We start from the raw sequence: 288,358 nt of genomic DNA on the forward strand, positions 1-288,358 counted from the left end.
CCTCCCGAGGCCAGCCCCATCCCTTAGCTCCTATTCCCATCCTCCTCTTCTCCACCAGGCGATCCTCCTCGCGTATACTTTCAGGTCCTCTTTCTCCCCTTGCAATTCCTCTTTGCAGCATTCTCTCCTATGCTCTTAAAAAACAAAAAACAAAAAAAAAAACCCTACATTCTGACTTGAGTTCACTTTCCCTAGCTAGCACCCAAATACCTCAACTTTGTCACATCTCATTCACTCTTCCACTCAACATCTACTCTGTAGATTTTATGCATCTAATGAGACTCAACACCGGGTAAGGCCTGGGTGGCTCGGTTGGTTAGGCCTACAACTTCGGCTCAGGTCACAATCTCACGGTCTGTGAGTTCAAGCCCCACATCAGGCTCTGCACTGTTCGTGCAGAGCCTACTTGGGATTTTCTCTCTCCCCCTCTCTCTCTGCCCCTGTCCTGCTTGGTCTCTCATTCTCTCTCAAAATAAATAAGTAAACTTAAAAAACAAAAAAGAATCAACGTTCATTGACCTTTCCTGGGCTTCCTCGGGGTCCCACACTCAGCTTAGTGTTCTTCCCTCCCTTGACATGCTCTGGGTGGCCTCTTCCATGCCCGTGGTTTTGGTTATCACCTCCCTGCTCCCGAGATCTAAAGCCTCATCTCCATTCCGTCCCATTTTAGAGATAGAGATGGCCTTTTGTGTGTTTGCCTCCACGCCCTAACACAGCAGGATCCACAGTTATAGGGGCTCAGTATGTTTGCATGTGAATGAATGAATTAGTGAATCTGCTACCAACTCCTGCTAACCATGGTACTCAGACTTCTCCCCAGGTTTGTAATGTTCTGCTTACTCAGGAAGCTCCTGGATTCCCACATTCTCCTCCAGGAACCCTTCCTCAGCATGACACAACTACGACAGCCTTCTCTTCACTCAGCAACCACGTCTTCCAAGTTGCTTGTGTGTAACGTAAGTCATTTGCCAATTTTCTCATTTTATCTGTGTACTTGTTCAGTGTAGTTTCTATTTCTGTTTACATTATTATTGTCCGCGTTATACTTTTGAGTCTACCACACCACAAGTTCAATATTCAGAAGAGAAAAGTGGGTTTTCTATTATGTTTTTGCCTTTGGAAACCAAACTGCTGAAATGAAAATCAGATTGCCAATTTTCATTGCCAAAGAATGATTGGCTTTCCCTTCGGCTGCTGGAGGCTGACCAATGCAAAGAATGCATAACAACTTTACGATGTAGGATGCTAACAACTTAATGGGGCTCAGGAATGTTAAGGATTACATAGTATACGGACAAGTACCGGAATCTTTTTGTTATCAATAACAACCATGACTTATCTATTGCCTTATTTTTCAATCCATAATATTTCTTGTACCTTTTAAATTTGACTGTCCAAAAATGAAAGCTATTCACCTCTGTTTCGTGCAACTTACAAGACATCGGGGTGATGTCACTTATTTAGTGAAAGCTGCTCACTTCTTTACAAGACTACACAATTAGCAATGCATGTAAACACATTTTGTGCCCACACATGTGTTAAAGTATCTCCTGCCTTTGCCAACACTTTGGAAGCCTCCCTGCTACTAGATGGACTGACCAAAGTGCTAATTAGGTCAAAATTAATGAGGTTAGTCATATACACAGAGAACAAAACAAACAAACCTCTTACTCATTGTCAGGACTATATACCCTTTCAAAAAAGCTTTGTGCATGACAGCAAACCCAACTCCACTGAAAGTTTAAGTCAGATGGCTGTAGGTGGGTGAGTGGTCAGTCACATTGTTACTGGCAAAAAAGAAAAAAAAAACATACACAGCACATTCATCAAGTTGATACTTAAACAATGTTCACCAATAGCTATGACTTTAATATAGTGCCCTACATAATTTTTGCTGTTAGAAACCTCAGTGTTGTCTGTTAGTCCTTGAAGTTAAATCAGGATTCTCCTGCAACCCAAACACAAAAGAACCTTCCACTGGCCCTTTTGTTGAAAAATTAATCTGTATGTGGTAGAGTCTTGGTCCAAGCTTGGTTTGCTCTCCACTTGGTTGCACGATTTACTCCAGGGGCCTGCATCCTGAGATATGTAATTTGGGGGAGGGCAGATCATTCTACCAGGTAGATGAGAGGCCAGGAGGTATGGAATGGTCACTGCCCAGCAGAGTCCTATGGGGGGCTGAGCCTAGGTCTTGGGGCCAGGTTTGCCTTCTTGTGAGTGAGCTCATGGGTTGTCTTTTTCTGGGGGAATCTGTGGTCAAAAGAATAGAGTTTAGGTGAGAACTTAAGTCACATTTGTGTAAGAGAAGAATGAGGAGTTAGGGGTGGAGAGAGAATAGTAAAATAGCAACGAAAAAGGAGGAAGAGGAGATGAGGGGGAGGAGGAGAGAAAAAGAAGAAAAGGGAAGAAAAAGCAAAGGTAAGGCAGTTGAAAATCCACTACTATGTCTATTCAAGGGTATTAGAAATTTTATAAACTTCATCTTCCTTAGTGTGAAATGTATAGGAAATTTACCTTCCTTATGGATGATTAGTCCTAAATCAAACCGAGGAATCTCTATATCTTATTCAAGATGCACAGCAGCACAACAAAAACAAACAAAAAAAAAGCATGACATTTATAAAGCATTTCAGTGTTCACAAAGTGTTTCTCCTGCATTTTCCAACTTTATTCTCAAACTTTTTTCATCTTATTATCCACTTTTTACAGATAAGCCACCTGAATTCATGGAGGATAAATTCAAAAGCAAAGATATGTGAAATCAAAGAGAAATATTATTAACTCAAAGATGTATTTTAGAACTACCCCTTCATTTAATTTTTTGGACTTGAGCTCATTCTACTCTAGAAAAAATGTACTATAAATCTAAAGTCTTAGCGTGTTACTAGGAGCCAAGAACAAATTGAATTTCTGTGTCTTCCTCCCCTCTGTGAAAAAATTATTATGTCTGTGCTTTTACCAACGATAAAATGTGGTGTTCATCAGACTTCAACTAAAATTATATACTCTGCTACTTAAAAACAAGATACCAAAAATGGAATTAAAAAGATAATACAGTAACTTGATTATAAAATATTATAACAGACCCTAGTAGCTAAGGGAATGCATTGCTTTATTGCCCTTAAATTTTCCATTAATATAATACATAGAAAAAAGTCAGAAGTGCATCTTCTCTTATATACCCATGTTTGAGAATGAAATTACCAAAATGAAAATCAAATGTCATGCTCTCCTGAGACAAATGTCACAAAGGATGATTGATTTTCTCTTTAGCTATAAGATGTTGGCCATCTTATACATTTTAAACTCTTATAAATTAATAAATCTTGTAAATAAATAGGGTCTTTAATTAGGAAGTCATTTAAATTGCTTCAGGAATCTATAATGGTAACTCTAAACTAAACATTACACAGTTGCACACAACACTAACCTTTCATCATAATCAATAATCATATTTACTTGGATCTTTAATACTCTCGTCAAAGTATTGATCCCCACTTCCCCTCCCTGTCGTAGACTCGTTCTTTCTTGTCCAGCAAGAAGTAAAATGCGAGAAATGGCTAATGTCCAGGAGAAGACAAGAGCCCCGGTGAAGGGTTCTTGCTCTGTTTTTATTAGGATCAGAGGGCTTACAAAAATGGTGATGGACGTGTACAAAGAGGCAATGAAACTGTGAACATTAACCCATGGGCATGAGGGAAAGGGGGTTTTGAAAATATGCGATGCTAGAGGTTTGGGTTAATACAAAACAAAATCCTGGCTCCGGTTGGAAGGTTGTTTACAGCAGACTGAGGCACTACCTCTGTCTACCTAAACTGGTCTAGGGGGCAAAAAAGACAGAGCATGCAACCTCAGGGTCAACAAGGCACCTTTCTTTTGTTAATTAGCTCTGCTCTGGACAACTTCATCCTGCAGAGGTCTTACAGCTCTATTTACCTGTCTACCTAATTCGGTCCTTCCTTACTGTTAAAGCCACTTGTTGTACTAAATTGGGGGCGTTCCTGCCCTGAATACCTAATCTTGTTTACCTCATATACCTTTGTCCTATACTGGGGTCTTTGCCCCGCCCTATCTATACTGGGACCTTTGCCCCACCCTCTTTATACCTATTTGCCTAATCTTGTTTACCCAAACTTGGGTGAGAACATACTATGGCTTTCTAATTCTTTATGCCTTGTTAACACATCAGGGAATTCCTAAGCCTATTCCCCACACTTCCCTACACACACATACAACCCATTTCTCCATGGGTATTTCATCTCAGAAAGTCCTCATTTTCTATTTGTTCAATAAAATTCCAATTGACAACCTTGATCTTCCTTTTTTCCCCATGCCCCACATCAGCACTTTCCATCAATTCTACTATATATATACACAGATATATGTATGTAATATGTGTGTGTATATATATATATATATATATATATATATATATATATTCCACCCTTTCTTTTTTTTTAATTTTTTTTAATGTTTATTTATTTTTGAGAGAGAGAGAGAGAGAGAGAGACAGAATGCTAGCAGGGGAGGGGCAGAGAGAGAGGGAGACACAGAATCCAAAGCAGGCTCCAGGCTCTGAGCCATCAGCACAGAGCCAGAAGTGGGGCTCGAACCCATGAACCATGAGATCATGATCTGAGCCACAGTTGGATGCTCAACTGACTGAGCCACCCAGGTGCCCCTATATTCCACTGCTTCTCGCCATAACCACTGCCACTACCCTAATCTCGGCCTCCGACTTTTCTCACATCAACAATTGTGATCGCCTCCTAACTCATCTCCCTGCTTCTACACCTGTCCACCCTGAATTTATTATTCCCACTGCAGCCCATTTTCAAAATTTAAAGCAGATTATATCACTCCCCTGCTGAAAATTTCCAGGAACTTTCCAATGTACTTGGAACAAATTCCCAACTTCTTGCCTTGCCTGCCTCTCCCATCCCATCAATAACCACTCTCTTGGGATCCCTAAATGCAGTGGGGACTCCCAGGTACTATCTATCATATCTTCCTGTTCATTTCCTTCAACACACTTATCACAAAATGCCGTTTCTTTACTTGTGTTGCTTTTTGTGTTCCTATAAAAGATGAGCACCTTGAGGGTAGGTTCTTGACACTAGAGTCTAACTTACAGAAGAGATTCCATAAATATTTGTTGAAAACAATGAGACATATGTCCTGACATTTTAACTCAAGTCCACAAGAACTTTATCCCTTTTAAACTTTAAAGACTTTAAGGAAATAACCAATCCACATCTAAAAGAAGAATATTATCCCTAATAGACTTAATATCTACAATCTTTTTTTCTTAAGTTTATTTATTTTGAGAGAGAGAGAGAGAGAGAGAGAGAGAGAGAGAGAGAGCGCATGAGCAGGGGAGGGGTAGAGAGAGAGAGAGAGAGAGAGAGTTCCAAGATGGTTCCTCACTGACAGTGTGGAACCTGATGTGGGGTTCGAACTCACAAACCTCAAGATCACGACCTGGTCTGAAACCAAAAGCCGGAAGCTTAACCGACTGAGCCACCAAGGCGCCCCACTATCTACAATCTTTGAATGAGACACTGTCCTAATTATTGGCTTTAACTTTCTACCCCTATACCATATTTTACAAATAAGGAGACTGAAGTTGAGAGATGTTAAATAATTAGTACAAGTTTATATAAACAGGAAGTGATGAAGTCAGGCTGATGGAGAAACTGCATCATTTTCTTGGTATGGGCTTTCCATTCATTCAGTCAGTCAGTCAGTCAACAAACTTATTTAGAACCCACCATATGCCAGGTACTTGGTAGTTACTTGGTGGGATGTGGTCAGTGAGGAATGTAAATGGATTAACATATAGTCCCTGACAGAGAAGAGCTCAGAGCTCACTCTCCAGTGTAGAGACATAAGACTGCCTTGTCCAGTGATAAACATGTTCTCTGGCTAGAACCAATCACCATGCATAGGAGAGTTTATTTCAATTAGGATGTAGCAGAATTGAAATCTTGGAAAAACACATCCTGTTATGATGTGACTTGTTGAATATTTTAAACACTTTGAAAACAATATACAATATAAAGTCCAATAACTAATTACTTCAGATTCAGAACACACTACACCCCAGCGGCTTGGGAACCGACTTGTGGCAGGGAGTGTTACCAAACACATTGAGTCATTAAGTCTTCTTAGTTGGGTAAAACAATTAGGTTCAGCTGCCACATCGCTCAAAATTGCTTCATGAAGGATTCTTTCAAGATTTAGTGTGTTATTTATTGTCTTGTTCCTTGCCTCGGCGAATTAATATGCTGATTCATTGATTCTGCTTAAATTTTATTTCATACTTGCAGAATACCCCAACAGAGCAACTAAAGCCCCGTCTTTAATCTAGTTTTATCTCTTCCTAGGAAGTAGTTGCTTATCTCCTTATTGTCTTCAGGCTGCCTCCCAACATCTCTGTCTTTCAGCATCCACTTAATTGACCCGCCCCTGGATGTCTATGACCAACCCACACTTGGCTAGACAGCCAACTGGGGCCGAAATAACAGCACCACATAGAGAAGGGGCTCAAATGGTACCTTGAGCTGATGGGATTATGTAGGAGAGGAAACAGAGGGCAAGAGAGAATGAGTCACAGGTACTCCGCTGGAAAATAAACCAAAAGGCCCCTTGGCCATTCTTCTACCTTGGCTTGTCTCATGTATACACCTCAGAGCAGGGCAAGCTCCCTTGTTTGAAATGCTTCTGGAACAAACTCCAAGTCACATCACGAGCTAGTGTTATTCTGCAACTTCTTTTCCCACTGCTCCCATTGCTTCCATCCATCTCTTAGTATGTGGCATATTCCTAGTCTGACCAGGTCTTAATGCATGTTGTTCACTGTACTGTGATTATTCTTCCCCTTCTGTCCCCACTCCATTTCTGGGTAACTTCTGTTGTCATTCAGGTCTCAGAGATCTTATGGGGGAACCTTCCCTAACAGCCTCCATCAGGTGTGAAAGATCCCATGGCTATGTGATCCCAAAGTTCCTTGTGTCTCTCTCCCTTCTCAGAGCTTTTTACTAATTACTTATTTAATTGACCAAAATCTCCTTTATACTATAAATTTTGTGAAGGCAAGAATCATGTCTCTCATGCCTTCTAGTGTCTTCTACTGCCTAGCATAGTTTGATACAAAACTAAAACTAAGCAAATATTTATTGGCTGCATGAATATATAAATTCTTACAGAGATCAAGCAATGCTCCTCAGTTGACACTGGATACTGCACCATTCAAAAATAACTTGCTCAAAATCTACATCCATTAAACTGCAACTGCTTCCATAGCTACGGGAAACAGCCCATGGTTATGGATGTATGCAGATCTGAGAGAAGTATTGTCCTGAGCTTGAGGAAGAACCATCACCACTGCCTATTTCTGCCAGTTCACATGGAACCTGGAATATAACTCTATTGACTCTGAAGTCCTGAGCAGCTGAACTAGTCAGGACTTGCTTTGTTACAACTTAAAATAAACTGAATTCAAAATGGCATAAGCAGGGGCACCTGGGTGACTCAGTTAGTTAAGCATCTGACTTTGGCTCAAGCCATGATCTCACAGATCATGGGTTTGAGCCCCGCATAGGGCTCTCTGCTGTCAGCGCAGAGCCTGGCCTGCTTCAGATCCTCTCTCTGCCCTTCCCCCAGTCTCTCTCTCTCTCTCTCTCTTTCTCTCTCTCTCTCAAAAAAAAAAAAAAAAAAAACATTTTTTTTAATAGCATACGTAAATAGGAAGTAATATAGGAAGGAAGGGTGGAGGGAGGTGGGGAGGGAAGGAAGAAGGAAGGAAACTAATTCACAAAATGGAGCTGGCCTCTTTCCCAACTTCTTCCAAGGACTCCACCAACCCCAGGAATCTCCATCTAGCTATCCATCCACCTATACGTCCCTTTCTTGCCTCAACCTTCTGTGCTAGCTTCATTCTCTCCAGGGAGAAGGACTTCTACAGGGAGTTCTGCAGGCACTTTCAGCACTCTCTGTCAATGCCCATACATAAATTCCCTAAGAAAGATTATGGATCCGTCGGCAGACTTGGGTCAGGTGCCTGTTCTCAGGCCAATCCCTGGAGATAAGAAAATGGGGCATTATGGTAGGTTACACCTACAATTTTTTTTTATCTAAAATCCTGGAACAAGCAAAATCTCTATAAAGACTAGAAATACAGGTAAAGATTCATTATCATCAAAAACATATCCAATCTGTAATAAAAATTAAATAATATTATCTGTGTTTTCAGGTTTTATATAAGACTTCATAGACTAGAAACTAGAGTTTTGCCTTTAAATAATGTTCATTATCTAAATAGAGGTCAAGATTTTGTGTGTGTGGCTTTTTTCTAGCTTGATCCTTGTTTCTGGAAGACAAGCACTTTCCCCAACCATCCCTCAGCCAGCATTGGATGGAAGTCATCACCAAGTTCCCAGTCTAGGACTTTTCAGGCTATAAACAATTAAAGCTGTGGAGCCGACATGTGGCCATATTAGAAAGGAATCTTTTTTAATGGTTAAGTCTCAGAACAGTGAAGTCTCAGAGTATTTTGTTGTCTTGTGATCTGTCCTCACTCCACTGAATTAGTACTTTAGAAAACCATTCTTACTCAATCCTCACAGTCTGGTGTAAGAAATTCTTTCTAATATGTAAGCTTAGTGTAGTAGGTAAGCGATGGTTATAGACTGCTCTTGGATTAAATGGTAAAAATAAACCGGGGTAGCATGAACAAGACTTAAGAAGATCATCTGCTTTGGTAAACTAAATGGTCTGGGGGCATAGCCACCTGGACAATCTAGTTCCAGAGTTGTTTTTTTATGCTTTCAATCCAGCATCAACACTCCTCACAGCAGGAAAATCACTTCATTTATGAGGTGCAAAAACAAAACAAAACAAAACAAAACAAAACAAAACAAAACATGATTCATTTGGACTAAAATAAGAAAAACTGATAAAATGGATGATAAATATGATTTTCATGTAAAACTTCCATCAAGTTGAAAACTTGATTTTTTAAAGTTTTTGTGCATGAGGGTTCCCTTTTCTCCACATCCTTGCTAATACTTGTTATCTCTTGTCTTTGTAATAACAGCCATTCTGACAGAAGTGAAGTGATAGCTCATTGTGGTTTTGATTTACATTTCCCTGATGGTGAGTGATGCTGAGCATCTTTCCATGTGCCTGTTGGCCATCTATATGTCTTCTTTGGAAAGATGTCTGTTCAGGTCCTCTGCCCATTTTTTAATGGGATTATTTGGTTTTTTGGTGTTGAGTTGTATGAATTCTCTATATATTTTGAGTGTTAACCCCCTATTAGATATATCATTTGTGACTATCTTCTCCCATTCACTAGGTTGCCTTTTCATTTTGTTGATGGTTTCCTTTGTTATGCAAAAGCTTTTTCGTTTGCTTTAGTCCCATTTGCTTATTTTTGCTTTTTTTCCTTTGCTGGGGGAGACACATCCAGAAAAAAAGTTGCTTCACAGTTGAATTCTACCAAACATTTAAAGGAGAGTTAATACCTATAATTCTCAAACTCTTCCAAAAAAATTAAAGAGAAGGGAAAGCTTACATTTTACGTGGCAAGAATTACACTGATACCAAAACCAGCAAAAATGAAACAAAAAAAGAAAATTACAGGTCAATATACCTGATTAATATAGATGAGACAATCCTCAACAAAATATTAGCAAACTGAATCCAACCATATATTAAAAGGATTACATACCACAATCAAGTGGGATTTATCTCAGGGATGCAAGGATGGTTCAACATCGGCAAATCAATCAACATAATACATCACATTAACAAAATAAAAGATAAAATAATATAACCATCTCAATAGACACAGATAAAGCACTTGAAAAAATTCAACATTCATTCATGATGAAAATTCCCAACAAAGTGAGTATAGAGGGGATATACCTCAACATAATAAAGGTCATATATTAACATCATACTCAACTTTGAAACTTACAAGACACTGATGAAAAAAAATGAAAAAGACACAAATAAATGGAAAGATATTCTGCGCTCATGGATTGGAAGAATTAACATTGTTAAAATGCCCATATTACCTAAGTCAATCTACAGATTCCTTATAATATCTATTGAAATTTCAACAGCATACTTCACAGAACTAGAACAAATCTGAAATTTTCACAGAACTACAAAAGATCCTGAGTAGCCAAACCAATCTTGAGAAAGAAGAAGAAAGCTAAAGGCATCACTCTTCCTAATTTCAAACTATACTACAAAGCTATAGTAATCAATACAGTCTGGTATTGATATAAAAACAGACACACAGATCAATGGAACAGAATTTGAGAGCCCAGAAACAAATTTATAGATACAAAGAACAGACTAGTGGCTTCCAAAAGGGGAAGGGGGTCAACAGTATGGTGCTGGATGGTCATGAAGTTTGCGGGGGTGATCACTTTGTAGTGCATACAGATGTCAAATCATAAATCTGTACATCTGAAATTTCTATATTAAAAACAACAAAATGGACTTTATATTTCTGAGATAAATCCCATCTGATAATGTATAATCCTTTTTGTATCATCCTAGATTTTGTTTGCTAGTATTTTCTTATGAATTTGTGCCTATATACTCAAAAGGGATATTGCTCTGTAGTTTCTCCTTATTGTGATATTGTTAATCTGGTTTTGGTATCTAGGTAATACTGGTCTCACAGAATGCATGTGAACTGAGTTTTAAACACTGCTGTTCTCTCTCTCTCTCTCTCTCTCTCTCTCTCTTTCAATTTATCTATCAGGTCACTGCCAAGTGTTTTCACTTTCTTGGAAAGTCTATACACCTATAGGTATAAAGACTTGGATCAACAATGATTGATTAAACATTCATCCACTTAATAAATATTTATAATGAAATCATTTTTTAAGAAGCATTTGTCAGCGTATTCTGGTTTCAGTCCAAAATAGCTGTATTTTAATTTTATTTAGCATTCTTAGAACACCAAACACTGTGTAGGAACTGGGATGGCTACTGTGGATAAGATCATCGCTATGACAATCCCTGAGTCTCCTGGGAGATACAGACCAGCACATATCCAGTGTGCTAAGTTCTACGATAGGAGAAGTCAACAGTCAACAGTGTTATGGGAGTACTTCAGAGGAGTACCCATGTCTGACCAGAAGAGAAGAGGTTAGGGGCGCCTGGGTGGCTCAGTTGGTTAAGCGTCCGACTTCGGCTCAGGTCATGATCTCATGGTCCGTGGGTTCGAGCCCCGCGTGGGGCTCTGTGCTGACAGCTTGGAGCCTGGAGCCTGTTTTGGATTCTGTGTCTCCCTCTCTCTCTGCCCCTCCCCCGTTCATGCTCTGTCTCTCTCTGTGTCAAAAATAAACATTAAAAAATAAAAAATTAAAAAATAAATAAATAAAAAAGAAGAGAAGAGGTTAGAAAATGATCACCAGAAGGGAGAAGAAATTGAACAGAAGAGGCTAGGGTATCTCTGGATACTGAGGAGGCCATGGATCAAGTGGGCATGAGGCTGAGAACAGACAGACTCTAAGGTTACCTGCTGAACCGTGGATCCTAAACCTTTTTCCAGAATTGATTCCCAGAATGAATCTGGGCATCAGGATGTATTTTTCCCTAGACAGAGATTGAAACTGAACCCAACCTATAGAAAAAGATGAAGGCTGAAAAGACTCTCTTGCTGCCTGATTATCTAAAATGGTTTCACAATCATATTTGCAAATTCTTTCCCCCCTCAGGAACTTGGAAATTTCAAAGTGCATTTAAAGCTATTAGGCACTTGATTAAATATCTCCTCCTCTCTCCTGGGATTCAGTTCTCAATCTTAGCAGGGCAGTCTTGCTTCTTTTCCCAACGACAGATCATTTTCCCTTGGTAAGGAAGTGAGGGCTAAGTAGCTCCAACTGCTACTCTGTATGCTAACAGTGCATCACCTACTCGTGAGCAGTAACCAATGCCCTATTCTTACTTCTTACTCTCTACTTCTTCTGTTACTAGCAGATGAATTATTTTATAGCAAAGAAAGCTCACTGAATCTCCATGGGCTACAAGAAGGTGCATTCAAGTCTTCCAAAAGGTTAAACAAAATTTAAAATTTTCTTTATAAGGTGGACACAATCTTTTGTCAAATTCGACAGACACGCGTGCCCTCTACACGTACCAGGCAGCATACTCCATAAGAATCTATGTTACTGAAGTCAAACTCTAAGCTGCCAGAACATTAAAGTGCAGCAGACTTCAACTGACCCAGGCAGCCCGATGCAGAGTTTCTTTCACCTTTGGCGTGTACTTCAATGGGCATCCCCCTTTGCCCTCTGCTCTCCCCAGCATTTGCTGTTATTTACTTAAGACTTTCTCAATTGATTGTTAAAATGGCAGCACAGTTGCCAAATCCTACATTAAGGTGCTGCTGTGTGCTCTCCTCTTTTTTTAATCGATCAACATTTCTTGAACTCCTATAACATAGGAGGCATCCATCACATCAGATGTGCAAAGGATATGGAGGAAAATACAGAGAATAGGAAAATCCCAGCCTGCCCTGCAGGCAGCTTAGCCGCTCATGACCTGCATGCCTTTGATCATATTAATAACCCTCGCTGCACCTCTGTTTCAGGCTGAGAGATTAGCATGAGCAAAGGTACAATAGTACATAGTGCAAAATAGGTAACTTTGGCTAAAAAGAGGTAGCAGCACATAGTAGCCTGTGCTAAGGAGTGATAGAGACAAGTGTTACAGAACCCACAGTGGGGAGAGTGGGGAGGGGTTGTGGTCACCTGAAGCGGGAATAAGACCTTATAGGAGTGAGAAGGAGGGGGCGGTGGAGGGAGGCTTGAGCCGGGTCCTTAAAAGTAGGGAAAGGTACGGAGTTTTTAACAGAACGAATAGCTAACGTTTATTGCCCACAGCAACACACACATACTTCACATGGGGGATCTTACTTAATCCTCACAAAACTCCTATGAATTACTATTATCCTCATTTCATACGTGAGGAAATGGGTTTAGAGGGAGAGGAGGGGAAAAGGCTTTCCAGGAAGTGAAATGACTTATCTGGAACAAAGGAATGAGACCTGCTATGAGGGCATCTGCGGCTTTGTCTCTCCTGTTCCTGTCCCTGCAGTGCTGGTTTCAGTCCATGAGCAAGCAGGTCCTGTGTTTACTTGTCCCATGATCCTCTTCTCTGCCACCAGCCCTTTCCTTTCCATACACAGCGAGCATCCATCTGTCCCCGGAGTTTTGCTTATTTTCCTAGTAGGCTTAAGGTAATTTCAGTTAGTGCATTTTAGCCTCCCACATCCCCTTGCTTTTGACATGTGGACTTCAGCAGTACTCTAAAGACATTTCAAATGGTCCTCTAGTGATTTTATGTAAGAATGTCAGCATTTGCCAGTACCCTGCCATTCATGTGACCAAGAGTGGCGTGCCACTCTTCCGAACATTGGCAGAGATGCTAGTCTTTTAGAATGGACTGGGAGTTAAATCCTCAGAGATGAACATACAACCCTCTGCCCCCTTGCTCACGAATGGTTTCGGGTCTTTCTCCAGCTGGGGGAATATGGGACTTGAACATGGATTTAACAGCCCTAGGCTTTACGTAAGAGCATAAGAAATGGGAGATGTGGGACAGGGGAGGTCTCGTGACACGCTGCAAACCCAGGCTTTTTTAAAGGTCTAAATGTCTTTAGCCAGGATATGTAGAAGAGTGAGATACTAGTTCACTGGGACAACACAGATGTAACTCTAACATTCATTTTGGCTACAATATTAACCTTAAGCTTTCAAATGACTTCATTACCACTACCTTCACTTTTGGTAAAATCCAAAATAGATAACCCAAGGAACAGAATATTTTGCTATTTTCTGGAGTAGGAGATCTATGTATTTTATTTGTACTCTAGTCTTGTTTCATTTTTGTCTGTCAAGTGTAATAGAGAAGATAGTTTAATCCAGGGAATTTTAAGAGGTCTGGCCAGTAAATCATATTAAAATGTATTTGTACTAAAGTGTTGTGTGAGCCTTGCTTTCTGGGTAGCTACTGGTTTAGAACTTTCTTCTCAAAAGCCTGTACATAATGACAAGGGGAAATTTTGGAGACCCATCCCCTGAGATTTTTATAGAAGATGCAAGTCTCCAGTGTAGTGAGCGTAGTAGCCACAAGCACAGCTTCTGAAGTCAAAAGGCTAGCCCTGTGATCTTGAGTCACTTAACCTCTCAGACAATGCCCTCATAGAGAGACAGAGAGAATGGCATTTGCCTCAGAGACTTAAATGAAATCATACATTAAAAGCTCATGGCAGGGGCGCCTGGGTGGCGCAGTCGGTTAAGCGTCCGACTTCAGCCAGGTCACGATCTCACGGTCCGTGAGTTCGAGCCCCACATCAGGCTCTGGGCTGATGGCTCGGAGCCTGGAGCCTGTTTCCAATTCTGTGTCTCCCTCTCTCTCTCTGCCCCTCCCCCGTTCATGCTCTGTCTCTCTCTGTCCCAAAAATAAATAAAAACGTGGAAGAAAAAAAAAAAATTAAAAAAAAAAAAAAAAGCTCATGGCAGAAGTCAGGGTATACATTAAGTGCTCAGTAAGTTAACTAGTATGAAAAGAAAGAATGAGGTGAACCAAGGTGTTTAGCACCATTTCCAACAGTAGATGTCACCCTCCTCCCAAGTACTGAGTCAAAACGTCTGTGCATTCCATGCACATTAGAGAACAGAGGGTAGAGAATAAAATTTCCTACAGATAGCTTATAATTAAACAGCACGATTTCAAGTACAGCCCCCAAATCGCTGTTTGAGAATTAAGAGCTAACATTTTAAACCACGCCCACACAGGAAGGGAAAGGGATAGAAAGAATGAAAAGGGTCATATGGTCTAGGTACAAATTAGAAAACATGGTCTAGCAGAATAGTCTCAGTTCAACTTTCTGAATCCTTATTTGAATCTCTTTATGTTTGCAAAAGAAGGAAAAGAAACTTACCCGAAAATGGCTCCATATTATAAATAACAATTTGATAGAATTATCAACTCTTTGAGTTGAAATCTAGGTATGAGATCAAATCAGCTCTAAAAAGTTTAGTTCTATTCTTCCATCTGCACAGAAAACATACACCTTCAAAACAGAGAAAAGAGCTGTCTCAATATCCTCCATCTTATTAGCTCAATGGAATTGCCTGCAATCATAGCCTTATAAATACATGTTGAAACTGCCAAAGAAGTTCAGCAAATGAAGCACTTAAAAAAGTAGAATTATTCCTTTTATTACAAAACTTACTAATTTAACGATTTCTGTACTTTTCTTTATAAGAATAAAAACTGACAGCTGATACTCAAAACCAGAAACCAGATAATGAGACAAAAAAAATCACATTTATTTCAACAGTTCAAAGTGCAAATACAGCAAGTCAGTCCACAATGTTTCAAGATACAGTTTTAAGTATAATGAAAACTTGATCTACAAAAATGAAAGGGTAATCAGCAGAAATAAAGCTCAATTTTTTTAAAAAATTCAAGTAACCCAAAAACCCTTAGACTAAAATATTCCACTTATGACGATTCAGAAATGCCTTCATTTATGGATACCAGTAGTATTTTGCAATCCAAAAGGACTTCTCAAACAAAGAGAATCACCCCAAACCGGTCAGCTTAGGACAAGAGTGGAGGTTCTTGGTGCGGGCTCTTCCTGATTTGGCGGCCTCGCTCACACTGTCAACTGATGTGGTCCAACCCATGATACTTTGATGTTTAGGCAAATTCTAAAAAATGTGTGAAGTTCAATATGAGGCCAACACCCTGCTAAGAGTTTTTGAAACGGCCCCCATAGATTTAAAAGATTTTATAGACCAATTTTCACTTCAGGACTATGGTGTTATTGGGGGAAAGACATAGATTAATACTTCTTCCATTACTTCGCACCTTTCCGTAAGGTTAGCAACGTGGCCTTTGAAACTTCCTTGTGACAATCGTCCTTCAGTACCTATTTACTTATTTCCACACATACAGAACTTTTATATAGAGTAGAAAAAGTTCCCACTAGGAAGATAATTAAAGGTTGTTAATGTTCCTTGTATCACCTGGCAGCCAAGACACGTTTATTTCTGCTCCGCAGAAGCAATGTTAGCTACTTGCTTCAATTCAGGAAAGTGTAGCTTCAGAAAGGTTTAGATGAGATATTTATTTACTCGGTCTTTTTTCCAACCTTCTTCATCTTTTCATTATAGGCAATAAATTGAGAGTCTGTTCCAAAAATTCTATCCCACCATGTAAATGTTGAAGCATAATTTCCGATGAAGTTCATATGGTGGAAATCATGATGCCGAGAACCAGCATAGAAAGGGATCAGATTTAAAGGGTTGAGAGGAATGTCATAACCACTGAAATAAAAATGATAAAGATTATGAAGGAAATAAATCCACCTCAAATAACTGACATTTTCATTGACAGTCATCTGCCTGTTAACTAATTCGAGTAACATTCCATGTCACCTAAGTCACATTTATTTCCGACATGTTTACAAAGACAAAACCTCACAGAAAAATGGTACATATTCTAGAAACCATTTCAAGAAATTAAAATAAAAACCTTAATAAATCTTTGGAACTTAATTTTATATATCATGGGATCAGAGAGAGGGCTTATAGTAATGAATCTTTAGACACAGCCTTTCAAGAATTATTTTTCTTTTCTGTTTTAGAGGAGCTTTCTCACCACAGTTTGTAATGCCCATAAAAGTATGTGTCCTTTAGGAAAAGTTAAATGAAAGGAGTTACTGGGGACTCCTGGGTGGCTCAGTCAGTTAAGTGTCCAACTTTTGATTTCAGCTCAGGTCACGATCTCACACTTCATGAGATGGAGCCCCGCGTTGGGCTCTGTGCTGACACCACGGAGCCTGCTTGGAATTCTCTGCCTCCCTCTCTCTCAAAAGAAAATAAATAAACAAAAATTCTAAAAAACAAAACATATGTAACAAACAAGGCTAACATGAACCAAGAGGTTACAAGACATATAACCTAACAAAAATGGGCAAAAGATATAAAAGGGTTACTCAAAGAAGACAAAACACATCGACTGATGAGCACACACAGACGCACAGCCTCTCAAGTCCCTGAAGAAATGCAGATCACAATACTGAAAACTCTTCAGTTCTCTTAAGGACAAAGAGTAAAAGACTGTATCTATCCGGCTTGGAAGGTGTTGCGGGAGGGCAAGCATTCTCATATATACTCCTCCTGGGAATGTAAATAGGGACCCTTTTGGAAGGCAGTTGGGCAGTATCAATCAAAATTTTACTTTACTTGACCAAGCAATACATGACTACATTCTAACTGTAAAAATGACAACTGCCAGAGACAGGAATGTAAAAAAAAAAAAAAAAAAGTGTTTATCCAATGATTATGTTCTCATGTTTCCTTTAAATAAAAATAACAAAACTATGGGGCGCCTGGGTGGCGCAGTCGGTTAAGCGTCCGACTTCAGCCAGGTCACGATCTCACGGTCCGTGAGTTTGAGCCCCGCGTCGGGCTCTGGGCTGATGGCTCAGAGCCTGGAGCCTGTTTCCGATTCTGTGTCTCCCTCTCTCTGCCCCTCCCCCGTTCATGCTCTGTCTCTCTCTGTCCCAGAAATAAATAAACGTTGAAAAAAAAAATTTAAAAAAAAAAAAAAAAAAAAAAATAACAAAACTAATGTGTCTTACTAGTCTGCTTAGAAAGATCGGGGCGACCGGGGGACTCAGTCGGTTAAGCATCCGACTTTGGCTCAGGTCATAATCTCGTGGTTTGTGACTTCGAGCCCCACGTCGGGCTCTGTGCTGACCGCTCGGAGCCTGAAGCCTGCTTCAGATTCTGTGTCTCCCCCTCTCTCTGCCCCTCCCATGCTCATGCTCTGTCTCCAAATAATAAATAAACGTTAAAAAAATTTTTTAAAAAGATAATCTTATGACTATGAAAACAAAGATATATTTTGATACCTCATACCTGAATAGAAACCATGGCTCACCTATGGACGTCAATAGTTTCCATCAAACGAATGGTCACCCATGCCCAAAGGAAAATGACATGATCACATAAAAGCATGATTCCAATAAAAAATCCAGTTCCAAGAATCAGAGTTTCCAAGGGATGTGCATATTCAGCTTCCATTCCAAATGGAGCCTAAAATAAATAGGTAAGAATTACTTAATGTGTTGTGACTGTTAATTTTATGTGTCAGCTTAGCTAGGCTACAGTGCCCAACAGTTTGGTCAAATACCAGTCTGGATACTGTTGTGAAAGTACTTTTTTGATGTGACCAACATTTAACTGAGGAGACTTTGAGTAAAGGAGATTACTCTCCATACTGCAAGTGCTCTTTATCCAATCAGTCGAAGACCTTAAAAGCAAAGACTGAGGCTTCTCAAGGAAGAAATGATTCTCAAGACTGAAATACAGATACCCTGCTCAAATTTCCAGCCTGTGGTCTGTCCTACGCATTTCAGACTTGCCAGGCCCCACAATCACATAAGCCAATTCCCTAAAATAAATCTGTGTGTATCTCCTATTGATTTTGTTTCTCTGGAGAACCATGACTAATACATAACATTACATATATTCTAATTTATTTATACATATGGTTTTATAATATTATATTGTTTCTTTATGTAATGACAGTATACCTAGCTGAAGATATATAAACAATAACCGTAATTCTCAATAAAAACATTTTTGTGGGGGCCTGGATGGCTTAGTTGGTTGAGTTCAACTCTTGATTTCAGCTCATGATTTCACGGTTCATGAGTTTGAGCCCCGTGTTGGGCTCTGTGCTGACAGTGCGTAACCTGCTTGGGATTCTCTCTCCCTTTCTCTCTGACCCTCCCCTGTTTGCTCATGAGTGCACACGCGCACTCTCTCTCTCTCTCTCAAAAATAAAGAAAACTTGAAGCAAACATCTTTTTGTTTCTACCAAACATCAAAAGGTCTAAAGATGTCCCTAATAAAATCTTAATAACTGCCTTTAATGGTGTTAGATAAAAACATTAAACAACTTAAACTCTAATTTTGGTTTATGCAGTTGAGTTTGTTCTGCCCAGAAAAGGACACTTGATTTAGCAGACCCTGTATCAGGATCAATGTGGAACACATTGACATAACCAGTTGGACAAAGGTACATGAAAGCAGTTCTGATCAAATCAGTTTTTGTGGAGGCCAGAATGAGGTGGAAATGTGTTAATCAAACAAGTCAGTAATTGTTTCAGAAGTTTAAAGATGAAAGGTTCATTGTTTTGGGATCCAATTTAAATGACTTTAACATCACTATGGCCTCTATTAATCTGCCACATACCAACTGTGATAGGATAGTGCTCTGGCCCCAAAGATGAGTGACTGAACTATTTCATATAACATTTTTCTTGAAAATTTATAGAACTGGTTGTATGTAGGTGCGTGTGTGTGTATTATGGTCTTAACATGTTCATGCCAAATAAAAAGCAATACAAACATCACTGACAGTTTCTTAAAAGCTTGAAGAAAAACATTTTGCCTCTAATAGAAAAAAAAAAAAATTCTAACATACCTGAAACTCATGATGAACTTTATGAATATATTTATATATTCTTTTATGATGTAAGAGCCTATGCAGAAAATAGTGCCAGGTATCTTCAATCACTGCGCAGCCGAAGCATTTTACCAACAGTAGACACCTTTAAGATGAAAATACTGTAATGAGTATACAATAACTTACTTATTAAACAATCTAGATTTTTCCGTGGGATCACTGCTTGAGGAATTACATGAAACCAAATACCCACTAACCACCTGACCTAACTGGATACACTGACCAGCAAACTCTCAGAACTGATAAGTACAACGTGACTATATTATAGCTGGTATTATAATACCTCTGAAGAAGGGGTAAAGAGATCGACACTGTAGCAATTCTAATTCATTTTTTAAAAATGCACATGTATAGGGGTGCCTGGCTGGTTCAGCAGGTAGAACACGTAACTCTTGATCTCAGGGTTGTGAGTTTGAGCTCCACATTGCTCCACTTAAAAAAAAAAAAAAAAAAAAAAAAAATTCACATGTATAAAATCAGAGTTAAACAAAATCCAAAACTTCTAGGAAAGGAATAATACTGATGAAGGACTTGAACTGAGATTATTAAGAGTTAAAATCATCCCTTCTTTTCCACCAAAGAGAGGATCATAAGAGCAAGGGGCAAAAACATTTTATATACAAATGAACACATACACAACGCTTTTATACATTAAACATATATTACAAAGAAGAGAAAAAGTGTACACCTAATAGTGGTATATGTGTATTTGGGTATGTCAGGAGCAAACAGTTGAACACAAATATTATTTGAACACAAATACTTGTGCTCAGATAATATATATGTGTCTATATGGACACAACTTTTATAAATCTCACAATTACTCTCTTCTCTTTTTATTCATTTTGGACTTAAAATGTAACAGAGTTTTTCTTGGTTGAAGCATATGGATCTGTATACAGTCACATAAAGGGTGCTACTAAAACTTCTGATGTAAGAAATCACTTTCCAATAAAATATTACATTAAAATACAGAGAGATAAAAAATGGGAACATTTTAAGTTTCTACTAATGGTTTACTTTTCTACATTGTATCTACTTCTAAAGTTTAGAATAAACATTAACCAAATGAAGAAAGAAGATCAACATTAAGGATATTTTAACTAGATAATAAACCATGACTGAGTATCAAAATCAAATCTTTACATACCATCTTGGCATTCTTTCCCAATCATAAGGAATATTAAAATACTCTGTAAAATAATAAGTTCCACATATCAAAGGAAGCTGGATACAAAAGTGATTAAAGAGAAGTACTTTAAAACATTTCCACTGGTTTTCCCATGTTTCTGGTTTATCCTAGGGAGAAAAATCGTAGTATTTAGTATTGTGTCGGTAATTTGACCTGAAAATCAGAGTGAATTCTAATTATTTCTGTAATGTTTCTATGTGACCTTAATTCTATGTTATTTAATTAATCTTATATTACAGTGACTATGTTGCAATAAGCAAGGGCCAGGAATCACAGCACCCTCCCCTTCTAAATTCTTGACAACTATGGTAATGAGTTAAAATAGGTGAAGAAACTGTTCCCAAACAAACCCAGGAATAAAGGTCACAAACAAACTGATAAAAAAAAAAACACAAAAAAACACCACACTGTGAATCACTCTTCCGTCTTTGCTGCCCACAGAGCCCTCACTTCTGTCAGCAGGAATTTCAGAGAAGACATGTGTTATGCTGAGGCCACAGGCAGGTTCTCCCAGCTGTCATACAGACCGCACTGGAAACCTGGATTACGGAGGTGAAGTGATGCCTCCAGCCATTTAGCGGTACTCAGAAATAAGTGTATTCCCAGAAATAAGTGGATTTTTGTCATATCCAATGACAGAATTATAACTCTCTGAGCTGGAAGAACGTCAGAAATGAGTCCAGTGGTTCCCAAAGAATGGAGAGCTACTGCCCACAGATGACGACATTCAGAGATGAAAGTCAAAATGAGAAAAGTGAGATCAATGTTGTAAAAATGTTCAGAAAACCTCATCAGGATATCGACTTGGTTAGCAAGCCATATAAAAAAATCTAAATTTATTCGATTTAAAGGGCTGCAGTTAGATAAGAAAAGGTGCTTCTGGTTTCATAAAAAGACGGTGATAATATATAATAGTTATTGCTTTGTTTTGCATGTCCTTACTTAAAAATCCAGACAGCTGCCAGTCAAACTTTTTTAACTAAACCATAATATCCCAAGCAAGGAAACTACTGCTCAGCAGTAGAAGCCCAGAGAGGTCTGCTACCTTGCCCAGGATCACACGGGCAGGGACCCGAACTAGGACTAACTAAAATCTAGGTCTCCAGTTCTGGTCTTAAAATTCTCTTTTTTGTTGCTCTTAAAATCCCTTGAGTTATCTTCTCTAACAAAAAAAAGAAAAAGCATTTAATAGATAACCAATCTAGAGAGCCAGCCTCCAATCTCAGGGCCACCATCACTAGCTAACTAGCTCCGAGATGCTCACAACTCTGTTTCCTCAACAATAAAATGAAGGGATTAGACAAGATAATTATTAATTAGCTATCTCTACTCTGAGATTATCTGACCTCCTTACTCCAAACCTCCAGTCTGTGATTGGGGACAAAATAAATTAAAGAGCCTAGCTTGGGCAAATTTTCCCTACAAATTCCATTTAACAGACTTTTAATATCTTAGCCTGAATGTGATACCCTAATTTAGCTGCAGAAATTAACACACAAATCAGTCAACTATAAAATCACATGGTTAAAGTGTACATAAATTAGTTTAAAAGATAATGAACAATGGGGGAGCCGGGGGGGGGGGGGTAATCTGCTTGGAATTCTCTCCCTCCTCTCTCTGGCCCTCCCCTTGCTAGCTCTCTCTCAAAATAAATAAATAAATAAATATTAGAAAAAAAGATAGCAAACAATCAAAAACTCCTACCTAGTGGAACATCAGAGTTTACTGTATTTTACACTTTATATATCACTGCATCCTAATATGAAGGAATATCATTATTAGGACAATCGAATATTTTTAGTATACGCGTCCCTGAGGAAAACTGCTAGAGAACTACGAAGACGTGATGTTCTGTAAATTTCCCTCTCACTAGTGAGCACGCGCACTGACTATCGTAGTCTATTCTGTTTGAAACTGCTCTCCTCACAGCCAGCAACCTTCTTCCTGTGCCCACAAACAAGGGTTTCAGGGCTTTTGCCTTCAAAATGCATAAACCTGTAATTAACTGTACCGATTCTGTTGCTTGTTTTTAAACCCTTTTATCTCATGAGAACTTGTACTGATTTACCAACACAGTTCATTTTGGTATCAAAAAAGCTGAAAGCAGGGATTTTGATGGTGTTGAACCTCAAAGGAAGACAAGACAGCATGAGGCCATATACCCGCCCTTTCCATTTCTGTTTCTAAGTCCACCTGTAACCAACTAGACAATTACTTGTACGGTCTTTTGCCACCTTTTAAAGTCATTCATAAAACACTGACTGAAAAAGGTCTTCTTCTCTCTGGAAAAGTGACCACCCTCTGACCAGTGAGTCAAGTGCGGAGGGCAGAAGGAGGACAGGGACACTTTGGCCTGGCCAGACACACCATGATTCAGCCCTATAAGCAAACAAATCAAGAGGTGACACACTCTAGTCAGAATCATCCCACACATGCATGAAGACAGACATCCAAATTGAACTCTGCCTTTCAAAGCAGGCCCTGTTATAAAAAGCATTTTGGAACTTCTGTCCTTAATTTAGGGTAAGAGAATACTCCCCTTTGGGCATGTCCCTTTTTCCTTCCTCTCCAATCTTTTTGTTCTTCCCTTGGCTTACAGTCTAGTCGCCTGATCGCCTGCAGTATCCCCGGACAGGATCAATGATGGCCTTTGCGTGAGCACTTAAACTCACTGGGAGAGGCAGCGGGGCAAACAGACCCATGGGGGAGAATGTGCACACCGCCTGCACGGGTACTTAGTAAGTGCAAATTAGTCTCCACAAAGAACACTCTCAAATGTTCTACCAAGACCACGTGTCCTTGAGTTTTAGTTTGGCATGACTTTTTAGAAAAGTAAACAGCAAGCATTAGAAACTAGCATGGGGGGGCGCCTGGGTGGCGCAGTCGGTTAAGCGTCCGACTTCAGCCAGGTCACGATCTCGCGGTCCGTGAGTTCGAGCCCCGCGTCAGGCTCTGGGCTGATGGCTCAGAGCCTGGAGCCTGTTTCCGATTCTGTGTCTCCCTCTCTCTCTGCCCCTCCCCCGTTCATGCTCTGTCTCTCTCTGTCCCCAAAAAAATAAAAAATAAATAAAAAAAAAAGAAACTAGCATGGGTTTGCCAAGTGCTGATAAAGCATCTCTAATAAGCTAGTCCAGACTCTTTGCTGGGAACCCTGTCACACTCTAGTTGACACTCTGGTAGAGCTCACCATTTTCCCTGTGATTAAAACTGAAAAGCAGCACTGTGTGTATCTCAACACTTGGTCATGCACGGTGGGATCTCAAGAAATTTAGTGCACTAAAACAAGTATCTAGAAACTAGGGGCCTCAGGACTTCCTCATTTGGGATGACATGAATGCTGCTCAACCACTACCATATTATTTAAGGAAAAAACAAAACGTTTAATAACCCCAATCAAGATCTTAGAATATTAACATACACTTAGCAGCTGAGACATCAGGGGTAGGAGCGAATTGCAAATTATCTACAAATCCCCATAACTTTCCTTTCCAGCTAGTTTAAGAGATTAAAATTTCTAAGCCCAAATTAGACATCTAATGAAAAGTATAATTTAACAAATTATTCTTGAAACATTAGCAATAACAATCTAGGGCTGTGCCGTCCAATATGGTAGAACTAGAAATGTGTGGTTATTGAACATTTTAAATATGGCTAGTCTAAACTGAGATGGGCTAAAATTAATGTAAAATACACAATTGATTTCAAAGTCTTATTGTGAGAATAAGAACATAAAATATCTCATTAAGTACTTTTATATTGATTACTTAAGATGATAATAGTTTAGATTTATTGTATTAAATGAAGCATAATACTAAAATTAATTCCCCTATTTCTTTATACTTTTTTATGTATTCTATCAGAAAATATAAAATTATGGGGGCGCCTGGGTGGTGCAGTCGGTTAAGCGTCCGACTTCAGCCAGGTCACGATCTCGCGGTCCGTGAGTTCGAGCCCCGCGTCGGGCTCTGGGCTGATGGCTCAGAGCCTGGAGCCTGTTTCCGATTCTGTGTCTCCCTCTCTCTCTGCCCCTCCCCCATTCATGCTCTGTCTCTCTCTGTCCCAAAAATAAATAAATAAACGTTGAAAAAAAATTTTTTTTAAAAATAAAAAAATAATAAAAAAAAAAGAAAATATAAAATTATGCATGTTCCTTCACTGAATTTCCATCGGACAGCCGTGATCTAGATTCTCTCAAAACAAAGTTATATTTACTTTTAAAACATTCCACATCAATGATAACATTCCATTGTAAGTCCATCACACTCACCTTCTGAATTTTGTACTTTTTCATGTAAGGTATAAATTGAAACAAAAATCCAGGTAAACAGAACAAGAAATAAAGCGCCTCATGAACTATCAAAGATCCCCATGTTGCAATCTGGAATTTCGTGTAATTATTCAACATATAGTTCCAAGCATTTTTAAATGGTTCTTGTAGAGGGTTCTCAGGTAACAGTGAATCTACATACTCCACAGCCAAGGATGCCGAACTAAAGATGCTGATACTTTCATTTGTTGCCATTTTTCGAATCTCTGCAGAAAGCCTTAGAATTCTGTAAAAATAGACAAATAAATAAATACATAAAACAGTGAAATTCCAGCAAAATGATTTTTAAAATTCATCTTCTGATAATTTTTAAACAAAAAATACTAAATAAGTACCAATTCTCAGATCCTAAACATGTGATTAAAAAAAAAAAAGTCAACTACTAGATGTCATCACCGTGTCTATTTGAGGACACTGATTTAAAAGCCACACGTTAAGTTTCAAGAGCAGGATCTAAAAGAACACTGGACAAAGAATTTCAGACTATATTTATTGATTTTTTTTCAATATATGAAATTTATTGCCAAATTGGTTTCCATACAACACCCAGTGCTTATCCCAAAAGGTGCCCTCCTCAATACCCATCACCCACACCCCCCTCCCTCCCACCCACCATCAACCCTCAGTTTGTTCTCAGTTTTTAAGAGTCTCTTATGCTTTGGCTGTCTCCCACTCTAACCTCTTTTTTTTTTTTCCTTCCCCTCCCCCATGGGTTTCTGTTAAGTTTCTCAGGATCCACATAAGAGTGAAACCATATGGTATCTGTCTTTCTCTGTACGGCTTATTTCACTTAGCATCACACTCTCCAGTTCCATCCACGTTGCTACAAAGGGCCATATTTCATTCTTTCTCATTGCCATGTAGTATTCCATTGTGTATATAAACCACAATTTCTTTATCCATTCATCAGTTGATGGACATTTAGGCTTTTTCCACAATTTGGCTATTGTTGAGAGTGCTGCTATAAACATTGGGGTACAAGTGCCCTATGCATCAGTACTCCTGTATCCCTTGGGTAAATTCTTAGCAGTGCTATTGCTGGGTCATAGGGTAGGTCTATTTTTAATTTTCTGAGGAACCTCCACACTGTTTTCCAGAGTGGCTGCACCAGTTTGCATTCCCACCAATAGCGTAAGAGGGTTCCCGTTTCTCCACATCCTCTCCAGCATCTATAGTCTCCTGTTTTGTTCATTTTGGCCACTCTGACTGGCGTGAGGTGATATCTGAGTGTGGTTTTGATTTGTATTTCCCTGATAAGGAGCGACGTTGAGCATCTTTTCATGTGCCTATTGGCCATCCGGATGTCAGACTATCTTTAAAGAGACTTTTCAGTGTGGTCTCCTTGGAAAAACTTGTAATTTCAATTAGCAATAATGGAGTTTGAGTGTCACTTAAAACCAAAAAAAAAAAAAAAAAAAACAAGAAAACATCTGCCAAATAAGACTACATAAAAATTAAATACTTCTGACTGGGGAATAAATAATTATAAGTAAAGTCAAAGATCAAATGACAAACTGGAAAAAATATTTCCAACACTCATGACAAAAGACTGCCAAGTGTGCTTTAAAGAAAGACTAAAAACCCAACAGAAAAATGACAAAAGACATTCCCAAGGAGTTCATGGAAAAATAAATATAATACAAATGTTCACTAAACAAATATGTAGCTCAGTTCCACTCAAAGAAATACATCCTAAACCAAAAATCTTTAAAAGTTTCATGGTGCTCAGGACCCAGTATTGGTAACACACTTTGGGGAAACAGGCATCATTATACATTGCTAAAGCAAGGATTAGTATGTCTGAGGAAAAATTCACAATATTTGTCACAATTAAAAATAAATACACCCTTTGATCCAGCAATTTTCTTACTCAGGTACAAAGACAGTGACACTAAGACTGAAGGAAGCATTGCTTATAGCAGCCAAAACAAAGAAAAAAGAAAAACAACATAAATAAGTCCATCAACAAGAAAGGAGTTAAATAAACCCTAAGTCCTTTCACAGGCAATTATACAGCCACTTAAAAGAACAAGGAAAATCTGTATGTTCTTCATAGAAGGATGTCTAAGATACAATGTTAAATGAAACAGCAAGTTGCAGAATAATACCCATAAACAAGAGCCCCCCACTTTGTTTCTGTGAAAACGTTATATATTTATCTGTGTGCATGCACACGTACACACACACACACACACACACACATACACACACACGATGTATGGAAGGATATCCAGGAAACAATTGAGAGTGGTGACCTTTAGAGGAAGAGATCAAGAGGAAAAGATGCACACTCTTGTCCATGTGCACACACGGGATGAGGGGCGGTGAGGCAGAAGGAGAAAAATTCTACTTTCCATTTTATACCTTTTTGCAATTATAATTTTCTCATGAATATACTTTACCTATATAATAAATAAGCATAACGGGTCACGAAATCAAAAAAGAAAAACTTACAAAGAACGTTACTTTCCTTAAAATGTTCCCTGTTGTTCCTAATGTGCAAATTATGAAGGACAACTTTAAAGACAAATTGTTTAAAGCCTCAGAAGCATTCTTTTTTTTTTTTTTTAATGTTTATTTATTTTTGAAGCAGAAAGAGAAAGACAGTGTGAGCAGAGAGAATCCGAAGCAGCTCCAGGCTCTGAGCTGCCAGCACAGAGCCCGACACGGAGCTAGAACATGAACGGTGAGATCATCACCTGAGCCGAAGTCGGACGCTTAACCCACTGAGTCACCCAGGCGCCCCAGAAGCACTCTTAATAGTGCTCAAAATGCCCCACTCCCAATGCTGACCTCTCACTGTGCCTCAAAGAGGATACTGGGGAGCTCAGTCAACTTTCTCAGGTCTCTGAATTCACTTTGTATCCTTAGTTCTTTTGTCCTACTCATTCTCAAATGGCTTATACTCTGGGACTACAGTTACATCCTGGCCATTCCAACCTCAAAATTTCTCTTTTCTCACTCACCCTCTCTGGGAGTGACTAGTGTTTTGTTCCCTTCTTACCTTAAGAACTAGTCTGTCACTTATCCTTTCTTACTTTTCATCTTGCCCTGTTCACTGAGTCCATTCCTTCAAGTTTAGAAAACATACTCATGTCTTCATACTCGTACTTTCACAAGAAAGCCTTCCTTTCTTGTGAAAAGTCTTCCTAACCTGTATCCCCCACTTCCCCAAGCCACTGTCCCACTTTTCTTCTTTGAACCAACCTCTTTTTTCTCTAGGGAGAAATCAACAAAAAGCCTCTCCCTGCTCTGTTCGCATCCAAACACGTCACTCAACCACTTGCCATCTAGCTCCCATTCACGCCAAGGTGTCTTCAGTCTCCTAACTCACAAGATAAAAGTCATTCCAATCCTAATTTTTCATGAGATCATCACCATTTGACAATGCTTAACCAACATCACTTAGTAGCTGTGTGACGTTAAGCAAGTTATAGAACCTCTCTGAACCTCAGTTTTATCATCTGCAAAATGTACAGAATAGTAACTAGAAGGTGGGATCTTTTCATAATGTATGTGTATGTTTATATATATATATGATATGTATATCATATATATATCTATCTCATTTATATATATATATCTCATGTGAGATATATATAGAGAGATACACATATCACTACAATGTACACCTTAAATATCTTACCTGTCAATTATACCTCAATAAAGCTGAAAAAAGAAAAATAGTTTTAATGAGTCCAAGACATAATACACGTGAAGTACTTAACTTAGGACCTGACACACAGTAGCTAAGCTAACAATAATTGAGCACTTCCTATATGCCAGGAACTGTGTTCTAAGAGCGCTACATGCTCTCTCTACATTAAAGACTTTAATCCTTCACAAAGCAGGTGATTTTATTATTTCCATCTTATAAATGAAAAACTGAGGCTTAGAAAGAGTAATCAACTTTTTTTTAATGTTTATTTATTTTTGAGACATAGAGAGCATGGGGTGGGGGGGGGGGGGGCAAAGAAAGAGGGAGACACAGAATCTGAAACAGGCTCCAGGCTCTGAAAGGTCAGCACAGAACCCAATGCGAGGCTCGAACCCACAAACCGTGAGATCCTGACCTGAACCGAAGTTGGACATTCAACCAACTGAGCCACCCAGGTGCCCTAGAGTGAGCAACTTTCTTAACCCAAGTTACAAAAATACTAAGTGGGGGAGACTATGCTCTCATCCACTATGGTCTATTGTAATCATCAATAATAAAGCACACAACAGGGGAGCCTGGGTGGCTCAGTCGGTTAAGTGTCCGACTTCAGCTCAGGTCATGATTTCAGTTGGTGGGTTGGAGCCCCGCGTCGGGTTCTGTGCTGACAGCTCGGAGCCTGGAGCCTGGAGCCTGTTTCGGATTCTGTGTCTCCCTCTCTCGCTGCCCCTCCCCTGTTCATGCTCTCTCTCTGTCTCAAAAATAAATAAACGTTAAAAAAAATTAAAAAAAATAAACAAAAATAAACATTAAAAAAAAATTTGCTAAAAAGAAATTATCTATAGTATCTATAGTCTTTCTGTCCCTAGCCCTTTCTCCTAAACTCCAGGTTCTGATTATCCAAAACTCTACCTGCCATCTTCAATTACACAGTTCAGAGTCCCATCAAACTCAACATGCCCCAAAATTCAGCCAGCTGCTCCCTGTAACCCTGCCCAAATATTCTATCTTCCTTAACCTCTAATTTGGTGAACTGCACCATCATCTACTTAGTCATCTCTGAAAGAATGTTCCCGGTCTCTCCTCTGCTGGCTAGGTCAAGCCTTCAAACTTACCCCCAATTTAGAGACTTGGTGTAATTCAGGGGTTTACTCTCCCAACACAAGAAAGGAGAGTGGATACATCTTTGCCAAATGAACAAAACCAAAAAACAAGGAATTAAATTTAAGGAGAGGGGAGGGGAAATAAAGAGTTTTCTTTTCCCTTTTTTTATCCTTGTGGAACCTGATTGGAAGCCTGCTCCATTCTCAGGAAGAAAAAAAAAAATGAGTTATCTGTGTATTCTCTGAGAAACTCTGAAGTTTGGCAGAGCACGGTCGGCTGAGCACGGTCCGTCCTTTGGCCCATATACCTTGGCTGAGCCCGGACTGCAGCAAACAGTTCCCTCATTGGCTGGCGTTGCCCAATCTCTTAGCTTGCCCTCCTTAAACACTACCTTTAAGGTACAACGGCAGGGTCTAGCTAAACAGCAGAGTTAACCCCCTTCTTTAAAAAAGATGTCAAGGGAATGCATCCCTGAAAGATAAAAACCAAGGCCCTGAGCGAGGCGAAACAGGCCCTGCCAGGCCTTCACTCTTCACCTCTCTTATCTCCCACCTTCCCGCTGTATTCTCACACTTCACGTGTAACGGGCACAACACTCCCTTGTCGGTAACTTCCGCCATCCAACTCCTATTCATCCTTCAGTGACCTCCTCTCAGACTCCCTTCCCAACCCCACTACCTCCACTACACATACGCAAGAGACCTTATCTCCCCAGTAGTGCTTCTGCTTTTGCAAAACTTTCATCACTCCTTCACCCTGTGAAGTATCTAATATATCCCGTCTTCGGATGACTGTAGACTTTTAAAGGGCAAGAACCATGCCCCAGCCTAAATTCATCATTTGAGATTTCACACGGCTTTCACCTGTTCCCCTTGCCTTCCGTCCTCACAGCGGGCGCTGGCGCCCTGCGAGCGCGCATCCACGGCCGACCCCGCTCCCCTCAATACCACGGAGCAGCTGGCCGGAGCCCGCCCGCTCCCCCTTCCTGGCCTACCAGTCTCACCTGGACGACCGCGCGGGAACTGCGGGCCACCGTCACCCAGACTCCACCAGGTGCTGCACCTTCGGAACCTGCCTTTCCGGCTCGAGGGTGGAGCTAAGAGCCCGAGGCGGCTTCTTTTGCTGTTATTGGCTTGCGAGGGCTCCCAACCCTCCTTCTCCGCGCTGTGATTGGTCCTTGCAGTAGGCGGACTCGTGTGACTCGCGTGAACAAATCCCTGGCGGTCCCAGCCATTGGCTCTGCGAATGGAGTGAGGATAGTGAGACCGAGGCTTCTAGCCAGTAGCCAGCGCCGCAGCGCGCCTGGAGGCGGGGAAGCGCGAGGACGCGTGACGGCGTGAGGGGGCGGACACTACCACCACGAGGGAGCCGCCGCAAGGAGTTGCCTTGGCAACCGCGGTTCTTGAGGAGTTGCTGCCGGCGCCCGCGCAGTCCCTGGAAGAGGGTACCAGGCCGCCCTCCGCGCGACTTTAAGGTGTGACTTGTGTAGCAGTCACTTGGCAAAAACCTGGGAAGAAAAAGTGTAAATGAGTTTTAAGATCTGTTTTGACGGTTTCTTTACAGACAGCCTTGCCTCCCTCTGCTCTACCTTGGATCTAGATCATTCTTCTTCCTTGTTTCCCCAGCCCCAGTGTCCCTTAATAACCCCCTATATATGGACGATGGAGAATTTCAAACGCAATATATCTCCTGTGATCATCTAAAGAGTTATGATTACCCCCATTTTCAGATGAGAAAACACGAAGCTCAGAAAAGTTTAGCAAATGGTTTGACTTGGCAGACGGCTGCTCCCTGGGGTGTTTAGGCGTCAATCTAGCCCATAGGCCGTGACCTGAGAACGCCCATGTGGTGTACGTGGTGTAATCCAGGTGTGGGACAGACTGGGGCAGAGAGCTTGATGCGCTTACAACTTTTCGGGAGCCCTAGCCTCGTCTCTGCCATGTGCCAACAGTAAAATACTTGTGTACGAGGCAATAATAGTCGTGTGTACAGATGGTGTAATAGTATACGAATTTAAACAGGGCCTTCTAAAAATTCGCACAAAGGCACCATTTGGGCTAGGTGAAGGCACTTGCTATTCAGTAGTTTCTGGAAACAGGATGCCTTTGTTTCTCTCAGGGCTATGCTCAAACTGGTTCTTCTGCCTTAAGTACTCAGCCATCTCTTCCCTTACCCATCACCCATCAACTCAGGCACTATCAGCTTGAGGAAGTCCCCTTTTGGTGGATGTCTCTCGATAAGTTCGGTGACTCTCTCGTCTAACTGTCCCATGTCTGACAACCACATTCTCTGTAAAGTATCAGGACAGCGAGGTCAAATCAAATGAAAAGCAAATGGATCTGCCCTTTTCGTGGTCAGAACCCTGTAGGACGCCTGTGCAGGCAGGTGAATGGTGTCCTGGAATGGATGCTGTGGTGCACCACCCAAATCCCCCTCTTCAGGACTGAAGCAGGCATTTAGCTTCTGAGTGTTGGCAAAGACAGCCACCTCTCCCCACTGGCACACCCCCTTTCCATGGGACCGGAGTCCAGTGACTGGATGATGCCGCAGTACAAAAGCGCAGCCCCTCATCCTAATTTAGGACTACTTTGCTTGTCCAGCCCAGCTCCAGAGATCCCCCCTCTTATTGGCTGAGGTTACCAGGCTTCCTCAATTAGCAGTGTGCTCTTGGGTAACTTCTCAAAGTCTTATCTAGTACATCTGTAAAATGAGTATTGTAATAATACCTACATCTCATTTGCACAAGTATCTGGAATACAGTAAGTGTTCAGTAACGTGCTTACTGACCATTTCAGATCATATCTACCATAGTAGATACATTTTCTAAATCAGAGCAGGTGTATGTATTGGAGGGGCCAAATTACTATTTTAAATCTTGGACATTTAGGGTTGAAAGAAAATACAGATATGGCAGCCAACTCAGTTATTTCCCTACAATGAAGAAATGGGACGTTCAGAGAAGAGCATCGAAGGCGGTAATTTATCGAGGGTCCTCTGTATTTCAAGCTTATTATAACACACATCATTTCTTTCAAATCCCACAATAACCTTGTGACACAGGCACTATTGTTGCCATTTTAGAGAAGACAAAATAACAGAGGTTAAGTAATGTGTTCAAAGTCACAGCAAGCAGCTGTTGGAGAGGGATATAAATTTAGAGCCACCTTCTGATTCTTATGCCCATGGGTTTTCCAGTACACATCTTTTTCTTCTTTAGAGTCATGAGGCCAGGGTTGGAACCCCAGTCTTGATTCAAAGTGTGATTCCACTCTCCCCTGTAACCTCCTCTTCCAACTGAGGCACTGGCAGCCATACAAGCCAATAGGAGGCCAATTTGCTCAAGATCAAACTGAAACAAGAGGCAGGCATAGCACATCAATGTGTATTATGCTACCCTTGTCTCTAATAAAATAAGTCTCATAACTCGGGGTGCCTGGGTGGCTCAGGCGGTTGAGCATTTGGCTCTTGGTTTCAGCTCAGGTCATGATCTTATGGTTCGTGGGATGGGGCTCTGTGCTGACAGTGCAGAGCCTGCTTGGAATTCTCACACCCTCCCACTCTCTCCCACTCTCTCTGCACCTCCCCCTTCTCTCTCGGTCTCTCTCAAAATAAACAAAAAAAGTCTTATAACTCATCAGCAGCTAAGATTATGAATACCCAGGACCTCATGCTCTAAGAGAGGATAATAAAAACCAGGAATCATATGCCAGAGTCTAAAGGAACTCCTAGCAGTATGCACCCCATCCACCATACCCTTGCCACCAGTGCATTTGGCCAAGAAAGCAGAGATCCACACAAAGCAGGAAGCAGATTTCCTTCCCAATGCAGATGCTCAAATCTAGTCTTGAACTCTGCTCAAACCTGGTGCTGTTTCTCTGGCAGGATTTCTAACATGCCTCCCTGTCTTAAGTTCTGCTCTTTTTTGTACAATAATAGAACATACCAGGAATGGTCTTCTATGCCTATGTCTTCTATGCATGGGGGAACAGGGTACATCCAAAGCCTCTGAAAACAGTTATGAATCCACCCACTGACAAAACGTGGCAAACAACTTTATAGTATAGCTATTAAAGCTTCAAAGGAAGTAAAGACAAAGTGGTGTTTGACATTTTAAGTATTTAAGTCTTTGTTACCTTAATAGATTGCATTAAGAAAAGCTTACACATTTTTTAGATAAGTCTAATAATGCACAGAGAGTTTCATAGAATATTAGTGTTTGGAAGCGATCAGGAAAGATAATGACACACATTTTCCTTAATGCCACTGTGGGAAACAGCTAATAGTGCTCTAAGTTCATTAGATCCTCAACATGTTCGTTGACAGTGGATGTGCTTGGAGCCACACTAATGCAGAAATTCACTTTTTCATATGGTAAGCAGAGGCTTTTTCTTTTTCTGATTAGGTTCTTTATATTTCCATTTATAATTGGAAGTTCAAGTGAGTATTAAATATGGTTCTGTTTAAATTTCAGTACTCTGTATTAAACTAAATGGAAATTTTATCACAGGTATAATTCTTTCCTCTTGGTTATCCATTGTTCTGTCTAACGTTCTGTCTATGCTAACCTTTTAAATTCCTCTTCTGAGGCACAGCCACCATATCCCATCACACTTTCTCCTTCCCATTCCCCTCCCCACTCGTCCTTCCCCTCTTCCCCTTCCCGTCTCCTTCCCTCCCCCTCTGCACCCTGTCAGGGGTCCACAACCTCAGCTGTCCTTCTTGTTCCCCCACTCCCAATCCTTCAATTCCTTTTATTTAGTATCAAAATCACAATTTCTTTCTCAGTTACTTTAGAGAAGATTTTTTTTTTCTTTTTGGTCCATTGCTCTTTGTTCTATTGTTATCTTGTGCTTAGATTAGGGGACAGAGGAATATAAAAACTTTAAATTTCACCAATACTTGGGAGACTTTTCTCTGATGGTTGAGGTAACTTTTTCTTGGATAACAATTTTCAGGGACCTCAGTTAATGATAACAGACTTGCCTTATAGGTTACTTTGGCATCAAATTTAAAATACTGATTTGTGAAGTTACAGAAAATGCGAACTTTAAAAAAGAACAGAAAAACGAAGTAGGCAACTTTCTTAATATGAAACTATTAAATAGATACAAATCAAGGACAATGTGAAACAAATAATATACAAACTTTTATTCAAAGATATTCAAGAAAGACATGTTTTGGTCATTTTAAAGTGAGATTAATTGAAGATCTCAGAAAAATTGTATTTGATCAACGCACATGGCTACTCACAGAAAGTTCTCTCTTCTGTTAATAGCAGCTAAATTTATACACACAGAAAAAATTCTTAAGACCATGCAAATTCAGTTGAATTCCATACATTCATTATATTCATCAAAAACCTGCAGTAATATTCATGCCAAAGAGTTACTTTAAGAAAAAAATTAAAAATACACACCAAAACATGACCAAGATTAAACTAAAGAAAATAATAAATAAGCATAATTTATATTTTATTTAAAAAAGTTTGGCATCACACATAGTCAAGTGTGTTACACCATGTTCATTCCTCAGAAGTGGCATTTTAAAGTGTTAAGCATTGTTAAATATCAAAAAATACAACTCTGTTTTACAATGTAGTACTGGCATAATTCAAAGTACTGTGCCAATTATAAATAGTATAATCAAGTTTCAAACATCTTTTCAAACATATTTAAAGGAAAGCATATAGACACACATTATATGCACACAATTTATTATACTCATGTAATCAAAGGTATTTTATAAAAGCAAACAGTTTTATCCCTCACCTAGTTTGTATACTTACATAGATTTTAATACCTGTTCAAAGATTTTCAGTTCCTGTGTATACAGATTTTCAGGAGAAGGAATAAAGATAAAATTTAATTTTACAAGAACACACATTATTTTATCTTCCTTCACAAAATAATCCATAGTCATTCAAGGCTGGTAAAGAACTAGTCTTTAAGAAAGCAACTGTTGTCTAAAGACTACAGAGTAAGTACTGCAGTCCAGGATTCTTATTAAAACTCAGTCAGCTGCTGCTCATCGCAGAAAAAGCCTATGCGGTGCTTCTACCAAAAATAATCTTCAGTGTCTGAGGCCTCTCAGGGCAGCCGATCGTAGCTTCTGCTGAGACGTAAAGTGCAGCCACAAGTGGAGAAGTGCTAGGCTCTGAGTCACTTCAGAAATACTTGGTGAAGCCTGTCTCTCCAGTATAAATATGCCAACAATGCCCTTCAGGCTCATAGTGGTTTATCAATAACTGTGACCCCTGAGCAAAGACACAAAGAAATAAAACAGAAGTCACAGGCAGCATTCTGTACCTCTCAGAAAGCAGTGGATTCTTTCCTACAAAAACATCAGGGACTGAACAAATCATGGTGTTTCAAGGTCTCTTTCTTAAACTTTATTTAATACTACTATCATTTTAATCTAAATGACAGCTAAATCTCTGTTCCAGTTATGGACCAGAACCACATCAGACTATTTTAATCCAGAACTAACCTTTTGCTCTTTATAGTTATAATTAAAGGAAAATAATTTTATTCAGGAAATGTCAAAATCCACCTAATACTCAAAGGGACACAAGAGACTTTTGGGGGTGATGGATATTTTCATTATCTTGATTGTGATGATGGGTTCATGGGTATATACACATGTCGAAACTAGTAAAATTCTACATTTTTAATATATGCTGTTTATTTTATGTCCATTATATCTCAATAAAGCTATTTAAAAAATCCGCCTAATTTTGAGCTATGTTATTCTGGGATCCTACTATATATAGTTCCTCTATTAGGTGTTTGGATGATACCTAAATAACAGTGATGGTTAGTTAGTATAAACTTCTTTTCTCTCCACTATTGGGTCAATATCAGAATGAATATTAGAAGTTAGAGTGATATACATACGTATCTGTCATCAGAATAATATGCAACATACAATTTTAAAGACCCGTCATTATATTTATTATTATTACCAATCTCTTACTAAGAGAATGGGCCAAAAATGGTATTTTATATGATTCAACCACTGTTTTGCTTAAGTAAGAAAAATTATGCCACTGTCTTACTGTAGTACTATCACACGGCACCCTGCCAGGGGAGATGTTCTAGTGGTTATATTTCTTGGATAGCTGAGTAATTAAAGACTTGCCACATAGTGAACTCCACTCTATGTAGATTTTAGCCATATTAAATTTTATTGTACTGTTCTACACTGGAAAGGTTTGGGATTCTGAATTCAAATGACTGTAGAATGACAAAAGAATACCAGTGCCTTATTTTAGAATATATACATCCAGTATTAATTATTTTGAGAATAAGAAATATACTTTGAGAAAATTCTTCTGACAACATTCTTACATAAAAATCAAGATGATGTAATCTTTCTCATATTCAAATAGAAGACAATTAGACAATTATTACCTGCGTAACTTCTCCCTGTGCTCATACAAGATGACACAACTGTCCATTTATCAGTCGTTGGGTTATAATATTCTACTGATGCCAAGTTACAGGAACCATCATCCCCTCCAACTACATATAACAGACCATTAACTGCACAAACTCCTTTAAAAAAATTATGGAGAGAAAAAACAATTAATTTTAAAACTTTGGGGAAATATAAATACCCCTATATGTGTTTGGTGAGGTGTTCCAGAGACACTGATTTCCTTGAAAAGAGGCAAGAAGAGAAGATGGTGAACATGAAAACAATTCCTCTTATATTTGAGAGATGAACACCACTTCCGAGCTCCTACTCATGCCATGTAGGCAGTAGCTGCTTATGCAGGCACTATTTCAGTTAGTCTTAACAACAACCTTACTTTATGGGTCAGAGACGATTTTAATTCTTATTTTGTTAAAGAAAAATTAAAGGTCAAAACGTTCAGTTAACTTTCCCAAAGTCAGCTTCTTAGGGAACCCCAAAGAAAAAATATATATTGGTAGAAGGTAAAAATGATTTTGAACTCTGAAATGATACTGAATGGTTAGCTATTTTATCTCCTGTAAAAGGAGAGAACAATATTATTTATTACTAGAATAACTCATTTTTTTGGAAAAATTCAAAATACCTAGAAAAGCATATATAAAAAAAGATCACCTCTAATTCTGTACTACTTAGAATAATGACCAGTGAAATTCTGATCTCTACTCTTGCAGACTCTTTTCTATGCATATATACTCAGATACTTCTTTTTTTAATCTTAAAGTTCCTCATACTACACATGCTACTTTATTACTCACCCACTCCTAAATGATATACCTTGGACACTTCCCTAAGTTAATAAATACAGATCTATGCAATTTATAATGGCTGCATAGTACTCCATCTATGATAATACCATAATTTGTCTTTTAGATATTGTTATTTTCAGGTATTTTTGCTCTTATCATGATGTTGCAATGAACAAGGATTCCTCTTGCATACTTTTTTTGCATACTTGTGCAACTATTTTCGAAATACATATTTTTACAAAGAAAATTGCTGAGTTAAAAAGATAAACACCTTTTTTTAAGATTTTATTTTTAAGTAATCTCTACACTCAGCATGGGGTTCAAGCTTACAACCCCGAAATCAAGAGTCGCATGCTCTACCAACTGAGCCAGCCAGGCATGCCAAGATGAACACCTTTTAAAAGCTCTTTATTTTAGTGTATATTTTAAAAGCATATTTTTAAGAATTTTAAACAAGGTTCAGAGCCATTAATAAACTGGCACTTGGAGGGCATTAAAACATCCAGAGGATGCTGCCCACACACTGGTCTCCGTAGTTTTGTAGATGGTTTTTCTAACATAATGAACAGATGCCTGCAGATTTTTAACATAACAAAATAATGAGTTCAAATCTCTATATAGCATTTAGAAGTGGACAAGCAATAGTATTTTCTGTGCAAATGGAATGGATCTTCTCTACTCAAATTCAATTGTGTTACTATTCTAGTCTCTTGACAGGGAGCAAACTCATACCATTTTAACGTAGCTCAAACACTTGAAAAGCAAGAGCAAGATGGTAGTTCTACATACACAAATGACTACCTTATTCTTCTCACTAGCAGAAATGAACTAATTTTGATTTGAAAACAATAAAACACAGGTAGAGAAGAAAGTCACAGACTATTCCAATCTTTAGGAAAATAATGAAAGCTAAATGCAAATAAATCTCCCAGTCCAGCAAGGCACATGAATGTATTACTGTGGCTTTTCTAACTTTGTATACACCAGGGTCAAGCACTTATTCTACTTAATAATTTGTGGGTCTTACCATAGTTCTGGACTGTCTAAAGCAGAGAGCTTTTTAGTACCTCACCAAATACAATTGACTAGATGAGGGGAAAGGTCAAGTGGAATTAATTATAAATTCTGTTCTGTTACGGACAGTCCTTGCAGTCCCACGTACTTTGTCTCCCCTCATGATCACGTTGAATTAAACAGAATTTTTTTTTTTCAACGTTTATTTATTTTTGGGACAGAGAGAGACAGAGCATGAACGGGGGAGGGGCAGAGAGAGAGGGAGACACAGAATCGGAAACAGGCTCCAGGCTCTGAGCCATCAGCCCAGAGCCTGACGCGGGGCTCGAACTCACGGACCGCGAGATCGTGACCTGGCTGAAGTCGGACGCTTAACCGACTGCGCCACCCAGGCGCCCCAGAAATTTTTTTTTAATGTTTATTTTTGAGAGAGAGTGTGTGTGTGTGCCTGTGTGCACGATGGGGAGGGGCAGAGAGAGGAAGAGGAATACAAAGGATCTGAAGTTGGCTCCATGCTGACAGCAGTAAGCCCTAAGCGGGGCTCGAACTAATGAACAATAAGATCATGACCTGAGCCAAAGTTGGACGCTTAACCAACTGAGCCACCCAGGCGTCCCGAATAGAAATTTTTGTAAAAATAAAGAGAAATTCAGAGGAGCATTTTGGGCAGGATCGAGGGTGCATCTTGCGACATCATCCAGTGGTGTACAGTGAGTTTGAGAATCATGAGGAACTTATTTTGGACTGGAAAATGGCATGAAGATAATGGCATTTTCAAATAGACGAGCATTTCCTAAAAAGACAATCTAGCTATCCTGAATCTAGTTTCCATTTCTATTTTCCTTTCATGGATCTTCTTTCTAAGAGGTTAGTTCCCTAATCTTGAAGACCTCAGTTTTCTTAAAATTACTTGTTGCTATTATTGTTTTAGCTTTTCCATTTTTAGAAATCAAGAACTAGTAAATTAGGGTTAGCTTCTTCAAGCTTCAGATTCAGGTAAACAACTAGCTTTTAACCTGGTACCAATATTTACTCAACCAGACTAAATCGAGAACTGTAGTCTCTAGTACATTATACATGGTATGCGATAAAAAACGTTTGTGGTTAAGAATGAATGAATTCAAGCATCAAATATAGAGGGCTCTTCCTCTCATTTAGTCACCAAAAAGTAGCCACTAAGCTAGGCATACACTATATAAAATTATTACATAAGCTTCTGTCTTTAAAGAACCAATCTATTAGAAAACCCAAATCACTGGGGCGCCTGGGTGGCTCAGTCGGTTAAGCGTCCGACTTCAGCTCAGGTCACGATCTCGCGGTCCGTGAGTTCGAGCCCCACGTCGGGCTCTGGGCTGATGGCTCGGAGCCTGGAGCCTGCTTCCGGTTCTGTGTCTCCCTCTCTCTCTGCCCCTCCCCCGTTCATGCTCTGTCTCCCTCTGTCTCAAAAATAAATAAACGTTAAAAAAAAAAAAAATTAAAAAAAAAAAAAAAAAAGAAAACCCAAATCACTAAAAGAATAAATATACAGCAATACTAGTAAGACTCTGAATACAAATCAATATACATTTCATAACTGTAAGCTAGACAGATACCTGCATTTCTTCTGCACATGTTCATATCTGCAACCTGCCTCCATGTATTGGTGGTGGGATCATACACTTCAACACTTTTTCGTACTAAAGGACCATCATGACCCCCTACAGCATACAGTAAATTGTTTAACACACCAACACCTATAAAACACAAAGAACCAAACTAGAGCAGAGTAAAAGGGACAAGAAATTTAGAACATATTGGGGTTTCTACAAATGACTTGTAAAAGTAAATCAATATTAAAGCATATAATCTAAGAAATAGAAATGAACAGAATTGACAAATGAGTATCCCAATAAGAACTATTATTCTAAAAGAGGGATGTCAAATAGAATAAAAATAATATGTACGTGAAACACAGAGAGGCAAGTCCTTTAACATGATCTCTTGAAATCAACTTTCATGGTGTAAGCAAACCAGTATTAAAGCACAAAATTTGTAAGAAAAGGATATGAAGAGACTTGATTATTGAGTTCAATAAGCACTCAAAACAAAAACTAAAAGGAATGCCAAACAATATAAATAATTAAATGAAACACAGAAGAAGCCTTTAATATAGCACTTACAAATTTTACAGTGATATTTAAGTACACCTACTACCACTACCTGCATAATTCAAAAGACATTTGACAGTGGCATTAAAATCAGTATGTATATTTTCTGATGGTATAAAGAGATGCTAATGAATCATTTCACTTGTTAACTCTTTTCCATCATTTTCATACTTCAATTGCTAAATGAGTTTCCTACGTACCGGCTCCACTCCGTCTGGTGCTCATTTCTGCTATATAGGTCCACTCATTTGTGGTAGCATTATAGCATTCGACTGTGCTAAGACACTGACGTGACGCTCCATCATACCCCCCTACAGCATAGAGCAAACCTAAACAAGGAATCACAAAGAAAGCCAAATTCATAAAAAGCCATTTTTTCAAGTCATAAAGTATTTTCCTCCACAGTAGCAGTTTCCCTTTTGTTACTCATTTTTATAAATTATGAAGATCTTGCCTAATGGTGACAGTAGAGTTACCAAACTGCATTATGAAGATCTATACGTGATGGTATTAATTTAACATTTCCATCAATAAATCTGACTATAAAACAGAAACATAAAACTCACTACATATTTGGATAACATTATTTGGTAAGTGAACAACATCCTGGAAAACAGAATATAGTAACCTTAGTAACTTGGGAAAAAACAGTTAAATCAAGAATTAGTACCAATATGCAATAGAATATTATTTGGCAATAAAAAGAAATGAAGTACTAGTAAATGTTATAGCATAGATGAACCTTGAAAACTTTATGCTAAATCAAAGAAGCCAGTCACAAAAGAACACATACTATATGACTTCATTAATATGACATTTCCAAAAATGGGAAACTTATCCAGAGACAGAAAGTAGAGTAGTGGCTGCCGAGGTCTAGGGAGAATGGGGATGACAGTTAAGGGGAGTGGACTGCTTCTTGGGTTAAAAATGTTCTAAAATGAATTGTGGTGATGGACGTACATTGAATTGAACACTTTAAATGGCTGAATTGTTTGGTATGTGAATTATATCGCAAGAAAGCTTTTCAAAAAAAAACTCAGTGCAAAGAATTATACCCATAGCAGGGAGGGAGTGAGAACCCACAAATCTGCCCAAGCAAATAAAATAAAAAGCACACCAAAAAATAATACTTATAGCCTACTTAAGCTCTGTTGGTAAACAAAGTAGAATATAAATAAATAACTGTGGCAATACATCCTCTTAAATGTGAAATAGCCTTTCTCTAGAATTAAAATTTTGCACTTATGTCATTTGATTTGTTCCCCAAATAATTGTATTAAGATCAGTTAACAGTTTTATGTAAGGTACAAACATACAGACACACAGAGAGAGAGGGGGAGGGAGAGAGAGAGAGAGAGAGAGAGAGAGAGAGAAAGGGGCAAAGAAGAGGACAGAGGGAGAGAAGGAGGTGAGGGGGAAACAAGGGCTTTACATAGGTTACTTTATATAGACAAACTAAAAAAATAAATAAAATTTTACGATGGCTACTCCTTTCCTTTTTTAAATGATCATTTGCTTGCTCATTTAGAAAACTGGTGTTTGGATTACTAGAAGAATCACTGCTAGCAATCCAGAAGCCATATGTGCCTGGAAATGTTCACCTAAAAGAACAGTCAGCACCCACCTCCAACAACACCGACACCCACGCTGCTCCTCCTTGTGTTCATGGGAGCCACGTGAAACCACTCATTAGACTTTATATTATATGCCTCCACAGATGATAAACCTATAATAAAGCACAATGCTCTTCATTTTCTCCTCTAAAAAAAAGTGAGGTGATTTTTCTTTTATATATATTATTAGGGAAAAATACTTTAGGTATGTTAAATTGGGCTAAAATTAAAAGAGGAAAATGGTGGAAGGTAAACATGTCAATTACATAATAAATAGGCATAGCCTCTCTTCCCCAGGGCTCCTAACCATGCTACTCACACTTACTAGCTTTTTAAATGTAGTAAGAGGACTGACAGTGATCCATAAGGAAGAAAATTTATATACTTAGTATTCTTACACTATTTAAAAGAGTTCTTTTAACATTTATTTATTTTGAGAGAGAGAGAGAGAGAACGAGTGCAAGCAGGGGAAGGGGCAGAAAGAGAATTCCAAGCAGACTCTGTGCACTATCAGCACAGATCTCATGAACTGTGAGATCATGACCTGGGCCAAAATTAAGAGTTGAATGCTTAACCACCTCAGCCACCCAGGTGCCCCTAAAAGAATTCTTGATGGGAGTTTTTAAACTTATCTTTATAAATACCCGTTAAAACACTCAATGTCTAATTTTGCCCCAATTCATTCCCTAAATGTGATTGTTGTGTTAATTCTAATGCAATGTAGAAAAGATGAAAAGGAAGTTACCTGTACTGCCATCAAAGCCTCCCACAGCATATAACAATCCATTTAATACAGCAGCCCCCAAAGTGCTTCTGCGGTCTCGCATGTTAGCAACACTGGTCCACTGATCTTTCACGGGGTCATAGGAATCTACAGTGCGGACTCTTAAGGAGCCATTAAAGCCACCAACAGCAAAAACGAGCCCAGCCATGTAGACCATCCCTGCAAGAGAAATCCAGCAGTTAACGATGAGTATGCAACCATACTCATACCATAGATAGACTACCATACTATCTAAAGGCTGCATTCCAGTAAGTCTATAGCTGTTGTCAGAATATAAGCTACTCTTAGGAGAATGCTGACTGCATAGAATTCTACTCATTAGCAAGAGTATCTAACCAATAAATTTTCCTCCTTTCTAAGATTATTAAAAAATCCAATGGTATGGGCTGACATATTATTCTGACTCTTGACTTTTTCAAATATTTACTTATAGACTTAAATACTGAGCCAAGAAGTTTGCTAACCACTTGTATACAGCTCCCATGGCTCTCAATTTTGGATCTTCTACTTTATATGTGTATCTTAATTTGCACAATATACTTCTGGTTTATCACAGTGAGATAAATCAGGGGACAGTAAATTACAGCCTGCAGGCTGATTATTTTTTGTAGAACCTATGAGCTGGGAAGGGGTTTTACATTGTTTTAAATTTACGTATTTATTTTGAAAGAAAGAGACACACACGAAAGGGGCAGAGACAGAGAATCCCAAGCAGGCTCTGCACTGTCAGCGTAGAACCTGATGAGGGACTTGAACTCACCAACCGTGAGATCATGACCTGAGATGAAACCAAGAGTCGGATACTTAACCGACTGAGCCACCTAGGTGCCCTTACATTTTTTTAATGGCTGAAAAACCACCAAAAGAAAATTTTGTGACACGTAAAAAATTACATGAAATTCAAATTTCTGCATTCATAAGTCTTACACAGCGCCACCCATTCATTAATGTAGTATCTATGACTACTTTCACATGATAGTGGCACATGAGTTGTGACAAAAACCATATAACCCCCAGAGCCTAAAATACTCACTCTCTGGTCCCAAAGAAGTTCGCTGACCCTGGGCTAAAGAGAGGTTAGGGAATCCCTGGATGGAGAAGCCAAATTGCTAGCCTCTGGATCTCAACCACCTTTTCACTTTTCTAAGCTTTCTCCTGTGCTTCTCCTGATCTGAGAAGCCCCTCTCACCATCCACTGTGCTTTCTTCAAGTTTAAAGTCCTACTGAAAGTTCCACATTCTCTAGGAGGCCTTCCTCGAACCACTTGAGCCTGAAGAAATTACCTCTAGCTCCTGAACCCCTAGAGCAAATAATACTCTATACAGCGCATTTGAGGTTAATAAATCTTACTGAACCTGCATTATCATCACTTTAAATTGTTCAAAGTTTTATTTTTAAATTCTGTAGTGTTTATGTCACTGCTCAGATGAAGGCAGGCATTGTGCCTCACAGTTCTCTGAATCCAGCCGGGAGAACAGGAATCACCAGCTCTGTGTTGACCAGCTCAGTGTTTCCTATGATGGTGTCAGGCAAGCATACATCACTACCCCCGACTGTTTTACCCTCTGATGCTTCATCCCCAGCTCCCAAAATATTTAGGGATGTGTAGTCCTTCATATGGCATGAAGACTCCTACTGTTCAAATGAAGCTGCCCATGTTGGCAGCTCCCTGTCAGAGAAAGGAATGACTTCCCAGTCCCTGCTTCAATCAGGAAATGAAAACTCAAGCTAGTTTCTGGTAAATCTTCAGAGTTTGAGGAGAGCTGTAGGCAGTGGACAATTTAAGTAGGCAGGGGACTAACAAAGGCTAGAGAGTAACCCCTGGATTCCTGAGTGCCCTCAGTAGCAGAAAATGTGGTAGATCTCCTGGGAGGGTGGGGGGAGAGGCAGTGAGCAGTGAACACTGCAGGCAATATATTTCACCGTGAAAATGCCCTATATCCCAATTCATAAGGAGCACTGGGGAATGTTCACTGTGGAAATTTGGTCCATTTCAATGTTTTCTTTTCTCTACAAACAAAACAAAAATCTATCATTTCTTGGAGACAGTATAATATGCTTACCAAGTGGCAGAGTATAAATGACTCAATATATGAGTTCAAACACTCTGGGGGAGAGGTGGGTGAACTAAAAGAATTGATACTTGGGGCACCTGGGTGGCTCAGCTGGTTAAGTGTCTGACTTTGGCTCAGGTTGTGATCTTGGAATTCATGAGTTAGAGCCCCACGCCGGGCTCTGCACTGACTGCAGAGCCTGCTTGGGATTTTCTCTCTCTCCCTCTCTCTCTCTCTCCCTCCCTTCCTCCATCCCTCCCTCCCTCCCTCCCTCTGTCTCCCACTTGTGCACTTGCTTGCGTGCTCTCTCTCAAAATAAATAAACTTAAAAAAATATATAAAAGAACTGATATTCTTCACAGTTATAGGGAAGCAAAGCACCCAGACGTTTGAGTAATTTGGCCATAATTCCACAGTTAAAGGGCATCAACACTAATCTAAAGTGGGTAGAGAAGCACACTGTACCTTCATGGGGACACAATGAAAGTAAAATTTACTCATGAACAGTAAACTTTGGAATGGACCCAGGCTAATGACTTATGGTGCAATAAAAAGGAAACTGAATAAGGAATCAGATATGAAGTAAGAAACCAGTTATAAGTATCACAGAAGACTCCAACAGTAACAATAAAGATAAAATACCTACGAATAAATTTGCCAAGAAACATGTAGAAGCATATGAAGAAAATGTTAAAAATCTACTAAAGAGGGGCACTTGGGTGGCTCAGTTAAGTGTCCGACTTCGGCTCAAGTCATGATCTCACGCTTTATGAGCTCGAGCACTGCGTCAGGCTCTGTGCTGACAGCTCAGGGCCTGGAGCCTGCTTCGATTTCTATGTCTCCCTCTGTCCCTCCCCCGCTCATGCTGTTTCTCTCTCTCAAAAATAAATAAAAACATTACAAAAATTTTAATAAATAAAAAAATTAAAATCTGAAGAAAGAAGACAGGAGTCCCATCACCAGTCCCATCACATATTAAATTATAAACCACAGTAATTATAACAACTGCTCTGTTTTGATGCATAAATTGGCAAGACAAATCAACGGAACACGATATTTAGAATAAAACCAAGTAAATGTAGAAATTTAGTATATGATAAGGGCAGCACTTCAAATGAGTAGAAACAGCTAGGTTAGCCATTAGAAGTCTTTGGACAACGGGATACCATTAAAAAAACAAACTCTACATCTTACTTCTTATATCAAAATAAAGTCTAGATGTTTTTGATATGAATATAAAAAACAAAACTCTGAAAGTACTAGAAAAATTCATATTTTAGAATATAATTTTGTTTTAGGGAAGAAACCTAACAGGTACCACCTTAACCAAGTGATTGAAGTTACTACCACCAGAAATACTCCATCTAATCATGAGAAAACATCACACCCAAAACTGAGAGACATTCTTCAGAATACCTGACCAAGTACTCTTCCAAAGAATCAAGGGCATGAAAAATATGGAAAGACTATGGAACTATTACAAAGGACTATCACAGAGGTCAGAGGAGACTAAGAAAATATGACAATTAAATACAATGTGGGATCCTGAAACAGAATAAGGACATTAATGAAAAAACTCATAAAATACGAAGTCTGTAGTTTAGTTAACAGTAATGTACCAACACTAATTTCTTAGTTTTGATAATTGTATCACAGTTGTGTAAGATAATAATATTAAGGAATAAATATATCAGAGCTCTTTGTAGCATCTTTGTAACTCTTCTGTAAGTGTAAAATTATTTCAACACAGAAGTAAATAATTTTTTTAACTTAAAAAAAATAAAAAACATGTGTATGTACATACACACACAGTTTTACAGTAAGGATTTTCTACACAAGAAATAAATCCTTAAGTCCAAAGGCAAAACTCTGATGTACAGGACTTCATAAAAAGGCAAAAATTTGGGGAGCTTGGGTGGCTCAATCAATTGAGCGTCTAACTCCTGATTTCTGCTCAGGTCATGATCTCACAATTTGTGGGATTGAGTCCCACTTGGGCTCTGCGCTGACAACATGAAGCCTGTTTGGGATTCTTGCTCTCCCTCTCTCTCTGCCATCCCCCTGCTTGTTCACACGCACACACACTCTTTCTCAAAATAAATAAACAAAAAAAATGGCAAAAATTTTACGTGGCAAAAATAACAAAGGTAAAATCAACAAAGATTAACACAAATATTCACACATGTGACAGACAAAAATGATACTTTCCTTACCATATATCTGTCAAATCAATAAAATAATATAATAAGAAATGGCAAAAATCATAAACTGACAATTCAGAAAGATGTTTAACTTTCCTCATAATAAAAGAAGTATAAAGTAAGGTAACATTTTTCACCTACCAGACTAGCAAAACTCTAAACATTTAATCACAAGATGTTGTTAGGAATGTAGGGAAATTGACACCTTCATATTTTACTATTAGTAGTAATAATTGGTAGTTCCTCTTAGGATACCCTTTGAATCAGTCATTACAGTTCTAGAGTTTTACACCCCACTAAAATATACTGGCACGTGTACATAATAATGTATATATAAGGAATTCATTCTGGCATTGTTATAATGTAAATTTAAAAACAATTTTTAATGTTCAATTAAAAATTCGCAAAAATTACACTACATCCAGACCGCCCCCCCCCCCAAAAATACTAAACAGCTCTTAAAGAATGAAGTAACTCTATGCTGACAGGTAACAATCACCAAGAAATACTGCTCAAGTACTGCCTTCCATTTTGCTATGGAAGCTATGAATTACGGATCCAAATTTGAGTCCCAGGAAGAATCCTGAGAGTTTACAACTGCCTATTCTGACTGCAGTTTTGGCTAAATAAGGTCTATTTCAACAAATGTTTATGAAGTGCATGCTTGGAAGTAGGCAACTTACTGTGGATTATGGCTAAGTCAGGAGTCTCTTAGAACTAACGGTCCCACTCTAAAAAATTATTTTTCAGCACTTCAGCAAAGGTAACTAGGAAAATATCGACCAAATTGCTAAGCTATGCTGCTTTATATTAGAGAATCAGAAAGGTATGTAAAGATGAAGACTGAGTGGCTGTTCCCAATAATGTCTTGGGACATTAAAGACACGTCTATTTTGGGGCACCTGATTGACTCAGTTGGCTAAGCCTCCAACTCTTGATTTCGGGTCAGGTCATGATCTCATAGTTCGTGGGTTTGAGCCCCACATCAGGCTCTGTGCTGACAGCCTGGAGCCTGCTTGGGATTCTCTCTTTATTCTAATTAATAAAACAGGACCTCAGAGAGAAGCTCCCAATGACACAGCAGTAGAGAAATGACCATAATGCATCATGCTTACCTGCCCTACATCGCCTGGAAGGCAATTCTGCTACTTGGTGCCATCGCTCTTCTTTAAAGTCATAGCATTCCACACTTCGGATAGCCTTTGGTGCTTGGCCCCCAACTACCACCATCAGCTGGAGGGCAGAAATGTAAGCATTTAAATAAACAACTATTGCATTTTGGGGGGATTTAAAATGTCTTACAAAGACATTGATGTGGAGAGTGTTAGGATGAAGATGGTGGGGTGAGCTGGGGAAAAACAACCACCTAATCAACACTTAATAAACATCAACAAAGGGGGCACATGTTAGAACTACAATTCTATTATCTAGCACATTTAGTCAAAAATAAGGATTTCAGAAACTAAAATAAGTTTCTGATCCTTCAAGCAAAAGCAGAATTAAAGCCAAAAAACAGCAGGCAGTCAGCACTGGCAAGGCTGCAGTACGTCATAGGGCTTGCTATAAACTAAACCCTGGCTTTGTAACGACCAGGGATTAGATCTCCACAATCCAGGAGTACAGATAGAAGTGAAATTTACGTTAGTGGGTAGGTGAGATGAAAAGGATGGTAAGGTATTAAAAGAAACATGGAAGAAGGTAGGGGAAAAAAAACCTATTGAAAAAGGGGGAATAATTGAATTGGGAGTTCACAAGAGAGCACACATTCCTGTATCTCAAATAGAGATGCCACACAAATAATGGAGATGCTAGAAATCATAATGAATGAATGTACAATAACCTAGTGCTGAGAATAAACAAGGTCTACAAATTTCTTCATTTCAACTGAATCCAACAACTATTTACTAAGTGCCTGTCATCTATCTATACTTGTCCAGAACTAAGCTAGGTGTTATACACATAAGAAATATAAGACATAGTCTCTACCTCCCAAGAGCTTATAGATCTCACTAAGGAGAAAAGACCCATGAAGTAATTCAAGAACAATATACATTTATTTATGACCAAAAAGGTATACGATTAGTATAGACATTAGTCACTACTGCTGATCAGAAAATGGAATGTTGCCATAATTTAATGAAAGCTTCCTGGAGGGAGTGGAACCTTGAGAGACAGATGGAATTTTGCAGTCACTGTGTTTGTCTTTTACTGAGTACAAAGGGGCACTTTTTGGCAACAATGGAAACACAGCTGTCAAATCAGAAGAACATAAAAGTTAATGATGTCACATATGGAAAACTTTAAAGAATGGCAAGGACCTTAGGGGAAAGTTGAAATGATGATAGGAGAAAATAGATGTTCAAAGGAAATAAAAAAATCAAAACAAACAGAAAGTGGAATGATTCATACATACAAAGAGGGGAGGTTTGCAACCTTGACTATGACCTACCTGTACTTAGAACTACAGAAAGACAGGTGCACAGAAAACAGGATTCCTTAGAGTAAATCCCAAGTTTCCAAAAAGAATCCTATTTTATTAACTGGAGAGTTTAAGGAATTTTAAAGGTTTTAAAAAGAAGACTGAGCATAGACCAATTACACGATTTTCTTCAGATGTGTCATTTTTCTAATGTTGATGTAAATAAATAAAAGGAAGAATTAACAAAGAAAATCCACGATATTCTCTCCACATATTACGGAAGAGGAAAGAACAGGGAAGAAGGCAAGGTTGTAAAATCATAGAGGTAGAATAGACAGAAAGATCAACACCATATCCAGGTGTTTGTATAAGATCAATCAGAATTTAAACTTCTAAACACTGTCTGGTAGTTAGGCAATAGCTAAGAGGCTTAGTTAACATCTCTGATAAAGATCAATCTAAAAAAATCTCCACACCTGAAAAACATAATCCAGTGAAGAAATGGGCAGAAGACGTGAATAGACACTTCTCTAAAGAAGACATTCAGATGGCCAACAGACACATGAAAAGATGCTCAACGTCGCTCCTCATCAGGGAAATACAAAGCAAAACCACACTCAGATACCACCTCACACAGGTCAGAGTGGCTAAAATGAACAAATCAGGAGACTATAGATGCTGGCGAGGATGTGGGGAAACGGGAACCCTCTTACACTGTTGGTGGGAATGCAAACTGGTGCAGCCGCTCTGGAAAACTGTGGAGGTTCCTCAGAAAATTAAAAATAGATCTACCCTATGACCCAGCAATAGCACTGCCAGGAATTGACCCAAGGGATACAGGAGTGCTGATGCATAGGGGCACTTGTACCCCAATGTTTATAGCAGCACTTTCAACAATAGCCAAATTATGGAAAGAGCCTAAATGTCCATCAACTGACAAATGGGTAAAGAAGATGTGGTTTATATATACAATGGAATACTACTTGGCAAGGAGAAAGAACGAAATCTGCCCATTTGTAGCAAAGGGGATGGAACTGGAGAGTATTATGCTAAGTGAAATAAGTCAAGCAGAGAAAGACAGATACCATATGTTTTCACTCATATGTGGATCCTGAGAAACTTAACAGAAGACCAGAGGGGAGGGAAAGGGAGTAAAAAAAAAAGTTACAGAGAGGAAAGGAGGCAAACCATAAGAGACTTTAAATATTGAGAACTGAGGGGTTGATGGGGGGTGGGGGAGAGGGGAAAGTGGGTGATGGGCATTGAGGAGGGCACCTGTTGGGATGAGCACTGGGTGTTGTATGGAAACCAATTTGACAATAAATTATACCTACTATCGATCTATCTATAGATAGATAGATATAGATATATATAGGAAATAAATCAAGCACATGTTGTTAATGTTCTAGAACAAGATTAAGTCTAAGTATAGTTATACATTTTGAAAACATTGTACTTCTCTATGCTTTGCTTACTTATTAAGGTGTTTGACATGTTCAAAAAAATTAACCAGGCTAATTTTTTAAGTCTATTCTAAATCATTTAGGGGGATTCCATTATTTTTATAATAAGAGTTGAAATATTTAAGGAAGATTAACTTATGAAGTTTATTGGCAATTATTTAATAAATCAAACATTTAAGAAAATGTAAAAAAAAGAATAAAAAGTTTATTATTATTATTATTTACAAACCTCTAGCTATTCTACCACTGTTCAATAGAAATGTGATATATATAATGTGCATATCATTGTAAATTTTCTAGCAGCCACATTAAAAAGCATTAAAAGAAAAAAAAAATTTCCAAAGGGAATATTTTTTTAAAAAACCTTGAGAAACAATATGGGTTTATTAGATTTCATGATTCTTAAACTTTGAATCTCATGTTTTCCATGCAGTAGTTCACTTTTGCGTATCAAAATAAGAATGGAAGAGAAAATGTACTACTGAGTACAGAGAATGCTAGTGTTATCTGTTCTGTACTCACCCAAGTAAAATGGGGTGAGGATTTAGGACTCCAGGAATCAGAGAGAACAGGGACAAAGAATGTATAATGGGAACACAAGAGAGCAAGGATATTTGTATGACATCAAGAGACTGCACTAATAACCACTATGCTACTAACCATCAAAAGAGGTGCTCATGACTCTAACACTCCAGTTATTTGTAAAAGACATTTGATATCATTTGAGAAACACCAAACTAATTATGCTACTGTAAAGAAATAGAAAACTGGGAACACTTTTGGTATGGAAAAATTAAATGTGACATATTTAAGGAAGACAAGGGGTAGGGAGTTAAAAAAATTCAAGTGACCATCCTAAAATGTAGATCGGTTAAACTTCATTTTTTTTCTTCACCTATTAAGTATTAGTTAGAAATTGCCTCCTGAAAACTCCAGTTTCATAATTTTCCAGTTGGAAATCTCAACACATATGCTGGGTAAAATACAGAAAAATAGATACACAGAACTAATGATAGCATTTGTTAAAAAAAACAGATTCCAAAGTGAAAAAGAAGCCACAAAGTATAGTAGCAAACAAACATAGTTTGTCACTATGATGTCCAAAGGCAAGAGTGCCTTACAAAATCCCAATACTGTTTACTGGAGATGCAAAACTAATGTCTGAGATATAAAAAGAATCATTCATGCAAATTTGTATGTATATATCAGAGCCTAATATAAAAAGTACTAAGTCACTGTCATGGTAGACATATTGCCAAAACATTACAAAAGTTTCCTTAGAACCACTACCGCATTTTGTCTGATTTTACTTATCATTACTATGAAATATGTAGGCATGAGAAATCAATCTTTGCTTCATTCTTACCTACTCAGAATTAATCTTGAATATAACCACTTGAAAACGCTGAAAGAGCATCCAACATAAGCACTTTTTCAAAAATATATGTAGATAAGTAAATTTTGAAAAGGGATCATGCAAATGCAAGGTCAAAGCAACAGTGGAGTTCACTACCATTTGCCATGTCTGCTGCCCCTCCTCCCTAGCCACCTGAGAAAGCAGAATGAAACAGAACCTTCATGGATGGTATACCAACCACACACACACAAAAAAAGCTAAAGAATTGAGAAATCCAAAAGTATAATAGATTGGAAGGGCCATTCCAAAGCCATAGCCAGAAAAGCCCAGAAACAATATAAACTGAACAGATAATCACAACTCTACAAAACAGAAAATAAAATACCCGATAAGATTTTACCAAGAACTCTTTAGAAAGTTTCCAAAAGTGACATGTTTATTCCAGAAATTAGAAGAGAGTTAGTTTTCACTCTAAAGGTCTTTGCAGGATAAAGATAGCAGTGCTAAAGATGCCAGAAGAGGGGATATACAAATATGAAATGTTTAAAAAAGTATTAAAGATAAAACAAACCAGAAGGAAGCTGACAAAACCAGCATAAAATAGTAATTTAAATGGGCTAAGACTATGAACGCTTATTATAATTTTTTTTAAGAACAAAAACTGACACCAAATAATATGGACAAATATGAAGTGATGAAGATTTATAAAGATGGCTATTTATAAAAGCAGGTAAAAGGGTATTTGGAAAATGTAAACATTTATAAAATCAGCAGACCCAGATGGCATGCATACTAAGATGTTAAGGGAACTAGCTAATGTACTTACTGAGCCACTTACAATTATTTTTGAAAAATCTTGGAGAACTGAGGAGAGATCAGAAAATTTAAAAACGGCAAATACCAATTCTCAAAACAGGGTAGGAAGTGAATGCCTTGTAAATACCTTCTAAGTGATAATAGTTCTGAGTAAAAATTTAGAATATTTTGAGAAAAGCATCCAAACCTCTAGGAGACGACAAAATGATAAGTAACACACAGAGGGATGTTAAAAAAAAAAAAAAAAAATCATGCCAAATTTGAGTCTATTTGATCCTGAATCTCACTGGACATTACAGGCCAAATTACTTATTTTTGGCTGAGATAAATTATCTCTGTTTAGATAATAAACATAATCATATGGACTGAAATTTTCTGCAAATGGGCTATGTCAGTGAGTGGGTATTTCTAGCAAGGTATCACCAGGGAGAGTGCTGAGGTTCATTCTAGATTAAAATGTTTACTAATGATCTAGAAAAAGGAGTAAATAGCATACTGGCAAAATACATAGTTGGTTCTAAATTGAGAACTGATGTTAACACTGGGCAGAACAGAAAAACAGTATCGATAAAGATGTGAAGCAATTAAAAATGTAGATTCCAAAAATAAAGCTTGAAAAAAACACTAAAAAACATTAAGTGAAAGAATTTAAAAGACATAATTTAATGGAAAGGATAGAGTGGTAACTAAAGATGATATATAAAAAAAACAATGGGTAACAGATTCTTATTTCTCAATCGATCATTGCCCCAAATGCATACAAGAGCTAAAAAATACATAAACAAAAGCATTACACTAAGCATTCTGATTAGACCCTACACAAAATGACACATAAAGTGCTGGTCTTCCAGTACTGTGAAGATGAAAAATGAGTACAAGAAATTGCAAACAGAGACAGAAATGAGGGGTTTTTCTGAAAGGAAAATTAAATCAGTGAAACATACATGGCTTCAACTAAAAAGATAAAGGTAGAATATGAACCTTGACACAAGGGAAATATGAACACTGGAGATCTGGGAGGACATATGGTGCACCTTGCACTGATGGCTACATAGGAAGTGTGAGTGCACCATCAAAGAGTATACAACAGGGAATAGGAAGGAAATGTACTGAACAGGCTATTCATCAGCTTTAACTCTAATATGTAATTCTGCAAAACTACTTGGTTTTCAATTATTATCTATATACACAGCTTCCAGAGAAATCTTTTTACCTACTCTGATTTTCCTTTCCACTCTAACTGAAGCTAATGAGACTCAGAAGGGAAAAAGATCAGTTGCCTTCTGTTCCAGAACAGTGACATCATGCAGTTTATAAAGATTAAACGAACCAAACAATCCCACCCTCTACAGACAAACCCAACAGGGAAGTTGAGTTATATACACTACAGTGAATTCCCAGGCACATAAAAATTCAGACGAGTAAAAGTATTAACAGCCTCACTATGGGCCTTTCAGATGAAATAATAAGTGTGAACAATAGATCCTACTTTGGGAAGGTTCATGGGTGTCCTCAGTCGGGTCCGGACACTCTTCATTAATATACGCTGCTCTGTCGGCAGCAAATGATACTTCATAGCTTCAATGAGGTAATCTTTGCAGGCACTGCTATTCTTGACCAATGCCTCCTCTTCAACCCTCTGTAAGAAGAGAGAAGACACACCCCATGAGGGGAACAACTATTTCATGATAAAACAGACAAAGCAACAGAGTAAAGAAGAGGGGAAAAAAGCAGTAACTATCCTCTCTGGTTCAGTCTTTCCCTTACAAAGGAACGTTTATAAATATCACCAAGAGAAAAATAAATGAAGCCCAAAAATGCTCAAGTATCTGGTGTGCAGAGAAAAACATACGTATGCAACAAAGAGAAGAACTACAATCAAAATTATATACCTCAACATCGGCTACAGAATAACCTTTAGATCATACTATATTTGCCTATTTCTTATCTTTAAACATCAAGCCAAAGAGTAAGAAAAGAATTTAGACAATGAGTTCTTCAGGTAGAGTAGGCAATACTAATAAGCTAAAGACAATTTTTCAAACACAAAAAGGCAAATAAAATATCCAGAAGAGGTACTCAAAATATTCTATAACAATGTGCCTACACCACAACTAAATCTTGTACCTGCTATTCCTGACCTCAAATGCAGGACAGGTTTTTCTGTTCATTTTCTTAATAGTGGAGTATCAATGATTATACAGATCACAATAAATAATGAGGCTTCAAGAAATCCTAAAATGCTCAGATTGAATCTCTTAATAAAGAAGGTTTCCTTGGATGGCTCCAATTATAAAAATGTTGAAATGTTCCAAGTAGGATACTAATAATAAAAAAATAAATTCAAAGTTGTTCATAGACTGCTAAAGATCCATTTATTTCTACTTATTTCAAATAGGCTGGTTTTCCTCACCTTAGAAACAAAGACAGAAACCCAGTGCATGCCACTATAATACTATGAAGTCGAATTCAATGGTATTTGGGTCGCATGTCAAAACTCCATTTCTGCAGGGCAATCAGAAGAAGCTATCAAAGGGAAAGCACAGAAGATGCAGAGCAGGAACACAGAGCCACAAGTGCATTTATTTATGTGTAAATGACCATAAATACTGCCTCAATAAGTTCTAGTATCTGCTTGCCCACATCAGAAGTGGGGAGAAGTAAATTTCCAAGAATGGGGAGTGGTCTAAGTAAAGGAGCAGCTGCCGAGGACTGCAGGTGCCTTTATCATTCTCTGTCCTGCGCCCTGTGGTCTGCATTCTGCAGGTGTTATCACCGTGTAACAGAGATCTCCATGCTGTCAGCCCAGTGACAAAGTGCTATGTGTATTCAGGTGTTGTGAATATGCTTTTACCTGAACTAAATATTCCCGAGGAAGCAAAGGTAACCGCACATGTTCCATCAGCCGTGCCATAAATTCCTGCCTTACATCCTTGTCATGGTTTACCCAAGCTATTACTGCTTCAAATACCTTGCAGAAAATGTGGGGAAAAGAAAATAAGTAATGAGTTATGTACCAAGGCATCTGAATAAAGTATGATGAAATTACATTTTATATACAATTCTTGCTAAGACATTCAAGTTTAATACATGGCTCAGGGGCACCTGGGTGGCTCAGTACTTAAAAAGTTATCCAATCTATTTCTTTTTTTTTTTTCATTTGACAGAAGTACTTTTTTTCCCCTGCTTTACTGAAATATAGTTGACAGATAACATTGTATAAGTTTAAAGTGTTCATTGATAGACTTCTACATTGTGAAATGATTGCCATCAAAGCTCTAGCTAACCCCTCCATCATGTCACATAATTACTTCTTTTTTTGTGGTGTGAACATTCAAGATCTATTCTCTTAGCAACTTTCAAGTATATAATGCAGTTTTATTAACTATAATCACCATACTATACATTCTCCAGAACTTATTCATCTTATAACGAGAAGTTTGTACCTCTTTGACCAACATCTCCCCATGTCTCTCATCCTCAACCCCATTTACCACCACTCTACTATGTTTCTGTGAGTTCAGTTTATTTAGATTCCACATATAAATGATACCATACAGTATTTGTCTTTCTCTGTCTTATTTCAATTAGCATAATGCCTTCAAGGTCCACACATGTTGTCACAAATGGCAGTATTTCCTCTTTTCTCATGTTGTCACAAATGGCAGTATTTTGGGGCGCCTGGGTGGCTCAGTCGGTTGAGTGTCCGGCTTCAGCTCAGGTCATGATCTCACAGTTTGTGAGTTCGAGCCCCGCATCGGGCTCTGTGCTGACGGCTCAGAGCCTGGAGCCTGCTTCCTATTCTGTGTCTCCCTCTCTCTCTGCTCCTCCCCCACTCATGCTCTGTCTCTTTTTCAAAAAAATAAACAAATGGCAGTATTTCCTCTTTTCTCATGGTTGAATAATATTCCTGTATATGTGTGTGTGTGTGATACTTCCTTATGCATTCATCCACTGAGGGACAATAGGCTGTTTCCAAATCTTGGCTATTATGAATAATGCTGCAATAAATCAATGCACATGCAAGTGCAGATGTCTCTTCAAGATTCTGTTTTCATTTTCTTTGGCTATATACCCAGAAGTGGCATTGTTGGATCACATGGTAGTTCTATTATTAATGTTGTAAGTACTTTTAGTACTTTTATGTATCTAGTATTTTTCATTTGGTATTAACTAAGCACTTAACCAAGTACATTATCTAATTTTCTTGAACTTAAGTGGTAGCTGTGATAATCAGATGATACGTGATCTAATTCACTGTTGATGACTTTTCTAAATTGAATTTGGTTCTATTTACTTGATTTAAATCTCAAGTCTCTTGCAATTCCTATCAAAATAACATCAGCATTCTTCACAGAGCTAGAACAAACAATCCTAACATTTCAATGGAACCAGAAAAGACCCCGAATAGCCAAAGCAATCTTGAAAAAGAAAACCAAAGCTGGAGGCATCACAATCCTTCAAGATGTATTACGAAGCTGTAATCATCAAGTCAGTAGGGTACTGGCATAAAAACACACTCAGATCAATGGAACAGAATAGAAAACCCAGAAATGGACCCACAAACGTATGGCCAACTAATCTTTGACAAAGCAGGAAAGAATATCCAATGAAATAAAGACTGTCTCTTCAGCAAATGGTACTGGGAAAACTGGACAGCGACATGCAGAAGAATGAACCTGGACCACTTTCTTCCACCATACACAAAAATAAACTCAAAATGGATGAAATACCCAAACATAAAATAGGAAGCCATCAAAACCCTCAAGGAGAGAGCAGGCAAAACCTCTTTGACCTTGGCCACAGGAACTTCTTACTCAACATGTCTCCGGAGGCAAGGGAAACAAAAGCAAAAATGAACTATTGGGACCTCGTCAAAATAAAAAGCTTCTGCACAGCAAAGGAAACAATCAGCAATAACTAAAAGGCAACCAACCGACAGGATGGGAGAAGATATTTGCAAATGACATATCAGATAAAGGGTTAGCATCCAAACTCTATAAAGAATTTATCAAACTCAATACCCACAAAACAAATAATCCAGTGAAGACATGTGTAAAAGACATGAATAGACACTTCTCCAAAGAAGACATCCAGATGCCCAACTGACACATGAAGAAATGCTCAACATCACTCTTCATCAGGAAAATACAAATCAAAACAATGAGATACCACCTCACACCTGTCAGAATGGCAAATATTTAACAACTGAGGCAATGACAGATGTTGGCAAGGATGCTGAGAAAGAGGATCTCTTTTGCACTGCTGGTGGGAATGCAAACTGGTATAGGCACTCTGGAAAACAGTATGGGGGTTCCTCAAAAAATTAAAAATAGAACTACCCTATGACCCAGCAATTGCACTACTAGGTATTTTTCCAAGGGATACAGGTATGCTGTTTTGAAGGGGCACATGCACCCCAATGTTTATAGCAGTGCTATTGACAGTAGTCAAAAGTTTGGAAAGAGCCCACATGTCCATCGATGGATGAATGGATAAAGAAGATGTGGTATATATATACTATGGAGTATTACTCGGCAATCAAAAAGAATGAAATTTTGCCATTTGTAACTACATGGATGGAACTAGAGGGTATTATGCTAAGCAAAATTAGTCACAGAAAGACAAATATCATAAGGCTTCATTCATATGAGGAATTTAAGATACAAAACAGATGAACATAAGGGAAGGGAAGCAAAAATAATATAAAAACAGGGAGGGGGACAAAATATAAGAGACTCTTAAATATAGAGAACAAACAAAGGGTTACTGTGGAGAGGTTGTTGGAGGGGGAGGATGGGCTAAATGGGTAAGGGGCATTAAGGAATCTACTCCTGAAATCATTGTTGCACTATATGCTAACTAATTTGGATGTAAATTAAAAACTAAATTAAAAAAATAAATTTCAAGTCTCTTTGGAATAAAGCACCCAAAATATTAAAGCAAAGTGATGTTGTGGGATGAAAATCGTATACCCTTATAAACAACTATTTTTGGCGTTTCTTTAGATTTACAAATAGATGTGGACCATACACTTCTAAACTGAGGGTCTGCAAAATAGATGAACTTTCTTTTCTCACAATGGAATATATTAAAATCTAATATTGGAATTTTTTCAAAAAATGAAATAAGGTCATTACAAACTAACAACATATACCTATGAGAAAGCTAATAAGTTAATATGAAGACAATAATTGACTACATAACTTCCTTCCAGACTGATGAACACATAATCAATAATTTTTAAAGTGTTGTATAGAAAATGCTTGATGATGATAGTTAAGTTGATTACCAGGAACAAAAAATATTTATTTTGATACAGGAAAAGAGCGAGAAATTAAAAATAATCTACATTATAATGAACATGCCTCCTTAATTCATTCGGTCAGCAAGCACCTACCAAGTACCTCTATGTGTTGGCTGCTAGAAATAGAGGATCCTGTAAATTCTATCTACTATTTCTCAGCTCTGCTTTCTCTTCACCTGTTTCTACCATCCTGAATCAGATCCAACTACTCACTGGTTTGACTTCAACATCCTATCTGTCCCTCACCCCATTTCTGGGGTTTTGTTCACTCGGCATATCACCACTGTGACAGGTGGTCTCCAAACTGGTCCCCTAATAAAGCACATCTCTCAGTATCCACATCTTATGCAGTAAACCTCCCACAGGGAATCTAAGCTGTCCCTGTGTAACCAAATATATATATATATATATATATATATATATATATATTGCAGATGCAGCACTGTGTGACTTCTCAAGCTGGGTCATAGGAAGCTTTTCTCTTTCATTATGGTCTCTTGAAATGCTCATTTCAGGGGAAGCCAGATGTCATGTAAGAAGTCTGATTACTTGAGGGGCACCTGGATGGCTCAGTCGGTTAAGTAGCCAACTCTTGATTTCAGCTCAGGTCATGATCTCATAGTCCTTTGAGTTCAAGCCCCATGTCAGACTCTGCACGGACAGCATGGAGTCTGCTCGGAATTCTCCCTCTCCCTCTCTCCCTGTCCCTCCCCTGTTGACTAATGCTCTCTCTCTTTCTCAAAATAAATAAACATTAAAAAAAAATAATAATAAGTCTGATTACTTAAAATCAATCACCATGCTATGAGGAACCCAAGCTAGCCACAGAGAAGGAGGGTAGGGAAGGGGAGGGAGAAAGAGGTCAGAGGAAAGGGAGATACCAACCAAACTTCAGCCCAGGAGCCAGATAAGTGAATGAAGAAGCCATCGTGGATATTCTGGATGGATGTCCAGATGGACTGAAACCCCAGCTATACAGCTAATTTGGTATCATGCTGGTATCTCCAGATACTCAAGCCAAGCCAGCTGAAGCCCCAGACACTACAGACTGTTCCTATATGCCCTGAATGAATTCTGCCCACAGAATTGTGAGCATAATAAAATGGTTATTGTTTTGTGTCACTACACTTTGCAGTGTCTTGTTATATAGCAGTGGAAAATCAAAACAACCTTCACGACATTTCTATAATATAGGTATTACCATGGCATTCTCCTACCATTTAAAACCCTTTAAAGGCTTTTTGTTGCAAGGATGACGTCAAGTTTCTTTAATACGGCTGAGAAGATATTTTATGTCATCTTCCCATCTTATCTCCCAGCATTCTGCCATACATATTCCAAACTCTAATCACAAAGAACCAACCTAATACAATTATTCTTTCATGCCTTTTTTACATTTATGTATTGTACCTCTTCCTGGAATGCCCTTCCCATTCCCACCCATCCCGACTTCCCTAGAAAACTCATAAACATTTTTAAAAACTTGGATCATAACTTTGAGAACAAGCTGATCTTGCTCCCATCCCTGGAATGATGTAATGTTCCTAAGTACCCTCTACAGCATTCTGTAGTCATCCATTTACCCCGCTGGTTGTCCCTCCAGTGGAGTAAAGAGTTCTATTTTGTTAGTATTGCCGTATCTGGGACTCCGTGATAGTGTCTGGTACAAAGTAGGCACTCAATATGCTTCTGTATGCGTCTGAATAGTGATGTTTTCCTCTCCCCTGTATTTCTAAAGTGCTAGGATTATACATCTAACAACCATTTACTGCATGTTTTTTCATATGGTATAGTAAATACGTCTTTTTGTGCCCAGGCAGGATGAATATCCTTGAGGAATAAAGCTAAATTTCATACAATTTTAAATGTAAAGCATCAAGGGGGGCGCCTGGGTGGCTGAGTTTGTTAAGCACCTGACTCTTGATTTCAGCTCAGGTCATAGTCTCACAGTTCGAGAGTTTGAATCCTGCATCAGACTCTGCACTGACAGTGCGGAGTCTGCTTGGAATTCTCTCTCTCCCTCTCTCTGCCCCTCCCCTGCTCGTGCGCGTGTGCTCTCTCTCTCAAAATAAATAACTAAAACATTAAAAAAAAAGTTAAATTTTTTTTTAATGTTTTATTTATTCTTGAGAGAGAGAGAGACAGAGCATGAGCGGTAGGGAGGCAGAGCAAGAGAGGGACACAGAATCAGAAGCAGGCTCCAGGCTCTGAGCTGTCAGCACAGAGCCCAGTGGAGGGCTTGAACTCACAATCCGTGAGATCATGACCTGAGCTGAAGTCAGATGCTCAACTGACTGAGCCCCTAGGCACCCCTTTAAAAAACGTTTTAAATGTGAAGCATCGAAAGAAAGAAAGTTTCACTTCCTTCAAACTCAGTATGTTCACAAGCTTTTGTGCCCTGATTCCCATAGGATACAACACCTATCCAAAGAATAAAACTCACTAAGAGAAGATTCTTCATCAATAGGAAAGGTACAGGTGGCTGACATAGGTAGCTCAAAATGTGGAGAGATGGGGGGCTACAACCAGACAAAGCAGTTGCACAGTGCTCTGGAAGGGAGGAGGGAAGCACTGGGACGGGCAGAGTATAAGTAGTAGGAGATCAGTCTAAAGAGCATGGTCACGAATGTTCAGTCTAGAACAAGCTAAACTGAACTTTATTAGCCCTGGTAACTTCCACCAACACACATGATGGTGAAATTACTTTGGTCTGAGAAATACTGCATTTAGATCACAATTTTTACAGACATCTAGCTGTGGGAAGAAACCTAGCACCCATAAGGGCTTATTTCAGTTTAATGTGTTCAAGCACTTGCTGTGGGGTCAAGTACAAAACTCTAATGTCTAGCAATTTAGGGAATTTCCTATGGAGTGAAGAAACACACCAATTTGCACAGATAATCAACAAGTTGACTGAGTTTTTAATACCTTACAGATCAAAGGTCACTGGCTATCACTACGCATATAGGATTACAAAGTTACAAAGCAAAGTGAAATAAAGAAAGGAAAAATATTACATCACTATATACTAGGAAAAAAATTTTTTCCTTACCTTCTCTTCTGAAGAAATGGTAAGTTTGTCGCTTGAGATTAAGCTGCACACTTGTTCAATGCCAAGATTGAGAAATTCTTCACTAAGGACAACATCTGCAAAATGCTGCTCTGTTTGGAGGTTAAAAATAAAATCCATTAACATCAACATTCTATTATCCAGCTTCAAGCTGCTTTAAAAAAGAAGAGGTTTTCCTAAATCTAACCTAGGAATGAGAAGAACAACTTACTTCCTCAAAGCAAGAACTAACAAAGCCCAAACAAACTCACCTGGGGAAGTGGTCTCTACTTGAATAACAAAGCAGAAGCATGAGCAGAAAGGCTGCCTTATCACATACTCAGCTGAATCACTTGTGTTTTATGTTGGTATTTTAAACATGTATTCCTTACACAGTAATAAGACTACCAGTATTTAAATCAGTAAAACCTTTTGATTACATAAATCAGAAAAATATATGGCATTATATACTAACACATTTGAATGTATTATGTAAAACATTAGAGGGTTCCAGAACATAATGGAGGAAGGATGGAAACCTGCTTTACTTGAAAACTTTAAACAAAGAAATTTTAAATGCCAGTTTGAATATATGACCATCATTTAAAAAACAGAATTGAGGGGCGCCTGGGTGGCGCAGTCGGTTAAGCGTCAGACTTCAGCCAGGTCACGATCTCGCGGTCCGTGAGTTCGAGCCCCGCGTCGGGCTCTGGGCTGATGGCTCAGAGCCTGGAGCCTGTTTCTGATTCTGTGTCTCCCTCTCTCTCTGCCCCTCCCCCGTTCATGCTCTGTCTCTCTCTGTCCCAAAAATAAATAAACGTTGAAAAAAATAAAAATAAAAAACAGAATTGATTTATAATATAGATAACTCTGGATTCTATGGCAGTTTATCTGGGGATGAAATCACACTATTTTTTACTTTCAACCCCTTTCCAAAAACTAGTAAAATTAGTAATTCTTAAAATACTAAAAAAACCTTTCTTTGATTTCAATGATAAAATATTCCCACTTCTCCAAAGGGGGCAAAAAAAACTATTAGTATAATCAATGACTTTACAACTTTAAGAATAAATCATCTACAAAGTAACCTTTCCTGAAACTCCAGCTCTCATTTATAAGACATGAGCTCACAAGGAAATGTGGCACTTTGGAGTCAGACACACCAAGGTTAAATCAGAGCTCTGTCACGTAGTAACTTGGAAAACCTTGGGCAAGTTATGTCATTTCTCTAAGCCTTGGTTTCCTCATCTATAAAAGGAGAATAATAATACCTTACGTAATAAGACTGCTGTGAGGATTAAATGAACTAAGCACCTAGCATTGTGGCACAGTAGAGAGTAAGGATTTAATAATATAGCTCTTAAGTGTATTATAATCCCTAAGTTCTAAGGTAAACCTAGGTATTTTCTAGGTCTTCACAATTAGCCATATTCTAATAGTAATTTTGTTAAAAGGCTTCCTTAGGTGAAATACTTATCTCAAATGTATTTCAACATACCACAGAAACGATTAGGTGGCTTCCCTTTCAGAAACACTTCAAAATCTGGATTTACATAAACCCTATAACTATTCACTTTACAAAAGATTCCTTACAAAATCACTTTAAAAATGATAAGCAGCTCTAGGATAATTATAAAATGATGTGGATTTACAAAAATCTGACACACAATTTTTTTCTGTTGGAAAAAGTTTATTTTACCTTTTTAATTTATTTTTTATTAGAGTTGACAATATTAATATTAGTTTCAGGTGTATAACAGTGATTCAACAATTCTATACATTATGCAGTACTCACCAAGGAAAGTATAGTTACCATCTGTCATCATGCAGTTATTACACTATTACTGAGTATATTTCCAATTTGAACTTTTCATCCCTTTGACTTATTTATTTTGTAACTGCAAGTTTGTACCTCTTAATCCCCTTCAACTATTTCACCCATCCATCTATCTTTTTACCTCTGGCAACCACCAGTTTGTTCTCTGTATTCAAGCGACTGTTTCCAGACTTATGTGTGTGGATTTTGTGTTTTTTAGATTCTGTATGTTAAGTGAAATCATATGGTTTTTGTTTTTCTCTGTCTGAGAAAGGTCCATCCATATTATTGCAAATGGCAAGATTTCACTCTTTTCCATGGCTGAGTCACATTCATTGTATCCATATACTACTTGTTCTTTATCCATTCATCTATCAATAGATACTTGGGCTACTTCCATATCTTGGCTATTGTAAATAGTGCTGCAATAATCATCGGGGGGGGGGGGGCATATAGTTTTGTTTTGCCACAATAAACCTAAGGTTGCATATATCTTTTCAAATTGGTGGTTCGTTTTCTTTAGGTAAATATCCAGCAGTGGAATTACTCGATCAAATAACATTTCTATCTTTAATTTTTGAGAAACCTCCCTACTGTTTTCCACAGTGGCTGCAACTATTTACATTCACACTAGCGTGCACTCAAAACACCTTTTCTCCACATCCTTGCCAACATTTGCGTTTCATTTCTTTTTTTTTTAATACTAGTCATTGTGACCGGTGTGAGACGATATCTCTTCATGGTTTTGATTTGTATTTCCCTGATGATTAGTGATGTTGAACAAGCACCTTTTTATGTGTCTGTTGGCTATCTGTATGCCTTCTTTGGAAAACTGCCTATTCAGGTCCTCTGTCCATTTTTAAAACAGATTATTTGGTTTTTTTGTTACAGAGTTGTAGGAGTTATTTTATTTATTTATTTATTTTGAGAGACAGAGAGAGAAAAAGAGAGAGACAGCAAGCAAGCAGGGGAGGGGCAGAGAGAGAGGAAGAGAGAGAATCCTAAGCAGGGTCTGCACCATCAACACAGAACCTGACACTGGGTTCGAACTCACAAACTGCGAGATCATAACCTGAGCTGCAGTCAGAAGTCAGACATTTAACTGACTGAGCCCCCAGGTGTTCCATGAGTTCTTTATATGTTTTTCATATTAACCCTTTATAGGATACAGTATTTGCCAACATCTTCTCCCATTCTGTAGGTTGCCATTCTTTTTTTTTTTTTTTTTTTTTTATGGTTTCTCTCACTGTGTAAATGTTTTTAGTTTGATGTAATTTTGGTATTTCATTTTTGCTTTTGTTTCTCCTTGTCTGAGAAGACATATCCAGAAAAACGTTGTGAAAGCTGATGTCAAGAGATTATTGTTTATGTTTTCTTTTAGGAGTTTTACGGTTTCAGGCCTTACATTTAGTTCTTTAATCCATTTTGAGTTTACTTTTGTGTATGGCTTAATGAAATTCCAGTTACACTCTTTTGCATGTAACTGTCCAGTTTTCCCAGCACCATTTATCAAAAAGACTATCTTTTCCCTAATGTATATTCTTGCCTCCTTTGTCATAGATTAATCGACCATGTTATTTTGGGGCTCTCAATTCTGTTCCATTGGCCTAAATGTCAATTTTTATGCCAGTACTGCCCTCTTTTGATTATTATACTTTTGTAATATAGTTTGAAATGAGAAAGTGTGATGCCTCCATTTTTGTTCTTTTTTTCCAGTCTGAAACCATAGTTTATTTTTAATGTAGCTAGAAATCCAATAACTGTATATTTTTAAGCAGAAAAAAACTCCTTTACTTTTCTTTCTTTCAGCATTGCTAGCATAAGAAAAAAAAACACTTCTGGTTTAGAAATGATACCGAGTTTCTATGAAAATGAAGGTACTTCGTATTTGTGGAAATTAAAGGCACAGGACACATTTTCAGAAGACCACAAATTTTACTTTTACCCCTTTACGGTAATATTTGAAATGTTAGAATGTACTTAGCTAATATATAATTAAGTAAATTAAATAAGGAACCCCAAAAGGAACTGGTCTTCTTGAGTTATTCACAGCACACATTAGAAATTTTTAGAGAGAACACACATTAACAACAACAACAAAAAACACTGACAAGCCCAAATGCAAGTTTATATGCTGAGTATTTTTAAAGGGTTTAAAAAGCATGTTAGCAGACAGCCTCTTCTCACTTATACAACAGATGCATTTCTATCTGCTTGTGCACAGCAAAGGGTGAGAACCTGAATCAACTTACTTATGACTTCAGAAATGTGCTATTTCAGAAATGTATTCCATGGAATTTTATTCACTGCTCCTATCACTGTCTCTTCAAATAAGCAAAGTACAGAGGCTTTTATCCCTTGAAACTGTTTTTAAACATCAGCACTTTAAATTGAAAGATAGGAGGAAACTTAGCAATTCCTGGTACCACGCCTGGACTTAGACTTAATAAATGTAAGAGGTGAAATGTGCAACAGAAAATCTATCATTTCTTTATTCTTGGAGGAGAAGGAGGGAGAAACAGGAGAGACGGAGGTATGGTGTAATATTTAAGAGCTGAATAGGAGCACAATGACTCATAATACCATCAACTCCACATTGAAGAACCATGGAACTCATCAATTTTATAATTCATGCTGGACCACAAGTTTGGTTCCCTTCTATGTATATCAATGAATTCAAACCTCACACTCTCCAAAGTATGAAGATGAATAATGTAAGATAAACTCCAACTATAACAGATATTTCCTAAGTAGAAGACTAAACACCAAAGGGAATCCCTCTTAGAGAGCCAAAGCATAAGAAACTCTTAAAAACTGAGAACTGAGGGTTGATGGGGGGTGGGAGAGAGGGGAGGGTGGGTGATGGGTATTGAGGAGGGCACCTTTTGGGATGAGCACTGGGTGTTGTATGGAAACCAATTTGACAATAAATTTCATATACTGAAAAACAAAAAAAAAAACAAAGGGAATCCCTCTTTCCAACATCTTTTGATATGGTAACATTTCACTGAGGGGGAAACCTAACACTTAACTATGAAATCTTTTGGTCAAGTAAGAAATTACAACTGCTTACATAATCGCTATATGTATTACATATTAAATTAAACCCAGCATTACCTATGCTTGCATAATTATGCTGTGAATGATGATAGCGGTGATGATGCCACCAAAAAAAAGGACTACTTTTAACCCCAAAAAAGAGTAAGGGTGGGCAGCGGGGGAGGGGAGGTGACAACAAGTAGAAAGCACACAAAGAGATGGGCATTTTCTGACCAGGAAAGGTCATTCTAAACACAGAAATCTAAAAAGAAAAGTATTCCCCTGTGTGGAAATAGTGTGAAACACTTATTTTCTGTATCAGACAAGAACACAACTAAGAAATCCAACCCTACTGCAGCATTATAAAAATCATGCCCTTGGGGCGCCTGGGTGGCGCAGTCGGTTAAGCGTCCGACTTCAGCCAGGTCACGATCTCGCGGTCCGTGAGTTCGAGCCCCGCGTCGGGCTCTGGGTTGATGGCTCAGAGCCTGGAGCCTGTTTCCGATTCTGTGTCTCCCTCTCTCTCTGACCCTCCCCTGTTCATGCTGTCTCTCTCTGTCCCAAAAATAAATAAACATTGGAAAAAAAAAAATAAAAAATAAAAAATAAAAAAATAAAAATCATGCCCTCACCAGTGTAAGCGTAAATGCATCTGCACAAGGGCAACGCCACATAAAAGGAGCAAGGTTGCTGCTGTTCTGCCAGTACTTCCGGCCCCTACCCAGGTCCTACTGCAATACTGGTGGTCCCAATGATTTTATTGAAATAAATCATGTTTAAAAAATAAAGCACTTAAAAAGACAAGTCAAAATGCCTCAGTAATCATATATCCAACTCAAACTGCATCTATTTAAATGTTATATTTGCCTCCTGCTAATAAACCTCTATTTCACTCAAGCTGAGCAGTAAATCTTCCATACTGAAAAGTATCTTCCTTGCCCAATTAACCCAAAGGGAAAAAACTGAAATCATTAGTAAAGAAAAATGTAGGGGTTAACACACCCTTTTAATATGTTTTAAAATATTTTTAAGGTTGAAAAAGTGTTTAAAGTTTGTCATTCCCAGTAGGAAATCATTATCTGAATGAACCCCCTAATGGCAAGCCACTGTAAAATGTTTCAGTTGCATGCGAGGCAGAAGGGTAGGGATTATCTTCACAGCACCCCAGCTTTCTCCATGAGAAGGTCAGAGGGACGCTGACTCCTTCTCCTCCAGGGTTTGTATTATTGCAACATCCAATAGGTGGTCTACATTGCTTTTCCTTCAGCAAGGGCTTTATTTGTCAGAAGGGCATTATGCCTGACCTCCAAATTTGGCTGATGATTTACCCATGAGATTCATAACATTTGGGTTGCTCTGATATCCAAACATATTTGCTGGGTTCTGGGCCACATCCTGGAAGGCCACCATAACTTCTGGATATTGCATGGCTTCTGGGTCATTGAGAATTTCATGGAGCCCAGGCATTCCTGCCATTCCAGGCATTCCTTGAGGAAAATTACCTGGCATTAAGAAGAAAGTTATCTGGGAAAGAGCCATAGTGAGCTCCTGATTGTCCTCTGGCTTCTTCCTCCCTCTGGGCTCTCTCATGTTCTTCCAGAGCCTTCTTAACCCTTTCTATTCTTTCTTTGATCTCTTGCTCTTTCAGTTTTTGCTCACACTTTGTTCGATATTCAGCAAGTTTCTGGGCCCTTGGTTGAACTTCTTTTAGCATTGCACTAGCATCTTCATCATAATCCAGTTTACAAGTAAGGGCAAGATTATGTAGTCCAGAAGTCTGTGGTGCTTTCCCTCACCACTTGTAAGGCTGAGCTGAATCAGGATTTATTTCAATAGCTCTATCACAGTCTCGGATGGCAGCATTTGGCTTCTGTAATTTGATGAAGACACTGGCTCTCTTGGCATACAGAACAGCCAAGCGAGGATTCAGCTTGATGCCATCTGTGAACAAGTCAGTGGCTTTCTGTAGTTCACCATCATTCAGAGCATCAATGGCAGCCACTGTTCTATCATTTGCCTGATCCATCATTTCCTCAGTTATCTCTATATTTTCATCCCCCATTTCTTGAGGGGCATCAGTATCCGGTTCAATCACACCACCATTGTCAATTTCTAGATCATTTTCCTCACTTGAAGGTTCATCTGTCTTTGTTTTTCTCTGCCTTCTCACTGTGTTTTCTTCCTTGCTATGGTCTTCTCATTTAGTTTTATGGGTAGCAGGTGCTCCACTCACTCATGGAAAACATATTTCCTCAGTGTGTAGAACCCTCGGGTCCTGCTTACACATTTTCACAAAGGCCCCAAAGCTTCCTCACTTTGCGGGGTCCATGGTCCAAAGGTGGCAGGCAGTGGGCACGACTAAGGTTGTGGCTGATTCCAGGTGTGGGTACTAGCTCTGCATGACCATGTGGAAGGAAGCTGTTCTTCTTTCTTAAGAAGGATTGCTTTGGCTATTTGGAGTCCTTTGTGATTCCATAATATTTTTAGGAATTTTTTTTTTCTATTTGTTGAACAATACCACTGGCATTCTGATACGGACTGTACTGAATCTATAGGTAGCTTTGGATGGTATGGACATTTTGATAATATTAATTCTTCTGATTCATGAACACAGGATGTCATTCCATTTATTTGTATCTTTTTCAATTTTTTTCATCTAAGTCTTGCAGTTTTCAATGTACAGATCTTTCACCTCTTTGGTTAAATTTATTCCTAAGTATTTTGTTGTTTTTGATGCTATTACAAACGAGATTGTTTATCTGTTTTTCAGATATTTCATTGTTAGCATACAGAAAGTCAAGTTTGCGTGTTGATTTTGTATCACATAACTTCACTGAATTTGTTGATTAGTTCTAAGGTTTTTTTTTTTTGATGGAATCTTAGGATTTTCTATATATATGAGATCATATCATCTGCAAAGACAATTTTACTTCTTCATTTCCAATTCAATGCCTGTTATTTCTCTCTCTTGCCTGATTGCTTGGCTAGGACTTCCAGTACTATGGTGAATAGAAGTGGTAAGAGTGGGCATCCTTGTCTTGTTCCTGATCTTGAAGGAAACCTTTTCCGCTCTTTCACTGCTGAGTATGATGTTAGCTATGTGTTTGTCATACATGACCTTTACTATATTAAGGTTTAATATATTAAGGTATGCTCCTTCTATACCTAATTTGTTGAGAGTTTGTCTCATGGAAGGATGCTGTATTTTGTCAAATACTTTTTCAGCATCTGAGATGATCACATAATTTTTATCCTTCATTCTATTCATGTGTTGTACCACATGTATTGATTTGCAGATGTTGAACTATGTTTGAATCCTCTGGATAAATCTCATTTGATCATGATGTATGATTCTTCTAATGAGCTGTTGAAATCAGTTTGCTAATATTTCAATGGGAACTTTTGCATCTATATTCATCAGTGATATCGGGCTACAGCTTTCTCATTCTCTGGAAGAACATGAGAGCGCCCAGAGGAAGGAAAAAGCCAGAGGACAATCAGGAGCTCACTATGGCTCTTTCCCAGGTGGCTTTCCTCAGAATGCCTGGAAGAACAGGAATGCCTGGGCTCAATGAAATTCTCAGACAGTATTCTCAGATAATGTCCTTATCTGGCTTTGGTAGTTTTAACCCTTGCAAAATGAGTTTGGGAATATTCCCTCCTCTTCTATGTTTTGGAAGAATTGGAGGATTAGTGTTAATTCTTTAAATGTTTGATAGCATTCATCAGTGAAGCCATATGGTCATGGACTTTTCTTTTGGGGAGTTTTTGATTACTGATTTGTCTTTGATTTTTGACTGCTTTATTATAATGTGTCTTGAAGAAAATTTCTTTGATTTTGTTTGGTGTCCTACAAAAGCTTCGTGAACTTAAATTAAATATCCAAATCTTCATCCAGATTCGGGTAGTTCTCAGCCATTATTTCTTTAAATAAACTTTCTGCCCCTTCTCCCTTTCTTCTCCTTCTCAACTACAGTGATTCACCAGTTGGTCCTTTTGATGGTCTCTCATAGATCATGTATTCTTGCATTCTTTTTCCCTTATTCTCCTCAGACTAGTTTCAAACTTCCTGTCTTCAATTTCATGGATTCTTTCTTCTGCTTGATCAAGTCTGTTGTTGTTGCTCTCCACTGCATTTTTCATTTCATTCACTGAATTCTTCAGCTCCAAAACTTTTTTTTATGATTTCTTTTTGTTAAACTTTTCATTTTATTCATGTATTGTTTTCCTGAAATCACTGAATTATCTGTGTTTTCTTGTAGCTCATTGAGTTTTCTTAAAACAGCTACTTTGATAGGGGCGCCTGGGTGGCGCAGTCGGTTAAGCATCCGACTTCAGCCAGGTCACGATCTCGCGGTCCGTGAGTTCGAGCCCCGCGTCGGGCTCTGGGCTGATGGCTCGGAGCCTGGAGCCTGTTTCCGATTCTGTGTCTCCCTCTCTCTCTGCCTGCACCTCCCCCATTCATGCTCTGTCTCTCTCTGTCCCAAAAATAAATAAACGTTGAAAAAAAAAATTAAAAAAAAAAAAAAAAACAGCTACTTTGAATTCTTTATCAGGAAAATCACAGATCTCAATGTTTTTGGGTTTGGTTATGGGAAGATTGCTATAATCTTTTGGCGGTGTCACGTTATCTTGATTTTTCATGCTTCTTGGCGTTGTGTGCTGCTGTCTTTACATCTGAAGTAGCAATCATCTCCTCCAATCTTTACTGGAGTAATACCTTCCTTCAGCCCTGCTGAAGTAGCAATCATCTCCTCCAATCTTTACTGGAGTAATACCTTCCTTCAGCCCTGCTAGAGATTCTGAGGATAATCTTAAAAGCAAAAAAGGGAGGGGGGGGGCCCTTGTAACACACAAGGGAGTTCCCATAAGGCTATCAAGGAGATTTCTCAGCAAAAACCGTATGGGCTAGGAGAGAGTGGGATGATCTATTCAAGGTGCTAAGAGAAAACAAACACAAAAAAACTGCCAACCAAGAATATTTGGCAAAGTTGTCCTTCATAAATGTAGGAGAAATACTTTCCCAGATAAAAAAGCTAAGGTAATTCACCATCACTACATCACTAGACCTGCCTTAGTAATGCTGATAGGGGTGCCTGGGTGGCTCAGTCAGTTAGTTGAGTGTCCGACTTTGACTCAGGTCATGATCTTGTAGTTCGTGAGTTAAAGCTTTGCATCAGGCTCTGTGCTGACAGCTCGGAGCCTAGAGTCTGCTTCAGATTCTGTGTCTCTCTCTCTCTCTTTGCCCACCCTACCCTCCGATTGTGCGTTCTCTCTCTCTCTCTCTCTCTCTCTCCCTCTCCCAAAAATAAATAAACTTTAAAAAAAAGAAATGTTGACAGGAGTTCAGCAAGCTGAAATGAAAAGATCCTAATTATTAGTAATATGAAAACAAATGGAAATATGCAACACTTTGTTCATGGATAGATACAGAATATTTGTTGTTGGGGGTGGTGGGGCAAAAACAAGGGATGTCCTATGCCACTGTGATAAAAAAAAAAAATGTTTCAGGGGCACCTGGGTGGCTCAGTGGGTTAAGCATCTGACTCTTAATTTTGGCTCACAGCATGATGCCGCAGTGTGTGGGTTTGAGCCCTGCATCAGTCTCTGCACTGACAGTGTGGAGCCTGATTGAGATTTTCTCTCTCTCTCTCTCTCCCTGCCCCTCACCTGCTTGTGCTCTTTCTTTCAAATTAAACTTAAAAAAAAAAAAAAAAGGTTTTTAATCATATGAAAACATTAATGATTAAAATTTTTAAAACAAAAACAAAAAAAAAAAAACCCAAAATATTCCCAAACTAGGCCTAGTTTTCTTCCCCAATAAGAAATAAAAGCATTGCTATAGACAATCGATGTATTTTACTGTCTTGACTTCAGTGGACAAATGCTGTCCTAAGAAAAAAACAATTGCTTACCCTCCTCATCCTGGGCCACTGCCCCACTTTGCTGGCCTTTATGCCAAACTTCTTTAGGGCAGATCTTAATAATGAAGCCTCTGTATTTTGATTCACACTCACGTCTTTATCTGTTGTAACACAGCCTTTGGCCCATCCTTCTTCCCCTGAATTTGTTCTTTGGAAGTCCTTTTCTTGAGATTAAAACTTCTCAACCCCTGCACAGTGTTTAACCCTAAGGTCACTCTTTCCCAGTTTGGATTCTATTAATACTTTTTTGAAAAAAATTTTTAAAAGATTTTATTTTTTTAAGTAATCTCTATACCCAACATGTGAGTTCAAGCCTGAACTCATAACCCCAAGAACAAGAGTCACGTGCTCTACAAACTGCGCCAGCCAGGTGCCCCTCTAATCTTTCTGATCACTCAGTCTGTCTCCTTCAGCTCCCTAAAACTGGGTATTACTTACAGTTCTGACTGCCCTGAGCCCTCTTTTCATTCTCTGCTTCTTCTCCCTTAAGTATCTCATCCACATTTTTGTGTCCCAGTTATCTCTAACTAGCACTCCAGTATGATTGCTCCCAGATCCAACCTCTCTCCCCAAACTCAATATTTGAATTTCCAGCTGTTAGTCTCCACATGATCTCCATCATGGCTCTTTTAAACAGACAGATCCACCCCTTACTGTGTACCCAGCAATACACATAAGCAGTCCTCTAAAACCCTCACTTTATTCACCACTTTAGGCCACTTACAATGGCCTGCTTTGAGCTGTACTGTCTTAATTTTTCATCATTGTGCATTTTTCTACTCCTTGGCTGGATTCTTGGCTAGGTCTGATAATCTCCTCAAAATAAATCAAGGTCTTCTACTAGCCTGCTGTCTTTGCTTATTGCTAATAAACTTGCCCAGTGGGAGAACTTCTAAAATTGATAGTGCATTTCACTGTTCATTCTCCCTTAAGCAATCAAGACTAAGACCCACCTACACCTCAAACAGGGTCAGTACCTTCCTCCAAACACCTGCTTGCTCTCCTGTACTCCTTTTGTGTCTTAATGGCTCTCCTACCCACATTGATTCCAAGACTAAATGAAATCTCAGTTTATTCCTCACTCCCTTTTCTCTCTTTTTTATTACAGTAAAACATGTAACATAAAATTTAGCATCTTAACCATGTTTAAGTATACAGTTCAGTAGTTTTAAGTACACTTAGATTGTTATGAAACAGATCTCCACAATTTTTTCATCTTGAAAATATGCAGCTCTATAGCCATTAAAGAACTCCCCTTTTCCCCCTTGTACATCCCTTCCTCCCTTTAAACCTGAAAATAAATTGTTTCACAAATCCTATTGATTCTTTCTCTGTAATGCCATAGAAAATCATAAGATTTAGTGGGGTAAGGGATCTGAAAGGTCCCCAGACACAACTTTTATTATGTCAGGGTAATCTCTAAAACTTTTATATTCAGTGGATATCTGGTATAGTTCACAGGTATCAGCAGACATCAAGGCATTCACACCATTCTTGAACACTGACTGTAAGTGGAAGTTCTGCTTTATGTTGCACTAAAATATTTTTCCCTCTGATTCTGTAGCACTGATTTAACTCTGCCCGCCACAGAACAAGATTACTCTCTCTTGCCCATGAAATTCCTTCAGACTTTTACAGAGCATTATATTCTCCCAAATTTCCCTCCCAAGGTCTGTAACTCTTAAGTCTTTCAAGCATTCCTTGTATAATATCATTTGGGGTCTTCGGTTTGTCAGTCTCTCTCAAAATATGTAACCTGAAAATGAACTCAATTTCACAGATACGGTCCGACCCGGGAAGAACAGAATGAGATAATCACCATACATCTTCCCAGACACAGTTACAGTACTGTTATTGAATACACTATCAACTAAAACCCTAACATCTTTGGATTGGTTTGGCTAATACAAACCTAATACTTGTCATTAAGCCAAGATAAGAAATTCTTTCTTTTCACTGAATGAATTCTGATTCAGCTTGCTGCACCTCAGCAAGGTAAGGTACTAATTAACAGCTACTGCAAACTGGAAATATGCACACACTAAAATGCACTCACAAAATATTTATTTAAAATGTAATGCTAAAGGGCAGATCACGTCAGAGTTTAGTGTGTTTCCTTTACTCACATCCAGGGTTAGTTTCCACATCCCCAATCTTGCTTCAGTCACCTCCTCTCTATCTTCATTATCATGGTTCTCTGTTGCCAACTTCAACTATTGTTTCCAATCCTTTCACTGACATGCTGACAGATTACTCTTGTTTAACAGCACAGAGCTTTCACTGTGACTTCAGTAACTTGCTCTTACTAGTTTACCACCGCTGCTGAGTAAAACCAAGCTAGTTAAACTGGCATTCAACAATCAGTTCCTTTTTTCTAAAAAAAAATCCCACGACTGCAGTAGGGCATAATTCCCAGCAGTACAGACTACACCATGAATATGCAATATACATTAAACACATATATTGTACATATAGGATATACAGATGTATTCTTCCTTATTGGTAAGGATTCTCTTCACTCTTTGGCAGGACAGCTGCACTTTGCTGTCTGCTTCCCTTCTGCAACTAAAATAAACTTATCAAGAAATGACTACCCTATGATACAGCAATTGCACTATTAGGTATTTGTCCAAAGAAGACAAAAATACAGATTCAAAGGGATACATGCACCCCGATGTTTATAGTAGCATTATCAACAATAACCAGATTATATAGAGAGCCCAAATATCCATCAACTGATGAATGGATAAAGATGTGTTGGGGCACCTGGGTGGCTTAGTCAGTTAAGTGTCTGACACTTGATTTCAGCTCAGGTCATGATCATATGGTTTCGTGAGTTCAAGCCCCGCTTCGGTCTCAGTGCTCACAGTACAAAGCCTTCTTGGGATTCTTCCCCTCTTTCTGCCCCTCCTCTGCTTGCATTCTCTCTCTTAAAAATAAATAAACTTAAAAAAAAAAAAAAAAGATGTGCATATATACAATGGAATATTACTCAGTCATCAAAAAAATGAAATCTTGCCACTTGCAACAATGTGGATGGAGCTAGAATGTATCATGCTAAGTGAAATAAGTTAATCAGAGAAAGACAAATATCATATGATTTCAGTCATATGGAAGTTAAGAAACAAAATAGAAGAACATGGGAAGGGGAAGAGAAGAGATGGAAACAAATCACAAGAGACTCTTAATGACAGAACAAACTGAAGGTTGATGGAGGGAGGTGGGTGGGAGATGGGCTAGATGGGTGATGGGCAATACAGAGGGCACTTATTGTGATGAGCACTGGGTGTTGTATGTAAGCGATGCATCACTGACTTCTACTCCTGAAACCAGTATTACACTGTATGTTAACCAAAATTTAAATTTAAAAAATTCTGAAAAAAAAAAATAAAGACAACCCATAGGATTTGTTACACCAGGTTTATTGGGTTCATTAGTTCTGGTCTCTCATCCAAAATTAAGTCCAATGAAATTGATAATAAATGTCCAAAGTTTTTCTTGTTCCATTTTGTACACAGTGATAAGCCACAAAGTACCCTTTAGGTTTGATTTCTCAATACCAAACACCTTGTTGATCAAAATTAAGCCATGAAGAATTCCTATAATTTCTCTATATTCCATCTGGTGCAGAATTCCATCTGAGAAGTGAGGTAAGTGCATGGATAACAACAGTATTTTAACACACAAACAGCTCATCCCTGAGAGAGAAAGTATTTTTGGGAAAATAAAAGTCTCTCTGGTCTTCATCTTCCTAATTAATAAAACAAAAGTTATCTTAGCAGATAACTGCTAAGGCTCCTATAAATGCTAATACTCTTGTGATTCTTTCATTCTGAATACTATTTAGTCTCTAGGGAAAAAAAAATTACATATATATATCCAGCAGCTCCATTAACACAGATAGCTTTGGTAATATCTAAAAACAGCTAACTCATCTCAATGAGAAAACTATCAACAAAGCAGAGCAGAAGAGACTGCATGTTTACTAGGACACAAATGAGGACCATAATGAATGTAAAAATATAAAAATGATTAATTCTTGTAAGAAGCATCAATTAACTTGGCATGAATTCAAGAAGTGCTGTACATCAAATTCTTTCACAGTTCTCCAAAGGAAGAATCTTCTGTAGCAGTAAATTAACATTGCAATAGACCCTCAAATAATCAGCACCTATTCTTTAATGCATATCATACAATCTAGGCTAGTAATACTATTAATTAAAACCACCCTCTTGGGTGCCTAGGTGGCTCAGTCGGTTAAGCATCAGACTTCGGCTCAGGTCATGATCTCACGGTTCGGTTGGTGAGTTTGAGTCCTACACTGGGTTCTATCCTGACGGCTCAGAGCCTGAAGCCTGCTTCGGATTCTGTGTCTCCCTCTCTCTCTCTGCCCCTTCCCTACTTGCACTGTGTCTCTCTCTTAAAATTAAACATTAAAAACAAAAAAACAAAAAATAAAAAACACTCTCAACACAAGTTTCTTTCAAAAAGGCAGGCTTCAAAATCATGGGCTTATTTTGACAGATGTTTACCCCAAGCAGTGATTCCTAGCCTAAATTACAGAAGAGTGAGCAAATGACTAAAGCAAATTGACTGGAAAGGAAAACAAAACAAAAAAAAGTTACAGGAACTACTTCTACAAGAGAATAAGGCAAAATGTGGACATAGTGAATCTGTGTGTAAGTGAATATTAGTGGCCTATAAACTCCTTGTAAGCAGGGGTTACATCACACTGAGCTTATCACCCCCAGCAGTCTGGGTGGAGTTAGGTGCATAAAGAGGGTAGCTTTGAAATGACTGACCATTGAGTCTAGGTTGAACAGCCAAAAGATTACTGGGGTACTGGCATCAGAGAGCACACAGATTTATGAAGAAATACAAACGTATGAAAAGGCAGGAATATAGTCAGCACAAAGGTTGAGACCTTGGCATTCCAAATAGCAGCAAGGTTCAACATGCCCCAGAATTGTGTTCTAAGGTGGCAGGTAGGTTTATATAGGAAAGATGGCAGTCACAAGCAACTATGAGGAAGGAGTCTCAAGGAAGTCAACAATATAGATCTTGAACTTGCTGATGGCAGTAGAAAAGAAGTAGAGAGGGAAGAAACAATCTAGGTGTCAAAGACAGAAGTAGACACAGGCCTGGAGAGAAAACAGGCTGCAGAGAGAATGCTGTAGGCTGACAGCCAGCCAGTGCAGAACCGAGGATGGTGCCTGGAACGGAACAACAGTCTGAAGTCGTATCCCTTTACCCACCTTCCCGGTGAGTCGGGGGAGTAGTCTCCTAAAAAAGTTTGCCCCCAACATGCAGGTTTGCAGGGAGGGAGCAAAGTTTTATTTAAGACAAAGGGAGAGGGAACATACATGAAAGCAGGTGGGCATATGAAAAGTTTGATCACTGTACAAGCACAGTGCAAAGGCTAAGTGGAGGGCAGCCCAGGTATCCAGGCCCAGGATGTAAAGAGATAACAGGGTTAAGAGCAAGAGTAGAATGAGAAATAAACTGAAAAGTATGGCAGTGACTGGAGAAGACTTCTTTGCAGGCTGTCCTAATACCGAAGAATGAGGAGTGTTCACCAAGCCCAGAATTTCAGTTGGAGCACTGGCTTGAAAACGATATGGCAAATTTCCCCAGAGATCACTTAGAACTAACAGTAGGCAGCTTCTCAAATTTTTCATATAGGGAGTGGTGAGATGAAGAAATGACTAAGAATCTAAAACTATTGTTCCCCTTAAGTGTGTCTGAAATTCTTTTATAATTCTACAACTGGCAACTTTTATTTATCAACATAGAAGGTTAAAATCTAACTTTCAAGTTAAAATCTAACTTCCGAAACAGTCTGGGACTATTAAAATGCATCAAAACCAGTAAGTTCGGTTTTTATCTCCTCTATATTTTTATCCTGAGGAAAATGCTAAAGGTATTTGTGATTTGGGACATGGTTAAATACGGATGCCACTCAAAACATGGGAAGTAAAAGCATCCACAATCCAGCATTATCGAAACAAGTCTATACAACTTGGAATTAAGTGTGAAAGTTTTCTTTTTCAGGCTTGAAGCAAACATAATTTCATACAGCTTTTTAGCTAAGAAAATAGTCATTCAAGACCATAACAAAGGCTGATTACAGTCCAGAACACCATGCCTCAACATGCAAATCATTTCCTTGGCTGGTCTGGTTGCCCTCAGTTGTCCAGGATTTGAAGAACGTATCACTACATGCCCTGGTGAAGCGGTGTGGGCCAGTGTGACAGGCTGTGACTAGCCAGCTTCATGCTGCGGAAGCCATGAGTGTACAGCAGGATGAAGAGAAGGATTTATACCCTCCCTGCCCAGACTTTCTATCCTGCCTACTTGGTTTCTCACAGTTTTACTTTCTTCAAAAATGTGATATTATGAAAAAATAACAAGTTCATAGAAGACATTTCCATGGAACACCTTAATTCTTTCATTATACCTGTATAATCTAATTTAACTATAATAAACACCAGAGAGCTCTTTTCCAATCTGCAAGAGAAAGGAATAAAGCAGATCTTATGTCCAGAATCTCTGGTGAGTTTTCAAAGGACAGGAGTGCTCCAGCCTCTGAAGTGCAGGCTACGTTGGATCAGAAAGTGCCCTGAGGTTAAGCAAGCCTTCTTTCCTTTCCTTTCCCATTCTTCCTCTCTGCCAGCTCCCCTCTCTCCTCCCTTCTTCTTTCCTTGTATGTATGTCTGTATGAACCCTTCTATTATTGCTCTGTATTCCTTCCTTCCTTCCCCTTCCCCTTTCCTTTCCTTCCTAGAAAGGCCTGTCACAGGCCTACCTAGCCCACTATCTAGGACAGAAAAATGAAAAGGTAACATATTAACTTTCTCAGTTGTCACTGTCTCCCTTCACCGCCCCCCCCCCCCCCCCCCCCCCGCCCAGATCATTTCACATGCTGGATTGTTTGAACGTGAAAGTAACTGAAGAATTTGGGCAGATTTTCTGGATGCAAAAAGTGCTTGAATTGTACAAAGAAAGAAGGGAAGGACTAAAAAACTATCATTTGTTCACAACAGAAAAAAAAAGTTACCTTCCTGCAAGGACTCCTGACCTCCCCACCTCCTATCTGCTTAAGATATAAACAACAATCAGATATTTTCACTAGGAAGAACAACTGTTTTTTAGTAGTCTACTGAATTACATAATTCAGAAAGCTTGTTATTAATATACCAAAGTATATGGAGATAGTTTCATTATATGAAGTTGGTCAATGCAATTTTATTTCTTTAAAATTATGAGTGAAATATATAGATAATATGACAGAATGGCTTCAAATAATACAAGAAGATGCAAAAATTCATCAAGATGTAGACCTACCATTTGTACTCTTCTACATATACATTAGATTTCATTAAAAATAACATAAAAAATAACAACAGAGGAGGGGGATAGTTAATAACAGAGGGATATATAGTTGAACAAGATTTTCCATGAATTTACAACATTTAAAGTTCAATGATGAATACTATTCTATTTTTATATGTGTCACAGTTTTTCATAATAAAAAATGCTGTAAAATGTTACTTATAAACTCAAGCAAATATAAGATTCAAATGCATGGTATAAAAACAGTGTATCTTTTAACACTAGACTTTGATTTAAAATATAGAACATTAAAAGCTAAGAACTGGGGCGCCTGGGTGGCTCAGTCAGTTGAGCATCTGACTCTTCATTTCAGCTCAGGTCATGAGCCTCACGTCGAGCTCCACACTGAACATGGAGCCTGCTTGGGATTCTCCTTCTCTCCTTCTCCCCCGCTTGTGCTCTCACTCTCTCTCTCTCTCTCTCAAATATTAATTAACTAATTAATTAATTAAGGGGAGCCTGGCTGTCTCAGTTGGTAGAGTATGCAACTCTTGATCTCAGAGTTATGAATTCAAGCCCCACATTGGGCATGGAGTCTACCTTCAAAAAAAAAAGAAAAAAAAGGAATTTTTCTTCATAATTTTGCTGAAAATGACAATAAACTCTCCATGAAAATGTCTTTGCATAATTATGAAGAAAGACTCTACAAACCAAGATACAGAAGTGTTCAAATTCTAGTAGAGAACTGTTCATATTTTATACTTTATAACAATACATTTCAGATTTTAAATAAGAGAAAGAAATAATTAAATCTCATAAAAATCTCCTAAACACACAGTACATGAGTTGGTTCTGACAGGAGCAGAACTAGGAGTTCCAGTATATCATGTGAATCATGTGTAGACATCTTTTGCTTGAATCCTGCTTTACTCATTCTGTCCCCAGCCCCTCTCCCTACCTCTTAAAAGTCAGTAATGTGTATCAAGTAATAAGAGACAACGAGCTGCCCAAGAAAGATATGTTAAACAGTGATTGTTTCCTGCAGAAAAAAAAAAAAATCCAAAAATATACAAGCCTCCTTCATTCTCCCAATATAAATCACTTATAACAGGCACATTATGTCTAGAGTTAATGGATCTTACAGATTTAGAAGGAAACTTTTCTATTTAGCTGAAGAACAGCTGAAGAACACTGGAACACATCACTGAATCCAAATTTATCTTTGGTTTTTCTTAAAATGCCTCATCCCACTCAAAAGGATTACATGAATATCATTACATATCATAGGCATTCCCCAACTTACAGAAGGGTTATGTGCTAAAAGTTCATCTCTAACTAAGCTTTCTGAAATTCAGATCACATTTTCTCACTGAAAGAATTTTATAAAGGGTAGTCAGGTCAGTCAGGTCACCCTAAGAAATCTATAAAGTTCAAACTTACTGGACCTTTTATGTTTCTCTGCAGCACTGTGGTTTTCTTTTCTTTCCAACTAGCCACCTAACCATGATTTCTTTGAAAAAATGCAACAGAGATTCTAGGAATACTCGTCTCCAATGCTTTGTGCGTGCGTGCGCACACGCGCGCGCGCACACACACACACACACACACACACACACACACATACTCACCTTGCCCAGGTCTACGTGCCACGATGTCCCTTACCCATCAGAGTAAGCACAGTGGAACAGTTTAGACAAGGGACTCTTGCGTTTGAAGGCTGAAGGAAGTTTTAGGGTTCTGTTTTATTGGGTCTCACAAATACAGGACAGAGATGGTGGGTTATAACTTCTATCAGGCTTATCTTCTCAAAGATGATTTAAAAAATTAGAAGCTTCCTAATAATCACTTTTAATACATATATTTTTAAATGCTTATAAGCTCAGAGGAAAAATCAGAGGTTACTTTTGTGTACTTTAGCTACATCCAAAGCTATAACAAGAAACTCTCCTCCTAGACTGGAGTGATGGGGGGATCAGAGGGTTCCTACACAGCAACTGAAGTGATGGCTTCCTTGACAAGGGCAAAGGGCTGCCCTCTGCCACAGGAGGGCGCCAGCAGGAGGTCCTGAGAACTGTTGTCTAAGGAGAAAGCTGCCTATATTTCAAATCTACTTTTCCACTCTACCCAAAGGCAACTAGATTTCATCACCTTGAAAATGGTTAAGCCACTAGATTGTTCTCCTGGGTGCAAGAAAAAGGTGTAAGAAGCCATAGAAATAAAATGACTTAGTTTCATATGCAAATATTTTCTCATATGCCTATTAATTTGACAGTTTGAAAGAATGAGATAGAGATTCAATACTTGCATAAAACTGCTATTCTATTCTTTAGACTCAATACCAATTTATAGAGTTTTTTGAGGTCAGAATTTTATAAGTATGCTTTAATTATGCAGTGATACATTATAAGATTTTAAATGGATTTTTATAAGGTTCAGATCCAGAAACATGACATAACTTTCCAGAAATTACTACAGAATTTTATCAGAACTCAAGAGTTCCAGATTCCTCCCGGTCTCAAACTCAGCTGAGGTCTACTCTACTTGCCTGCATAGGTGTTGGCTTTGTTCAGGAGGTCTGTGCACGCATGCATATCAGCAAAAGCCCGAATTCCTAAGCAGTTGACAGGGTGAAGCTGAGATTCCAAAAATTCACAGCAAGTCTTCTTCACATCCTGTAACTGTAACAGCCCAGCTGCTGGGAGAAGTACCTGCAACATCCAAGGAAGCAGTTAGGCAGGTGGATGAAAGAACAGTCACTACTTACCACTCCTACCCAGGGCACAACAGATGCAGGCAGAATTTATCTGCATCCAGACCCAAACACTCCATAGAAAAGGAATGCAACAAACATTTGCCAAAAGGGTGATGCCCACATTCCCCCATAATTTTTACAGTATCTTTCAAGGATCTCTTCCTGGCCATAAGAATATAAGAGATAGGAGATGATATTAGATTAATGGTTCTGTTTATAAGCATAAACCAAATGCACCTTTGAATTTTAAAAATATAAATTATTAGGATGCTAGGGGGTGCTATACGGTTCAGTGAAAATGTTTTTTCCCCTTAATTCAAGCAGTCATGAGTTTCAGCGATTTGTAGGGAAGGCATGAGCCCAAAGTAATACATATCACAACAAAGCCTCATTTTGTTCTCCCACTGTCTGAAGAGCACAACAAGCTGCTTTCCTTAAGAGGACAGAGCAGTTTTAAATTCAACAGTCTCTGTACAAGCAGTTTCTCTCAAATGTAATGTATGTGCTAAAAAAGAAAACACAAAAGGTAATTACCTAATATTAACTTTTTAATTTGTATTTTTATTTGAGTAACTCCACGAGATTTTGTATTAATTACAGGTTTTTCTATGGGACTTAACCAGTATCTTTACTATAAATACTATATTCAATACCACAACTACTTTTCGAATAGGTCAATAATGGAAATGCTTTTTCTTGTAAGTGAATCAGTGTGAAGCTATGTTAAGTATCACATCTGAAAGTCAAATTAAGTGGGAAAACTTATAAAAAATGAAGTTCTTGAACATCTGCTGCTCTTTTACAAAGGCAAAAGAAAAAATAAGCCTCGACTATTAGAACAATGGTCAATTTTAGAAAAGATCACATTAGCATAAAAAAATAAATAAAACCTAAGTTCCTTCAGGAATTGACTCTTATATCTGCCAAGCTGTAGCCCAAAGGGAAAAAGAGAAAAGAAACAGTAGTTCTAGAAATGTTTTATAATTTTCCTGTATCTATGTAATAAGTCCTAAATGTGGAAAAGAAAGAATATGTTTGTGTCTTTGCATAACAGAAACTACTCTGTTTTTTTTTTTTAAGGAACCATAGTATTACCTCTCAAATCTAAAGGCTGCATGTGTGTTAACCCACATGCATACAAATGGTCATGAATTAAAGACTGAGAAAATAACTTTATGTTTTAGTGCAACTGTACCAACTAATAGTTTTCTCTAAAAACATACAAACAGTATCTAGTGGGCTTTTCCTTCTGAGTTTAAGAAAAATAAAGTGCAAATAATGCTGTTTATGGCCAAATCTTTTGTATAATATGTATAGTGTGTTTCATTATGTTATGAGAAATGATCTCCATGGAAACCTTTAGTTGTTGATAATTTGCAAATGGGAGGTTTTCCCACATGCGTATAATTGTGCTCTGAAGCAACATAAAATACATTCCAAGATGCTTAAGAGTGCTGCCATTTAATTCAGCGAACACATACAGTTAAGAAAGTAGTCTTCAGTGTAAGATTCAATCTCTGTGAAATTTGCACAAGTAGTAATGATCACCCATCTGATCAACATTTTCCCAGGGACAATCCAGTGAGGTAGAGTAGTATTCAAACTGCTTGGTAATGTAGAAAAGGCAGGAGCTTTGGGGGAAAAACATGGCTGAGCAGAAATGAGCTCACTCATGCACTGGTGGTAGGCACTGGCTTCAACATTCTTGAAAAACAATTTGCCCATTTCAGTCAAAATTACAAATGCACGGGTGCGCCTGAGTGGCTCAGTCGGTTGAGTAGCTGACTCTTGATTTCTGCTCAGGTCATGATCCCAAAGTCATGACTCAGCACCGTGCTGGGCTTCACACAGTGTGGAGCCTCTTAAGATTCTCGCTCTTCTTCTCCTCCCCCCCCGCCCCCGTTCACAGCGTCTCTCCCTCTCTCTCAAATAATTAACAGAAAAAAATACAAATGCACAATCCTCTAACCCAGCAATTTAACCTATAGATACACTGATAAATGCACAAAATCTCACATGCACAAGACATTATTTGGAGCACTTGGAGCACTACTCTGGGTAATAGCAAAAGTGAGGGTAAAGCCTAAATGTCCATTGTGAGGAGACCAATTAAACAATATCATCCATTCAATGGAATACTCTGCAGTCATTCAAAAGAATGAGGAAACTATATGAATGGGACAGTTTCTAAAATACATTCTTCAGTGAAAAAAATTAGTGATTGATTCATACTATGCTAACTAATACATCTACTCCCTCACGTATATATATATCCATCTAAGAAAAGCAGCTACAGCAAGCTTTTAAAATTTTTGTTTCATTACTTGCAACTTCATCACTACCAAGCCCAGATCTACCTCATCAGGAGACTGAAATTCATAAAACTGTGTAATATATACACCAGGAATAGAAAAGTTATTCCGATTGTAAGCCACGTAGCTAGAAACTCACGTATAATTTTAATTTTTAAATGACAATGATGAGTCAAGTGGTTCCATGTTTGGCAAACAATATATATTAAATGCACCTTAAAGGTTAGTCAAATGTATAAAACAAGCTTACTCATAATTTCGTTGTCAGTAAATCCTTTAAAATTGCCTCAGTTTTATGACATAATTTTACCAAGACTAAATTTCAATAGCTCCTAAGTATTAATTATGTAAGCTTCAAAAACAATGAATAACTAGCCCAGGCTTACTAACATGACCCACAGTCACTCATGCTGAAAACAGGAAAGCAGCCAGGGCCACACCTACTTTATGTATTAGATAGCCAGCAAAAAACAAAACAAAATAAAAATGCTTCTAATTTCAGATGAACCACCTCTCACAATCAGAACCACTCAGTTGGCAGCCTGTGAGCTGGTTGCCTCTAGATCAAATCAAATCAAACCTTCTAATTTGTCTGATAAAGAAATCAAATCCCAGAGGAAGCCGGAAGACATGACCAAGTCATACAGCTGGTCAGTGGAAAGCTGAGCATATAATCAAATTTACCAACTCTTTGGTCTATTGTTCTTTCTACTACCTTGGGCCCTATCTGTAGGTGCAGAATGGAAGTGCTTGTCCAATTTTTAAATCTCCAATATTGCTCTTTTCAGCAAGAGTAATAAAGACCACAATCATTTCAACAACCCATTCTTGCAATTGCTTCCATTTACTGAGTAATTACTACCTCAGGCACTGTGCTAAGCACTTGACACGCAATAATATCTGATTGTCTCCATTTCACACAAGTGAATATAGAGGGTTGGAGAAGATGGGTAACTTGCCCAAAGTCACACACCTCATATGGAACAGGTAGAGTCCGCTCTAAGAGCAGTATTTAACCAAAGTGAGTTGTAACGCTTTTCGATGGCACACATAAACATTCTGATGTCAATAGTTAGGAATACGATTTTAAATACGATTTATTTAAACAAGAACTGAGCCAATGTAGAGAAAACATCAAGTATTTACCAGTGTCAGCAGTATAGAATATAGCAAAATCATGAAAGTACACACAAATTACTAAACTTTAGAAAACTCTGAATTGAGAGGTCACATTAATCCTTCAATATCTGATAGCATTCTGATTTTTACGGTTTTTACATACCACTAAAAGGAAGGATGTGCTTTAATCTGGGGCTATCACAGTCCCATGGCATATTTTCTACAGAGTGGATAAACTCTACTCTTAGTAACAAATGTCGGTAACACCCAGCAATGTAAAGAAGTGGTTTCTTAATTTGTTATTTAGGTCACAAAAATATCTTGGGCATTGTAATTAAGAGGTCTGAAGAATAAATTTGTGCCTTTAAAACTAATTTTTCTGAGCTCCCTAGAGCAAAGGTACAGCTGAATAGCGCTGCTTCTTATATGAAATGGAATCATATTGACACAATAAACCTCCAGCCACATAGCATTATGACCCAATGGAAATTTCCACTTGTTCCATTTTTCCATACACTAGTATTAACCCTGAAATTGATTAAAATAACCCTACGGTGCTCTATGATCTAAAGTATATTCTAAAACATCAAAGAAAAAGCAATTGTATTTGTTATATAATACAAATGTTAATGATGTATTCTAAGAATCAAAAAGTGATTAATTCCCATATATTCTATTCCCATATATACAAAGGGACGGCCACACTCCAAAAGCTGAAATATTTCTCTCGATTATGTTGAGCCCTAAGAAAAAATACAAAGTTGGCAGTGTGTCTTGGGGCCCAGCCTTTACCTCTCCCTCCAGCAGCCTCCTCCCTTGTTTCCCCTTTAGTTCTATTCTATCAACCTGGAGCTTCTCCACTCAGACCCTGGTGTTTTCACCATGATCTCTCAGTCCCTTTCAGGTCACTACTAACAGCATCACACCATTTCATCTGCTTTGTAACACTCACCAATGTCAGAAATGATTTTATGTATCTGCTCTCATGTCTACTGTCTCTCTCTCTGCAAAAGAATATATGCTCTGGGACCACATCTGTTTACCTCCATTGTAACCTCGGGCACTACAAGAATATCTAGATGTATAATAAATGAATCAACCTGAATGTAAATTAACTGTTACTCTCATAGGTATTTGTATTTTAAAAGAGATACAAATTTGGATGTCCTTTAACCCAGAAATGCAAACTGTATTTCTAGGCTGTGTCTATATGGGGCATCTGTGACCTACTGCAAATCCTTTCAGCCCCAACTCTTGCTCAAGCCAACACTGCAGCAACCAGGTCCAAGTAGACTTTGATCACCTTTGTGAAAATGTAACTTCACTGTGCCTCACCACACCTCCTACCATAGCTCTCTCTGCCTTCCTAGCCAGGGAATGCACTGGGGACTCACACCTGCGCTATCTGGAAGCACAGGGGAAATAATGCTTATGGGGCCACCCTGACCTATGGAGAATGGTCTAAGGAAAGATGACAGCTAAATGCTTCTCCTCTTTATTCCCAAGCAGATATTTCTGAGACACATTTCATAAGCCTCCTCAGAAGGCCCTGGTAAGAACAAACATCTTACATTTTAGCTGTAACCAGATCTATACCACACTTTGAATTGGTTGTCCCTCCTTTCCAATTCAAATTCCCTATTCATTCACTGTTGCTCTCTTGGATCACTTTCCAAATAAACTAACTGTACGAAATCTTGCTTTCAGGGAAACCCCAGGCCATTACACTGCACATGGAATAAACTGTAAATGTGAATATACTTAGTTATAAGAATATGAATTATAGTGCTGTTTATACTACTAAAAATTGAAAAGAACTCAAATGTCCAATAACAAGAGACAGATGAAGTAGATTCTGTACTATCAGTAAAATTGAATACTTTTTAAATATTAAAAGACATACAATAGACACGTATCTAATGACCTGGAAAAATATTCCTAATACATTCAGTATACAAAGATAATTTCTAAACAAAATACACAATACAATCCGCTTCTTTGTAAACACACAAACACAACAACATAAAGAGCACTAGAGGAATATAAATATACTGCAACTGTTAACAGGGATCATCTCTGGTTAGTGGTAGTGTTAAGACTTTCTATTTACTTCTTTTTATTTGCATTTCCTAAATTTTCAATAATGAATATGTACCATTTAAATAGTCACATATTATTTAAGAGAAAGTCGGGGAGAAACAAACAAAAGACTGTCTTTCTGGATCCCTAGAACTGCAGACAATATAGCAATGGTGAAGGGAGCTATTTATTTAATAATTATCACCCACCGCTTGCCAGACATTGCTTCAGTTTGACCTGTATTCTGAGTATCAGGAGTCTCAAAGGCCTATGATCATCAAACCAGTGTTCTGCAGAGTGTTATGGAGGCTCTACACATTACTCTTCCTGTTCACGTGAATAGCGCTATCTCCAAGTGCTGGGAAAAACACGAAGTAATAGAACATGACCAGCTGATTAAATAAACTTAAAATCTATCACTTCAGCAAATAGAAGAAATTTATTTTCACCTAGATATGCTGATTTCCAAAATAGGGAGACAATAAAAGCCTAAGCATTTTACACTGTGGAGACATTTTCTGCAATGAACAAAAGAAGCAGGGGAAAAGCTACCACTGATTAGAGAAGACAAATAGAACACTAGACATAGAAGACACCCGAGACAAACAATTAGCACCCGTGTGACACTCTTACACCAGCTGCACATTTTAAAGTAAGATGCTTTCATCCTACTTCACTTTGTTTGACAAGCCAAATTATACAGAAGATGTTTCGCTTAGACAAGTACACTCCTTCTGCTTGGCTATTAGGATCTGCAATTTATTTTCAGCTCGGGCATTTACTCCATAGGGGGAAATAATTTATGTAGTAAGTCTTTTAAATCCTGAGCCATTAGCAGTGTGTTTATTAGAAGAGACTACCAAGGGGTCTGACTGCTCCATAGACAAGATTTCCAGATGTCTATGAAAATATGCAAATATGAAACAGCTCAGTCACTGTTAACTTTACAGTAGGTTTACTGCTAAAAAGCAGGTTTTTTATTAATTTCCCAGCCATTTTATATTCACATGAGAAGCACCTGTTTGTTTACAGAGTAAGGAAGGGCCTTGTGTGTCAGGAATGACCTGGAAACAAAAAAGGAGACAGCTGTTCAAAGAGCACGCAGAGACAGAAGAAATTATCCCCAAACTTAAAGAAGCTCTATGTTGTTGGACCAAAAAAGTCTCACTACAAAAGAAAACTTATAACTTTCATTAGCATATATCTTCCAAAATCTGCATTTAGTCTCCAAATTATAAATAAGTCATGTTTCACAAGTTTACTTTTTCAATTGGCTGCTTACTACTCATTTAATCATAGAAACAGTATTGAAAAGTTATAAATCACAATATCAAAGAATATAATATTACTACTTGACTGCTGTGACCCTATGGGGCACTGGGTGCAGGAAAGAAGGAGAAAGAAAGTTTCCTTCCTCCTTCTGGGGTGCAGGCCTGGCTGGGGGCAGAATTTTGAAATAGGAAGTGTGCGCCCTTGGCATCCTGCCACCTCATTCACACTTTTACAACTCAAAGCCCTAAACCTTGGCCACCAGGAGTCAGCCTCTGCTCTGTGCACCCAGCTATGGTTCTCCACACAGATCTGACTTTCCTGACTGCTAAGTGTTTCATCCTGTAAATATACTGACCTCACCTCTCTCCTCCCAACACCCCGCACCCCAAGCTCCATCCCTCGGGATAGCTACAGCCAGCAGAGTCAAAATGAAAGCCGTCTTATTATTAATTCATACTAATTGCTAAGAATGCATCACCTTCCAGGAAAAATCCCTTCCAGGGATATTTAATGTTTTAAGAGATGCTAACTCTTAAGCAGAATACATCTGTAACTGAGGTCACTTCCAATGGTATAATAAATGAAGCGAAAAGGCAAAAGAAGTATGGAAAGAGGAAATATGTGGGCAATGCGGCTTTCCCACAGGCTGAAAACCACCTATCCTATACTACCCTTTTAACAACTGCTTTTTCCATTCTTTTTAACCTAAGTTTTCTCTAAAATTTCTAACTTATTCAACAGTGGCTCAAATGTATAACAAAGACAGCACCTACCTTGTAGAGTTGTTGAAAAAAATTAAATAAGATGGCCTACCATTCAACACAATGCCTGACACATGGTAGAGGAGAGCATTAGCTCCAATTCAAGGCATTGCTTCTCGGATTGAATCCAACATCCAATCCCATGACAAGAGAATGCCAGGATTTCCTTTCTCCCTCACAAGATGATGTTCTATGACAGATCATTTCCAAAGAGCATAAGGTTGCTTTCTTTTTTGAGCAAATATTCCCAAAGTAAAAGATACAATCCAGGACACTTTGGAAAAGAACAAACACAGCATGTGAAAAAGGGAAATACAGGGGCACCTACATGGGTGGCTCAGTTGGACGAACATCCGACTACAGCTCAGGTCATGATCTTGCAGTTCGTGAGTTTGAGCTCCACATTGGGCTCGCTGCTGTCAGCACAGAGTCCACTTTGGATCCTCTGTTCCCCAGTCTTTGCCCCTCCCCCGCTTGTGCTCTCCCCAAAATAAATATTTTTAAAAAAGAAAATGGGAAATATGTTTGATATCCCACTAGTTATTAAGTAAATATAAATTAAAATAATGAGACCGCATTTTATAACTACTGCTACTTTTAACAACATATATTCAGGTCAAGGTACGGTAAGCCTTGGCCCCATCACATTTTTGCCTTCACTATAAACTAGTCAACTCTCTTAGAAGGGAACTAGACAAGGGGCGCCAAGGTGGCTCAGTCAGTTGAGCGTCCGCCTTCAGCTCAGGTCATGAACTCACGGCCTGTGGGTTTAAGCCCCATGTCAGGCTCTGTGCTAACAGCTCAGAGCCTGGAACCTGCTTCCGATTTTGTCTCGGTCTCTTTCTGCCCCTCTCCCACTTGTGCTCTCTCTCTCTCTCTCTCTCCCTCTCTCTCTCTCTCTGTCTCTCTCTCTCAAATACAAATAAACATTTAAAAAAATTTTTTAAAGAAGGGAAATAGGCAGTATTCATCAAAGGTACCAAAAAATATAAAAGTTTAAAGCATTTGATGCTGGAAGTACGTTCCTAAAAATCTACCCTGAGGAAATAGTTCAAAAATTGGAACAGACTAAATCCATAAATTTTACTTTAGCATTATTTATAAGAGTTCCTGGGGGAAAAACCAGAAACAACTATGGATTTAACAATATGGCAACAATTAAGTGCATTATGTTAAACCACATTATGAAACGTTATAATCAATGACAATGAAGACTAATAATGGTTTTAAAAAACTAATATTTCTAAAATATTTGCAATAACATACAATATTATAAAATTGGATTAACACACTGATCTAACCTATACTCATATTAGAAAAACTTAGTAGACATCAAGTTCCTTTGATCTCAAGGAACTTGATTAGTAAAACAATGTTGACAGAGAAAAAACAAACAACAGAACATTTCCACACAATTTATTTTTTCTAACACATAATGGACGTAGAGACAGTGGCGCACTGGTCTTTTTAACAACAGATTGGCTCCCTGCCCTCGCATCTGTCAGTTCTATCGCTGGCAGCACTGGATCTGGATCCAATCCTGTCTCTAATCAGAGAGAACGTCTGGGCTCTAACTATCAAGCAGCACAACCTGGTCGACTTCATGTCAGTGCTAATGTGACACTGGGTACTTTGATGCTTTGTTTCCTGGACAAAGTTCCAGCCCACCTTCCTGTAACTAGGACCCTCTCCTAGTGGGCATCAGCAACGTGGCCCTACTTCACTGTGCATGGAGCAGATCTCCTGGAGGCTGAAATGCTGCCCCTGGGTGCCAGCCCAGAAAATAAAGTCTTGTTCCCAGGCTCCCTTCTCCTCTTGTTCTGCAAGGACCTCCTGCCAGGCTCAGCTTCTATTCATCAAATATGCCTATCCTATGGGCAGTTCCTGATTACTCACCTAAGAAATACTTATTGAGCACATAGTCTAGGGTCCAATCACTAGTGTAGGTTCTAGGGCAATGGCAGTGAACAGAATGTACAAATATACCAGCCATCCTGGAGCTTGGATTCTAACAGGTAGTGCTTCCATTTAGTAAGGGCATGTGCAATTTCCATCATCCCAGCACTCCAGCCCTTCAAAGTGGTCTTTGGATCTCAAAGTCTACAGTCTAGAGGCACGTGGGTGACTCGGTAGGTTAAGCATCTGACTCTTGTTTTTGGCTCAGGTTGTGCTCTCACAGTTCGTGAGTTTGAGTCCTGCATCGGGCTCTGTGCTGATAGCGCAGAGCCTGCCTGGGATTCTCTCACTCTCCCTCTCTCTCTGCCCCTCCCTTGTTCTTTTGCTTTCTCTCTCTCCCTCAAAATAAATAAACAAAAAAAAATTTTTTTTAAATAAAAATAAAGTCTAGAGGCACTGGAGGACTCAAGAGCTATAGATTTTAATCCCCATCTGTCACTAAATTCCTATAAAGCCTCAGGGGCAGAATAGAGTTAGCATGAAAAGAATGGAGAATGGAAACCATACCACAGGCTCAAGAGGCAGAGAACTCTGGTCTTGAGTGCTAGCTGTGTGAGCCAAGAAAACCACTTAACCCTTCTGAGCTGCAATTCTCTAAGCTATAAAAAACAATTCTGTGTCCAAGATGTTGTAAAAACTAAATGAGATCAGTACTTTAGCAAAGTGGCTGGAACAGGGAAGGTAGGCAGCCCCTTCTTCCTCAATGAATATTTTATTCTATTTCTGCTACCATTTATCAGAATTAATCCACTTTAATTTCCTCTCCTTAAGTCCTTCCTCTCCAACATCACTACAAATAAAAAAACATGAGTACTAGTCTCTTGACTAACTGATCATGTATTTTACTCCTATTATAGATCAAAATGTCCCCTGTATCTCCCCTGGATTCTCCAGGATTCTTCCTTTCCACAACCTCAGAATTTCATGAATAACCAAAGAACAGACCAACAGACTGTCAGTGATTCCACATCCACCTTCCAAAAACAGAATTTAAACTGGTGGTGAGACTGAGGCATCAATGCACTGTCTAAAGAAGAACACAGGGACCAAAAAGTCCTGTCAGCAGGCTTCAAAAATATTTTTTAAAGAAACAAATAAACAAGAAAGTTTAAGGGGCCAATGTTATCAATAAAGGTGATGAGTCTTAGTATGAGGGACTAGTGACACTTCCGGCTTTTCAAAGGTGCTGCATGGATGTATTTACAACTGTGCATGAGAAATGCCAAACTGTCCCAATAAGTTATCTTCACTGTCTTTCTGTGGCAGTCATTCCTTAGACCAGGGAAAGTAATCCAAATCACTCTCCAGGGTACTATGTTGCTTTATTATACACAACTCCCTCTTCCTCTCCTCCCTCTTGGTCTTTCCCCTCTTCCCCTCTCCCTCTCACCTTTCTGTCTTTGCCCGCTCCTTTTCCATCTTCTTTCTAAATTGATTTCTATTATTCAGAGCCTCTCCACCCCTGCACATTACCAAGTCTATTCCAGTGGAATTTTTTTAAGACCAAAGAGACTGATAATACTTTTTGAAGATTTTTGTTTGTTTGTTTTCACAAATATAACACTTAAACCACATAGACACCCACGCATGTATGCACACAAACACGCACATCCATAACACACTCTTCCTCCTTAGACAAATGACTTTTTCTGTTGCATGTAATTTTTCACCAAAAATTATTTTATATTCTCTCTTTCCAACCATGTCTGTAATCAATATTCATACACTATCATCTCCCAAACTGTCAAAGCCTAGGCTTGACATGAAAGAGAGATCACAGGATAAAATTATTGCTGGAGAATAAAAAGTGAGAAAATATATGATAAGAAAGCACATGTCAAGCAAAAAAAAAATCACATTTAACAGACAATTTAATAACTTTATCTATCTTACTGATTAGCCTCTCCCTGACCCTAACTACAGCTTAATTATAGACTATGTATTTCTCAACGTTCTTTATCAGAGTGCCTTAAATCCTATTCATAACAGCCCAAAACTTTAATTTTTTTAATGTTTATTTATTTTTGAGAGAGAAAGAGAGAGTGCACGCACGCGAGTGAGCAGGGGAGGGGCCCAGAGAGAGGGAGACACAGGATCCGAAGCAGGCTCCAGGCTCTGAGCTGTCAGCACGGAGCCCAATGTGGGGCTTGAACCCACAGACCACGAGATCATGACCTGAGCTGAAGTCAGACGCTCAACTGACTGAGCCACCCAGGCGCTCCAAGACAATCCAAAACGTTAAATACAGGTCCATTATCACCCCCCAAAACTGCAATAAACCCATACAATGGAACACTCAGTATTTATAAAAAGGAACTAACTACTGAAACTTGCAGCAACACAGATAAATCTCACAAATATTATGTCGTGCCAAAGAAGTCAGCCTCAAAAGAATACATTCTGTGTGATTCTATTTATATAAAGTTCAATAACAGGCAAAACTTAGAAATCTTATCAATGGTTGCCTGGAGTCAGGGGTAAGAAATTTATGAAAGAAGCTTGAAATTACAAAGGTTCAATATCCTGATTTGGGTGTATGCATTTGCTAAAACTTAGCAAACTGAACAGTTAAGATGCATGATGTACAAACAATAGCCCACTAGGAAAAAAAAATGAGTGTTTTTAAGCCCACACAAAGATTAACCAGAAGTCAGTGGAAGGCATTTATAAATTATGAAACAAAATTTTTAAATGGAAAATAATAATCCTCTCTGATAGAATCCCAAATAAGAAAATAAACAAAAACATATTAAAATGTATTTACATGACCAAATCTCTATACTAGTATTTGTAAAGTTAATTTAAAACAATAGCTTTTGAATACATGTTAGTGATACAGCTATTTTCTATTTTCACAAAAAAATAAAGTTTTCATAAATTATATATCCTGGGAAAAGGCACATGTACACATGTACACCAGATGATCAGAAGCATATTAATTCTAATGTGACATTGGAATTAAGACTTCGAGGTCCAAAAGGCAGTATTTTTTAAAGCTGGATGTCAATAATGCTAGGATTTACAAAACCTTTGGCTTATTTCAAACCAAATATGCCAGAACCACAGATAATTCAACCACTCTAGGCTCTCACCACCTAAAATGGTTTGAAGAAAGGGACCCTGAACACTGGCAACAACCTGGCACAGATGTACTATGCTTGACGCAGGCTCCAAACCTAAACAACGTGATATAAAGGTCAAAGATCAAGAAAAAAATCCACCTAATAAGGACTTTGATATATATGTAACTTTTCTAACTTTTTTCCCCTGCTCAAATTAGAACACTGCTATAAGATGCTAGGTCATAAACAGGATGGAGTCATTTTTTGCTCATCAAGATAAATTCTTCCTATACACCCCATGAAGCTAATTAAAATATGACTCACAAGATGATTCAACCATGGACATCTTCAAAGATTATATATTTCAATAACATAAAACCACAAGTACCTAATTATTAATATTTCTGGAGTACATAGCTTTTCTCTCAACAGATACTTAAAAAACATTTTAAGTTTGATGTCTATCTAGTTTTATAACATGTTCTTATGATAAAGCTTCTGGATTTTTCTCAAACTAGCTGAACTCCAATGGCTTCTTCTATACTAAATTTTAAATAATAAGCTTTCATTTATTCTATACTCTTAACTTGTACAAAGTAAAACATAATTTAACTGGCATGACTGAAGAACAGATATTCTAGCTGGTCAAGCATTTTCATTAAAATTATGAGGATTACCAAGTTCAGACTTAAAATATAATAAAATACAATTAACATCAAAATTCAATTGTAAATAAATTTAAATTGTCCCATAATTATTTTTTTAAGTTTATTTTATTTTGAGAGAAAGAGACAGAGAGAGAGAGAGCGCACATACATGAGCAAGTTGAAGGCAGAGAGAAGGAAAAAGAAGTCCAAGCAGGCTCCACACTGTCAACCCAGAGCCCGAAAAGGGGTTGATCTCACGAACTGTGAGATCATGACCTGAGCAGAAATCAGGAGTCAGATGCTTAACCTACTGTGCCACCCAGGTGCCCCTACAGTAATTATTAATATAAAAGAAATTCACCACTTGGGGCCTCTGGATAATAATAAAGTAAAATTAAAACTATTCTGGTAAAGTGATAAAATACTAGGTTGAGTTTTCTGGGTATTAGGATGTCAGACAAATTCATTTCAGTGATAGGATTTTCCATTGTTATCCCATAAACAACCACTAATCCTCAAAGTTTGATTCAATACATTTTTATGTTTGGGTTTTTTTTGGGGGGGGGTTTGTTTTGTTTTGTTTTTTACCTTTTAACATGTGTTTTCTAAGCACATCATCTGCCAAACTCTTTTACTCGCAAAGAACTTCCTTTCTATCTCATAAGAAAAAGAGAACATGGGTGGAAAAAACAATAAGGCTTCCATAAACTCTGCTAGGAAAAATATCACTTTTCTTTGAGCCACTGCATGTCAAACCAATAAAAAAGGGTGTTACAAATTATACTGCAATCACCCCAGAGTGCTGCCTCCACACTAACCAAATAAACAAGTCTTGTTGGGTGGAGAGAAATCTATAGCAAATTAAGATTTTTTTTTTTTTGGTCACAAATATATTTCCTGATTCAGAATATAAAAAATGAGGGTAAGGTTACACGAGCCATTTTCTTTAACCCAATGATCCCAAACAATCTCAGTGGGTTCTTCTTCCTCGTGGTCTCAAGACTTTTTATTGCTGCCTCATTTCTTATTTCTGCTCAACATTTATAGAGCACTTCAATATTTTTATAAGCTTTAACTGGTATATTTTATAGCATTTCTGTGAGATGTCAAAGTAGTATTAGCCTTATTTATAATAGCTGAAAAGCAGAAAGGTTAATGTTTTCCTCAAGGCCATTCCTGAAGTCAGTGGTTAAATTCAAGATTTGAACTCTGAATTCTCATACAATAATTAGCCAGAGTCCACTAGCACATGAAAGTTTTCTAGCAGGGAGCAAGTCTAAGGAGGTTGCATATTATTTTCTGAGTTATTCAGTAATAATTTGATTATGTAGTATTATATACTTAATTTTAATGATTTATTAAACTAAAAACATTTACAAAACTGCTCAATAGATGTTTTGTTCACCCTCAAGATAAGCATTCTACTGAACTGCTTTGGTACTTAGGCAACTTCTAATTGTGTGGCTAAGAATGGAAAGTGGTCATTCAATCAAGATAACTAAAAAGCAGACCTGGAATGTGACTATAATTAAGGTTAAAACATAACCAAGTATATAGTTACAGTCTCTGTCAGAAGAAATCATTTTTTTAACGTTTATTTTTGAGAGACCAATAGAGACGGAGCGCCAAGCAGGAGAGGGACAGAGAAAGAAGACACAGTATCCGAAGCAGGCTCCAGGCTTGAGCTGACAGCACAGAACCCGATGCTGGGCTCGAACCCATGAGCCATGAGATCATGACCTGAGCCAAACTCTGACACTTAACAGACTGAGCCACCTAGACTCCCCATGATATTACATAATTTAAATAAACACAAATAATCCAATGAACTGTAAGTGTAAAAGGAGAGCTGTTTCTACGAAAACTAAGTTGACTGCTTTAGAATGACTTGATCAACATGTTACTGCAAAAAAAAAAAAAAAAGGTTTCTCAAATTATACATGGGGGAAGGAAAGAGAAATTGTGTAACTGAAAGGTGACTTTGCACTGAGATTTCAAGTGTCTCAGCTCTTGCTGTACTTTTTTAAAAACTGTAAAATTAGAGTTGATCCATCATTATGATGTCATATGTGTAAAAACACATATGGCTCTCTAAGCAGCTGACCATACTAAGTTTTACAACAAAAGATTGCCATACGATTGTACAGTGGCATATTTTAGGTTAAAATAAAATATCTGGGGTATACATGTATCCTTGTTTGATGATTTCTCCACTTTAACAATATTTTGTTGATCAAGCAGTCAACCACATCAACAGGTCTCCTACGGTGAATGCCCCTCTCTGCGAGGTCTTCTTTTTAGGACCGGCTGGTAAAACGCTATAGAACAACATTCTGTCAGCACTTCTGGTCTGAAACAAACAAAAAAAACTTGCCCTACACCACCAGCAAAATGGACATACTATGTCGAATTTTCTACTGTACTGAGATTGTGTAAAATACTTTGATGTGTTTGTCGCCAAAAGCTAATTTTAAATGTCTCTTGAAAAACTCTCATTTAAATTCTGTTCCTTTTCTAAAAGGATTGGATTTTCTATTTCAAACAATTTCAATTCATGCAAAACATAGAAGTTTCCTGAACTGTTTAAAACCTATCCATTCACAATTATGAGATGCTTAAGTTCTTCTTAAATGACAAAAGTTCTAATGCAGACAGAACTTGTAGATGAACACTCATAATATTAATTCGGGAATAAGAATTTACTTACATTGGCACTGCCTATTAACATCCGTACCTTTGTTTTTCACACTTACATCAAGTGAAAAAGATTCTTAGCTATTTTTACAAGCCAAAACAAATACCCAAAAGCTGAGAAGTCAAAATGTATATAAAACCACAAATTTAGCAATGAAGTAAATGCTTTTAAAAATTCAAGTTGCTTTAGAAGTCTCCAAAAATGCTGATCAACACACAGAATGAAGAAGAGTTAAAAGGTACTTTTATTTATAAACTCTCTAAGCAACTATTAGGTCATGACAACTTAACAGTTGCTGTATGATAATGAACTAATTACTTAACCTTCTTTAGCTTCCTTAATTGCAAAATGGAGTAAAACCTACCTAAAAAGGTGATGAATATCAAATGAGATTTATGGAAAATACCTAGCACATAGTTGAAAATAAACTCACGCGAAAGCCTTTCATTCATATAAATGTATATATTTATATATTTATTATTTTATTTTTATATTTAATATATATTTATATATATTTATTTATATTTAATATATATTATTATTATATTAAATATTATAATTATTATATATATTAAATATATATATATTTTATATATATTAAATATAAAATAAAATTATATATTAAATATAATTATTATATATTATATTAATATATATTATTATATATTTAATATATATTTATTTATATATATATATATATTTATATATATATATATATATATTATTTTTTCCAAGTATTCCTAAGAGTGGGAGAGTGAGGGAGGGAGAAAGACAAAGTACATGAATTCTCTAAAAGTATATGCGTGTATGCAAAACTCTGCGTATAAATGGTTATATGTACTTTACTTGGGAAAAGGTCCATAGTTTTTCATCAGACTCTCAAAGGAATCCACGATAAGCCCCAAATTTAAAAAACTACTTTATAATACCCCTTGGCTTTATTTTCTCTGTTCCCAGATGTATAGTTTATAAAATTTGACTGGAAACTCTAGACACAAGTTAAATCTAAATTACTCAATAGCAGCAACAAAAAAAATGTTCAATTAAAAGCATGGTCATGGTAAGATATATATTCTCCTTTTATTTCTCCTTTAAAAAAATACACAAATTCATTTGGCTCAAATTATTCCCCAACCTTGCCATAAATTAAAACAAATATCTAAACTCAAAGCCAAAGTTAAAAAACCTAAACAAAAAAAAAACCCAACAGCAACAGCAAAAAATCAGGGAAATCATAAACAGCCAGGAATTAAAGTTCTATTACTTAGATAACACTAATTATTATACTGTTTTTGGAGTTAATGCTTCAAATTAATCCATTCCTCATTCTGACTCAGAGTTAACAACCTTTACTTCAAATAGCTGTTATATATTTTTTAAATTTGTGTAATAGGAGACTCACAGAAGGAACCCTAAACTAGGAATCAGGAGAACCAGGGTTATGGTCCTATTCTGTCACGAACTAAGACAGCTGGACCCCAACACTCTATGGCACTATGATTCTACATCAAAACATGCAATCCCAAAGTAAAAGGCTAAGATACCTGCTATCCTAAAATTGTATTTTATTATTACTAAAACAGAAACATGGTAAAAGAGAGGTGACCTGACAAGAGATTTGATTCTATTTTAAATTTTTTTTTTTTTTCAACGTTTATTTATTTTTGGGACCGAGAGAGACAGAGCATGAACGGGGGAGGGGCAGAGAGAGAGGGAGACACAGAATCGGAAACAGGCTCCAGGCTCCGAGCCATCAGCCCAGAGCCCAACGCGGGGCTCGAACTCACGGATCGCGAGATCGTGACCTGGCTGAAGTCGGGCGCTTAACCGACTGCGCCACCCAGGCGCCCCAAGAGATTTGATTCTAGGTGTAATGAGAAAATATACCTACAACAACAAATTTTTGAATTACAGGAAGTTCTATCCCCACAGTCAGTTCTCTCAAAAGAGATAGGGTCAGGGTGGGCGTCCAGCTGGCGCCACTTTAAACTTTAGCTTAACATTAATAAGAACACCAGATACCTCCACCCTAACACTCCTTTCCCTAAGGTGAACAGCACTTATAAGAAAGATCTAACAAAGTACAGACAGGCAAAAATACAAAAACAGTGGAGACAGCAGTTTGGTGTATCTTGATAGGTAAACTCTTACTTTGTATTTCACCGAAAAATTACGGAAAAGGCAACTTGTTTTAATCAATTTTATTTCCAAACTGCCTTTTCTAAAGTAAGTATTTTTCGACGGACAAAAATAAGGCTTTGCACACTAAGGTACCCCTATGTTCTCTTCCCTCGTCCCCCCAAAATAAAAACTCCATGAATATTAAGCATTTGACAAGTCTGCCAAATACACCTCTTTGAATGTATTCCTGTAGGAGCTGAACACATACACAAAAGGCAAATCAGCATGGCAAGAGGTTTTCTGAAAGGCTGCGATGACTAATATTTCAGGACTGGAACGTGATAGTTATTAAAAGAAACACGAGAGGCGAGGCGTTCTCCCAGTTCCGCATAGGCCCATGTCTCCACTGCAAGAACTACTACAAACAGCATTCAGTGCTGAATTCACACAGTCTATTGTCTCAGGCCTAAATCATCTTTTGCAAATTTCCCTCATGTCACATATTACGTGAATCAAAGAAACCAATCAGCAATTCATTTGTTGAAGGTCAGATAAAGGGCACAATAAGGCCCATGCACTCAAATGAATTTAAAAAGGGAGGAAAAAGAAAACCAAGATAACTTCTTGTTGAAAATGATGCCCTAGAATCCAGCAGACAGAACCATACAGAAAAAATTAGATTGAGATCATATGGTGGTAGTTACCTCCTGACATGTACCAAACACCGTCCTCCAGGTTAAAACAAAAGTTCACCTAGCAGGTGGTTCACACCTTTATACATGACTTGAATATCAACCAAGGTTTTTTCAAATGCCTTCCGTCATGAACTGGATTGCCAAGCAAAGGCAAATGAGGCCACCCATGAAAGACCACCAGAAGGCCTCACCACTGCCAATATTTCAGATTTAATAAGAGCATTCTTAGCAAGTTCATGTCCAAAGATTTCAGTCTCCAAATTCAAATATTTTGCGTCCTAGTTCAACTAATTACAAAAGCATTAAAAGACTGAGCTCAGACTTTCCTATTCGAGTAAGTAGAATTTACAGACCACTTCTTAAGAAATAGTCCTAATTTGGGACTCCTGGGTGGCTCAGTCGGTTAGGCCTCCAACTTTGGCTCAGGTCATGATTTCACGGTTCGTGAGTTCAAGCCCCACATCGGGCTCTGTGCTGACAGCTCAGAGCCTGGAGCCTGCTTCGGATTCTGTGTCTCCCTCTCTCTGTTCCTCCCCCGCTTGCACTGACTCTCTCTCTCTCTCTCTCTCAAAAATAAAGATTAAAAAAAAAGAAAAGAAATAGTCCTAACTCTTTTTTGTTGTCCTCAAGACACACTTTACCTGTTGGAAGGAGTGTAAATAAATATAAACTTTCAGATGGCAGTTTGGCATGCCTATCAAAAATTAAAACATGCATGTACCTTTTGATCCACCAATTACATTTGAGAAGTCTATTATATGACATTTTGGATGCAAATATAAAAATGTTCATTCAATGCAGTATTTTTATAAAGGTAGGAAAATCATATATGCTGATTAACATATGGGATGCCATTCAAAAGAACGGGTTAGACCCACATGTATTGATGTGTAAAGAACTTCAAGAAACTTTGTACAGTGAGAAAAGCAAGTTTCAGAAGAATTGTGCATGTGTGTGAATGCATGTATATATAAAACTGCACAAAAAATGGTCTGAAAGAATTCACACCAAGCAGGTAACAGAAGCTACCCTCTGGGAAGGAGAGTGGATCGATGTCTGTGGGCTGGGGTGGGCGAAAAAGGAAGGGCAGTTTAAAATTGGGACCTCCACTTTCTGTGCTTTATGCACCTGTATTATTCACTTACATCATAGATTACAAAACATTTATTCTTTACAGAAAGCGAGAAAATGCAATGTCAAATTTTAGCTAAGCTCTAGAATCACTTATATGCTGCAACAGGAAAAGAAGTAAAGACCGCTGATAGTCAAAAACATCCCTGTAGATTTGAACCTCAAGGGAACAGAGAAATGTAGGCAGCATCAGTCAGTAGTTACAAACGAATATGACAGCATTTTCACAAACAAGCATCACTCAGAGAACTAAAAGATTACAACTTTAAGATTATAAAGGACACTGAAATCAGAAACATTACTCAAAAGATATAATCATTCCAAATGTCTCCTGGAAATTCAGTTTTAACAATGAATTCTATTACTTTGGTACAAAAAGTATACTGTGGGTATGCTCTTTTGACTTAAAAATCTGGCATATACAAAGAGCTAAATGGTATGGGGTGTTTATTCTTACCTGTACATTTTCTTCTGTAACCTGAATTTCTGCAGTGTAAACATAATCAATTAGCATCCTCAGGGTCCAGCCATCTACCTCTTTTATTCGAACTCTCTTTGCTCGGCTCTCACTCATTTCACCTAAAACACAAAAGAGTGAGAGTAACGCTACAGCAAGACACTCTGTGAAAATACCAATGCCAAGACAGATTCATCTATTTTCTTGCCACTCATTGTATTTTGGAGGCAACACAATCCGCCGCTTCTTGCAGACCTGCAACATTTCATCACCTCCCCTGAAAGCTTACCTGAGCAAACCATAATATGTACTTTCATTACCCACTTACACCTGAAAATCACATCACCGCACTGAGTGTGCCACGTGTCCAACTATAATACCTGTGACATTGTAAGTTCAGTATCTGATGCTTTCCATGGTTTTTCTGGTCCGTGCTTTTTTTTTTTTTTTTTTTTTTTTTTTGTAAGAGAGAGAGAGAGGAGAGAGGAGAGAGGAGCAGAGGGGCAGAAGGAGAGAAAGAGAGAATCCCAAGCAGGCTCTGCTGACACAGGGCTCAATCCCATGACCCCAGGATCATGACCTGAACCAAAATCAAGATGCAGAAGTTCAACAGACTGAGGCACCCAGGTGCCTCTGATCCATGCTTCTGAGCATCTTGTTTTCTTTTTGGATTTCCACTCGTGACTAGAAGAGTCACAATGTTACCTTTTGGCTAACAGCAACCAGTACTTGCTAAAAAGGACTCACTGGCCTAGCAGCATTCATTCAACAAGCACAGCAGTGCTGGTCATGGGCATGAGTGGCCTGGACACAGGCTCTGCCCTGGGGGATGACACAACCTTCATGCAGGAAACAAGTAGAACACACATTACAGAAGATGCTGAGGGAAGACAAGACAGAAGAGGGATCATAAAAAGGTTCGTCAATGGCAAGGGCTTGTTATACGGATCTTCTAGCCCAAGTTCTCATCCGGTTTGTCATCTACAGTAACTTTGCCCACAAATGGTAAGTCATTTCCATACCAACATTTTATTACTAAAGCCAGACATTCTTCTACGTCACTGCCTGCTAGAAAGTGCTATACAACCTCTCTCTTTTACTCACTGAACTAATTAAGCATTCAAGGATCATAAATAAGATCCTCTCGGGGCGACTGGGTGGCGCAGTCGGTTAAGCGTCCGAGTTCAGCCAGGTCACGATCTCGCGGTCCGTGAGTTCGAGCCCCGCCTCAGGCTCTGGGCTGATGGCTCAGAGCCTGGAGCCTGTTTCCGATTCTGTGTCTCCCTCTCTCTCTGCCCCTCCCCCGTTCATGCTCTGTCTCTCTCTGTCCCAAAAATAAATAAACGTTGAAAAAAAAAATTTATAAATAAAATCCTCTCTTGTGGAAAGAAACAGGAAAGCAGAAAAGAGACGGGAATGTAGGGAGAGAAAGCAGCAGGTTTGAGCACACATGTGTGGACAAGTGAAAATGACCCAAGACATAGGGAAACACAAACTTTCGAATGGAGGAGAAAGAAAACTTCAATCAAAAATGACAAGGGCAGAAAAAAAAAAATGACAGAGGCAGTTTAAAAATTATGATGAGTGCTATAAGACACCTTAAAGAAAAGGTTTGGTTCTAGAATTCACGAGGCTTCAAAGATCAAAGAAGCATGAAAACGATGCTGCCACCCCTCACCTTCACCTTAATCCAGCATCTCCTGTTAGAAAAACAACATAATTAAGCCTCAGGATTTCTTGAAAGTTCATTTCTTTTTTAGACACAGTACACTGTCAGTGACCATAAGCTATCAGAAAAGCCTATGGGAATCAATAATTACACCAAATTCCTTCGTAAACACAAACGCTGGGAGGAAAGAAATAATAATGATGTACATTTAACTGCGTGCTTCCCTGGAGATTATTTCTGACAAGATCTCAGAAAGAAGCTGTTTTCCTAAGAGCTAAAATATCTCAAAACTATCCTGCCACTTCCCAGGGGAGGAAACATCCATCTGTATTACAAGGGAAGGGAGCTGGTTAATGAGAAAGAGGTATATATGCCTATACAGCAGAAGACAAGGATTGGGTTACGAGTCTGCTGCCCAAGCACGTTTTTCCCTCTAAAAAAAGGGAGGAAAAAAGAAGGGCTGAGAAATACAGAAATATAATTCTTCATCTGCATATAAGGCACGTTCCTCTATCCTACTCTCTCTGGATCTTGTAGACAGATGGGATTTGTATTATCTGGAAGCTCTTTGGTGCCAAAAGTAAAGACACTTGGGTAATTCTCACTTGGACTTTAGACAAAAGCCACACCTAATTCATCTATAAGGCTCAAGCGATGCATAAAACCCCACAGGGCCTGGGGCCACACGAATATAAAACCATGCACTTAGTTCTCAAGGTTTGAATTCACCTCTTAGGACTTAGGCATGACTTAGCTTAGACACAAACACGTCTGACTTTAATTTATAAGTATATGACTGCCAAGCAATTTTTAATATCATCATTTCTAAAGTATTACTAGAAGACATACTTTGCTAATTCATACATTCCAAGATCATTTTTAATATGAATTCTTTCCCCAGAAAATTGCATCTGCTTCCAACAAATTCAATCTCTATCATACGCTGCTTTAGAAATGTTTTAATCTTTGTTTCATGTTAACCTGTGAAAGAGTATCAAAACAAATAGCTTGTCACAGATTGCATTAATAGCTTAAGAATTCCAGTAAATACTGAGAATTAATACTAAAGACATACTAAAGACAGTTGTAAAAGCTTTAGATTTAGAGTAAAAGTAGATTTAGATCTAATTCTAGTTTTTATATACCACCTGAGTTACTGCTCTTTGCTGTTTATAGAGAAAACCTTTAAGTAGTATAGTTTGTGACATTTACTTTTGACAAGGCATTAAAAAAACATATCCAATGTAGTCAGGTGTCCCACTCTTGATTTTAGCTCAGGTCATGGTCTTGTGGTTTGTGAGATTGAACCCTGCGTAGGACTTCATGCTGACAGTGCAGAGTCTACTTGGGATTCTCTCTCCCTCTCTCACTGCCCCTCCCTCCCTCCCTCCCTCCCTCCCTCCCTCCCTCTCTCAAAATAAATGAATAAACATTTAAAAATTAAAGAAATAGGGGTGCCTGGGTGGCTCAGTTGGTTAAACATCCGACTTTGACTCAGGTCATGATCTCACAGCTCATGGGTTCAAGCCCTGTGTCAGGCTCTGGGCTGACAGCTCAGAGCCTGGATCCTGCTTTGGATTCTGTGTTTCCAGCTCTCTCTGTCCCTCCCCACTCATGCTCTGTCTCTCTCTCATAAATAAATAAACATTAAAAAAGTTTTTTAATAAAATAGAATAATTAAAAAATATCCAATGATACTGTACAGAGTTTACCTGGTATCGTTTTTAACTTCACAGAGTCTCTCTCCAAATTAGAGTGTTATGCTTCTGTATTTCGATCATGTAGACCTCTGAAGCTCTATGTGGATATCCACACAGACATCATCACTAAAATTCTGAGAGTCACTTTTGACTCTCCCCTCTTCCTTACCCACCCACGCCATCATTCACTAAAACCTACAGAATTAAGCTCAGGGAGATCTCAAATCAAATACACCCCCCCTCATCCCTTCCACCACTATGTCACCAGGGTCCCTGCTAACACCACCACAGCAACTTCCTAATTGCTTCCCAACCCCCAGGAGGACTCCACAGATCTAACCATGGCACTCAAAAGCCATGAGCTGCTCTTAGTCCAGGTGTGTGAACCCCTTCCACATCCCATCCCTGCTTAGCTATCCAGCTTCCTCTCTTCCTCTCCCACTTCTAGCCTTAAAATGTATCAGGAAGGAACTTCCCATAGTTCACATACAGCGAACAATATCCTGCTTTAATGCCTTTGTTGAGTTTTCTCTTTCTCTGCCCATGCTTCCATTTACCAGGCTAATCTCCATTCTTCAAGATTCAGCTGGACCCTCTGCAAATAGGCTTACCTGTTAATGAGCCAAGGCTGGTTAGGCTCCCAACCTGGGTACACTTGGGTACCTACTGCAAATGCACTCTGTTATACTATACCTAGCTCTCCCCACCTAGATCTTGAACTCCCTGAGAGTGAGATGTCTTTCTCATCTTGTCTCTGTATCCCACAATGACTGACCTATTGTAGATACTCAATAAATTCTGGTTGGATAAATGAATGACTAAAAAAATAAAAAGTAAAGTGTAACAATTTAAAATGTAGGATCTTTACTCAACATAATTAACATGTGAATTAATCTCAAGCATGGGTATTCTAGCTATGAAGGATTTCAGTCAATATTCATTGAATATCCACTATACATCCCAGGCCAAGCTACGCCCTTCTCTACTTTTTTTCTTTTAATTTTTTTATTGTTTATTTATTTTTGAAAGACAGAGAGATGGAGCTTGAGTGGGGGAGGGGCAGAGAGAGACAGAGAGAGAGAGACACAGAATCTGAAGCAGGCTCCAGGTTTTGAGCTGTCAGCACAGAGCCCAACGCAGGCTTGAACCCATGGACTGCTGAGATCATGACATGAGCTGTAGTGGGATGCTTAATCTACTGAGCCACCCACATGCCCCTCATCTCTACTTTCTTTGAGAAAAAAATGAAGTCCTCCAAATTGTAAAAGTTTATGGACATATCTCTGAATAGAAACATTTCCATCTCAAGGACCTTTAATTAAGACTCCAGAAATCCAGCGCAAACTGGTAACTTTATTTATCCATTCTAAAGTTCTAAAAAGTGAATAGGTTGAGACGGCAAACCCTAAGATCTGTTTCAATACAAAAATCCTATGATTCTAACTTCAGTTACTGTTCAGCATATAAAAATATTTCGAAAAAAAACCATAAAAACAAAGAATCTTTACTGTGCTGAAACCTTAAGAAGTGAATGACAAATTTATAGCTACATTTAATAAATAAATTTTATTCCATTACTTTCAAGTTCACATGTATTCTAATCATTATTCTAATCATGTATTTGCCATTAGTCCTGGGTTACAAAGAAGCTACTGACACACAGGTATTTTCATTCTGGCAACCTGTCCTGGATGCCCCTGCCAGTCATTCCCTATGATGGTCATGGTGCATAACTCCCCAATTCTACCAATAATAAGAGGCAAACATGGTAACTGCATTCCCCTGCCAGTTTTGGTCTAGTTTGAGTAACTTCTGGGAAAGTTCTACTAGACCCTAAAGGGGAGAAAAAAAGAAAAAGCAATCCCTCTCCTTCCTTGAGATGTTGGGTTCACTCTGATAGGCATCTTGCATTCATGAGGGGTAGCAACCTTGGTATAAAATTTTTACTGAGGCTAGCAGACAGAGAGACAGAAGAAAGCAGACCCTTCATGAAATCTTTCAGCTGCAGATCTGACCATGCCTGGTGTCCAGCCTACTTTCCAGTTATGAGAGAAGAGATTTCCTTACTATTTAAACCAGTTTAAGTACAGTTTCTGTTATATGCAGACTAAAGCATCCTAACTTAGGCTCTTAATACACAAGACCCTATTTAATTCTCTTCACAGCAGTCAATAATATCAGAAATTATCTTTTCTTTGCATTTACTCTGTCTAGCCTTTCTTCCTCTTCCAATGACAATTGTGAGAACAGGGACCTGTCTTATTCATTTCTAACGTCCCCAAACCTAGGATAATGCCTAGCACATAGAAGATGCTGAACAAATATTTCTTGACGAACGAAAGCATGAATCTTAGACAAATATAACCATACATACAACTTTTTAAAACTCTCACTTCTTGGGGAGAGAAAAGCCATGGAGGGTAGGGAGCTGTTTTTGCAGAGAGAGGACAGACAAAGGGGGAGAGGGAGGACAGAGAAAGGGGAAGAATGCAGGAAAAACGCTTCCCCTATAGTAGCTGGAGAGAAAGAGTGAAAAATGCTCATGGGGAAATGAACAAGAAATCTGTTCTCCAAAACTATTGATGGGAAGAAAGGCGAGGGTTTCAATACCACCAGGATTCTATAAACCGTGAAATGCAGAGTCTCAAGTTTCAGAGCTCAGTGCCTGGCAGTGCTCTGGTGAGGAAGCAGGACTAATCCTCAGGAGCAGGCAACAGGATGTGAAAGGTCCATGTGCCACATAGGAAGAAGTGGTTCCCCTGTTTGGAGAGCATTTGGTAGAGATCATACAGCCTCCCCACAGGCAAAGGTCCCAGCAGACCCTGGAGAGCAGCCGTGTTTGCTGACAAACATATTGGGACAAAGACACCAGAGTGTGGTGAAACCAAGTGCTGGCTGTGTGTTGTGATTTGCCAAAATCTCTGAACCTCTGCCGCTGCACGATCACACCAACCTTTTCAGAGGCAAGCCAGCACTTGGCCATTGCTCACTGAGACCCTCCCTCAGGGAGTCAGGACAGGACTAAGCCACAGGGGTCTCTGAAGTGTGAGGTTTTGAAACACAACCCAATCTGAGATAAAACCCTGGAGGGAGATGCCACCTGGCAGGCTGACAGTTTGGACATGGACAGAAGCTTGACACAAAGGAGGGGTGCTTGATCGCGGGTAGGCAAGAGCACAAAGTTCCTGTGACAGAGACTAGGGAGCTGGGTGAGGCCATTTCCACCTCTCCCGCGCACCCATAAACTCACCACACTGACCCACCCCAGTAAGCTAAGCAGTGCCACCTTGTGGGGAACGAGGCCATTACACCAAGCCCCACCCAACTGTGCCCTCCAAGCACACCCCTAGAAGACCAGGACAAGTCCCTCCACCTGCATAGTGTACAGACTATAGAGGACTTCATAGTTTCAGTTCTAGGGAAAACTGGATATAACTTCATTTGGGTTTCATTCTGTTTCCTGGTTCATTTATTTGTTCATTTTTTTTTTCTTTTTGCTTCTGTTTTTGTTTAACTTGGTTTTGTTGGTTTTCTGTTTCTTTTCTTTTCCTTCTCCTGGATACAAAAAGAGAAAAATTTATTCTTCTTTTCTTTTTGTTTTTTTTCCATTTTTATAAAATCTTTTTTACTTTATTGTTTTAAATTTTTTATTCTACCTAATTTTCTGTATTTCATTTTACTCTATTTTATTACGTAATTCTTTTAATTTTCTAATTTTTCTCACCTTTTTTTCCCTTTTCTTTCTTTTCTTTCCCTTTTTGTCTATTCTATCAAGCTTCTTTCAGCAAGCAGACCAAACTAGGATCTAGCTTCCTCTATTTGATTCTTTTGCTTCTAATTTTTTAATTTTAATTTTTTATTTTATTAATTTTTTTCTTCCGCCAAAATGACAAAATGAAAGAATTCATCCCAAAGAAAGAACAGAAAGAAATGACAGCTAGGGGCTTAATCAACACAGATATAAGCAAGATGTCTGAACTAGAGTTTAGAACCACCATAATAAGAATACTAGCTGGGGTTGAAAAAAGTATAGATTCCCTTTCTGTGGAGATGAAAGAAGTAAAATCTAGTCAGGACACAATTAAAAATGCTACAACCGATGTGCAATCTCGAATGCATATGGATGCCATGGTGGCAAGGATGGACGAAGCAGAGCAGCAAATCAGCAACAGAGAAGACAAGATTACGGAGAATGAAGCAGAAAAAAAGAGGGAAACAAAAGCAGAAGAGCACAAGACTTAGAGAACTTAGTGACTTTTATTTTATTTTTTTAATTTTTTTTTCAACGTTTATTTATTTTTGGGACAGAGAGAGACAGAGCATGAACAGGGGAGGGGCAGAGAGAGAGGGAGACACAGAATCAGAAACAGGCTCCAGGCTCTGAGCCATCAGCCCAGAGCCCGAAGCGGGGCTCGAACTCACGGACCGCGAGATCGTGACCTGGCTGAAGTCGGATGCTTAACCGACTGCGCCACCCAGGCGCCCCGACTTAGTGACTTTTAAAAAGGATTAATATTTGAAAGGTAGGAGTCCCAGAAGATGGAAGAGAGAGAAAAAAGGGACAGAAGGTTTATGTGAGCAATTTATAGCAGAAAACTTTACTAATCTAGGGAAGGACACAGACATCAAAAGCCAGGAAGCACAGAGAACTCCCATTAGATTTAACAAAAACCAACCATCACCAAGGCATATCATAGTCAAATATACAAAATACACAGACAAAAAAAGACTTATAAAATACCAGCAAGGGAAAAAAGTCCTGAACCTACAAGGGAAGACACATCAGGTTCACAGCAGACCTATCCACAGAAACTTGGCAGGCCAGAAAAGACTGGCAAGATATATTCAACGTGCTGAATTGAAAAAGTATGCAGCCAAGAATTTATCTGGCAAGGCTGTCATTCAAAATAGAAGGAGAGATAAAGTTTACCAGACAAACAAAAACTAAGGGAGTTCTGACCACTAAACCAGCCCTGCAAGAAATTTTAAGGTGGACTCTCTAAGGGGAGAAAAGACAAAACAAAGACTAGAAAGGTCCAGAGATCATCACCAGAAACACCAACTCTACAGGCAACACAATGGCACTAAATTCATATCTTTCACTACTCACTCTAAATGTCGATGGACTAAATGCTCCAATCAAAAGACACTGGGTATCAGAATGGATAAGAAAACAAGACTCATCTATATGCTGCTAAAAAAGAGACTCATTTTAGATCTAAATACACTTGCAGATTGAAAGTTAAGGGGATGGAGAATAATCTATCATGCTAATAGTCACCAAAAGAAAGGTGCAGTAGTCATCCTTGTATCAGATAATCTGGACTTTAAAATAAAAACTATAACAGATGAAGAAGGACACTATATCATAATTAAGGGGTCTATCCACCAAGAAGACCTAACAATTGTAAATATTTATTCCTCCAATGTGAAAGCACCCAAATATATAAATCAATCACAAAAATAAAGAAATTCATTGATAATAATACCATAATAGTAGGGGACTTCAACACCCCACTTACAGCAATGGACAAATCATCTAAGCAGAAAATCAACAGGGAAACAATGGCTTTAAATGACACACTGGACCAGATAGACTTAACAGATATACATTCAGAACATTTCATCCTAAAGCAGGAGAACGCACATTCTTCTTGAGTGTACATGGAACATTTTCTAGAACAGATAGCATATTGGGACACAAATCAGCCATCAACAAGTACAAAAAGATTGAGATCATACTGTGTATATTTTCAGACCACAATGCTATGAAACTCGAAATCAACCACAAGAAAAAATTTGGAAAGACCATGAATACTTGGAGATAAAATAACATCCTACTAAAGAATGGGAACTCTTTCAGAGGAGCCAGGATAGCGGAACAGCATGGAAGTTTTTTTGTGTGTCTCGCATCCATGAAATACAGCCAGACCAACACTAAATCCTCCTACACACCTAGAAAACTGATTGGAGGATTAACACAACAGTCTGCACAACCTGAACCACAGAATTCAGCAGGTACACAGCACGGAGAGGTGGACTTGGGGAGCGAGAAGGCACGGGAAGGGAGGTGCTTTTGCAAGTGGAGAGAGGATGGAGACTGGGGGTGTGGGGGTCAATACGGGAAAAGCACCCCTCCCCAAAAGCAGCTGGAGAGAAAGTGGAAAACTGGAAACAGCTGCAGGGACTAAACTAAAAAGGGAGTAAGGAGAAAGGAGAGGGTTTAAATTCCATTAAGACTGTAAACAAGGGGAACACAAAGTCTGCAACTCCTCAGCTCAACACCTGGTGGTACTCTGGTGAGAAGGGCAAATCCCCAGGAACAGAGTGGGGTCCGGGAGGTTCTTGGGCCACACGGGGAAAAGTGGTTCCACTGCTGGAAGGACATTTGGTAGAGACTATTGAAGCCACCTGGTCCCAGCAGACTCCAGAAAACAGCCACATTCGCTGGTACTGGAACAAGGTCGTTAAGGGTGAAGCCTGGTGCTAGATATATGTTGTGATTTTCCATAACCCCTGAAAAGCTGCTGCTACACTATCTCGCGAACTTTTTCTGGGGCGGGTTGGAACCTGGCCACAGTCTCTGGGCACCGGCAGCAGCACGGTCCAGCAAGCATTCCGGGGTGCAGCCAACATTCGGCCATTGCTTGGTGAGACCCTCCCACAGAGGGGCAAAACGGGTCAAAGCCACAGTCCTTCAGAAGTAACGGACCGGGGAAAACAGCCGCATCTGAGACAAAACTCGGGAGAGAGGTACTGCCTGGGGCCTGGTCACCGACAGTGAAGAAGCAGGGAGTGGACTAAAGGTGAAGACAGAGGACGGGTGCACGATTGCTGATCAGAGAGAACAGAGTTCCCATACTAGAGACCGGGTAGCTGGGTGACGCCATTTTCACCACTCCCGCACATACGCATAGACACTTACGAGCGCTAAAACCATCCACCCCTGTAGGCTAGCAGCGCCATGGAGTGGAGAACAGTCTTTACACTGAGCCCCGCCCAACTGGGCCAACCTCACTCGTCAAGAACACAAGTCTCACTGCCTACTTAGTTTATGGACTATAAAGTGCTACATAGACTGACTTCTAGGGGAAAACGAAGTAATTTCCTATTTCAATCTGTTAGCAGGTCCATCTATTCAATTTTCTTTTTTTTTCTCCTTTACACTATTCTTTTTCTTGAGTACAGAAAGAGAAAAAATTCATTTTTATTTTCAATTTTTTATTAAAAATATTTTTAATTTTTTTTTACTATATTTTTCTTTTGTGTCAATTTTTTCAAATTCTATCTTACTTCCATCATTCTATTTTTGTCTACTTCAGTGTATTCACCTTCTCAAATTTTCAAACGATTTCCTTTTCTTTTTTTTCTTTTTTCTCTTTTTCATTTCTATTCTTTTTCTTGAATTCAGAAAAACTTCATTTTTACTTTCAATTGCAACTAAAAATATTTTCCTTTAATTTTTTACTATATTTTTTGCTTTTATATAAATTTTTTCAAATTCTATTTTACTTCCATCATTTTATTTTAGACTCCCACTACTTTGAAAAGTGTATTCACTTTTTAAAACGATTTCCTTTTTTCTTCTTTTTCATTTCTTTTCTTTTTCTTAAACAGAAAGAGAAAAAATTCATTTTTATTTTCAATTATTAAAAATATTTTTAATTTTTTTCTACTATATTCTTTACTTTTGTGTAAATCTTTTTAAATTCTATTTTACTCCCATCATCTCATTTTAGTCTACTTGAGTGTATTCATTTTTTCAAATTCTCAAACAATTTCCTTTTTTTTCTTCCCCCTTTTTTTCTCTAATCTGTCAAACCACTTTCAACACCCAGACCAAATCACACCTATGATCTAGCATCATTTACTCGATTTTTTTGTGTATGTTTTTAATTTTTTAATTTTAATTTTTTAATTTTAATTTTTCTACCTTATTAATTCCTTTTCTCCCTTCAAAATCACAAAATGAAGGAATTCACCCCAAAGGAAAGAGCATGAAGAAACAACAGCCAGGGATTTAACCAACACAGATACAAGCAAGATGTCTGAACCAGAATTTAGAATCACGATAATAAGAACACTAGCTGCAGTCGAAAACAGATTAGAATCCCTTTCTGCAGAGATAAAAGAAGTAAAAAATAGAATGAAATTAAAAATGCTATAACTGAACTGCAATCATGGATGGATGCAGCCGCGGCAAGGATGGATGAGGCAGAACAGAGAATCAGTGATATAGAGGACAAACTTATAGAGAATAATGAGGCAGAAAAAAAGAGGGAGATGAAGGCAAAAGAGCATGATTTAAGAATTAGAGAAATCAGTGACTCATTAAAAAGGAACAACATCAGAATCATAGGGGTCCCAGAAGAGGAAGAGAGAGAAATAGGGGTAGAAGGGTTATGTGAGCAAATCATAGCAGAAAACTTTCCTAATCTGGGAAAAGACACAGACATCAAAATCTGGGAAGCACAGAGGACGACCCCCATTAGATTCAACAAAACCCAACCATCAAAAAGGCATATCATAGTCAAATTCACAAAATACTCAGGCAAGGAGAGAATCATGAAGGCAGCAAGGGAAAAAAAGTCCCTAACCTACAAGGGAAGACAGATCAGGTTTGCAGCAGACCTATCCACAGAAACTTGGCGTGGCAGGATATATTCAATGTGCTGAATCAGAAAAATATGCAGCCAAGAATTCTTTACCCAGCAAGGCTGTCATTCAAAATAGAAGGAAAGATTAAAAGTTTCCCAAACAAAAATTAAAGGAGTTTCTGACCACTAAACGAGCCCTGCAAGAAATTTTAAGGGGGACTCTCTGAGGGGAGAAAAGATGAATACATATACATATATATAGCAACAAAGATTATAAAGGACCAGAAACACCACCAGAAAATCCAACTCCACAAGCATCATAATGGCAATGAATTCATATCTTTCAGTACTCACTCTAAACGTCAATGGACTCAATGTTCCAATCAAAAGACATAGGGTAACAGAATGGATAAGAAAACAAGATCCATCTATATGCTGTTTACAAGAGACCCACTTTAGACCTAAAGACACCTTCAGATTGAATATAAGGGGATGGAGAACCATCTATCATGCTAATGGTCAACCAAAGAAAGTCAGAGTAGCCATACTTATATCACAAAATCTAGACTTTAAAATAAAGACTGTATCAAGAGATGCAGAAGGGCATTACATCATAATCAAGGGGGTCTATCCACCAAGAAGACCTAACAATTGTAAACATTTATGCACCAAATATGGAAGCACCCAAATATATACATCAATGAATCACAAACAAAGAAACTCATCAATACTAATACCATAATAGTAGGAGACTTCAATACCCTACTCACAACAATTGACAGATCATCTAATCAAAAAATCAACAAGGAAACAATGGCCTTGAATGACACACTGGACCAGACGAACTTAACAGATATATTGAGAACATTTCATCCTAAAGCAGCAGAATATACATTCTTCTCCAGTGCACATGGAACGTTCTCCAGAATAGACCATATACTGGACACAAATCAGCCCTAAGTAAGTACAAAAAGATCGAGAGGATACAGTGCATATTTTCAAACCACAACGCTATCAAACTCGAAATCAACCACAAGAAAAATTTGAAAGGTAACAAATACTTGGAGACTGAAGAACGTCCTACTAAAGAATGAATGGGCTAACCAAGCAGTTTAAGAGGAAATTTAAAAGTATATGGAAGTCAATGAAAATGATAACACCACAACCCAAAACCTTTGGGACGCAGCAAAGGCAGTCATAAGAGGAAAGTATATAGCAATCCAGGCCTTCCTAAAGAAGGAAGACAGATCTTAGATACATATCCTAACCTTACACCTTAAGAAGCTGGAAAAAGAATAGCAAATAAAACCCCAAACCAGCAGAAAACAGAAAATAATAAAGATTAGAGCAGAAATTAATGCTGGTTCTTTGAAAGAATTAACAAAATTGATAAACCACTAGCCAGTTTGATCAAAAAGAAAAAGGAAAGGACCCAAATAAATAAAGTCAAGAATGAAACAGGAGAGATCACAACCAACACAGCAGAAATAAAAACAATAATAAGAGAATATTATGAGCAATTATATGCCAATAAAATGGGCAATCTGGAAGAAATGGACAAATTCCTAAAAGATATACACCACCAAAACTGAAACAGGAAGAAATAAAAAATTTGAACAGACCTATAACCAGTAAGGAAATCAAAGTAGTAATCAAAAATCTGCCAAAAAAACAAGAGTCCGGGGCCAGATGGCTTTCCAGGGAAATTCTACCTAACATTTAAGGAAGAGTGAACACCTATTCTCTTGAAGCTGTTCCAAAAAATAGAAATGGAAGGAAAACTTCCAAACTCTTTCTATGAAGCCAGCATTACGTTCATTCCAAAACCAGACAGAGATCCCACTAAGAAGGAGAACTATATAGACCAATTTCCCTGATGAACATGGATGCAAAAATCCTCAACAAGATATTAGCCAACTGGATCCAACAATACATTAAAAAATGTATTCATCATGACCAAGTGGGATTTATACCTGGGATGCAGGGTTGGTTCAATATCCACAAAACAATTAACGTGATTCATCACACCAATAAAAGAAAGGACAAGAGCCATATGATCCTCTCAACAGATGCAGAGAAAGCATGTGACAAAATACAGCATCCTTTCTTGATAAAAACCCTCAAGAAAGTAGGGATAGAAGGAGCATACCTCGAGATCATAAAAGCCATATAAGAGCGTCCCAACGCTAATATCATCCTCAATGGGGAAAAACTGAGAGCTTTCCCCCTAACGTCAGGAACAAGCCAGGGATGTCCACTCTTGCCACTGTTATTCAACATAGGATTGGAAGTCTTAGCCTCTGAAATCAGACAACACAAAGAAATAAAAGCCATCCAAATTGGGCAGAAGGAGGTCAAACTTTCACTCTTTGCAGATGACATGATACTGTATATGGAATACCCAAAAGATTCCACAAAAAAAACTGTTAGAATAATTCATGAATTCAGCAAAGTTGCAGGATATAAAATCAATGCACAGAAATCAGGTGCATTCCTATACACCAACAATGAAGTGACAGAAAGAGAAATCAAGGAATCGATCCCATTTACAGTTGCACGAAAAACCATAAAACACCTAGGAATAAATCTAACCAAAGAGGTGAAAAATCTATATGCTGAAAATTATAGAAAGCTTATGAAAGAAAAGACACCAAAAAATGGAAAAAGATTCCCTGCTCCTGGATAGGAAGAACAAATACTGTTAACATGTCAATACTACCCAAAGCAATCTACATATTCAATGAAATCCCTATCAAAATAACACCAGCATTCTTCACAGAGCTAGAACAAATAATCCTAAAATTTGTATGGAACCAGAAAAGACCCCGAATAGCCAAAGAGATCTTGAAAAAGAAAACCAAAGCTGGAGGCATCACAATCCCAGACTTCAAGCTATACTACAAAGCTGTAATCATCAAGACAGTACGGTACTGTCACAAGAACAGACACTCAGATCAATGGAACAGAATAGAGAACCCAGAAATGGACCCACAAACGTATGGCCAACTAATCTTTGACAAAGCAGGAAAGACTATCCAATGGAATAAAGACAGTCTCTTCAGCAAGTGGTGTTGGGAAAACTGGACAGCAACATGCAGAAGAATGAACCTGGACCACTTTCTTACACCATACACAAAAATAAACTCAAAATGGATGAAAGACCTCATCTTTGATCTTGGCCACAGCAACTTCTTACTCAACACGTCTCCGGAGGCAAGGGAAACAAAAGCAAAAATGAACTACTGGGACCTCGTCAAAATAAAAAGCTTCTGCACAGCGAAGGAAACAAACAATCAACAAAACTAAAAGGTAACTGACAGAATGGGAGAAGATATTTGTAAATGACATATCAGATAAAGGGTTAGTATCCAACATCTATGAAGACCTTATCAAACTCAACACCCAAAAAACAAATAATTCAGTGAAGAAATGTGCAAAAGACATGAATAGACACTTCTCCAAGGAAGACACAGATGGCCAATGGACACATGAAAAAATGCTCAACATCACTCACCATCAGGGAAATACAAAGCAGAACCACAATGAGATACCACCTTACACCTGTCAGAATGGCTAACGTTAACAACTCAGGCAACAACAGATGTTGGCGAGGATGCGGACAAAGAGGATCTCTTTTGCATTGTTGGTGGGAATGCAAGCTGGTGCAGCCATTCTGGAAAACAGGTTCCTCAAAAAACTAAAAATGGAGCTACCCTACAACCCAGGATTGCACTACTAGGCATTTATCCACGGAATACAGGTGTGCTGCTTTGAAGGGACACATGCAGCCCCCATGTTTATAGCAGCACTATCAACAATATGCAAAGTATGGAAAGAGCCCAAATGTCCATCGATGGATGAATGGATAAAGAAAATGTGATATACATATTAAATGGAGTATTACTTGGCAATCGAAAAGAATGAAATCTTGCCATTTGCAACTACGTGGATGGAACTGGAAGGTATTATGCTAAGTGAAATTAGTCAGAGAAAGACAAAAATCATATGACTTAACTCATATGAGGACTTTAAAAGACAAAACAGATGAACATAAGGGAAGGGAAACAAAAATAGTATAGAAACAGGGAGGGGGACAAAACAGAAGAGACTCATAAATATGAAGAACAAACTGAGGGTTACACAAGTGATTGTGAGAGGGGGGATGGGCTAAATGGGTAAGGGGCATTAAGGAGTCTACTCCCGAAATCATTGTTGCACTATATGCTAACTAATTTGCATGTAAATTTTAAGAAATAAAAAATCAAATTAAAAAAAAGAAAAAGTACATGGAAGCCAATGAAAATGAAAACACGAAAACCCCAAACTCTGGGACACAGCAAAGGAGGTCATAAGAGGGAGGTATATAGCAATCAGGTCTTCTTAAAGAAGGAAGAAAGGTCTCAAATACACAACCTAACCTTACACCTAAAAGAGCAGGAAAAAGAGCAGCAAATAAAGCCCAAAGTCAGCAGAAAACGGGAAATAATGAAGATTAAAGCAGAAATCAGTAAGGTATATTTAAAAAAAAAAAAAAAAAAAAAACAGTTGAACAGATCAATGAAACCAGGAGCTGGTTCTCTGAAAGAATTAACAAAAGTCATAAACCCCTAGCCAGTTTCATCAAAAAGAAAAGGGAAAGGACCAAATAAATAAGATCAAGAATTAAAGAGGGGTGATCACAACCAACACCACAGAAATACAAACAATAATAATAAAACATGAGCAACTATATGCCAGCACATTTGGCAATCGGGAACAAACAGAAAAATTCCTAGAAACATATAAACTACCAAAACTGAGATAGGAGGTAGAAAATTTGAACAGACCCACATTCAGTAAAGAAATTGAATCAGTAATCAAAATCTCCCAACAAACAAGAGTCCAGGGCCAGATGGCTTTCCAGGGGAATTCTACCAAACATTTAAAGAAGAGTTAGCACCTATTCTTTTGAAGCTGTTCCAAAAAATAGAATGGAAGCAAAAACTTCCAAATTCAGTCTATGCAGCCAGCATTACCTTGATTCCAAAACCTGACAAAGACTCCACTAAAAAGGAGAACCACAGACCAATTTCCCTGATGAACATGGATGCAAAAATTCCCAACTAGAACTAGCCAACAATACATTAAAAGAATTATTCACCAGGATCAAGTGGGATTTATTCCTAGGATTCAGGTCTGGTTCGTATCTGCAAATCAGTGTGATATATCACGTTAATAACAGAAAGGATAAGAACCACATGATCCTCTCAATAGATGCAGAGAAAGCATTTGACAAAATACAGCATCCTTTCTTGATAGCCCTTAAGTAGGAATAAAAGGATTATGCCTCAAGATCATAGAGGCCACTACAAAAGACCCACAGGTAATACCATCCTCAATGAGGAAAAACTGAGAGCTTTCCCCCTAAGGTCAGGAACACAACAAGGATGTCCATTCTCACCACTGTTATTCAACATAGTGTTGCAAGTCATAGCCTCAGCAATGAGACAACACAAAGAAATAAAAAGCATCCTAATGGGCAAAGAGGAAATCAAACTTTCACTCTTGGAGGACGACTTGATACTCTATGTGTAAAACCCAAAAGAGTCCACCAAAAAACTGCTAGAATTGATCCATGAATTCAGCAAAGTCGCAGAATATAAAATCAATGCAAAGAAATCAGCTGCATTTCCATACACCAATAATGAAGCAGCAGAAAAAGAAATCATGGAATCAATCCCATTTATTGCACCAAAACCCATAAAATATCTAGGAATAAACCTAACCAAAGAGGTGAAAAATCTATACACTGAAAATTATAGAAAGCTTATGAAAGAAATTGAAGACACAAAAAATTAGAAAAACATTCCATGCTCATAGATTTGAAAAACAAATACTGTTAAAATGTCAATACCACCCAAAGCAAGCTACATATTCAATACAATCCCTATCAAAATAACACCAGCATTCTTCACAGAGCTACAACACATAATCCTAAAATTTGTATGGAACCAGAAAAGATCCCAAATAGCCAAAGCAATCCTGAAAAAGAAAACCAAAGCTGGAGGCATTATAATTCCATACTTCAAGCTGTACTACAAAGCTGTAATCATCAAGACAGTATGGTACTGGCACAAAAACAGACACTTAGATCAGTGGAGCAGAATACAGAACCCAGAAATGGACCCACAAATGTATGGCCAACTTTGGCAAAGCAGGAAAGAATATCCAATGGAATAAAGACAGTCTCTTCAGCAAATGGGTGTTGGAAACACTGAACAGCAACATGCAGAAGAATGAACCTGGACTATTTTCTTACTCCATACACAAAAATAAACTCAAAATGGATGAAAGACCTAAACATGAGGCAGGAAACCATCAAAATCCTAGAGAACAGGCAACAACCTCCTTCACAGTGGCCACATCAACTTGTTACTTGACATGTCTCCAGAGGCAAGGGAAACAAAAGCAAAAATGAACTATTTGGACCTCTCTGCACAATAAAGGAAACAATCAGCAAAACTTAAAGGCAGCCAACAGAATGAGAGAAGATATTTGCAAATGACATATCAGATAAAGGATTAGTATACAAAGTCTATAAAGAAATTGTCAAACTCAACACCCAAAAACCATGTAATCCAGTGAAGAAATGGGCAAAAGACATAGACACTTTTCCAAAAAATACATCCAGATGTCTAACAGACCCATGAAAAGATGCTCAACATCATTCATCATCAGAGAAATACAAATCAAAACCACAATGAGATACCACCTCACGCCTGTCAGAATGGCTCACATTAACAACTCAGGCAACAACAGATGTTGGCAAGGATGCGGAGAGAGAGGATCTCTTTTGTACTGCTGGTGGGAATGCAAACTGGTGTAGGCACTCTGGAAAACAGTATGGAGTTTCCTCAAAAAATTAAAAATAGAACTACCTATAACCCAGCAATTGTACTGCTAGGTATTTATCCAAAGGATACAGGAGTGCTGTTTTGAAGGGGCACGTGCACCCCAATGTTTGTAGCAGTGACATTGACAATAGCCAAAGTGTGGAAAGAGCCAAAATGTCCATCTACTGATGAATGGATAAAGATGTGGTATGTATTGTATGTACGTGTGTGTGTGTATCTATCTATCTATCTATATATATAGATATATACACACACGTACATACATCTATATATATATAGATAGATAGATAGATAGATACACACACACACGTACATACGTATGTAATGTATACACACACACACACACACACACACACACACACACACAATGGAATATTACTCAGTGATCAAAAAGAATGAAATCTTGCCATTTGTAACAACATGGAAGGAATTAGAGCGTATTATGCTAAGCAAAATAAGTCAGAGAAAGACAAATATCATATGATTTCACTCACATGTAGAATTTAAGATACAAAACAGATGAACATAAGGGAAGGGAAGCAAAAATAATATAAAAACAGAGACGGAGACAAACCATAAGAGACTCGTAAATACAGAGAACTGAGGGTTGCTGGAAGGGTGTTGGGTGGGGGAATGAACTACATGAGCAAGGGACATCAAGGAGGACACTTGCTGGGATGAGCACTGGGTGTTATATGTAAGTGACGAATCACTAAAATCTATTCCTGAAATCATTATTATACTATATGTTAACTAACTTGGATTTAAATTTAAAAAAAGAAAGTAAAATAAAATAGAAATCTCACTTCTTTATCATTCAAATGATAATCCACATTTTCCTATTCTACTCACCGAATCATGTTCAATATGACAAAAGAAATCATCAAAAAGCACAAAACAGTAAAAACAAAAATCCAATTATTTCCTACTAGATGTCAGATATTTTAGCCTGGGGTACTAAATAGGACTCAAATGTATTTGTAAGAGAAACAACATTTTAAATTCCACATTTATAAGAAACAAGTAATTGAAAAACACAAGAACTCAAATGATATATGCTTCCTTAAGTAAGAATTAAGCCACCTGGCCTTGCTCTAAATAGGCCCATACTTCACAGAGTAAAATCCTGTGACTGTATCACACAGTTACTTTTCACCTCCTTTCTCTACCCAAATACTTGGAACTACAAAGAGTAACACAATTCTTTTTTAGGTAATAGAATTTGAATAAAAATTCCTCCTACAATTTATAGGAGATTACAAACAAGGGCCAAAAAAGAACCTCTTCATGTTCCCCATTTCCTAATAGGTGAGGCCTAGGAAAACAAGAATAGGGTAATGACCTATGTCACTGCAAGCACTTCTGATTACCCACCGAGCAGGAGAAAATAAATATACATAATGTACGATGGAATGGCAGCATGCAAAGGTCTACTGGTTGGCCTCGCTCTATTTTTTATAATAAAGTTTAACAGGGTTTCAGACCAAACAACAAAAAACAAAACAAAAAGATACAAGGGATTCATATTCTAGCAAATCACGAAAAAAATATATGTATGCTAAACCACCTACACCAAATCTCCTTATCTTCCTCACCTAATCTCTGACAAGTGATGGGCTATTCAGTGGATTCAAAAGTAGAAATGTACAAAGACTGCCAGAAAAGTGAATAGCATCTATTACTAAAGAACCAAAAAGTCAGGGGCACCTGGGCAGCTCAGATGGTTAAGCGACCAACTTCAGCTCAGGTCATGATCTCAGCATTTCTCAGCCCACATGGGCTGACAGCTCGGAGCCTGGAGCCTGCTTCAGATTCTGTGTCTCCTTCTCTCTCTACCCCTCCCCTGCTCATGCCTGTCTCTGTCTCTCTCTCTCTGTCTTTCTCTCTCCCTCTCAAAAATAAACATTAAAAAAAAAATTTTTTTTAAGTCAAGCCTAGTAAGTATATGAAAAGATGTTCAACATCATCACTCATTTGGGAATTGCAAATTAAAACTACAAGATATGCCATTTTACACCCATTAGAATGACTACAATTTAAAAAAAAAAAATAAAAGTAACAAGTGTTGATGGGGATGTGGAGAAATGGGAACCATCCTACATTAACAGTAGGAATGTAATATGGTGCACCTTCAAAAACAGCATAGCATTCACTGTTAAGTTTAAAGAAATTTACCATAAGACCCAGCAATTCCACTCCTAGGTATCTAATTCCATGAGAAATGAAAATAAATGTCCATGTTAACAATGGCACATGGATATTCACACCAGCATTATTCCCAACAGCCCAAAACTGAAATTAACCCATATGTCCATCAACTGGAAAATGGACAGCCAAAATGTGATACATCCATACAATTTTATCTATTTAGCAATAAAAAAGAACAAACTGATAATAAATACTACAACACAGAAATAATTTACATACATAAACCCAAATCATTAATGTGGGAATAAAAATGTTCCAAAATTGACTTATGGTGATGACCACTAAATACATTTACTAAAATTCACTGCCACTACACTGGAAATGTGTAAATTTCATAGTATGTAAAATATGCATCAAAAAAGTTGTGAAAAAAAACACAACTGAGGTATTCAATTCATTTTATATGAATCAGAAATTAACACAGTATCCCTATTTTGCATTTATCTTAGTATACCGCAATCTAAAATTTGACTACATGTAAAAGGTATATTAGACTAAAACAACAACAACAACAAAAAAAAAAAAACAGGGAAAGTGAAACGTAGTTTAGGTCATAAGGTAAACAGAAAAGAAGACAAAGATATAACAAGATCTCCCATCTCTATTTAGCATGCATGTCTCTGGATACCTAAGGGTCAGGGAGATTGGAGACTCTAAGGGCTGCCTTTTGAAGGGAAAGGAAACTAACCTTGATCCTGCAGTTTTAAGTTACTTTGATCTTGCATTTTTAAGTTAATCACTATATATTTGTGTAGCTCTATAAAAAATAAAACATTTATCAAAAGAAATTCTAGTCTAAGCGTTCCTCAATCTTCTACTCTTACAAAATATAAGGACATTTAGAAATTTAGAGTAAAAGAAAAATAATGGATCATATGGTATTCTTATTTTTAATTTTTTGAGGAACCTCCATAGTGTTTTCCATAGTGGCTGCACCAATTTACATTTCCACCAGCAGTGTACAAAAGTTCCTTTTTTCCTACATCTTTGCTAACACTTGTTACTTCTTGTCCTTTTGATTCCAGCCATTCTGATAGGTGTGATTTGCATTTCCCTGATGATTAGTGATGTTGAGTACCATTTCATGTGTCTGTTGGCCATCAGTAGTCTTCTTTGGAAATGTCTATTCAAGTCCCTGCACATTTTTTACTGAATTATTTGGTTTTTGATATTGAGTTATAAAGGTTCTTTATATATTTTGTATTTACAAAAAAACAACAACAACAGGGGCGCCTGGGTGGCTCAGTCGGTTAAGCATCCGACTTTGGCTCGGGTCATGATCTCACGGTCCGTGAGTTCGAGCCCCGCGTCAGGCTCTGTGCTGACAGCTCAGAGCCTGGAGCCTGTTTCAGATTCTGTGTCTCCCTCTCTCTGACCCTCCCCCATTCATGCTTTGTCTCTCTCTGTCTCAAAAATAAATAAACGTTAAAAAAAAAAACAACAACAAAAAACAACAAAAAACACACCAAAAGCATTAATTCGAACAGATACATTTACCCCTATGTTTACTGCATTATTTACAACAGCCAAGATATAAAAGCAACCCAAATGGCCATCGATAGATGAACAGAAAAAGAACATCTGGTATACAATATTAGCTGTAAAAAAAGAATAAGATCTTGGCATTTGTACCACTATGGGTAGACCTAGAGGGTACCATGCTAAATGAAATAAGTCAGAGAAAGATATGTACCATATGGTATCACTTATATATGGTATCTAAAAAACAAAATAACAAACAAGCAGAAACAGACCCATTAATACAAAGAACATAAATAGACCCGTAAATACAAAAAACTTGCGGTCACCAGAGGGGAAAGGGGGGCAGGACAGGCAAAGGGGAGAAGGGGAGTTGGGGATACAGCTTCTAGTAAGGGAATAAGTTAAGAGGATAAAAGGTACAGCATAGACAATACAGTCAATGGTACTGTACTATCATAGTATGGTGACAGATGGTGGCTACAGTTGTGGTGAGCACAGCATAACACATAGAGATGCAGAATTACTATGCTGTACGCCTGGAACTAATGTAACATTGTGTGTCTGCTATTCTTCAATTCAAATAATAACAACATAATTACTGCCAAAATTAATTATATATTTTCTATGGGCCAAGTAGAGTGCTAAGAAATTCACATATATGATCTGATTTAATTTTTATAAAAATCCTAGAAAGTGGGTAAAATTACCATCCTCCTTCTCCAGATGGGGAAACTGAAGCATAAGTTGATGATGTGAGTTTCCCATGGTTTCCAACAAGGAAATAGCAATAGCAGTGTCATGTGAGAGAATGCCACCTACAGGGGACAGCCCTATACTAGGGAATTCCTAAGTTAGGCTGACACATTCCAGCCAGAACCTTCCTCTCATAAGCCTGGAGACTCTGTTTAGAACACTGTCCAGGGTAAATAAATAAGATGTAAGATGTAAACCATGAGACTGAAATGAACCCTAGGACATAAAAATCTGACTAGTCCCACATTATTAGTATTGACTTTTCAAATCAGCCTCAGCTAAAGGCACCCTCCCAACTTGGCTCACAGCCCCTCTGCTATCATTCCTACATTCTTGATTATTTAACTCCGTTCAGGAACAGCAAGGCCGCAACAGGCTGAATAGTGAGGGCCTTCCAGACTCTCCTCTACTCCCAAAACATTAAGCCCATCCTCTTCACGTGGCCTTCTGGACTCCTCTTCATTGGTGTGAACGCTTTAAACCTATCTGGCTTCAGGAAATGTCAGATCCCCCTCTCTCAGTGCTGTCCATCACAGCCCTCGCCATCTGCATCACTGCTTGGGCAACCAGATCTTCCATACTCTACTACGTACTTAAAGCGTGCGTATTGTTACTGGGGGTGGGAAGCACACTTACACTATTGTATATTCCTGGAAGTATATAAGCAAAATGTTAGGCACAAGAAATACTTCACGATTTCTAAAGTATGAATATCTTTTATTATTTGCACTTTTTCATGTAACTATATTCGTATTCATAAGTGTTTTGTTTTTTTTAGAGAGAGAGCACACGAGGCGGGGAGGGGAAAGAGGGAAAGAAAGAGATCTTAAGCAGGCTCCACACTTAGTTAGTTGGAGTGGAGCCTGACACAGGGATTGGTCCTCCGACCCTGGGATGATGACCTGAGCCAAAATCAAGAGTAAGACACTCAACCAACTGAGCCCCCCAGACACCCCTGTATTTATCAGTATTTTGTTTGTTCTACCAATACTCTTAAGATTATAAGCTCACTGTTCTAATATATAACTTCATTTCTTTGTACCGTAATATATGTTTAATTTTTTTAAGAGAATGAGTGGGCAAGCATAAATTACTTTTTTTCCAGAAGTACTGAAGTCATTTTATATATTTTTAGTTACCTAAGTGACCACCATTTTTTTTATATATTTAAATCAAAGGACATTAAATAAACATCTCTTTATTCACTGTAAACAATCAACGAAACATATGTGAAAATCATTTGGAAAAAAAAAATGGAAAACAGTAAAAGCACTTTTCTTTTGCCAAAATAATCAAGTGCCAAAAGTTGTTATAATTGGCAGGCAAGTAAACTCGGCCAGTATATGTAGATGTAAATACAACGGGGCAAAACTAGCATAAAACTATGAGTATGTGAATATAATGCACATATACACACATGATTACAAAACCGAAAAACAACAGGGAGGAGGAATTTGAAACAAAGCAAGAGCGTTTAATTCCATTACAGTACTTCATTTCATAACAATAAAATGTTAATAAGAAAAGAAAATGTGGAAAGAAAAGCCCAGATCTGTATACGTTTGAAAAATACCCAGAACTAAGACATTTCATACCTGTAAACATGGCATGAAAATAAGGACTACAGGCAGCCAGCACAACTCTGTGAGCAGAGATCTCCATGTCTTCAGCCACAATTGTGACATCACACAGCAAGTTTTGACTGTTCACAAAGCAGAGAAAGAGAAAATTTTAATGATACCGATAATAAATGTATTCAGCATCCTGTGCTAAAATATTACAGTAAAAATTGCAACATATTACACTCTTCTGAAGTTGAGACTTTTAAAACTGCCATCCTTTACTTTAAAACAGAATTCCTTAAACGTGAAGCACACAGAAAACAGTCACAACAAAGACCCGACATGCATTGGGCCCTCACTCAGAATCTTGCCTTTGTTCAACAGAGAAACCTTTCCCAACCTGATTAATGATTTCTCAACCTAAATAAATTACTGGCAGCAAACCATCAATGGATTGTAAAAGGAGAGGATGTTTGAATTAAGAACAGTTTGAATTAAGAAGTGGCAGATGGCAGTCTCACATTAAGATGAGACAAAATAAAATGTATGTAGAAAACCAAATTGGGTCAAAGTACCAAAAAAAAAAAAAAAAAGATATTTAAAATGATGCTGGGTCATCAAGCAAAGGTAAAACTATATTCAATTGCTCCCACTACTTAAAAGGCATAGAAGACATTTGAGGCTTAACTTAATCACAACATTTTACCAGTGCAAACTATCTCTTTTCTCAAAGCTGGAAAACATTACCACGTACAAAATTAAAAAGCATTTTGTTACCTTAAAACAAACCATTATTCAGCAAGCATAATTATACCTCCCATTCTGAAATATCCATTTTGAGCCATTCAAAACCATACGGTGAACACTTTCTACATTCTACACAAACTGCTAGATGAGCTTTTCCCGCTAAATAAGAATGTCACAGGATATCTTTTTGGCAAAAAGTGGTGCTGATGCTTATTCCAGAACAAGCAAGGAGGCTGCAGCTCTAAAACTGACCTTACTGGTAGTCATGTCATTAATGACTGAAACAGGTGTGGTGAACCCAAAAGTCCTTTCCACACCTCACACACCCAAGCATGAATTTGTGTGTATCCCACACACAGGTCACACTTGGTCCCCTCCTTCACTAGTCTATCTCCTACAAGGATGGCCTGAGGCCTGCTATAATTTTCTAGTAGCTCACAAGCAACATTTTCACATGAGCTTAACCAAATCCTTGAAGTTTTCCACTTTTCCACACTGCCTATTTCTGTAGAATTCACACCAAAAGTTTTTGGAGATCCTACTGGCATTGATTTTCCCTCCGGTCTAGGGGAAACTGTAAGAAAAAGGAGCACGGCAGCGCTGGTGATAACTGTGCTCCAGAGCCTCCCTGCTGATGAGCCTGCTGTGTCCTTTAGAGCAATGTATGGCTCATGGGTGTCAATTTAATGGCTCAGGATGCTGTATGAGACATCAGGTAGGTCCCACGTTAGAGTCATGGAAGTTAGAGTCATCAAAGGTGGCATAAGGTCACTCTTCGTGATTCCTCCACTGTGAACACTGACAAAGTCTATGTCTGCTCTGAGAATATAAAAACCATACTGCAATTCTATGAATTCCATGGTTTCACAAGTAACCAGGGTGGGAAAATTCAGTGGTGTTTTCAGGAGGTTACTATGCAAGTGCTTTACCTGCATGTTTTATCTCATTTAGGACCCACCACAATCTTACGAGGTAGGTATTATTATGATTTTTACCCCCAAAATGTACAGCTGGGGAAGTCAAGGTTAAAGATGAACAATCAGCCTTAAGTCCCCACTTGTGGAATGCCAGGATTCAAATCCATGGAGTCTGGCTCCAAAGCCTTTTAACCACTACACAAAACCACCTGTGTGTTTTCAAGACTTGTTAAAGCTTGAATAAAACAGGGAATAAAAAGTATAAATCAAATAACACCAATCTATTATTTGGCATACCGTATACTAGAAACAATTTTAAGTTCCGAATATAGTTTATAAAAGGCACAGTTTTAGTGGGGTTTTAGCACTACATCTACAAGAATATTTAGAAAGATCAAATTCAACAAAGCACTGCAAGATCATCTCTGACCTTAAGGAGTCTAGCAGAAAGGAATGACCGTACCAAGATTACAGGATAAAGTAGAAAAAAATCACTGTAAAGGTGCTATGGGGAAGCATCTAAAGCAGACTGGGGGTGAGAAAAGTCTTCCTGCAGCTCCTGACCTTAAGCTGAGTTTTATAAACAAGTAGGCATTAGCGGGATAGAGAAGGAGCAAGGCAGCTCCTAACAGAGAGAACAGTATGTGCTACTGCATGGAGACGTGAGGCAGCACAGCACAATGGGGAACCCTGGAAAAAGGAAAGCAGAGAGAAAGAAGGGTGATCGAAGAGGAGGTCAGCAGAGTTGCACACAGTCTCTCAAGGACGGGGCCATCCAGGTTTTCCTACTATGGCCAGTGCATCTGGACACAACTCAAACATGAGTCAAGTACATTTTTATGCCGATTTTCCTTCTGTCAGTAGTAATCCTTCTTAGTGCTCTAGTTTCAAGATGGAACATAAGTGGAATTACACTTGGACACCCCAAAATCACATAATTAATTACATTTAGCTTCAATTACAATTACTTATTGATCAAAACCATCTAGCATAACACCTGCTGGCTGTCACATAATTAGCTCAGCCTTACTGGCTTATTAGCTGACATTAGTTAACTAGGAAGGTAAAAACACTGCCAAATCAGTACGTAGCCACACCCTGGGTTAGGTCACACAGAATCTAAGGGTCACATTCTAAAACAATAACATATTTGGTTCTAGTGCTTCATTTTTTATCTTTTTGTGTCCAGCAATAACGTATTTTATTTTGTAATGTTTTTCAATTTTTTCAATTTTTTTTTTGAGAGAGAGAAACAGCATGAGCAGGGGAGGAACAGAGAGAGAGAGGGGAACACATAATCGAAAGCAGGCTCCAGGCTCTGAGCCGTCAGCACAGAGCCTGATGCGGGGCTTGAATCTATGAACCATGAGATCATTACCTGAGCTGAAGTTGGATGCTTAACCGACTGAGCCACCCAGGTGCCCGAACAATAACATATTTTAAAACGGCACTCAAAGACAAGAGAGACCAGGAGCATTTGGGTGGCCCAGTGGGTTAAGCGTCTGACTTTTGATTTCAGTTCAGGTCATGATCCAGGGTCATGGGATTAAGCCCTGAGTCAGGCTCCACACTCACATGGATTAAGATTCTCTCTCTCTCGTCCCTCTCCCCCCCTCCCGCTTGCTCTTAAAAAAAAAAAAAAAAAAAAAAAAGAGATCTGACCAGCTTTCTTATCTTGCAGCCAGTGTGTATCTAACTGAGTATGGCCCTTACCTCTTTCCAAATGTGCATGTTTGTAAGTAGTACAATAACTTTTGGATGAGGAGGAGGACAGGTACAAATGAAAAGTTTGGCAATAAAAATTAAAATGAGTTTCTGAGTTTATATTCCTATTACTTGAAATTCAATGAAAGAATGAATGACAGAAGGAAAAGTCTTCCAGAATAGTAAGACAAATAATTGCTATTTAGCAAAATTTGCATCTATTCATTCATCATCAAATATCCAGAGTGGCTACTGTGCGCCTAGCACTATGTTCATTTACCACAATAGCAAGGCAATGCCCATGACAGCAAGGAGTTCCCAGTGGAGTGGGGAGAAACAGACAAGCTAACAGCTAATTACAAAAATGAAACTGTAACTTTTAAGATGGGGCACATGTGGCATGTTTGGGAAGATATAAGAGAGGCAAAGCCCAACCTTAAGGTGGCTTTGCAAAGGAAGATGCCTCTAAGCTCAAATGTGGAGAACAAAAATTATATAGGCCTTTTGTAAAACCCAAATTGCCTAGAAAAATGAAAGGCCCTCCAAAACCTAAATGAAACAGCATCATGCAAATTGGTCCTTCTCAGGAAAAATGCTACTTTGAAAATTAATGAAACATGCCTGACATTCCAAGACATCCTTTAGTTTCCTGACACAAAGTCACAAATTCCTAAGAGGAGAAAAACCGATCACTGCTGTGTACATATCAGGCTTCCAGAGGTCAAAGATAATTAGTAGTCACATGAAACAAAAATTGACTTTCTACTGGAAGCCGGCAGGGTGAGGCAATCACATGGCATCTGTCCGTCTTTCTTCCTCGGCTGCCACGGAAAACCTAGAGGCACTGCCTGCCACATGGAGTGCACTCCGTGGCTCGTGAGACGAGGCTTCCACCACAGCCCATGGGCAAACCCCATACCACGGCCTGGAATGTGTCCAAAGTCATCTCTGGAACAGCAACACAATAGCAAGGATAAAGACACAATAGCAAGACATAAAAAGAAATGAGGCAAGGGGTCAGAGGTCAAGGAAAGCCGCCAAGAAGTTTAAAAACTGGTCAGGAAGCAGAGGGAGAGCCAGATGTGGAGGTGCTGTTCAGGACATGGCTGCATCACTGAGTACTGGTCACTCGGCATGAAGGGAGATGAGCTGGTTTAAAGGCGAAAGGCTGCACAACTGCTGACTTAAATTAGTCATATTTAACCAACCCTCCTCTGACAATTTCATTTAACAGACAAGGGAGATGGAATCTGGCTTATAATGTCAATAATCTCAAAGATCAACAGAACTCCATGGCATGTGTCACCACCATCTTCCTTTTCTTCTTAAAACTATGATGGTTTGATTTTGATATGAATTTGAATTTCTGTGGCAGTTAAGCACAGGGAAAAATGTAGAGGCTGGGTTTACCCAACACAGATTCACCACCATAGTGTAAGTCCTGATAGCACAGTCCCCTCAACAGATTTGCACCTGCTGAAATTTTCAAACAGAAAGCAGGAAGTGGTGACAATGTGGAAAGTTGTAGGACAACCTACTACAGTCAATAACTGAGAAACTGCCTTAAACTAGCAAGGGTCTCAGAATATAGAGATTATTCTTTTCAAACAGAATCAAGACAGCAGAATGACAGTGAAGGGTGTCTGTGTGGCTCAGTCGGTTAAGCATCCGACTTCAGGTCATGATCTTGCAGTTCATGAGTTCGAGCCCTGCATCAGGTAAGTTTAAGCCTCGCTTTAGGTTCCCATGCTGACAGTGCGGAGGCTGTGTGGGATTCTCTCTCTCTCTCTCCCTCTCCCTCTCTCTCTCTGCCTCCTCATGGGATTCTCCCTCTCTCCCTTTCTCTCTCTCAAAAAAGAAAAAAAATTAAAAAATAAAAAAGAGTGACAGTGAAAAATGACAAAACGGAGCCACTGGAAGGCACAGAGGAAAGTGTGTTACTAAATACCTGCAGAGAAGGGAAGGTAACATCTCCAGATTTGAGGACCTGCAAGAATACTTGGTCATAGTTGAGAGAAGATGAAAAGAATAATTAGAAATAAAATGAAGGAAGAGATTAGGGACAGAGAAAAGCTGGTGGGGAGAAGAACAGAGAAATGAAGAAGGTGAAGGATTTCGGAGGGTAGGGGCGGGGAGAGTAATGCAGAGATGAGTTTCTGAATATGCAGATGAAAAGCCTCTGTGGTAGAAAGTGTAGGATGCATACAAAGGAAACTTCCTCATTACAAAGTATTTTTTAATTGGTGAAATAAATCATGAGCTACTCTTAGCTATAATAATTTAAAGAAAAAAGCCAGAGTAAGATCTTCTGATTTTCTGATTTAACACGCATAGTAAAAGCGAGCTCTGAAGCAGGTAGGTATTCAACAACATAAAGAAAGGGAAAAGAAAGGAGTTGGGTCAGTAAACTCATTTATTACTATCCACTATTGGTATTCTTTGAAATGTTCAATGATCCTATCCATGCTCAATAAACACCACTTAAAAAGAGATTAATCACATGTGCTTAAGAAACACTGCAGAAGATTACCAGTTGAGACTAGAAGTTTCAACCTGTATCTTAAAATTTCTAAATAAACAAGTCTATTTGATTTGGGGCTCTACCCAACTGCTCTATCTTTCAAGGAATATTTTACATCCTACTCTAGTATAACATGAAAACAAAAGAACCTGGCAATGTTTTACTACAGAAAAAAATATATGTTCGAGCAATAAAAAAACTCACATCGTATGTAACTTCCTGAAATCTCTTTTAAAAACAGTCACATAAAGGGGTGCCTGGGTAGCTCAGTCAGTTAAACATTTGACTTTGGCTCAGGTCATGATCTCACAGTTCATGAGTTTGAGCTCCCCTACTTGCACTGTCTGCCTGTCTCTCACTCTCTCTCTCAAGAATAAACATTAAAAAAAAAATTAAAAACAGTGATATAAAGCTGTGAAGAGAAAGGGAGATTCACTTAAGTTTGTTCTTTAATTCACTTGCCATCTAAGCAACAGAGTATAAATAACTAAAGAGCCACAACTCCAATTTTTCATAGATGCACAATAGATAACTTAATCCTACTGGTGATCTGGATCCACAAGGTCTAAATGTCCTGGAGGAAAAATACAATAGGCACTCCTTTAAAAGACAGCTTCAGGCTTTTTTGATTAAATTATACTTGGGAAGGTAAAAACTGCTGTTATAACTGACCTACTAAATATTTATGACTTAGGTATGATATATAGAGGAGCACTTGAACTACTTCAAATGATTTATCCTTACTAAAAACTTTCAACTCCTTAATATAACTTAAGGATCAAAATTCTCTTCCTTCTAAACAAGCAACAGGTTGGCCCTAACTAACAGTCACTGAAATTTTTAAAGCTCAGATACTCTTATCCCATAACCTACAAAACAGAAGTTGTGTGTGCGTATGTGTGTGTGTGTGTGTGTGTGTGTGTGTGTGTGTGTGTGTGTGTGTTTAATGTAAAGGCAAAAAGCTATCTCTTGACATTTCCTTTTTGGGGCCACCTCAAAAAGCCCATAGCATAATGTTCTCAATAAAACGTATGTCTGAGATTTAGTCTGCTTGTCTTCTCCACAGATTCAATACAGTGTTTTACACATAATTAGATCTATTGCTTTGATTTTGAAAATGTCAGTATCCTGAAAAATTCCTACCCCCACCAATTCAAGCTTGGGAAGTTGAAAGAGCTGAATTTTCTGCCAGAGATGCGTTGCTAAAAAGACCCGTCCTTTCACTACACTGCCAGGTTATGCCTCCAACACCATTCATCTTACAACGCTGCTCCCTTTTTCAAAAACCTTCACTGATTCCCAGTGCCCACAGGATTAAGTCCAAATTCATCACGCTATTTAAGCCTGCACAATTCAGTCCTTCTCCCGCTTCCTAACCTTTTCTGCACAGACTCCCCAGCACGAACTCTTGATTCACTTTATCCAACAAGTTATGTTTATCCCCTCCGTAGCTCATGCAGTCACCCAGGCCAGGAACTGCCTTTCCTCTCCTGTGCTTTGTATGAATCCTACTGCCCGCGATCAGGTCCAGCAGAAACCTCTTCTTTGGGCTGCTGTGGATTCTCCCGTGAAAATCCTCTTCAGCATGCACTGTTCCCCCACCTCATCCTCTCCTCTAGACATCTCCTATAGCAATCTAGACATTCGCAGGGCATGGGCCAAGTCTGATGCTGCTTCTGGCTCCCGCACAGCCGCGCATGCTAGCAGATTTCAAAGGAGAACCAGCTGCTTACAAACACTTGTAGAATACACTGTTCACAAGTAACTGCAGGGTTTTTAAGCCAAGTAATTTTAAGCTATTCAAGCTCATATTGGGCTGGGACATGGAGCTATATCTGGGCCTCCTGTCTAAAAAAGAAAACAAAAACAAAAAACTAGTTTAAAGAAAATGTCACATTCTTTTTCTATAAACCATATTAATTCTCAAACTTAAACTTTACAAAGCTCTTGCCCGCTCACTCCCACTCCCCCAACCACACCTTACAACAACCATAACTAGAAAAAAAAAGTGACTTTTACTCCTAAAATATCACTTCCATCAGTCAAACATTCATAAAAACGCTCTCTAGTGTATGGCTGTTATTCTACCAGTTAAAGGCAAGGGCCCAAGAGCAGAGCAATAAGAACAAGGAAGTTCTCTCTTCCCAGAAGTCAGGAAACCACTCTCAGCTACCTCTTCCTGGCAGCAGGAAGTTGATGCAATGGCAGGAAATTAAAGATTTTCAGCTGTTTAAAGAATAGGCTTCCTCCAAGATTTTTTTTTTAATTACTCAAATGGGCCATAAGGGTTAAGAGAGAAGTGAATGATATTTTAAAAAATGTTTAATGTTTATTTTTATTTTTGAGAGACAGAGAGAGAGCATGAGCAGGAGAGCGGCAGAGAGGGAGAGAGACCCAGAATATGAAGCAGGCTCCAGGCTCAGAACCCAATGCGGGGCTGGAAATCACGAGCCGTGAAATCACGACCCGAGCCAAAGTCAGACGCTCAACCAACTGAACCACCCAGGTGCCCCAGAAGTGAATGATATTTAAAACAAACAAAACAAAAGGGTTCTGATGAATCCCAAAGAGAGTTTATTTAAAAAAAAAAAAAAACCATATCAGTTAGTGAGTTTATTAATCCTGGATATAGAGCTGGCAGCGAACACCCTCTGGCTATTTAAAAGTCGTTCTTTGTTCTGAAAATCAGCATCAACTACCAGCCTGGTGACATGTTGGTTCCTGATATGGTACAACACAAAGAGTAAGACGCTGTTTCACAGCCATATAGTTCACACCCAAAACGGGACAAATAGGTGCATGAAGGCTAGAGCAAAATAAACCCAGGATGAAGCAAGGACACCAGTGCTGTGCATGTAAGCAGGAAAAAATCTCACAGACTCAGAGAAGTCAGAGCAGCAATGAACCTCACATTCCATCCTGTCTCCTCCCTTCATTTTATAGCTAAGCCTCAAAGAAGTAAAACAGTTCGCCCAAGTCCAGAGTGTGTCCCTAAACCGGGGTCATCCACCTCAGGGGAAGGTGTCACCTTCCCTGAAGTTTAGTGAGTCATGCCTAGGTCAACAGAGGCCCTACTCACACCAGTGGAAGGCCATGGTTATGGCGCTCCCACAGAAGGGGGTGGGAGAGGAAATGTGAACAGGAAAAAGTCAGTCTTTCTAGACTTTTCAAAGAAAAAGAAGAGCCATTAAAAATCTCAGTCTTTTTTTTTTTTTTTTTTTTTTTAATTTTTTTTTTCAATGTTTATTTATTTTTGGGACAGAGAGAGACAGAGCATGAACGGGGGAGGGGCAGGGAGAGAGGGAGACACAGAATCGGAAACAGGCTCCAGGCTCTGAGCCATCAGCCCAGAGCCCGACGCGGGGCTCGAACTCACAGACCGCGAGATCCTGACCTGAGCTGAAGTCGGACGCTTAACCGACTGCGCCACCCAGGCGCCCCAAAAATCTCAGTCTTAAAATGACCAGACTAGAGTCACCTGGGTGGCTTAGTTGGTTAAGCGTCCGACTTCAGCTCAGGTTATGATCTCGTGGTTTGTGAGTCTGAGCCCTGTGCTGACAGCTCAGAGCCTGGAGCCTGCTTCAGATTCTGGGTCTCTGTCTCTCTCTGCACCTTCCCCGCTCACACTCTGTCTCTCTCTCTCAAAAATAAACATTAAAGGGGCGCCTGGGTGGCGCAGTCGGTTAAGCGTCCGACTTCAGCCAGGTCACGATCTCGCGGTCCGTGGGTTCGAGCCCCGCGTCGGGCTCTGGGCTGATGGCTCAGAGCCTGGAGCCTGTTTCCGATTCTGTGTCTCCCTCTCTCTCTGCCCCTCCCCCGTTCATGCTCTGTCTCTCTCTGTCCCAAAAATAAATCAACGTTGAAAAAATAAACATTAAAAAAAAAAAATTAATGACTAGACCATTTTTCTTACTTTTCAGTTCCATTTAGTAACCACTGCAGTTTACATTCAATAACTACTGTTAAAACGGGATTAAAAAACTAGAACAGCACATCCGGACCTGCTGGATTATCCCAACTACATATTTTCCCAAAGACTAAATGAAAACATTAGAAATACTATCAGAGCTGGACTAGGAAGCAAATCAAGTACGTTATAGTCGATTTAACTTCCTTGTCCCTCTCCACTCCACTCTCCACCTAGCAGCAAGTAGGTTCTTTTCAAAGTACAAATCTGATCATGTCACTACCCTGCTTAACACTCTCCAGTGGCTTCCTCCCATGACAACAAGACTGAAATGTATAAGGCCCAGAGTATGCTGGGCCCCACCTGCCCACTCAGGCTGCTCTCTTGCCATGACCCCCTTGACATTTGTGCTCCAGCTGCCCCTCATTTCCTCCAATGAGGCCAGCTCTGTCCCACCACCAGACTTGGGCACTACCATTCCCTGTGAGTGGAACAGTCTTCTAACCTCTCCCACCCCCATCCTGCCTTCATTTCCTTACCTCTGTTTTGCTTTAGTTCTCAGCACAAATATTTCTATCAAGTCAGGAAGCCTTTCCTGACCACTGTTATCAACCTTCACAGCACCAGGCAGCCCTCCTTCATAGCACTTACTGCCACTAAAATTTACAGTAAATTATGTGTGTAATCCTCTGATTAATGTCTGCTCCCTGCATTCAACCATAAGCTATGTGTCTCATGCTCACCATTGTATCTCCAGCACCCAACAGATAAATATTTATTGAATCTTTACGTAAAGAAAAAACAAAGAAATGATGGGCCTAAAGGGTGGACTTTTACGAAGACATAGCACATAGAGATTGAAGGACAGTTTAAGTCACTCCCTTCTTTTTAGCCCAAGCTTTTAAATATATGTACTTTCACAAAGAGAACAATGCGGAAAAAAATACTTTCACAAAGGGCTAAGAAAACTAAACCAAGGTTAATACACACATTAGTCTTTTAATTAAAAAAAAAAACAACTATTCATTTTCCAATCAACTTTTAAAGTCACTTCGTTCATATCAGTGACCTTTAACATACTTAAGAATAACGTTAACAATGGGCAGGTCACCAGTCCTCAAAATTACTACCACCACCACCACCAAAGTATCACATTTTTCCCTTACAGTTTTCTTTCCATATTCTTTGTGATAAGTGAGAAACCCTACACCAAGCCATCCAATAGAACTATGGGATATATATGTAATATAAAATATAATGCAATTCATAATTTTCTAGTAATCACGTTAAAAAAAGAAACAAGTGAAAATAATTTCAATAATATATTCTATTTATCCCAAAATATCCCATATATTATCATTTTTAAATGTAACCAATATTCTTAAAAGTTATTAATAAAACATTGTACATTCTTTTTTGTACTAAATCTTGGAAATCCACTTTGTATTTTCTACTTACAGAACATCTTAATTCAGATTAACCACATGTGGCTAGTTGCTACATATCGGAGACCACCAGCCTTATACTATTCATGCTTCTGATTAAAAAAAAAAAAAAAAAAAAAAAAACCCGTAGAAAAAGCTTTTAATGTTCTCTATATCAAATAAAGAACCAATGAGGCATGAAGAGCATATTCACTAGAAACAACTACAAAATAAAGGGAAGAGACCCATGTTACATGAATATTAATGTAATAATACCTTCTTAATTCATTCATGACTTTGAAAGCTTTCTTCATGTGCCAAGGATTCACTGTCACTGGGCAGTGTTTTTCAGTATTATCATCTTTTGAATCGAGAGGCTTCTGATGACCCTGCTTTGTGCATCTGTACATAAAAGAAAAAAAACAGAAAAGATCTTATTAAAAATAATTTAGTTCTGGCTTATTAGGCTATAAGAGATACAACAAATCTCTCAAATTCATTTAGAGGAAGTCTTGCAGTATATCCCAATGTAAGATCAAGACACAATTCAGAGCACTTTCTGATGGTCACTACGATTTCAACAAAAAAGTGGGTAATCACCTCCATGGTGTCAAAGCTCTATCACAAAGGAGCACAGAAAATTCAGTAAAAGTGGTTCAGCAGATACTTTGAAATAAAAATGCTGAGAAATGATCTCTGTTGGAAATTAACATGCTTTTAACAATCTGCTGTAGTCATACATTATTTACAAACCAAGACAGGAACAGGACCATATTTTACACAAACTTCAAAAACTTAGACTCTGATTTGAATTTTGCTCTCTACCTGCCACGTTATTTATTTACCCCATATATTTCAGACCTACTCTTGTAACAAGAGATTAATCCTGTTAGCTAAAGTTTATTGAGTATTTACTATTCAGCAGCCACTGTGCTAAGTTGTTTACTTGTATTATTTGCTTAATCTTCACAACAACTCTGTGAGCTCATTACTATTACCATCCCCATTTAACAGATGAAAAGATGAAGGCAAAAAACAATTTAGGTAACTAAATAGTAGAGCTGGGTAAGAGCAAAGTCGGTCTGACTCTTTGAGCCCATTCTTTTCACTAATGTTCAATATCATTTCCTACATTAAGCAACGATATTTAACTTCATATTTAAACATAATTTTTAAGAGCACAGGCTGTATTAGTATTGCTGTATAAACTACTCTTTTGAGACTTGGGAGCAAAAAAATTAACAAATAAAATCAGGGTACCATGGCAGGGAGTGGGGATTAACTACTAATGGACACAAGGGAACTTTCTGAGAAGATAGTTGCACAACTCTAGAAATGTACTAAAAAATCACTGAACTGTACAACTGTAATAGGTGAATTTTATGGCATGTAAATTATACCTCAATAAAGCTATTAAAGAAAAAAATCAGGATACCAAATTAAGCCTAAAGAAGTCATACTTGCATATATATCACACAAAGGACAACAGACAAACATCATTATTTATTGCCATATTTCTCTTCATACCTCTTCCTTTCCTGACCCATTCTGAAAGGATCATTTATTTTTAAAGTATTACCTCTAACGAATTCACTCAGCAAACATTTTTTGAGTGCCAACTATGTACCAAGCACCATTCTAGGCACTTGGAATACAGGTGAACAGTGAAAAAAAAAAAAGACTCCTACCCTCACAGAGCTTGGAGTCTAGCAGGGGTGATGGGGAGGAGACAATACGCAGAACAAATCAGTAAAACAGGCAGCACATCATAAAATAAGAGCTACGGATATAAGAACAAAGGCAGGGTAAAAAGAATTGAGAGGACAGAGTGATACAACTTGCACTAGTCAACAGGGTCATCAGGTCATCAATAGCCCAACTGAGAAGTGAGATCTGAACCAAGACTAGGAGGTGAGAGAAGGTCCAGAAGGAATGAAGAGCTAGAGCCAAGGCCTACATGTGCCTGGTGTGTTCCAGGAATGGTGAGGCCAGGGCTGGGGCTAGGGGGGGCAGAGGGGAGTGCAGATCATGTAGGACCTGTGGGACACTGTAAGGACTTTGGCTTTTACCCTGAGTGAATAGGGAGGCATCACAGAAAAATGACACCATCCAAGTTACGTTTTCAATAGGATCACTTTGGCTGCTGGGTGAGAATAGTCAATGTGGGCAAAGATAAAAGAGTGTAAACTATTTAGAAGAGTGATTCAGTAGGAGATGCCAGAGGCTCAGAGCACGGTAGTAGCAGTGGAGGTAGGAGCAGTGATGAGAAGTCGCTGGGTTCTGGGTATATTTTAAAGGTAGTGCCAACGAGATTTGTTGACGAAATGCACGTGGTGCATCAAAGAAAATCAGGATGACTCCCGATTTTTTGGTTTGAGCAACTGGAAGGACTGAGTTTCCATTGAGATGGGGAAGGCTGCAGGTGGAACCAGTTTGGGGGTAGGAAGATCAAGAGCTTAGCCTTCACACATGTTGGTTTTAAGATATCAGACATCCAAATGAAGATGTAAAATTGGCATATTAGAGTCTAGAGTTGGAGAGAAAACTTTAGCTGGGTAGAAACGTACACATAGAAGGTACACGAAGCAATGGAACTCAAGCACTCAAACATTAATGTAACCTCTACCATTAACCACAGATGCTATCTTTGCTCAGTCCTCCATTCAACACTAATTGAGGCATCTGATACTTCAAGGGTTTGCATACCAGAAGTGGAGATAAGTCATGTGTCCCTATCACTTGAGAGTTTTTAAAGGGGGGGCCTTACAAGCAAATGAGTACAAGACCCTGCCTCCTGGAGGTGAGCCCACAGCTGGAATGGGAGAATAGGATAGTACATCCTCGTGTGTGTGTGTGTGTGTGTGTGTGTGTGTGTGTGTGTAGAGGGATGAGTTACGCTTGGCCTGAGAAAAAGAGCTAGTAAGTCTAAGAGACAAAGATGATAGAACATTCAGATCTGGTGGAGGGCACTGGGAAACATTTTATAGTTTAAGACATATTCTCATGCTATTCCCCACCACCCTTTCATAAAGAAAACAGTAGGAAGAAAGGGAAATTATATAGATATATTCAACCTATGCAAACTTCCTGACCACATAACACTGAACGTCCACATGTATAGCAACTTAAGAAGTTTTACATTAGCTTCTGGTTTAATAACTTAAGAGTTTATAACAAAAGGGAAATATAATATTGAGGACTGACAAAACTATCACAGAAGGGCTTTTCAATGCTCAGAATGGAAGTGAAAGCAACTCAGTCCTAGAAAGAATACCATTATTTAAGAGCCAAGAGTGTTTATATTTGCTTAAGAAATTATGAATTAAAACTGCCTGCATTAGAGAATTAACTTTAAGACAGCTACCATACATGGGGCGCCTGGGTGGCTCAGTTGGTTGAGCCTCTGACTTTGGCTCAGGTCATGATCTTGCAGTTCATGGGTTCAAGCCCCTGCTCAGAGCCTGCTTCGGATTCTGTGTCTTACTCTCTCTCTGCCCCTCCCCTGCTCACATTCTGTGTCTCTCAAAAATAAACATTAAAAAAAAATTTCTTTTAAAACTACCATACAGCAATCAATATCTATATAGGTGCATTCTTAAAGCTATGTTCAGCTCCTGCTTTCTCTGATGTACTCCAGAAACTCTACAAAGAAAAGACTTTATTCAAAGGCTTAAAGGAATAAGTAAGAAATAACACTGACTTTTTTTTTAAGTGTTTTCTGTACTGAGAGCTACTTACAAATACAGCACCCTGCTGCACAGGGCTACATTTTCAACACTGAAGTCCTTTCCATAATTTTCCATTTCCTATATGGTTTTGTGTTAGATAGTCTCTCACTCAGAAGCAGAAGTGAGTAACAAAATGTTACATCATGCCTAAAACTACAGATGTGGAAATGAACATACACTAGGAAGCAGCTAAGTGGGAGGTGAAGGTTGACCCTTTCAGGTATACCAGTAAGTGCAGTTAAACCTTCTCCCTGCTTCCCTCTGAAGCAGGGAGGTAGCCTTTTCCAGAGAAGCTCCTCATTCTGAGAACTGTCTTCTTTTAATTATCTAGAAGAGATACTTTTTCAAAGTTCTTTCATTTTAAGTCTTTCCCCAATTCTAACTCGCAACCAGTCTTAAAACTGTCCAATAGCTTACTGCTATCAAAACATACTCAACATAGTTGAGGTTTCCAAGGGTCTGGATCCCAATACACAGCTATGTTTTATAAGAATCTTTGAGTCTTCCTTCAATGACTGACTCTTGTGTAAATTTCCAGCTGTGGGTAAGGTTGGCTTCTCAGACCAGGTAACTAGGTAACTCTAACTCTGCCCCAAAACACACTAGTGACAGAAATGAATTCTCAGAGAAGAAGAAAATAAAGTCTCTCACAGGGCTGTCTCCCTCAAAGAGTCAATATCCATAAGCAAAGGTTTAAACCTACTGCAAGAATTCTGCGGCCATCTTAGAAATGAGGCATAGTTTCTTTAGATATACATTACTTGTTCTGGCAGAGTGATTCCTAACGGCAGGGGTCAGAAGGATGAGAAGCAAGGAGTACCTGGGTGGCTCAGTCGGTTAAGTGTCCAACTCCTGATTTTGGCTCAGGTCATGATCTCATGGTTCGTGAGATGGGGCCCCATGTTGAGCTCAGTGCTGTCAGCTTGGGGATTCTCTCTCTCCCACTGTCTCTGCCTGTTCCTCACTCATGCTCTCTCTCTCTCTCTCTCTCTCTCTCTCAAAATAAATAAACTTCAGAAAAAATTTTAGGAGCATCTGGGTGGCTCAGTTGGTTAAGCATCCAACTTGGGCTCAGGTTATGATCTCACGGTTCGTGAGTTTGAGCCCCGTGTCAGGCTCTGTACTAACAGCTCAGAGCCTGGAGCCTGCTTCGGATTCTGTGTGTCCCTCTCTCTCTGCCCCTTCCCTGCGTGTGTGTGCTCTCTCTTACTCTCTCTGTCAAAAATAAATTTAAAAAAATTTTTTTAATTATTGATTTTTAAAAATCAATGAGCCAAACAATTTTTCAAACTGCACTCAACCATCCTTTTTCCCATGAAGACTTGGGCAAGCCCTTTTTATAGGACTAGGTATATCTGAATGATAGCATCTCCAGGAGCAGGGGTGAAAGGCAGCTATGTATAATTTCAAAACAAAACAAAACAAAAAAAGTGATGTAATATGTCCCACCACCCACTTCCCTCCCACCCCGGGACAATCATCTCAGATTGAGAACAAACACTTTAGAACATATGAGTTGTTCATGTTTTTAGGGTTTTCTGGTAGAAACAATGCTGTAACTCATGTGAATGATGCAGCTGCAAAATTTAACAGGGGACCAGACATTTTCACATGCGGGACACAAATACTTAGCCCCTGGGTGGCCACCATCTCAGCTCTCCCCTCTGCCTGTTCACCTCAAAGGCTGTAAGACTCCCTTGCTCACAATGAGTCACCCACCATTACTCACAAACTTCTGCCAAGTTCACATCAGCAGCTGTTGTTTTCAGTCACCATCCATGCTCTATGGCTCTGAAGTTTCTCCATTACTTTATAATATCTCTTCTATTTTCTGTGCTGTCTTCCCTAACTAAACTTCCACTCAGAAGCTGATTATACTAACAACACTCCAGTTTGCAAGTCCAAGATATCAGAAGGCCGATATTTTAACTAGTATGTTATGTCACTCTACAGTTTCCCAACAAAATAGTCTCACATCCTTCATCTCACCCAAATAACCACCGTAGTATTTAGAGGTTGTAAAAATAGAGGGCTTTCTCCACTGGAAACAGGATTTGGTTTGTGGAAGAGTTGTGGCTTCAGTTTTTGCAATTAGCTAAAGACAAACAGACATGCTCTGCAGATTCTCTTCAATTGTTTGGAATTCAAACTTTCATTAGGTATAGAGCCAGCAGACTAACTATCATCTACAGACATATGGTCCTATTACCAAATAAATATAGCTTTAAAAAAGTTAGTGTCTATATCTATTTACATGTAAGAATTTGGATTGTACCTTCAGTATGAAGACCTATAGAACTGAATATAAAGCATCTTGTGAGACAAAACAAAATCCCTGCTCTCTAGTCACAGAACACCTTACAAGACATCATAATGATGCCACTGAAATCTTGCCATTTGTGATGACATGGATGAACCTAAAGAGTATTGTGCTAATTGAAAAAAGTCAGACAAAGACAAATGCCACATGATTTCACTTATATGTGCAATCTAAACAAACAAACAACAAAAAAAGGGAAAAAGACTCATAAATATAGAGAGTACAATCTGGTGGTTGCTAGCGAGGAGAAGGTTTGGGGAGTGGGAGAAACAGGTGAAGGGGATTAAGAGGTACCAACTTCCAGTTATAAAATAAGGCACAAGGATGAAAAGTACAGCATAGGAAATATAGTCAATAATATTGTAATAACTTTGCATGGTGACAGAATAAAAGGTAATGCCACTGAATACATCAGTATAGCACATATATTGCCAAAAATTATGTTTCAGATTTCTCTGAGCTGGAAAAGCTGGAAATGCCCAATTTTCCTAAAATGGATTAGCAATTAAGGGAGAGCACTGAACCTACTGGAGGACAGAGGGAGATCTCACACACACCCCGGACCCACTACTCTCCCCCTGGGATTTAGTCATGTGGCTTTATGTTAAGTGTGCGGAGAAGCACTGGCAGGAGGACGTGGTTGGGATGTCTGAAGTGGAGAGGTTGATGGAAGTTGGAATATAATTGCTCTCTGATAGTAGAACAATAGAGCTGTAAAAAGCTCTGCTTCAGTTCAACTCAGCTTGCTCTCCCTCTTTCCCTCCCACCTACATGACAAACAGAGCACAATCAGGCACTTTTTGTCCCTGGCAGTGACTATTACCAGGAAAGGGACCAGGGTAAAAAGCATGTCTTATGCAAGATCAATCTTATTTTAAAGAATTTGTTATAAACAAACAGTTAACAAAGCGCTGTCAGAGTGGGATATTTGTGATGTGCTAAAATAGGGAGAAAGAGGTTGATGATCCATTTCAAACACTTCCGTGTCTTTTATCAACTCTTTTTTCTGGCCTTTCTTTTGCCACTTTCCCTAGTATTACCAGCACTTGGCTAGTAAGAGAGGGCAGCAATCTGATTTCACAATTCAGCTGACTAGGCTACATTTTCTAACACTCGGATGAAAACACACTAGAAGAGGACCAGAATCAGCCTGAAGACCTGAATGGTATTCCTAACGATGCCAAATACTAACCAAGTGACCCTGGGTGTAGTCACTTGGCCTCTCTGGCCTTTAGACTGTTTACTTATAAAATAAGGTGTTGTTATTCCACAAATATGTCTAATACGAAATGTAACAGGAAAGTCAAAGATAATAACACCTCACCTACTTGCCTCAGGGAGCTGTACAAGCATTAAATACTGTATGAATGTAAACACAGAGTTAAGAAGAAAAATGTTGAGGTTAGGAGCTGAACTGAATATAGAGATATATTTTAATGGATTTGACTGGCCTTCCTCCTTTTTAATTGTGACATTCAATTAAAAATTATTAGCAATACTCCACGCAACCACCAGTGTTAATACATCAAGTAGATAAGCACTGCCTAGATGCTGACTGCATACCCTAACATAAGCAGAATGGGGGAGATGAAGGAGGCTGAACGCAAGAAACTTCTCCAGTTACCATCTAACTGGGGAGGCACATCTGAAACCACCAGGGAATGGCACAAGTCAGCACACAGGTGCAAAATAATGGGCTACCGACACTATAGGAATGCAAAGAGCAGCTGGAATGAATTAGAGTAAATAGGGAAGACTTTGTGAAGGAAGAGAGGGTTCCAAGTGGGCTTTGGAAGAATTCCAAGTTGTTTTAACTGGGGACAGGCTGGGAAAAGGCTGGGGATTCCTCACTCGTGATAAGGCAGAGTTTACTCTAGGAGGTCAAAGCACATAATACTTTTGAACATACTATAAGATTAGGACAAAATGATCGAGGACTCTGACCATCTATCTGGTTGAGATAACTGGTTTGGTAAGTCACTTGATGTGACTCTAAGATGTTGGGGTCAAAATAGTAAGTGGATTGAAAGGTGAGGAAACAACACATAGAGTTCAACAGGAGAAAAGGTAAAAGAAAAATGCAGGTATCAAGGGATGAAATCTGTTCAGGATAGAAGGAGTCAGAATGGACACTTGAAACCATGAGTATACAGTTTCCGGAAGTTGATAAGTGTGGAGGATGATGAGAGACAGAGAGACAGAGAGAGAGAGAGAGAGAGAGAGAAATCAAAGACCATGCCAAGGCTTTGGGTATCTGGGACCAAAAGGATGATTATTCCATTGATTATGTGCAGATGTTATAAAGGGAAATCAGTTTGAGAACAAAGGTTACAAACTCAGTTTTAGACATGTTGAATCTGATGTGTAAGCTAAGAGCAGAGAAGTTCTATAAGAAGTTGAAAATTCAAGACTGAGGCACAGATCTAGAGCCTAGGCTTAAGACACAGATGGAGCCACAACTTAGTGATCAATAGTTATTAAAAAGAACTGGCCAAAACCTGCATCTGTGAGGAGCAGCCACTGCCAATGAACCGTAACAGAAGAAAAGCCATCTAAGACAGAAAACAGTGATCAGTGAGAGAGTCCCAACTTCTCCTCCTACTTGATAATCTTCGAAAAGGAATTTACCGTCTGAAAAAAGATAAGAACCTACACCAACATAATCTCATGTTCACAAGATTAAATGAGATAAAGTAATAAAGTAAATCACATTTAGCAACCTAAAACCTACAGGAGGGAACCAAGAAAAAGCAGTGTCATAGAAAGCAAGGGCTTATTTTCAAGGCAGGATCAGTGAAAAGAACTGGTCAAAAAAATACTTCAGCAAATGCCAACCGTCTGAAATGTAAAACAGTAAAGCACATAACACACAAAGTATACTGACCCTAACACTACGGTAATTGTATTAAATATTTGTTTGCTATCAGTTTCAACCACAATGAAAAAGACTTTGTTTTCTGAGATATTCCCAAAGTCTGGTCATAGTAAGCACCCAATAAATATGAATGAAAAACCTTATCTCCCTTATTATAAATAGCAAACAATATTTAGAATTTGGAAGAATTCTATAGGAGAGCATCTGAAAAGCAATTTTCATTCTCTGTATCACCTGAAAAGAACCTTCTTCCCGGTCTTAAGGAAGAAGTTCAACTGTTTTCATAAACACTTCTAGTGCAGTTCCATTACAGCCACAGATGAGTAAACTTGCAGTCACCTTCAAGAAAGCAGGCTTACTGATATTTATTGAATGCCTACTGTGTGTATTATAGAAACAAGAGGTTTGGGGCTATTTAGTGGGAGAGGGAGGAGTGATTTCCCAGCATCAGAAAAATTTAAGACTACTGCATCAATGTTACCTATTTTGAGAATCCACTTCTCAAGTTCCCAAATACACCTCAGAATTTTCCTTACATAACACTTCTTTCAACACACAGTGACCCATGTCTTCTTTCAACATTAACTTGTCAGCCATTATTACTCCTACATATTTTAAACATCTTTGTCTGGGGGCGCCTGGGTGGCGCAGTCGGTTAAGCGTTCGACTTCAGCCAGGTCACGATCTCGCGGTCCGTGAGTTCGAGCCCCGCGTCAGGCTATGGGCTGATGGCTCAGAGCCTGGAGCCTGTTTCCGATTCTGTGTCTCCCTCTCTCTCTGCCCCTCCCCCGTTCATGCTTCGTCTCTCTCTGTCCCAAAAATAAATAAACGTTGAAAAAAAAAAAAAATTTAAACATCTTTGTCTGTCACTGAGGAGATTCACCTATCATCTGACAGATGCCCAATTTACATTCATGTCTACTTAAACAAAACCAAGAATACATTCCAGTGTGCTATAAGACAAACCATTGAATACTGGGGTAACCTGCGTCAAGGTTCCAAATTCACAGTAACTCAATCTTAAAATTAGAAAGAACATTAAAGGTCATCTGGTCCAGTGGATCACAAAAGCAGGCTCCAGTAAACTTTTTATTGATCTGTGACAAAATAAGGAAAATACAGTAAGTTTTCATAAAACTAAATTAATTCCATTTAAAGACTATCCTTTTAAGTCTGAGATTATGTCCTTCTTTGTATTTGGAAAGGGACACTAAACTGTCCTTTCTTTTACAAAAAAATGGTGATAGCTGATAATTATTATTTCATCAATTTTTTTTTCTACTAAGCAAAAAAATAAGTTAGCAGTTCTGTGATGGACCTCAGTTTATTTATTTATTTATTTTTTTTAACTTTAAAGGTCAGTGAAATCCAAAATTCTGAAAACCTCTGCTCTGATTCAACCAATCTTCTGCTGCCTAAATCCCTATGAACACGGTCAAGAAGATGTCTGTCTGCCTACGCTTGAACAACTCTGATGCCAAGAGTCTCCAATGATGTGGAATCGCTGATCCAAGATATGGTTGTATGTGAGACATGTTTGCTGAGCTCTGTGAAGGAAAAGCAAAGATGTAAGGTTTGTAAAGAGAAAGCCAAAATGTAAAAGCAGAGCCATTAAGAAAACAAGGACCAAAACACTGTTCAGTGAGAGGTGGTCAAAGGGATGCATGCCACCCTATACCTCAACCTTCCCTCAATTTCATAATTATGAAAATCTTTCACAAAAATAACTATAAAAGCTAGAATATGCAAAACATTCCTGAGGTCAGGGCTGCACGTCTCAGTTTACCACCCAAAATTCCTATACTAACCTACATCTAATTTTTAGTTACACACCTTCAGATTCAATCAGAGGCAAATGTCCCATCATCTTAATATCACCCAGACTCCTAAACGCAAGAGAATCTAAACGTCACATATAAGATCCAAAAAACAACAGGCAGAGAGATATGAAGCCCAGTGACAATATGAGAATCAAAAAGGATGAGGAGAACTTGGAGGCAAAGAGTGAAAGAGTGGAAAGAGTAGAAGAGATCAAAACCTAATTTCAACGAGCCCATCCCATCCTAAAGGAACTAGAGAACCTGGGCAGTCATCCTACCCCTCCAAGACAATGTGCTAACAGGCTGAAGGGCAGCAAGGTGGGATCTGAAAACAGTGTAAAACTGGCTATCACAAGAGAAGGACGAGCATAAGCTCCTCCACAGTGGCAGGCAGAGACAGGCATTCAAATATTCGCAGAATTAATGAGTTAATAAACAGACACTCACCCAAAGAGGATCTGAGCTCCTGCTTCCAACCACATCACCCAAGGCATTTTAAGTCCACATCAAACATCTTTCCTTGCCTTAAAGCTCAGGTTAAAAATCTAACCTTACAAGAAGCTGAGCCCTCCCAATAACTTTGACTGCCTCCATCTACCCAACTCAAGCCCAGTGAGGCCCAATAAAGCTCCTTCCCAAAGACACTGTCTGCAATCCTCAAATACAGCACCTATGATTTAGTGTGGAAGGAAAAAGTAAGCTAATGGGAGTGAAGGCAAATAGGCCAAGGGGCAGGAAGGGAACCTATTTCTGATTCTAACAAATTCTGGAATGAGGGTTAATTTTAGATGGGCCAAATGAAAATAAACACCATTTGTATTTAGTATTAAATGAATATCAACAATCAAGAAGTCTCACCAACTTTAGCCACCCCTCATTAAAAGAAGTTTTAACAAATCTTTCATCCCTGCTGACATTCCTTGTTTTCCATTACATCTCAGCCTGTCATTGTTCCAGCATTATTGATGGAGTCTCAATACCAGAGAATTGTGCTGGATACCAAAATTATGATTAATTGATCTGTCCTAGATTCAGTTTATCACTATTTCCATGCACACGTCCATTTCATTTTCAATTATTTCTATTTAAATCATTTTCTACATCTCTAGTCCCTCCCTCCAGAGGCTGCTTTTTGTCCACACCCTTTTTCCACCTGCATTCTAAGAGCCCCTTGTTCTTTCCTGTAGTTCCCTCTGCTCCAAAAGTAAAAGGGGACTGCAGGAAACTGATATAAAGGGAACAGACTTAGTATAGATAACATGCCTACATGATATATTCCATATACTACGTGCTATCTGCATACAAGAACCATTTCCTGCCTTAATTGTCTCTAAGCCTGGACAGAACCCATGTGCTGGTGCTATATTCATGCTGCTGATGCTAACAAACCACCATCATATTTCCTAGGGTTTAGGAGCCTTCCCAAACCTGCTAAAGAACATGACCCAATCACAAAGCCCTCAAAGCGAAGTGATCACGAAGCCACTGAGCCCTTGCTTCTACTGGCCAGGAAGGGTCAATTCATCAGTTTTATCATCTACTCCTTAGATCCCCATGACCTGTTCCACTCAAGCTAAAAATTCTGTAAGGCACTTTTAGAAATTACAGTTCCAGGATCTTATAGTTCCAGCTCTCCTTAAAAGGGCTGGACATCAAAAAATTATTCAGTCCAGGCCAAATACCCATATTTTGGCTGGAATTCTGCCAAATAACCACAAGAGGCTGGTGCGGTACAACTGCCATGGAGTGAAGCTGGCCAAATCTAAGTGAAAAACGATAAGGCTCCATGAATAAGCTCTCGTGAAAAGGTACACTGATCTCAGAATGAGGTTTGCTTGAGGTTTGAAAAGTCAGATTCAAGGGGCTCTTGTTCCCTGATAAAGGTTAAACTAAGGAAGGCAAATCAAAATGGAAATTTTCAAAACTCCTGGGGATTTATAGTCCACTTTTACCAAATACTTTCAAAAAATATATACTGTACTGAATAATGCAATTCTTCAGTATCTTCCACGTAATTGTTCAACTGTTATTATTTCTGGAAAGTAGTTTCGCTGCAGGTATCTTGAATGTATTTGGGTACCAAGGAAGAAGACACCTGTGCCTGGCAGGTAGCTACACTACTAATTTGCCTAGGGTACCAAGGAAACAGAAGATGCTCTGGTTTCTGGATACAATTTTCTGCAGTGCCAGGTAAAAGAGGTCACATGCCCTGAACAGCCGTGGCTCATTTAGAGTGATGTAAAAGCTCTTCAGATATTAATTTTGCTAGAAATTCGAAGAAGCAAGCAATCTAAGGTCAATTCATTTAGACACCGGTGTCTGGTACTTTCCAGTTCCCTTTTTTTCAACGGACTCCCGTGCAGCATATCTCCATCCCTTAGAAAGGGGTTGGCAAGCTAGGCACCAGCAGCCCAAGCGTTCCAGGGAGGCGCACACAGGACGGGCAGAGTCCCCAAGCCCAGCCCAGCCGGAATCTTCTATTCGCCTGGGATGGGGAAGCCCCTTCCCTAGATACTATCCAGGGTTCTAAGTCACTGCCTGGCCAGGCTGAGTTTCCGCCCGCGTCCGCCTCAGGACTGCGGGAACCGCACCTCGTCACGCCCCGCAGCTCCCACCTCCCGCCGCCCCCAGCGTCCGCTCCCCGGCGGCTCCGGGCGTCTTCCGCCGGCGGGCACCGGGCGGCCGTGCCCGAGCAGCGCCCGTGGCCGGCGACACGCGCCGCAGCGGCGCGCTTATCCGCAGCCGCACAGCCCGCCCGCCTGCCCGCCCGCTCACTCACGCGGGAGGCAGCGGCGGCGTCTCCATTGTGGCTCCTCTCGGGCTTCAGAACGCAGGCACCGACCGCCGCCGCCAGCACCATTCCAGCCGCGGACGCCGGCACTGCCCGCCCGCCGAGCCGCGTTCCATCCGCCCCGGAGGGGGCGCCGCGCTCGCCTCACCGCGCGCCACCACCTGCGGCGGCGGCCCCCGCGGCCATGGCCCGCTCGGCCGGGCGCGCTCCGTCTGCCTGCGCGGCTCCCGCGCTCTCCGGAGTGCGGGGCGGTGGCGGCGGCGGCGGCGGGACGGGCGGGCGCGCGGGCTCGGCCACTTCCGGGTTTGGCCCCGGCCGCGCCGACGCCGTGACGGGACGGCGATGCGGCCTCCCGCGGCGGCCGAGGACCCCTCCCTCGGCGCCTCCCCTTCCTCTTGCTGCTGCTGCTGCTTCTGCTGCTGCTGAGGGTGCTGGCGCTGCGGAGGGTGCTGCTCCTGCTGTTGCTGTTTGAGGGTGCTGCTGCTGCTGCTGCCGCCGCCGCTACTGCTGTTGTTGGTGGAGGCGGGCGGGCGCCAGCCAGGAGCGGGCGGGCGTGCCCAGACGCGGGCTCGCGGGGCGGGACGGGGGCGGCGGCCGCCCGCAGCTGGGGTTTGGGTCACCCGGGCGGGAGAGCTAGAAAATGGGGCGGGGGGCGGGTTGTCTGTGCGGAAAAAGGGCACCCGAAAGCACGGCATATTAGCGCTCGCTATTGACTTACTGCTCTGCTTTGCAAGCGTGTTCACATCCTTCTCTTTTGATTTGAGCCTATGCCTGGGGAGAGGGAAAGGGTAGGCATAACCAACCACTTCCTTTACAAATGGTGAAACTGAGGCAGGAAGAAATGAATTTGCCCGTCCAGTGTTCCAAGCAGGGACCTGGGCCTCCCCTCTCAGTGTATGATCCCTTCGTTGGAGAAGTGAAATGAGCACCTACTAGACAAGGTGTTGGTACGGAATGAGATGAGAGGGCAAAGCCAGGTCTGTGGGCTCGTGGAGCTGTCAATCTAGACGGGCGGAGAAACAAACGAACGATGCCTGCTATGAAGAAAATCAGAGTGAGGAGCTGGGATGCTATTTTAGGAGTAGCCAGAGAAGGCCCCGCAAATGATGTCATTTAAACAGAGATGGAATAAAATGAATCTTGAGGAAAGAAAGAGCGCTCAGGGCAAGGGAAGAGTCATGCAAAGACTCCTATGCAAAATCTTGCCTGGCTTGCTGAGGAACAGGAAGGAGAACAATGTAGCAGGTGGTTGTCTAGGTGTGTCCAGTAGCATCTGGGAATTTGTTAGAAATACGAATTCTGGAGGCCCACTTCAGATCTACTGAACCAGAAACTCGGGTGGAGCCTAGCCGCCTGTGCTATCACAAGCCTTCCAGAAGATGCTGATGCGTGCTAAGGTTTGAGAACCTCTGGTGTAGCTGAAGCAGAGTGAGGACAGGAAACGGAGATGTTGTATGGGGTGGACTGGCATATCACAGAGGCCTTGTAGGCCATCATAAAAGATTTGACTCTTACCGAAAAGCAACTGGAAAGTTGTGAGCAGCTTGATCTCATAATTAAAAGGACACCTTTGCTGGTATTTGTTTTAAAATACTCCACCAAAAAAAAAAAAAAAAAAAAGGTAAAAAATAGGGGGAAAAAAAAGATAAGGAAGGGGACACCTGGGTGGCTCAGTCAGTTAAGCCTTTCACTTTTGATTTTGGCTCAGGTCATGATCTCACAGTTTGTGAGTTCGAGCCCCGCATTGGTCTCTGTGCTGACAGCATGGGACCTGTTTGGGATTCTTTCTCCCTGTCTCTCTCTCCCTCTCTCTCTCTCTCTGCCCCTCTCCTGCTCACTTGCTCTCTCTCTCAAAATAAATAAACACTTAAAAAAGCTTTAGAAAAATATGAGCAAAATGTTAATTTTTGATGCTAAGTGATGGGTACATGGGGGTAGTCATCATTTATGTGTATTTATGTGTATGCTTGTAAACGTCCATAATAAAAAGTTGTTTTGTTTTGTTTTTTCCGAATGATGACTGATTGCTTTGTGAGCAGTATATATAGGGAAACAAGAAAGCAAGCACGGAGATTAGCCTAACTGGAATAAAAAAATAAGGATGACCTGGACTAAAGTCAGTGTGATGGAGAGAAGTGGTCATATTCCAATCCTATTTAGAAGATAAAGCACACAGGAATTACTGATAGGTTAGATATGAGTATAAGAGAAAGAACAGAGTCAAAAATGATGCCCAGTGTTTTAGTCTGGGTTCTTGGGAGAATGGAGCTGACATTTACTGAGAATGGGGAAATAGAAAGAAACAGATTTGGTCAGGGGGAGGGGAGTATTTTTAAACTCTGATTTAGACACAGTTAAGTTTGAGGTGTCTATCAAACATCCATGTGAAGATAGGAGTAGACAATTAGATATATGTATCTGGAGGGGACATAAATGTGGAGTTTGTCAGCATAGATATTATTTAAAGTCATGGAACTGGTTGAAAAAAAGTAAAGTCATGGAACTGGTTGAGATCAACTAGATAACGTAGCTACAGAAAAGAAGAGGACCAAGAATTGAGCCCTGAGGCACTCCAACATTAAGATAATAAGATAAGCAGAATTCAGCAAAGGAGACAGAGAAGGAGCAGTGGGTAAGGTAGGAGGAGGACAAGTGTCTTGGTGGCCTAGTGAAATGTTCTAGGAAAAGGCAATACTTTGGTATGCCTTAACGTGAGCTAACCTTTCTATAATGTGGTGGCATTATTGATCCATCATGAGTAGGACATTCCTAAGGATGTCATCATTGATGACATTCTCTCATTGATGGTTTTTTTCGGGTCACCAAAAAACCTCCTACTTTATAAGGTCGTTGTAAGAATTAAGTGAAATCATCTATGTAAGCATATAACACGAAATGTACAATGGGAGCACTTAATACATGGTCGTTGCTATTATTATTTCTACACATTTCCGTGACCGTTATATCTGTACCTGGTTTTGCTAGGAATTGAGTTTAAATGCTAGTCCCAAGAGATACACAGTAACTTAGATTTGATCAAACCTGTGGCCTGACTTCTTTCTTCTGCATGCAAGCTGAGTGAACAGGGCTGTTTGATCAGCCATTTCAGGAACTCTTTCAGGAAAAAACAAAAACAAAAAAAAAGTCTCCTATTGCTTTCGTATACTTCTACCCAAATGAGGAGGTGTCAGTCTGACAAGTAGATACGCAAGTCCAAACCATAGCTCCTTTCACATCTCCCCTGGATTAATTTTATCTGTTATAATTCTCTGCTTCTTAGGGGATCCAGGTCATCTAGAATGCTTAATGTCTACCCAAACTTTTTGTTTTTCATATCTATTTCTAAATTTATAGACTTTACAAATGATCTGGGAAAGAATACCTTTTTACCCTCATACAGTTCAACCTCACTGAGAGTTAAACATCAGCCCACAAGCTCTAGTATTCTAGCTTGTTGGCCACCAGGTAGATTTGAAGGCAGTCTATACACGTTTCTTTTCTTTTTTTTTTTTTTTTAATGTTTATTTTTGAGAGAGAGAGAGACAGAGCATGAGTGGGGGAAGGGCAGAGAGCAAGGGAGACACAGAATCCGAAGCAGGCTCCAGGCTCTGAGCTGTCAGCACAGAGCCCGATGTGGGGCTCAAACTCACGGACAGCAAGATCGTGACCTGAGCTAAAGTCTGATGCCCAACCAACTGAGCCACCTAGGCGCCTTGAAGGCAGTCCATGTTTCTAACTCAAGTCTCTGCCATGGAGCCCATTCCTTGCAAAGAAGAGGAACAGCCAAACCCACAACTTGGCATCTCATCTGAGAATCTTGAAGCAATTTGAAAATGTTGATTCATCTATGCTGAGCTTTTGTTGTTTTCTGAAAAGACAGTGATGGAACCCTTGGCTTTCAGACATATGTAGACCTGCCTAAGATCAGCAGCAATTTATGAGGCCAGTTTCCATTTTCATCTTTGTGTGGGCCAAGTAACTTCACAAAACTGGCCCTTGGCAATCAAACATCAAGATTTAATGCTGCCTCACCCTTCACAAGGAAAGTAAACAAAAATGCTTGTCAGGATGAACACAAGGCCATCTGTGGGGGAAAAAAACTTTTAATATATCTTCCTTTGTATATGAGTTTCACTATTTTCTCAAGTAAAGGATACAAAAGATTGGGAGTAACTTTCCAAGGGCCACTAAGGACTTCTCATTTCTCTTTCCCTTGGAATGGTGCTCACTGGATATGCAAAGGTGTTTGACCTCTCCCTGGTTGGGTTATTAGCTCCACCCACCTGCTGATTATTCTTTGGGTGAGCTCCTCACTCCTTACAGAGGGATGAGACCTTACAAAAGTCCGTCCATTTGTTATACTGTTGAAAGAGAACAATTCCTTAGCCATATTAGTAACCATAACATAAAGCTAATGTGAATAACCAGATTATATCACTTGTAAAGAAGATGGAACCACACAGAGGAGCATGTCCATGACAGGAGCTGGTGGCAAAAATTACTGAGATTCATTTGGAATCCGATGTTGCAGTAAAACTAATGACATGACATGGCAGGTGCAAACACATCACGTGGCAAGAATCTGGGAACTGAGAATCGTTCCTGTAAAGAAAAGACTTCACTTCACTAAACAGTATAAAATGGTAAGATCCTGTTTTTGTAATTCCTTTCAGTGTAAAGATAGCAAGTATGAAAAGCATCACGTGTTCAAAAATATGGTTTTAAAGAAGATGGAGACCTCCTAAACAGTCTCATTTTCTACCCTAAAGAGTTAGTTTAAAATGCATTTCTTGAGTTGTTTCTCTAATTTTAAATCAGGGTTTTTTGCTTTGATTCCTTGGATTTGGAAGCAGCTTAGTGTATATAATATACTATGAAGCATTTCAAAGTATCCTTGCAAGATTTTGCTATTTAGCAAATGGATTTGTCGATACATTAAAAGTATTTATTACAAGCTTTGTGCTGTTAAGTGGGGTGAAGTGTGTCTTCTGCTCCAGACCAATAGACAATTCTAATTGAAGGAATCCTTCATTTTTATGACTCCAGTTTACTCTGCAAATGCTTGCTTCCTTGTTTTCATAGTCTTTAAGATACCAACCTTTCTTCCAGCACAGCACACCTGCCCATTACCCTGTATCAGAGGTTCCTGGAGAAATGAAAGCAAATTGTTTGCTGCAAAGTTTAATTGGAAATCTGTTGGAAGTGGTACAGGAAGTATCCAAAAATAGACTTCACACTAATGTATATCAGGTAAGCAGTTTCTCTGTGCTTTTTTAAGAAAAGGAAATCTACTTAATCTATTTTTACTTGTATATAGTTATAAGGTATCTATTTATGTAGTCTAGTGATGTAATACCTCATTATAGAATTATCTAGGACTAAACATCTTTCTACACAGTCAGCAATGCTGGCGGAAAGAAAAAGCAAGTAAAAATTCTTGACAAATTACAGGAAGCATTATTAGCATGCTGTCATTCATCTCAAGTTATGCGCGCACACACACACACGCACACACACACACACACACACACACACGAGCTTTGATCCACTGCTTCTCTTTGTTCATCACAGCTGACTGTTAATAGCATAGAACCTAAGCAGTACTGTGAAATGAGTTTGTTGCTGGCATTCTCATTTTCCCCATTCTGTTCCTTTTTTTTTTTCCTTTTGGCATCAATATACCTATCACCTCTAACCATCACCAGCTACAGGTCTCCAGTGTCCTTTCTTCATCCGTAACAAAACTTATAATAACAGTTAACAGAATGATTGATTAGTGGATTACACTTTCATACAATAGCTTTAATATAATGAGGTAACTTCATATTGGTATTACTCTAGCTGAAGAGAATCTTCATCATCTACTCCCTATTCTTTCTCCTAGAATGCATTCCAATGCCTTCTATATTCTCTCAATCACAACATTTTTTTGATAATAAAGTGTGATGTTGAAATGTGTCATTTTCATTAATGGAGGTGTTACTGTGCAACACTGTGAATGCTTTACTTAAAGAACAATGCTGACAGAAGAGATGAAAAATATTCTTGAACTCCAGACTTTTTGAGACCAAACCTCCGGGAGTTTGTATTATTTGTTCAACTTGTTCACATGGTAATATGAAAAGATAAGTCTTGAATTTCCACATAAATCCTAAAATTGGAGCTCAGCCCAAGTCTTGGAATTATTTTTGCAAGTGAGGATCTTTTGCCAAGAAATCCTTTCTAGTTCTTAATCTGGTTCTAGTCAGCTTCTGGATGCAGAGAAGCATGTTTAATGCAGGATATAAGTGGTTAGTCAATTCCTGAGGCATCCATATTTCTTCATTTTCCTTGTTAAGATCTTGGTAATAATCCAACCCAAGAAATAGAGTTGAATCCAGGCTGCATATGTATGAGAACTATTCTTCATTGAACTAAAAATGAACCTAAGTTGCCATTTTGAAGTCTTTGTTAAAAGCCAACTAAAATTAAATCATGAGAAAAATATTCCTAGTCATATTTTCTGAGGCAAACTGATTCAAGCAAATCTTAATTGTATTATACTTAGGTATTATGTCAATTTTGTATGCCAGATAGGGAAAACCCTGACCACCCTATTTTAGGTTACAGCTGTACCCTAAACACTCCCTAAACTCCTTTTCTAATTTATTTTTCCCCGAAGCACTTATCCCAATTTAACAAGCTGTGTTTTACACGTTTATTTCATTTATTGTCTGTCTTCTCCCTTGGAATGTAAGCTCCGTGAAGGCATAGATTTTAGTCTGTTTGGTCCCTGCCATATGCAGGCTTAGAAACATTCTGGCACATAGTATGCATGCAAACAATACTATTGAATGAGCAAATTGACACGATTTATTGTATTCACCAAGCAAAACATTTACTCCCAAGAACACATATTCTAACTCAGATTCAGGCAATGTGCATTTTAACACCTATATACAACATCTATATATTAATTTTTCTTTCTTTTCTTTTTTTTCTTTCTCTCTCTCTCTCTCTTTTTTTTTTTTTTTTCCTTTTGGAAGCATAAAATCAATGCTCCCCAAAATAAGGAAGGCACAAAGAAACTTACGTTGATTTCAGTCAGTGAATCAGCCAACATTTGTCGAATGACTTGTTTGCTGAATATACTGTGATAGGTTAGGAGTTGGGGGGAGTGGTAGAAATAATAAAAAGCTTAAGCCAAGAGTTCTGCCTTTAAGAAACTTGTAGCGGGGCGCCTGGGTGGCTCTGTCCGTTGAGCGTCCGACTTTGGCTCAGGTCATGATCTCGCAGTCCGTGAGTTCGAGCCCCGCCTCGGGCTCTGTGCTGATGGCTCAGAGCCTGGAGCCTGCTTCGGATTCTGTGTCTCCCTCTCTCTGACCCTCCCCCGCTCATGTTCTCTTTTTCTCTCTCTCTCTCTGTCAAAAATAAATAAAACATTTTAAAAAAATTAAAAAAAAAAAGAAACTTGTAGCTAACTTCAGACACAAGAAATAAATCCAGTATATTAAATCAAACTAATTAAACAAAAATACCAGACAACAAAGTCTTCACAAATAAGATGAATACTGACTTGAGCACTTAAGAAAGAGAAAGCACATAGTAGGAAAAGAGAATGTATTCATGGACAGTAAAGGGGGATTTTAGACAACAAATGATTTGAAGACGGGTAATAAGAAACAAAGCCAAGATGTTAATGTGAAGGTCAGATTCTAGAGATCCTCGAATAGATTCTGGGCTTTATATGAAGTAAGTAGACAAGTATTAGAGGAATATGCTGTCTGTATGTATATGTATGTGTGTTTGGGCAGGTAGTGGAGTACAAACTCTACTGTAAGAATTTTAATCTGGCATTGGTGTGCAAAATTAGCAGATGGAAGAGACTGGAAGCAGGAAGATGAGTTGGGAAACTATCTTATCCCAAGAGTTCGTGTGTGAGACGACAAAACTTGAAGTAGAGCAGAGTGCCATTAATGAAAAGAAAAGGCCAAACGGCAAAGATGAGATAAGCATGACTTGTTGACTAGTTGGACATGGAGGCAAAGGAACATAAGTCGTCAAACACCCCAGGGTTTTGAACCTAAGAACATGGTGATAGAATTGATAAAAAGAAGAAAAAGTCACATGAGCTAAATGATAATGGGTACGGTTGCAGGCCTGCAGAGTTTGCAGTAATAGCAGGATAAGGAAGTGAAATGTCCAGCAGGAAGCTGCAGATAAGGCAGGACAAGGCCACTTGGTACAAAGATACAATCACTCATAGAGTTATCCAACCCTGAAGAAACAGGTAATGCAACTTTCTGTGGCCAGCTACTTTGTTGTAAGAGGTAAACTCTCCCGTGTGTTCGCCACATTTTTCTATGCATAGGTTGATGGCCCTGTTTTGTTACTTGTTAACTTCTTAGTTGCTAATTTTTTTTAATTAGGGACATAGTACGTGATTCTATTCTTACAGTAAAAACTCAGACCATAAAGTGAAATCTCCCACTGACCTTTTCCCAATCCCTTCCAGAGGTAACCCGTTAACCGTTTTATGTATGTCCTTTCAAACATTTTTCTGTGCGGTTACATGTGTATATAGTACATACAGAAACACATGTGTTTGTATTTGTTTGGTTTACATAAGCAGAAACACGCTGCATGGTACCATCAGCCCATTAGCAGCTGCTAAGGAAATCTTACTGCCAATTTGCTGTAGCTGTGGGGAACCCAGGCAGGGATAGCTCGGCTGCCAGTTGCCAATACATCCAAGATTTTAACTGATACTAATTTCAGGGAAAATTCTGAACATCGGAAGTTTGGCTAATGCATTAGATTAGATTCAACAGTACCTCGCCAGATAGATACTCCATTGCGTCTCGGTACCACAGACGATTTTTCCCTCCCCTCTCACCAAAACACACACACTCTTTTAGAAATCATATTTTTGTCCTCATCTTTAGGCAATAAGATTCAAGTCACTACTTCTCCAGTAATTTTTTTAATGAGTTACATTACCAGAAATCCTTAGTATTTCTAGATTCTCTATTTCTGTTTTTTTCATCTCTTTCTAATCTGTACCTTTTCTCTCCATACTTTTTTCATTCCAGTTACTGCTTTTAATTGTTTTCAAGTTTATTTATTTATTTAGAGAGAGCGTGCACACAAGCAGGGAAAGGGCAGAGGGAAGGAGAGACAGAATCCCAAGCAGATATGGGGCCCGAACCCATCAACTGTGAGAACATGACCTGAGCTGACATCAAGAGTTGGAGGCTTACTCTTAAAAACTGAGAATAAACTGAGGGTTGACGGGGGATGGGAGGGAGGGGAAAGTGGGTGATGGGCATTGGGGACGGCCCCTGTTGGGATGAGCACTGGGTGTTGTATGGAAACCAATTTGACAATAAATTTCATATTAAAAAAAAATAAAAAAAAAATAAAGAGGTGGAGGCTTAACCAACTATGCCATCCAGCCTCTCCAAGCGACTGCTTTTGAAAAGAAGGCTTTCTCTTTACAACTCAGAGTATGGGACTGCCTGGGTGGCCCAGTTGGTTAAGCGACCAACTCTTGATGTCGGCTCAGATCATGATCTCATGGTTCGTGAGATCTAGCTCCATGTTGGGCTCCGTACTGACAGTGTAGAGCCTCCTTGGGATTCTCTCTCTCCGTCTCTGTCTGTTCCCCTACCCCGACTTGCTCTAACGCACGCACTCTCTCCCTCACTCTCTCAAAACAAATAAATTTTCAAAAATTTTAAAAATAAAACTCAGGGTATGAGGAAGATCTAGAAGATTTGAGTTATGGTTGATAGCTGTTCATTCTATATTGGTCAAAAGCTGCTGAAATTTCAAATTTCATTCTTTTGTGTTTTTGTTCCTGGTTAAACTTTCCTAAAACCATAGTAATTACATGCCTACTTATAATGATTTACTGATTTACTTTAAAGCGTATTTAAATATTGCAGCAACATGCATTTTATTTAGCACAATCTGTTTTTAAAGTTCTAACTGTGGGAAGCTATATATGCTCATAATTACAGTTTATTTGAATGTGTAATATTTTTGGAAAGTGAAGTACCATACTTTGGGGGGGTGGAATGAAAATAATTTATGTATTTTTAAATGAACTAAAGATTTTTTTTAATGTTCAGTATCTAGGGTAATTTTTAAATTTGTTGGTTCTATTTTATATTTTAAGCCTTGAATAAAAATATCTTTATACAATGAAATCTCACTAATGTTTTCAAAATCCATATCATGTGAACACCTCTAACTACTTTGGTAATTATGGTGATTAAAATATCATTGAGAGATTTTTTTTCTTATACTGAACTCCATTCAAAACCACTTTTGCAAGTAAGTGGATGTGTCTTTCAAAAAACTAGCTGAAAATTATTTACATTTATCAGTAACTAATTATAATCATGGTATTAGAAAAGTATGGCTATAGCCACTTTGATAACTCATCCAGTCTGTTAGTTTCATATGGGAGTATGACCAACCCTATAAGCATTCAGGATATATTTCAGAATGTTCCCCAATAACTCATTCCACACTTTTACAGTCCTTTTCAAGATTTAGTACCTAGCACTGTGTTTACTTTGGAGACAGACGCAAAAAATAACCTGTCTGGGAACAGCTTGTCTACCCTGAGGAAATGAGATATACATACCTAAAATTATAGGGCAATATGGTTTATGAGTGTAAAGATATTATGAGTTGGATTATTCCAGAAACACCTTTTGGAAAGTAATAATTTGATTTGAGCTTTGGGGGACATGTAAGATTTACATTAGTAGAGAAGAAAAGGGAACAGTTTCCTCACATAGGGAAGGAGAAAACAAAAATCAGAAAACAAAAAACAAATAGTAGATGTGGCAAAAATCCTAACTGGAGTTTAAAAAGAATAGGTGAGATTGAACAGGTAAGACAAGGTATTTTCCCAGAGGATCCCCAAGGCCTCAGTGTGGGATGGTTGACAATTGGTCTAATAAACTAGAAGACTGAGGATTTTTAACAACTGAGTAAAACATTCAGGCATTACTTTATTATGATTTATCTGGCTGAGGTGGATAGACCAAGTTGTAAGTTGGAAGGTTTTAGAAGGAAGGACATTGATTAAGGATGACTTTACATGTGTATCAAAAGGTTTAAAAAATACATATGTCCTGGGGCACCTGGGAGTCCAACTTCGGCTCAGGTCATGATCTCAATGATCGTGAGTTCAAGCCCCTTGTCGGGCTCTGTGCTGACAGCTCAGAGCCTGGAACCTGTTTGAGATGTTGTGTTTTCCTCTCTCTCTGCCGCTCTCCTGCTCGAACTCTGTGTCTGTCTCAAAAATAAAGAAACTTTAAAAGTTGTTTTAAAAATACATATGTCCTGGGGCGCCTGGGTGGCGCAGTCGGTTAAGCATCCGACTTCAGCCAGGTCACGATCTCGCAGTCCGTGAGTTCGAGCCCCGCGTCAGGCTCTGGGCTGATGGCTCAGAGCCTGGAGCCTGTTTCCGATTCTGTGTCTCCCTCTCTCTCTGCCCCTCCCCCGTTCATGCTCTGTCTCTCTCTGTCCCAAAAATAAATAAACGTTGAAAAAAAAAAAAATACATATGTCCTGTGACACAGCAGTTCCACTTTTAGGAATTTATCCTAAAGAAGTAATCATAGATGCAGATAAGTCAGCTACCAGGATATTTAATGCAGTGTATTTGAATAACAATAAATTGGAAACTTACATTGGTGACCAAATGTTATAATACCAACATATAGTGGCCTGTTATGGGACCATTAAAATTGATACATTATAAGACTATTTAATGTCATAAAAACACGACATACTGTTGACAGGAAAATAAAGTTACAAAATTTGTATATAGTATGATCCTGTGCATGTAAAAGGAAAAAAAGGTGTGTGTGTGACAGAAAGAGAGAGAGCATCTCTGTGTGTAACTGATAAGTTGAGCAAATATGACACATTTTGATTGGGTGAAAATGCAATTTTTATCTTCCAATGTCCTTTTAAGTGTGTGTTCATTGGTGTTCCTGCCTTAAGGTGAAGTGTGGGAGAGCCCCATCACTTTCAGGAAACAAAAATTTCTTCAGCCAGTTACAGTTCTACAAAAACCACAACTCAGTCTTAATAGTCAAAGTTCCAATCCTGGCTTTGTGCTAATTTTTCTTCTCCCCCCACCCCACCCCCCGCCCACTTCTCTGACTACTTCAATCTGAAATCTTGCAAGGGGAAAAGTTGGAGAGGGAGTGAGATCCCTCAGCAATAGTCTTTAGACTTTGGATGGCTAATCAGGAAATTTGCATTCGAGAACCACCTCTGTGTATCAAACTAGTAAATTCACCACACCAATTTTTCATCACCTCATGTGAAAAATGGAACTAATAACACTTGGCCTACCTACATCTTAGATTTATTAGGCACATCAAATTATATCACAGAAGCAGAATTACTTTGCAGAGTTGAAAAGTCTTTTAGCAGTGCATTAGGAAATACAACCCACTAGACTAGGGATCCAGAAGCCAAATGCCTACAGGAGGCCAGGAAGGTAACATACATGGCTATATCATTTAAGATGTGAGGTCATAAATAGCAGCTGTAACAACTGGCATCTGACCTTAACGTTGAGGATGTGGTACACAGTGGTAGGGAAGATGTTACCAAAGATGGAGAGCTCATGCCCAGTGAGAGGGAACAGCTACCCCTCAGATCTAAGCAGCTCGTGCCATGGAGACATACAGGCTGTGTTGAGATCCTCTGATATTTCAAGGGAAGTCAGAATTTCTGATTTTTTGTGAAATCTAATTTTCCAATATGGACAATTGATTTAAATACCAAACACAACATAGACCAACAATGTGTAATTTGGATTTACAGTGAACAAAGGCTAGATTCAGGCCCCACGACATCACTTCATAATCCTGCGCTAGACTACAAACAACTTGAGGCCAGAGATCTTGACTTTTATCTCTGTCGTCCTGATATTTTATATAATGTCTGACATAGCTGGTGCTTAACATACGCTGGCAAAATGATAGATGTGCACTGCTAAATTGAAAGACTGTTTCTGCACATGAAGTCATCCAACAACTCAAGACTGCCTCGTCATAAGGGTTTTTTTTTTAATATATATATAAATTTAATTGTAACAATCCTCCCTTTTATTTTCCCAACCAGTCAAAGTAGAGTAGGGGAAACAAGTAGAAGACAGCTAAAGGAATACATGCAAAATAAAAGGTGAATGTGAGCAAAGAGTTACATTAAATAAATAAATTGTAAGAGGTTTTGTTATTTCTGGTGCTTTGTTTAATCTCCTACAAGGAGATTGGGTTTATCTGATTGAAGTGGGTGGATTTAGTGAACTAAAGAGGTAGGTGAGAAGAACAGCACCTAACTTGGGGGATGTGGGTGTCTGTTGTGGGGACCGCGAGTAGTCAGAGAAGACTTCCTAAGGATGTGTTGCCATTTAATTCAACAAGTGATTTAATTGAACAAATATCTATTGAATATTTACTATGGAATATATCAGTGAGCAAAACAAAGACTCTAATCCTCATGGAACTTCTAATTTGCTGGTGGTGACAAACAGACAATAGACATAATGTATTAGAGAATTATATAGTAACAGGGAGCCTGAGTGGCTCAGTCGGTTAAGCATCTGACTTCGGCTCAGGTCGTGATCTCACGGTTTGTGGGTTCGAGCCCCACATCAGGCTGTGTGCTGACAGTTTAGAGCCTGGAGCCTGCTTTGGATTCTGTGTCTCCCTTTCTCTCTGCCCCTCCCCTGCTCATGCTCTGTCTCTCTCTGCCTCTCAAAAATAAATAACTGTGAAAAAAAATTTAAGAAAAAAAGAAAATTATGTAGTATGTTAGATGGTATGATGGTCAATTTTATGTGCTGGTTGGCTAGGCTATAGCCCCTAGTTATTCAAACACTGATCTAGGTGTTGCTGTGAAGGTTATCCTGGATAATCTGGGTAGACCTGATTCAATCTGTTGAATGACCTTAAGCATAGAACTGAGGTTTCTCCACAGAATGAGAAATTCTGTCTACAGACTTCAACTCACATTGGCAAGTTCTAGCCTGCCCTTCCTGACAGCCTGCCCTGTGGATTTTGGACTTGCCCAACTAGCCCCCATAGCTGCGTAAGCCAATTCCTTATACTATATTTAAAAAAAGTTATTTGTGTTTGTATCAAACTACTGCCACAAAAAAAACCACCCTCCAAACTTAATGACTTCATCACCATTTGCCCAAGATTCTGTGCACTGGCAATTTGGATTTAGCTAGGGTAGTTAGTTCATCTCTCCTCCATGCCGTGGAATCACGCATGTGTTTGCAATCGTTTGGCAAGCCAGCTGGGCTGGCTACCACCAACCAAATGGCCTCATTCACAGACAGGTCTAACAGCTGAGTGGTGGGGCGGGGCCTCTGGGACAGCTGTCTTACCACCAGCAGACTAGCCCAAGCTTCTTTAGGTGATGGCTGGGTTCAAAAAAGCAGCAAGCGAGCCAGTGCAAATACTCCATGTTCAAGCACTCATCAAGCCTCTGCTTCTGCCATTGGCCAAAGCAGGCCATATGGCCAAGCCCAAAATCAATGTGGGAGAACACATTACAGGGGCCTGGGTTTAGAGATGCATGACTCATTGGGTTTGCCGTTACTTCAACAACCCACCATAGGGGCGCCTGGGTGGCTCAGTCAGTTGAATGTCTGACTCTTGGTTTCGACTCAGGTCATGATCTCACGGTTTGTGCTTGAGATTCTCTTTCTCCCTCTCTCTCTCTGCCCCTCCCCCACTCACTCTGTCTCTCTAAAAATAAATAAACTTAAAAAGGTAATAATAATTGGCTAGGATTTGAGCCAAATCTGACTTCAGGGACTGTGCTGTTAACCATTAAGCTCTACATGAGGGAAAGCCGTGGGAGAGAGACCAGAGGGGTGAGTTGGGGCAGATGGTGATGGGCCTTGAACACCGGCAGGAGGGTCCTATCCTCCAGGTCCATGCAAACTGCAACAGCAGGTATAGGAAGCAGCAGGTAGAGGATTTGTGGGCTGGGATTCCTGAAAAAAGAGAGAAAAGCTTTAACCAAGAAATAGAGCCAGAGTCACAGCCTGGGAGAAAATGAACCCTGGACCAAACCACAGAAGGCAGGTGGTGGCATAAATAGATGTCAGTATCCAGAAGTCGATACTGAAGAAGGTCAAGAGAAAGGAGTGAAAACAGTGTTCTAGACGTTGCTGCAGACAAACCAGAAGTTAATTTTGCATCTTTAGGGTGAGGTACCCCTAAAAACTGGCATCTGCTTTTGTAACAATTTGTCTGGAGTCATGCTCATCATAGCAGAAATAAATTCAGTTTTACTCCGTTTTCGTGAGGGTGCGGGTGTATGTAAAAGCCGGGAATAGTGGATGTGCCGAAATAACAGTGAGCAGCTTTGAGCAGCCTCTGAGTGTATTTATAGATATCAAGCACACGAAACACGCCCACATCATACACCCTCTCCCCAGGAATCCAGGATGTATGCAGAATAATACAAGGTGTACATTTGGCTGTCTGTACCACACAGGGGTGTGCTGGGTGTAATAATTTTAAAAATCCTTTATCATACCTGACCAGTATTTTATCAAAGCTGTATGATGAATGATTAAAAGGCTTGTAGACAGAATCATTTTGAATGCACAATTTTTCTTTTTTCCAACATTGGTGTGACATAATCTGTCTGAATCTCTTTTTTTTTAATTTTTATTTTTTTATTTTTTTAATTTACATCCAAGTTAGTTAGCATATAATGCAACAATGATTTCAGGAGTAGACTCCTTAATGCCCCTTACCCATTTAGCCCATACCCCCTCCCATAACCCCTCCAGTAACCCTCTGTTTGTTCTCCATATTTCTGAGTCTCTTATGTTTTTGTCCCCTTCCCTGTTTTTATATTATTTTTCTTCCCTTCCCCCATGTTCATCTGTTTTGTATCTCAAAGTCCTCATATGAGTGAAGTCATATGATATTTGTCTTTCTCTAACTGACTAATGTTGCTTAGCATAATACCCTCCAGTTCCATCCACATAGTTGCAAATGGCAAGATTTCATTCTTTTTGATTGCCAAGTAATACTCCATTTTATATATATATATATATATATATATATATATATATATATACCACATCTTCTTTATCCATTCACCCATCGATGGACATTTGGGCTCTTTCCATACTTTGGCTATTGTTGATAGTGCTGCTATAAACATAGGGGTGCATGTGTCCCTTCAAAACAGCACACCTGTATCCCATGGATAAATGCCTAGTAGTGCAATTGCTGGGTCATAGGTTAGTTCTATTTTTAGTTTTTTGAGGAACCTCCATACTGTTTTCCAGAGTGCCTACACCAGTTTGCATTCCCACCAGCAGTGCAAAAGCGATCCTCTCTCTCCGCATCCTTGCCAACATCTGTTGTTGCCCGAGTTGTTAATGTGAGCCATTCTGACAGGCGTGAGGTGGTATCTCATTGTGATTTTGATTTGTATTTCCCTGATGATGAGTGAATGAGCATTTATTCATGTGTCGGTTGGCCATCTGGATGTCTTCTTTGGAGAAGTGTCTATTCGTGTCTTTTGCCCATTTCTTCACTGGATTATTTGTGTTTTGGGTGTTGAGTTTGATAGGTTCTTCATAGATTTTGGATACTAACCCTTTATCTGATATGTCATTTGCAAATATCTTCTCCCATTCCATCAGTTGCCTTTTAGTTTTGCTGATGGTTTTCTTTGCTGTGCAGAAGCTTTTTATTTTGATGAGGTCCCAATAGTTCATTTTTGCTTTTGTTTCCCTTGCCTCCGGAGGTGTGTTGAGTAAGAAGTTGCTGCGGCCAAGATCAAAGAGGTTTTTGCCTGCTTTCTCCTTGAGGATTTTGATGGCTTTTTGTCTTACATTGAGGTCTTTCATCCATTTTGAGTTTATTTTTGTGTATGGTGGAAGAAAGTGGTCCAGGTTCATTCTTCTGCATGTCGCTGCCCAGTTTTCCCAGCACCACTTGCTGAAGAGACTGTCTTTATTCCATTGGATATTCTTTCCTGCTTTGTCAAAGATTAGTTGGCCATATGTTTGTGTGTCCATTTCTGGGTTCTTTATTCTGTTCTATTGATCTGAGTGTCCGTTCTTGTGATAGTACCATACTGTCTTGATGATTACAGCTTTGTAGTATAGCTTGAAGTCTGGGATTGTGATGCCTCCAGCTTTGGTTTTCTTTTTCAAGATCGCTTTGGCTATTTGGGGTCTTTTCTGGTTCCATACAAATTTTAGGATTATTTGTTCTAGCTCTGTGAAGAATGCTGGTGTTACTTTGATAGGGTGTTGCATTGAATATGTAGATTGCTTTGGGTAGTATCGACATGTTAACAATATTTGTTCTTCCTATCCAGGAGCATGGAATCTTTGTTCATTTTGTGTGTGTGTGTCTTCTTCAATTTCTTTCATAAGCTTTCTATAGTTTTCAGTGTATAGATTTTTCACCTCTTTGGTTAGATTTATTCCTAGGTATTTTATGGGTTTTGGTGCAACTGTAAATGGGATTGATTCCTTGATTTCTCTTTCTGTCACTTCATTGTTGTGTGTAGAAATGCAACTGATTTCTGTGCACTGATTTTATATCCTGCAACTTTGCTGAATTCATGAATCAATTCTAGCATTTTTTTGGTGGAATCTTTTAGGTTTTCCATATACAGTATCATGTCATCTGCGAAGAGTGAAAGTTTGACCTCCTCCTGGCTATTTCGGATGCCTTTTATTTCTTTGTATTGTCTGATTGCTGAGGCTAAGACTTACAATACTATGTTAAATAACAGTGTTGAGGGTGGACATCCCTCACTTTTTCCTGACCTTAGGGGGAAAGGTCTCAGTTTTTCCCCATTGAGGATGATATTGGCATTGGGTCTTTCATATATGGTTTTTATGGTCTCAAGTTATGTTCCTTTTATCCCTACTTTCTTGAGGGTTTTTTAACAAGAAAGGATGCTGCATTTTGTCAAATGCTTTCTCTGCATCTATTGAGAGGATCATGAGGTTCTTGTCCTTTCTTTTATTGATGTGATGAATCACGTTAATTGTTTTGTGGATATTGAACCAGCCCTGCATCAGGTATAAATCCCACTTGGTCGTGGTGAATAATATTTTTAATGTATTATTGGAACCAGTTGGCTAATATCGTGTTGAGGATTTTCACATCCATGTTCATCAGAGAAATTGGTCTATAGTTCTCCTTTTTAGTGGGATCTTTGTCTGGTTTTGGATGTCTGAATCTCTTAACGTCAAGATATATCAGTTGTGACCTCAGGTGAATGGATTAATGATAAGATGGCAAAGGGTTGAAACTATTCCTTTTTACTCCATTCAGTTCTCTACCATCACTTTTAACAACAACAGCAAAAATAGATTGCTTTTATGGTCAAGAAAACCTTACTAAAAAAAAAAAAAAACAACTAATGGAATCTCTAGACAGAACTGTCTGGCTCTGTTAGTGTGAAACACAAGCAGAGAATTATCAGGGAACAGGGAGTACAGGTACTTTTGTCAGAGGGGTACTCCCCCAGTGCTCCATGCCCCAAATATTGGGAATGGAGTCATTAAATGCTAGGATCAAATTCCAACCAATAATAGTCTCTAGGCATGAAATGTCAGGGCTCTGGAAGCCTTTTGATTTTTTATCTTTACAGGTAATGGAGGCACACATTGTTTATCAGAAAAGGCATCAGTTTTTCATTCACCAGGAAAGAAAGAAAGAAAGAAAGAAAGAAAGAAAGAAAGAAAGAAAGAAAGAAAGAAAGAAAGAAAGAAAGAAAGAAAGAGGGCTGCCTTGGTGGCTCAGTCGGTTAAGCACCCGACTCTTGATTTCAGCAAAGGTCATGATCTTGGCAGTTCGTGAGTTTGAGCTCCATGTTGGGCTCTATATACGCAGCACGGAACCTGCTTAGGATCCTCTCTGTCCCTCTCTCTCTGCCCGTCTCTCACTTGCAGTCTCTCTTTCTCAAAAATAAATAAAGAAACATTAAAAAAAGAAAGACAGAAAGAAAAAACAAAGAAATTACTGTGAGACCCAGGCTTAAAACAGACAGAACAAAAGACTGAGGGCATCTGCTCTCCTGCCACCAATTTAGTGAGGTGCAAAGAAGAGGAAAGATTGGCAGAGACTCAGAAATGCTTAATATGAGAGAGAACACAGGCATAGGCTTGTCTGTTCTATACCAAGTGTGCCCGAAGTATGTTTTTATTTTTTTTTTAATTTTTTTTTTTAATCTTTATTCATTTTTGAGAGGGAGACAGAGTGTGAGCGGGGGAGGAGCAGAGAGAAAGACACAGAATCCGAAGCAGGCTACAGGCCCCGAGCCGTCAGCACAGAGCCTGACACGGGGCTCGAACCCACAAACCGTGAGATCATGACCTGAGCCGAAGTCGGACGCTCAACCGACTGAGCCACCCAGGCGCCCCAAGTATGTTTTTAATGATACAAACTTATTGAGCACCTACCCTGCTGCTGAGTGTGACGGGGGATGCACCAGCAAATAAAACACCACTTCTGATCTCAAGAAGGTGATAATTTAACCATCCATGCTGCTCTCTAGGACTTTGTAGCAACTCAAACACTCTCTCCCTGTTTCTCGGAATTGGATCTGCTTATTTGCTTGATTTCTTCTTGGTCTCTCGCTACTTCCCGCCACTAGTTTCCCCACATGTTTGATGGCTGGTGGACTTTATTTTTTATTTCAAGTCTCACACATCTGATTTCCCGGGAGAAGAAAAGACAGATTAACATGTTATTGGTTGGGATGTATTCAGTGACTCACTCCTCAGGGTTCCTAACTCACAAGAGCTCAGTGACAGGAGAAAACATCTCTTTTTCCAAGCTGTTAATTCCTTCTTTAGGTATAAACCGTCTCTTTTAACATAATTTCATAAGGAGTTCTCTTTGGGCATAGTAACAGTACCAAAAGTTATTAATCCAATCTTTCTGACCTTTAAATGATCAGTTAGGTCCTATACATCTGAGTTCTTTGTCTGGCTCTGTGACACCCAGCAATATCACACTACCAGGTTTCAGTTGCACCTGTTACTATCTGACTAACTGTCCAAAGGAGAAAGGAGAGGAAAGCTGAAGTCTTCTGGCTTCTGGCTACCACAGGTCCCTAGAACAAATTTTTCTTGCTTGCTTGCTTGCTTGCTTCTCTTTTTGAATAATAGCATGGAGTTCATGGAATGTTCTGAGGAGAAACATTAAATAAGCTAGTGCCTGGATTCATAGGAACAGGGAGAAATAAAACACGTAGAATTTCTGAAGGTCATTTATTGAAAAGAAGGGAAAAGGGATGAGGCTAAGGCACATTTCATTCTTTTTTTTTTTTTCCTCTGTCGTTTTCCCTTCAGTGTGAGAACACTCTATATATAATATCCTTCCAGCCTGCACATATATCCATGGTGTCCCAGGTAAAGCTCTGTCTCCTCAAGCTCCAGTAGGCCTTCACTGAGAAGTAGCCCAGGACAGGGAAGGGATAGTAACCCAGGCCAAACAAAAGAAAAGCACACAAAACTGTTATTCTTTTAAATTTAGACAGAGTTCAGGAATCTATAGAAATTCAGAGGTGAAAGAGCCCATTTTTGGTTAAGAAAACAAGGAAGGGATAACCGAGTGGGTGGCTTTTGAGTTGAGTTTTGAAGGATGAGTAGGATTTCCATGGCAGAGTTGATGGATGGGGAAAGACAAACTACCTGCTTCCGTCGTAGTGTGAGATTGTAACTCCGCCTCCCTGAGATCCATAGCTTCCTCTATAGAATGAAGATGTGAGACTCTGGAAAGTTTCCTCCCAATTCATCTCTTGTTCTAGCATGTGATTCAGTCTCCAAGTGAACTTTGGCTAATATTTGCTTGGATCTTCACCAAGATCTTTCCCACTCCTCTTCTCCTTTATGCTAATTTTTGTCTTTCTCCATTTCCCCCCATTTATCTTAAGTTAATAATGAAACAATCATAGCTTATATAAATAAGTGTACTTGTTGGCCAGTGCTATGATCATGTTGCATATAAACAACCCCACAGTTTAGTGGCCTATGACATTACTTCTCCCACTCAGGTTTCTGGGGTAGCTGCTCTGGCCTGGACTTTTCTGGACCGTTCTGGTTCACCTTCCAATCTTAGTCAGCTCTAGTTTATTCTCATTATCACTTCCAGCTAAGGTTTTGTATTCTTACCTTTGGCTACACCATCTCCCAACACATTGTTTATGTGGAAAAAGACAGAGTTAATATTCATTAGCTAAATCAACAAAAAACCCACAAAATTTTCCAGAATCTTGTTTAATGTTGAAATGAATGTTCTAGAAATATCTAAAATCAAACCATAAGGAACTGCTGTCTGGACCAAGCTGTATACACATGACACAACTACCATTGTTGTGTGGTGAATAAAAGTAATGATGAGGATTTAGTAATATCTCACTAAAAAAACCTAGCACTTTAAGAAGATGAGATAGTTCTAGTAAGGCAAGATCACAACGTTTGTACTTCTGAAGAAAGTGTTTGCTAAGTAAATTATTAATGAAAAAAATCCAAGAGGAACCATTAACAGTCTTCAGAAAGTCCTTTCAAGCATTCTTGAAATTCTATGGCAACATCTATTTGCATATGAATGATGAACAAATTAAAAATTATTTTTATCTGTTTGTTAAAACAGGTTCAAAAGAAGCTCTCCTTAGAAGTTTTGTGGAAATTAGCCCACATTGCAGAAGAGCTTTAAAATACAAACTTGTAGATCTCAAAAAGAACTCTATAAAGTCTTTCAGATAATTTTTCTGAATTAGAGTTTTTCCCACATTAAGCAATTTTGCCCACCTACTGATGACTTTTAACAAAGCATTTTAGGAGGGATAGCAAATAGAGGATTACGTTGGATATTTTAACCCAAATAAGTCAGCCCAGACAAACCCCATTACATCATGACACAACTATACCACACTGTACCACACTGAGACCTAACTGTACCAAAACAACCTGAGAAGAAAAATTATGGGAAACACAAAAAATATGAGTATTATGCTCCAGAATTGACTCTGCTTATATCTTTTTTTTTTTTTTTTTTTGACTCTGCTTGTTTCTTAAAATAAGTCTTCTTCCATGGGACACAGGTAGAATGTCCCTGTTTATTCTCCAGGGAATGTATTTCTCTAATAGTTCAGTGTAATTGTTGTGCAAGGAATGGTAAACATATGAAAATATGTGCATGTTTGCTATGCTATTTGCCTCCAAATGGTATATGCTTTTGAGTATTATTTGTGATTCTAGTTTCTGGCAGTAATAGACTCATTATCTTAAAATGTTTAATCCCTGGAGTGGCTGGGTGGCTCAGTCAGTTAAGCCTCTGACTCTTGATTTTGGTTCAGGTCATAATCTTAAGGTCATGGGATTGAACCCCACGTCAGGCTCTGCAGTGAGTGTGGAACCTGCTTGATATTCTCTCTCTCCCTCTCTCTCTGCCCCTCCCCCGCTTGCACTCACATGCACAAGCTTTTTCTCTAAATAAATAAATAAATAAATAAATAAATAAATAAATGGGTGGCTCAGTCAGTTAAGCATCTAACTTTAGCTCAGGTCATGATCTCACAGTCTGTGAGTTCAAGCCCCATGTAGGGCTGTGTGCTGACAGCTCAGAGCCTGGACCCTGCTTCAGATTCTGTGTCTCCCTCTCTCTCTGCCCCTCCCCTGCTCATGCTCTGTCTCTCTCTGTCTCAAAAATAAATAAAAACATTAAAAAATTTTTTTAAACAAACAAACAAACAAACAAACAAACAAACACATGTTTAAAAAAATGTTTAATCCAGGGGTGCCTGGATGGTTCAGTCGGTTAAGTGTTTGACTTCGGCTCAGGTCATGATCTCACAGTTCATGAGTTCAAGCCTCCAGTGGGGTTCTGTGCTGACAGCTCAGAGCCTGGAGCCTGCTTCAGATTCTGTGTCCCCTTCTCTCTCTGCCCCTCCCCTGCTCATACTCTGTCTCTGTCTCTGTCTCTCAAAAATAAATGAACATTAAAAAAAATAATAATGTTTAATCCCTGTGCACTGCAGTAAATAGCATTTTTAAGTACTATGTGTTCAATTTGATGATGGTTTATTGTTAGTGATCCTGTTTCTTTGTAAAGCTAAAAATCAAATAAATTTTTCTTAATTTTCTCTCTCTCCTTTTCTTCCCAATTGTGTTCATGCATTCTCTCTCTCTCTCTCTCTCTCTCTCTCTCTCTCTCTTTCACTACCACATCTTCCACTGTTTATTTTCCCAACCACCTTAGACCCAGTCAAATACTTTAACCTTTTGGAATTGACATTTGGCAAGGGTTAGTTTTATCTGTTTCATTTCTGAAATGCAGTACCAAAGATTTCAACTGAACTCAGCCTTTTATCACACTAATCAAGGCACAGACTAAGCCTTCCAAATTCACAGCTTGCTCATGAACTCGACAAGTATGGGATGGGGGAGGAAACTAGAACACTCCGTACTGCATGATCCTCCCCATCACTCTGTCACCTCTTTTACCAAGAAAATTTTCTGAAACTCCAAGCTAAATGACCAGTTCTTTTTAACCCTCTTTCCTTCACAGTAGTTTTCAGTATTTATACGTGCTTCTCAAGCTTTTTTCACCTATACACCTAATTTTTCCCGAGTTTTACCTTCTGTGTCTTGTTACAAAAATCAGTGTTTCTGCAAAAGTATACTATTATAATTTTTTAAAGTTTACTTATCTATTTTGAGAGAGAGGGAGGACAAGTGGGGGTGGACCAGAGAGAGAGGAAGTGAGAGACAATCCCAAGCAGGCTCTGCACTGACAGCAGAGAGCCCGACATGGGGCTTGAACTCACAAACCGAGAGATCATGACCTGAGCCAAAACCAAGAGCTGGATGCTTAACCGACTGAGCCACCCAGGCACCCCAATTATAATATTGAATTCTTTTCCATTGACATACCCTGGAGATTCTCATTCACCCCTGAGTGAGGAGTGGAGGGCCTGGGGTTGACTCTGTACTCTGTTTGAGAATCACTGCTCCCACTGTACTGCTCCTGGGAGCTTGGTTAGTAAATCTGCCAAAACTGAAAAAGAAATTCTAAAGGATAAGCCGTTATTGTTGTAGATATTCCAAATTGCATTAGACTAAGAGTTAGGGCTGTAAACTATAAATGAATTGGTCCCTCGGGGAAATATGCAGGTTTCTATGAGGCTCTACAATTGGTTCTAGAACCTTGCACTGACTTTAGAGATTTTGCAACTAATAAAGACTAGCAGCCCATGATAATCTTTGTTTTGCTAAATAGAATTTAGAGAGCTGTTTGACTAATCTAAGTGAGTTTTCTATTTTCAATCCCTTTTCCAAAATATGTGGTTCTGCATTTCCGTTTTTAAACGAAATTGGCTTATGCACATTCCTTACAAAAATGAGATCCAGAAGTTAGTGATTAACGAATAGATAAGGCTGAACAACATTGGAACAATGTGGTAAGCTTGTCCTCTATTAGGATCTCTCTGACCTTGGGAACTTGGGTTTCTAAAGCTGAAGGTTTTTTGGTTTTTATTTGTTTACTTTCCTTGGCAAAGCAACAAGGTAGAATTTGTCTATGAATGTGAAACACCAAAAATATTAAAGTTTACACATGCTTTCATTTTTTCCCTTTAGTTATCAATATGGAATAAGTGCACCCATAGCATTTTTTTTCCTTTCCCCAAAAATAGTTTATCAATATTATCTCATTAACCAACCCTTACTGCCCCCCTGTGGCATAAGGCAATGTTTTCTTCCCTCTCTGTCTCTATTTAAAAAAAAAAAAAAAAAATTAATGTTTATTTATTTTTGAGAGAGAGAGAGACAGAGACAGAGTGTGAGTGGGGGAGGGGCAGAGAAAGAGGGAGACACAGAATCTAAAGCAGGCTCCAGGCTCTGAGCTGTCAACACAGAGCTGAACACGGGGCTCCAACTCATCAACCATGAGATCATGACCTGAGCTGAAGTCGGTCACTTAACCAACTGAGCCACCCAGGCGCCCCGGCTCTCTGTCTGTTTATTGGGCTGACAAAATCTTCTAGAAATAAAGACATTTGTCCAAACCAAACAGTGTAACACTGCTAGAACTGGAATAGAATTTTAGACAGCAGTGTCTAAAATTTCTCAATCAAATTGCAGCAGAATATGTAATTTGACTCAATGTATATACAGTGTTAAGGAGGCTTATTTAAGACAACATTTTATTTAGAGGATGCCTTTTGGCAGTTTCATTACATGAAAAAACTAAACCTTAAATAACTATATGTGAAAAATTTTAAGAAATATAAAGCGCATTCTGTTCTATTGCTCTATGTGTCTATTTTTGTGCTAGTACCATACTGGTTTTGATCACTATAGCTTTGCAATATAGCTTGACGTCTGGAAGTGTGATGCCTCCACCTTTGCCTTTATTTTTCAGGGTTGCTTTGGCTCTTTGGGGTCTTTTGCGGGGGTTCTATGCAAATTTTAGGATTGTTTGTTCTAGCTCTGTGAAAAATGCTACTGGTATTTTGATAAGGCACAAAAATAGACACGTAGATCCATAAATAAAACAGAATAGGGGAGCCTGGGTGGCTCAGTTGGATGAGCGTCCGACTTCAGCTCAGGTCATGATCTCACGGTTCATGGGTTTGAGCCCCTCATCGGGTCTGTGCTGGCAGCTCAGAGTCTGGATCCTGCTTCCAATTCTGTGTATCACGCTCACTCGCGCACACTCTCTCTCTCTCTCCCCCCCTCGTAATCTGTTTCTCCCTCTCTCTCTCTCAAAAATAAACATTTAATAAATAAATAAATAAATAAATAGAACAGAATAGAAAACCAGAAATGAACCCACAACTGTATGGTCAATTAATCTTCACCAAAGCAGGAAAGAATATCCAATGGCAGAAACAACAGTCTCTTCAACAAAGGTGTTGGAAAAACTGGACCGCAACATGCAAAAGAATGAAACTAGACCACTTTCTTACACCATACACTGAAACAAGTTCAAAATGGATTAAAGTCCTAAATGTGAGACCTGAAACCATAAAAATCCTGGGAGAGAACACAGGCAGTAACTTTTTTTACTCTGACCATAGCAACTTCTTTCTAGATATGTCTCCCAGGGCAAGAGAAACAAAAGCAAAACTAAATGATTGAGAATTCATCAAAATAAAAAGCTTCTTCACAGCAAAGGAAACAACAAAACAAAAAGGCAACCTATGGAATGAGAAAAGATATTTGCAAATGACATATATGCTAAAGGGTTAGTATCCAATACTAGAACTTATAAACTCAACACCCGAAACACAAATAATCCAATTTAAAAAATGGGCACAGGACATGAACAGACATTCCCCCAGAGAAGACATCCAGATGGCCAACAGACACATGAAAAGATGCTCAGTATCACTGATCATCAGGGAAATGCAAATCAAAACTACAATAAGATACAACTTCACACCTGTCAGAATGACGAAAATCAGCAACACAAGAAACAACAGGTGTTGAAAAGGATGTGGAGAAAGGGAAACTCTCTCACACTGCTGCAAACTGGCGCAGCCACTCTGGAAAACGGTATGGAAATTCCTCAAAAAGTTAAAAATAGAACTGCCCTACAATTCAGTAACTGCACTACTGTGTGTTTACCCCCAGAATACAAAAATGCACCCGGATGTTTATAGCAGCATTATCTACAATATCCAAATTATGGAAACAGCCCAAGTATCCACTGACCAATGAATGGATAAAGAAGATGTGGTACATACACAATGGAATCGCCACACAAAAGGATGAAATCTTGCCATTTGCAATGACGTGGATGGAACTAGACAGTATTATGCTAAGCAAAACAAGTCAGTCAGAGAAAGACAAATACCATATTATTTCACTCACATGTGGAACTTAAGAAACAAAGCAAATGAACGAAGGGGGAAAGAGAGAGAGGCAAACAAAGAAACAGGCTCCTAACTATAGAGAACAAACTGATGGTTACCAGAGGGGAGGTAGGTGGGGGGATGGGTGAAATAGGTGACGGGGATTAAGGAGTGCACTTGTGATGAGCTCCAGGGGTCATATGGAAGTATTGAGTCACTACATGGTACACCTGAAACTAATATAACACTGTGTTACCTATACTAGGATTAGAATAAAGACTTAAAAATATATATATATATATAAAGACCACATTTGTTGCTCTCAATATTATGGAGATCTTGCCTAATAGTTGCTTGTGTTCAGAAATGCTTCAGGTCATGGAAGGGAAGACTAAATCTATTTCTAAATCCATTCCACTCTTTTGGAACATAATACCCTCTTGAAATACATTTGATAGTTCAATTACCAATTCTGTTTCTTTGCCAGAAATATGCTTCTGGCAATAGTGTGCAATAGACTTAGCCTTGCCCTGATGCTATATTTTGGCCTGTGACTCCAAATGTTTCCTTCATGGAAGTCGATAGTGCTTTACAATGATGCTTTTCCTAGCCTTGTGATGCATCATTTTTGTATATTTCACAGGAATGCAAATATATTTTGTAAATTCAAGAGATTTAAGTTTCTGAATAATGAATGCCACTTTTGAGTATAAATGTAATATTTTGGTGGTAGAATGTTTTAAAAAGATACATAGATACAATGTGAACTCTTTGAAGCCACATTATTGGGTAGGCAGTCATCTAACCTTATACTAACCACCTTATTTCTAGTGTACTAAATACCTCTCAACATCTCCTGTAGTCACTGAGCTTTTTTTCACATTTTTCTTTAGGACTGAGGGTATTTTAGGGGAGAAGTTTTCCTTGACATGATCACTGTTCCCGTATCTGCTAACATATGCATTGCTGTGCTGAAAGGAGCTGCATTTAGGGTCCTTTTTTTTTTTTTTTTAATTCTTTTTTGATAGCATCAATTTAAAAAAAAATTTTTTTAACGTTTTATTTATTTTTGAGACAGGGAGAGACAGAGCATGAACAGGGGAGGGTCAGAGAGAGAGGGAGACACAGAATCTGAAACAGGCTCCAGGCTCTGAGCTGTCAGCACAGAGCCCGACGTGGGGCTCGAACTCACGGACCGCAAGGTCGTGACCTGAGCCGAAGTCGGCAGCTTAACAGACTGAGCCACGCAGGCGCCCCTTGATAGCATCAATTTTTAAAACTAGCTTGCTGTTTTTAGAACATGATATATGCTCACTATGAACAAAATTCGTTTTTTCTTTTTTTTTTCAAAATTTTCTTTAAATTATAGTCAGTTAACATGTAGTGTAATATTGGTTTCAGGAGTAGAATTTAGTGATTCATCACTTAGATTTAACACCAGGTGCTCAACGCAACAAGTGCCTTCCTTAGTACCCATCACCCATTTAGCCCATCCCCCCCACACCACCCTTCCAGCAACTTGAACAAAATTCTAACATGACAGAAGAGTACAAATAAGAAAATAAATACACACCTAAAAGTGCATCACCAGAGAAAACATCTGACAGTGTGGTGAACATCCTTTAGGCATATCTACCCATTTGTAGACTAGTGCAATTTTACATAAGGGAAATCACTCACTGTATACACTATTCTGAAACATGCTTCTTTTCAGTTAATCATTTGTCCCTGAGATACTTCCATACCCATCAATAAAGAACTACTTTCTTGTTTTACAGGCTGCAGTGTTTTCTTTTTTTTTTTAACTAAAAAAAAAAAAGATAATTATCGAACAATTACCCACCACTGGATTTGACTTAGGCAAGCCCTATAGAGGGTGTCTCCACCTTCCTGATTTATTTTCAGCCCTTAAGGGCATCATTGTAGATGAAAATCAGGGTGACATAATCCTGGAAGTTTACCCCATGGTTCTTGTTCCAGTCCAGGTCGTCCACGAGCTTTGCAATTTCAGTATCCTGCACCTTTGGGCCAATGGTGAACTCTTTCTGGATCAGCAACTTCAACTCCTTCTTGCTCAGGGTGTTCTTGTCGCCTTCCCTGCCCAAGTACTTGTGGAAGATGGCCACAAAGAGGCCAATAGCCTGATCCAGGGGGTACGCCATGGTTGGACGCTAGGTTCAGCGAGCACAGCCTGGAGAGCATGGAGGGACCAGTGGGCGGTGGCCAGCCTACCTCTTAGCCTACAGGCTTCAGTGTATTCTACTGAATTCATGTGTCACCTTGACACAACTTATCTAGGCTATTTCTAAATTTCTACCATTATAAACAAAGCCACGATGAGTATCCTGTGAGAGTATATCTATTCTCACTTATTCCTTTATTTCTTTTGGATAAACTCATGCATGTGTGATTTTGGGTCATTTTTATGAAAATTGCCAAACTATCCTCTAGAAATATTGTACCAATTTACATTCTCACCAGTAGGACATGAAAGTATACATTTCCTGAGACTATATCCAACTCTGAATGTTATTAACCTTTTCAATATTTGTTGAGGACCAAACAATAATATTTCATTAATAGTTTACTTAGCTAGTATTTGATTCCTAATAAAATTAAGCATCTCCTATGCTTATTGGTTATTTGGATTACTTCTTTTTATAAATTTCCTGTTCATATTCTTTTGTCATCTTTTTTTTGTTTTTTTCCCCCATAAAGGTATGTATGTATGTGTGTGTGTACATATGTGTGTGTGTATTAGCACTTTGTTATATATCATTTTCTGAAACATTTTTCTAATTTGTCACCTGTCTCTCACCCTTCCATATAGTGTGAATTATGAGTTCATTTTCTATTTGGTTGTTTGCAATGCAAAAGTTTAAAAGGTCAAAGTTAACAATCTTATCCTTTTTGGTTTCTGAGTTTTTGTGACATGGTTTTAAAAAGTTCGCCATATCTCAGGGCACCTGGGTGGCTCAGTCAACTAAGCATCTGACTCTTGGTTTTGGCTCAGGTCATGATCTCACAGCTGCTTGTGTTCAAGCCCCACATCGGGTTCTGTGCTGTCAGTGGGGAGCCTGCTTGGGATTCTCTCTCTCCCTCTCTTGCTGCCCCTTCCCGACTCATGCTGTCTCTGTCTCTCTCAAAATAAATAAATAAACTTAAACAACAATTTTTTAAGGGGTACCTGCGTGGCTCAGTTGGTTAAGCATCAGACTTTGGCTCAGGTCATGATGCAGTGGGCGGGTTCAAGCCTCTCATCAGGCTCTGTGCTGACAGCTCAGAGCCTGGACCCCTCTTTGGATTCTTTGTCTCCCTCTCTCTCTGCCCCTCCCCCCACTCATGCACTGTCTCTCTCTCAAAAATAAATAAACATTAAACAATTTTTTAAAAGTCTCCCATATCTCAAAGGGAAAAATATTTACCCATTTTTTTCCCTCTAGTACTTTTGTTCCATCTATCACACTTACATCTGTGATATATCTGGGAGGTATTTATGCAAAAGGAGTTAAAGTCTGGATCTGTATGTTTTTGTTTTTGTTTTTTGCTGGATGACTAATCTATTGTCCCAAACCCTTACTGAATGACCTTTCTTTACCACTTATTCAAAATGCTACCTTGGGGTGCCTAGGTGACTCAGTCTGTTAAGTGCCTGACTTCAGCTTAGGTCATGATCTCACAGTTAGTGAGTTCGAGCCCCCATCCAGCTCTGTGCTGATAGCCCATAGCCTGGTTCAGATCCTCTGTCTTCCTCTCTCTGCCCCTTCCCTGTTTGTGCTCGCTCTCTCTCTTTCCCTCTCTGTCTTGAAAATTAAAATAAATAAATAAATAAATAAATAAATAAATAAATAAATAAATATCTGAAAACAAAACAAAACAAAAAACCCCACAAAATGCTACCTTTATCTATAAATTAATATGATGAATATATGCAGTATAGTGATTAACACTGTATTTGGAGTCAAATAGATCTCAATAAAGTTTGATCATTTTCTTCATATAGCACTTCTTATTAATGTTTTCTTATGTAATTTAAATTTTTGTGGCTATTGAAATCAACATGCTGTCTGCCAACATATTTTATGATTAGGGATTTTTTTTTTTGTATATAAGCCAACTATTAATTTTATGTATATATAGATTAAAATAACTTGCAAAAATGACAATTTTGCTGCTTCTATTCCAGCTCTTATTGAACTCCTTGTTTTAATATATTAGTGGCCCCTTTATTTTACCCCAGACAATTCCCCAATGAGTTAAGGAAATATTCATCTAATTCCACTTTACTGAATGTTTTCATTGAAAATGGATATTAAGCTTTATTAAATGCATTTTTGGCATCAATCAAGATGAACATCAGTTTCTCTCCTTTGACTTATTAATATGGTGAATTGTATTAATACTTTTATTTAATGCTATAAACTACATTTGCATTTCTGGAATAAATCCCACTTGGTCATGGATTATCAGTCTTTTAATATACTTCTACATTCTGTTCAAGATATGCAAGATTATTTTTGCATTTATAATTTGACTCTAAATAATGTATCCTAACAGTCCCACCATTTTTTTTTGTTCTACTTCAAGTACCAACTTTGAAGTCAATTAATTTAAAATATTATGCTTTATAAAATGGAACTACTAAACAAAATCAGAAATGAGAGAGGAGAAATAACAACCAACACCACAGAAATACAAAGATTATAAGAGAATAATATGAAAAATTATATGCAAAAATATTGGACAACTTAGAAGAAATGGATAAATTCCTAGAAATATATAATCTCCCAAAACAGAATCAGAAAGAAATAGAAAATTTGAATGGATTGATTATCAGCAATGAAATTGAATCAGTAATGAAAACACTCCCAGAAAACAAAGCCCAGGACTACATGACTCCACAAATGAATTCTATCAAACATTTAAAAAAGAGTTAATACCTATCCTTCTCAAACTATTCCAAAAAATAGAGGAGGAAGGAAAACCTTCAAATTCACTGTATCAGGCCACAATTACCCTGATACCAAAACCTAATAAAGGCACCACACAAAAAAAGAGACCAATATCTCTGATGAACATAAATGCAAGCATCCTTAACAAAATACTAGCAAACAGAATCCAACAATACATTCAAAACTCATTCACCATAATCAAGTGGTATTTATTCCTGGGTTGCAAGAGTGGTTCAATATATGTAAATAAATCAACATGATACATCATATTAACAAGAGAAAGGATAAAGCTGTATGATCATTTCAATAGATGCAGAGAAAGCATTTGACAAACTACAACATCCATTCATGATAAAAATGTTCAGCAAAGTAGGTTTAGAGGGAATATACCTCAACATAATAAAGACCATATGTGAAAAACCCACAGCTAATATCACACTCAATGGTGAAAAGCTTAGAGCTTTTCTCCCAAGATCAGGAACAAGACGAGGCTGTCCACTCTCATCACTTTTATTTAACATAGTACTGGAAGTCCTAGCCACAGCAATCACATAACTAAAAGAAATAAAAGTCATCCAAGTTGGTAAATAAGAAGTTAAACTTTCACTATTGCAGATGACAAGGAGGTGAAAGACCAATACTCTGAACACTAAAACACTGATGAAAGAAATTGAAGAAGACACAAAGGAATGGAAAGATAATCTATACTCATGCATTGGGAGAACAAATATTGTCAAATTGTCCATGCTACCCAAAGCAATCTACAGATTTAATGCAATCCCTATTAAAATACCAATAATTTTTTTCACAGAACTAGAAAAAATAATCCTAAAATTTGTGTGGAACCACAAAAGACTAGCCAAAGCAATCTTGAAAAAGAAGAAGACTAGAGGTAGCACAATCCCAGATTTTAAGATATACTCCAAAGCAGTGGTAATCAAAACAATATGGTACTGGCACAAAAATAAACACATAAATCAATAGAACAAAATAGAGAGTCAATAAATAAATCTATGATTGCATGGTCAATTTATCTTTGACAAACAAGGCAAGACTATGTAATGGGAAAAAGACAGTCTCTTCAATAAACAGTGTTGGGAAAACTGGACAGCTATGTGCAATGGACCACTTTCATACACTATAGGGAAAAAAAAAAACCTCAAAATGGATTAAAGACCTACATGTGAGACCTGAAACCATAAAAATCCTAGAAAAAAGCATAAACAGTAATTTCTCTGACATTGGCAGTAGCAACATTTTTCTGGATATACCTCTAAGGCAAGGGAATCAAAATAAAAAGTAAAATTGACTATGGGAAAGTTTCTGCACAGAAAAGGAAATGATCAACAAAACAAAAGACAACCTACTGAATAGAAGGTGTTTGCAAATAATATATTCAATAAGGGGTTAGTATCCAAAATATATAAAGACCTTATACAACTCAACACCAAAAGACCCCAAATAATCCAATTTAAAAATGGGCAGAAGACATAAACAGACATTTCTCCAAAGAAGACATCCAGATGGCCAACAGATACATAAAAATATGCCTAACATCACTTACCAACAGGGAAATGCAAATCAAAATTACAATGAGATATCACCTCACACCTGTCAGAATGGCTAAAATCAACAACATAAGAAATAACAGGTGTTGGCAAGGATGTGGAGAAAAAGAAACCCTTGTGCCCTGTTGATGGGAATGCAAACTGGTGCAGCCACTGTGGAAAACCTTAACAAATTAAAAAGACAATTATCATATGATTCAGTAATTCTGCCACTAAGTATTTACTCAAAGAATAGGAAAATACTAATTTAAAAAGATACATGCATCCCTTTGTTTATCACAGCACTATTTACAATAGCCAAAGTATGAAAGCAACCCAACTGCCCTTTGATAGATGAATTAGGATAAAGAAGTGATATCTATATATCTATATCTATATCTATATCTATATCTATGAACATAGTGGAATATTACTTAACCATAAAAAAAGAATTAAATCTTGCCATTTGCAAAAACATGGACGGATCTAGAAGGTATAATGCTAAGTGAAATAAGTCAGTCAGAGAAAGACAAGTACCATATGATTTTACTTATATGAGGAATTTAAGAACCAAAACGAATGAACAAAGTAAAAAGAGACAAAAAACCAAACTCTTAGATGTAGAGAACAAACTGGTGACTATCAGAGGGGAGGTGGGTAGAGGGATGGGTAAAATGGGTGAAGGGAATGAAGACATTTATCATAATGAACACCGAGTAATGTACAGAATTGTTGAATCCCTATATTGTACACCTGAAATTAATATAACACTGTATGTTAATTTATACTGGAATTAGAAAAATTTTAAAAACAAAAATAAAATAAAATGTATAAATACATAAATAAATGAATAAATAAAATGGAACTACTATTATGTGTGAATTCTACCCTAAGAGAATGAAATGGTCTATATGAATTTTCTAAAGCATATTTGTGTACTATCTCATAATGTATAATTACATGAAAAATTTGAACTTGAAGGTATATATACAAGAGAGTTATACATATGTCCTACAAAATATGTGTACACAAACGTCCATAGAATTATTCATAATAGCCCAACTGGAAACAACCCAAATATCTACCAATTGACAACTGGATAAACAAAACATGGTATAGTCATACAATGAAATATTATTCAGCAATGAAAACAAATGAAATTCTAATACACACTACAACATAGATGAAAATCTTAAAAAGATTTATACAACCTGACTTCAAGGTTTTCTGTAATATATCAGTAAAGAAGAAAGCATAGTATTGAAATAAGGAGAGACTTATGGATACAGACTAATGGAACAGAATAGAAAATTTAGATCCACACATATAGAGTTAAGTGGTTACCAACAGACATCAAAGCCAATTAATTGAGAAAGATGGTCTTTTCAACAAACATTACTGGAACAATTTGGTTTTCATACAGAAAAAAATGAACCATAAATACTATAAACAAACATTAACTTGCATTAATATAAAAGCCCAAACTTCTGGAAGAAAACGTAGGAGAAAATCTTTGTGATCTTGGGTTAGGCAAGGTCAAAGCACAAACGATTAAAAAAAAAAAAAAAGGATAATTTGAACCTCATCATATTTAAAAACTTTTGATCTTTAAAAGACAGAAATTCTGAGCTTCCTTTCTTGCTGGTGATCTGAAGAGGTTGTAGGACTAAGGAAGGACTCATGCACTCATGGATGGGAGATAGATTCATGCACATTCTGAAGAGCAGTCTGGCAGTACTTAAACTAAGTACATGTACAATGTGTGGCCCAGCAGTCTTCCCCATGGGTGTACACGATATCCTCACACAAGTCCAGGAAGTGGCATGTATAACTCCTTTCATTGGGGTATTAATGGTGGCAGACACCAAAATGGTATAAAGCAAAAAAAGCAACTATTAATTTCTATAGAAAACTTTTTAGCATTCCCAGACCCCCAAAATAACCTCTTTTAGGCTTTTCTGATACGTTCGGACACATCTTGCTAACAGACGCACAAATAAACTGAGATAAAGCACAAATGTTCACGAACGATTCAAAGTTACAGCAGCTTGATGTTGAGATGCTGAGGGTAGTTCCCAGGAAAGAAGCCCACTAGGGTTACTCTTGCTGTTGGGGGGCAGAGATGAGGGGCATGACCCACAAAACAAACTCTGACCACTATTTGCACTTTTTGTCTTTTTTATAAAAGCGTAAGTCCTCTTTGGATTTCTTTCAAGTTAGCTAAAAGAGTTACTAATGTAGGTCTTTTGTAAGAGTGAAATGGCATAACATGAACTTTTGAGAAATGGGGGAAGACTGTATATAACATCAACCATAATCTTCAAACCTGAAAGCAATTCATCCTGGTAGATTCTACTTTTTTCAGGTTACAAAGAAGAAAATGACCCCTCTGCACCCATTAGGATGGCTATTTTTTCTTAAGGAAAATAACAAGTATTGGTGAAAATGTAGGGAGAAATCGGCACCCTTGTGCAATGCTGGTGGGAATGTAAAATGTTGCAACAGCTGTGGAAAACAGGTTGGCTGTTCCTCAAAAAGTTAAACATAGCAGTTTGCAGGGTGGTGGAGTGCAAAGGTCAGGAAAGAATTCTTGAGACATTGTATGGCTCAATTTATTAAGTTTATTGAAGTAGCACAGGGACAGTACAGAAAGACCTGCACTTGAGCTATGTGAAAGCTGGCGGTTATGTGCTTAGTGCTCAGGGGGGAGGGGACGGGACATGCAAGAAGTATTAGATCATAAATGTCTTCCTCGAATTTCTCCTCACAAAACTACTTTCACAAGATGTCTCTGGTGCTTATCATTCAGTTGGATATTAACTATCGGTAAGATTTACAAGCCGTCATGAGACCCATTAAGAATGTGGCAACCAGGGGCACCTGGCAGATTCAGTCAGTAGAACATGCGACTCTTGATCTCGGGGTTATGAGTGGGCGTAGAGATTATTTAAAATAAATTCTTAAAAAAAAATGTGGCGGGGCGCCTGGGTGGCGCAGTCGGTTAAGCGTCCGACTTCAGCCAGGTCACGATCTCGCGGTCCGGGAGTTCGAGCCCCGCGTCAGGCTCTGGGCTGATGGCTCAGAGCCTGGAGCCTGCTTCCGATTCTGTGTCTCCCTCTCTCTCTGCCCCTCCCCCGTTCATGCTCTGTCTCTCTCTGTCCCAAAAATAAATAAACGTTGAAAAAAAAAATTAAAAAAAAAAAATGTGGCAACCAGCACGTATTTGATCCTTATCGCAACTATGCAGGCTATAGGTCAGCCTTCCAGGCTAACAGTGAACATTTTTCTGCTTCCAACCCTCATCAGAAGTACCATATGACTCCACAGTTCCACTTCTAGATTTATATACCTCCAAGAGTTGGAAACAGGGACTTAAACATATATTTGTACACGAATGTTTATAGCAGTGTTACGGTAAGCGTAAGCGAAAGGTGGAAACAACCCAAATGTCCATGGGAATGGATAAACACAACGTGGTATATACATCCAATGGAATATTATTCATCTGTAACAAGGCATGAAATTCTGATACATGCTACAGTGTGGTTAAAACTTGAAAATATTATGCTAAGTGAAAGAAGCCAGACACAAAGGACAACTATTTTATAATTCCACTTATGTAAGATTCCTAGAATAGGCAAGTTCCTAGAAACAGAAAGTAGAGTAGATGTTGCCAGGGGCTGGGACCAGAAGGAAATGGTGTGTTATCGTTTAATGGATATAGAGTTTCTGTTTGGGATGATGAAAAATTCTGGAAATGGATAGTGGTCGTGGTTGCAGAATACTGGGAATGCACTTAATACCGCTAAATTGTACATCTAAAAATGGTTGAAATGGCAAATTTTGTGTTATGTCTATTCTTTCCATAATAAAGAGAGACAGCAAACACAAGGTTCAGAAGAGCTAAGTGACTTACCCGAGGCTATCTCCCTAGCAGATGCCAGAATGGGGATCAAACCCCTTCCGACTGCCCCCAGGGTGGGACTTTCTTGCCCTGCCCCCTACCATCTCCGTCCTCCTGCCATCTCAGCATGAGAGCTGAAACAAGGCAGAGGCGCCTCCTTGGACCTCAGCTGGGAACCTGTGCATCAGGCTACTCAAATTTTTCCAGGCTCTGCACGTGTCCACAAATGACCATGAAAGTACCACGAGTATTGATTTGGGGATTACAGAGAAATTTTAGCAAGTAGGTGAATTCATGGACACGCAATCTGTGAACAACGGGGATCGATCATACATTTTAAAAATGTATTTTTAAAATTGGCCAAGTTTTGGAAGTTATCTTCCAACAAAATGGGTACAGATTTATATAAGGTAGTCTCTCTCTGGCTTTACTTGAATGGACATTTCTTCAGCACACGTGGAAAACATGTCAAGCTCTGTATACACTCTTACATGCACGTAACATTCACCTGAGAAGCTTGTTAAAATGCAGCTCCTGGCCCTCTGAAGAGGTTCAAGTGATCTAGGATTGAACCCAGGCATCTGCATTTTTAAAAGCAAGCTCAGATGATTCTGACGGCCGAAAAGAAAAGAAAGTATATGGCAGTCCTAAACCTGGGCCTAACTCTTGTTTATGCACTGCAGCCAAAAACCACAAGTAACACATCTGTAAGTCAAACAGACTTGGTTTCTTGGCTGGTCTCACTGCAACCACACACCATGGAGACCACACACCATGCAGGAACTATGAGGGCATCTCATTAGGAAAGAGTTAGAAGGAACTTTCTATGGGAACTTGGCTCGTGTTAGACATTTTGGAGAAGAGTTCAACACAAGCGGGTGTCTGCCATGGATTGGATGCTGGCAGGAAGTAATTGGGTATCTATAATTGGGTACCTTGATCATTTTTATCTAGAAGGCAGGAGAAATGAAGAGGGGTTAGAGATGCCATTGGTAAAGAACCAGACCAGGAGTTACTCTGCTGGGAGACAGGATGTTTGATTGTTTTTATGATTTCATAGTGACCTTGTTTTTTGTTAAGCTCAGACCCTACTCCACAGTGGTCTTGCTTTTGTTTCACTTCATTACCAAGACAAAGTGCCCTCATCCAATGTTGGTGCTCTAAGAGATTGTTTATACTCAACAGGAAACCATCATGGCCTGGCCGTGAGCGCCATGAACTCTATGGCCCAGTTGACAGGACCAGGCCAGCTCCCAGCTCTTGAGGGTTATTTTGTTCTTTTTGATCTTCTTAGACATCAGTTGTTTATCCCATTTGCCCCTTCTTCCATGGTCCTGTCACTATCCCTCATTCCATTTTGCCAATGTCTTACCAGATTCAAATTCAGCAATCGGCTTGTCTAACATTCGCATAAAATGTCCCATGCTCAAAAGGGTACCAGCACCTATATTTCCTGATAACACATATACAAATGATGGGGAGAAATGCTCCCCAAACACTCACAGTAAAAGTGAGATGATACTTGAAGTTGCTATCTCAAAGGAAGAAATTTTGTCTTTTTTTTTTTTTTTATAGTTCTTGGCATATCATAAATGTTAAGCAAATATGAAATGGATTGTGGTGGTGAGCTTGGGGAGAAAAAGGAGGAAGCAGTTGTGTTAAAAGGAGTCAGAGGTGTTTAATCTCATTTTAAATCCTCAGAGAAACTATAACTACCTCTAACAAACAGCTTTAAACGAGTTGTGGTAAAAAGGTGTGGATCTAGTGATCAGAGGGTCATTAAGAAAACCATTATGTAGCCTAGATTTCTTAGAAAAACAGTACTTTTTAAGACTTTTAGGAGAGCCAAATTCAATTTCCAGTGGTTCTGGATCTACCTTAGACAGGATGGCTCAAGCTGATGGGTTTGCACAGTGATGCAAATGGTTAATAAAACCTAGATCTCTGTAAATGGAGTGACGGTTACCGTAAGTATGCTAATTATTAATAACTACAAATACTTGAGTTTAGGCATTCCCAGGATGCTTTTACTTGCTCGGAATCTGGGAAGTAGAAATGCCAAGCATTTACATCATAAAAAACAGGATTTGCCCATTGAAAATACCTGGCTTTGATCATATATTTGGGCAGTATCATCCACCAAAAATTTTTGAATTATTATCTCTATAAACCAAGTCTCTGATAGTTCCAAATAATGACTGAGTGTTTTAGTGACTGAAGAAGAAAATCTACTTTTACCAAAAAGAAAAGGTAAAGATGAAACTAGCCCAGGGAAGAGAGAGAGAAATCACAACAACTTGACAAATGAAGCAGCTCTAGGTAATCTATTCACAGCAGCTCTCCCAATTCTAGGTGATCTTTATTCCTCTCTGAAATAACAGACTCTCTGAAAGCTCTATTTTGAAAGGAAAAAAAGTTGTATTTCCAAATGTAGAACACTTAATTACTCCCTTAGTATCGTTACCTCTTAATTTCTCTAGATGTTGTCTGGAAAGAGAAATAGCATAAACATACAGAGAATTCTCTATTTTTTTGAGACTAGATTTATTTCAATCTTGATAGTTACATAGAAGCACATGATTACTCTATAAATGATCCAAGTAAAATATGTGTTTTAGGATCTTTATTGGTGTGTTGACAATACACATCGATTCAATGAAACCGTTTTATAAAAGGACACCCGTATGAAATAGACCAGTGGTGGGCAAATGTAAGTATATTTTAGTTTTGTTTCAAAAAACAAAATGATAGACTTGCCTGTTTACAACATTTAAAACTGAAGTATGTATCACGTAATTCTTTGGCTATGTATCACATTATTATTTGCCAATCTTCCCCATAAGAGATGAAAGATTGGAAATATGTTCTTCAATTGAGGAGAGTCTAGGTGGTTCCAGAAATGAATGTGTACAGAGCCATGTAGGTAGCATTTGTGGATACATTGGAAAGCATAGTTCTGTCAGGCTTCCGCCCATTTTCCAACCATACCTACACTTGGTCTGTGCCTCTCTGAGCCTTCAAAGTCCTGAACCTCTTAATTGTCATACAACAAGCTAGAGTTCACATACTTTGCTGGTAAAGTATACATGAACATGAGACGCTCTTCTACAGTTCTTATTTGCGTGGCTTTTCCTTCCTTCCTTCTTTCCTTCTTTTTTAAGTAGGCTCCACGCCTAATGTGGGGCTTGAACTCATGACCCTGAGATCAAGCGTTAGATGTTCTACCAACCGAGCCACCCAGGTGCTCCTATTTGCCTCACTTTTAAAACCAGGTGAATTGCTTATGTAATAAGTAAAAACAGCAAAATCTCTGTTGCATTTACTTGAACCACAACCGAGAATGATACAAAAGGAAAAAAAATCCTGATTAGGAGAAGGAGAAGAATGAAAAGGTGCTTCGATCTCATGCATGTAGCATTGGAATTTATATATACATAGATGATTTACGTGTCTTCATGAACTTAAAGCAGTTTTTCTGCAAGACACATATCTGCAACACGTTTTGAGAGCAGACATATCATGAAACAGTACAATCACGAGGATGGCATTTAGGTGTGTTCTCTTTCAGGGTTAACATACCACAATTTTCCTCAGTCTGTTCATGTGTTTAATTGCCTTCTGTTATTATTTTTTATGCAAGACATCTAGCCGGAGAATTGGAGCAATTACGTTTGGCTTGGATTCCCTCTGAGAACAGAGCCTACTAATTGCAGTGAAATTCACCCTTCACCTGCACTTTCAGTTGTCTGCCTCAGACCCGTGTACCCAGGCAGAATGTAGGGCTTGGGACATTGTTCAGGTAAACCAACAGCCTCAAAATAATTTGGAGGAAAAAATATATTTTCTAAAATACAATATGGTTGTGAATTTACAATGGTTTTGAGAACATACTTTACTCACCAATTGTTTATAAATGACTGCTCAGCACGTCCCTTGGGTATTTAATATTCACATAATAATATATGTGCAATACTAGTTATAAAAGTGAAAAATGTAGTTCAAACTACATGGAAAAGACTGAATCATTGAACGGAGTCGTAATATTTGGAGAATCATTGTAATGGTATTTGAGCAGCAGGTCCACTATTTTCATGTGACTGTTCAGTAGTAGGGAGATGGCAATACAGCTGACCTTGAACAACACAGAGATTAGAAGCACCGACCCCTGAGTAGTCGAAAATTTCAGTATAATATTTTTAAAATTTTTTTAACATTTATTCATTTTTGAAAGACAGACACAGAGTGCGAATGGGGAAGGGGGCAGAGAGAGAGGGAGACACAGAATTTGAAGCAGGCTCCAGGCTCCAAGCTGTCAGCACGGAGCCTGATGCGGGGCTGGAACTCAAAGACAACAGATCAAGACCTGAGCCAAAGTCGACCGCCCAACCAACTGAACCACCCAGGTGCCCCAATCTTAGTATAAATTTGACTCCCCTAAAATTCAGCAACTAGTAGCCTATTGTTGACCAGAAGGCTTACTAATAACATCAACAGTCGATGAACAAATATTTTGTACATTATATGTATTTTTTAAATATTTTATTTATTTCTGAGAGAGCACAAGCATAGGAGGGGCAGAGAGAGAAGGACAAGGGATGTAAAGGGGGCTCTGCGCACTGACAGCAGCGAACCTGATGTGGGGCTGAAACTCACAAACAGTGAAATCATTACCTGAGCCGAAGTCAGATGCTCCATTGACCGAGCCACTCAGGTGCCCCTGTATGTTACATGTATTAAAAACTGTATTCTTGGGGCGCCTGGGTGGCTCAGTCGGTTAAGCGTCCGACTTCAGCTCAGGTCACGATCTCGCAGTCCGTTAGTTCGAGCCCCGCGAGGGCTCTGGGCTGATGGCTCAGAGCCTGGAGCCTGCTTCCGATTCTGTGTCTCCCTCTCTCTCTGCCCCTCCCCCGTTCACGCTCTGTCTCTCTCTGTCTCAAAAATAAATAAAAACGTTGGGGCGCCTGGGTGGCGCAGTCGGTTAAGCGTCCGACTTCAGCCAGGTCACGATCTCGCGGTCTGTGAGTTCGAGCCCCGCGTCAGGCTCTGGGCAGATGGCTCAGAGCCTGGAGCCTGTTTCTGATTCTGTGTCTCCCTCTCTCTCTGCCCCTCCCCCGTTCATGCTCTGTCTCTCTCTGTCCCAAAAATAAATAAACGTTGAAAAAAAAAAATTTTTTTAAAAATAAAAAATAAATAAATAAATAAATAAAAACGTTAAAAAAATTTAAAAACTGTATTCTTACAATAAAATAAGCTAAAGAAAAGAAAATGTTGTGAAGAAAATCATAAGGAAGAGAAAATACATTTACAGTACCGGACTGTGTGTATCAAAACCAATCTGTATGGATACAGACCCGTGCAGTTCAAATCTGTATTGTTCAAGGGCCAACCACACACCTCAGCCAGACTGAAACATTTTTGTGTTTCTGATTTTGTCATGTTCGCACAGAAGCAGCCTTGCTGAGAAACACTAGGATGTAGACCATTTCCCCCATCCTTGTCAAGACTAGATATTCTCTTGTCTTTAGTTTTTACCTCTAATACTGACAAAGGAATGCTGGCTTCCCTCCCCTGCTCCCCACATCAGGTCCACCCTGCAGTTGGGCCAAAGCCTGCCCAGATTAGCTCCCAAAAGACCCCAGGACGGCAGTTCTAGGTGGGCCTAGAAAATGCACAAAGCTTCTATTGGGTCAGAGTTGCTTCTCTACAGTGATGCTGGTTTTATTTTTGTCTTCTCCCTGTTTTCCTGTAATAGTTAACTATCTTTATTTCTAAAAAACTATTTATACTTATATATTTTACTGTCGTGCTACCCCTATCATGTAACTTCTCATTTTATCACCAATTCCTAAATTTATTTATCTGACATAATTGTTAAATTTCATGTTCTTGTAAAAAAAAAAAAAGGATCTAGTTTGGATTTACATTATACTTAACTTTCCCTCTCCTTATCTTTTATTTAGTTGTACTTCTCCATTCTCCAGTACATTTTTCTCAGTTTAATAGTGTCTTGCTTGTCTGATCAAGAGCTACTCGACCCTGGTATTACTAGGGTCAAGGTCAATCTTTGGATTATCAATAAATAAGATTTTAACTTAAAAAAAAATAGTGTTGGTTAGTTTTCTGTTCAGTTCCATCATTTTAGCCTTGTCCCTCTTTCTATAGTATATTCTCTCTTTTTTTATGCATAGCTTTAGACATTTTTATCCCCTTAAGGAAAGAAGCTTGCATTTGTAATTTTAACCTGAAAGTTAAAAAAAAACTCACATAATCTGAATTGCTCAATCCTCAGTATTTTTTATACACAATATTGCCTATATGACTGTACTACAATGATCTTTTAGCATGCTTTGTGTTACCTTGATCTTTTTAACTATAAACAGAGAGTCAAGTTTCTTTTACCAAAGTTGGCTTATGGAATTGGAATTCAGTCCTAAACCTGCCTCAAAATAGATGAATAGGCAAATAGCAGCATATTTATCAGGACAAATCACTTCCAAAGGAAAAGGCTAGAGAAGCACTGTTTTAAAATAAAACTTCTGGGGGCGCCTGGGTGGCGCAGTCGGTTAAGCGTCCGACTTCAGCCAGGTCACGATCTCGCGGTCCGTGAGTTCGAGCCCCGCGTCGGGCTCTGGGCTGATGGCTCAGAGCCTGGAGCCTGTTTCCAATTCTGTGTCTCCCTCTCTCTCTGCCCCTCCCCTGTTCATGCTCTGTCTCTCTCTGTCCCAAAAATAAATAAAAACGTTGAAAAAAAAAATAAAAAAATAAAAAAAATAATAATAAAATAAAATAAAATAAAACTTCTGGTGGGCACCTGGGGGGCTTATTCAGTTGAGCATCTGACTTCCGCTCAGGTCACGGTCTCACAGTTCGAGGCCTGTGTTGGGTTCTGTGCTGTTAGCCCAGAGCCTGGAACCTGCTTCTGATTCTGTGTCTCCCTCTCCTCTCTCTCTCTCTCTCTCTCTCTCTCACACACACACACACACACACACACACACAAATAAATAAACATCAAAAAAACTTCAAGTAAAACCTCTGGAAACAATAACTTGCTTATCTCACATTATTATCTTTAATTAAGTGCCTATTGATTCTACTCATGCTGGCAGTTGGATTTGTGGGTTTTTGTTTTTCCTGAGGAAGGCTCTTCTGGACCTGCATGTCTTGGAGGCAATTCCAGCATGCCTGGGCTGAAGATCAAAAAACAAAATAAAATAAATGTAAGAATTCAAAATCTTAGGGAACAATATGGTAATTAAGACACATGGTAACTGGTGGCAATTGCTGCTTCCTTCCTTGCTCCTCAAGCTGTCACTTAGTCCTCTTTTCAGGCTGGCCTCTTTACCTATTTAACATCCAGATTCCTCTGAAACTGTCTGTTTTCTGGGGAAAAAAAGTTCCAGGCTCACCTTGATTTTTTTCCTGCCCCAAGACACTGGATCAGCTATTTTGAAAAGCTCTGCTTCTTTTTAATGGAAAACAATACTGGAGGATAAAAAAGACAAAATCGGGCACTGGAATGTATTTTAGATTGCTCAACAGGACTGCGGGAAGGAGGCAGATGACATCAGAGAAGACAGTCCCTAACATACTGTAACAGCAATAATCCCTTAACAACAACAATGAATTCATGTTGATGTTTCCAATTTACCTCCAGTTAAATTGAGTCCCTCTTGTATTGTTCTGCTAGGACAGCTGATTTTTCCACTTTAGTTAATGGAGCTCTGGTTTACATTAACATGCCACAGTACGGGTTGTCATACTATGCATCTTAATTATTGTGTTGTCCCCTAAAATGTCAAGTTCTTAGAATTCTTTGAATTTCATCTTTGGATGCTCAACCCCGGTGTCTGGAATTGCCTCCAACGTATGCAAGTCCACGGAGCTCTCTCTACCCCCTTCTCAATATCACCAGAAACACCGAGCAAGTATCTTTAAAACTGAAAGAAACCCACGCTTCCTCAGGAACACATCCACAGATCCAACTCAGCCTCATAGGCTAAATCAGTGGACACTTAGTCAAAGATAATAATATCCAATGGGCAAATTATTGGTTCTCCAAATTAGTTTGTTTTTCAACAATGCTTCTCTAGCCTTCTTCTTTTGACCTGATTTTTCCATTATGTTTTTTTTTTCCTCTTGCACTCTCATGTCCTTGTTTGTTTGAGTATTCCTTCATTTCTTTTCTTTTAAATATTTATTTATTTTGAGAGAGAGTGAGAGAGCACGATCAGGTGAAAGGGCAGAGACAGGAGAGAGAGAGTACCCCAAGCAGGCTCAGAGCTCTCAGCAAGAAGCCCAAAATGGGGCTTGATCTCAGGAACTATGAGATCATGACCTGAGCCAACATCAAGAGTCAGAGGCTCAACTGACTGAGCCGCCCAGATGCCCCACATATTCCTTTATTTCTAAGGCTGTCTTAGGGCTGAATTCCAATTTCAAAAGTCCTTGGATGCAGATCTATTGTCTCAGTGTTGTTCAACCCCAGTGATCCAAACCAGGCAAAAGATAATCTGAAAACAAAACTAAATTATAGCTAGAATCATTAGAAAATTAAGTTACGTGGAATAGAGAATTCTCTTCCTGGAAAGTTTACTCTGAACAACTTCTGCTGTATTTCTTGTTGATTCTGCTGTATTCCCATAAGAACCATTTCATAAAAGACAAAAGCCCAATTGAACTATATCATATTTCCATATCCAAATAACTTTTAGATATTCCCCTAATGGCATTATGTAATTCCCAGACACTTGGCCCATCTACAGACTCCTGTAGTTCAAGAATTTTTTTCACCCATTAAATTATAACGATAAGAAGTTTTAGTGCAGCATATCCAGGTTCTCAATGGATTAAAACACCCCATGCCTATACACCACTCCTGTACTTTACAATAATTGTCTAGTCACCACAGAAATAAATACTTCAATTTCCACTCCTCCGGTTGGCGCTCCCCCTCTGGCGTCAGCTGCGCTCCCGGGGAGGGGACCATGGAGTGGCAGACAGGACTGAGGCTGATGTAAATCAGAAGGCCCCTGACGCCCACCTCACCAAGGAACTACTGGACCTTGTTCAGCAGTCATGTAACTACAGGCAGCATCCGAAAGGAGCTAAGGAAGCCGCCAAAACCCTCATCAGAGGCGTCTCTGAGTTCATCGTGATGGTTGCAGACGCTGAGCCGCTGGAGATCATCCTGCACCTTCCCCTCTGTTTGGATGAGAATGTGCCCTACCCCTAAGTGTTTGTGCACCCCAAACAGGCCCTGGGGCGGGCCTGCAGGGTCTCCAGGCCTGTCATCGCCTGGTCTGTCGCCAGCAAAGAAGGCTCACAGCTGAAGCAGCAGATCCAGTCCATTCAGCAGTCCATTCAAAGACTCTCAGCCTAAACGGAGGACCCCTGCCCCACTCCTCGCTGAATCCCCCCACACCCTCCCCACCCTGGGGCTGTATATCATGTTGTCTGCGTTAGCATGTAGTACCTCAAGCCACCTTCTCTTATGATATTACGGTACTAAATCTGGTTTTTGCATTTTTGTATTATTTTTATTTTACAGGTTGTCATCCATATATTAATCCCCCACCCCAGCCCAATCTCCCATTCTACTCTTTCTGCCTTCTTATCGTCCCTTTTGAAAAATGAACTAATGCCAAGAACAGGCCAACACAGAGGTGACACCATTCAAAGGCAGGGAAGAGCCAGGATAGAGATCCGGTTTCAGCTTTCAGCCACTAGCTTCCTATGGTGTGTAGAACATGATGGCTATAAACACCGTTCACTTTGTAGCCCTTGTGCCTGGTGTACAAAATCATTCCATACAGTGTTTGCTCTCTATGAAGATTATGCGTCATCTGGAGAGACTGCATGTATCCTGTGAGGCTGTTAGGTGTATGTTCAAGTGTTATTTGCTAATCTGCTTCTGCTGTTTGCTTTGGTAATATGGTGTTATTCCCCCTCTCCCCCAACTCCTAAACATGCCCCTGAGGGCAGCAGCATGCCAAAGATGTGAGGCAGAATTCCAGAGGCTGCCTGGGGAAGTTAGACATGGGGCAGTTGACCTACGTCATGAAGGAGTCCAGAGTAGCAAGAAAAAACAGAGTCAACTGATGGTGGAATGAAGAAGTCTGGGCAAGTCATGGAGACCTGACTGGATGCTATAGCAGAGATGTTGGAGTCAAGGAAACATCCTTTGTGGTGAATGGAGATGTCTTCAGTGGACACTTGGTACCAGCTCTGAGAGCCCTTACCCCTGTTTCCTGCAACAATGTGCGTCAGATAGATGTATGTATTCTTTATTTTTTTTAATTTTAATTTCTTTTTTTAATTTACATCCAAGTTAGTTAGCATATAGTGCAACAATGATTTCAGGAGTAGATTCCTTAATGCCCCTTACTCATTCAGCCCATCCCCCCCCCAAAACCCCTCCAGTAACCCTCTGTTTGTTCTCCATATTTAAGACTCTCTTATGCTTTTGTCTCCCTCCTTGTTTTTATATTATTTTTGCTTCCCTTCCCTTGTGTTCATCTGTTTTGTATCTCAACATCCTCATATGAGTGAAGTCATATGATATTTGTCTTTCTCTGACTAAGTTCACTTAGCATAATACCCTCTAGTTCCATCCATGTAGTTGCAAATGGCCAGATTTCATTCTTTTTGATTGCCGAGGAATACTCCATTGTATATATATACCATGTCTTCTTTATCCATTCATCGATCAGTGGACATCTGGGCTCTTTCCATACTTTGGCTATTGTTGATAGTGCTGCTATAAACATTGGGGTGCGTGTGTCCCTTCGAAACAGCACACCTGTATCCCTTGGATAAATGCCTAGTACTGCAATTGCTAGGTCATTGGGTAGTTCTATTTTTAATTTTTTGAGGAACCCCCATACTGTTTTCCAGAGTGGCTGCACCAGCTTGCATTCCCACCAACAATGCAAAAGAGATCCTCTTTCTCTGCATCCTCGCCAACATCTGTTGTTGCCTGAGTTGTTAATGTTAGCCATTCTGACAGGAATGAGGTGGCATCTCATTGCGGTTTTAATTTGTATTTCCCTGATGATGAGAGATGTTGAGCATTTTTTCATGTGTCGGTTGACCATCCAGATGTCTTCTTTTTTTTTTTTTTTTTTTTTGGGACAGAGAGAGACAGAGCATGAACGGGGGAGGGGCAGAGAGAGAGGGAGACACAGAATCGGAAACAGGCTCCAGGCTCTGAGCCATCAGCCCAGAGCCCGACGCGGGGCTCGAACTCACGGACCGCGAGATCGTGACCTGGCTGAAGTCGGACGCTTAACCGACTGCGCCACCCAGGCGCCCCTCCAGATGTCTTCTTTGGAGAAGTGTCTATTCATGTCTTTTGCCCATTTCTTCACTGGATTATTTGTTTTTTGGGTGTTGAGTTTGAGAAGTTCTTTATAGATTTTGGATACTAATCCTTTATCTGATATGTCATTTGCAAATATCTTTTCCCATCTGTCAGTTGCCTTTTAGTTTTGCTGATTGTTTCCTTCGCTGCACAGAAGCTTTTAATTTGGATGATGTCCCAATAGTTCATCTTTGCTTTTGTTTCCCTGGCCTCCAGAGACATATTGAGTAAGAAGTTACTGTGGCCAAGGTCAAAGAGGTTTTTGCCTGCTTTCTCCCCTAGGATTTTGATGGCTTCCTGTCTAACATTGAGGTCTTTCATCCATTTTGAGTTTATTTTTGTGTATGGAGTGAGAAAGATTAGTTGGCCACATATTTGTGGGCCCATTTCTGGGTTCTGTATTCTGTTCCATTGATCTGAGTGTCTGTTCTTGTGCCAGTACCATACTGTCTTGATGATTATAGCTTTGTAATACAGCTTGAAGTCCAGCAGATGTATGTATTCTTTATCACATCAGAAGGACAGTGCTAGTGGGCCAGTCTTGTGAGCATTCTAATAAAGAAAGATAAGAACATTCGTAAAAAATATATGAATATATATGAAAGAAAAACATAAAGGAATATGAATATTCTTATTCCAATTTTTAAAAAAGGAAATACATACTTCAAATAATCCACTGATATTAAAGATTTTTTAAAAATATAAAAAAGAAAGGAAGAGACAGTTTCCCTTTCAATTAGAAGCATAGATAGAGAAATCTCATAACTAAGGAACATTAACTTCTTCAGTTTTATTGTACCATACATGTCAATTATTTTTTTGATGATAGAAGGAGTTTTACTCCTTTGTAACCAGATGGAAGAAAAATAAATGTGAGTCCAAATAGGCAGGTTTGTAGTTTTGCTGTCACGAAGATGAAGAGCCTGAAGTCTGATGATTTCTGTTTTCTCAATGAATTTTGTTTTACAATGAAATATTAGGGAAGAGCATCATCTCAAGAATGAGTATATCAGGAGTGCAGAAAGTTTAAACACAGAATAGGAGATGTAACATCATTATCTCGAGGAGCAGGAAAAATGGCCAATTGGGAACACCAAGGGATTGATAGGCAGAACCAAGTATCCATGAGGTCTGTGACCATGAATTTAAAGTAGAAGTGTTTACCTGGATTGTGTGATTCAAAAACGTCCAAGGTGGCAAAAGAAAACTTTGAATCAGAATTATTCTGACACACCCCATCCTGACCCCAGCCAAATGCCAAGGGTGGGGAGAGGGGAAAATGAGGTGAGATTATCTATCTACAAGTGAACTATTAAAATGTTAGACCATAGAATCTAGACCACCAAAAAGAGAGGGAGGTTGAGAGAGTCCTGACACTGCATTATGGTCAAGAGACTAGATGCTAATAAGAGGTTGAGGAGTAGAGGTTACTAGAGCAACTGAGCTGAAAGAATAAGGAGTGATAGTTAAAGAATGAGTGTTTGAAAACAAAGTTTCAGCAGTGGACCTATTTTTTGAGATTGGTATCTTGGTTGTGACTGTGGGAAGTGGTTGCCAGGAATCGAGTAGAGGAAAAAGTCATTAGAGACGTCTTAGGTCCTTTTCAGTCTTACATTTTCAATTGACTATTAATGGTACATAAGAAAAATGTTGATTTTTTAAATTAGTATCTTGTCTCTGATGACCTTACTAAACAATCTAATTGGTTCTAACTATTTTAAAGTTGATTTGTCTTGAATTCTCTGGGGAGATAATCATCTTACTGACAAATAACAGATTTGTCTCTTCCTTTCTAGTAATTCTACCCAACCTTTTCTTCTTGCCTTATTGAATTCCCTAGAGAACCCTCTTGCACTGTTGGTGGGAATGCAAACTGGTGCAGCCACTCTGGAAAACAGTGTGGAGGTTCCTCAGAAAATTAAAAATAGACCTACCCTGTGACCCAGCAGTAGCACTGCTAGGAATTTACCCAATGGATACAGGAGTGCTGATGCATAGGGGCACTTGTTCCCCAATGTTTATAGCAGCACTCTCAACAATAGCCAAATTATGGAAAGAGCCTGAATGTCCATCAACTGATAAATGGATAAAGAAATTGTGGTTTATATACACAATGAAGTACTATGTGGCAATGAGAAAGAATGAAATATGGCCCTTTGTAGCAATGTGGATGGAACTGGAGGGTGTGATGCTAAGTGAAATAAGCCAGAGAAAGACAGATACCATATGTTTTCACTCTTATGTGGATCCCGAGAAACTTGACAGGAACCCATGGGGGAGGGGAAGGAAAAAAAAAAGAGAGAGAGGTTAGAGTGGGAGAGAGCCAAAGTATAAGAGACTCTTAAAAACTGAGAACAAACTGAGGGCTGATGGGGGGTGGGAGGGAGGGGAGGGTGGTGATGGGTATTGAAGAGGGCATCTTTTGGGATGAGCACTGGGTGTAGTATGGAAACCAATTTGACAATAAATTTCATATATTAAAAAAAATAATAAATTGCCTAGAATACCCAGTAAAATGTTGAATAGTGATTACCAGGGTCCACTTTGGTTCCTGACCTTAACAAAAATACTTCTACTATGTTTTTAATGTTTATTTTTTGAGAGAGAGAGAGAGAGAGAGAGAGAGCGTGTGTGCACATGAGTGGGGAAGGAGCAGAGAGAGAAGGAGACACAGAATCTGAAGCAGGCTCCAGGATCTGAGCTGTCAACACAGAGCTGGAACTCACAAACTGTGAGATCATGACCTGAGCTGAAGTAGGGTGCTTAACCAACTGAGCCACCCGTGTGCCCAACAAATACTTCTACTATTTTATCATGAAATATGGTGTTGGTTATGGCTTTCTGATATATTCTTTTTATCAAACTAAAAAGTCTTCTCTTATTCCCAGTGTATTAAGGTTTGTTTTACTTCTTGCTTTGAAATCAGAAATGCGTATTACTGAATTTTTTTTCATCATTTATGAAAGTAAACATAACTTTCCCCCCAATCCCCTAATACAATGGCTCTCGTATTAAAAATGCAGACACATTGGGGCGCCTGGGTGGCGCAGTCGGTTAAGCGTCCGACTTCAGCCAGGTCACGATCTCGCGGTCCGTGAGTTCGAGCCCCGCGAGGGCTCTGGGCTGATGGCTCAGAGCCTGGAGCCTGTTTCCGATTCTGTGTCTCCCTCTCTCTCTGCCCCTCCCCCGTTCATGCTCTGTCTCTCTCTGTCCCAAAAATAAATAAACGTTGAAAAAAAATTTAAAAAAAAAAAAAATGCAGACACTATTTCAGTCCAATTCAACAAATATTCTTTGACTCCTTACTATATGCTACACTGTAATTTAGACTGTTACTGTTCAGTGTTGAACAAAATATATATTTTAAAAAATCTCTTCCCTCATCTAGTTTTCATTCTTATGGATCCATCTACCTCAGCACTCCCACTTCTAGGGATTTATTCCACAAATATATGGTTAAATGTACGTAGGTTCAGGGGTATGTATTGGAACAGTTTTCTGTGTTGTAGAATATTCAATAACAGATGAGTAAAAAAGGAATAATGACCTATACACAGATAGGACACTGTGCAACTATTAAAAGAATGAGGTAGACACATGTGTAGTGACACGAAAATTTCTTTAAGATGATTAATTTTTTTAAGTGCATCCTGGATCCATTATGCAAAAGATACGTGTGTTTATGATGCACATGTATAGAGAGAGAAGTGAAGGATACTGTGATCGTTAATTTTATGTGTCAGCTGGACGGGGCTAAGACATGTCCAGATAGCTGGTAAAACATTATTTTTGGGTGTGTCTGTGAGAGCATCTCTGGAAGAGATGAGCATTTGAATCAGTAGACTGAGGAAAACAGACCACCCTCACCAGTGCGGGTGGGCATCATCCAATTCTGTGAGGATGTGACTGAAACACAAAGGTAGAGGAGGGGTAAATATGGCCTCTCTGCTTGGGCTGAGACATCCGTCTTCTCCTGCACTCAGATATCGGTGGTCCTCGTTCTTGGGCTTTTGGACTCAGACTAGGACTTACGCCATTGCTCTTCACTCCCCGTCTTCAGGCCTTTAGACTTGGACTAAATACCACTGGTTTGTTTGGTTCTTTAGCTTGCAGATGGCAGACTGTGGGACATCTTGGCCTCAGTAACCGTGTGAACCAGTTCCTGTAATAAATCTCTTATGTCTACATCTACGTCTACATGTATCTTCTCGGTTCTGTTTCTCTGGAGAACCATGACTAATACAGATATCCATCAAACTGTAACAGTGGTGGTTGCCTCTAGGGAGGGAATTAGGAATGGGAGTGGGGTGAGTAGAAGCCACAATATGTTACTCTATGGACTTATGTATTGCTCCAACCATTTGCAATGAGAATTTATTTGTGTATATTTGTGAAATTTTAAAAAGAGAGAGAGTGAAAAAACAGTATGAAGCTGCTGTGAAACCAGCAAAATTTTGACAGATGGTCTGTCAAAACTACCAGGAAAAAATGCAAGCACTAGGAAAATAACAGAGGAAAAAAAAAATCAGGGAAATATCCTCGGTTAATTAGCACTGAGAAAGAAAAGAAAGAGAAAGATAGAAACATAACCTAAGTGGTTAGAATCTAAACCTAAAGCAGGAGATCTGAGAGATCTTGAAGAGCTCTTAAGTATGACCACAGCCCATTACATCTGTGATTTATGAAGACCATTTTGTCAAAATGAGAGCATCACGAGTCTCTCTTGCAGCTCTATTTCAGAAAAGCTGGAAGGCATCATTTCGTTTCAACACCCGAGAGGAAACAATCATGAGCCAAGAAAGATTTAAATATCCTCTGAGACAAGAGTTTTGCTTGCCAACTTTTAAGAAGCCAAGATTTACTTGTCATGATGAACCAAGATGCTGAGCAGAGAACAGATTCCCAAGTCAAAGTCAGGGACCGAGCACCGTGACATCTGCAAGTCAGATGTTTTTATTCAAGAGTTGTTGTTTTTTTTCATTTTTAGATTAGAAAATTATTTGATATATGCTTCTCCAGTCAAAATCAGATTACATCAAAGGGAGACCACGGGAGCTTTCTGGATATTTAGCTGTCCATGTCACTGAGCTCTCCTGTTCCTTGCACATTATCCAGCAGTTTAGAAAACAACTTGCTCATGCATTACCTCAGGGGGTTCTCAGAACAAATCCAGGACTGGTACTATTGATCTTAGCTTAAAGGAGTAGCTTCAACCAAGATCACCTTAGTGAATGGCATAGATCTAGGGCTGCTGACTCCAGCATTCCCCGCAATGATTGCTCAGGCAGAGACAATTAATGTGTTTGATCTTTTCTTAAGCAATATTTGGGTAGCAGTACAAGAGGAGGAAAGTAGATAGCTTGGGATGGAGCAGGAGAACCGAAACAGGAAATAAATAGTACAAAATGAGCTTGGGGAAGCATGTAAAAGGGGAAGTGAATGAGCAGTCTTGATTTAGCTGGAGGGTTTTTTATCTGTTGTGATTAGGCATACCAAATGCCACTGTAGAACTTTGAAAAGGGAAACGGCATGACGAAAACTGTGGTTGAGGGAAATTATTTGAAGCATCCAGCATCAAAGGAAATGGAAAAAGTGTATCGGAAACAAGGGGAGTGGGGCAGTACAGAAAAGATGATGAAAATCAGAAATATCCAGCGCTAGAAGATTCCCAAGACCCTGGAAAGACGAGCCAGTCAGACTGTGAATGAAGAATGAATCAAAAGATATATGCCAACATTTTATACCAAGTACACCAGACTGATAGTAACGCTAGTGACCAGTGGAAATGTTGACAGCATGGCTTTTTTTTTTCTTTTTTGTTTTCAAAGGCTTTTTATTGAAGAAAAAAAAAACAAACAAACAAACCCAAAACACAAATCAAAATATTTCCCATCTGAGGCTATTTCTTTTTTTGTCTTTTAAAAATTTTATTGCGCAGATCTCTCCCATTCCCATGTGTCAGAGGAAAGATGTCCTTGCTCTTTCCAAAACCAATAGTGGAGAATGTTTAGAAAACAAAAGTCCAACTAGTTTCCCTCCTTCCCTGCTCCCAAATACCCACTGAGTGTCAACCAAAATAGCAGGACTTGCCCCCTTAATGCTTACATTTAATTCACATTTTTTAAATTTTTTTAAAGTTTATTTATTTGGGGGCACCTGGCTGGCTCAGTCGGATAAGCAACCCACTTCAGCTCAGGTCATGATCTCACAGTTCCTGGGTTTGAGCCCCAAGTGGGGTTCTGTGCTGACAGTTCAGAGCCTGGAGCCTGCCTCAGATTCTGTGTCTCCCTCTTTCTCTGATCCTCCCCTGCTCGCACTCTGTCTGTCTCTCTCAAAAATAAATAAACAATAAAAAAATTTTAAGTTTATTTACTTATTTTGAGATAGAGAGAGAGAGCATGCACACACACACACACACGCACGCATAAATGGGAGAGGGGCAGAGAGAGAGGGAGAGAAAGAATCCCATACAGGCTCTGCATGCTATTGGCACAGAACCCGATGCAGGGCTTGAACACACGAACCATGAGATCATGACCTGAGCAGAAATCAAGTATCTGACACTTAACCAACTGAGCCACCCAGGCACCCCTAATTTAAAATTGTTAGCACAACACTGGACATTGGCGCTAAATCAGCAACAAAAATTGTAGATTGACAACATTCTCCAAAACACAAAAGAACACAACCAAACCCTTTAGACACAGTAACTTTAGGAGTTTTATCAATGCAGCAGTTATTTTTTTTTAATCACCCAGTGATTTTATATTATATGTATATAAATTTTCTTCCTTTCCTTTGTGGTTTTTCACCCTGGTGCTCGGAAAGATGGAGGCAGGGTGTCCAGCCCTGTGGTCTGAGAAGGGCAGGCTCTCCTGGCAAGACCACATCTCAGAGCAGGTTGCAAGATATGCAATGGGAATTCCAGGATCCTCTGTCCCCAGAGATTTCTTTCCTCTGCAGGGACAAATCCTCACCTCTAAAAATGTCCCCCCACCCCCGATATGTAAAGCTTCAGGTGTCAATAATCAAGTGAAACTTCTTATAAGGAGTTGGTGGTATAAGTCTGGAGAAAAGTAAGAAGTGACTGCTAGACCTTTATATATGAAAGCCGTTTAGTTAGTTAGGTGATCATGACAATCAGGAGCATTGAGAACTGCCCATGTATAAGAAACACTGGAGAGGTCTACCCAGTAGCAGGCAGATGGGGAACTCTAGCCAAGAAGGAGAGATCAAGGAAATAGTGAAGGTTTCAGCAAACGGCATCCACCAAAGTGGGAAGAAGGAACAGGAATCACTAATCTACCCAACAAGATCTGCAAGTCTGCAAATACAGCCTCATGGAACATGTCTGCTAAGCTATGGTTTTACAGCAGACATCCTCTTTGCTTTTGCTAACCTCTTATTAAATGGAAGCAATCCTAGGGGCGCCTGGGTGGCGCAGTCGGTTAAGCGTCCGACTTCAGCCAGGTCACGATCTCGCGGTCCGTGAGTTCGAGCCCCGCGTCGGGCTCTGGGCTGATGGCTCAGAGCCTGGAACCTGTTTCCGATTCTGTGTCTCCCTCTCTCTCTGCCCCTCCCCCGTTCATGCTCTGTCTCTCTCTGTCCCAAAAATAAATAAACGTTGAAAAAAAAAATTAAAAAAAAAAATGGAAGCAATCCTAGACTTAACAGCACTCATTATTGCTAGGAAGAGATTATTGGAGAGTGGCAGGGTGTTGGAATTACTTTATTCTAAAGGTATATAAAATAAAAGGGAGGAAAGCAAAGCCCAAGTTTTAGAGATAGCCCATAACGAAAGAACAGGGGAAATGTTAGTGAAGGAGAAAGAGAGGAAGATAATGGTAGAAGGAAAGGAGAAAATAATAGTATCTCAAATCTTAGGCTAAGGTAAAGCCGAAAAATAGAAGTGCTGTTAAATGTAACAAAAAAATCAAAAAATATGAGAACACACCAAATAAAGGTTTCAATTATTTGATAATCAGGAAACCATTGGAGATGAAAAGAAAGGTAATTTTGGTGAAGATGCGGGGATGAAAATGTGAGAATGGAGAGCAAATTGCTGGGAAGGAATGGTGGTTAGGAAGGCCATAGGGAAAGAACAACTCTGAAAGACAGGAAAATAATGCAATGACAATTGTTAGGGAAAGAAATTTGAATTTAATTGAAGAAGCATTTAAGGAACATGTATTGTATGCATAGCATCCTGATAGGTGCAAAAAAAAAAATGTTTTAAGAAGAAATAGTGAAAGGAAAGTAAATGGTAGGAAAGATAGATGAGAAAGGTGGTTCCCAAAAGGCTAACGCAGGGAACCCAGAAAGAATAATAATCTGTCAGCTGGCTTCTCAGTAATGGTAGAGGAGGCGCGGAGGACGAGTTGGGGTAAATGAAAAGCAGGAACAGAGAAAAACTCAGCATAAAAGTTTGGCCTCAAAAGGGAACTGGTAATTACTAAGTACAAGATTGGCATCTCCAGTCAAATTGTAAATAAACGTAAGGCTGGAGTGGGGGTCAGGGAGGTGAGAGTGGAGGGTCTGTAAGAAGCTTAAGCTGAGGTCAGTCGTAGGGACAGACCAGACCACTGATAGCAGCCTGTTGTTTGTTTCTTTCTTTTTTTATTTACATCCAAGTTAGTTAGCATATGGTGCAACAATGATTTCAGGGGTAGATTCCTTAATGCCCCTTATGCATTCAGCCCATCCCCCCCTCCCACAATGGCATGTTGTTTCTGAAATCAAAACAGAGCTGGATTTCAAATCTGGTCCTGTCACCCTCTATTTGTATGACCTTGGGGAAATTACTTAACTCTTTGGAGCTCTAGTTTTTCCCCTGGAGAAATAGCTATCTCATAGTGTTACTGTGAAAAGTGTATGATGGGAATGCAAGCTGGTGCAGCCACTCTGAAAAACAGTATGGAGGTTCCTCAAAACACTAAAAATAGAACTACCCTACGACCCAGCAATTTCACTACTAGGCATCCAAGGGATACAGCTGTGCTGTTTCGAAGGGACACATGCACCCCCCATGTTTATAGCAGCACTATCAACAATAAGCAAAGTATGGAAAGAGCCCAAATGTCCATTATGGATGAATGGATAAAGAAGATGTGGTATATACATATACAATGGAGTATTACTCGGCAATCAAAAAGAATGAAATCTGGCCATTTGCAACTACGTGGATGGAACTGGAGGGTATTATGCTAAGTGAAATTAGTCAGAGAAAAACAAAAATCATATGACTTCACTCATATGAGGACTTTAAGAGACCAAACAGATGAACATAAGGGAAGGGAAACAAAAATAATATAAAAACAGGGAGGGGAACAAAACAGAAGAGACTCATAAATATGGAGAACAAATGGAGGCTTACTGGAGGGGTTGTGGGAGGGGGGATGGGCTAAATGGGTAAGGGGCTTTAAGGAATCTACTCCTGAAATCGTTGTTGCAGTATATGCTAACTAATTTGGATGTAAATTTTAAAAAATTAAAATTAAAAGGATTAAAAAAAGAAATTGCCAACACCAAAATGTCAAAAAATAAATAAACAAATACATACATACACACATACATACAACTTCACATAACATAAGGGTAGAAAAATGTGGTCTTCTGGATCTTTCAACATGACTAAAATATGTAAAATTGAATAGCGACAAAGGATAGACAATTAAGCCTTTCATTATGGATGAAGACAGCCTATTATCAAAGCATCTAATTAATTTAAGTTGTGACATTTTTTGAAATTAAAAAGTAATCTGCAGGAGGAGCCTTTAATAGTACTGACTTTTAGTCAAGAAGTTACGTTCCTTCTGCTTTCGAGTTTAATTCAATAAAATAATTTTGTTGTATAATCTCCCTCTCTAAAAGCGAAGCAGAAGGATTTACCCAAATAGCATTGTAAGAGAAGTACTGGTGGTCTGATAAAACTTCTAAGGAACTTAATGCATTCAATTCTCTCCAGAATGTAAATAAACCACAACTTTTTCAGTTAAAAAAAAAAAAAAAGTGTATGAGATAGTGCCTGTAAAAGCAAGTAGTTGATATTCAGTAAATACTGAATGTAGCTATTTAGCCACTGTTATGAACATAAAGTACATAAGGACAAAAACGTGGGTGAGGGGTACAACATTGGATTGCATCTGGACACTAAGGCACTATGGTTCTGAGGAAATGGAGTAAGGGAAGCAGGAATGAAAACACCTCAGAACTCCACATTCAGTCAGAGGGCTGGGAGATAGTCTTTGATACTTGCTGAGAGATATCGTCAGTAGTGCTATCAAAGAGGACTCCCTCCCGTTAGAACAGCAAAACAGCATTTCAATTTTAATATGTTTATTATTAAGCTAATACATATGCAAAAAAAAAATCTATATAGAAAAGCCAGGGACCCCTGGGTGGTTCAGTTGGTTGAGCGTCCAGCTCTTGATTTCGTCTCAGGTCGTGATCCCAGGGTCGTGGGATCAAGCCCCAAGTCAGGCTTGGTGCTGACACAGAGCCTGCTGGGGGTTCTCTCTCCCTCGCTCTCTGCCCGTCCCTTGCTCAAGAGCTATCATGCACACGTGCACCATCTCTCTCAAAATAAATAAATAAACTTAAAAAGAAAAGAAAAAGAAAATCCAGAAAATATTAAAAATGAGTTTAAAAAGTTATGTAGTTCTATATGTGGGAGCTAACCACTATTAAAATGGTAGGGTAATTCCTTAGTTTTGTTTTCTGTATACATGTAGGGGGATAACAACTGAATCCTACTTTGTTCACTTAATATCATATCATAGTTTTTCTCCATACTTCATCTTATGGGTATACCATACGTCATTTATCAAACAGCTTACTATTGAACACTTGAGTGTTTTTAATTTTCTCTAATATAAGTACTGGAGTGATATTAATATCACTTTGCATCACTTAAAATAGTTGTGTAGTACTCTATTGTGTTCCTAAGCCTTAATTTACTCCCCATTTGTCTTCTACTTGACATTTTAATTTTTTCTTTCTTTTTGTTCTTTGATATTGAAACAATATCATAATGTACTTGTTCATACTTTTACATATTTGTGTGTATGTGTGGCGACAAATTCCTTGAAAAAAAACACACACACACAACTTTTCAAAAAACCCAAACTCTTGATACAGACAGCCAAATTTACCTCTGGGAAGTTTGTGTTGATTTTCACCCCATCAGCAGAACCTGACTGCCCATTTCAACACATGCACATTAATAATGAACAATGATCGTTTTCTTAAATGTATTGCTAAATTGCTGATTGAACCAATAGTTTTTGCTTTATTTTTCATTTATTATTAACAAATTGCTGATCAAACCAATAGTTTTTGGTTTATTTTTCACTTACTATTAACCAACTTGCACACATACATTTTTATTGGCCGTTTGTTTTTCATAGAATCCTTTTTAAAATCTCATTTAAGGATAATATGACAATCACAGAAGCCTATTTTTAAGTACCATAACTTGAACATCAGAAATCACACTTTTTGCACAATTCTCAAAGGGCTTTGTTCTGTTGCCCACAACCTTATAGCTAGAAGCAGCAGCATTTGGCTTCAACCCCCAGTAGCTCTTCATTATTTAAAGGATGGGATGGAAAACTCTAGTGGATATCTGAGACTATGTCAGTAACAGAGCCTCTGTTATCTTCTCCTGAGTGCTATTTCCTCATGTACTCTTTGTTGCGGTGCATTGAAGGGCTAGGTTGAATAGACTATAGACTGTATATTTTTCTACCATGTTTGATTAAGCTCTACCATTTCCTTCAAGTTGGAAATAAGACACTGGACAATGGAAGTGTTGACTGGAATTAATTGTCAAACAAGGCAGTGGGTATATTTCTTTTCTCATGGCTAGTGATAGTGAGGGTAGGGAAGTGCAGACATTTCAAACAGAAACAATCTTATTTAAAAAAAGAAAAAGAAAAAGAAACAATCTTAGTTAGATGGAAGAGACCACAAAGATTGCAATAGCAAAATCTGATTCCCCAAATTTCTCCTATTCTGGGAACTTCTTCCTTCCCTGCTCACCCCTGAAATATATCTAAATTATCACCAACAGGTTGATTCTGCTATAGACAACTGTCAGAAACTAGGCCAATCTCAACCCTTGGCAACTGGAAATTTTTCTCACCAGGTGGTTGGACCTGAAGGCTAATAAAAATTTGGTACGTTTTGGCAGGTAGGTTTTCTGCCATGTGGCTTGGGAAGCAGAGAAAGTTGGTTAGCAAGAGGGAAGAAGGTAATAGATGAGAAATAGTGCGAAATATTTCCTTGGTTCACTATGATGCTGCAGGCTCTAGTTCTAGTCCACTGGCATGTGTCCCTGCCTGTATCTTTATAATCAATTCTCTCAAATTCATTCTCTATCTATCTTCTTAGTGCTGGCGAGGTTGGTTTCCATTGCCTGCAGACAAGAGAATTCTAAACAATGCAACCACCCCAATCTCTTTTTCTATCACCTTACCTATAAATAAAGAACATGCTGATGATTTTAAATTGATGAGGAAAGGGATATATCTTTTCCCCTAATGCCTTTATCCCAACTGTTTTCTTTTCTCTAGCAAAGCAAAATACTTGCAAACCATTTACTATCATGTTCTTGTAAATGTAATCAAGTTAATTGTAAATGTGGTCAATTCAATTAGTAGATGTAATCAATCCAATTGTACGAAAACCTTATTGTGTGATTGCCTTGGATATTCCTCTTACTCAGAAGAATGCTAAGTCTTTTAAAGAGCATTCCAATTAATTATTTTCCTAGGCAGTCTTAGATAGTAAGGTAGGCATGTTTTGAGACATATTATTGAAAGATTTTCGGGGCGCTTGGATGGCTCAGTAGGTTAAGTGTCTGACTCTTGATCTCAGCTCAGGTCTTTATCTCAGGGTCGTGTGTTCAAACTCCGCATTGGGCTCCATGCTGGGCACGGAACCTACTGAGAAAGAAAGAAAGAGAAAGAAAGAAAGAAAGAAAGAAAGAAAGGAAGAAAGAAAGAAAGAAAAGAAGGAAGAAAGAAAGATTGATTTTCCTATTCAAAAATATTTCCCCATTTGGGATGATGAAAACATTCTAGAATTAGATAGTGGTGATGGCTGCACAACCTGGTAAATATATTTTTTTAAAAACCCACAGAATCGTACACTTTATTTTTATTTTTAATTTTTGAGAAAGACTGAGTGACAGAGAGGGTGCATGCATGAACGAACATGAACACAAGCAGGGGAGTGGCAGAGAGAGGGCGAGAGGGAGAATGAACCCCAAGGAGGAGCCTCACCCATTGTGAGTCTGAAGCAGGGCTCGATCTCACGACCCTGAGATCATGACCTGAGTTGAAACCAAGAATTGGATAGTTAACCTACTGAGCCACCCAGGCACCCCAGAATTATACACTTTATTTATTTATTTTTTAACCTTTATTTACTGTTGAGAGATGGAGAGAGACAGAGCACAAGCAGGGGAGGGGCAGAGAGAGAGGGAGACACAGAATCTGAAGTAGGCTCCAAGCTCTGAGCTGTCAGAACACAGCCCAACATGCGGCTCGAACCCATGAACCATGAGATCATGAAATGAACCTAAGTTGGGTACTTAATCGACTGAACCACCCAGGCGCCCCAGAATTGTACACTTTAAATGGTGACTTTTATGCCATATAAATTAAATCACATAAAAATTAATAAAACAAAAAACAACAACAATGAAAACCTGGCCACGCCGAGTAATACATATTTAAATTAGAATAGGAAGTAATAAAATTAAGTTTGTTGATGATATAATACAGAAAAAAGAAATGTGTCACCAACTGCCATGCCGAAATGTCTCTAACTCTATTACTGGAGAAATTGGTCCTTTAGTTAAAGCTTTGCCACTTTTGGAACCCCCATTCATGAGCCAATAAAATTTTCAAGGTTACATAAAAAAACACAAAAAACAAAACAAAAAAAACACTATTGGCCATTCACTCTTTTAGTTTAACTTATCTGGTAAGCAGCAATCACTTATCAGGGTGTGAAGAGAGAAAATATAATGGAAAAGTATAAATTCCCTTCAGTGTAGACAGTTGATGGGGGAAGATAGTGGTGAGAAAGTGGGCAGTGAGCAAGGAATGGACTGTAAATCATGCTAGGCCCTGGACAACTAGAAGATAACATTATGCTTGGGGTCTATATAGAGTAGCAGGGGATCAGATTGTGGAGTAGGAAGAAAAAAGAAGAGGAAAGAGGAGTGCCAAATAGAGCAGAAGTGCAGGGAAGGGGGTGGGTAATGAAGCACTTAAGCCACATTTGAGCTCCCTTATAACTACCCCAGAGTGGATCCAGCCTGCTTTCATCCTTCTGAAATCCTGAGCTTTCCATGGAAATCGCAAAGACAAATCTTAGAACAAAACTAAATGATTAATGATCCCTAAAACAAAATGGACTTTTTATCTCTCTGACAACACACTTGTTCTCCTTTGCTTGCTAACTACAGATCACACACAGCTTACATTTCTCTTTGTTCTCCAAGTGGTACGTGAACTTTTTGAATTCTTGCCATATTATAGAATGACAGGATGGGGTTTCGTCAATGAGGTGTGATGGGTAAGTCTAAGTTACACAGGCAGCAAAGCACTAAAGTTTTCACTAAACTACTCCAAAGACTCTTAAGAAAGCACAATGAAAATGAATTCTTTAGAAATAGTATTTACTAATATTTAAAAAATAATGATTAAAATTATGTCACTGTTCCCATCCAAAATTAAGATGAACTTACAGATAGATGATTAAGTAATGACTTTGTAATTCAATATGTACATAGAGAATTTAGGTAATGTTACTTTCTCATCAAAATGTTTTGGGATAAATTTGACCTAGGCTTTATCTTTGCCCATGTAAACAAATGCCTATGAGCCATGGATAAGTAAATGGAATTAGCAACTGCTTGAGAGAAGACCAATGAATGCAGTGGTGATGGTTAGGTACTAAGATAGAATTGTTCTAATAGTAACAGCTAAACTTTACTGAATACTGACTGTGTACCAGGATTTGTTCTACGCATTTTACACATACTAACTCATTTAAAGTTTACCATAGAGGGGCACCTGGGTGGCGCAGTTGGTTAAGCGTCCAACTCTTGATCTCAGCTCAGGTCATGACCTCACAGTTTGAGTTCAAGCCCCATGTCGGGCTCTCTCTCAAAATAAATAAACTTTAAAAATTTAATAAATAGGGGCACCTGGGTGGCTCAGTCGGTTAGGCATCTGACTTTGGCTCAGGTCATGATCTCACAGTTTGTGGGTTTGAGCCCCGCATTGGGCTCTGTGCTGACAGCTCAGAGCCTGGAGCCTTCTTTGGATTCTGTGTCTCCCTCTCTCTCTGCTCCTCCCTCACTCATGCTGTCTCTCTCGGTCTCACCAAAATAAAATAAAACATTAAAAAAAACTTATAAAAAATTTAGTAAATAAAGTTTACCACAGGGCTCAGTTGGTGGAGCATTTGACTTCGGCTCAGGTCGTGATCTTATGGTTCGTGAATTCAAGCCCCACATCAGGCTTGCTGCTGTCAGCTCAGAACCCGCTTAGGATCCTCTGTCCCTCGCTCATGTTCTCTCTCTCAAAAATCAATAAACATTTTAAATAAATAAATAAATAAATAAATAAATAAATAAATAAATAAAGTTTACTGCAATGCCATGAGATAGGTAGGGTTAGTATCTCCACTTACAAAATGAGGAAATGAGGAAGAAGTGAGAGCTTTACCCCTAAGGTCAGGAACAAGACAAGGATGTCCACTGTTACCACTTTTATTCAACTTGGGACTGGAAGTCCTAGCTACAGCAATTAGACAACAAGAAGAAATAAAAGACATCCAAATAGGTAAGGAAAAAGTCAAACTTTCACTGTTTGAAGTTGACAAGATATTATATATAGAAAATCCCAAAGATTCCACCAAAAAACTGCTAGGACTGATAAATGAATTCAATAAAGTTGCAGGATACAAAATCACTATGTGGAAATCTGTTGCATTTCTATACACTAATAATGAAGCAGCAGAAAGAGAAATTAAGAAAACAATCCCATTTACAATGTAGCAAAAGTAATAAGACACCTAGGAATAAACCTAATCAAAGAGGTAAAAGAACTGTACTCTGAAAAACTGTAAAACAGTGATGAAGGAAATTGAGTACGACACAAAGAAATGTAAAGACATTCCATGCTCCTGGATAGGAAGAACAAATATTGTTTAAATGTCTATACTACCCAAAGCCATCTACACATTTAATGCAATCCCTATCAAAATACCAACAGCATTTTTAGAACTAGAACTAATGATCCTATAATTTATATGGAACCACAAATAGCCAAAACAATTTTAAAAAAGGAAGGTAAAGCTGGAGGCATCACAATTCCAGACTTCAAGTTCTAGTACAAAGTTGTAGTAATCAAAACAGTATAGAACTGGCACAAAAATACACACATAAGTCAATAGAACAGAAGAGAAAATCCAGAAATAAACCCACAATTATATGGTCAATTAATCTTCTACAAAGCAAGAGAGAATATCCAGTGGCAAAAAGACAGTCTCTTAGGGCCTTCTGGGTGGCTCGGTTGGTTAAGCATCTGACTCTGGATTTCAGCTCAGGTCATGATCTTGTGGTTCGTGAGATGGAGCCCCGCAGCAGGCTCTGCACTAATATCACAGAGACTGCTTGGGATTCTCTCTCTCCCCTAGTCTCTGCCCCTCCCCACTTGCTCTCTCTCTGTCTCAAAAATAAATAAATAAACATTAAAAAAATTAAAACAAAAAAAAAAACAAAAAAAAGACGCTCTCTTAAATCAATGGTGTTGGAAAAACTGGACAGCTATATGCAAAAGAATGAAACTGGACCACTCCTTTCACCATACATAAAAGTAAACTCAAAATGGATTAAAGACCTGAATGTGAGACCTGAAATCATAAAAATCCTAGAAGAGAGCACAGGCAGTAATGTCTCTGACATTGACCATAGCGACATTTTTCTAGATATGTCTCCTGAGGCAAGGGAAACCAAAGCAAAAGTGAACTACTGGGATCTCATCAAAATAAAAAGCTTCTTAAAAAATAATAAATAAATAACATAAATAAAAAGCTTAACCCAAATAATCCAATTAAAAAATGGGCAGAAGACATGAACAGACATTTCTCCCAAAAAGACATCCAGATGGCCAACAGACACTGAAAATATGCCTAAAATTACTTACCACTGGGAGAATGCAAATGACTTCACACCTGTCAGAATGGCTAAAATTAACAGCACAAGAAACAACAGGTGTTGGTGAGGATATGGAGAAAGGGGAACCCTCTTACACTGTTGGTGGGACTGCAAACTGGTGCAGCCACTCTGGAAAACAGTATGGAGGTTCCTCAAAAAGTGAAAAATAAACCTACCTAATGAGCCAGCAACTGCAATACTCTGTATTTACCCCCAAAATACATAAACACGAATTCAAAGGGCTACATGTGCCCTGATGTTTATAGCAGCATTATTTACAATAGCCAAGTTATGGAAGGAGCCAAATTATGGGGAGTCCACAGATAGATAAATGGGTAAAGAAGAGGTAGTATGTGTGTGTGTATATATATATATATATATATATATATATATATATATATATATTTGTGTGTGTACATATATGTGTATATGTATATGTATATATATGTGTATACATATATATTTACATACACATATACATTTCCACATATATATACATATACACACATATATATACATATATATACACACACACACAATGGAATGTTATTCAGTCATAAAAAAAGAATGAAATCTTGCTATTTACAATGACACGAATGGAGCTAGAGAGTAGAATGCTAAGTGAAATAAGTCAGTCAGAGAGAGACAAATATCATATGATTTCACTCATATGTGGAATTTAAGAAACAAAACAAAAGAGCAAAGGGAAAAAGAGAGAGAGAGAGAGACAGGCAAACCAAAAAAGAGATTCTGATAGAGAACAAACTGCTTGTTACCAGAGGGGAGGGGAGTGGATGGGGGAAATAGGTGATGGGGATTAAGGAGGGCACTTGTGATGAGCACTGGGTGTTGAATGGAAATGTTGAATAACTATATTGTACACCTGAAACTAATATTGCACTATATGTTAACTATATTGGAATTCAAGGAAATTTTTAATGAGGAAATGAAGGTACCAGCCTGCTGGTGACAGGAGTAAAATAAATTGCAGGGAGATCCCAGATTTAAAGTAAAATTCAAGAAGTTTGATTAGTTCTCCCCTCTCCCTAGAAATTCCAATGTTAAAATTTGCAGATTCTGGGTTTTGTCTCATTATTTCACTTGTAAGGTTTGTCACCTTGAGTGCCTTGCCCAAATCCCCCAGGGGACTGTCATGACTCTGTATGAACTCTGTGGGTATAGTTCTAGAACCTCCCAGACTAAAGTGAGCTTTGACGCTTTGCTTTTGTTGCCTAAAAGGACTTCAGACTTTATTCAGAGTGAGATGGCAAGCCATATGATCATTTTGAGCAGACAAGTGTCATGATTTTATTTTTGTTTTTCACAGATCACTCTGGCTGGATGTGTAGAAAATAGATTGGGATGAGGGCAAGGACTGAAACAGAGAAACTAATTAGAAAGCCATTGAAACAGTCCAGGTGAGAAATAATTATGGTCTAGGTTAGGGAGGTGGTAGAGAAGGTAGTGGGAGATAGATTTTTAAATATATATATATTTTTTTTAATTTTTTTTTTCAACGTTTGTTCATTTTTGGGACAGACAGAGACAGAGCATGAACGGGGGAGGGGCAGCGAGAGAGGGAGACACAGAATCGGAAACAGGCTCCAGGCTCTGAGCCATCAGCCCAGAGCCCGACGCGGGGCTCGAACTCACGGACCGCGAGATCGTGACCTGGCTGAAGTCGGGCGCTTAACCGACTGCGCCACCCAGGCGCCCCCAAATATATTTTAAAAGTAAAGCCAGTAGCATTTGCTAATGGCTTAATTGTGGGCTATCTCCAAGTTTATTGGCCTTAGAAACTAATTGAAAGGAGTCTTTCTATTCAATAATATGGAGAAATCCATGGAGAAGGATAGAAAATGAAGAGTTGTTTTTTTGGATATTTTAAGTTGAGACGCCCTTTAGACATTCAACTGACAGTATTTAGTAGGCTTTTAAATACATGAGTCTGTACTGTAGAAGAGAAGTACCTTTGTTTTTTTTTTTTTTTTTTAATTCCTCCTCCCACCATGTTCTCAAGCAAAGACTTAACTCATATCAAGCTACAAATTAAGATGGAAATTTTACACATTCTCCTTTTAGAAATGGTTTAATTTCAATAAAGGACAAAATGTTATGCCATTTCCTGGTGGCACAATTTCAGACATTCATATTACTCCAATTTGGGGTGAATAAAAAAGGCATCTAAGTGTTGCCTGGGCCATACCACAGAAGTAGGTATTTATAATACTGTATAGTCACTCCTCATGATAATCTATGTTCAAGAAGCAGACATCCTTATAGAAATGTCAATGAGTACCTTGACATTTTACCACTTTGAAGAAGAAATTTCTTGGATTAAATATGTTCTTGGATTAAACAGATAGTTGGTAAAAATTATGCTTAAAATAAATTTACTTCCTTTTGCTCACTGAATGGTTTTTAAATATGGATGAAGAGGGAGAGGTAGGGAATGTTTTCACAAGCTGAAATTTTATCAGGAAATACATAAAGACACTAAAATCACAGCACCCTATCAGAATGTGTGAAAAAAATACAGTATACAAAAAATGTTTTAAAGTCTGACTTTTTTACACGCAAAAAAGACACGCATTTTCTTTATAAAATATACTTAACTGTATTTCTCAACAGCTAAATACGTTTCTATAATTGGATTTATAGCTGGAAAAAAAAGGAACATTCTCTAAAATGTCCAACAGAAAACACTGAAACCACTGTTCTTTTGTTTTTATGTTATTGTTTGTTTTTCTCAAATATTCTTCAAAATAAAAACCCCTATCATATCTTGCACTAAATTTAGAGTGCTGTTTCACTAACATATATAAGATATAATATTTTACAAAATATACTTACACATACATTATGTTTGTCTATTTGATCTGTGCAACAATCTTTCAGAGCAAGTGGTATTAAAATCCCCATTTTGCAAGTGAGAAAATTTGACACTCAAAAAAGGTTAAATAATATGCATAAGATGATATAATCAACTGATGTTTTTTTTTTTAATTTTTTTTAACGTTTATTTATTTTTGAGACAGAGAGAGACAGAGCATGAATGGGGGAGGGTCAGAGAGAGGGAGACACAGAATCTGAAGCAGGCTCCAGGCTCTGAGCTGTCAGCACAGAGTCTGATGTGGGGCTCAAACTCACGGAGCACGAGATCATGACCCGAGCCGAAATCGGCCGCTTAACAGACTGAGCCACCCAGGCGCCCCTCAACTGATGGTTTTAAAATAGGCTACAGTTTGGTTCTTCAGATTCTGTAACATGCTGATGATGCTTTGCATTTCCCAACCCACAATACCCATTCAAATTTTATCCATTTTCCTTTTCCTTGAAACCATAATGTTTCTATCAAAAGAGGCTTTTTCAGGGTGCCTGGGTGGCTCAGTCAGTTAAGCGCCTGATTCTTGATTTCTGCTCAGATCATGATCTCATGGTTTGTGGGTTCAAGCCCCACACTAACTGTGTGGAGCCTGCTTGGGATTCTCTCTCTCTCTCCCTCGCTTTCTGCCCCTCCTGTGCACACTCTCTCTCTCTTTCTCTCAAAATAAATAACATTTTAAAAAACAATTCTTAAAGTGGTTTTTTAAAGAAAATACCCACTGCCCTTGCCAAGACAGTTGCCCTTGCCCAGAGTGAAAGAACAATCAAATGTTTTCTGTGAGCCTGACGGAGAAAGGAAAGAATTTGTCTGAACATGCCATGTACCCCTCTTTCTCCCCTACTTCCTCCTTCTACCTTCCAAATCCGATCCCGATCTATGGTAAAGGCTGCTTTAAACCCCTTTCAATTCCAACATCTGAGTCATCTCATAGCTGACCCCTATTGATTCTCTTCCCCTTGAAAGTGACTGATATTTTTCTGGTTCTTTGTATGTCAAGTAATTTGGGGTTGTATCTTGGAGCTCGTGAATGTTGTAAAGACTCTGGATTTTATTGTATTTCTCCTAAAAGTGTGGCCAGTTTTGTTTTAGAGATAGTAATCATTTAGCAGATAGTTAATTTGGCTAGATTCAAACTACAAACTTTGTCTCACCTGCAGTGGGGGGCAGCTCAAATATCAGCTCCGTTCTTTTCTCTTTAGCTGCACTGCTTGCAGTCTGACACTATGCATGGCTCAGGAGGCAGCCTGAGTCTTGGCGAAATTTATACACAACATTTTGGACTCCCTTCTCTAGCTCTTTCCTTTCTAGGATTTCTCCATCATGCTTGTTCTGCGTGCCCCCTCTTTGCCCCAAAGTTATTCTTCGTATCAGAAAGATGGCTAACTTCCTACTGGTGTTTTAGCTGCTATGTACCCTGAAATGACTGTGCCCACTCAGGGAAAAGCTTCAAATCAACAGGAAGCTCACCCTGTCATTGTCTCTCCCTCCAAGTTTCAACTCTTCTACAAAAACCTACTGCTTTGCCCACTCTTTATAGGTCGTTTTTTATATTTTTTCCAGAGTTTACAACTGTTGTCTGCAGTAGGTTTGATCTATCAGTTTGCTATGCTATACCAGAAGCATACTTCTCCATATAGATCTCCATTTCAGTTATCTGTTGCAACAACCCAAAATTTGGTGGCTTAAAATAACAACTATTTGTTCACAATTTTGCAACTTGGGCTGGACTTAACTGGGTGGTTCTTCTCCATGCAGTGTTGGATGCAGCCATCTGGAAGCTTGAATGGGGTGGAAAATCCAAAATAGCTCCACTCACATGCCTGACACCTCAGATGGAATGGCTGAAACAGCTTTGGGGCTGATCAGATGGCTTGCTTTTTGCTTTCTTTCTAGCAAGATAGCTGGACCTGTTTATGTTGTGGCTTAACGTTTCAAATGGAAGTATTCCAAGAGCACAAGCCCCAATATACAAATACTTATAAAGCCTCTGTTTGCATCACACTTGTTAATGTACCATTGGCGAAACAAATCACATATCTAAGCTGAGAGTCAACATGGGAAGGAACTGCACAAGAATGACTCAAGCCGTTGAGTTGAGGTTACCAATGTAATAGTCTACCATAATCTCTCAGGTACCTCTCCTCCATTCAAGTTATAGGTTACCTCTCCCCACTCTTCTACCTCAAGTATCTTTCTCTATCATTTGTTCCTTCCTCAACCTCTCTCTCTCTCTCTCCCTCTATTGATTCTTTCCATCAGTATGTAGGTGATCTCCATATCTTGCTCTTAAAATAACACAAAACTTGACTTTGACCTAGTACCCTATCTCTCTATTAACTCTCACAATCAAACTTCTTAAACGGTTGTCCCATTCAACTGTTTCCAATTCTCCATCTTGTGACTATTTGACTCCATAAGTGATATGGCTTCATGCACACAACTACATTGGATTGCTGTCACCAAGGTCACTCACACCTTTTTATTGTTAACTATGACAGCTGTGGCTCAGTTCTTTGATTAACTCTCAATAGCATTGAGCAGTGTAGATCAATCCCTTCTTGAAACACTCTCTTCCTTGTACCCACCTTACTTTATCTTCTTCCCTTGACAGTACAGTTCCTTGCTGCTCCATTTAGTCCATGTCAGTTTTTAAAGTGTCCTTCCTGAGGTTTTATCTTGAGCTCCCTTCTTTTTTTGCTCTAACATTATTTCTTGTCATCTCATCCTTTTCAGTACCTTTAGTTACCATCTATATGCCGTTACCTCCTGAACCTAAATCTTTGGCCCAGATCTCTCTCCCTTAGCTTCAGCAGTATACATCCAATGACCTACTCTACATTTCTGCTTGCTTATCTCACAGGTAACCCAAAATGAAGTTGTTTCCACTCTCCCCAAAACTATCTCTCTTCTTGTGATATCTCTCTTCATGACCAACACCATCAATGGCTCTCGGCTATCCTCTTACCTCCCTTTTACCCACTCCCACCTCCATCCAACCGACAGTGCTCCGTCCCCAAGTAGATCAGCCATCAATGATCTCATTCAGGTTTCTGCCAGGATACCATCTGATTTCCCTGAATACACCGTGAGGTTTCCTGCCATACCCCAACCACATCCCAATCCTTCAGGCACATATATACATAAGCTATTTATCACAGACAATCCAGAATGATCTTTCTATATGAAATGTATCCACTCATTTTAAACCCTTCAGTGGGTCCCCAACATCTGTAGAATAAAATCTCAACTCCTTACTTGGGTGACAAGGTCCTTACTGATCTGGCACCTACCGCTCAAACTTCCTTTCTTAGCTCTCTTCAACTTCCTCTCAAATCCTCCCCCTTCACTCATTTTCCCTCTTCTGCTTTTCCAATTACACACAATCTCAGTCACCCTGGCACGGGAAATTCAACATGTTATCTCTGAAGTTAGACTAATTGGCTGTTCTGTCACTGCCTTAGATGTGTGACCTCGAGCAATTTACAAGACCTCTCTGTGCTTCAGTTTCTTATCTGTAAAACCAGAATCGTAATAGTATCTACTTCATAAAGCTGCTGTGAGAATAAACAGGTAATGTATGCAAACTCCTTGGCCTAGTGCCTAGCACCTAACACTCAATTAACATTATAGCTTTGGGGCACCTGGGTGGCTCAGTCGGTTAAGCATCTGACTCTTGATTTGGGCTCATGTCATGATCTCACAGTCATGAGATTGAGCCTCCTGTTGGGCTCTGTGCTGAGTGTGGAGACTGCTTGGGATTCTCTCTCTCCCTCTCTCTGCCCCTCCCCCATTTGCACGCATGCTCTCTTCTTTTTTTTTTTTTTTTAAATTTTTTTTTTTTCCATTTATTATTTTTTATTTTTGGGACAGAGAGAGACAGAGCATGAACGGGGGAGGGGCAGAGAGAGAGGGAGACACAGAATCGGAAACAGGCTCCAGGCTCTGAGCCATCAGCCCAGAGCCTGACGCGGGGCTCGAACTCACGGACCGCGAGATCGTGACCTGGCTGAAGTCGGACGCTTAACCGACTGCGCCACCCAGGCGCCCCGACGCATGCTCTCTTCAAAATAAATAAACATTAAAAAAAAACCATAGCTTTTATTATTTTTTTTCCAGCCACACTATTTTTAGTTCTTCAGTCTATTCATCTCCTTCCTTCTGAGTCATTTGTGAGCTGCTCCCTCAGCCTAGAACATTCTCCTTCCTCCAACATCCTCCTCACAATCTCCCCTTCCACCACCACCGCCTAGCCAACCCATACACATACTTCAAGTGTTAGTTTAGACATCATTTTCCACTGGAGGTCTCCCTTCCAAACTAGTGTATTTCTTTCTATCTATAGTATCTATCACACTGAAGCATCATCTCCTGTTTATTTCTTAGCATCTCCACTAGATTGGAAATTCTCTGAGTGATTTGGGTGATATCTTTCTTTCTCACTCTCTTCCTGTAATGGACTGAATTATGTCTCCCCAAAATACCTATGTTGAAGTCCTAACTCTCAATAACTCAGAATTTGAAAACAAATTCTTTAAAAAAGGGAATTAAGTCAAAATGAGGTCATTAGAGCGGGCCCTAATCCAATATAACTAATGTCCGAAATTTGGACATAGACATGTATGTGTATAGAAGAAAGATTGTGTGAAGACAGAGAAGACTGCTATCTATGTCTTTTAAGCTAAGGAGAAAGGCCTCAGGAGACATCAACCCTGCCAACATCATAGATTTCTCCAGAACTATGAGACCATGCCACCCAGTGTGTGGTACTTTGTTATGGTGGTCCTAGCAAACTAATATACTTCCTCATGTTGCATCTAGCAACATGCCTTGCAAACAATAAAAGCTCAAAACTATTTGCTGCATGAAAACAAATCATCCCATTTTCTCCAATCCTATTAGAAAATGCCCCAATGAGTTGGAATAACAGTAATAAGCTAAGCCTTTTTTTCCAGACCAAAGATACCACAGAAATGTGACATTAAACCAAAATCAAAATCTAAACACCAAGTTTCAAACACTTGCAAATCACTTCCCTTTTTTTCCCTTTCAGAAACAGAAGGTAGGAAATCTTTTTTTTTTTTTTAATGTTTATTTATTTTTGAGAGAGACAGAGACAGAATGCAAGTGGGTTAGGGGCAGAGAGACAGGGAGACACAGAATCCGAAGCAGGCTCCAGTCTGCGAGCCGTCAGCACAGAGCCCGACACGGGGCTAGAACTCACAGAGCTGTGAGATCATGACCTGAGCTGAAGTCAGATGCTCAACCGACTGAGCCACCCACCCAGGTGCCCCAGAAGGTAGGAAATCTTAAAAGTTGTTTATAAACAGCTGAAGCAAAAGAGAATATTTACAGTATCTATATTCCAAGCAACTTTGCTTTTGATTGATTTCAACCCTGTTATTTAATTAATGGGGGTGTGTATTTGAAAAAGTCACCCAAAGTGCTCAGGATGCCTGCAACCGGCATCCAAAAGCCCCAAGTCCTTCAGGCCCCCAGAGGTAGCAGGGAAATAGTGGGGGACAAAGAAACAGTCCAAAAGATTCTCTTGCTAGGAAACAATTTTCATTCCCTCCTTAACTTTCTCTTGATGGGCTAAGATAACCCAAAGCAGAGAACCAAATGAAATGATTCCTCTATCTTAGTTTGCTACTATATCAGTATGTAAAGTTTATTTGATCTTTTCCTCAATCAAAAAATGAGGCTCCCTAAGATATAAAGAGTCCATTTGAATATAATATCTGCTGAAAAATTACAAGAATGAATGGAAACTCCAAATCTGCAATGAAACAGTTTCATATTGCTTTGCATGTAGCTTAAAATCTTCAATCATCTAAAATTTCTGTAAAGACAACATTGAAGAAAATGCTTTGAAAAAGAGTAAATGTGCGGGGCTCCTGGGTGGCTCAACCGGTTGGGCATCTGACTTCGGCACAGGTCATGATCTCAAAGTTCATGAGTTCGAGCCTCGCGTCAGGCTCTGTGCTGACAGCTCAGAGCCTAGAGCCTGATTCAGATTCTGTGTCTCCCTCTCTCTCTGCCCCTCCCCCCGCCTCGTGCTCTGTCTCTGTTTCTCTCTCAGAAATAAATAAACATTAAAAAAAAAAAAAGAGTAAATATGCAAGATTGATTTCTAGACAACACAGCAATCTTATTCAGGTTTCCTAGCATTGCAAATTTAAAATAATTTCAGAGAACTGAAAATATTTTCTCTCATTAGAAACATCAGCTTTCCCTTTTCGTTGTTGTATTGTACGTGTAGCGTGTGTATTGTGAAAACCAGGCCTTTGGTGTCACATATACTTTAGTTTGTTTGTTTATTTATTTTACACATAAAAGTTCTTAGTTTATTAATCTTCTCCCGAAAAATCTGCACAATCACCACGGATAAAGTCACTGCAGAATCTTTACTCCTTCTGTGGTCCAATCTCCAGCTCACTTCTTTTTGCCAGGACCCACATTGGCTTTTGCAGTTCTTCTGACTTTTGTCATTCTGTTCTTGTATTCTTCCTTTCTCTGTTTTCTTGACGTCTTTTTCTTCTCATATAGGCTATGTCTTGCAAGTCTATGTTTGGGTTTGTTTTTCTTTGCATAATCCAAGGAATCATAAATCATGCCAAAGCCAGTTGTCTGGCCACCACCAAAATGGGCTCTGAATCCAAATACAAAGATGACATCTGCGATCTTGTACATTTCGGCTAGTTTTTCCCAAATTTCTGACTTAGGTACTGTTGCCTTTCCAGGATGATGAACATCAGTGACCATCTGTTTCCGCTGAAGTAGTCGGTTAGTCATGAACTTCTTGCTCTGGATAGTTACTGTGTCGTTTGTGATGGCGGCCGAGCTTCAAGCAGCCAGTGAGGGAAAGAACACGTATTACTTTAACTTACACTTTAATGTAGCTGTGTGACTCTGAACAAGTCATCTGGCTTCTCTGGGCCTTGGTTTCCTTTTCTGTAAAATGAGCATAATGTCACCTACTTCATCAGGTTATGAGGTTTAATGAGGTAACTTTTAGAAAATAGCAACATAATACCTAGTGTATAAAGGACATTTAAGAAATATTAATCTGCTTTCCTCGCTTTCCTTCCAGAGGAAGGAAAAATAAAGACAACCAGAAAGTCCCTTCTCAAACTCACAAAGAATTTCGGTTATATTACCTGGCTTTGTGTTCCTGCAGCCTGCACACAGAAGAGTATCACACAGCAACAGATTAGTGTGTAGTAGGTAAGAGTATGGCCTTAGTGATGACGATGATCATAGTTGAGGCACATTAGCAAAATCTCACACTTTAAAATTCTGTTTTCAGCGATTCAGGAAGTCAACCTCCTCACACAATGCCTGGTAAATACTAGTGCTATTCAAATAATAGTCCACTTTACTAATTTAGTATCCACTGAAAAGCCACTTCATACATGTCACTAACAGGAAACAAATGTCTATCTTTACGTGCTGAGACGGAAACACTAAACATTTGTCCCGTTTGATGAAAAACATTACGCTGGAGTCCACTGTCTCCATCTTACTGATAGAGGAACAGCGCCGCTCAGCGGTCTGGTTGAGAACTGCACCTCTAAATGCAAGTGTGGTTTGGGAGCGTTTACAACCAAGTATTTTAGCTACTGCGAAGCAAGTCAGTTTCTTAGTTTCTGGATAGCTCGCAGTCCTAAAGCATTGAGATGAACATAGCACCCTGCCCGAACCTTATTGCTTACTCCTAGGGAGTGGCCCCCTAGCAGTGTAGGGGATGTGGCGTGGAGTGGAAGAGGAAGGAGGAAGGGGTGATAAGGTGGAGAAGAGTTCATACCACAGAGTATATCCTAGGGAGAGCTCTAAGTCTGTTTGGAAGAAATACTTTGATGAGCTACTTGGAGAGGAGAGTAGGGCATCAAGGTCCTGCTCAGGCAACAAGAGATGTAAGCTGAATGGATATGCATGAAAAACGAAGGTTTTTTTGCTCCTAAAAAGGAGAGAAAAGTGGAAAAGAGGAAGAGGGCTGAGTCAGTAGGACAGCAGGAAGCCCTACCTTCCCCAAATCCTCAGACAATCCTATAGAATCCGCAAGCACCTGGCATAAATTGGTTTCCTGTAGAAATCAGGGAAGGCAGAAGTGCAAGAAGACTTGAGCTAATGTCTGGGTTCCTTTTGAAAGCCGCGTCTTTTCCTGGCTTTGGAGGGGTGAGTGATGGTAAGAAGCAACAAACCACTTCCTCAGTCTCTCTGACTAGCTTCTCAATCTCTTGCTTCTATGTTTGGTTAATTATGTTATGGACCAGAAGGCAGGCCCTCAAATTCTAGACTGCAGACTGTCCAATGGCATAGAAACAGAGTTGTGAGACAGGTGGGAGGATTATCATCCCATCTTGGGGAGAAACGAATTGAAGTATCATTATGTGATTTGCCAAAACAACACTTTGAGTTCATCATCGGTGCCATCTGAATTTCTGCCAAGGAAAAACATCTAATCAGGGTGATTGCGCAAAGTGTTTTTCACCCACTATGATGCTGCTGAACTTAATCAAAGAGCATTTATTAAGTACTTAATTACATGCAGTGCTGTGCTGGATACCCACAGAGAGAGCTATGTGCACTGGCCCCTCCTTTCCAGCAATTTGCATATGGAGAATTGCAGGAGACAGAGAAGGAGACAGGAAGGAAGCTACAATTTCACGAGTTCCTCATATGTGCCAAGGCCCAAATAGATTCGACACGTGATTTAATACTTCCTGTCACCTTATGAGACACAGATCACTGTGTCCATCTCATAGATAACGGAAAATGAGGCTCAGAGGGGTGAGTGGTAGAGCTGGAATTCAAGCTAAGTTTTCTGGCTCGAAGGGTCTTTCTCCATGCCATGCTGGTGTGGGAGGAGGCCGGGCTGACACGGGAAAGGGTGCCCAGAATGAAAAGCCTCCTTAAAACAATAAACTGACTTCTAAGCGTTTAGGGGTGGAAGGCAGAGGTATGTGTGTTATGTATACTTTGAGATCAAAGAAAATATGCCCTGAAGACACTTCTTTCAGTCTCTAAAAATTTGAGATGAGAATGTTTTGTTCATTACCTAAGGCTTGAGGTGCCTGAGGGATAGCTGCCCCCCTCTCTCTCTCCTACCCCTCCCTCACTCCCCGTCCTCCCCCCACCTCCATCAGCCTCTTTAAGAGACTCTGACAGTGCCTTCGGGGGTTAATGCCCAGACCTGAGCCAGTGAATCTGCCCCAGGTGCAGGGCATTCTGGGAATAAAGCTGCAAGGTTATGGCAGGATCCACAACAAACCTACCCAAATGAGAAATTCACTGCTGTTGGTAGCCCAGCGATGTGCCAGGATGCCCAGCCAAGGACCCTGCCACCCAAGTAGCCATTTTACTGCCTGGCATTAGTCCACCACTCACTGTCAGCATGTAATGTTTGAGTGTTGGAGGGGGGTTCCCCCTGCTTTGCCTCAAACATCCTACACTACTTACCTACCCACTGCCCCCCATCAGCCCTTTGGGTGTTTCACATAGATCTTATTATCCGTGTATTGATCTAATTAATGAAGAGCAGTTCAACACCTTTCCACACCTCTTCCCCTCAACCCCTCAGGCGCTCCTTTCTGTTCTACTGTTCCTCTCATCTCTGTTCCTCCTTCCCACATCTCTCCTTCTAGCCCATCCTCCTTGCTCTATTTCCCCCACTCCCTACATTCCACCAGTGTCTTATTTTTACACCTTGTCCCGTGTTTCTCCTTGACTGAGGTCAATTCAGCCACCATTTGTTGCATATTTAGTTCTGGGCTGTGTGTGATAAATTCCACCTTAGGGTGTCTGAGGCATAGTCAGGGTGGGGGTGGGGGTGGGGGGAGTAAGGCATAAGCAGGATACTTCTAGTGATTCCAGGAAATAATTATTATTGGGAGTCAGACAGGAGCGCCTGGCTGGCTCAGTCGGTGGAGCTTGTGACTCTTGATCTAGGGGTTGTGAGTTTGAGCCCCGTGTTGGCAATAGATATTACTTAAAAAAATTAATTAAAGGGGTGCTGGGGTGGCTCAGTTGGTTGAGCGTCCCACTTCGTTTCAGGTCATGATCTCCCGGTTGTGGGTTCGAGCCCCGCGTTGAGCTGTGTGCTGATAGCTCAGAGCCCGGAGCCTGCTTCAGATTCTGTGTGTGTGTGTGTGTGTGTCTCTCTCTCTCTGCCCTTCCCCCATTCATGCTCTGTCTCTTTCTCTCTCTCAAAACTGAATAAACTTAAAAGAAATAAATTAAATTAAAAATTATTGGGAGTCAGACAGAAAAACGGTATGTACTAGTACCTAAAGAGATGAGAAAGATTTTAATCTTCTTTTTAGCTCTCTAAACTCTGAATACCTGGCTTAAAATTTGTTCATCTCTCTCACTCACTAAAGGATAAAGGTCAATTGAAAACGTGAAAAGAATGAGAAAATGATACTTCTTTAAAAAAAAAATTCAGGGTTATTACTTTCAGGTGGCTGGGAAAAGGCTGTATAGGGAAAGAAGAGGGGGTGGCCGGTTGCCATGTGTTGAGTGGACAGGCATTATGTCCATATTATTATGATAAACAAGCTCAGTCCTTGCCCTTGAGTCAACAGCCCTGCTCAGCGCTGAGGAGACCCTTCCTCTCAGCCTCCCCTGGTCTGCAGTCCCGGAGGACTCCTCCCTGATGTTCATGTTTCCTCCCACCCCCCCTCCCTTCCTTCCTTTTCTCTTTTTCCTTCCTTCCTTCCTTCCTTCCTTCCTTCCTTCCTTCCTTCCTTCCTCCCTTCCTTTATTTCTTCAATTACGATTCCCCCAAGTTTGATTCAATATATATAATTCAAAAACCAACCCTGTTTCAGACATTTAGACAATGAGGTGGGTTTTTTAGTCCTTTTTCTCCCATTTTATTTCTCTTGGCTACTTTCCAATGACACACCAAGGGACAACTTCATCTTTTAAATATATATTTTATGTATGTTGTTGGATATTTTTTTCTAAAAGAAAATTTTCTACGGATTTTCCAAAGCACAATTCTTTTCTAAACTATTTTTAATTATAAAAACATCATACCTGTTCTAGAAATATACCTCTGCCTATGCACCAAGATGCACAGGTATACATTAAAAAAAAAAAAAAAAAAAAAAGTAAGGGTGCCTGGATAGCTCAATCAGTTAAGCACAGGACTCTTGATTTCAGCTCAGGTCATGATCTCACATTTGTAAGACTGAGCCCTGCATCAGGTTCCATGCTGGGCATGGAATCTGCTTAAGATTCTCTGTCTGTCTCCCTCTGCCCCTCTCCCTGCCTTGCTTACTCTCTCTCCCTAAAATAAAAAAATGAAAGAAAGAAGAAAGAAAGAAAGAAAGAAAGAAAGAAAGAAAGAAAGAAAGAAAAGAGAAAAGAAAAGAAAAGAAAAGAAAAGAAAAGAAAAGAAAAGAAAAGAAAAAGAAAAGAAAAGGAAAGAAAGAAGGATGTTCATTTGTGCCTGGGTGGCTCAGTCGGTTGGGCACCCAACTTTGGCTCAAGTCATGATTTCACGTTGTGTGAGTTCGAGCCTGAGTCAGGCTCTGTGCTGACAGCTCAGAGCCTGGAGCCTCCTTCAGATTCTGTGTCTTCCTCTCTCTCTGCCACTCCCCTGCTTGCTCTCTTGTCTCTCTCTCAAAACTAATAAACATTAAAAAAAATTTTTTTTAAATAACAAATAACTGAAAGCAAGCTAAATATCCATTATTTGAAACTGGTTAATAGACTATGGTATTCATAATTAGAACACTATTCAGAAATTAAAAAAAAAAAATGGACCTACATATGTTATAAAAACAAAAACTCAGTTTTACGATAGAGGGAAAAAAATAATTTTATTCATGGAAAAAATGTATGTGGACTAGAAAAACCAAATGTTTTAATATGCAAATTTATGCTGTAAAAATATACAGAAAAATATCTAGAGAAATATATGCACAAAAAATGCTCATTGCAAGTCATGAATTACCTGTTTAATTAAAAATTTAAAAATTAAGGTTTTAAAAAGTCATACATAGTAAAAATTTCATAGTGCAGGAGAAACAAAACATTTTTCTACAACCTCAGTCCTACTCAATAGAGGTAATCGTGAATGATTCTTGTATATTCTTGCAGAACATTATCATAACTATACAAAGACAAATATATGAGTAGCTATTTTGCCTCCAGTGGAAATATGTACATATAATTGCAAATTGAGATTTTTTTTTTTTTTACTCAGTATATCATTCTGCAGTACATATTGATCAGTGTTATAGATATACCCCTATGCTTTTTAATGGTAAGTTTCATTGGTACAGTATTATATTTGGTCCTCTATTGACATATATCTACATTGTTACTGTTTTTAATAAAGAGGATGTTTCAGATACAACGGTGCAACAAATGTCCATAAACAAATATCTTTCTTACTTTTTCTAGTATAACTTCAGGAAAAGCTCCTACAATTAAAGGATAAATATTTAAAAGGTAGATAAATGTTGATTTGATAAGTTTGACAGACTTGGCCAAATTGTTCTCAGAATGTTGCAGTAACTCATACTGTTTCTAATAGTGTGCGAATGTTATAATACTTTTCATCTTTGTCAATCTGATAAATAAAATAGCATCTTTTGGGACGCCTGGGTGGCTCAGTCACTTGAGTGGTCAACTCTTGATTTCAGCTCAGGTCATGACACCGGGGTGGTGGGATCAAACCCCACGTCAGGCTTGGCGCTGAGCACGGAGCCTGCTTGGGATTCTCTCTCTCACTCTCTCTCTCTCTGCCCCTCTCCCTTACTCATGCTCTCTCTAAAATAAGAATAAAATTTAAAAAGATAAAATAAAATTTAAAAATAGCATCTTTTGTTGTCTTAATTTGCATTTTCAAAATTATGAGTGAAGTTGAACATACTTATGCTGTTTGTATTTCTATTTCTGTAAACCACTTGTTCTTATCATTTGCCCATTTTTTGAAACTTTTTTTGTTTAACATTAACTTGAAGTGCTTTTTGTATAACAAAAAATTAGCTCTTTATCATATGAGTTAGAGTTAGGATCATGCAATAATTCATAGTTGCATGGTAAGCAATTGTGTGTGTGTACTACAAATTTTTTATTTTTTTAATGTTTATTTATTTTTGAGAGAGAGAGGGAGACACAAAATCTGAAACAGGCTCCGGGCTCTGAGCCTGGACAGAGTCCGATGCGAGGCTGGAACCCAGGAACAGCAAGATCATGACCTGAGCCAAAATCGGACGCTTAACCAAATGAGCCACCCAGGTGCCCAATATTCCAGACTTTTTAAAAACTATATTTTTATTGTGGTAAAATATTTATATCATTTGCCATGCTAACCATTTTTAAGTGTACAATTCAGTGTTATTAATTACATTTATAATATTATTCAACCATCACCACTATTGATTTTCAAAAATTTTCCTCACCCCAAATAAAAATTCTTACTCCTTATGGAATAATTCCCACTCTCTCCTTTCCCCAGCCCCTGGTAATCTCTAATCTACTATCCATTTCTTCTAGATATTTATAGAAGTGGAATCATTGGATATTTGTCCTTTTGGGTTTCACTTATTTCACTTAGCATAATATTTTCAAGGTTCATCCACACCATAGCAAGTATCAGAACTTCATTCCTTTTTATGGCTAGATAATATTCCATTGTATGTACATACTACATTTTATTTATCCATTCATCTGTTGATGGACACTTGGGTTGTTTCCACCTCTCGGCTATTGTGAACAGTAGCGTAATAGACAATAATGTACAAGTACCTGTGTGAGTGCCCACTTTCAATTTCTTTGGCTATATACATAGGAGTGAAATTCTCTTAAACTGACTTTATGTTTAGCATTTTGAAGAACTGCCAAACTGTTTTGGCTGCATCACTTACTTCCCACCAGCAATGTTCAAGAGTTCCAAATTTTTCTACATTGTCACCAACATTTGTTATCTTTCATTTTTCTAAGGATTGCCATTCTAGTAGGTGTGAAGCACTATCTCATTGTAGTTTGGCCTTTCCCCAATGACTAATGATGCTGAGCATCTTTTCGTGTGCTTATTGGCCATTTAGATATCTTATTTGGAAAAAAGTCTGTTCAAGTTCTTTGCCCATTTTTAAATTGAGTAGTTTGGTTTTTGTTAGTATTGTTGTTGTTGTCTTTGTTTTTGAGTCGTAGGGGTTCTTTCTATATTCTGGATATTAACCCCTTCTAAGATATATGATTCACAAATATTTTCTCATTATGTGGATTGTCTTTTCACTTTGTCTTCTGATATGCAAAAGTTTTTAATTTAATTTTATTTTACTATATAGCATGACTCTTATTTTGCAAACTACTGTTACAACAAACTATATTATACAGCCTCTTTTTGCCAATAAATATAGATCTACCTCATTTAAAAAACTGTTGGATAATATTCTAAGTATGGATACATAGTTTACTTAACTATTCCACAAATAATAAATATTTGGATTGTTTTCAGTTACTTGGCATTTAGCATTTATATTTTAATTTTAAGTTGTCTTTTTCTTTTCCATGCAGAAGTTTCAAACTTTTTATGTAATCAAATGTATTGCACTTTTTTCTTTAGTGCTTCTGAGTTTGGGGTCATGAATGGAAAGTCTCTCTTTTTACTTCAACTGTGTTACAATGTTTTTTCCCTAGAATTTTGTTCATTTATTTTTATGTTTAAATCTTTGAACTATTAGGAATTTATTTTGGCTTAATAAATATGGGAGTGATCAGTTTTTCTTTCTTCCAAATGGCTAGCTGACTTTCCCAACAGCATTCAATAAATAATCCACCAACTGGGGAGCCTTATAAAAGAGATATAAAGTTCAAGTTGAGGGTGCCTGGGTGGCTCAGTTGGTTAATCATCCAACTTCAGCTCAGGTTATGCTTTCACAGTTTGTGACTTTGAGCCCTGTGTCCATTTCTGTGTTGACAGATCAGAGCCTGAAGCCTGCTTTGGCTTCTGTGTCTCCCTCCCTCTCTCCCCTTCCCTCGTTTGCTCTCTCTCTCTCTCTCTCTCAAAAATAAACGAAACATTAAAAAACATTTTAAAGGTCAAGTTGAAAAAGAAGTAGGACCTTTTTAGCACACAAGGGTTAGACTCTGAGTCTCCTGAAAGAGAGTGAAGCCTACTTATCTTTCAGAACTGAATCAGAGCCAAATTACGGAGCTACTGCTCAGCTCAGTGTACAAGACTATAGCTTCTAAATGGCGTTCTTTATTCATGCCCTTCAGTCCAAATATCCTTCCCTTTCTACTTTGCTCTGTGGAACCCATTTCAATTGCCACCTCATCCATAATAAAATTATTTCCTCGTTCTCCAAAAGTTTGTTTTTGCTCCAGCTCTACTTCAAACACGTATCAGAATGTCTAGGAATCCTTTTCAACTGTGAACTCTAAGAATAGAAAGGTAAAAATGGGAAAGGGTTGACAGGAGATACCAGAAAATTGGGCTGACGCTGGAGACCATAACAGAGTATTAAAGCATAATTAGGAGAAAGCTGAGGCCTGATGGGAATTCATGAGTATAATTTACTCAGTCCATGTAGAGGTTCATTCTAAAGACAAGAGTCTAAGGCAAATCCAAGATCAGCATTTACAAAGACTAGCCAGGAGGCAAGGAATAATAAAAGGAAACAAAACCTACTGATTTTTTACTTTGCTACAGGGCCTACCAGGGTCCCATATTGGAGGACTTTAATACATATTTATTGATGAATAAATAAATGACTGAGTACCAAACATGAAATCAGACTCCAATTTTCTCTATTATTAACAAATGACCAGGGCACCTGGGTGGCTAAACTGGTTAAGCGTCAGACTTCGGCTCAGGTCATAATCTCCCACTTTGTAGGGTTGAGCACCACCTCAGTCTCCACGCTGACAGAGCAGAGCCTGCTCGGGATGTTCTCTCTCCCTCTTTTTTTGCCCTGCCCCTGCTTGCACACTTGTTCTCTCTTTCTCTCTGTCTCTCTCAAAATAAATAGACATTTAAAAAAGAGATTTTTAAAAGTGAAATAAAATGCAAGTAATAATATTACACAACCCCAACTCTGAGGACTGTCATAAGGACCAAAATAGTATGGGATTTTCAAATGTATAAATGCTTTGTCAATTGTGATGACCATATAAACACTGCACTTAGACAGGCAAGGCATACACACACCCATGAACAAATTTACATATTATTTGTTTCTGTCTTTTGTTTTGTCTCCTTTTTAACACTCTAAGTAACTGAATTTTTAAAAATTTTTTTTAATGTTTATTTATTTTTGAGACAGAGTATGAACAGGGGAGGGTCAGAGAGAGAGGGAGACACAGAATCTGAAACAGGCTGCAGGCTCTGAGCTGTCAGCACAGAGCCAACGCGGGGCTCGAACTCACGGACCGTGAGATCATGACCTGAGCCGAAGTCGGACACTTAACCAACTGAGCCACCCAGGCGCCCCATAAGTAACTTAATTTTTTACTTACCTTAAAGAATAAGCCCAAGTCTAGCTTATGTTAACAAAGGTGTTGTAAACAAAAAATCATCACATATCCTGGTTTATTTCACCTTGGTCCAAACAACTTCAGAGATTTGGAAGTTATAAGGTTTTCTAAATATTGGAAAATCAACATAATTATTTTGTAAGTTACTGGAAGACACTTTCAAATGCGCTTTAAACTGCAGCACACTGAATTATGAATTGCATTTTAAAACAAAAATTTTGGGGCACCTGAGTGGCTCAGTCAGTTGAGCGACCGACTTCAGCTCAGGTCATGATTTCAAGGTTTGTGAGTTTGAGCCCTGCATTGGGCTCTGCTGGCAGCTCAGGGCCTGAAGCCTGCTTCGGATTCTGTGTCTTCCTTCCTCCTCCTCCCTGCTCGTGCTCTGTCTCTCTCTGTCTCTCAAAAATGAATAAGTGTTGGGGCGCCTGGGTGGCGCAGTCGGTTGAGCGTCCGACTTCAGCCAGGTCACGATCTGGTCTGTGAGTTCGAGCCCCGCGTCGGGCTCTGGGCTGATGGCTCAGAGCCTGGAGCCTGTTTCCGATTCTGTATCTCCCTCTCTCTCTGCCCCTCCCCCGTTCATGCTCTGTCTCTCTCTGTCCCAAAAATAAATAAACGTTGAAAAAAAAAAATGAATAAGTGTTAAAAATTTTTAAATAAATAAATGAAACAAAAACTTTAATTCTTAAATACCTAGAACATAATTAAATGAGAGATCACTGCAAAAAGCTTAAAGCCCCATCTTCTGGTTTATTCTGAAATAAGGAAATCCACCCATGAAAATGCTGAAAACTAACTTGGCTGGATTACAGATCAGAAGTGAGCAGAGATCAGGTAAGATTAGCTCTAGAATAACTAAGGAGTAGCTTTGATTTTCATGAAGGTTACAAAATGCATTTTCATCCTAAGTTTCTGTAAATGCTTTTCTAAAACTTTAAAAGAAAAAAAAATTCTTGGTCTAAAACTTCACATACTTGGTATCTATCCAAAGATAAATTATTTTTGGAAGTTTTAGCAAATTTGTTCTCCCACTCCCGCATTAGTCAGTGGAGCTAAAATAAATCTTTCTGCCTTCAGAAACAAGTGTGTTTTTAAATGTCAGCACAAGAACTTCAGGAGAACACAAACCAATAACGTGGGAGGAGGTGCTGGATAACAAGTCTGAAATTTCATAGGTTCTGAGGACCTCTAAATATACCTTCTTCACCCAAATTTGAAGTGTTTGGTTACAATTGGATTCTATTTGTGGGACCTCATGTTCTCAAAGACCCCAAAATTTATGGAATAAATGGAAATGGCAGAATATTTCCAATTGCTCACCATTTAACACTACCATTAAACTTCTTTCTAGAAAAAAAAATTTCTAGGAAAAGTATATAAGCTAAAAATAATTTGATACATTAAAATAACTGTAGACTTACTTTTTCTGTCTGTTCATTGAAAGGGAAATTGTCAGCAGCATCTCTCTAGGTATCTAAGAGAAGCTTAGCTACAAACCTTTATAAGTGCATTCCTGACAGAGGTACAGGGAAGCTTAAGAGAATCGTAGACAAGTCTAGCTAGGATTGACTCAATCTAAAATGATTTAAAAAATCAAGTTAAGGGGCGCCTGGGTAGCTCAGTCAGTTAAGTGATGGACTTTTATTTTTATTTATTTATTTTTTTTCAACGTTTATTTATTTTTGGGACAGAGAGAGACAGAGCATGAACGGGGGAGGGGCAGAGAGAGAGGGAGACACAAAATCGGAAACAGGCTCCAGGCTCTGAGCCATCAGCCCAGAGCCTGACGCGGGGCTCGAACTCACGGACCGCGAGATCGTGACCTGGCTGAAGTCAGACGCTTAACCAACTGCGCCACCCAGGCACCCCAAGTGATGGACTTTTAATTTCAGCTCAGGTCATGATTTCATGGTTTGTGAGTTCGAGCCTCACATCAGGCTCCACACTGACAGAGAATCCCTGACACGCTTGGGATTCTTTCTCTCTGCCCCTCCCATGCTATGTCTCTCTCTTTTTCTCAAAATAAGTAAAGTAAACTTAAAAATAAAAAGCCAAGTTAAAATCAGTATTAGTAGCTAATGAGATCTCACTTAAAAATCAATAATAGGGGTGCCTGGGTGGTTCAGTCGGTTAAGCATCCAACTCTTGGTTTGGGCTCAGGTTGTGATCTCACGGTTTGTGTGTTTGAGCCCCGAGTGGGGCTCCACACTGTCAGTAAAGAGCTTGCCTGGGATTTTCTCCCTCTCTCTCTGCCATTCCCCTGATTGTGCTCTCTCTCTCTCAAAATAAATAAATAAACTTAAAAAAATAATAAATGTTTTAAAAAATAATAAAAATAAAATCAATAATAAATATTAATTAAGCACCTATTGTTTGCATTATACATGATACTATGGTAGGCTGAATAATGGAAGTTGTGTTGGTAACATTATAAAGTGAATTAAGGACATATTTCATATTGATGTTAAAAAATGAGATATTATTAACACTTTAGTATCTGTGATCGAGCTAAGCACTGTGCTCGAAATAATGTTGATGGTGACAACATTTATAGGAAAGATGGAAATCTTTGGAAATTAGATCCAAATCTAAAGGTGAACCATTTGGCAGAAAAACAGGTTCTCTTTATCTTCTTATTCCTCATAGGTAAACAAATGCAAGAATTTCCACTAAAAATGTTTCAGTCGTGCAACAATGAAATGTCACATACCTTTATAAATATAACTTCTTTTATGGGGCTTTGCTTATTTAAATTGCTTTGACCAACACTAGAATTTTATATGGACATAAGATTTTAACAATCTTCCCTGATAATGACTAAGTTTTAATTTCCCATACATTTCATCTGTGCCTGAGTTCTATAAGAATTCCTTTTGGAATTTTGAAGAGAGTTCCCTAGAACTGTATTCCACTACCTAACCCATTGTTTCTGTTTATATTCCCTGAGTAGATGGCAATTATATATTATGGGGCAATTATATATTAGTGGCAATTATATAGTTTTCTTTATTTCTTTTTTTTTCTTAGGTTCATTTATTTATTTTGACAGAGATAGAAAACCACAGGGAGAGACAGAGAGAGATGGGGACAGAGGATCCAAAGCAGGCTCTGTGCTGACAGCAGAGAACCTGATATGGGACTTGAACTCGTGAACCGTGAGATCATGACCTGAGCCAAAGTCGGATGCTCAACCAGCAGAGTCACCCACGTGCCCCAATATATTTTTCTTTATTTCTAACTTTTCCCCTGGACGTACTAAACATAACTATGCTTGCATGGCTAAGGCCTAAAATTAAATCTTATTCTTCTTTCTAAATTTTCACTTGCCTTTCTACAGAGCATTGTTTTCTCCCACTTTTTCTAATCCCTGGAAGTTGTTGTCTCCTATTGAAGCACACCTCCTAGCCTGACCTCACTCCTCTACCAACCCACTCCTATAAAATCTCGCAAACTTCAAGATTTTATTTCCTAACACCATTGCCCCCTTCTGGTTTGCACAGAGTAATCACAGATTATTCCCACAATGAAGCCTGTTAGCCTACCAAGGGCACCATCATCTCCCCCCACCCCCCGCCAACTTTTTTATTTTGAAAAATGTCAACTTCCAGAAAAAAGGCTTCCTGAACTATTTGAATAATGTAATATTTTAATGTACTATTAAAACAGTGACTATGTATGTTAATAATACTTTAATAAACCTGACTTAGACAAAAAAGGTGACTAACCTTTCTGAGTGCTTAGAGGCAACACTGTACCGAGAGCATTACATGCATTATTTCATTTAATCAAAAATCCCTCTGAAATTAGATCTATTAACAGTTCCATTTTTACAGATGAGATAACTGACTCCTAGAGAATTTAAATAAAGTGCCCAATATCATACCCCTAGTAAGATGCAGAATTCTAACCTTCATGACTAATTCCAGAGCCCGGGTCTTTATCTTTTTTCGTTTCGTTTCGTTTCATTTCATTTCATTTCATTTCATTTCATTTCATTTCATTTCATGGAGAGAGAGAGAGAGAGAAAACACACGAGGGGCAGAGAGAGACTGAGAGAGAGAGAGAGAGAGAGAGAGAGAGAGAGAGAGAGAATCTCAAGCAGGCCCCATGCTCAGTGTGGACATCCTTATTTTTAGCTATTGAAGTAGTTGGAATGAAGTTTCATAATGTCCTCAACTAACTTTCAAAACGTTTGGTTAAAAAAAAATGTGTATGAACACTTGCATGCGCGCGCACACACACACACACACACACACACACACACACAGCAACTGTGGCATAACATGAACAACTGATCAATCGATGTGAGGGCCACACTGATGTTCATTATGCTAGTCTTTCAACATTTCCCTATGTTTGACATTTTTCAAGATAAAATGTTAAAGGAAAATGAATGCCTAGAAAAGGCTCTTGATAAATAACTCAGAATCTCAGGAAATATTTAAATTTCCTGAGATTTAAAATTTTTGTTTAACATTTATTCATCTTTGAGAGACAGAGAATGGGTGGGGAAGGGGCAGAGAGAGAGACACACAGAATCCAAAGCAGGCTTCAGGCTCCGAGCTGTCAGCACAGAGCCCGATGCAGGGGCTCCAACTCACAAACTGTGAGATCATGACCTGAGCTGAAGTCAGACGCTCAACCGACTGAACCACCCAGACACCCCTAAATTTCCTGAGATTTTAAAGATCAGGTAGAGTCTTATATCATGTTTTCCTTGGCTGATGTTTGAATCATTTTATTTCACCAATGGCATAAACAGGATTACATTATATGCAGTGTAAAAATACACATTAAAAAGTATGGGTGGTACCTGGTTGGCTCAATTGGTTGAGAATCTGACCCTTGATTTTGGCTCAGGGCGTTATCCCAGGGTCATGAGCATGGGGACAGCTTAAGATTCTCTCCCTGTATCCCTCTCCCCTGCTTGTACTTGTTCTCTTTCTAAAAATAAAATTTAAAGTTCTATTAAAAGTATGAAAGTGTGTATATCCTCCCCAGTAGGGTTAAATTAGGGAGCTGATATTAGCAGAAATTTTTACTTTCTTTACATTTTTACAACGATCATGTATTTTTAGAAAATTTCATTAAAGTTTTGTTTTTTATTCCATTAAAAAAAAAACCCTGAAAATTCTAAATGCTTCATTTCCTATAAGCGAAATCCGTAAATATGTCATGTAAATTAGAATCTTTATTCTGTTCCTGTCATTCTGCTAGTGGAGTTTCCAGGTATAAATGGGAGCGATAGGATACTACTTATGCATAGAGCTGTGTCTGCAAACTAAATCTAAGGAAGACTATAAAAAATTAATATTTTTAAAAGAAGCAAGTGGCAGCCGAAAATAGTTAATTCTTGGATTTGGAACACAACCTTCAATGCCCAAGTCTCCGGCCAACAGCCAACCTCAGCAGAGATCGCTGGAACTGGAAGGTAGGACCAGCCAAAGCGACCCACAGAGCTGGTTTCAGAGCGGGACACGCCCCTCCGCCTTGGCCAATCGGGAGAGAGAAGGCGGGCTCGGGACCCGCCGGAGGCGGAGCGGGAGCCGAAGGGGTGTGTCTGAATTGGGGGCCGCTAAGTCCTAGAAGGTGGCAATTTTCCTGGGCCGGCGGCGCGCGGCGCAGGTGGAGAGGCCGGCTGGCCGGGACTTTGGCCTCCGGCTTCGGGAAATGGCGGCTGGGGGCAGAATGGAGGACGTGAGTGCACGGAAGTGGCGGGAGGCTGGCCCCGGAACCCCTTTCTTCCCTTGCTGGGCGCGCTGGGCGGAGACTGCGGAGGGAAGCCACCCTTACCCGGTGCGACCGCGGCCGGAGGAGACGCTTCCTGCGCAGGGCTGGCCCGGGACTCGGGGTTCTGGGACAAGACACCCAGGGGGGCAGTGGGGTCCGCGACGCTCTGGCTCCAGGCTTACTTTTCCGAGTGGAGGCCGGGTGGGCTGCTGGGCAGGGGATGCGCGGATGCTGGGGGTCCCAGGCAGGCGCCCAGCCCACGTGCGGCGCGCGTCTTTGATCCCGGAACTGGGAGCCTCACGTGATGCGCGCCTGGCCTGACAGCCGTCTCTGGGGCGCTCCTCTGAGCTGGGCCGCTTGGCTCCGCTCAGACGTATTGGGTCGCGGGGACGAATCTCCCTCCTCGTGGGTTCCCTGCCCTGGCTTTAGAGGGCTGTGAACGTGGAGCGGCTGCGACATGCAGGCCGGCTGCCAGTGTCTCAGGGGTCGACCTGTCACTGGCATCGTTCAGCAACCCGCAGTGGAGAAAAGCAGTGTCGTGATGTTTTGAATGTAACCGTGATAGGCAGAAAAGGATTTTTAAATCTCCTTGCTTAATGGATCCAAACCAGGTTACTAAAAAACTAGTCGCCTAGTCTACAGTCTGTAGAGTACGAAGTAAAATATTTGCATAAGTATATTGAAACATTTTTAGGGGAAACATGTAATTGTGCCCAGAATAACTGGCTGCCCCATTGTCAGGTAATAAAATTTTTATCCTTGAGAAATGCGAAGTTGAAAGAAATGCAAAGCACTAATTTGGATTAAGACATTAATAGGAATTATTACTGTGATCCTGTCAGTTCATTAGGGGCATCAGGCAAGACTCATAACAGTTCCAGCCCTACATGAGCTTAGATTCTTGTGTAAATAGCAACAACAGTTAAGGTATCTTAACTAAAAACCAAACAATTTTTTATTTTATTTTATTTTATTTCATTTTATTTTTTATTATTTTTTAAAATTTACATCCAAGTTAGCATATTGTGCAATAATGATTTCAGGGGTAGATTCCTTAATGCCTCTTACCCATTTAGCCCTTCCCACCACATACAACCCCTCCAGTAACCCTCTGTTTGTTCTCCATATTTAAGAGTCTCATGTTTTGTCCCCCTCCCTGTTTTTATATTATTTTTGCTTCCCTTCCCTTGTGTTCATCTGGTCTGTGTCTTAAAGTCCTCATATGAGTTAAGTCATATGATATTTGTCTTTCTCTGACTGACTAATTTCACTTAGCATAATACCCTCCAGTTCCATCCACGGTAGTTGCAAATGGCAAGATTTCATTCTTTTTGATTGCCGAGTAATACTCCATTGTGTGTGTGTGTGTGTGTGTGTGTGTGTGTGTGTGTGTGTGTACCACATCTTCTTTATCCATTCATCCATCGATGGACATTTGGGCTCTTTCCATACTTTGCCTATTGTTGATAGTGCTGCTATAAACATGGGGGTGCATGTGCCCCTTCAAAACAGCAAACATGTATCCCTTGGATAAATACCTAGTAGTGCAATTGCTGGGTCATAGGGTAGTTCTATTTTTAATTTTTTGAAGAACCTCCATACTGTTTTCCAGAGTGGCTGCACCAGCTTGCATTCCGACCAGCAGTGCAAAAGAGATCCTCTTTGTCCACATCCTCGCCAACATCTGTTGTTGCCTGAGTTGTTAATGTGAGCCATTCTGACAGGCGTAAGGTGCTATCTCATTGTGGTTCTGCTTTGTATTTCCCTGAGGGTGAGTGATGTTGAGCATTTTTTCATGTGTCCATTGGCCATCTGGATGTCTTCTTTGGAGAAGCGTCTGTTCAGGTCTTTTGCCCATTTCTTCACTGGATTATTTGTTGAGTTTGATAAGTTCTTTATAGATTTTGGATACTAACCCTTTATCTGATATGTCATCCTGTCGGTTGCCTTTTAGTTTTGTTGATTGTTTCCTTCACTGTGCAGAAGCTTTTTATTTTGATGAGGTCTCAGTAGTTCATTTTTGCTTTTGTTTCCCTTGCCTCCCAAGACGTGTTGAGTAAGAAGTTTCTGCAGCCAAGATCAAAGAGGTTTTTGCCTGCTTTCTCCTCGAGGATTTTGATGGCTTCCTGTCTTACATTGAGGTCTTTCATCTATTTTGAGTTTATTTTTGTGTATGGTGGAAGAAAGTGGTCCAGGATCATTTTTCTGCATGTCGCTGTCCAGTTTTCCCAGCACCACTCCCTTGCTGAAGAGACTGTCTTTCTTCCATTGGATATTCTTTCCTGCTTTGTCAAAGATTAGTTGGCCATACGTTTGTGGGTCCGTTTCTGGGTTCTCTATTCTATTCCATTGATCGGAGTGTCTGTTCTTATGCCAGTACCATACTGTCTTGATAATTACAGCTTTGTAATACAGCTTGAAGTCCGGGATTGTGATGCCTCCTGCTTTGAAAACCAAACAGTTTCTAATGATAAGACTAAAACTTTATTTTTTTTTTCAGTTGAAAAAATGGAAAACTGTAAGACATAGAAGTAGTTTTGACATTCATATACATTTAAAGAAAAATCATTGTTTCTGAATTTTTAAGGGTGAGATTCATGACCTGACAATGTATGGGAACAAAATCTGAGGGAAATGAGAGACTGTTAGGCAAATGTGTGCAGTAAATGCTTCTTGGTTGATTTTAACTTGCCCCAGGTTCTTGAATCTGTAGCTTTTCACTTTGGGATGAGTACAATCCTAGAAATCTGTTTCATCAAACAATTGGAGATTGATGTTTCACCAACAGTTACATACCTAAATCCCTTTAGATCTGAGCAAGTTGCCTGTTTTTGGTATTTTGTGGATATGATTTCTACCATTCAGTAAGAAGCTAAAACTATGGTGTATGCTGTAGGACTAGACATTTGAGTTAGCAGAGGCAGAGGCTTTTTAGTTAGGGTTCATTGTTTGCAAGCTATGAAACCAACTCTGGTTAATTTAAAGAAGTTAGGAATTTATTTGAAATGATACAGGGTGGATGAACCCTTAGGCTTCTGAAAGGACTTGAAACAAGGGCAGCTCAAAGGATCTAAGTGACGGGGGTCCTTTCAGGGTCAGCCCTGGACTGAATCTGCCCCACCATGGTCCCCCTTTGCTTTGTTGCTCATAGAATTGGATTGCCCAGCCCTCTTAGGTTCCACCTAGGCCAGAGGAGGGTGAAGAGTATTGAAGGATGTGCCCAGTGGGTCCCCAGGGGAAATTGAGTTATGGTCACAAAAGAAGAGGAAGGAGATCCGTATGGGCAAAAACAACAGATCTCTTGTACAGGTCATAAGTTACTAATAGTGTAAGTAAAGAAATTATTTGGATTCAGGAGTTGTCTTCCCTTTACCCTTCACATGCAGATGGGGAGGTGCCATCTGAGGGTGATAAGGTATTGTTTGTGTGGTTATATTACATTTCCTATAGAATCCACTGGACAGTTTATTTGATATAGCCACCAAGTACATTGTATTTACCGAACATCTATTAAGTGACATAGAGAAGAAACCGTATTCTAGTTTCCAACCCCTTCAATGTAGTCAGGAGAAATAAAAGGTATACACATAAAAAAGGAAGTAATACAAGACAGCATAAGAAATAATCCAATTAATGTGAGCAGTACATTTTATAGCAATTTTTAAAATTTTTTTAATGTTTTTATTTATTTTCTGAGAGACAGAGCGAATGGGAGAGGGACAGAGAGAGAGAGGGAGACACAGAATCTGAAGTAGGCTCCAGGCACTGAGCTGTCAGCACAGAGCCGGATGCGGGTCTCAAACTCACTAACCGTGAGATCATGACCTGAGCCGAAGTTGGACGCTCAACTGACTGAGCCACCCAGGCACCCCAGCAATTTTAAAGTAGAAAGAAAACACTTGTCAGGACAAGTTTCATGGAGACCTTAAGTCTTGGTTGCACCTTGCAAGGTGAGTTGGATTCTGAAAACAATAAGAGAGGATGTTTGTGGGGCACTCCAGAAAGGTCATTTAGGGTAGAGGAGATGGTGCATGGAAGAAAGGGAGGTAAACGGGAGATAAATACACTACTGTCTTACCGTTAAGTCTTCAAGGCTAGCTTTGTATAAATTCCCAGGTCCCAAGTGTTCAAGTTGGGCAATCTTCCATTCACTCCACACACATACTGAGCACCTACTCTGCGTTAGGTGCTAAGTATAAACAATATATACTACAGAGTCTCTGCCCTAGTCAAGCACACTATTCCCACAGCTTTGATACCTTGTGATTAGTATTATAAGTTAGCAGTAGGAACCACTATTCCTAGCCAGCATGGAGTAACAGGGCCTAGATTTATCCTTCTGCCTGAAACAACCAAAAAACTGTATACAATATATGAAACAACACTTTTTAAGATATTGAACATCAGGCAGTGAAGGAAAGTGTTTTCCAAGAGACAGGAAACAAAGTGAGTCGGGGGTGCCTGGGTGGCTCAGTCGGTTAAGCGTCTGATTCTTGATTTCAGCTCAGGTCATGATCTCATGGTTCGTGAGTTCGAACCCCGCATCAGGCTCTGTGCTGGCCGTGCAGAGCCTGCTTGAGATTCTCTCTCCCTCTCTCTCTCAAAATAAATAAGCTTAAAAAAAAATTTTTTTTAATTTAAAAAAACCAAAGTGAGTCATAGGATTGCCCCAGCCGACCACCTTGAGGGTCTGCAGGCTGTGATAGGAAAGGGTGCCCCAGCAGAGGTCAGCAGGCTCCCTGAATTGAGGAGATAGAGCTGAGAGCCTGGGGAGGCAGAGGCAACAAGGGTTCACACGGCGGTCCCTGGAGAGGAAAGAGCTGCACAGAGGGAGAACTGAAGATGTGCAGAGTCCCCCTTACGTAGTCAGCAGGGTCTTGCTCAATACATGCCTGTGAGGACATTTCCCACAGCCTGGAAAAGAACCACCTGAAATGATTAGAAGAAACAGTACTTAGTGCTCACACAGGGCCCGGAATAGTGCCTGTTCCGCCAGTCAGACTGGAAACCCCATAATTCACAGGGTATTAGGTGCTCAGAAAGGTCTTGCCTTCATAGTGGGGAAAAATTAGCCTTAGACTAAACACAGCGATGGTCCAACCTAATAATAAGTCTTAAAAGCAGAGTGTATAATAGGGTATATAATAGAGTAACATAACTGCATTCCAGAACAAAGCTCAAGGATATTTATAGGAATACAAAACTGTCCTGCACCCAAAGAGATAAATTGGGAAGTCTGGCATCTGATCCAAAAGTACTAGGCATTGGTAATTATGTGACATAATGAAGGTGTTAACTAATGCTTCCGTGGTAATCATTTTGCAATACATAACTGCATCAAGGGGCGCCTGGCTGTCTCAGTCAGTAGAGCATGTGACTCTTGATCTCAGGGTCATGAGTTCAAGCCCCACATTGGGTGTGGAGCCTACTTAATTAAAAAAAAAAAAAAGTGTATCAAATTAACTCATGGAACACCTTAAACTTACACAATGCTATATGCCTATTATATCTCAATACAGTTGGAAAAACTATCAAGCATGCAAAAAGGCAGGAAAATATGACATATAAGGCGGTTGAAAGTGATTCAGAAATGACATGCTAGAAATAGCAAACAGGGACATTAAAAAATTATTATACCCGTTTTCTCTACATTCAAAAGGTTAAAAAGACATATGGAAGATAGAAAATAGACCCAAGCCAAACTCGGGGACACGAAAAGTAGAATGTCAGATGAAAAGGGCAGTAGGAACAGTGTTGAAGCATCAGAGAAGCCAGTGATTTTGCTGAGACAAGCCTTGACACGTGGGCAAAAATAGGTAAAGGCCCAGGGACTGAAAGAGTTTTGTGAGAGATGGGAGCAAGGAGCGGTCGGCATCAGGGGGGAGAGAGAGAATGAGAGGCAAGTCCCAAAAACTAGCTTGGGAATGGGTTGGAAGAGAGAGAGCCAGTCTAAGAATTTGGCCTGTGTTCCGAGGATCATCGGGAGGGACTCAAGGTTTAGGGGAAAGAGACGTGTATGTTATTTTAGAGGATGTCCAGCTGCAGCAAGAGTTTGCTGAGGTCCGGAGACTGGAAGGCAAAGGCCATGAGAAACACTGGGGCCTGCACTGAATAGTGAGCACAGAGAGAAAAGAACAGACTTAGGAGTTCGGATGGTAAAAGGAATACTATGTGGGGAAAAGCAAGGGAAAAGCGAGTTAGAGACAATAGCGCCTGCTAGTTACTTACTGCTTAGTCTGTGCCTGCCAACGTTCTGGCACTTTTATGTATAGTAACTCATTTCATCTTCCCAAGAAAGCTATGAAGCAGGTGCTGTTATTATTCTCTTTTTTGAGCTGAGGAAACTGAGGCATAGAAAGCTGAAGTAACTTGCTCACAGCTAGGAAGCAGTAGAACTTGTACCTGAAGACAGGCAGTTTGACTTAGGAGCTTGCCTTTGACCACAGTACGTTCTGCCTCTGTGTCTGATCAGAGCTGATTCTCCCACAGCTCCTGGTGACCTCTCCTGGTGAGCCCAGGTCTTTGATGATACCATAATTGAGTTAGGAACACTGCGAAGATAGGTTTGGACCAGTCATTCATTCATCGGGTGTTCTCTGGGTGCTAACCCTAAGTCACTGCTGGGTGCCAGGATTACAGAGACAAGGGATGGGGAGTTCGTGGGTCTCATGAAATGTACTGGGGACGGGTAAGGAATAAGACCGTCAAAGTATAGTATGATAGAGGAAGTGAGCACAAACGTGGGAAGACGTGAAGGTGTGGCACGATCCAGATGCTGGGATGCCTGAGAAGGCTGCCTGTGAGAATTGCCCCAGCGGGGCCTGGACGGATGCACAGACGTTAGCCCTGTGGAGCTAGGACATCTGCTGACTGAGAAAGAGCCAGAGGCAAAGGAATCTCAAAAAGAACAGAACTAATCAGAATCATACCATAAGTTACGGCAGACTGAACAGATCTCAACAGATCCTCAAAGATCTAGCAGGATGATGTTTCCTTCTCTAAAATGTTTCAATCATAACTAAAAGTCCAATAAAGCCTCCACTAGCTTTCCAAATTTTTGTGGAACACCAGGATGTAGTTTAAGAATTGCAACCACACACGGGGCGCCTGGGTGGTTCAGTTGGTTAAGCATCTGACTTTTGATTTCGGCTCAGGTCATGAGCTCACGATTCCTGGGTTCAAGCCCCACATTGAGCTCTGCACTGTCAGTGCCTCTGCTTGGGATTCTCTCTTTCTTTCCCTTGCTCTCTGCCCCTCCCCTGCTTGTTCTCCCTCTCTCTCAACATAAACTTTAAAAAAAAAAAACTAAAAAAAAAAAAAAAGAACTGCAACCATATGTAATTATTTCATCAATAATGTAAATGATGTTAGATAAATCAATATCTAAGTTTTGAAGGCTTAAAGAAAAAATGTTTGCTTTAATCTCATTCTGTATTATCTCATTTGAAGATAACGGAAGTTAAGATTTCCTGTACCCATTTTAATACTTGCTTCACCAATTTGTGTATAGTAGTTGTCTAGAAGTTTATGGTCTTTTTAAATTGGCTCTAGGTAGGGAGTCTATTTTTCTTGCTTCTAACTTGTATAATGGGTTTTTAAAGCTTTATGGTTTATTTTTTTAATTTTTTTTTAACATTTATTCATTTTTGAGAGACAGAGACAGAGCGCAAGTAGGGTTGGGGCAGAGAGAAGAGGGATTCACAGAATCTGAAGCAGCCTCCAGGCTCCGAGCTGTCAGCACAGAGCCCAATGTGGGGCTTGGACTCATGAACCATGAGATCATGACCTGAGCCAAAGTCAGATTCTTAACCAACTGAGCCACCCAGGCGCCCCAAAGCTTTATAGTTTAGTAGATTTGTCTTAGAAACATAATCCAGAAAGTGGTGATTATAGTTTGCTTCTGTTTTTCTGTCCCTCAGGGCTCCTTGGATCTCACCCAAAGTATTGAAGATGACCCCCTTCTGGACACCCAGCATCTCCCGCATCATTCATTACATGCTCATTTTAGACCCAGATTCCATCCTCTTCCTACGGTCATCATAGCAAATCTGCTCTTGTTAATACATGTAAGTTGGCTGGGACAAAGTAATCCATACAAAGGTGATGTTCTTAAATATATATAGAAGCTCTTTAGAGGGCAGTTTGGCTACATGTACTGACATTTAAAATGTGCATACTTTTTGACCCATCTCTCTTCTTCAAAGAGTTTACTGTAGATGTATTTGCTCATGTGTCAGGAGATTGTTGATAATAGTACTCCTGTCCATGATATCAACTTACTGCCCCTACCACCACTCAGAGGACACTTTGTATGTCCCATCCATATGAAAGAATGCTCTGCAGTCTCTGAAAAAGAAACAGGGTGGATGTGCATATATTAGACCAGCCTTCACAATTATATTATTGAGTGTTTGCAAACATAGGTTTACAACAGTGTGCACAGAATGTTCCTATTCACACATTTTAAAAGAGAATTCAGAGGGCTGCTGTGCATGTGTATTCCTGGCTAAACACAGATTATTTCTAGATGCATTCACATGACTGTTTTAACACTAGTGGCCACTGAGGTGGAGGACTGAGGGCCTCATAGAAGGATACCTGATATATTTTACTATCTGCCTTTTATACTATTTGAATTTTTTCCCCCATATGCATGTATTTTTCAGTTACAAAAGAAAAAAGAGATGTAGATAAATCTATATATGTTGACAGAATCTTATCAATTTATCTACACTTAGGAAATAACGTTAAGCAGAGAAATCAAATTGCAGCAGAACAATAAGTACAGTGGTGCTCCATATTTTATATTATGATAAAATTATAAATGTCTGGGGATTTTTAAAAACACACATGTTGCTACCAGTAGATAAATAAGTCCTGGAGATCTAAGGCATAGCACAGTGACCACAGCCAACCATACTGTGTGTATTGTAAACTTGAGAGTTGCCAAAAGATTACATATCTTAATTGTTCTCACCACAGAAAGGAAATGATAATGATGTGAGGCGATAGAAGCGTTAGCTAACACCAAGGAGGTAATCATATAGCAATATATATTAATGTATTAAATCCACACATTATAGGTGCACCTGGCTGGCTTAGTCGAAGGAACACGTGACTCTTGATCTCAGGGTTCGAGCCCCACATTTGGTATAGAGATTACCCAAAAATAAAATAAAAACTTAAAAAAAAAAAAACCCAAAACGAAGTGGTACTCCTTAAACTTACACAATCAACATCATGTACCAAAAGGAACCCCTAAATGGACAAACAAACAAGGGAAAAAACCTCCACGTGTGAATGGTCTTGTTGTGGGCTTACTGATGGCTCTGCATCTACTCTGTTAAAAATCTCCATTTCAGTTGTTGAGATCTGAAGTGCGAGGGGACATAGTTATTTTTTGCTACAATGTGAGAAATCCAGAGGGCAAATTCTTAGCAACCCAAGTGTTTATGGGGATGAATGTGGTTCATTGACTTGCTCAGCTGCTGCTCCAGTGACACGCACTGTGTAGCCTTGAATTAAGAACTGAATACCCTGATGGGGTGCTTGGGTGGCTCAGTCGGTTAAGCATCCGACTTCGGCTCAGGTCATGATCTCACAGTCCGTGAGTTCGAGCCCTGCGTCGGGCCCTGTGCTGACAGCTCAGAGCCTGGAGCCTGTTTCGGATTCTGTGTCTGTCTCTGACTCTCCCCCGTTCATGCTCTGTCTCTCTCTGTCTCAAAAATAAATACACATAAAAAAAAAAAATTAAAAAAAAGAACTGAATACCCTGAGGAGACAGATGTGTCCTTTCTCCTTGTGTAGATCTAGTAAGTGCAGTGTGGTTCTGCCATGGCTTCTGATCCCCAGATTATCAACTGAAGCACTTCTTTCCTGATGCCACCACGTGCAGAGGTGGCCTCTTGGTCCCTGCATCGTGGCCGGTTTTTCTTCTTCTTCTTCTTTTTTTTTTTAATAATATACTCCTTAATTCATGTAACATACTCTTTATGTATATATACCCCCCACATACACACAAACATACACACATATCACTTAAAAAAAACCTTTTTATATTAAGTTGCCTGCCTATGATATTATGGGGTCGATTGCCCTAGTTTTAGGACTAAGAAAATATCGTGTTAAAAAACAAACAAACAAAAAAATACCAGCATTACCCTGATACCAAAACCAGATAAAGACACCACCAAAAAAGAGAACTACAGGCCAATATCTCTGATGAACATAGATGCAAAACTTCTCAACAAAATACTAGCAAACCGAATCCAACAATACACTAAAAAAATCATTCACCACAATCAAGTGGTATTTATTCCTGGGTTGCCAGGGTGGTTCAGTATTCCCAAATCAATCAATGTAATAGATTACATTAATTTAAAAAAAGAACTATATGATCATTTCAATAATGCAGAAAAAGTATTTCACAAAGTACAACATCCATTCATGATAAAAACCCTCAACAAATAGGTTTAGAGGGAATATACCTCAACATAATAAATGCCATATATGAAAAACCCACAGCGAACATCATCCTAAATGGGAAAACACTGAGCTTTTCCTGTACAGTCAAAGAACAATGTTGCCCGTGATACATTCACAGGGATGTCTATTCTTACCACTTTTATTCAACATAGTACTGGAAGTCCTAGCCACAGTAGTCAGATAACAAAAAGAAATAAAAGGCATCCAAATCAGCCAGGAAGAAGTCAAACTCACTATTTGCAGACAACATGACCCTATATATAGAAAACCCAGAAAACCCGAAAGACTCCACCAAAAAACTGCTAGAAACAATACACGAATTCAGTAGTGTCATGGGATATAAAATCAACATACCGGAATCTGTTGCATTTCTATACACCAATAATGAAGCAGCAGAGACATTAAGGAATCAATCCCATTTACAATCGCACCAAAAATCATAAGATACCTAAGAGTAAAGCTAACCAAAGAGGTGAAAGGGCTGTACTCTGAAAATGATAAAGCACTGATGAAAGAAATCAAAGGTGACACAAAGAAATGGAAAGACATTCAATGCTCATGGATTGGAAGAACAAATACTGTTAAAATGTCTATACTACCAAAAGCAAGTGGCACATTTAATGGAATCCCTATTGAAATGCCAACAGCATTTTTCACAGAGCTACAACAAACCTAAAATTTGTATGTAGCCACAAATGAGTTACCAAAGCAACCTTGAAAAAAAACAAAGCTGGAGGCATCAAAATTCTGAACTTCAGGTTATAGTACAAAGCTATAGTAATCAAAACCATATGGAACTGGCATAAAAATAGCACATAGGTCAATAGATCAGAATAGAAAACCCAGAAATGAACCCACAATTATATGGTCAATTAACTTCAACAAAGCGGGAAAGAATATCCAATGGGAAAAAGACTGTCTCTTCAACAAATAGTATTGAGAAAACTGGACAGCAACATGCAGAGGAATGAAACTGGACCATTCTCTTTCGCTGTACGCAAAAATAAGCTCAAAATGGGGTGCCTGGGTGTCTCAGTTGTTTAAGCGTTGACTTTGGCTCCAATCATGATCTCACAGTTAATGGGTTGGAGCCCCGAGTTGAGCTCCACACTGCTGCTGTGGAGCCTGCTTGGGATTCTCTCTTTCTCCCTCTCTCTCGTGCTTTCTCTATTTGTGCTTTCTCTCTCTCTCTCTCTCTCTCAAAATAAATAAATAAATAAAAGGAAAAAAAAAAAAAAAAAACAACCTCAAAATGGATTAAAGACCTAAATGTGAGACCTGAAACCATAAAACCCCTTAAAGCACAGGCAGTAATTTCTCTGACATTGGCCATAGCAACTTTTTTCTAGATACGTCTCCTGAAGCAAGGGAAACAAAAGCTAAAGTAAACTATTGGGACTACATCAGAATAAAAAGCTTCTGCACAGTGAAGGAAACAACAAAACTAAAAGGCAACCTACAGAATTGGAGAAGACATATTTGCAAATGACATATCCGATAAAGGGTTAGTATCCAAGATCTATAAAGAACTTATAAAACTCAATACCCCAAAAATAATTCAATTAAAAAATGGGCAGAAGATATAAATAGACATTTTCCCAAAGAAGATATCCAGATGGCCAACAGACCCATGAAAATATGCCTAATATTACCATCAGGGAAATGAAAATCAAAATGGTAATGAGATATCACCTTGTATTTGTCAGAATGATTAAGATCAACAACACAAGAAACAACAGGTGTTGGTGAGGATGTGGAGTAAGGGAAAGTCTCTTGTCCTGTTAGTGGGAATGTAAACTGGTGCAGCCACTCTGGAAAACAGTATGGAGGTTTCTCAAAAAGTTAAAAATAGGGGCGCCTGGGTGGCGCAGTCGGTTAAGCGTCTGACTTCAGCCAGGTCACGATCTCGCGGTCCGTGGGTTCGAGCCCCGCGTCGGGCTCTGGGCTGATGGCTCAGAGCCTGGAGCCTGTTTCCGATTCTGTGTCTCCCTCTCTCTCTGCCCCTCCCCCGTTCATGCTCTGTCTCTCTCTGTCCCAAAAATAAATAAACGTTGAAAAAAAAAAAAAATTTAAAAAAAAAAAAAAAAAGTTAAAAATAGAACTACCCTACAATCCAGCAATTGCACTACTGGGTATTTAACCCAAAGAATACAAAAATACCAATTCAAAGGGATACATGCACCAGTATTATTTACAATAGGCAAATTATGGAAACAGCCCAAGTATCCATCAACCGGTGAATGGATAAAGAAGAGATGGTGTGTGTGTGTGTGTGTGTGTGTGTGTGTGTGTATGTATACACACACACACACACACCATCTCTTCTTTATATATACACACACATACATACATATATATGTGATGGAATATTACTCAGCCATAAAAAATGAAATCGAAAGAAAAAATTTAAAAAATAAAAAGAATGAAATCTTGTCACTTGCAATGACATGGATGCAACTAGAAAGTATTATGTTAAGTGAAATAAAGAGGGACAAATACCCTATGATTTTACTCAAGTGGAATTTGAGAAACGAAACAAATGAGCAAAGGGAAAACAGAGAGAGACAGGCAAACCAAGAGACTTTATTTTTTTTAATTTTTTTAACGTTTATTTATTTTTGAGACAGAGAGAGACAGAGCATGAACGGGGGAGGGTCAGAGAGAAAGGGAGACACAGAATCTGAAACAGGCTCCAGGCTCCGAGCAGTCAGCACAGAGCACGATGCGGGGCTCGAACTCACGGACAGTGAGATCGTGACCTGAGCCGAAGTCGGACGCTTAACCGACCGAGCCACCCAGGAGCCCCAAGAGACTCTTAATTACAGAGAACAAACTGATGGTTATCAGAGGGAAGGTTGGTAGGGGGATGGGTTAAATAGGTGATGGAGATTAAGGAGGGCACTTGTGATGAGCATCAGGTGATGTATAGAATCACTGAATCACTATATTGTACACATGAAACTAATATTACACTGTATGTTAACTAATTGGAATTTAAATTAAAACTTAAAAAAAACTAAGAAAAATGTCTACATGCTACTTTATGTATAATGGATCAATTTGGTCCAATGTACAATGTTTTATAGTATAGAGTATATAGTGACTGTTCAACTATTTGCTTTATGTTAATAAGCACCTTGAGTTGCCATAGCAGATATTACTATTCTTGACAAATCACTTTGACAAATCACATACATTTTACTTTATTGAATTTTTTTTTAAGTATTTATTTACTTTGAGAGAGAGAGCATGAGCAGGAGAAGGGCAAAGAGAGAGGGAGAGTCCCAAGCAGGCTCTGTGCTGCCAGCGCCAAGAGTCAAACGCATAACCAACTGAGCCACCTAGATATAAAGTTTTTTAAATGATGCTTTTTATTAGTTAACCTTTGAGGCACTGAGTTAATGATTTTCACTCTTTTCAATAAAAGAGAAGTGAGCAGATGGGGCGCCTGGGTGGCTCAGTAGGTTAAGCGTCCGACTTCGGCTCAGGTCACGATCTCACAGTCCGTGAGTTCGAGCCCCGCATTGGGCTCTGGGCTAATGGCTCAGAGCCCGGAGCCTGTTTCAGATTCTGTGTCACCCTGTCTCTCTGACCCTCCCCCGTTCATGCTGTGTCTCTCTCTGTCTCAAAAATAAATAAACGTTAAAAAAAAAAAAAAAAAAAGAAGTGAGCAGAAAGCTGTTTACCATTTACTCATCTCTGTTAGATGGATTGGGGGTGATTTGTCTTATTTGTGATTTGTTTCCAAACTTCCTGTAAAGTTTCCTCCAAATTTTCTGCTTAAAATGTCTGTAAAAAGGCAAAAAAAAAAAAAAAAAAAAAAGGTTTTAAATTCATTTATAAAAACAGGAGGATAACAAAGTCATAGGTATGAGTATGTGCTGGGATGGTGATTATTATTTCTTAATTCCAAATATTGAATATTAATCCTACTGCTCTCCTTTCCACCAGGTTGTGTTTGTCATTTTGGCGTTTTTAACAGGTGTACTTTGTTCTTACCCTAATCCAATTGAGGACAAGTGCCCAGGAAACTATACCAACCCATTGAAAGTTCAGACAGTCATAATCCTTGGGAAAGTTATTTTGTGGATTCTGCACTTCCTTCTTGAGCGCTACATCCAGTATCACCACAACAAAGTAAGAAACCGAGGCTATAACATGATCTACCTGTCGACAAGGCATCTTAAAGGACTTGCCCTGATGATCCACTCCACTGGTAAGTCTGGCTCAGCTGGTCTGTGGCTTGTGTCAGTGGCAGAAATGATAGCAGAAAGAAAACGTGAAATTTGACTTTATAATCCAATATATTCTCTCATTTTTGTGAGATGTATGTGGTGGCCACTAAAATTGGGATCACCTTAATGTCTTGAAGCTTTTTAAATAATATATTACAGCTTTAACTTTTCTTTGACATCTGTGTTTGCTATTCTAGGGGAGGGAAAAAATTTTTCCCTCTACCCTTTTAGGTAGATTCTTTTCTTTTCTTTTCTTTTCTTTTCTTTTCTTTTTTTTTTTTTTTCTGAGCCAGCCAGATGCCCCTGACATTTTAATTTAACTTTAATTCCCATATAGTTAGCATACAATGTTATAGTAGTTTCAGGTGCACAATATAGTGATTCAACACTTCCTTACATCACCTGGTGCTCATCGTGACAAGTGCCCTCCCTAACTCTCATCACCTATTTCCCCCATCTCCCTAACTCTGTTCCCCTCTGGTAACCATCAATGTGTTCCCTATGGTTAAGAGTCTGTTTCTTGGTTTGCCTCTCTCAAAAGACCTTCTTTTTCAGTTTGAGTCCAGAATAAATGCTTACACATTTTGAAACCAGATTCGAAATTATTTTTTTTCCTAGAAAAACAGCTGTACAGAATTTAATTTTTATTTTTTTCTATGCTCTATTAGTATATTTTCTATTTACTTATTTATTATTTTATTTAAATCCAAATTAGTTAACACATAGTATAATAATGATTTCAGGAGTAGAACCCAGCGATTCATCACTTCCATATAACACCCAGTGCTCCTCCCAACAAGTGCCCTCCTTAATGCCCATCACCCATTTAGCCCATGCCCCCACCCAACACCCCAGCAGGAATCCTCAGTTTGTTCTCTGTATTTAAGAGTCTTTTATGGTTTGTCTCCTTCTCTGTTTTTATATTATTTTTGCTCCTCTTCCCTTATGTTCATCTATTTTGTTTCTTAAAATCCACACGTGAGTGAAATCAAATGATATTTGTCTTTCTCTGACTGACTTATTTCATTTAGCATAATACACTCTAGTTCCACATAGTTGCAAATGGCAAGATTTCATTCTTTTTGATTGCTGAGTAATATTCCAGTGTATGTATATACCACATCTTCTTTATCCATTCATCAGCTGATGGACATTTGGGCTCGTTCCATTCTTTGGCTATAGTTGATAGTGTTGCTGTAAACATTGGGGTGCATGTGCCCCTTCAAAACAGCACTCCTGTATTCTTTGGATAAATTCCTAGTAGTGTAATTGCTGAGTCGTAGAGTAGTTCTATTTTTAACTTTTTGAGGAACCTCCATACTTTTTTCCAGAGTGGCCGCACCAGTTTGCATTGCCACCAGCAGTGCAAAAGGGTTCCTCTTTCTCCACACCCTCACCAACATCTGTTACTGTCTGAATTATTAATTTTAGCCATTCTGACAGGTGTGAGGTGGTATCTCATTGTAGTTTTGATATGTATTTCCCTGATGATGAGTGACGTTGAGCATTTTTTCATGTGTCGGTTGGCCATCTGGATGTCTTCTTTGGAGAAGTGTCTATTCATGTCTTTTGCCTCTTTCTTCATTGGATTATTTGTTTTTTGGGTGTTGAGTTTGGTAAGTTCTTTAAGGATTTTGGATACTAGTCCTTTCTCTGATATGTCATTTGCAAATATCTTCTCCCATTCTGTCATTTGCCTGTTAGTTTTGCTGATTGTTTCCTTTGCAGCAGAAACTTTTTATCTTGATGCAGAAGCTTTTTATCTTGATGAGGTTCCAATAGTTCCTTTTTGCTTTTGTTTCTTTTGCCTCCAGAGACATGTCAAGTAAGAAATTGCTGCAGCCAAGGTCAAAGAGGTTGTTGCCTGTTTTCTCCTCTAGGATTTTGATGGTTTCCTGTCTTACGTTTAGGTCTTTCATCCATTTTGAGTTTATTTTTGTGTGTGGTGTAAGAAAGTGGTCCAGGTTCATTTTTCTGCATGTCGCTGTCCAGTTTTCCCAGCACCACTTGCTGAAGAGACTGTCTTTCTTCCATTGGATATTCTTTCCTGCTTTGTCAAAGATTAGTTGGCCATACGTTTGTGGGTCCATTTCTGGGTTCTCTATTCTGTTCCATTGACCTGAGTGTGTTTTTGTGCCAGTACCGTACTGTCTTGATGATTACAATTTTGTAATACAGCTTGAAGTCTGGAATTGTGATGCCTCCAGCTTTGGTTTTCTTTTTCAGGATTGCTTTGACTATTCAGAGTCTTTTTTGGTTCCATACAAATTTAGGATTGTTTGTTCTAGCTCTGTGAACAATGCTGGTGTTATTTGGTTAGGGATTGCATTAAGTAGATTGCTTTGGGTAGTATGGACATTTTAACAATATTTGTTCTTCCAATCCATGAGCATGGAATATTTTTCCATTTTTTTGTGTGTGTCTTCTTCAATTTCTTTCATAAGCTTTCTATAGTTTTCAGTGTATAGATTTTCCACCTCCCTGGTTAGATTTATTCCTAGGTATTTTATGGTTTCTGGTGCAATTATAAATGGGATCGATTCCTTGATTTCTTTTTCTGCTGCTTCATTATTGGTGTATAGAAATGCAACCGATTTCTGTACATTGGTTTTATATCCTGCAACTTTGCTGAATTCATGTATCAGTTCTGGCAGTTTTTTGATGGAGTCTTAGATTTTCCACATAGAGTATCGTGTCATCTGGGAAGAGTGAAAGTTTGACTTCCTCCTTGCTAGTTTGGATACCTTGTATTTCTTTGTGTTGTCTGATTGGTGAGGCTAGGACTTCTAACGCTATGTTGAATAACAGTGGTGAGAGTGGACATCCTTGTCATGTTCCTGACCTTGGGGGGAAAGCTCTCAGTTTTTCCCCATTGAGGATGACATTAGCAGTGGGTCTTTCATATATGGCTTTTCTGATCTTGAGGTATGATCCTTCTATCCCTACTTTCTTGAGGATTTTATTAAGAAAGGATACTGTATTTTATCAAATCCTTTTTTTAATTTAATTTTATTTATTTATTTATTTATTTATTTATTTATTTATTTATTTATTTATGTTTTTTGAGAGAGAGAGAGAGACCTGGTGCAAGCTGGGGAAGGGCAGAGAGAGAGGGAGACACAGAATCTGAAGCAGGCTCCAGGCTCTGAGCTGTCAGCAGAGATCCCAACATGGGGCTTGAACCCATGAACCATGAGGTCACGACCTGAGCCAAAGGCAGACGCTTAACTGACTAAGCCACCCAGGTGCCCCTGTCAAGTGCTTTTTCTGTGTCTATTGAGAGGATCCTGTCGTTCTTATCCTTTCTTTTATTCATGTGATGTATCACATTAACTGATTTGTCAATATTGAACCAGCCCTGTGTCCCAGGAATAAATCGTGCTTGATCGTGATGAATAATTTTTCTAGTGTATTGCTGGAGCCGGTTGGCTAGTATCTTGTTGAGGATGTTTGCATCCATGTTCATCAGGGAGATTGGTCTGTAGTTCTCCTTTTTAGTGGGGTCTCTGTCTGGTTTTGGAATCAAGGTAATGCTGGCATCACAGAGTTTGGAAGTTTTCGTTACATTTCTATTTTTTGGAATAGCTTCAAAGGGATAGGTGTTAACTCTAAATGTTTGTTAGATTTCCCCTGGAAAGTCATCTGTCCCTGGACTCTTGTTGGTTGGGAGATTGTTAGTACATTTTCTTAAGGGGCAAGCTGCGAGTTCATCCACTCAGTGATGTTCTCAGTGGAAGCCGCAGGGCCATGCTATAACAGAGAGAGAAGCATATTATAGAGATGGCTGATTTGACTCATCATGAAAGGGGTGGCATTTTTACTGTTCCCTGGGGTAGAGTTTGGCTTATATGTTGAACTGCTGATATGTAGTACTTGTTTTGGGCCAGAAGATGTCACTATGACCTTTCCTGCCACCCACAAAGATAAAAGCAAAACCCATTTTTAACTCATATGAATTATGACAAAAATAATGTTCAAGTGACCGGTCTGGAAATAGTATTTTTGAAGCCCACCAAAGGATTGTCTAATCTTTACCTTTCCTCTCACTTTCAAATTCTTGCTAATATGACCCTTAATCTGTTTCTAAGCAATCGGACCCTTACTTCAATCACAAATGGCAACACTTTTATGTTGCTCATATAAGGAAGGACCCAGAAAATCAAAGAGATTGGGGCGGGTATTTACCTTGTTTCTATTTTCTTTAAGTATTTTTTCCTTATATGAAGAATAAAAAGGTAAATCTATGAGGCTGTAGAATTTCCAGCTAATCAGATGAGTGTAACTATTGTTATTATTGCTGGTGATAATATTGTCAGATAGTGATTAGCTTCATCCTGATACTTTTTCTCTATAAAATTGGAGATATAATATTTATCACACAAACTCTATTGTAGGAGGAAGTGAACAGTGCCTAGTAGGCATTCAAGAAAGGGTAGGTATCCCCAGAATTATCAGAATAATTCTGATTTCGTGTAATCCTTCACAGTTGCAAGCACACTGCCATACAACCCTTGCTCCAAGCAGGTCCCCGTGGCAAACTCCGTCATACACTACGCTACGGCAAGACCTGGGCTCTTTGCTCCAGAATTGTATTTTTCTTCTGTGTTATATTTTGATGGTCTTCAAAACCAAGTAATAGGTATGCTGAGCCAGGAGTGGGGAGGGGGAATAGCTCATATTTATCAAATACTTGCCATTATAAGTATTTTTCACATATTAACTCATCTATGCCTCACAACAGGACTGTGAGCAAGGTCCGGTCATCCCCATTTTTCAGACGAGGAAGTTGAGGAGCAGAGGTATCAGGTCACTTGTCCACGGTTAGCAACGTGTCCCGGCGTTCCACCCAGATGGTGCGGATAACTGCAACATTCTTAGCCTCGCGGCAGTCTGTGTTGTTGCAGTTTGTCACCAGCATGGGCGACCAGGGTCCTCGTGCCTCTGGATTCTGAAGAACTGGGATAATGCAAAGTTCTACAAACTGCATCCTTTCTCAAATGCACACAAGACTCAACGCATATACCAGTGCGAATAATTTTATAAAGCAAAAAATCATTTCTTAGCTTTTAAGTATTATGGGGCATCATTAACTCAGACGGGTTGGGGTTTTTTTCCTCAAGAGAGCAGCAATTTGGGGCTTTTGTCCTTTTGCTCCCTTGACTGCTCAGCGTAAGTGGCCCCGTTGCAAGCCTGCCCTGGGGCCGGCTCTGCATTCTGCTGACTGTGCGTTTCTTTCTCCTCCTCAGGCAACACGGCTCTTCTCCTCGTGCTGTGCGTGCAGCACTCCTTCCCGGAGCCCAGCAGGTTGTATCTTGACCTCATCCTGGCCATCCTGGCCCTGGAACTCATCTGCTCCCTGACGTGTCTGCTTACTTATACAGGTGAGAATTACAACTACACAGTTGGGACAGACCCCTTAACTGCTTGTTCCATCCCTGATAGTGGGAAGTTTGCTGTTATCTTTGAGGCAGGGTGTTTCTAGTAGCTGAGAGCCTCTTTAGCACCTCTACCTCTCATTACTGACCACATCCAGACTTCCTCAATTTCAAACCAACAGGAAGATACCAACGAGTCACGTTTCTAAATTTGTGTCATCAACAAATCTTGGTCAACTCAAGTAATGCCTGATCATTAAAAAATACAAAAACAAAAGAATTTTAAAAACCCACAAACATTTGCTTCCTCAAAGGCAACTGAAATGTAATTCTGGCATTAAATTTAAAATAATGAAATACAGGGGCACCTGGGTGGCTCAGTCAGTTAGGCACCCGGCCCTTGACCTCGGCTCATGGTTCGTGGGTTCGAGCCCCATGTTGGGCTCTGCGTTGGCAGTGCAGAGCCTGCTAGAGATTCTCTCTCCCACTCTCTTTGCCTCTCTGCCATTTCTGTGTTCTGTCTCTCTCTCTCAGAATAAATAAATAAACTTAAAAAAAAAAAAAAAGAAAAGAAATACAGGGGTACATGGGTGGCTCAGTTGGTTAAGCATCCAGCCCTTGATCTCAGCTTAAGTCTTGAACTCAAGGTGGTAAGTTCAAGCCCGTGTTTGGCTCCTTGCTGGGTGTGGAGCCTGCTAAAACATAATAATAAAATAATAATAATAATAATAATAATAATAATAATAATAATAACAACAAAATACAAAGTAAGTAAATAAATAAATAATGCATACAAAACTGCATTTAGCCTAAACTTCCTTTAGGATAAACTATTTATGAACCTATTTTCTAAATTTAGAGCTGTCTGAGGGTTGGTCTGTTTGTCTGTCTCTCTCTGTCTCTTTGCCTCTCTCAGAACTCTCAGTGGTAAAATTAAAGTAAGCCTTAGATACGTTAACATGAAAAATAGATGGAAAGATACTTTTAACAGAAAAAAATTCAAGCCCTGGAAAAATCTAGATTTCATTCCTGCTGCAATATTGGCATGCAGTACAATCTGTCCATAATAGTAGCTAATTTTACCTACAAACATATGGCCAACTAATCTTTGACAAAGCAGGAAAGAATATCCAATGGAATAAAGACAGTCTCTTCAGCAAGTGGTGCTGGGAAAACTGGGCAGCGACATGCAGAAGAATGAACCTGGACCACTTTCTTCCACCGTACACAAAAAATAAACTCAAAATAGATGAAAGACCTAAATGTGAGACAGGAAGCCATCAAAATCCTCGAGGAGAAAGCAGGCAAAAACCTCTTTGATCTTGGCCACAGCAACTTCTTACTCAACACGTCTCCAGAGGCAAGGGAAACAAAAGCAAAAATGAACTATTGGGACCTTATCAAAATAAAAAGCTTCTGCACAGTGAAGGAAACAATCAACAAAACTAAAAGGCAACCGACAGAATGGGAGAAGATATTTGCAACTGACCTGTCAGATAAAGGGTTAGTATCCAAAATCTATAAAGAACTTCTCAAACTCAACACCCAAAAAACAAAAAATCCAGTGAAGAAATGGGCAAAAGACATCAGTAGACACTTCTCCAAAGAAGACATCCAGATGGCCAATGGACACATGAAAAAATGCTCAACATCACTCATCATCAGGGAAATAAATCAAAGCCACAATGAGATACCACCTCACACCTGTCAGAGTGGCTCCCATTAACATTGGTGCATTGTTATATTGTAACATTGTAACGTTGTTTCAGTCTCTTTTGCATTGTTGGTGGAAATGCAAGATGGTGCAGCCACTCTGGAAAACAGTATGGAGGTTCCTCAAAAAATTAAAAATAGAACTAGCCTATGACCCAGCAACTGCACTACTAGGTATTTATCCCAGGGATACAGGTATGCTGTTTCAAAGGGACACATGCAGCTCCATGTTTATAGCAACACTATCAACAATAGGCAAAGTATGGAAAGCACCCAAATGTCCATCGATGGATGAATGAATAAAGAAGATGTGGTATATATATACAATGGAGTATTACTCGGCAATCAAAAAGAATGAAATCTTGCCATTTGCAACAACATGGATAGAACTAGAGGGTATTATGCTAAGCAAAGTTAGTCAATCAGAGAAAGACAAATATCATATGACTTCACTCACATGAAGACTTTAAGACACAGAACAGATGAACATAAGGGAAGGGAAGCAAAAATAACATAAAAACAGGGAAGGGGACAAAACATGAGACTCTTAAATATGGAGAACAAACAGAGGGTTATTGGAGGGGTTGTGGGAGGGGAGATGGGTAAGTGGAAAAAGGGGGCATTAAGGAATCTACTCCTGAAATCATTGCACTATATGCTAACTAATTTGGATGTAAACTAAAAATATGAAATTTAAAAGTAAAAAAAAAAATAGTACCTAATTTTCTGGCACTGCTCAACAGTTATTTTGTGACAATAAAATATCTTGTCCATTTTGAAAGAGATCATTTCTCTAATTATGAAGGACAAAATCACATCAGTCTCAGTTTATGTTTCATTTTACTGTTTTTGTTTTTTGTTTTTGCATCTCCTTAGTCCTATAGAAGAGTACTTAGAATGTGAATGGAGTGACTAGTTTGTAAATGTGAAGGATGTCACATTATTGACTGATCTTTATAAATTTTTCTGTAGTTATCAGCTAACAATGATACAAATTATGTAGAGGATTACATTTGCCCCTCACTCTAAAAATATAAATTTGCTGGGGGGTGTGGGAGTGGGGAAAATGGGTGATGGGCACTGAGGAGGACACTTGTTGGGATGAGGACTGGATGTTGTATGGAAACCAATTTGACAATAAATTATGTTATAAATAAATAAATAAATAAATAAATAAATAAATAAATAAGTAAGTAAGTATCATCCCCACTTAACCTCCCAGAAAAGAATGAAACTTTAGTTTTAAAGTAAGGTTTATTTTCCAATATATAAGAAACAGCTTGCTGTGTCAGTAAAGTGATCCATGTGACAAAAGAATATTGAATTACTTTATTGATTAAGATCAGGTTCATTCTAAACACATCTGTCAAATGCTGTAAAAGAGGTGATAGTTTAGATCTGAATATGGAATTGGCATGTTATGTTCCAGTATCTTTACAACTTTTCCTTACTGTGAGGGCGCAAGACTTCTTGTATTAAAGTGTTTTCTGTAATACCTGCGAAATGGTCTATGACATACAAGGAGGTAGCAATCTTACTCCAGATATCATTTGAATGTCATCATGTAAATAAGAGGAAATTAATACTGTTAAAATGTAGTCCAAGATTTTTTTTCTCTAGGATTTATTGTATCTTTAAAAAAATTTTTTTTTAAATATTTATTCGTTTTTGAGAGAGAGAGAGACAGAGAATAAGCGGGGAAGGGGCAGAGAGAGAGGGAGACACAGAATCCGAAGCAGGCTCCAGGCTCTGAGCTGTCAGCACAGAGCTTGACCCAGGGCTCAAACTCACGAACCCACGAGATCATGACCTGAGCCGAAGTCAGATGCTCAACCGACTGAGCCACCCAGGCTCCCCTATTGTACCATTTTGAAAGAATTTGCTGTAGCATTTTTAATTAATTATAAGTAAAATAGGCAATGTTAAAAAGACAAAAACCTGAGAGTGTTTAAGAGGCAAAGGAAACAGATGTTCCAAAAATCCTGACTGGAATTCATTTTCACAGTTGGACACAAATATATCAGTTACATGGAACCTAAACTTAAAATAATTTTATTTTATTCTTTTCCATTTATTTTAATCCATTGTCTTCCTAACTAAAAAGAATTGCTTTATTCTATACTCTAAGACTTAATGGCATATTTCATCTTCATTCACATTAAATTTTAAATTTTTATCTGAATAAAAATGCCATTAAAATTGTTTAAATCTCAAATAATATGGTTCCTAATGTTAGAAAACCTGATAATTGGTATTTCAGACCTGTAAAGTAAATAGATGGTTTACACAGGGAAGTGTTTATAATGATAATAATTATAAACTTGGGGTTTCTGCAAATATTGAATTGCTTTGGAAGATTCAAGTATGACTGTTTTACCTCCACATCGTCAATAGTAGGCTTAACTTTTTAAATTATAATGTTCCCTTAAATGTACTGTAGGTTCTGATAGGAGAGATTTAGGGAATAGCTTCTAGAGACAAATGTTGCTTTTGTTCGGTGTCATGGAAAATTTAAGATAGGTTCCCTGATATATGGATTTTTCTTGCTTCTCCATACTGAAATGATTTTAAACGATAGTGAGTTTTTGGGGTGCCTGGGTGGCTCAGTCGGTTAAGTGACTGACTATTGATTTCGGCTCTGGTCATGATCTCACGGTTTGGGAGTTCGAGCCCCGTGTCGGGCTCCATGCTGACAACCAGGTTCATGGGTGGCCTCCAAACTGCCACATCCACTGGGTCCTCTTCCTGTCTTCACCTTTGTGGCAGTGAACAATGACTGTGCTTTCCTCATGCTCCTCCTGCCTTTGCAGATTCCTTTTCTTTACTTCTTTAATATTGGTAGGTTGTGGTGTTCCCTCGTCTTTTTTCATCCTACATACTCAGAGTTACCATCTGTACACTCATGGGCAGCCCTCAGATGAACAGAGCCACCCAAACCTTTACATCCATCTGCTTAGTGATAATTTCCATCCAAGTGTTCCAGTGTACCAACAAGGCAGAGGTGGAACATCTTTCTCTTCTCCCAAACCTTCTCCATCCCATCCCTCCTCCCCATCTCAGCTAGCAGGATCAGCCTGCACCTTTTAATCACAAACCTAGACATCCTTTTGGATTCTTCCTTCCACCTTACTCTCCCAGGGATCAACCATCAGTCCTGTTCAGTCTGCCTGCCTCTCAAACTTGTCTCCTTTCCTCTGTCACTGCCACTGCCTTGAGTAGACACTCATCACATCCTGTGTGGACAATTCCCTTCCTCTGTCCTCTTCATTTGTATTCCTTACTCCTGCTAATATAGTTGTATTCATAATTTGTAAACTCAAATCATTAACAACATCCCTGTTCAGAGTTTCCTTTTTTTTTTAAGTTCTTTTTTTTTTTTTTTTTCCAGAGAGAGAGAGAATGTATAAGCACAAGCAGGGGAGCAGCAGAGAGAGGGAGAACTGACAGTGCAGAGCCTGGTTCAGGGCTTGAACTCACAAGTCGTGAGATCATGACTGGAGTCGAAATCCAGCGTCAGATGTTTAAAGGACCGAGCCACCTGGGCGCACCCCTGTTTAGTGTTTTCTAATGGCCTGAGGAAGAAAATCTGCCAATTTGTTGTGGCATAAAAGGCTCTCCATGAGCTGGCCCTACTCATCCCTGCTCTTCAGGGATGATGACGAGATGCTTTCAATGACTTGCATTTACTCTCAGGGCAAAATTTCATGCCTTGGCACGGCAACACCAGTCACTCGTATCTTCCCTACCTACGTTTCCACCCCCTCATACACACATACACCTTGTCAAGGTCTTAAGTATTTGTTCAGGCTCTTCCTGCACCTAAAACACCCTTCTTCTCTACTCCTCTAGTCTGTGTGATTAGTTCTTGTGTTTTCTTCAAGTGTGGACGCAAGCCCTACCATCCTCCCTCTCCATGATCCTCCCTCCCATCCCACTGCCGCTGAGTTAAGGGGCAGCTTTCCAGGGCTGTCACAGCTCCTTGTGTAAGCTTTGATTTTTGTTCTTTTCTTTCTTTCTCTTTCATTCGTTCGTTCATATATTTATTTTGTAAGAGAGAAAGAAAGCATGTATGAGCAGGGTAGGGGCAGAAAGAGAAAATCCCAAGCATGCTCTGAGCTGTCAGCACAGAGCCCGACTCAGGGCTTTAACTCACAAACCATGAGATTATGACATGAGCCGAAATCAAAACTCAGACATTTAACCTACTGAACTACCCAGTCGCCCCTTGGTTCTTTCATCCTGCCTTGGAATGTAGACTTATCATCTGTATTTTTCTCTGGACTAGTAGCTTTTTTCTAGGGTAGTATCAACAGTGAAGGCTTCAAAGTTTTGGTTCCTGGATTAGAAACCTGGCTACTTGTCTACAGCCATACCCTGACGTGCCTGTTCTTGTCTGATCTTGGAAGCTAAGTAGAGTCAGGCCCGGTTAGTACTTGGCTGGGAGACCTGGCTACTTAATTTAACTTCCCTGGACTTCACTTTATTGTGGGAAGTAGGCATAATAAGAACATCTACTTCAGGGGATGGTTCTGAGAACTGAATGAGGCATTCCATGTAAAATAGTTCGCCTGTGTTTTAAATTCACAAAGAAATCATAGCTGTTATATTATCAATAGTAACAATACTGTCTGTATACCCAGTGTTTAGGACAGGCCTGGCACATAGACTTTCAAAGGTTTGAGTACATCAATAAACAAACCTGTTTGTTCATTTTATGAAGCATTTTTACCCATATCAACTTACTTGAAAAGCATAGCCAATTAATGTAATTTGAATAAGTGGAAATACATTTTTTTTCATAATTATCTAATCTGACAATGACTTTATTATTTTAGTGAAAATTCGGAACTTTAATAAAGCCAAGCCACAGCCTGATGTACTTGAAGAAGAAAAAATCTATGCTTACCCCAGCAATATAACCTCGGAGACTGGATTCAGGTAGGCTTTGGGTGGGGTGTAAAAGACTAGAGAATTATAAAAATTTTTCTCCCCTGGAAATTTAGAAAACATTCTAATGCTTGGAGTTTATTGTTATGCATATGTGCCTTTTTTGTTTGTTTGTTTTTGGTAGAAGTTTATTTATTTATTTTGAGAGGAGGGGGGAGGGGCAGAGAGAGAGGGAGGGAGAGAGAATCCCAAGCAGGCTCTACACTGTCAGCATGGAGCCCAATAGCAGACTGGAACTCATGAAGCGTGAGATCATGACCTGAGCTGAAACCAAGAGCTGGATGCTTAACCAACTGAGCCACACAGGCACCCCCATGCATATGTGCCTTTAGAATTAAGTTCCATTTGCTTAATTCCATTCAACTGTAATGAAACCAAGTCTAATGAAAGAATCTTATTTTGGGATATTGCCTTGGCTTAAAATATCTTAAGAAAGAGTCACAAATACAATATGCTGTACTGAAAACTATTAGCGACCCATTTGCAAAGAGACCAATGAGTATTGGTGAATTTGTGCAACCCATTAATATCCTGATTGTTCGCAGGACTATTTCAAGCCTAGAAGACATCGTTGAAAAGCAAGGAGACATAATAGCGTACCTGAAGCGACACAATGCCCTGTTGAGTAAACGGTTGTTGACTTTCACTTCCTCTGAGCTAGACTCTCCACCTAGTAGAGTGTGAAAGACTCAAGGCCAAGACAGCAGGTGCAGAGGACTCCAGAGTAACGTAAGGCTGACTGACAAGCTGTCCTGGGGAATTGCAGCTTTTGCCAGATAACATTTGACAATTTTTGTTGGAAACCTGAATTTCATTTTCACCTGTGTGGCTGTTCAATATGTGGGACCTGTGGGTCACTTGAAAGGTACTTCATAGGTAACTCAAGGAGGTCTGTTTTTGCACATTTTATAGTTGTTTAACTGTCTGATTTATCATAGGATCAAAAGTATAATTTAAACACCTCCTCGCTCAATGCTTGTACCACATGACATTAGAACCCTGTAATAATTTGGTTATTTATATAGAGGAAGTCTGACTCGATAATCTATTTTAAACAGGGTTTTGATCAAATAAGTTCTTTCCATTCTTAAACTGATGAGAGAAGTCATTGTTTCTGGTGATTTATGTTTTTACCCCCTTCAGAGCTTTGTCATGTACTTGACATGCTCATGTGGTTTGGGATTACAGCATGACCTGTGCTGCAGCTTTTATGAAGCATTTCCTCACTGTAGGACCAAGATCTCACTAGGTGATTTCCTATGCAAACTCCTACAGTTTTCCATTCTCCAGAAATAAGATACTGAGTTTACATGGACCAGTGTTAGACTGACCAGTGTTGCTTGTTACATCGGCAGTACTTTTCATTAGCAACGACTGAAATACTTAAGAGAAAACTTGAGAACTTTCCCTTTATTTTTTTTTTATTTTATTTATTTATTGAGAGAGGTGGGGGACATGCACAGGACAGGCAGAGAAAGAGAGAGAGAGAGAGAGAGAGAGAGAGAGAATCCTAAGTAGGCTCCACACCGTCAGCACAGAGCCCAACATGGGGCTCAAACTCACGAACTGGAATTATGACGTGAGCCAAAATTAGAGGAGTCAGACTCTCAACCAACTGAGCCACTCAGGCGCTCCCCTACCTTTATTTTTACCCTTCTTCAAGAAGTTGCCATAGATTTCAGTATTGACTGTGCCTTGACTAGATCAAGAAAGATATGTTCTGTGACTTTAATTTGGTCTAAAAAGGGAAAGAGGACCTTTTTTAGTCTTGGATTATACTTTTTTTTTAGGTTTTATTTACTTAATTAATCTCCGTACCCAATGTGGGGCTTGAACTCACAACCCCGAGATCAAAAGGCTCACAATCTTCCGATTGAGCCAGCAAGGTGCCCTTTGGATTATGCTTTTAAATTATAGGAATAAAATGTCATATAAACTTATATAGGTATTAAACATATCTCATTCTCCAGGGAAAGTGAAGCACTTTATGAGTAAAGGGCATTATTTCCCCAGTTTTCCTAGTTTGCCCTTTTAATTTATCCATTTGCTGTTAGCACCTTTATATACTGCCCTAGAAAGCTTAATATGAGGAGAGGGGATATTTGTGATTATGTATGTTGGTCACTAGCTGAATAATATTTCATTTGAAAACCCTTAAATATTAAATATTTCATTTGAAAACCCATCCAGGTACTTATGGAGGCCAAACACCAAGCTTCCCTTAGATATAGCGGTTACTGGACCATTCTAAAAGTTTTTTTTTTTTTTTACCAAGGTAAAGGTGATGGTATATCCCCTGTAGGCAATACCCTTGAATCCCCAAATGACAACATCTACAAACTAAAGCCGAAATTTTTTTTTTTAATTTTTTTTTCAACGTTTATTTATTTTTGGGACAGAGAGAGACAGAGCATGAACGGGGGAGGGGCAGAGAGAGAGGGAGACACAGAATCGGAAACAGGCTCCAGGCTCTGAGCCATCAGCCCAGAGCCTGACGCGGGGCTCGAACTCCCGGACCGCGAGATCGTGACCTGGCTGAAGTCGGACGCTTAACCGACTGCGCCACCCAGGCGCCCCTATATTTTTAAGATTTAGATTGTATCCAAGTTTCCCGACTTCTCTCTCCCTCCTCTCCCTCCTCCTCCTCCTCCTTCTTCTTCTTTTTCTTTCCTTCCTTTTTAATAAGTCTATCTCAAAGTCATTGCCTTCTCTGGAAATCTGTCTCTGTGTTCTGGCGAAGCCATAAACTGCCTCTGTTGGTTTGCAGCCTCCTTGGGAGCTTCCTGGGTATAATCTGAAACTGGCCCCACATAGAGGACAGAGAGCAACCAGAGAGAGACGCAGAGCACTCCAGATTGGCAGGTAGGAGGTTTAATGAACAAGGGAACTTGTGTACAAGGCTTGTCTTGAGAGGCGGGCTGTCAGGTAAACAGATCTCTGCATCCACCCACCAGAATCTTAAGTTTATAGGCCTTATAAAGAGGCCTTAATTGGCCTCATATACCATCCGGAGGTCTCAACAGCATGTTATTCTCCCAAAGCTGTGTCCTCGGAACAGCTCCCACTGTGAGACGGTGGGCAGAATGTCTATTCCAAGGACAGGGGAGGGGTGAGCAGCCTCCGATTGTCCAAGTTTAGCTAATGGGTCAGTTGGCAGTCATGTCCAACAGCCTTCAGCTATTTTCCTTTTCAAAAAGAAAACACCAGTAATAGACGATTCTTATTTAAATTCATTTGGATCTATAGTCAGTTTCTAAGGGTGTATAGGATGAACTTTGGTTTACAGAGAAAGATACAGTTAAAAAGTTAGGATGCTCAGATTCTGATGTGATGTCTGTATAACTGCAAAGACTTCTCTAAACTCAATCATGAAAGTACCAAAGAATGAGCAAAAATGAGATGAAGTATCAGAACTAGGAAAACAGGATAATGAACAAAGCACTTTAAATGTTAAGCATCCTATTCACCAGGCAGGTGGTGTGGTAGCACAGCAGACACAAAACTTAAGGAGACCCTGGTTTGTAAGGAGGAAGAGGACTAGGATTTCTAGGCTCTGTGCTAAGTGAAATAATGGCTATAAGCCCAAGGAACTATTGGAACTTCAGGCCAGGGCACCCTGGCAGGGAAGGGGCTGTGGGAATTCCAGGCAAATGAATGAGTAAAGGAGCAGGGCAAACAGCTGCAGAGATCGCAAGCGCTGTGCAGTTGAGTGTGAAGCACGACATGGGAGGAGAGGCGGACAGCATCAGATCTGGGAGAGTACCTTCTTGTTCTCTGTGCTGAGCGGCCCGCCCTGGAATGGGGTCCGCTGAAGAGTCTCAAGCAAGGAAGTGACGGAGTCAGTTTTATTTTCAGGAGCATCAGATTGTAGTACAAGATGGAGAAAAAGTAGATGGCAGAAAGATTTGGCCCTGAACTAGGGCAAGTATAGTAGCATTCTGTTGAAAGTACATATGTATATATGTGTAACATAGATGTCTGTAATTTGGGGATTTTATTTCAGAGGACAATAGCATCATGACTTATATGTTAAAAGCCCATTTTTTAAAAGAGCACTATCGAAAACTATAAGGAAAAAAACTATCTGAAATCCCACTGCTAAGGAATTGTACCAGGTTATACTGCTTGTTGTCCCATACTTTCACCACCTGTGGGTGTTTTCCGTCTATATTTAATTCTAGCCCTTCCAATGGGTTAATATATATATATATATATATATATATATGTATATATATGTATATACATATATATATATATATGTCATTGTTTCATATTGCATTTCCTCGAATGCTAATGAAGTTGAGTGTTTTCCCCCATATTCTTTGACCTTTTATCAATCTTTCGTGACCTGTATATATCATCAGGTCTTTTGCTTATTATTCTCCTGGAATACTCTTTTTCTTAACAAACATAATCTCACTTTATATATAAGGGTAGTCCTCAGTTTCTATCTGTTGGAAATATTTCATTGTTCTGTGTTCTTCTGCTATGATCTCTTCAAACACTGCAGCCTAGATTTTATCTGCTGCAGCCCTGGTGAAAAAGTTCACACAAATGCATCCCTAAAAGCCACATCAGATGTTTCCTTGTGTGAGAGCCAGCAGCGTCTTGAGTGAATTTTAATATACCCAGCTTCTGAAGGTCCTTTTCCTTCTTCCAGGGATTCAGACCCAAGTCTTACATGAATCAAGCTAATTCTCCTTTTTCCTTTAAGGCAGCATTCTCCAACCTTGCCACTATTTTTTTTTTTTTAACATTTATTTATTTTTGAGAGACAGAGTGAGACGGGGCACGAGTAGGGGAGGGGCAGAGAGGGTGGGGGCAGAGGGAGCGGGGGTGGGGTGGGGGGGGACACAGAATCCGAAGCTAGCTCCAGGCTCTGAGCTGTCAGCACGGAGCCCATCGCAGGGCTCGAACTCACGAACTGCGAGATTATGATCTGAGCCGAAGTGGGACGCTTAACTGACTGAGCCACCCAGGCGGGCCCAACCTTGTCACTATTGACATTTCAAGTTGGATTGCCTTTGTTTTGAGAGGCAATCCTATGAACTGTAGGATGTTTATTAGTATTTCTGTCTCTAGGATGCCGCTACGTACCCCCAGTTGTTACAGCCCAAAATGTCTCCATAACATGCATTTCATCTCATTTAACACTTAGCATTTAATTCAGAACTGACCATGTGCCCGAGTGTATTCTAGGTGCTGGGAATTCAGGGGTCAGTAAGACAGAGAGGGTTCCTGTTCTCATGGAATCTGCATGCTAATGATGGTGTGGGGGGTGGGAGTAGAGGAAAGATGGACTTAAACACAGTAGACAAATAAACCAACCACTGGGTTTGATAAATTCGATTATTCTGTAAATTAGACCTTGTGGAGTACTCTTATGTTACTATGACTTACAGAGAACATTTAACTTCTGTGTACTATAGCCTTTCAGAAAATCAAATGGCAAATGAAATGAACTTTATGTTCTTCTTCCTCCATCCTCTTTATAGAAAAGACTTACTTTAATGATCTCACAACTTGATCAGAGATGCTTTTAGAAGTCTTAAATTCTTAAGGAAACAAACTTTGAAAATATGTCAATCACAAATCACAAAAATCTCAAAACATTACCTAGGTTTCTTAAGGAAAATTGTTTCTTTCTTTTTTTTAATGTTTATTCATTTTTGAGACAGAGAGAGGCAGAGTGGGAGCTGGGGAGAGGCAGAGAGAGAGGGAGACACAGAATCTGAAGCAGGCTGCAGGCTCTGAGCTGTCAGCATGGAGCCTGACGCGGGGCTTGAACTCACAGACCATGAGATAGTGACCTAAGCTGAAGCCGGCTGCTTAACCAACTGAGCCACCCAAGCGCCTCCCTGCTCCTTTTTTAAAATTAATTAATTTATTTATTTTTAATTGCTTTATTTCTAAACCAAGGAAGCCTGTCTCTAATTCTTCTCTTCACGTTTTCTCTAATCTAGTCTTATTTTTCACCCTACTACTCCACTGAAACTGTTCTTGTCAAGGTTACCAAGAAGGCCTTTCTGTATTGCTTGAGCTGGGGATGAATGCATAGGTCTCCTCTTCCTTAGCCTGTGAGCGGCAGGAGACTCAGCCGAGCACTGCCTCCATGATTCATCTTCATTTGGCTTTCAAGACACTGCAAACTCCTGGTTGTCTTCCGACCTCACTGGCTTCTTGTTCTCTCTCCTTTGCAGGTTCCTTTTCTTCTCATTGTTAGTGTACTCCAGAGCTCAGCCCCTGGGCCTCTTTCTTCTCCGTCAGGACTCACTTTCTTGGTAAACTTGTGTCTTTAATACAATCCGCAAGCTGGCAACTCCCAAATGTGTACCTCCGGTCTTTTTGAAGACTCCTATACCTAGCTCCCTCATCTAGCCCTCTGCGGTAACATCTAAGACATCTCCAACATAACACATCAAAAGCCAGGCTGTCCTCCACAGCCTTCTATCTCCGTAGTGACAGCTCTTCCACCCCTCACACCTATATACAGTCTTCGGGCAAATCCTGCTGGCTTTTCCTTTAAAATAGATCTAGAATCCATCATCCTCACATGGATTATTTTAATAATCTCTTAAGTGGTCTTTTGGCTTCTAACTGCCACACACGCCCTGTTCCCAAAACATCAGTGTTTAATATAGTAGCAAAGAGATTCTTCTAAAACACCTGTCACATTACTCTAATGGTTCCCTATCAGTAAAAACCAAAGCATGGCATTGACCTCTAGGACTCTAGAGAATCTGCCCACCTCCCACCCTTCCCTCCTCTCTTCCTACTCTTCTTTTACTTACTCTGTTTCAGTTACGTTGTGATTGTTGAGTTGTGAGACCCATTTCCACCTCAGACCTTTGCAGTTGCTGTTCCCTCTACTTAGAATTAGCCATTTACATATATCCTTCTTCCTCCCAGTCTTTGTTAAATGTTACTTTCTCAGTGAAGCCTGCTCTGGACCACTATTTAAAACCACAGCTTTCCCCATACTCACCATTTTCTATCTTCCTTACCCTCGTAGGGGTTTACACTGTCACCCCAAAACATGCCACTTTGGCTTATTGATTATTTTGAATTAAAGATACTTGAGAAACAGTGACCCTCTCAGAAACTCTGACCCTCCCCTTTCCCCCCTGAAAGGAGATTATAAATGTCCCATGTGAAAGCTGTCTGCCTTGTACAAGGAGGGTAGAAGGCATCCTTATGACCAGAGATGGGGTTTAAGGCTAAAGAGACTGTATAAACAAGTCTTGATAATTCTTCACCCCAGTTTACTATCCCTAAGTCCAAACCCCTTTGTCTTGTCAGTTTTTCACAAATGTATTGTTTCTTTGTCTAAAAGGTTTACAGGCTTCCTGCTATGAGTCTCATCTTTTTTATGGGGCTCCTGTGTGTATGAAATTAAATTCGTTTTTTTCTTGTTAATCTGTCTTATGCCCATTCTGTTACCAGACCAGCCAAAGAATCTAGAAGAGAAGAAGGGAAAATTTTTCTTCCTTTATACCCTGTTTGATTCATCCCCCACTGTACTTATCTCCTACAGTATGATATAATTTACTCATTTGCTTGGTTTCTCTCTCCTGATTAGAATGTAATCATATCAATTCAAATTTAAATGGTAAAAAAACAAAACAAAACAAAACATTATCCTGCATAAGATTTTCATTTGAAAAGAATGCTACAGAAAAGAAAATCAGTAGAAAATATCAGACATGTTTCCAGTAACATCAGAAATGAGAATATCTACACTTATTATTCTAGAGGTTTTAACAAAACATGTATATAAGAAAAACAATATGGAGCTATATAATTTGAAAAGGAAGTGATAAAATTAACACTGTTTGCAGATAACATGATTGAAGATGCAGAAAACTTCAAAGAACCTACTGGGAAAACTATTAAAAAAAAAAAAAACAGAAATGAGAGAATTCAAATTCAGTAAGGTGACTGGGTGCAAAGTTAATATGTAAAAATCTATTGCTTTATAGAAGCAACTACCAGCTAGAAGATACAATTCAAAAAAGACCCCATTTATAATAACAACAAAAAAGACTAAATACCTAGATCTTTTTGAAGAAAAGTTAAAAACACTACTGAAAAATAAGACATGAAAAGGCATGGCATGTCCTCAGATAAAGGCTTGACATCGTAAACACGGCCGTTCTCCCTTGGTTAATCTATCTATGAGGACTAGTGCTCAGCCATAATATAATATCATATCATAATATAATATCAGCCATACTATAACAGTAATGATTAAAATAGTGAGATACTGCCCACAATCAGATCAATGTAACAAAAAAGGAAAGGGACAGGGGCGCCTGGGTGGCGCAGTCGGTTAAGCGTCCGACTTCAGCCAGGTCACGATCTCGCGGCCCGTGAGTTCGAGCCCCGCGTCGGGCTCTGGACTGATGGCTCAGAGCCTGGAGCCTGTTTCCAATTCTGTGTCTCCCTCTCTCTCTGCCCCTCCCCCGTTCATGCTCTGTCTCTCTCTGTCCCAAAAATAAATAAACGTTGAAAAAAAAAAATTTAAAAAAAAAAAAAAAAAAAAAAAAGGAAAGGGACAAACAGACCGAAGTGTATATGGGAATTTAGGATATAAAAGGTGACAATTCAAATCACCAAAAGGTTAGCTCATTCAGTAAACGGTATTGAGACAACTAGGTCAACCATCAAGGAAAAACACAGGTTTGTGAAAGGATTTCCATCTGACATGGAACTGGAGGATATGAAATGGAGAACCTCACACATGCACCTTCAGAAGCATGGAATTTAAGAACAGAGACTGATTTCCCATAAATGCCTGATGTACAGAAGACTGAGACTTATCTCCTGTCCAGTGAACATCCACCAAGAAGCTCTCCCCATCCTCAAGCCAATGAGCTTCTTGTTTGAACTCTGGCTGGACTAGACGCCCCCACCCCCTCCACCCCTGCCTGCTCTGTACTCCTTGCCCATAAATACAAACCACCCCAAATCCTCAGCAAACTTGCCTGTAGATTGCTAGAGCATGCATTCCCTGAAATGCAATTCTTGTGCTGTTCCCAAATAAACTCAATTTCTGGTCATTTGAGCTTGTTGCAGTTTACCTCCTTATTTAGGCTAACAGATTATATCCCTGCCTTGGAATTCATATCTAATAAATTACTGCTGCTTCAAAGATTTCATGGTTTAAAGTAAAACTACGAAAGTACTATAAACAATGGGAGAGGTTTTTAAAATCATTTCAGAGTAGGGGAACTTTTTCTAATATTGGTATAAAAACCATCAGTGAAAACCCTGATATATTTAACTACATAAAAATTCAAATTTCCCCTTGGCAAAAAGTGTTATGAGAGGAATGAGCCAAAAGTTAGAAGACAAATACAAAAATGGGTAAAAAAATATTTACAATTCATGTCACAGAGTGTGATTTGTGATTTATAAGAAAAATACATTTGGCATAGAGCTCCTAAACCTTGGAATCTCCTAAGAGCACTGGAAGTACCTTTTGTTAAAATAGTTGGTCTTCCAGCAGATTCCCAAATAGCTCTAGGACCATAAAAGTGAAAGGAGTGTCTTGTTATTCATAACAAGCCCCTTTCAACCACACCTGGGTTTACATGTTATTGAAGTGACTTTTGGAAACCCCCCTAAGGATAGGGACTAGTTGCCTGTAAGACCAGCCACATGATTTAGAGAGTTGGGACTCACAGTTCACCTCTACCAACCTGTGGGGAGAACTGGGTGGCTAGGAGACAGGTGGGAGCCAGACTTCACTGTATATCCCTTCCTATGTTTTGAATTTTGAAATTTGATATTTTTTATTTTTATTTTTTTAATTTATTTATTTTGAGAGAGAGAGAGAGAGATGAGCATGAGTGTGGGAGGGGCAGAGAGGGAGACGGAGAATCCCAAGCAGATTCCATGCATGCTTAGCGTGGGGGGCCAACTCAGGGCTCAGTCTCAAAAACCGTGAGATCGTGACCTGAGCCAACATCAAGAGTCAGACACTTAATCAACTGAGCCACCCAAGTGCCCTATTCAAATGTTAAATTTAAGATTTACAAAAGTACAGCAAAGAAAAATAAAGGATAAATACATGCAGCTCATAGATGAAACACAGTGGCGAAAATCCACCTTGTTACCTATCAGGGAAATAGAAGTTAAACAAGTGACTTACATTTGCAAGTCACAGTAGCAGGAGTGAAGAGATTGGTTATATCCAAGTTTGGCAGGAGTGTGCACAATGGATATGTCAATAATGGGCAAATAAGTGGAAAAGCATTCTTAGTGGTAATTTGACCCAGTAATTTTGACTCCCAACAATCTTTCCTACAAAAGTATTCATGTATGAAAAGTTATATGAGCGAATACACACAAACACACACACATCAACATGAAATCATGCCTCTAATACACTGCTAAGTGAAAAAAAGCATATTGTCCAATATATTTGTATGTTTTGATATTCCCCTTAGGTTAAGAATTTGTGTGTGCATGTGTGCGTGTGTGTGAATCAAGACAGAAGTAGGTCCAGAAGGATATAAAACAAACTTGGTAGTTCACACTGTAAAGAGTGAATGGGAGTGGGAGAATGAAAGGTAGAAGAGTTGAAGAAGAAGAATAAAAGTAAAGATTTTTGGCTTCTTATTCTGCTTCTGTATTATTTAAAATTTGTACAGTGACTTATTTTCTAATGAATAAAGAAATGTTCAACATATAGTAAATAAAAAATGTAAGTTATAACTCAGTATATTTAATATAACTGCTTTGTAAGTAATAGTGCATAGCATACATACAAAGAAACCTGGTACTTGAAAGTAAAGATGGCATGGATTGAATATACAAAGTTACTACTGATTCCTCTGCTAAAATGATAGTAAAGAATGTGTTAAGCTGGGCATCTGGATGGCTCAGTCAGTTAAGCATCCGACTCTTGATCTCGGCTCAGGTCATGTTCTCACACTTCATGAGATCAAGCCCATCAGACTCTGAGCTTGGGATTCTCTTTCTGCCTCTCGCCTGCTCATTCTCTCTCTCTCAAAATAAATAAACATTTTTTTTTTTTTTAAAGAATTTGTGGGGCACCTGGGTGGCTTAATCGGTTAAGCATCTGACTTCAGGTCATGATCTTGTGGTTTGTGGGTTCAAGCCCCACATCCAGCTCTGTGCTGACAGCTCAGAGCCTGGAGCCTGCTTCAGATTCTCTCCCTCTCTCTGCCCCTCCCCTGCTCTTGCTCTGACTCTCTCTTTCTCTCAAAAATAAACATTAGAACAAAAACAATTCTTAATAAAAAATAAGAATTTGTTAAAGCATAAACTCACAATGACAGAAGAATAGGAAACAAAAGGCCTTATTTATTTTTAACGTAAAAAAAATGTTTTTAATGTTTATTTTTGAGAGAGAGAGCACGCGAGCACACACACACATGAGCGGGGTAGGAGCAGAAGGAGAACATCGAGGATCCAAGTGGTCTCTGCGTGACAGCAGAGAGCCAGATGTGGGGCTCAAACTCGCAAACCGTGAGATCATGACCTGAGCCAAAGTCAGATGCTTCACCGGCTGGGTGCCCTGACAACTTCTTAAAATGTAAAGCAGCAAACCCTTCTAGAGTGTTGCCGGTTCTGCTCAAAGTGTGGTTGGTCTCTGGTCTGGTGCTGGCAACTGTAACCAATCCATGAGAAGAGAAGGCTCTTGAGCCAGTATGTAAATCAACTGCCACTAAGGATTAAGATAAGATGGCTTTTTTTCATAGCAAGATTTCTGAATAACAGAATCAGTGTGTTGGTTTAAATTCTAGTGTATACTCCTTTCTCCTAGAGGACCAGTAACTATTTGTTAATAGCTCACGGACTGGCACTGATCTTTGTTAATTGTCTTTACTTCTCTGATTCTCTCTTGAACCCATATTTTTGTCAGGCTTTTGCCTCTACTGCTCCACAGAAGCTACTGTAGGCAAGGTCACTAGAGACTTCCGTGATGCTCAGTCAGTCAGTACTCACCTCTCACCGTCCTGGATCTCAAGAGCATCTGAGTTCATCATCCCCTCCTTGATATACTTGCTTTACTCAGCTTCCAGGTCACCACAATCTTTGGGTTTCTTGTCACCCTACTGGCAATTTCTGCTGTCTCCTTTGCTCTTTCCCTGTTTTCTACACCCAGTTTTAACATTTACATACAGGAAAATTCACTGTTGCTATGAAGTTCTAGGACTTTTGAAAAATGTATAGATAACATTGTCTGACCAATACCACCATAGTAATAGGTTGAAACTCTGTGCAGGTCGAGATGAGGTGGATGTGAGGGATTTTTGCTTTTTTGTTTTTTTTGGCTTTTTAAAAAAAATTTTAAGTCAGCTCTATGCCCAAAGTGAGGCTTAAACTCAGGACCCCAGTCCTCTACTGACTGAGCCAATCAGGCGCCCCTACATGGAGCTGTTTTGCATGTGGGACAGATGCAAATCTTTGGGTGCCAGAGAGTCTGCTGTGGCAGACAAGATAATGCCCCCCCCCTCCAAAGATGTTCATGTCTTGATTCCAAGAAACTAGAGGTTAATGTAATGGCAAAAGGGACTTTGCAGGTATAATTAAATTTCATGAATTAAGTATCATGAAAGATGGAGAGATTATCTCAAAGTGCTTGGGTTGGCCCAGTGTAACTTAATCACAAGGGTCCTTATAAGGGAAGAAAGAAGGCCGGAGAGGAAGAGTCACTGAAGATGTTGTAAGGGAAGTAGAACTCAGAGCTGCTACACTGCTGGCCCTGAAGATGGAGGAGGGACAGCAGCTGGCCTGTGGCCTCAAGAAGTTGGAAGAGGCAAAAAGGAAACACTCCATTTCTTTCCGAGAGCCTCCAGAAGGAATGCAGCCCTCCCGACACCTTGGCTTTAGAACTATTGGCCTCTGAACTGGAAGATCATAAATTTGTGGTAAGCCACACACGTGTGATTAATTTGTTACAGCAACAACCGGAAACTATTACAAGAGAAATAGTTCTAACAGCCCCTTCCCCCCCAAAATCTACTTCTACATTCCCTTTATAATCAAACCCTCCCCTGACTATTAACCACTGGCAAGGATTGACCTGTTTTCTAGCTCTACAGTTTTGTTTTTTCCAGGTCATATAAATGCAATCATATGGTGTGTAACCTGTTAGGTCTGTCTTCTTTCCCTCAGCGTAATACACTTGAGATCCATCCATGTTACAAATATCAATGGTTCACTCCTTTTTAGTGCTGAATTAAGTATCCCATGAACATACCATAGTTTGTCTATTTCTCAGTGCAGACATTTGGGTTGCCCCCGGTTTTGAGCTCCTATGAATAAATCTGTTATAAACATTTGCTTTAAAGCGTTTGTGTGAATTTCATTTAAGTGATGTTTTCATTTCATCTGGGTAAACACCTGAGTAGGATTGCTGAGTAATATGGTTTTATAAACCTTTACCTTTATAAGAAATTGCCAAACGATTTTCCCAAATAACTACCATTTTGCATTTCTGCCAGCAACATAGAAAGTTCCAGTTTCTCTGCATACTTACCAGTGCTTGACATTGTCACTTTTTTAAAATTTCAGCTATTCTAGTAAGTGGGCAGTAGTATCTTACTGCGTTATTTTCATTTCACCGATGGCTAGGATGTTGAGCATCTTTTCATGTGCTTATTTATCATTTATCATTTAACTTCGGTAAAAAGTCTGTTCTGATCATTTATCCATTTTTTACTGGGGTGCTTGCTTTCTTAGTGTTGATTTTTATTTCTTTGTTTTGAGAGAGAGAGCATGCACGGGGGGGAGGGGCAGAGAGAGAGCATCCTAAGCAGGCTGCACACTGTCAGCACAGATCTCAGTTGTCTCAGGGCTCGACCCAAACTTTCACAGACTGCAAGATCATGACCTGAGAAGTTGGAAACTCAACCAACTGAGCCACCCAGGTGCCCTGCTTAGTGTTGATTTTCAAGAGTCCTTTCTATATTTGTATCTGCCTCTCGTGTGAGCCACTTAGGAATTGTCTGGGACTTGCAAGGGGTTTACATCGTCGTTGCATTTCTCAAAGCATTTGCTTTACTTCACTGGGTTGTTCCCTCAGGCTCAGCTGTTGGGTGGGCCTGGAAATATTCTGAGACAGAATTCCCTTCTCCAGTTCTCTCCTCCTTCCCTCCCCACGTCCTGACTCTCTTTCCCAATGACCTGTGGCCAAACAGATGGAGTTTTCTTGCAAATTTAGCTTCCTGTGCAATTGTGCCATTCTGAACAAACGGGCCTGGACTGCGGACAAAGGAGCAAGAGAGAAAAAAACAGACGGATTCTTCACCATCCCTTGCAACTGGGACCCCTTTTCCTGGTTCCCATTGCCTGGGAGTACAGATCCCCAGTTGGGGTCAGGTCTGGTCTCTGGGTAGAACTAGGAGAGAAAAAAAAGAAGAAAAAAGAAATCACATCCCCAGGGGCCTTTTTTCTGGTCCTCTCCTAAGATGGATTGTTCTCTGAGTTTTTGCTGTCTTTGATTCATTATCTCACTCACCACAAAGCTGGGAGATATAAAAAGGAAACTCTACAGGTTTCTTTTCAAGTTATGCCTTCCCTCCCCAGTCTGTCTGTCATTATTTACCTTTTGGAGTCCTCAGATAATTGCTTTTCTATTTTGTTGAGGATTTTAGTTGAAATCAGGGGAGAGATACGCTACAGCAGGCATTCTGGTTGGCGTCCAATTTCTTTCCCTGGATATTCAAGGTTGGAGAGCTCAATCGTTCAGTCCCAGGCCCTCTTCTCATCAGTCTGCACACATTCCCTTTCTGATTTCACCCAATGTCATTGCCTGAATAATTCCCCAAATTTAAATTGCTGGTCTAGCTTTCTCCCGAACTCCAGAACTCCTAGTCCAGTTGCATGATTGGCACTTGGATATCTAATTAACATTTTAAAATTAATATTTTTGAAGCTGAACTCCTGATCTTCCCTACCCCAAACCTGCTCACCTATCTTCCTCCATTTCAGTAAATGGCAAGACCAGATGGTCTTGCCTTTGTTCAGGGCAAAAAAATTCATGTCATCCTCAAGGTTTGAGAGACCTGGAGAATCATCAGTGTGAATGTGCATAAACAAGTTAGTGATAAATAGTATGTAGAACACTAAACTCAAAGGGAGGAAGACTAACAAGTGAAAAAGGAAAAGTGATCAGAGAAAAAAGTGACGAGAGCATTCACTGTCATAACTTAAATACCGAATGTTAACAAAAATGAATCATAATAAAGTTAAATGGGAGATTTGGAGGAAAAAAATACTGCACATGTGTGGTTGGGCTGGAGCGGTGGAAGGTTGGTAGAACAATGCCTAAACCTGAAAAAACAAGTAGCAAAAGAGGAGTTAAGAAATATGGAGGGGCGCCTGGGTGGCTCAGTTGGTTAAGCGGCCGACTTCGGCTCAGGTCATGATCATGCAGTCCGTGAGTTCGAGCCCCGCGTCGGGCTCTGTGCTGACAGCTCAGAGCCTGGAGCCTGTTTCAGATTCTGTGTCTCCCTCTCTCTGACCCTCTCCCGTTCATGCTGTCTCTGTCTCAAAAATAAATAAACGTTAAAAAAAAAAATTTTTAAGAAATATGGAGGTAAACACTGAAAGATATTCTGAAGAGCTGAAAGTAGTTATCTCTGAGAAGAGAGGAGTTGGGGAGGTTAGAGAATGTAGTTTCTTATAATTGTGTAGAACTTTTTGACTTTAAAGTATATGCATGTAGAACTTTTATAAAATAAAACTGGTGGTTGATGCACACCAAACTGTTAGTTGATAACAGTGGTTGCTTTTGTGGACTTAGTCTCTAATTTTCTAAATTATATATTCCTATAAAACTTGAATTTTCTTAAGAATCACATATTCATTGGGGCGCCTGGGTGGCGCAGTCGGTTAAGCGTCCGACTTCAGCCAGGTCACGATCTCGCGGTCTGTGAGTTCGAGCCCCGCGTCGGGCTCTGGGCTGATGGCTCAGAGCCTGGAGCCTGTTTCCGATTCTGTGTCTCCCTCTCTCTCTGCCCCTCCCCCGTTCATGCTCTGTCTCTCTCTGTCCCAAAAATAAATAAACGTTGAAAAAAAAAAAATTTAAAATGAATCACCTTATTTAAAAAAAAAAAAAAAAAAGAATCACATATTCATTATATTGTTCTATTTTTAAAAGCATAAAGTATAGAGGTGCCTGGCCAGCTCAGTGGGTAAAGCATGTGACTCCTGATCTCAGGGTTGTAAATTCAAGTCCCATATTGGGTACAGAGATTATTAATAAATAATGAACTACTGGGACCTCATCAAAATAAAAAGCTTCTGCACAGTGAAGGAAACAATCAGCAAAACTAAAAGGCAGCTGACAGAATGGGAGAAGATATTTGCAAATGACATATCAGATAAAGGGTTAGTATCCAAAATCTATAAAGAACTTCTCAAACTCAACACCCAAAAACCAAATAATCCAGTGAAGAAATGGGCAAAAGACACGAGTAGACACTTCTCCAAAGAAATCCAGATGGCCAACCGACACATGAAAAAATGCTCAAC

General features: G+C 39.2%; 5 protein-coding genes and 2 pseudogenes across 12 annotated transcripts; 2 read left to right on the forward strand and 5 right to left on the reverse strand.

The window, feature by feature from the left end:
* Positions 1–15,346: 15,346 nt before the first annotated feature.
* MSMO1 (methylsterol monooxygenase 1) lies at positions 15,347–31,007 on the reverse strand. Of its 2 annotated transcripts, none has more exons than XM_045463772.1 (6): positions 30,863–31,007; positions 25,041–25,326; positions 20,732–20,880; positions 19,540–19,666; positions 17,989–18,143; positions 15,347–16,367 (listed from the first exon to the last, which is right to left on the reverse strand). In XM_045463772.1, exons 2-6 carry the CDS (start codon positions 25,293–25,295, stop codon positions 16,172–16,174), a joined length of 882 nt encoding a protein of 293 aa, XP_045319728.1. In that variant the 5' UTR covers positions 25,296–25,326; positions 30,863–31,007; the 3' UTR covers positions 15,347–16,171. The 2 variants fall into 2 exon arrangements, with proteins under 2 accessions (XP_045319728.1, XP_045319734.1); XM_045463778.1 differs by lacking the exon at positions 30,863–31,007 and adding an exon at positions 28,747–28,772.
* Positions 31,008–34,992: 3,985 nt separating this feature from the next.
* KLHL2 (kelch like family member 2) lies at positions 34,993–154,384 on the reverse strand. 4 transcript variants are annotated; one of them, XM_045463785.1, is made up of 15 exons: positions 154,082–154,380; positions 140,836–140,961; positions 129,373–129,479; positions 104,476–104,597; positions 83,962–84,124; positions 63,309–63,418; positions 56,804–56,920; positions 55,439–55,588; positions 49,010–49,127; positions 43,601–43,798; positions 42,867–42,968; positions 41,443–41,571; positions 40,688–40,828; positions 37,269–37,412; positions 34,993–36,112 (listed from the first exon to the last, which is right to left on the reverse strand). In XM_045463785.1, exons 1-15 carry the CDS (start codon positions 154,105–154,107, stop codon positions 36,084–36,086), a joined length of 1,782 nt encoding a protein of 593 aa, XP_045319741.1. In that variant the 5' UTR covers positions 154,108–154,380; the 3' UTR covers positions 34,993–36,083. The 4 variants fall into 4 exon arrangements, with proteins under 4 accessions (XP_045319741.1, XP_045319756.1, XP_045319749.1 ...); XM_045463800.1 differs by lacking the exon at positions 43,601–43,798 and having other exon boundaries at positions 154,082–154,384; XM_045463793.1 differs by lacking the exon at positions 37,269–37,412 and having other exon boundaries at positions 154,082–154,220.
* LOC123583805 lies at positions 68,901–71,419 on the reverse strand (annotated as a pseudogene).
* A 28,411-nt stretch (positions 154,385–182,795) lies between the features above and the next one.
* On the reverse strand, positions 182,796–183,170 carry LOC123582845 (protein S100-A6-like). The gene has a single exon (XM_045449344.1). It carries the CDS (start codon positions 183,142–183,144, stop codon positions 182,884–182,886), a length of 261 nt encoding a protein of 86 aa, XP_045305300.1. The 5' UTR covers positions 183,145–183,170; the 3' UTR covers positions 182,796–182,883.
* Positions 183,171–200,317: 17,147 nt separating this feature from the next.
* Positions 200,318–200,764, forward strand: LOC123596370 (annotated as a pseudogene).
* A 28,386-nt stretch (positions 200,765–229,150) lies between these two features.
* LOC123582851 (40S ribosomal protein S24-like) lies at positions 229,151–229,710 on the reverse strand (the record flags this gene model as incomplete). The annotated part of the gene is made up of 1 exon (XM_045449358.1): positions 229,151–229,710. A coding segment is annotated over one exon (411 nt), but the record flags the coding sequence as incomplete, so codon positions are not given.
* Positions 229,711–244,879: 15,169 nt separating this feature from the next.
* TMEM192 (transmembrane protein 192) lies at positions 244,880–276,117 on the forward strand. 4 transcript variants are annotated; one of them, XM_045463826.1, is made up of 7 exons: positions 244,884–245,058; positions 253,011–253,157; positions 259,528–259,792; positions 265,058–265,192; positions 271,735–271,837; positions 272,392–272,575; positions 274,614–276,117. In XM_045463826.1, exons 1-6 carry the CDS (start codon positions 245,032–245,034, stop codon positions 272,528–272,530), a joined length of 816 nt encoding a protein of 271 aa, XP_045319782.1. In that variant the 5' UTR covers positions 244,884–245,031; the 3' UTR covers positions 272,531–272,575; positions 274,614–276,117. The 4 variants fall into 4 exon arrangements, with proteins under 4 accessions (XP_045319800.1, XP_045319782.1, XP_045319791.1 ...); XM_045463835.1 differs by lacking the exon at positions 272,392–272,575; XM_045463819.1 differs by lacking the exon at positions 274,614–276,117 and having other exon boundaries at positions 244,885–245,058; positions 272,392–274,179.
* The last annotated feature ends 12,241 nt before the right edge of the window (positions 276,118–288,358 follow it).

Source organism: Leopardus geoffroyi, chromosome B1 (genome assembly GCF_018350155.1).
Source record: "Leopardus geoffroyi isolate Oge1 chromosome B1, O.geoffroyi_Oge1_pat1.0, whole genome shotgun sequence".
NCBI lineage: Eukaryota > Metazoa > Chordata > Mammalia > Carnivora > Felidae > Leopardus > Leopardus geoffroyi.

Coding starts and splice junctions, on each gene's coding strand:
- MSMO1 (XM_045463772.1), bottom strand. CDS start 25,295: ATGGCAACAAATGAAAGTATCAGCATCTTTAGTTCGGCATCCTTGGCT. Junction 19,667..20,731: donor TGGGAAAGAATGCCAAGATG/GTATGTAAAGAT, acceptor TTCATCTTAAAG/GTGTCTACTGTTGGTAAAAT. Junction 18,144..19,539: donor AAGTTCATCATGAGTTTCAG/GTATGTTAGAAT, acceptor TATTTATTTTAG/GCTCCATTTGGAATGGAAGC.
- KLHL2 (XM_045463785.1), bottom strand. CDS start 154,107: ATGGAGACGCCGCCGCTGCCTCCCGC. Junction 42,969..43,600: donor AGGCTTTGATGGCAGTACAG/GTAACTTCCTTT, acceptor GCTTTATTATAG/GTTTATCATCTGTGGAGGCA. Junction 36,113..37,268: donor CACAGGGAGAAGTTACGCAG/GTAATAATTGTC, acceptor GTCTTTGCTCAG/GGGTCACAGTTATTGATAAA.
- LOC123582845 (XM_045449344.1), bottom strand. CDS start 183,144: ATGGCGTACCCCCTGGATCAGGCTATTGGCCTCTTTGTGGCCATCTTC.
- TMEM192 (XM_045463826.1), top strand. CDS start 245,032: ATGGCGGCTGGGGGCAGAATGGAGGAC. Junction 259,793..265,057: donor CCTGATGATCCACTCCACTG/GTAAGTCTGGCT, acceptor TCTCCTCCTCAG/GCAACACGGCTCTTCTCCTC. Junction 265,193..271,734: donor GTGTCTGCTTACTTATACAG/GTGAGAATTACA, acceptor TTATTATTTTAG/TGAAAATTCGGAACTTTAAT.